Source organism: Callospermophilus lateralis, chromosome 17 (assembly GCF_048772815.1).
Source record: "Callospermophilus lateralis isolate mCalLat2 chromosome 17, mCalLat2.hap1, whole genome shotgun sequence".
Taxonomy (NCBI): Eukaryota; Metazoa; Chordata; class Mammalia; order Rodentia; family Sciuridae; genus Callospermophilus; species Callospermophilus lateralis.
The window spans coordinates 72,262,628-72,548,949 of record NC_135321.1 but is presented as its reverse complement, the minus strand read 5'-3'; the positions used below and the strand labels follow the sequence as shown (position 1 = coordinate 72,548,949).

Below are 286,322 nucleotides of genomic sequence, written 5' to 3'. Positions count from 1 at the left end.
GATAGATTTGAACTTCACTTTAACCTAGTAGACCTAGCAGTCATATACAAAACATTACATCAAAAAGCAGCAGAATACTCATTCTTCTCAAAATGTACACAGAACTCCTTCCAGGATACCTCATCTGTATCCACAAAACATGCCTTAAAATTTTTAAGGAAATTAAAATAACAGCATCTTTTCCAAACATAATGGAAAACTAGCATAAAACTAGAAATAAATAGCAGAAGAAATTTTGGGGAAATTCACAAATATGCATAAATTAAACAGCACATTTCTAGATTAATAGGTCAAAGAAGAAATAAAAAGGGAAGTGAAAATCAATTTTGCAACAAAAAAACCAAGATTTGGAATTTTGAAAAAATAAAATTGACAAACCTTTCATTAAATCCACTAAGAAAAAAGAAACAAATAAATTATGAAATGAAATAAATGACATTACAATTGATACCATAGAAATACACAGAAATAAGAGACTACTATGAACAACTACATAAAAATAAAATCATATGATCATCTCAACAAATTGGAGAACATAGAAAAAAATGATGGACAAATCCCTTGAAACATATAATCAACCAAGACCAAATCACAAAGAAATATGATATATAAAAGAATGATTATGAGTGAAGATCTTAAAATAGTCATTAAAATCTCCCAACAAGGTCTGGGGGTGTGGCTCATTGGTAGAGCACTTGCCTAGCACATGTGAGGCACCGGGTTTGACCTCCAGAACAGCACCACATTAAAAAAATAAATTAAACAAACAAAATAAAAATCTGAGGTCCAGATGGTTTCATGGGTGAATTCTACTAAACATTTAAAGAATACCAATTGGTCTCAATCTTTTCCAAAACATTGTAGAAGAGGAAACAGTTCCAGATTTTTCATGGTACCAGGGATAGAACTCGGGGTTACTTAACCACTGAGTCACATCCCCAGTCCTTTTTATTTATTTTTAAATTTTGAGACAGTTCTTGCTAAATTACTTAGGGCCTTGCTAATTTGCTGAGGCTGACCTCAAACTTGAAATCCTCCTGCCTCATCTTCCTGAGCTGCTGGGATTACAGGTGTGTGTCACCAGGCCCAGTTACCCAAATTCATTTGAGTCCAGCATTACCCTGGCACCAAAGCCAGACAGAGATGTGACTAGTGAAAAAAATTACAGGCCTACATCCCTCATGAACAATGATGCAGAAATCCTCAACAATATACTAGCAAACCAAATTCAACAGCATATTAGAAAGATCATCCACTGTGCTGGTGTGGCATTTTTTCTTGGGATGCAAGGATGTTTTAATGGAGGCAAATCATTAAATTTGATAACCACAATAACAGAATGAAAGATAAAAATCATATGATCATCTCAAATTTGAACATTCAGTGCCAATAATTATTTCAAAAGACACAGTCCTGAGTGCCATAATCCCAAATGCTGAAATCCTGAAAGATCAAGTCCCCTCACATCTAAAATTACTTCTCCAAATTCTAAAATCCTGAAATTCACAATCTTGAAAAACCAAAATCCATAATGTTGAAATTCTGAAGCTGGAATCTTGAAAAATGCAATTCTCATGATGGGGGAGCTATGTAAGAGGAGTAGAGAACCAAACTCTGGGGAAAGAGATGGCCCAGTGATGTGGCCACAGTGAGAACATCCATTTAAAAATGTGTTCTTGGTCTGCACTGGATTCCTTCCCACTGATGAAATTCTGGAAGTTTTCAATGAATTAGAATTGGACAGGCCTACAAAAAGCCAGTGGTGTCATTGATTGTCCCAAGAATGTTATGTGCATGGTAGGATAAGAAAATATGTAACAGTGCTGCTCTTGGATCCCAGTATTATCTCCACTAAATTTGTGGTCTCCCTGTGATTGCATGTGGAATGGATTTCCACATGCCCCAGAGAGCATAAAAGCACAGCACAGAACATGGAGGTGGAAGAGACAATGATCGTATCAGAACAAATGGCAACACAGACATATTTCAAGAAGGGTAGCATTACACGGAAAATGAATGAGAATGTATTCTCCAAGGAGAGCCATGTCCCCCTTCCCTCGTAAAAAAACGAATTCATTACAATGCAGGACTGCAAGCTCAGCTAATTGTTGTGTTTTAGTTTTTTTTTTCTGTTGCGACTAAAAGACCCAACCAGAACAATTGTAGAGGAGGAAAGGTTTGTTTAGAGGCTCACAGTTTCAGAGGTCTTGGTCCATAAGTGGCTGGCTTTATTCCTCCATGTTCAAGGTGAGGCAGGATATCATGGCGGAAGAGTGTGGCCAAGGGAAGCAGCTCACCTGATGATCACAAAGCAGAGAGAGAGAGACTCCTCTCTCCAAATATAAAATATATGCCCCAGAGACATGCTCCCAATGAACCACTTCCTCCAGCCTCATCCCACCTGCCTCCAGTTACCACTCAGTGAATCCCACCGTGGATCAATTCACTGGTTAGATTAAGACTCACAACCCATTCATTTCTCCTCCAAACCTTCTTGCGTTGTCTCACATGTGAGTTTTGAGGGGAAACCACATCTAAACCATAACAGGTTGTGAAAGTCAACCATCTCTGATGGACTCCTTCCATTCAACCACTCCTAAAAACTATCCCTGTAATACACTTTTCATGTCAAATTTTCATTTTAGCCTTTTTTTCATTTTAAGACTTCCCCCACTGACTTGAGTTGTTAGCATTACTTTTTTCAGTTCATTATAGTGTGTAGTTCATCTTCCTATTATTTTCAATACTGAAGGTATAAATTGTGTGAAGACTTTTACAGAGTTCTAGGTTGTTTTCTGCATTTTTTTTTTTTTTGCAAGATGACTCTGAAAATGCATTATTGCAATACTGACTTTGAGAGTAACCATTGCATGTACAGAAAAATGTTGACCCTTCCTCAGTATAGGAAGAAATGTTCTTCTTGTACATCTGTATTTGCAACACATCCAATTGCTTGAGATCTTGACTCTTTGGACAACATGTGTGGTAGTGACCAATGTCGTTTTCGATCAACTTTGTCAAAAGCCTTAAGTTGTACATCACAGTATTTCAGATGACCATAGTTATAAAGCTGAATGCAGTTTGTTACCAACCAAGTTGTATGTATTTATATATTTTTGGTTTTTACCTATTTCTTTATTAGATGGTATATCTGTTTAGATATGTGACCATATCATGTACCCCTGAGTATTTATACTTTCAAAAATATGTATGTTATTACAGTTATTTATGGTAAAAGTGGCCTATAAACTGTCCTATTGCATTTTGTATGTTTATTAAATAAATCCTTTCATAAAAAATAAAAGCAAATGCCCCTTATATAATTTTTCAAATTATTTTTTTCTTGGGATTTTGATCTTAAGGCACTTTAGAATTTAGGGATTTTGATCTTTCAGGACTTCAGCATTAAGGATTAAGGCATTTGCAAAGTGTCTTTCAGGATTATAGCCCAAACTCTCTTTCATTATATAACCTCTCAATAAATTGTGCATAGAAAGAGTGTACCTTGACATAATAAAGGATGTGTGTGACAAGTCCATGATTAGCATCATAGTTAATGGAGAACACTTGGACAATTTTCCTCTAAGATCAGAAACAAAGCAAGGTACTCTTTTCTTTCCTACTTTTTTGGTCTATTTATTTATTTATTTTTAAGATAGAGATTCGCTACATCACCCATGCTGGCCCCCAACTCCTGGGATGAAGTGATCCTCCTGCTTCAGCCTCCTGAGTAGCTGTGCCTACAGGTGCATGCCACTATACCTGGCCAAGTTTGCTCATTTCTCTGCATCATAGAATGAGAAGTACTAGCAAGAACAATTAGACAAGAAAAATATATAAGTAGTATCCAAATCAATTTCCTGCAAGAAGTAAATTGTCAGTCATTGCAAATCTCACATAAAGAAAACCCCAAAGACGCCCCCCAAAACCAGTTAAAGCTGATAAATAAGTGAGTAAAGTTGCAAGATAAAAATTAACATACAAAAATCAGTTGTAGGGCTGGGGTTGTAGCTCAGTGGTAGAGCACTTGCCTAGCACATGTGAGGCACTGGGTTTGATCCTTAGCACCACATAAAAATAAATAAATAAATAAATGTATTGTATCCATCTACAACTAAAAAAATTTTAAGAGAAAAAAATAAAAATAAAAACCCTAATAACTATTAAAAATGGGAAAAAAAAGGATCTAATTTTGGGTCCTTTTTGTCATCTTCTCTTTCATGTCATCTTCTATGTCTTTATTTAACATGCTCAGTCTTTTTTTTTTTTTTAATGCCAGGACCACACCCAAAATCAAATTTAAGAGAAAAGCAATTACATTTTTATGTACTGTCAACAATTCAAAAGATAAGCTAAGAAAAAAATTATTTATAATAATATCAAAGGGAGGCAAAAAATCAATACTGAAAGGATAAAACATGCATAAAATTGAAAAGGAAACAAGTAAGTAGAAAGAGTTATGAATCGGAAGAATGAGCATTGTTAAAATGTCTATATCAGCCAAAGCAAGCTACAGATTCAATGCAATCCCTGTCAAAATTCCAACAGCATTTTTTTCATAGAAATAGAGAAAAAATTTCTAAAATTTGTATGAAACCAAAAAGGATCAAATAGCTAACATGATCTTGAGTAAGAAGAATAAGTTCTGGAGACCTAACATACAACAGGGTGACTATAGTAAATAATATCATATTGTTTATCAGAAATTTGCTAACAAGGTAGATCATAAGTGAGTGTTCTCTCTCTCTCTCTCTCTCTCTCTCTCTCTCTCTCTCTCTCTCTCTCATACACACACACACACACACACACACACACACACACCCCTCACATACACAGGTAACTATGGGACATTGAGGAAAGAACCCTCCAAAAGGAACACAGGAAACAATCCTGAGAGCTCAGGCAGGGCTCAGAATACTTTCTGTTCCAGCCAGTCCGACTGGAAACCTTCATAGCCCATGAAGCATTTGGTAATAAAGAAAAATTAACTCTTTTTTCTCAAGGTTTCCTGACCTTAGAACTATGGTGTTTTATATATATATATATATTTTAATGTAGCACTGGGAATTGAAACCAGGGCTTTGTACATGCCAGGCAAGTGCTCTACACTGAGCCATGTCGCCAGCCCTGGGTAACTCTTTGCAGTGGGGGCTGTCCTATACATTGTAGATATTTATTAGCAACCCTGGCCTCTACCCACTGGATACCAGCAGCAGCACCTGTCTCCCCACCCTCTGCCCAACTTAGAACAACTAAATATCTGTAGACATTTCAAAAATTCTCCCAGAGGAAGAAATCATGTCCTGTTGAGAATCATCACTCTGCAGTTAAGGCTGTTCTGCTGCTGCTTAACAAAACTTAAAGCAGGCTTCCGAAGAGTCAATGTGCTTCAAGTAAATTAACTGCATCCAAGAAAACAGTTCAAGAATGTTTATTGGAATACAAAAACATTGAGCACCCAAAAATGTAAAAATTCATAATGTCTGGCATATAGCCAACAGTTACCAAGCACAGAAAGAATCAGGAAAATAGGACTCATAATAATAAGAAGAAATAAACCAATAAAAAGAGAAATAACACAGATGATAGAATCAGTAGCAGACATTCAAAAGTCATCTATTCAATCATAATGCTAAGTGCAAATTATAGTCAATATGTTCAAGAAGATAGAGGAAAGACTGAGCATGTTAAATAAAGACATAGAAGATGACATGAAAGAGAAGATGACAAAAAGGACCCAAAATCAAAGTCTGAAGTGAAATCACAGTGGAATGGAACAATAGCCAATTACAGGGAACTTGACACTGTCGACAAATAAACCATAGGAGAATATTAGAATAAAATGAACAGAACATCAATGAACAGCAAAACTACTTCAAGGGTCCTAATGCATGTGTAACTGGAGTCCCCCAAGGAGAGGAATGCACAAAACATTGGAAGAAATAGCAAACAAGAACTTTCCAAATTTGATGAAAATATAAACTCTCAGACCTAGAAAACTCAACAAATCCCAAGGACAAGAGACATGAAGAAAACAAAACCAAATCACATCACTGTTAAATTACTTAAAACCAGTGACAATGAGGAATTAATAGGAGCCGCAGAATAAACCAGGACAAGTCACGTAAGAGGAACACAGATGGGGACAATACCCAGGGTTCCCCATGCCAGAGAAACCTGGTCTGAGTATAATGGAGCAATATCTTTAAAGGAAGGAGGGAAAAAAAGAGAGAAGGCAGGGGAGGGGAGAGAGAGAGAGAGAGAGAGAGAGAGAGAGAGAGAGAGAGGAAAGAAAGAAAGGAAGGAAGGAAGGAAGGAAGAAAGAAAGAGGAGAAAGGAAGGAAAGAACCTTTCAACCTAGGAATCTGTAGCTCATGAAAATATCTTTCACAAATGAAGACATAATGAAGAGTTTTCAAGACACACATAAACAAAGACTTAATCAGCAGCAGACATGTACTACTAGAAATGTGTGTTTTCTACATTCCCAAAAGAAGGAAACAAATGCCAGAAGCTAACCCAGATGAATACAAAGTCATAAAGAGCAAAGAAATTGGTAAATATGTGACTTTGCCCCCTTTGTTAAAAAGTTCTCTTTATAACAGAATTGACTGTTTAAAATAAAAATAATGCAGTATGATGTTTATTATATATGTAAGGGGAACAAAGGCATGACAGCATTATCCAAGAGACCAGGAGACAGGAAATGGAAGTCCACTCTTGTAAGATGTAAGCAAAGTGACATGATACATGATCTCCAGGCCGACTGTTGTAGATGGAAAGTGCATATTGCAAAACCTGGAGCAACCAGCGAAGGGTACAACAGAATTGTATATAATAAGGCAGAAAGTATGAGAAAATAGGATCACAACTAATCTAAAAAATTATTCAACTAATCTAAAAGAAGGAATAGTAGAGCACCCCTGGGTTCAATCCCCAATATTGGGAAGAACAAAAAAAAATATGCAGAAACATCTGTGGGTAAATGAATTAGATCAAAAAATCTGACTTCATATTGTCAATGCAATATTTTTCATCCTTTAGAAAGAAGGAAATCCTATTTTTCCAACAACATACATGAACATAAAGGTCATTATGCTAAGTTAAAGAAGCCTGATGCTATATGATTTGATAGACTACAAGATATTATCTCTATTATTTTTATATTTGCTAAGATTTGCTTTGTGAATTAAAATTTGGTCTATTTTAGAAATTGTTGCATGTGCTGCTGAGAAGAAAGTGAATTCTGTCGTTGATGGATGAACTATCCTAAAGATGGCTGTTAGGTTCTGATTTGTACTTTTTAGTTCTGTAGAATCTGTACTTACTTTTTGTCTAGATGATCCACCCAGTGATGAGAGAGGCATGGTAAAGTCACCAGTATTATTGCATTGTGGTCTATTTGATTTTTTTTTTTTTTTTTTTTTTTTTTTGGTACTGGGGATTGAACTCAGAGGCACTTGACCACTAAGCCACATCCCTAGCCCTATTTTTTCTTTTTTTTAAGAGACTGGGTCTCAGTGAGTTGCTTAGTGCCTTGTTTTTGCTGAGGCTGGCTTTGAACTCACAATCCTCCTTCCTCAGCCTCCTGAGGTGAGGTGTGTGCCACCATGCGTGGCCCTATTTGATTCTTAATATTGAGATGCTCTATTTGGGGGGCATGAATATTTACAAATATTTTAACTTGTTGATGCATGATTTCCTTAAGCAGTATGAAACGTCCTTCTTTTTCTCCTCTAGTTAATTTTGGCTTGGAGTCTACTTTATCTCATATGAGAATGGTGACCCCTCTTGTTTACAAGATCCATGGGAGATTTTTCCCATCCTTTTACCACCTTCAGTCTGTGGATGTCTACGCCTGTGATTGTTGCTGTTGTTTATTAATCCAATCTGCCAACCTATTTTTAAAAAGATTTATTTAGTTGTAGATGAACACACAGTGTCTTTATTTATCTCTATGTGGTGCTGAGGGTCAAACCCAGTGCCTCAACATGCCAGGCAAGCACTTTGCCACTGAGCTACAGCCCCAGCCCCTACCTATGTCTCTGATTGAAGACTTTAGATCATATATATTCAGGTTATTATTGAGAGACGATTTTTACTTCCTGTCAGTTTGATTTCTTTCTAATGTTTATGTTGGATATGGTTCTCCTTTGGCTACTCTTCTGTGTAATAGAAGATGCCTCCCTATGCTGGTTTTCATTTTTATTTTTCATTTCTTCTTCATGAAATATTTTACTGTGCATGTTTTCGAGTGCAGCCTTTCTAATTACGCATTCTTTCAGCTTTCGTTTATCATAGAAGGTTTTTTAAAATTTCATCTTCAATTTTGAAGCTTAATTTTGCTGGGTATAGTATTCTTGGTTGGCATCCATTATCTTTCAGAGCTTGGTACATATTATTCCAAACCCTCCTTGCTTTTAGGGTCTGGGTGGGGAAATCAGCTGAAATCCAGATTGGTTTACCTCTAAATGTGACCAGCTGTTTCCCTCTTGTAGCTTTAAAACTTCTATCCTTGTTCCATATGTTAGGCATTATCACACACACACACACACACACACACACACACACACACACAATGTGTCTTGGGGTGGATCTATTGTGATTTTGTATGTTCTGTATGCCTCCTGTATTTGAATTTCCATTTCATTCTCAAGGTTTGGAAACTTTTCTGATAAAATTTCATTGAAAAGATTGTTCATTCCTCTCGTTTCTGTTTCAGAGCCTTCATGTATCCCAATGAATCTTAGATTTGGTCTTTTAATGTTATCCCAGATTTCTTGAATATTCTGTTATGGTATCTTAATATCTTTTCAAGATTGTTTACTTTGTCTTTGAGGCCTGAAAAATCTGTTCTCAAAGTGGTCTAATCTATTGATGATGATTTCCAATGAAGTTTTCATTTGATTTATTGATTCCTTCATTTCTAAAAATATTTGATTATTTTTAGAATCTCCATCTCTTTATTGAAGTGATCTTTCACTTCTTGTATTTTCTCTCTGAATTCAACCCTTACATTATCTTTTAACTCACAGAACAGTTTAAATATGAATTTTCCAAAGTCTATCTTTTACATTTCCTCCACTGTGGTGTCAATGAAGTCTATTGTTGAAGCATTCTAGGTTGTTTGAGATGTTTTGTTCCCTTTCTTTTTCATATTGTTATTAGTATAATTCTGACTACTTTTAAGTGGAGGACTACTATGTGAGCTTCTTTTTCTTAAGAGACCTGGGTTGGGTGAATATCTAGATTATAATATCAGTGTATAACCTCTGCTGATTCCAATATCTGCTCCAATTTAAGAGCTACCACTGAGGCCCATTTACTATAATCACTTCTGAGCCAAGTATCATACCATTCAACCTTCTAAGAACAAAAACTTGTTGCAATTGTTCTCTATGGTGCCTCAAATCAGGTTAAATCTATAGCAAAGTTCCGGAATGGGTCAAAAATTAGTAAATTTAATAAACTTATTATAACCTTAATAAATCTTAAAAGGAGGGAGGAAGAAAGTTTGTGCAAGTGGGGGTGGAAAAAAGAAGGACAAAAAGAAAGAAGAAAGAAAGGGTGAGGGAGAGAGAGAGAGGAAGAGAAAAGCTACAAATGGGTAATTTACAACGTAAAAGGAGGAATAGATGAATTGGTGTTATTGAGGTGGTAGTGGAGAGTGCAAGAGGAGAGGTAGGGGGCTGGAGAAGCAGATATAAGCTAGGGAAAAATACATAAGGAGATTGATTCTAATTAATGCTTTAAGCCATTAGATGAAACACATTCAAGTGGGTTGAAGTCACAGTGTTGGACACTGGGTTAACAGTTATTATTCAAGCTAAGGAGTTATTTATATGATCAAATCTGACATTGGAGTTGTTACAGTCTTGGAGGGCAGAGTGTTGTGAGATGGCTGATTCTAATGTTGCAGAAGTTTAGGATGCAGGCGCTGAAGTGCCCCTGTGTTTGCTGTGGGTCACTGATGTGCCTGTTCCCCTCTGCTAGGTTCTTTTCACGGTTATGAAGATCCTGGTAGCTGTGTGAGCCAGCACACTGGTGAGGGTTTTCCGCAAGCATTCTGTGGTGGTAGTATTACCCCTGCGGCCTCCGCTCTCTAAGATGCTGCACTGAAGGGTCTCTGGTGGGTCATCTGGACTCTTGTTTCCGTTGCCCCAGGTTATGAATAGTGGGCATTGATTCCCTCCACTTAATACATCTGGGGCAAGGTTCCGCAAATATACTAACAATGCCCTGCCGCCTGCCAGCTGTATCCTGGTTCAGGCTGTGGTGCACCTATCCAGGCTGGTGTCCTGCCCTTTATTTGAGTAGCCTCTTGTAACTTTCTGCTGGGTCTGTATGTCACTGGATTTTCAGACAGCTTCTCTCTGGTGCTGTGATCCTGGGGACTGACCCTAGGCTTCTCACAGTGCCCCCTTCCAGTGCCAGTGGTCGGGGCCTAGTGAACCAACTTTCCTTTGTTCAGGGCCAAAGCTGCTTCACTGTGGCCTCTGAGTCAAGCTAGCCTGTCCAGAGGTTTTTGTCCTTGCCTGGGTGGTGGTAGAGGCTGCATGGGGCCAGGCCTGCATGTCCCTTGGCTCAGGTCCCCTCCAGCCCACTCTATTCTCCTTGTTCCTGGTGAGGGTAGAGGGGGAGGAAGAGTTTCCTAGATTTACACTAGTAGGTCCTTCTGGAAGTTCTGGCTGCATGGAATCTCAACAGGCCCACTGCAAGGGGACTCCCCTTGGGTTTACTTTGCAGCTGTCTGGGCCTGGAATGGCAGTGTGCTGATTTAAGAGGGTGACTGGTCGGCTGCCCTCATGCTCAGCTTTCTTTCTAGGATTTGGTTTTAAATGGTTTGTGCTGTTTTAAGGAGCCTTCTGCATTTTAATTTTTGTCTTTCAACAGTTTTCCAACAGTCTTTAATTAGGTGAGCTTAAGAGAATGTCCACACACACCTCCTTTCTTTCTCTCTCTTATCCTCCCCACCCACCTCTCGATTCTGCTTTTATTGGCTGCTTCCTTTACATGGTGTGAGGAGATGGGGACTGGCTGCCTGGTTCCCTTCCACCATCTTCCTCATCTCCCTCATGTTGTATTCTTGACCCACTGGAAGGTCAGTTCATCGTGTATGCATGAGTTCATTTCTGGGCTCTCTATTCTGTTCCATTGGTCTGTACCCTTATCCATTGGCCAGTACCACACTTTTAAAATTATATCTTTATAATGTGTTTTAAAATCAAAAGTTCGATGTCTCCAATTTAATTCTTCTTCATTTTGGTTGGTCATTTGTGTTTCCATATCAATTTAAAAATTATCTTTTCTATTTCTTTTGCAAGTTCAAAGCCAGCCTCAGCCATGGAGAGGTGTTAAGCCATTTAGTGAGACACTGTCTCCAAATAAAATATGAAATAGTACTGGGGATGTGGTTAAATGCCCCTAAATTCAATCCCTGGTATAAAAAAAAAATCCACTGGAATTGTGAGAAGAATCATTTTGAATCTAAAGACTCTTTGGGGTAGTATGAATGAATATACTAACAATATTAAAATCTCCAATCCATGAGTACATGTCTGTGTTTTCATTAATTTCAGCAATATTTTGTTGTTTTAGGGTACAAGTATTTTCCCTCTTTGATTAAGTTTGTCACCATTTTAATCTTTTTGATACTACTGTAAATGTGATTGTTTTCTCAATTTATTTTCATTCTAATTATTAGTATACAGAAACATAGCTGATTTCTTTTTTTTTTTTAATGTTTATGTTTTAGTTTTCGGCAGACACAACATCTTTGTTTGTATGTGGTGCTGAGGATCGAACCTGGGCCGCACACATGCCAGGCAAGCACACTACCACTTGAGCCACATCCCCAGCCCAACACAGCTGATTTCTAAATGGGGATTTTGCCTCTGAAATTTTACTAAATTTGTTTAGTAGTTATAATCCTTTTTTGTGGAACCTTTAGTATCTTTTATATAAATATCATGTCATCTTCAAATAGAGATAATTTTATTTATTTATTTCTGATTTAAATGACTTTTATATTTTTTTCTTGCCTGATTGCTTTGGCTAGGACTTCTAGTACTGCATTTAATAGAAGTGATGAAAGACAGTATCCTTGCTTTGTTCCTGATTTTGAGGAAAAATGTTTTGTTTTTCACCATTTTATATATTAGTGAGGGGCTTTTCATGTATGGCCTTTATTATCTTGGAGTAAATGTATCCTATTCTCAATTGCTGAGTGTTTTTATCATGAAAGGGAATTGAATTTTGTTACCTGCTTTTTTCTCTGCCTATTGAGACAAATCATGTGTTTCCCCCTTCTTTCTGTCAATGTGGTGTATTACACTGATAAATTTTCATCTCTGCATCCCAGGAATAAAACTCTTTTAGTAATGGTGCATGATCCTTTGAATGCTCTGTTCCGTGTAGTTTTCTAGTATTTTATTGGGGATATTTGATCTATTATTCACTAGTGATCCTAGCTTAAAGTTTACTAGTAGTATCTTTTCCTGGATTCAGTATCAGGGCAAAGCTAGTCTCAAAAAACGAGTTTGGAAGTGTTCTCTCCTTTGAATTTTTAGAAGTGTTTTTAAAATATTAGCATTAAATGGGGGGATGTAACTCAGTGGTAGAGTACCTCCTTGCATGTGTGAGGCCCCTGGATTCAATCCCTTGGGACCATAAAAAAAGGGGGGGGGGATTAATGTTGATTTTTTAAAATGCTTGGTACAATTCACCAGTGAAGTCATCTGAGACTGAACTTTTCATTGTTGGGAGGTTTTTGATCAGTTGTTCAATTTCCTTACTAGTTATAGTTCTGTTCAGATTTCCTATCTCTTCATGAGTTACACTTGGTAGGTTTTATGTTCTAAGAATTTGCCCATTTTTCTAGGTTATGCAAATTATTGACATATTATTGTTCATAGTAATGATAGTTTTTTATATTTATCACTTCAGCTGTAATATTTCTTCTTTCATTTCTGATTTTATCTTGGTCTTCTTTTTTCTTAAATATTTGTCCATTTTGTTAATCTTCTAAAAAATTGATCTTAGTTTCATTGATTCTTTTTCTATTGGTTTTCTATTCTTTATTTCATTTATTTCTGCTATAAGCAATGCTATAAGCATTCCTTCTGGTAATTTAGAACTTACTTAAAAAAATAGATCCTTGAAGTATAAAGTTACCATGTTTATTTGAGATCATTCTTCATTATTATTTTTAAATTTAATTTATTGTCAATTGACAAATAATAATTGTATATATTTATGGGGTATAATGTGATGTTGTGATACATATCATGTAATGATTAATATTTCTTTTTTTTTTTTTCCCATTCCTGGGGATTGAACCCAGGGTCTCACACCTGCTAAGCAAATGCTCTATCACTAAGCTACCATCCTCTGCCACCTTTATTTATTTGTGATTGGTATTTTCTACATATACATAAAGGTAATACAAATTACCTTTGGTACATTTACATATGTATATGATATAATTTTGTTAAATTCATTCCATATTTCTTCTCCTTTCCCTTTTTCCTTCCCTCCCTCTTGTTCTCCTTCTACTCCACTGATTTTTCTCTATACCCTTTGATATTCTTTGATATTCTGATATTTATTTTGCTCTAGCTTCCACATAGGAGAAAAAACATTTGACCCTTGGTTTTTCTGAGTCTGACTCATTTCATTTAGCATAATTTTTTCCATTTACATCCATTAACTGGCAAAGTTCCTTAAGATTTATTCAATATTTTTCATTCTTTTTCCTTTTTTGCTTCTCTGACCAGATAATTTCAATGACCTATCTTCAAATTATCTCATTTTTCCCCTGCTATTTGACCATGCTGTGTATAATGATCTCTCTAGTGAATATTTCAGTTTAGTTATTGTACTCTTCCTCTATCTCTTTGTTGAAATACTCACTTGTGCATTCTTTTCCTGAGCTTATTGAGCATCTTTATGACAGTCAATTTGAATTCTTTGTCAGATAATTCATGTGGCTCTACTTCTTTAGTGTTGTTTTCTGGAAATTTACATTTTTCCTTTGCTTGAGTTATGCTTCTCTGGTTCTTCATGTTCTTTGACATGTTTATAAATGAAAAAAAAAAACTGAGTATCAATATGTAAATAAACATGAAGCATTGCATGTTACAATAAAAATATAAAGAAATTACACAACTCTGAAAGTAAGACTATCCACCTAAAGTCATCTCACACTCCCCTGGGGATCCCTGTGACCTGTTCTGGTATGTGCTGAGTTGTTTTCAGAGAAACCAAAGTGAACAACTGAGGTTTCTCATGGTCATTTTTAATTGCTCAGTTGTTTGAGTGGATGCTCTTCGGGCTGTGTGCGTGGGTCCTGCTTTTATTCTTTGACATGTTGTGTTGGTGTCTGCTTACTTAAAGAGGCAGCCACCCCTCATTCCTTATGAACTGGGCTTTGCACAGAGGACAACCTCCACCATCAGCTTGTTAGAATTTGCAGTATCCTTCCTCAGAAAACTTGGAATGAATCCACCATTTGACCCAGTTATCCCATTCTTTGGCATATACCCCAAAGACTTAAAATCAGTGACACAGCCTCACCAATGTTCATAGCAGCTCAATTCCCAATAGCTAAGCTATGGAACTAACCAAGGTTCCCTTCAGCAGATGAATGGATGAAGAAATTGTGGTATATATACACAATGGAATATTTCTCAGCTATAATGAAATTATGGCATTTGTGAGTAAATGGATGGAACTGGAGACTATCATGTTAAGTGAAATAAGCCAAACCCCAAAAGCCAATGATATGCAGTGCTGACTCACAATAAGCTGGGAACGGGAGGAGTGGAGGTTCACTGAATTGGACTGGGGAGAAGGAGGATAGGAGGGGAAATGGGAATGGGAAAGTCAGTAGAATGAATCAGACATCACTTTCCTATGTTCATGTATGAATACATGACCAATGTAACTTCACAATACGTACAACCACAAGAATGGGAATTATACTCCATGTGTATATGATATGTCAAAATACAGTCTACTTTCATGCATAACTAAAAAGAACAAATTTTTAAAAACAAAAGAATTTGCAGGCTCCCTTTTCCAGGTCATAATCTCACCTTCTCTGGTGCCGGCTGCTGCACAGCAGGTGTTCTGGAGCAGCAGCCCAGGGCCCTCTCTTGTTTGTGTTTTTTCCAGCAATCCTCAGCTACAGAAGTGCATGCTGGGTCTGCCACAGGAGGCAAAAACCATTTCTTCAGGCAGAACCTCAGAATTTGAACATCTGCCGTGTTGCAGTCTTCTCTTTCTCTCTCCAGGGAGAAGCTGGGGGCTGTGAATTTTCCCAATCTTGTTGCACTTAGCCAAGGGTGGGGAGGTTTCCGACTGCTCCCTACTTATTTAGAATATGCCTGGTTCTATCAATACTATGAGAGGAACAAAACAAAAGCCAGTTCCTTGGGAAGTACCCCACAAAGGCCAGACTGCTGACTGGGTGTGCCCACATCGACCATCCCCATAGAGAGGTTAGGATCTGGGGTTTCACTAGCTCATTCCACCGCACTGAGTGTGGAAGAAAGGTTGCAGCCAGTAAGCAAACACTACTGCAAAGAGTGCCTTTATTTTCAGCACCTCCCAATCTGCGCTCTTTCCTGTCAGTGCGCATTGCATCAGGCAAGCCATAAACTCGTCCTTTGGGCCGCTCCTGAAAAGTCAGCATGCTGACTGTATGGCCCCAAGGAGAGAGAATCTTACACTCCCACCAACAGTGCATAAGACCTTCAATTTCTCCACATTTTCACCAACATGTTTTTTTTTTTTTAGTAGTAGCCATCCCAGTGGGTGTAATATCTCATTCCAGTTTTGATCTGCATTTCTCTAGTGATTCATAACAATGAGCATCTTTTTATGTGCTTGTTATCAATTTGTATATCTTCTTTAGAGGAAGCACCTATCCAGGTCCTTGGCCCATTTTTGAATTGGGTTGTGTGGGGTTTATTTTGCTGAGTTTCGAGTTCTTTGTATATTCTGGATATTAATCCCTTATTGGATGTATGATTTGGGTCTGGGGTATAACTTAGAAGTAGAGCCCTTGCCTAGCGTGCTCAAGGCTCTGGGTTCAGCACTGCAGAAAAGAAAGATGCATTATTTGCAAATATTTTCTCCCATTCCGTGGGTTCATTGTTACTTGGTTTGTATGATTTTTTTGATTCAAAAATTTTAAATATTTATGAAGTCAAATTTGCCAATTTTTACTTTTGTTGCCTGCGTAACCATTGATATAATCCACGTCATATCCTAGAAATCATTGCCAAATCCAACATTGTGAAATGCTGTCATTATGTTGTCTTCTAAGAGTTGTAAAGTTTTATATATTTGATATATTTTGAGCTCATTTTAATGTGATGTTAGGTAAGTGTCCAACTTCTCCTCCTCCTCCTCCTCCTCCTCCTCCTCCTCCTCCTCCTCCTCCTTCTTCTTCTTTTTTCTTTGCATGTGGATATTCAGTTCTCTAAGCACCATTTATTGAGAAGGCTGCCCTTCTCCATTTTCTGCTCTTGCTACCCTTGTCAAAAATCATTTTACTGTATGTGTGAAGTCATATTTTAGGGTTCTCTATTATGTATTTTTCCTTATTCTAGTACAACAGTTTTGATTACTATAGCTTTATAGCAAGATTTGAACTCAAGACTTATGAATCCTGAAGTTCTGGTCTTCTTTTTAAAGGTTGTTTTGGCTATTGATGGGTCCCTAGATATTCCATATGAATTTTAGTATGGGTTTTTCTATTACCACAAAAAAACATTAGTATTTTGAAAGTTATGGCATTGAATCCACAGAATGCCTAAGTCTTCTAATATGTAAACATGGGGTTTATTTCCATTAATTTATGTAATTTCAGATTTATTTCAGTAATATTTTATAATTTTTTAATACAAGACTTTCATCTCTTTGATTAATTCTCTAGTATTTTGTTTTGTTGATGCTATTGTAAATGGATCTGGTTGTTCATTGGTATTATATGTAAATGCAAACAATTCTTGTATCAGTTACTGTGTGTATGTGTGTGTGTGTGCGTGTAATAGAATTTTATACCCACATCATAATTATTGCATTCATGTTTTCCATGAAGAGAGATAATTTTACTCATTTCTTTACAATTTGGATAAGTTTCTATCTTTTCCTTAAACAATTTCTCTGGCTAGAATTTCTAGTACTATGTTGAATAGGAGTGGAAAAAATGGTCATTTTTGTGGTTTTGTTGGTCTTGAAGAAAGGCTTTCAGTCTTTAACCATTAAGTATGATGTTTTCTGTGGATTCTTCCTATATGGTTTTATTGTGTTGAAGTAGTTTCTGTCTATTCCTACTTTGTTGACTTTTTTAATCATGAAACGGTATAGACAATAAAATCCTTTATGATATAATTATACAAGCGTAGAAGATATCTTATTCTAATTTGGACCCCTTTCTTGTGGGTGTACTTGATGGTGGAATTCACTTAAGTATTTTCAAATATGTACATAGGAAAATTACATTAGATTCATTCTACTGTCTTTCCTCTTTCTACCCCTCTCCTTCCCTTTATTTCCCTTTGTCTAAGCTACTAACATCTCTTCTCCCCCCATCTTTATTGTGGCTTCCACATGTCAGTGAAAACATTTGACTTTTGTTTGGGGGGGATTAACTTATTTTATTTAGCATGATATCCAAAGGATTTAAAATCAACATACTACAGTGACTCAGCCACATCCATGTTTATAGCAGCACAAGTCACAATAGCTAAGCTATGTAGCCATCCTAGGTGCCCTTCAACAGATGAACGGAAAAAGGAATTGTGGTATATGTACACAATGGAATATTACTCAGCTCTAAAAAAGAATGACTTTATGACATTTGCCAGAAAATGGATGGATCAGGAGATCTTAAATTAAGATTCAATCACCTTAATGGTTATGGATCTATTCAGATTTTTTAAAATTTATAATATTTAGTCTTAATAGATATTATGTTTCTAGAAATTTGTGCATTTCATTTAGTATAAGTTGCACATAGTGACTTGCTAAAATCCGTTTGATTTCCCTAGAATCAGTACTAATGTCCCACTTTTCATTTCTGATTTTAGGAATTTGGGTCTTTAATTGTTTAGTCCAAGCAGCTAAAGGATTAACAATTTTGTCAATGTTTTCAAAGAATTTTAACTTCGGTTACATTGATTTTTTTCTATTTCATTGATCTCTAATCATTTTGCTCATGTGTGAATGCATGCATGTGTGTGTGTGTGGGGGGGGGGGGTGTGGGTGTATGTGTGTGTGATGCTGGGATTGAACCCTCTTACATGCCAGAGAAGTGCTCTTCCACTGAGTCATCTTTTATTTTATTTTTGAGGCAAGTTCTCACTAAGTTTCCGAAGCTGGTCTTGAATTGTAATCCTCCCACCTTAGTCCCTCAACTAGCTAGGATAAAGGCATGTGCTACCAGGCCCAGCTTACTCTAATCTTTATCATATCCTTTCTTCTACTATCTTTGGTTTTGGTTTGGTTTTTTTTTGCTAGTTTCCTTAAATTGTAGAGTTTGGTTGTTCATTTTCCAGTCTTTCTTGGGTTTTAATGTATTTATGGCTATGAATTTCCCCTTAAAACAGCTTTTGCTGTGTCCCATACATTTCAGCACATTGTGATTTGTTTTTCACTCATCTCTGAGTATTAACTCAATTTCAAATAACCCACTGGTTATTTGAAATTGCTTGTTTAGGCTGGGGTTGTGGCTCAGCGGTAGAGCACTTGCTTAGCATGTGTGAGGCCCTGGGTCCAATCCTTAGTACCACATAAAAATTAAAAAAAAGATTATTGTGTCCACCTATGTCCCGACCGGCAGGACACATCAACGTGGGCAGTGAACCTAGATGGGGAGGAATGAAGGGACAAGAGACACGAAAGGAGACAGCAAGACAGTAGTTCTGATCAAGCTGCAAACTTTTATTGTTCACACAGGGGTATTTAATGGGCTGGGGATGGGGAAGCTCTCTTACCGGCAGTTGCTAGAAGTCTTCGCAAGGTGAGATAACGCAGGATGCTTCAGGAAGACAGATGGCCGTAGGATGTCTCAGGGAGATAGATGGCTGCAGGGTGTCTCAGGCAAGATGTCTCCCAGGGGGCTGTTTCTTGTAACTGTCAGGCTATTCTTTGAAGGAGAACTCCCTTTTGGTCCCTGGCACACCTACAATTAAAACAAATATTTAAATAAATAAATTGCATGTGTAGTTTCCACAAATATGTACATTTTCCAGTTTTATTTCTGTTATTAATTTTTAACTTCATTCCATTGTTGATAGGGAGGATATTTTGTATAATGTCTATTTTTTTAAAGTCTACTGAGAATTTGCTGCCTAACAATAGCCAAACTATGGAAGCAGTCTGGATGTGCATCAATGGATGAATGGATAAAAAAATGAGGTAAAATATTCACAGTGGACTTTTACTCAGCCATGAAGAAAAATGAAATTATGACCTTTGTAAGAAAATGGGTGGAACCAGAGACTATCATGTTAAGTGAAATAAGTCAAGCCCAGAAGGTCAAGGGTCATATATTTTCTCTCATACGCAGAAGCTCAAGAGGAAAAAGGAAAAGAAAGGTCGGGGGTGGATCTCATGAAAATCAAAGAGAGCTCAGTAGAGAAAAGGGACAAGGGATGTGAGGTGGGATGGAGGGGCCAGTGCTGGGGAGTGACACTGGCCGAATTATACTGTTATGTCATGTGCAGGTACAAATATATAACAACAAATCCCATCATCATGTAGAAGTATGATGCACCAATAACAATGTGGAAAAATAAAAAGAATTAGCTCCGTAGGTACCTGTTATAGCCGTCACCCTATGGGGAAATTACTCAACAGGAATATCTTAGAGTTTGTAAAATAAATAAACAAACAAATATTGTGTTCAGCCACTAAGAAATAAAATAAAAATAAAATAAAAAATTTCAGCCTACTTTATAGTCTATGTTGCAAAACACCCCATGTACACTTGAGAAGAACATATATATTGCTGCTTCTGGGAAGAGCTTGGTACATGTTTGCTAGATCTAGGTGATTCCTTGTGTTAAGTCCCTTTATTTCTTTAGTTATCTTCTGTCACTTTGTATCCATTTTGAGTCGGGTATTGAGCATTCACCTGTTACTGTGAAAGGACTTCTCCATTCCATTCTGCCAGTCTTGGCTTCATCTGTTTTGATGGTCTGTCACCAGATACATAAATGTCTAAAACTGTTACATCTGGCTGGATTGAAATTGTATTCCTCTATATAAAGTCCTTCTTTGTCTCTTGTAATCTTTTCTTATTTAAAGTCTCTTTTGTCTGATGTCTGGGACGCCTTCCCTACTCTATTTGGTAGCTCTTTGCATGGAGTACCTTTTCAGACCCTTTAATTTTTTTCTTTGTGACTGTGGATCTAAAGTGAGTCTCTTGGGGACAGTGTAGATCCTGTGCTTTCACCCATTCTTCCAATTTTGACTTTTCACCAGAAAGCTTCATCTGTTTACTTATAAAGCACTGAGAAGAGATTTATTTCTGTCATTCAAAATTTTTTTTCTGTATGCCTAATACCCCGTCTATCCCTCATATCCTGCATTACTGTCTTCTTTTATGTTTAGTTGATTTTTTATAGTGAATTTTTAAAATTCCTTTTGCATTTCCTTTAACACATATTCTATAACCACTTTCTTTCTGGTTACCATGGGGATTACATTTACCATCCTAAGGCTGTCACACTCTAATTTGACTTTATGCTCATTCACTTCAATAGCGCATAAAAACTCTGCTACCTTACAGCAGCCTTTCCCCTCCTTTTAATTGGTGATGTCACAAAATTACATTTTTTTATATATTATGCCCTAAACAGAAACTAATAATTCTTTTAAATGCACCCCCCCCCCACTGCTTAATTTATGTGGAAGAAAGTGTTGAGTTACAAACTAAAATCACAATAACAGCATCTTTCAGACTGATAAATCTAAAAAGTATATTCATCTTCTATAGGAAGCATGAGTCAAAGTTACCGTCTATTGCTACAATATGAATTTTTGTGATTGCTGTTGTATTTTCCTTCTCAGGGCATTTATTTTTTCATACAGCTTCAAGCTGCTGTCTCATGTCCTTTCGTTTCGTCCTTCAGGATGCCTTTTTCAGGGGCCAGTTTAGATAATGAACTCTTTTGTCATCTGGGACTCTCTGTGTTTCTCCCTCACTGTTTTGTAGGACGGTTTTGCCAGATACAGGATGCTAGGGTGACAGTTTTTCTCTGTTATCACTTTGGATATATCAGCCCACTGTCTTCTGCCTTCCAAAATTTCAGATGAGAAATCTGTCACGCCTCTTATTGAGGAGCCTTGCAGGTGAGGGGTCACCTCTCTCCTGCTGCTCTTGAGAGTCTCCTTTGTGTCTGGCTTTTCATAGTCTAGTTATGATGCGTCTTGCTTTGTCTCTTGGATTTCATCTTACTCGGCATTCATTTGATGTTGACATTAATGTCTCAACAAATTTGGGGACTTTTCTGCCACTATTACTTCAAATATTCTCTCCTTCCTCTATTTTCCCTGTAGGACTTTGACAGTGGATAGGTTGGTCTTTTAATGGGCTCCATTTGGTATTTTTAAATTTTTTCTTTCTGTTCCTCAGACTTAATAATTTCTATTGTCATATCTTCAGATTTACCAGTTCTTTCTTATGCCTTTGGGTCCCTTTAGTGAATATTCATTTATTTTTTGCTGCCTTTTAGAATCAATCTCTCTCTCTCTCTCTCTCTCTCTCTCTCTCTCTCTCTCTCTCTCTCTCTCTCCCCCCTCCATAGTCCTATCTACCTCATGCATCACTTTATCAACACATCAGTTTTTCCATCATTTTTAAGATAATTGTTATAAAGTTTTGTCCCTTTGATCCTGCCATCAGATCTTCTTCAGGGAACGTTTGTGTTGATTTATTTTTTTCCCTTTGAATGGGTCATAATTGAACATTTTAATCTACCAACATGGTAACGCTGCACAACAGATTCACTCTATTCCTCAGGTCTTTCTTTCTTTGGCGGGGGAGTGTACCGGGGATTGAACTCAGGGGCACTCAACCACTGAGACACATCCTCCAGCCCTATTTTGTATTCTATTCTCCACCAGGCGACCAGCACACTGGTTTCATTAAAGAGGTTCGTGGCACAGAATTTAGCTAGTGAGATCAAAATAAAACACACAGACTCAATTACCTTTTTCTATGACCAGGTCCTAGACGGCTCTCCCCTCTCTGGCTCTCACCTTGAACCACCCGGTGGGGCAGCAAGGCTTACTCAGGACTAGCAGGAGAGAGAGAGAGAGCACGCTAGGGAGTGGCCTTTTATTGGGGAACAAGAAATTCAGGGGAAAATTCCATCCAATGAAGGTCAAGGGGGGTAGCATTCCAAGGTCATGGTCAGTGATTGGTCTCAGGGTCAGTGGTCAGTCACACCCCCACACGGACAGGCTCTCGCACCTGGAGAGGGTGGGGCTAGCTCCGACACAGTTTAGCCAGAGCGCCTCACACCCAATCAGGGAGGTGCCCAATCACGTGCGAGAATGGCTTCCCACACTATTCAGAGGTAGGTTCTCACTCTTAGCGCCTCACCTTTGCTGAGGCTGGCTTTGAACTTGCGATCCTCCTCTCAGCCTCCTGAGCCTCTGGGATTCCAGGCATGCACAGCTGCTTGCTTTTGTTTATTGTTTTTTTTTTTTTTTTTTTTTTTTTAATGTGGTAGGTGTGGTAGGTTGTCCGTGTGCCAAGGACCAGTCTGAGCTACAAACTTAAATACTTCTTAGGTCTTTTCTGAGCCTTCATTTTCCCCTGGTTTGTGAAGTCCCTTTCTGATTTTCCCTGCATATGCAATTAGTTTTGAATGTTCTAGTCTTTAATGTCTGGCTCCCAAATGGAGAAGAAGAAGAAGAAAATGAAGTGGGGGGGAGAACATGCTAGCATTTCAAATATCCCGGAAGTCACTTCAGCAGGAGGGAAGAGGCTTGCAACAGTGGGGACAAGCGCAACAGTGACCTCCAGACTCTGCTCAGAAGCAGCAGCCGGTGTCCAGAACACAGATCCCTGGAATCTGGAGGAGGACAGGCTGATTCTCCCACAAGCTGCATGAAATCACCCCAGGGACATGTGCATAGAAACCCAACAAGGCCTGGGGACAGGGGACATGTAGATGCTACTGCACAAGAGCCAAAATTGAAATTAACTACAATGTAACTACCCAAGCCTACTCCTGAAAGTTCTGAGCTAGTAACAGACTCCATAGTTCTAAAACAGTTAACTCCCAACAGATTCTTCTGGTGCTATTATGGGTGGTATCTCAGAGGAGAGAGAGATCCCTAGTACTTCCCACTCTCACGTCTTCTCAGATTCTCTGTTTCTTCCACTTTTGAAGAATCATTCCTCAGGCTACAGAATTCTGGTGGGTGGAATTTTTTTCTCTCAACACTTTAAATATTCCACCCCATTCCCTTCTTGCTCTCATGGTTTCTGAGGAGAAGTCAGATGGAACTATTATTTTTGTTCCCTGTAGTTCAGCTCCTTCCCCTTAGCGACAGGACTTTTCCTTTATCTTGCCTTTCCTACAGCTTGGCTATGACATGCCTGGGTGTAGGTGAAAGACACAGGTCTCTTCTCTGTAAGTCTGCGGCTGATGGACATCCCACTTCAGTGGGTCCCCAGCTTCACTGGACATTGGAAGCATAAGAGGAACTTGGAAATATGCATAGATCCAGGCGCCCCCAAGAGCAATGCACCAGAGACTTCTAGGCAGGACCCAGAAGGGGAGTGTTCACCGTGGCCCTGTCCTCTTTGCTCATTCTCTCGATAGTGCTTTTACATCTGGACTCATAACTTCATATCTTGAGAAGCAATGTTTCATTTCAACATAAAAAAAAATTCCTTGAATCTGAGTCGGTGACAGGAAGCATTTGTCTACAGTTAAAATGGACATTGCATCACAAGAACTTTGTACCATCAGGGGCTTTTAGGAAAAGATTTCGAAAGATTGCAGTCTCTTCCAATTCCAAGAGAAAGTGGAAGAACCTGTTATGGCTTAGTACGGAACGTCCTGAAGAACGAGTTTTTTGAATGCATGAGCCCAATGCAGTGAGCTTCAGAGGCAGGCTTTTAGGAAATGATTAAGACTATAACCACATCAGTGGACTAATCCACTTGATGAATTAATAATTTGAATGGACTGTGGGTGTATACAGGTGGGGCGTGGTGGGGCTGGAGGAGGTACATCACTGGGGACATGGCCTTGGGCTGTATCTGTCCCTGCTCCCCCCCCCCACACTTCTCCCTACTTCCTGACTGCCAGGAGCTCTCCTCTGCCACAACCTCTGCCGTGACCTTGGTCCAGAGCAATGGAATTGGCTGACCAGGGACTAAACTTCCGAGACCAAGAGCCCAGAAGAAACTTCCTCCTTTAAATTGTTCTTGTCAGGTATTTTGGTCACAGCAATGAAAAACTGAGTAACAAAGAAACTTACTTTAACCCAAGCAGGCTCAGGTGATGTTCATTTTGAATATCATCCAGATTTTATTAGGATTTCCTCAAAACTAAAATAGCTTATACTGACCTTTCAATTAAATAGAATGATCTTAACTTTAAAATGTGATATCAGCATGATGCTTAAGTTGGCAAAAAAAAAAAAAAAAAAACTTATTCCTTTGTCCTTGGATGTGTGTGTATATGTGTGTGTGTGTGTGTGTGTGTGTGTGTGTTGACAATACCTTTATTTTATTTATTTATTTTTATGTGGTGCTGAGGATGGAACCCAGTGCCTCACATGTGCTAGGCAAGTGCTCTCCCACTGAGCTACAGCCTCAGCCCCATGGATGCATTTAGACAGATTTAACTCATGCTATCCACCCTGCTCCTGAGCTTTTATGGTTTATTAAAATGTTACAATTCTCCTGGAAAGAATTGAACCCAAGTAGACTATCATTGTGTGCCCTTATCATTTATTGTCCTAAGTAGAATAACTTTGAGAGCGAAAAGGGGAGCTCTTAATAACACATTAGGTACAAACCAAGCCTCAACCCAGCCTATCCATCTCACACCTGGACATTTGTTGTTTATGATCCAGATTCATGAGACAGGTCAGAACAGGGGCTGCACTTCTGACATGACAAGGTCTGGTATGATACCTGATATGCTCAAGTCTTTGGTTAATAGGTCCATTCTGTTGCTTGGGAGGCTGAGGCAAGAGGATCTCAAGTTTGGGGCCCAAGAGGATCTCAAGTTTGGGGCAACTTAGCAAGACCCTGTCTCAAAATTGAAAATTTTAAAAAGGGAGTAGGGATGTAGTTCATAGGCAGAATGCTCCTGGGTTTCATTCTCAGAACCACAAAAGAAAACAATAATAATAATAAAGGGTCCAATCTGGTTGCCACAAGGAGAGAAATGGGAAGGATGGGAATGAAGTAGTTCCCAGGAAGAGAGACTCTTCTAGGAAAAACAGTGGTCCAGGGAAGGGCATATGGTATGCACATGGAGAGAGAGAGAGAGGGAGTCTGAAGGTAGAACACTGGGCACAAGACGTTTTGGGTACAGAGAACAACAAGCCCAGTGTCTGAGCCCAGCCACCAAGCGGCCCCAGGAACTTTGAGAAAATAATTGGCAGCAGTGAACCTGCAGTTAGGCCTCAGCTCTGCCTCCAGGTTCTGCCCTCCCCACTGCCCTCCCCTCCTGGCCCCCAGAACCCTAACCACACAGGGACATTTCCTATGCTCTCCACACACTACGCTCCCTTCCTGTGACCTTTGTCCAGTTTCCTGTGCCCAGAAGCAGAGGTTGGTTGTTTGGTTTGATGGGTTGACTGATATCAGCTCCTATGGCCAGATGGATCCAGCGTTCTCCATCCACGTCAGCACCTTCCTATACTCAGTATGAAATGCCTGCTAGCACAATGTAGGCCAGGGGAAGGAGAAATTAAAAATCAGACTCTTCTAGAGGTCTGAGCAGTGCCTTTCCACCGTGTGGATCTCCTCTGGTCTCATGATGTCAAAGGCGACATCACAGCAATGCACACAGGAACTCCCGGGAGAACCCAAGGGCTCCCAGACTCGCCTCAGGCTTTCACACATCACTAGTAGAGCAAGCTGATCCAGAAGCATCCGAGGAAACATTTGGGGGGCAGGCAGCAAGCCTTTACAGCTTTGCCTTTGGAGGCCGTAACCTCTTAACAGGTCCTTCCACTATGAAATCATCCGTGGGTTCACCCTTTGGGGAGCTCAGAGTTTCCGTGATCCAATCACTTCTTCAAAGCTCCACCTCTGAACATTGCCGCATTGAGAACCAAGCCTTCAACACACCAGCTTTGGGGGCCATTGCAGGTCCAAGCCATGACAAGCAGTTTATGTAATTCCATTCTTCTCTTCTCTTATCATTTATTACATTTTGACAATTTTCTAAGACTTAACCTCCATTTATAGCTTATCCCTGTCTACTTTGAAGTATCACTAAGCCACCACATTGGTAGTACAGATACCTCTGAAGAGAGTAGCCCCTGTCGAGGTGGAGACTTGGACCCAATAAACAGATTTGAGAGCTCAGCAGGTGGACTAAGACACAGTTGGAACAGTGGTCATCCTTTATGCAGAAGCCTTTATTCAGGCCCCTAGTCAGCCTGCAGCTCCAACTTCAGCCCCTAGCAAGTTCAGACACAGAAGGCACACTGCCAACAGGTCACATCGTGGGTGCATATTCACTAGGAGATGTTTACAACCTTGAATATGTAGCTGAGTCAGAGTTACTGACCTTGGCTCCACACTGAAAACACAGCCCACCAGATGCTGTGGTGAGGGAGCCTAACTATAGCCATATGGGGCCCGCTCTATACTCCCGTTCCTTCTTTCCTTTCCTTGGAATAGTGATCATCAAACTTAGCCGTATCATCATCATGTTGGTATTGTTATTACTATTTATTTATTTTTTGGCAGTACTGGGGATTTAACCAAGGGGTGCTCTACCTCTGAGCCACACTCCCAGCGCTTTTTAATACTTCATTTTGAGATAAGTCTCACTAAGGTTCTGAGGCTGGCCTCAAACTTGGGATCCTCCTGTTTCAGCCTCCCAAGTAGCTGGGATCACAGGCACACACCACCGCAGCCAGCAAACTCACATGTCCAGTCTTCTGATAAGCCCATTAAAAGCATTCTTCATTTTTATTATAATTGTTTGGATTTCTAGCATTTCCTTTTTCTTTGAATTCCCATCAGTGAGATTAAGCATTTTCATAGAGACTGTATTACAATAGAATTCTTCAAATACCAGATGGACAGCTGCTTCTCAGAAGGTGATAGGGCAGGCAGGCCAGGAGGTAACCGCTTCTTTGGGCTTTTGGGAAACCAGTAATTACATCCGACCTTCTGTATCAGACCTATCATTGTCATGACTGAGGTAGACTTTCTGGGGTGTATGATTAACCCTCATAGGTTGACCAAGAATGGACCTCTGACTTAACTGACCTCCTCAAAAATGCAGTAAGGGGCCATCTCAGTTCCTATAACCTGCCTATGTGACCCCTGACCCGTGTATTCACTGAATGTATTAATTTATGGTCACCCTATTCTCTGCCTGTAAAACTTGTTATGACTTCTTTTTCTTTGGAGCACTCTTTTAGGACAACTTGAATCTGTGTTTCAAGGCCATGGTCACTCGTGTTTGGCTCAGAATATCTTATCTGCTTTAAAGCAGGGTCATTATTTTCCTTCGACACAGCTCTCTGCTTACATCACCCATCTATTCTGGAATGTTCTACTTGTTCATTTGACGCACATGCTTCAGAGTGGTATTGAACTCCAGTGTCCCTGCCGTGTCTGCTTCCCATAATTGTTCCACCTCTTTAAATTGTGTTGCTTGTCTTTCATTACATCCTGTAATCTTGGGAGATCCATCAGTTGAACAAATAATCCCTGAGGCTCAAATTCTTCCATGGTGATCCAACCCTGCTTGACAAATTCTTCTTCTTCTTCTTTTTTTTTTTTTTTTAGTGGTTATTATTTTTGAGAAAATTTTCCTTTTACCTCTCCCAATGGCTAGATGTTTTTTTAATCTCCAGATATACTGCAGTCTATTATTGTCAATGATTGAAACTTACCAGCTGTTGACTGTTGAAGGAGTCTTGGGTGGCTCCTGAATGTTCCTCACATCACCAGCCAATACAGTGGGTGGTACCCACCATGCAAAGAGCCATTTGTAGAAATGTGCTCACCACAATTGCCAGTGGTCACAAGTCTCTCTTCAAAAGAAATCTCTCTCTCTCTCTCTCTCTCTCTCTCTCTCTCTCTCACACACACACACACACACATACACACAATGTTAAAAACTTTAAATTCTCATGGTTTGATCGATCTGGAATTAATGACTTCAATTTCCTTTTATTACTTAGACCAGAACAAATTCCTATTAACTAATAACAATGTTCCAACTTTTGGTTTTAGTACAAATACCTAGGAACAAATTGTTTCACTGAATACATCTGAGAGACAGATTGTTCATTGGTCCATTTTTTGATGTGAGCATTTTGTTGTTGTTGTTGTTGTTGTTGTGTGTCTGAGCAAAAGGGAATAGTTCTTCAGTTACGTGGTGCAGAGACCCAATGAGAAGGGAGGAATTCTGTTGTCCTAGGATGAGTCTCAGTCTCTTAGTGAGTTCACCTGGGCAGTGAACTTCACAGGTGCTTCTCAGCCCACCTCCCCACTTAGGTGAGACAGAATGGCGGGGCACTGGAGTTGTGTATCTCCCTTCCCTGGGGGTCATTTGACTTTAGCTCCGATAAAACCACAGCAGGTTAGGTTTCTCTCAAGGGTGAGGCCTTGATAAGAGCAGAATGCTCTCATATTTTAAAGTGTTTTTAAAGGCAGGTCCCTTTCTTCTCCTCCTGCTGAGGTAAGAAGGAATTTTTCTGATATTCACCATGAGAACCTGGTAAGGCTCCAGGAGATAAATCTCATAAAAGTACAAGGTCCCCTGTGACTGGTGCCCTTGGAGTTTCTAACTCCCAGCCTGTCAACATTGAGGCTCCAGGGCCAGAGCTCTGGCTCTGCCGCAGCTCTGGGCTCCTTCAGAGTTTCTCACCATGGGGTTTCAAAGCTGCCACCCTTGTGATTCTCAGTGTCCGTCTCCCCCATTTGGGGAGCAGCCGTTTGCCCTGTGAGTCAATTCTCTGATAGATCAAAGAGTTGTTGGTTTTCAGTTTTTCCTCTGTTGTTAAGATAGAGTGATGGTTTCCAAGCTCCTTACATGTCAAACAGGAAACTAGAAGTCTTGCCTTCATTTACTTTCTCCCCTGCACCCAGCACTGGGTACCTTGAACTTGTGTTCCCCCAATCCTTTTGGGATTGCATTTACATAGAAATTAGACTACTTCAAGTTTTCTCACGGATTGCTAATGCTTTGTTTTTTAAAAAACTTTTGCATTATTATTTTAAATAATTTTTGTAGCTCTGTATTTATGCTCCATGATCTTTTCCCCCCTGCAAGTTCTTATGTGATATAAATCTATTCCAACATTTTTTTTTTGATACTGTGGAGTGAATCCAGGGGTGCTTAACCACTGAGCCACATCCCCAGCCCTTTTTATATTTTATTTAGAGACAGGGTCACGCTGAGTTGCTAAGTGCCTCGCTAAATTCCTGAGGTTGGCTTTGAACTTGCGAAACTCCTGCCTCAGCTTCCTGAGCTGCTGGGATTACAGGCATGTGCCACCATGCCCAGCACTAATCCAACCTATTTATTTATTTATTTATTATTTTTTAGTTGTCGATGGACCTTTATTTTATTTGCTTATTTATATGTGGTGCTAGGAATCGAACCCAGTGCCTCACACATATGAGGCAAGTGCTCCACTGCTGAGCTAAAATTCCAGCTTCAATTCATCGTATTTTTATCTCACACATTTTTGTTTTCATCCCTCATTGTTCAATTGGTCTTTACATCTTCCTCGTCTCTACTTAACATTTTAAACTTGCAGGATACAATCACTGTATTAATATTCTATCTGCTTTTCCTAACAGAGGTGATGGTTGGGGCCGCCTGTGACTGGCTAGGCTTTTCATTGCAGAACCCTGCCTTCCTCCATCTTTGTCTGCTTGGTGAGTTTTTGTTGGATTCCAGCAATAGTGGATTTTATCCAGTTGAATGCTGGGTATTTCTGTTTTCCTGTACATATTCTGGAGCCTTTTCTGGGTTGCAGTTACCTGTGAGTCATTTGATCCTTTCAGGTCTTGCTTTTATGATCCAGGAAAGGGCTGAGTTTGGACTCGATGTTCCCCAGGACTGAGGCAACCTCTCCCTGAGGGGCCTATGCAATGTCCTGTGAACGAGGGTGCCTTCCTGTCGGGCTGGTGGGAACAGGCACTATTGCTCACTCGATGTTCAGGGGCCCTGTATAGGTCTGGCCCTTCCTCTGACCTCTCTGCTGAACTCTGTCCTGTTGAACTCCATTGTTTTGTGCTCCCTGGTCTCAATTCCAGCTCCACTCCCAGAGGCTCTGGGCTCTGCCGAGGCCCTCCTGCCCCTGCTACTGCCTGGACACTGTCTTGGGGAAGTAAGCCAATGCCAGGCAGGGCTCACCATCTTGGGTTCCTCTCTGTCAGCGATCTCTTTCCTTCATTGTGCTAACGACCACTAGTACTAGAAATATTGTTCTTTATATAGGTCTGTTAGAAGGAGACCCATTCGGTCTCCCCAGGTCAGCTGGGATCCTGCTAGGCCCAAGAACAGGTCCAAGAGACTAAGCACTAAGAGTAGCCATCTTGGCATCAGAACGCATGGCACCAGATTCAGGCACCATGGTCGACCAGCTGGCCAGTTGCTGTGGTGATGGATGACAGGGTGATGGTCATTGACTGGACTTTCTCACATGGGTGAGAAGCCAGACTCCTCCCATTGGTGTGCTGCAGGGTTCCCAGTGAGTTTAGGCAGAAGGAGCATTTAAGTGGGGAACAATGCCTTTCTCACAGGTAAGGCCGGGAGATCTCAAGCAGGTAACTGGGAACATGAGATGTGGCCACATGTGCACTGCAGGCCTTAGAGCACTGAGCAAGACACATGGAGCCCGCCCAGCCCACCGGCGACAGACTCCCCAGAGTACACTCTTCCTTTCCTTAGAGCTGCACACTGGCCCCTAATCAAGCCCCATGATGTCTCACTGAAGAGGGGAGGAAGGAGGGTATTTCCACTAATGAGTGGCATTTTCTGGGGCTGCACACCATAAAAATTGATCCTCAGCTCCAAAGAGGAAGCACTGAAAGCAATCTGCCTCCTGAAGTGAAGGGAAAGTGACGTTCTTCTTTACTAAGTGCATGTTCCTAAAGGTCAAGGTCTCTGGCATCCCCCCCAGCAACCCTGTTGCAGGAGGAGAGAGAGGAAGTTTGGAAGAAAGATAAACATGGAGACACAGCAGTCTGTGAATGACATGGTATTAATTCTCTCTTGGCATGTGAGAGGGGTTAGCTCCTCAACTACAGGTAAATGAATGTCACATTCCTAATGCCAGGCTGGTGTGTGCACAAAGCACCGTCAGTCCCTCTGAGATGCTGCATGGATGGCATGCATCTTCCATCTGGTGGGCTTGCTTCTGGGCCAGCACCACTCTCTGTGCCTTGCCACCCCTCTCTGCCCCAGCCCCAGTGCTGAGGATGCGCCATTAGAGCATGACTTCACCTCTCACCCCATCGAACGGCCCTCCCTGCCCAACTCCCTTGAGCATCAGGCCATCAGAAGGTGTGGAATCAGCCCTGGCTCCCCTGGGTCTGAGATGTGCGGCTTGCAGCTTGTCTCTGCCTGGATGGCACAGTAGTCTTGGCTTATTTTTACAAGTGCCACCAACTGTGAAGTCACGTGCCAGCCACACAGCTGGCCTTCGGGGCAATAAATAGAGGGAGCAAGTGCTAAGAGCATCCCGTGGGGACTGTGAGCAGCTACCCAGGACTGCCAGCCACACCCAGGCCCTACTTCAACACAGAGAAGGCCCAAAGACATCGCAAGCACAGCAAGTCACCAGAATAGACAGTAGAAGAAATAAAGGAAACAAAAGAAAGTCATACCATCTTATTGTGGGATTTTAAATGGATAAATAAGTATTTAGTTCAACTCTAAAATTCTACCCTTAAAATTTTTCCCCAATTTTTAAATATAGATCTCCCTAATTTAAAAAAAAAAAGTGTTTCATGCTATACAATTGGGCTGCAAATTCAATTTCAGTAAATAAAGTTGCTTTTTAAAAAGTTACTAATGGTTGGGGCTATCGATCAGTGCTTGTGTAGCATGAGGGAGGCCCTGGGTTCAACCCTCAGAACTAAAAAAAAATTAATCATTTAATCAGATAATTTGTTCATTATGAAAAATTATAAAATATGAAAGATAAGCAAAAAAGAAAAAAACAAAAGATCACCTATAATCCTTAGATTAAGAAATGATAACCATTAACATTTCAGTAGATTTCTTTGTAGCTTTTTCCTTTTATGCATACAAGTAAATAGAATTTCTTAAATAGAGACAGGATCATACTACAAATGTGGTTTTGTTGCTTGCTTTTTTTTTTTTTTTTTCCATTTTTGGTTCTGTGACCATTTCTCTGCATTAATATTCTTCCATGTTATCACCTTAATGTCTACAAATTTGAGTGTACAAATGTGCTTTTGCTTACATGGACTGCATTTGAAAATAGTTTTTTGAACTTTTGAAATAATCACAAACTCACAGAAAAGTTAAAAGCAGAATAAAAATGTTTTTCCTGAAGCACTTGAGAATTAGTTGCCAATCTGATACCCCTGAATATTTGAGGTGGTTTCTACACACAAGCAAAACAACAATCAGAATGCAGAGGTGCACAGTGATAAGTCACTGCTACCCAATTCTGAGAATCCATTCGTGTTTTACCAGTTGTCCTAATAATGCCCTCGGCAGCAAAGGGACCTGGGTCTCAGCAAAGACTCAGTAAGTCCTGGCCCCATGAAGAATATAGATGGCCTATGGCAAGTTGACCAGGTGGCATCCTTAGTGGCAAGAGTGTACTGGATCCCAGGGACATGTGGCCACCCCACCTGCAGCTCTGACAAAGTAGCTGCAGAGGAGAGCTGGATGTGGCACACTCTCAGCTGCCCAGAAGCCTGGCCATGTCCTGGCTTCACACTGCACTGTATTAGATTATTCTGATCCCAAATGACAGTTGCAATGTCACACACGCTGACGGATTTCCAAACTGCCCTGACTTCCACCCTATTCACATCCTGCCTCAATAAATCTTACCTGGAGGCTAATGAGAACACAGATTAGACATGTGGTCTTCCAAGGTGTTTTTGACCCCATGGCCCTTATTAAGTAGAAGAAATACACTTTATATCATGAACTACTACACACAATTATATAATCCAAGTCACTGAAACTAAAGGCCAAGAAAAAAGACCAACTCTGGTTGTCATTAATTAACCCTATTTTCTATCCCCTTCTATTTCCTTTTTTTTCAAAAAAAAAAAATGCTGTGGTGATCCATCAAATTGATTTCATAGCTAACTAATGGGTCGTGGTGTCTAGTCTGAAAGTCACTTTTAGGTGGAAGATTATTGGGGAACTTTATAATGACCTGAATCAGAGGGACAACTCATTGATATCGCTAAACGTGGGACATCGTGTACCCCTGGAGGAGCTATTTCATGTACACAGGAATTGTAGTCCCATGAATCTAATCAAGGACACATAGAGACAGATGTTATGGTTTAGATGTGAGGTGTCCCCCAAAAGCTCATGTATGAGGCAGTGCAAGAAGGTTTGGAGGTGAGATGATTGGGTTCTGAGAGCCTTAACCCAATCAGTGCATTAATCCCTGAGAGGGGTTAACTGAGTGGTAACTGTAGGCGGGTAGGGTGTGGCTGGAGGAGGTGGGTCCAGGGACATGTCTCTGGGATACATATTTTGTCCTGGTTGAGCAGAGGTCTTGTTTTCTCTTCTTCTGGTCATCACGTGAGCTGCTTCCCTTGACCACACTCTTCTGCCATGATGTCCTGCCTCACCTAGGGTCCCTACGATGGAGACCTCTGAAACTGTGAGCCCCATATAAACTTTTTCTCCTCTAAAATTGTTCTTGTCAGGTCTTTTGGTCACAGCAGCAAAAAAAGCTGACTAAAAAAAAAAAAAAAAAAACACCAAAAAACAGGCAAAATGACAATATGAGGAAACAGCTTACTCTACATGAGTCTTTCTACAGGACAAAAATGAGCTGTTGTTTTCTTTCTTTCTTTGTCTTTCCACGTCTTTTCATTGGTGCATTATAGTTGTACATAGTGGTGGGATTTTTTTACATATTCACACATGCACACAGTATAATGATATAATTTGGCCAATATCACCCCCCAGGGCTTCCTGCCTTCCTTCCCATCTCCCAGCCCCTGGGCCCTTTCCTCTACTGATCTCCCTTTGATTTTCATGTGAACACCCCCGCCCTTTCTTTTCCTTTTTCTCTCTAGCTTCCACAGGAGAGGAAATATATGACCCTTGACCTTCTAAGTTTTTTTATTTCAATTCACATAAAGGTCTCTAGTTCCATCCATTTTCCTACAAATGATAATTTTCTTTTTCTTTTAAATATTTTTTTTTAGTTGTTGATAGACCTTTCTTTTATTTATTTGTATGCGGTGCTGAGAATCAAACCCAGTGCCTCACACATGCCAGGCAAGTGCGCTACCACTGAGCCACAGCCCCAGCACCTTATTTTTGTTTTTGGCTGAATGAAACTCCATTGTGTGTATGTACCATATTTTCTTCATCCATTTATCCATTGATGGGCACCCAAGGTGTTTCCATAGCTTGGCTATTGTGAGCTGTGTTGCTATAAACACTGATGTGGCGGTGTCACTATCGTATGATGACTTTGTTTTTTTAGAATACATACCGAGGTGTGGTAGAGCTGGGTCATATGGTGGTTCCATGCTTAGTCTTTTGAGGAACCTCTGTATTAAAAAACTCCTATGGCAGTGGGGGGCGGGGCTGGAGTTGTGGCTCAGTGGCAGAGCGCTTGCCTCTAATGCGTGAGGCCCTGGGTTCGATCCTCAGCACCACATAAGAATAAATAAAAGTGAAGATACTGTGTTCATCTACAATTTAAAAAATATATAAAAAACTCCTACGGATGAGAAAAGACCTGAGTCAAATGCAACCTGTGAACGTGGTTCTGATTCCAATTCAAACAAATCATCTGTAAAAAGAAAATGTTGAGACAATTGGGAGATTAGAGTATGAACTGAAGATAAAATGATATCAAGCAACCAATATTATTTTTGTTAGAGATTCACATACATTGCATACATTCTAAGTGGACTGATACGGCATCTGTGGGTTCCTTTCAAAAGCCATGGAAAAAGAAAAGGAAAAGCAGAAAGAATGAGAGGGAGACGGAACGTGGTTAGAAAAAAGTGAATCACTTTGGGGCAGGGTATGGAAATGTGGGGATTCGTTACATTACCTCTCTATGTGTATTTGCCATTTTCTACAATAAAAATTTTTAAAAAGGTGTGAATTAGAAAATAGAAATCCAATTTAAGTTCTGGTTATATCACCTGCGTGACATAAAATGTTGACTCTATAAAATGTGAGCTTGAACTTCTAACACAATCTGTGTCCACACAGCCATGGACATTTCCATACATGCTGCTGATAGTAAAGTAGCTGTAATGGAATTTTAATGGAGCATAAGAAATAAAATTAAGTGAATGGAAACTCTGGCCCAAGAGGCAGCAGACAAAAGCACAGAAAATCTCTTCCTCTTCCAGGCCCTGGAAGGGGCAGGCCCAGAGCAGGGCTGGAGAACGTGCTGCCCTGTCACTCGCTGGCCTGGTGTGGGTCACCGAGCGACTGAATCTCTCAGCTCCAGCTGTGGGAGGAATCATGGCATGGCGCCCAAAGCTGCTCTGCTGGAGAGACCACTGTGGCTCTCCTGTCCAGTGCCATCTGATTGGCCCTTCAGGGGCCTGTGAGTCGAGGCTTCCCCAGGACTCAAGGCACTGGGTGCCAGTAGTGCGGTGTGGCCAGGCTCGCGTCCCCCTGTTCATACTGACGCCAGTGTCTGCCCACACAGACCCTCAGTCTCTGTGCAGGGGCCTTCGCAGCAAGTCTGACAGGCCTCTGGGAGAGAGGGCGGGGAAGCTTCAAGAAGGAAAGGGCACGAGAGGCCTTTGTGAAGAACACTGTCGCCTTGGTCTCGGCCACCCATCGAACCACACAGACACACAGGGGCACACACACACACACACACAGACACACACAGGAATACACACAGGCACATACATAGACACACACAGGCACACACACACAGGCACACACACAAGCATGTTATGCTCGAATTCAGGACCCAAAAGACCACCAGAGACCAAGATAGATGTAAGCAGCGAAGAGGTGGCTTTTTTTTTTTTATTTTTTTAAATATTTATTTCTTAGTTTTTGGCGGACACAACATCTTTTGTTTGTATGTGGTGTTAAGGATTGAACCCGGGCGGCACGCATGCCAGGCGAGCGCGCTACCGCTTGAGCCACATCCCCAGCCCCGCAAAGAGGTGTTCATTGCGAGCTAGCTCAGTCCTCCGCGCACACAGCAACTGGTGAGGCTGAGAGGCCCCAGCCCAGGGTTTGCAGCAGTTTTATACACTCTTTGGGGAAGGCAGGAACTTCACATACATCATAGCATCTCTTAGCAAATCATCACACACCGAGGGAAAATCAAATACCAACTCTAAAACATGATTAGCACATTCACTGGCAGGAACAAGTTGGGTAAGGGTGATTGGCTAATAGAAAAGGGGGATTCGTTTGAACTGATTGGTTTAGGCCACGAGGGGAGTACATGCTGAACTACAAGGATTCCCAACAAGTTACTGGGAGGGTCATCTGGCATCCCAGGTATTTCCCTGTCTCATGCTGATTGGTGCCTGCTAGAGGGTTGCTGTGCGTCCCCATCTAGCCTGAGTCAGAAACATCTGGTGCAGCAGATCTCTCCTGTTATTTGTAGATAGACAACTCAGCAGGGTGGGAATGTGCCTAGGAGTGCTCTGTGGGTCTTTCCAAGGACAAGGGTCACACCCCCTTCCTTGGACAGGCTTTGCTCTGTGGTAGAGGCTGGCTTTTCAAGTGCACAGACACACACACACAGACATATACACACAGGCACACCCACATGCACACACACAGAGGCACACGCGCACATATGGGCACACACACATGCACAAACTCAGGTACACACACACAGAGGCATGTATACAGACTCACAAAGAGGCACACACATAGGCATGCACACAGAGACACCCCCTCACACACATACACATCAACCTTGGCAGTGTGACCTTGACACTGCACACTGTGGGAGGTTAGGCACACATTTTTGTTCTGGGTGTGTCGCACGTGCCTGAAGGACCTGGATGATTTTGTGTCCCAAGGGCCCAGGGCAGTGCCAGCTCCCCTGGTGGTTTAGCCAGAGACCCATGGGACAGAGTGATGAGGAGAAACCCAAAGGGCTCATGGATCCAGGCGGGGCCTGGCACTCCAAGTTGCATGGACCCCTCAGGAGGCCAGTGCGGGTGACGTGGGGCTCTTCCTGCACATCTGGTGGTATCCTCACCTCTGAGCCTGATGGCCCAGGGCACCAGGGACAGGAGGAAGCCCCCCACGCATGCCTGGTGCACTCACATTTGGCTTACCCTCTCGTATCGGAGCTCTCTTGCCTCCTCCTTCCCACTCTGACCTCATGGAGAAGCAGTAGAGGCCATGGGTCAGTGGGCAGCGACCAGAGGGCATCAGGACCACTCAGGAAGCAGTACATGGAGACCACAGGGTACCCATCATGCCGGACTTGAGTCATCTGGATGGAGCTGGAGTGGTGCAGAGGCACAAAAGGCAAAGGGACTCCACAGGGGTTGGTGGCCAGCAGGCAGCACGGAGACCCCACAGATGCCCTGTGGACAGGGCTTCCACAGTGGCTCTGGTGGCCCTCGTCCTAGACCCCTCTGGCCAGGCTTCTCCCTGCCCCATGGGTGCTTCAAGGTCTTCCCAGACCGCACTCCTTCTCATTGTCCCTGCCAGTGCCTGCTGCCTCCAGGCAGAATCTTCTAGTTCTTCCTTGCTCAGCCATGGCTGTCCTCACCTCATTCGGCGCATCCAGGAGCACTGTCTTGTCCCTACAGCTTACCCACACCCTTGCTGTGGGGCCATGGCACACTGAATGAAATGCCAGATTCCTGGGACCCCAATAGTCCTCCAGGAGCCGAATCCGATGCAATCACACAAGAGTCTTTATTGCAACCTCGAGCCTGGACTCACAGCCTTCCCCATGCAGCAGTCCCAGGGAGTGAGTCCTGGCCCTTGGTTCAGCGAAGATTTATAGGTTTTTTAGGGGATACTCTATGCGCCACAACATCACACAGCAAATCATTTCACACCGTGGGAAAATCAAACAACTCTTGAATTGATTAGCACATTCACTGGTGGGAACAAGTTGGGTAAGGGTGACTGGTGAGTTCAAGTGGTGGATACATTTGAACTGATTGGTGGCCTAATCTTGTTATCACGAAACTACTGGGAGGGCCAACTGGTATTTCAGGTATGTTCCCTGTCTCTGATTCGTTGTTGCTGTGGTCCAAATTAGGCCTCAGGCATTCTTTTTCAGGAACTTGGGGGGCGGGTGACGAACAACTTGTGTACATTGATACAGCAGGAGTGGGAGCCATTTATTGTAGGACAGGAGGGGTATGTATACATTCCACACAGCTTATCTTAATTAACATAAACTAGATACAGCAGTCAACCAATAAGGAATCTCCACACTTAATGGCTCGCTGGCGTTACTTCACAAACCACTCCCTCTGGCAAAATGCCAGGCGCCATCTTGACTTGTTTACAGACCCTAACATTTCCCCCTTTTGTTTAATTTAAATAACGACCATAGTGGTTTTTACACAAACACCATAAATAATCTGCTACAAGCAGAAGGGGAGGATACAAAATGCCACAATACCAAGGCAATTGATGGTTCCATGCAAGAAGCCCTTGGAAAAATTATACCAGCAATGACACCGTTAGCAAAGATAACAAGTTACAATTTGTTGTAGATTACAGTTTGTTGTCTCAGTCCAGGTAAAACAGTGTCTCAATAGATTAACTCACAGTCCAGGTAAATCACAGTCCAGGTAAGTTCTGTAGGCAGCTAGCTTAAATCACAGTCCAGGTAAGTTCTGCAGGCAGCTACCTTGATCCGAAGTCTCGTCCAGTTCTCAGCAACATTGGAAATTCTTCCACACTCGTCCTCACCGGCACTGGGATGAAGGCAGGAACTCCGGCAATGATGTTAAAGAAAATGCTGTAGTATTCCAGCAGGCACTAAGAAAACAACCTTCTGAACAATTTAGTACATTATCTCAAGGTTTTTTACATTTGAAATAAGCCTTAATAGTGCTCATTACTCATTAGCTTCCAGGTGTGGGAGAACCATTGTAGTTACTGGCCTTGGAAATGATCAAACTTCAGGGACGCAGCCGTCTTCCGCCTGCAGCGTCTCGGGCAGCCCCAGATGGCCCTGCCACCAGGCGGACTCAAACTGCCACCAGGCACAGGGAGCAAGAGCCTGCAAGACTGTGCCTCTGGGTCAGGTCTGGATTTGGGCTCTCACAGTGGCGTCCCACTCCCCAGGCAGGGGGGGGGGGGGGGGGCGGGGAAGAGCCCACTGCCGCCACTTGGAAAGTCCTTGCTGTGCCATGACTGGCTCGTTCACATGGCAGCCGCCGCGCCGATTCATGCACCCTCTGGTAACGAAAAGTATTCAGTAATAGCCTTTTGCTGCAACTTTTTTCCTGATAATCCTTCTTCTTCTGAACTTTCTTTTTCTTTCTGACTAGAGTTCCTGGGCTTTTATCAACGTATGCCCTAACTGCTCTTGGTTCCACTGGGGTGCCTCCTTCCCTTAGTAATTTACTTAACATCCCTTCCATATTTTCCTCACAAAGACAATACAACATTTCAAGACAAAACAATACACAAACATACTAACATACATACAAACAAACATTTCAAGACAAAACAAGACACAAACATATCAATCTTCTCCATTTTCTCAAAATGGCCATTTTTCCTCTCGCTCTATCTGCCTAGGGATGAGCATATTTGCTCCTGTCCTATCTAGGGACGGGCAGCTTTTTCTCATCACTTACCCCCGAGTGTCCCGGGGCTCCCGTACAGGCCACCATCTGCCGCAGTCCAGCTGCAACAAAATAACCAGGGGTGACGAGCAACTTGTGTACATTGATACAGCAGGAGTGGGAGCCATTTATTGTAGGACAGGAGGGGTATATATACATTACACACAGCTTATCTTAATTAAAATAAACTAGATACCGCAGTCAACCAATAAGGAATCTCCACACTTAATGGCTCGCTGGCATTACTTCACAAACCACTCCCTCTGCAAAATGCCAGGCGCCATCTTGACTTGTTTACAGACCCTAACATCTGGAAAGGACAAATGACTCAGCAGGGTAGCTATGTGCCTAAGAAGGGGTTTTCCAAGGACAAGGGTCACCCCCCCACACTTTGGACAGGTCTTGCTCTGAGGTACAGGCTGATGTTTCAAAAATAGAATCACTTCAGTTTCTCATCAGGAGGAACCAAACTTTACCTTGGACTTCTGTCCCCCAGAACCGTGAGACAGTAAAGTTCCTTGATTAAACCAGCATGTGGGACTTAGTTTCATGCCCCCCTTAATGACAACTTAGGGGAAAACCAAGGCTCAGGGCCGTTCAGTGACTTGCCTGAAGCTCTGTAGCCAGTGGGAGGCTGAGGCTTTTGTGAAGGGGGGGTTGCTCTGACCTCCAGACCATGGGGACCCATGAGCACGGCTTTACTCTGCAGGGTGGGCCCCACTCCCCAAGGTCTTCCTTTCACTGAGAGAAGGAAGCAGGAGGAAGTTGCCCAGAAGAAATGGAAACTTGTGGGCCCCCCGGCAGCCTTCCCCTGCCTCACCCACCCTCTGTGACCCCCAGGTCTGCACCTCAGCTGGCACTGGGCCGTCACACTGATGTCTGCTGCTGGCTGACCCTATGCTCTTGCTTTTTGCTTCTGGCCAGCTCTGGCCTCTGCCCTGTGGTAGGGGACACTCCTTGCTCTTGACTCTGGGTCCTCTACTCCAAGTAATGCCGCCTTTCCCAGGATTAGAGGAGCCAGGCCTGGTGCAGGGGTCGGGGCAAGGACGAGTTCAGAACTAGTGAGCAGCTCTTATTCTATAATGGATTTCCGTCTCGGGCTTTGATGAATGAACCCTCTGCTCCAAGACTACATGTCCTGACAGGAAAAGTTTTCTAGAATCGTGATGAGGTGATTAGTGGTCAGGTCACTAAGCACTGGGCTAATGCTGGGTGTACTTTGTCTTATTCAAAGCTCTCAACAGCATTCAGGAAGTGGTAACATTTCCTGTTTTATGGAAGACCAGCTTGAGGCTCAGAGAGAAGGGGCCAATATCCTGAGATTAGAAATCTGGAACCAGAAAACCAGGCTCAGAGGACAGGGCACACACCTTTCAAGGCCTCTCAATTAGGCCTTTGGAGAGTGGCCATTTGTGCAAAGGTACCTGCTGCTGGTACCTCCAGGGCCCAGAGGACCCAAAGGGGAGGCAGTTCCCTAGGTAAGGGCCCACTGTGAAACTGGACTCTGACGGTTACATGGATGGCTACCAGGGTGTTGGCTGTCCTGGCATGCCACAGAGGAACCTGTACCAAAGACTCGCTCGGTTGGCTACTGTGGAAAAACAGGGATCAGACCAACCTTCTCCTCTAAAATAGCAGATAAATGACAGATGGAGACAGACAGGTGATTGATAGATGATATCAAAGGCTGTTGTGGGTCCATGGTTTCGGAGGTTTATTTAGCCCATGATCAGCCAACTTCAGCAAGAGAATCTGAGATCAGAGAGGCAAAGTCACGGGTCGGGCGCATTAAGCCGGGCAGGAACGGGCCTGGAACGCAGGCCAACCTCTCTCACTGCTCAGTCTCGTTGGCCAGTCCTTCTCACCGGCCAGTCCCTGTCACTGGTCCTCCCTCCCATGTTCTAGCCTGAGTCTGGGAGCTGTAATGTGGAAGATGAGACCTAAGCCCTGAAGATCTGTAGGAGGGACCTCTGAGGCATCCTTTGTGAGCATCCTCCGTTACTGACCCTTGACCTTCTGGACTCCTTTCCATCTGCAGATAACTATTTTTTTTCCTTAGAAACTGACCAAAATGTCCTGGTTTACGTTCTCCTTTCAAGTCTGACATTTTAAATCTGGGGGTGGGGAGTTGAGGGAGGGAGGGAGCAGGAGAGGCTGTAAGAGTGGGGAAAATAACTTTTGGACTGAAACAAACAAATCCAAGAATGAAGTTAAAAAAAAAGTCATGTGACACACTCAGCCCCATCCAGAGTCACAACATTTCCAAATGGAACCCAGGATTAATATCATGGCACATAGGGACACACGGGAGACCACAGCTCCCCTCTATTAACCTTGTCCACAGACAGGCACCGGGAGCATTGGGCATTCAGGGGAGCCGGTCCCTGTCCACAGACCGCAGCACCAGCTGCCACCTCAGGACCCGTGGCGAGCCCGTCCACCTCTTTGAGCTTCAGGGTCTCCATGTCACTCACTGGAGGGAAAATCAGGCCATCTCAAGGATTAAAAGAGATGGTGCACGTGCCATTTTCACAGCCTGGCCATAAGCTGTCACTGGTATGATGATCTGTTGATGTCACTCTGCAAAAGCAGGACCCACATGCGCAGCCTGAAGGGCATCCACTCAAACAACTGAGCAATTAAAAGTGACCATGAGAAAACTCAGGCATTCACTTTGGTTTCTCTGAAAACAACTCAGCACCAGAGCAGGTCACAGGGATCCCCAGGGGAGTGTGAGATGACTCTAGGTGGACAGTCTTACTTTCAGAGTTGTGCAATTTCTTTATAGTTTTATGCAACATGCTCTGCTTCATGTTTATTTACACATTGACACTCAGTTTTTTTCATTTATAAACACGTATTGAATAATTAATTGAACTCCAGTGCTAGTGGCATTGATGTGACATGCAATCTACACTGAACTGGATTGTATGGGATTCTTTCTTTAGATGGTTCTTTTTAATTACACATAATCAGGATTCATCTCTGTTGTTGTAGATGGACACAATACCTTTACATGGTGCTAAGGACCAAACCCAGTGCCTCTCATGTGAGGGGCAAGTGCTGTACACTGAGCGACAGCCCCAGCCCCACAGGATTGATCTTGACATAATTATAAAAGCAATTGATATAACCTGCTCTAATTCAGTCCCCTCCCCTCCTCCTGCTGCTCCCTTCCTGCTACTCTAATGATCTTTCTGCTATTTACTTACGGTTATGTTTTTTTCTCTTTTGTATCTTGTGTATAATGGTGAGAGTCACTGTGGTATATTCATGTAAGTACATAGGAAAGTTAGGTCACTCCACTGTTTTTCCCATTATCTTGTCTCTTCTCCCCCGACCTCCCCCAATCCCCTTCCTCTTCTCCCTGGATTTTTTTAAAAAATTGTGTGTGTGTGTGTGTGTGTGTGTGTGTGTGTGTGTGTGTGTGATTGTAGATGGACAGCGTGTTGTAATTTTATTTGCTTATTTTTGTATATGCTGCTAAGGATTGAACCCAGCACCTCATGTGTGCTAGGCAAGCCGCCTGCCACTGAGCCCTAGCCCCAGCCCCTCCCTTGATCTTTGATGGAATTCTTCTTCACCCTTTTCTTTTCTTTCCTTCTTTCTTTTTTTCTTGTCTTGGACTAGTTTCTGTATATCAGAGAAAATTTTGACCTTTGACTTTCTGGATCTGGCTTATTTCACTTAGCAATGATGATCTCAGTTCCATCCATTTACTGGTAAATGCCATAAAGCCATTTTTATTTAGGGCTGGGTAATACTCCATTGTATATATGTACATTTTCTTTATCCACTTATCTGTTGATGGACATCTAGGTTGGTTCCATAACTTGGCTATTGTGACTTGTGCTGCTATAAACATTGATGTGGCTGCATCCTATAGCGTGCTGATTTTTAGATTTTCGGGAGGAGGGTACCCCGGTTTGAACTCAGGGGCACTTGACCACTGAGCCACATCCCCAGCCCTATGTTTTTTTGTATTTCATCTAGAGATAGGGTCTCACTGAGTTGCCTAACACCTCACTTTTGCTGAGGCTTCCTTTAAATCCGTGATCCGTGATCCTCCTGCCTTAGGCTTCCGAGCCACTGGATTACAGGCGTGTGCCACTGTGCCCGGCTGATTTTAGGTCTTTTGATGTATACCTAGGAGTGGGATAGCTGAGTCATATGGTAGTTCCATTCCTAATTTTTTTCTGAGGAGTCTCCATGTTGTTTTCCAGAAGGGTTACACTAATTTACAGTACTACCAACAACATATGAGTGTAACCTTTTCCCGCACCCTCACCAACACTTATTATTTATATTCTTGAGAATTATCCTTCTGAGTGGAGTGAGATGGAATTTGTATATGATTTCAATTTGCATTTTTTATTGTCAGGGATATTGAACACTTTCTTATATATTTGTTGGCCATTTGTATTTCTTCTTTTGAGAAGTATATTTTTAGTTCTTTCTTCCATTTATTAATTGGGTTGTTTGGGGGTTTTTGGTGTTAGATTTTTTGAGTTCTTTATATATTCTGGATATGAATGCTCTATCAGAGGAGTAGCTGGAGAGAAACTGATGTGACTCCATTTTTGAGAAACCAGCTTCTACCTCAAGGCCTGTCCAGAGGGAAGGGGCGTGACCCTTGTCCTTGAAAAAACCCACAGACTGCTCCTAGGCACATACCCACCCTGCTGAGTTGTTTAACAGGAGAGATCTGCGGTGTCAGGTGTCCCTGACTCCGTTACGCTAGGTGAGGACCCATAGCAACCCCCTAGCAACCACCAATCAGCATGAGACAGGGAAAATATCTGAAATGCCAGGTTTCGGTGATTGATAACATTATTAGGCCACCCTGCAGTTTAGCATATACACTTTTGCAACCCCTTGCAGCCTAAACCAATCAGGTCATGTGTATCCACCACTTGTACTAACCAATCACCCTTACCCGACTTGTTCCCACCAGTGAATGTGCTAATCAAGGTTAAAAGTTGTTGTTTGATATTCCCGCGGTGTGAAATGATTTGCTGTGTGATGTTGTGACGCATAGAGTATCCCCCCAAACCTGTAAATCTTCACGGAACTAAGTAAGGGTCAGGACTCACTCCTCAGGACGGCTGCGACGGAAATGGTTGTGAGTCCAGGCTGGAGCTTGAAATAAAGACTCTTGTGTGATTGCATCGGATTCGGCTCCTGGAGGTCTATTGGGGTCCCACGAATCTGGCATTACATCGGCAAAGATCTCCCATTCTGCAGGCTCTCTCTTCACACTCTTGTTTCCTTGCTGTGCAGAAATTTTAAAATTTGATGCCATCCCACTTACTGATTTTTGGTTTTATTTCTTGCTCTTTAGGAATCTTATTAGGAATCATATATGTTTTAATGTGAATTAGAGAATATCATCAGCACAAATGATTATGTATATACATATGTGCTGGGGATGGAACCCAGGGCCTTGTGCGTGAGAGGCAAGCACTCTACCAACTGAGCTCTATCCCCAGCCCCACAAATGATTACATTCTAAGCTAACATGCTACTGATGCAGTTTGGGACAAGGCTCTGTTGAGAATAATGAGTTGATTTAAAATTGATGTCAGGAATATAAGAACTCAGATCACTTAGTCAGGACCAAAATTTCTGAGCAGAATGCCTAATGACTAAGGTTTAGAAAATGCTCATTTAATCCAAATGTTATTTAAAACATGTCCCTTTATTCTCCTATTCCTTTCCCTCTCTGGGGCCCTAATCTTCAACTTCCTGTGAAAGCAACTCACCCTGCCCTGTGCTCAGCCCACAGAGGACAGCGGAAACCAGGACACCCCTCAGCTTGTCAGGGCAGGGCTGAGCGGAGCTGATGAGGCGAGTCAGAATTCTGCTAGTGAGCAGGAGAAGGGGCGTGAACACATTTAAGATGATACCTCATGTGTTTGTATCCTCACATAATCACTCACTTTAAGAATGGATTATTTTTGCCCTGGACAGTAGTGCACACCTGTAATCCCAGTGGCTTGCAAGGAGGCCGAGGTGGGAGAATTAAGAGTTCAAAGCCAGACTCAGCAACTTAGTGAGACCCTGTGTCTACACAAAATATAAAAAAGGGCTGGGGATGTGTCTTGGATTCAATCCGTGGTACCTGGGGGGGCGGGGGCAGGGAAGAAAAGGATTATTTTAATAACCCTATAGAGAAACACATCATCAACAGAATTTGCAGCTTTGATGGAGGTGTTTCCTGCTGTCCAGGATGGTGACCTTGATTCATCGTGCCCTTTGAGCCCTTGAAATGTGGCTAGAACAATTGCGGAACTGAATTTTTTTTTTATTTGATCAGATTTTAATGAATTTAAATGTGAATAGCCACCCATGGCTCTCAGCTTCCAAAATGACAGGGCAGTTCTGGGCTGGGTGGCAAGGGCTTGTGAGACCTAACAACCTGTGGGGTGCACAGCACTAAAGGACTCATTGCTGATAGAGGAAAACGCTAAGTGTAGAGTCGGGGGCCTGGCATCCCGCTCTCTCCACTGACTTAGCCTCTGTCCAGGCAGAACCCCGGGTGTGAGTGTGTGTGCATGCACGTGTGTGTGCGCGCTCTATGGCTCTTCTCTCTGCCTCTGTCTCCCTGTCTCCCTCTCTCTCTTTTCTCCTCCTCTTCTTTCACAGTAAGAAAACCCTCCTCCTTACACCCCTACTTCGGGGCAGGCCCTGTTTCCTGGCTGGACTCTGGTTGGTCTCAGCCTCTCTGCTCATCTTTAGGATTATTTTTCTGATTATTTAGCTTTTTTTTTTTTTTTTTTTTTTTTTTAAAGAGATGTTCTGCCTAGCCACGTTGGTTTATTTTGTACCGAAATGATGATTAGATGGTTGGGATTTATTTTTCAAGTTCTTTCCCACTCCCTCAAGGCAGTGGATTTAGATAGGCTCTCTTTCTATGAAATTTTCGGAATTAGTTCTTCTGTGTCTAGAAACTATTTGGCAAAACTCTGGTGCTCTTTCTTGGTCGTGTACCAACTGTCACACTACAATCACTTCCTCTGCCAGTCTTATCACTTTTAATGCACCAACAATTTCTTCCTCACAGAACACAATGAAGCCTGAAGCCACAGAAAGATGTATGTAGTACCCTGCTAACTGCAAGAGCTTATAAATAATAAATGCATTTATGTAAACTTTTTATATATAGTATACATAAACAGGTAAAATATGCATGTATAAAATGTACGTATAGATCATAAATATGCACATATGCATTATATGTATTATATATGAAATAATTCATTTTTTTTGGTTAGAAAGTATGTGTGTGTACCTGTATTTGGGAGAAAATTCACTAAAACCATAACAATGTTTATCTCATTTTTTGTAGTCTCGTGTGTGACTTTTTTTACTTCCTTCTTTGGCTTATTTGAATTTCCTTTTTTAAAATATTTTTTATTTATCAGTGGATCTTTTATTTATGTATTTGTTTGTTTATTTGTTTATATGCCATGCTGAGGATCAAACCCAGGGCCTCACATATGCCAGGCAAGCGCTCTACCACTGAGCCATAACTCCAGCCCTGGAATTTCTTTATAAGGTTATTTTTAAATTCCAAGCATTATACATTGTTAATTTTTTCCCTAAAGCCCCTGACTTGACTTTTTGTCATAGCTACTTTTTGTTTTATAGCTGTCTGCTCTTATTTCCTTTCTCATCTTTATTCTTTCCAAGAATTTTAACTCTATTTTTAAATCCTGGTCTTGTTGCTCTATTAATCTGATCTCCTCTGTGGAGGTCATGTTGGGCTCTCTCTCATGTGCTGGTGTCTTCTTGTGGCTCTGAGTCCCTCCCAGACTCCAAGCATGGCAGACAGTGAGAGCTGCTGCCATTGCCTCAGTGATTTTCAATGAGGGCAGGAGAAGCAGGGGTGGCACCTGGGATGCACGTGGGTGACACCTAGAGCCTGCTTGTCAACCAGGGGACCTTTGTCAGCTGGTCCTGCTCCGTGTTCCCGGCTGGAGGTTGGCATCCTGATGGTTGTTGCTTGGCCATACAAGTTGGAAGGTAGGAGGGGACCCTGTGGAGCTGCTCCTGATGAGCCTCTTTCCCAGCTCACCACTCTCTGTTTGCCGCAAGCAGAAACACTGTGTCTAAACACAAGACACTTATTCAATATTCCATCTTTGGTGAATCCCTTCAGGAACTTTGGGTCTATTCCCCATCCTTCAGGGTCCCAGCCTGCTGCCTCCCAGGTTGCTTTTGAGTTTGGCTTTGTGCAGTGTAGCCCTCCACGATTTCACTCTCAGTTTTAGTTACTCATGATCAACTATAGTTAGAAAATATTAAATGGAAAATTCCAGAAATAAGTAATTCAAAAGATTAAATTGGCACTGTTCTGGGTAGAGTGATGAAATTTCAGTGTCCCACCCAGACTGTGAATCATCCTTTTGTCTAGTGTGTCCAAGCTGTATATGCTACCCACCCGTTGATCACTTAGAAACTGCCTGTTATCAAATCAACTATGGTGGCATCAAAATGCTTATGTTCAAGTGAACCTTATTTTATTTAATAATGGCCCTAAAGTTCAAAATATTATTACAGAGTATTTTTTTTTCTTTCTTTTTATTTATTTATTTATTTTTAATATTTATTTATTTATTTTTTAGTTTTTGGTGGACACAACATCTTTGTTGGTATGTGGTGCTGAGGCTCGAACCCGGGTCGCGTGCATGCCCAGGCGAGCGTGCTACCGCTTGAGCCACATCCCCAGCCCCATTACAGAGTATTTTAATTGTTTTATTTTATTAGTAGTTGTTGTTAATCTCTTGCTGTGCTTAATTTGTAAATTAAACTTTTTCATAGGTATTTATGAATGTATAGGAAAAAAATTGTGTACACAGGGTTTGATACTACCCATGGTTTCTGACATCCACTGGGAGTCTTGGATAAGGAGGATTATTGTGCTTAATTATTGCATTTTTCTTTGGATCTGATGGTGGATAAGGTACTGTGCTGGGGACTGCTAGCCCAAAACAATGTTGTAATGAACAAATCTCATATGTCTCATGGAAAAGTTAGTGGAAAATGCCCAGGATTGCTTTGTTATCCTTCTAAGAGATGGAGCTAAAGTTAAGGTGGTGTTATTTGGGTGCTGGCCTTTGGCCAAAGTTGACTTCCCACAGGAAACCCAGCCACTGTATGCTGCCTACACACGCCAGCTCCTAAGCCATCTAGAAAGCCACAGCCAACACCTGGCTTCCCGCACAGCGTTGTCTCTGCTGCCTCACTTTGGGGGTGGCTGCTTCCTGCTCTGCTGCCCCCATGAGTTTCAATTCCCATGAAGGGATCTGGCCTCAGCCAGGCCAGCCCTGAGCCCACTCCCAGGGTCCCTTCAGGCCTTACCTGCTAGAGTCCCCCAAGGGAGGAAGTGTCCCTTTGAAAGCAACATTCTTGTGGGAGTCTCCTGTGGCAGTCCTGAAGCAGGAGCCCTCGATTCACACCTGCAGAGCCACCTCCGTTGGTGTGTGCATGTGGCAGCTGTCACAGCCGCATCCCACCATCCATCTGCTGGGCCCGTTTGAAGTCTCTGAACCGCCACTTTGTAAGTCCCTCTCTTGGGATCATGCTCATCCTCCTAGATCACACGGCAGTTGGCGGAGGCTTAATTAATGTTTATGAATCACTATGAAAGTCTGCAATGAAAGCTTCTCAGAAGTTAAAAAAAAAAAAAAGCGCTCTCAGTTCAAGATTGTGCAACAGATTCAGCAGGAAAAAAATTTCACAAAGGTGTAGCCTCTTCAGCCACTTACATATATTAAAAAGTGATTATTAAGAGAGGCAAAGAACTGGCACAAGAAGTCCAGTTGCCCCAGCAATCTGAGCCACAGCTGCCCTGGCACCTAGGGGACTCAGCACGTGTGCCTGGCTGCAAAAGTACCTCTCCTAGACACCTTGCCAGTCACACCAGTGAGCTGGGGAGTCGGGCACAGGGGGTAGCTGATCTAACCCTGGCTGAGCCATCTGCCAGCTCCATCCCAACCCTTCTGCCCTTTTCCTTTTGCAAGATTGGAACCTGTCAAAGATACCCAATAAGTGACTCATTTGGTGTCATTTAGGCCGATGTGGCAGGGAAGCAGGCCCATTCCCAGTGGATGATTTCCTATGGGACAGTTTGCACTGGGGGCGGGGGGTCAGTCAGCCAGCCCACCTCACAGAAAGAGCTTTTCTTTGCTTTAGGGGCATAAATGGTTCTCAGCCCTGAAAATAATTTCTGATAGAATGAACAATGTGTCAGAAGGTTCTCATGGCAGCTTATCATGGGTAAGCAAGAATCGCAGACCTGTGGACAGCAAGGTTCCTCTGGGTCATCCAGGGACACGGAGTGAGGAAGAGGCATTTCTTAACCATTGCTGTTTGCAGGGAGCACTGGCCTCCGATAAAGTTCAGCATGGCCTAACCTAAAGATCACACACTGGACACCCAAGGAAATCAGGTGCACAGAACTTGGTTCTTCTTAGCCTAGTTCATTTGGATGAGAACCAACATTTAGAAACTGGGAGAGTGTACATCAAGACCTCTAGCCTTTTTGTTATGGCTTGACTAGGTCCCCTCCAAAATTCATGCATTGAAACTTAATTGCTCTTGTGCTGGTAGGAGATCACAGGTGACTGATCTTGGACTTCCAGCCTCCAGAACTGATTTGTTCTTTATAAAGTACCCAGACTCAATGGTTTGTTACAGTGGCACAAATTCACTAAGATAGTGCCTCATTTTGGCCCCACTCTGTGCTTTCTATACCAGCCAGCTCCAAGAAACAGCTTTGGCTGACACCCACATGCCAAGGCACGACAGAGAGATTGGAGGGTCCCTGGCCACTTGTATACCTGAGAACCTTCCAGAGCCTGAGTTCAGGAGCCACAAAGAGATCCTCACTGGGGCCAGGGCTGAAAGAGAGAGATAGAAACACACACACAAACACACACACACACACACACACACACACACACACACATAAATGTGCACACGCACGAGAGGGAAGGAGGGAAAGAGGTGGGGAGAGAGAGAGAGAGAGGGGAAATACAAGTGTCTGGGGTGGGGAAGATGCACCCCACACCTTGAGGTCATAGGCACCGACACACTTCCCTGCTCTGAGCTTTGCCTGACCCCCCCAGTCATCCTGCCCAGCTCAGACAGCTCCCACTTCCTTTAAAATTAAATGTAAGGGGAAAAAAACAATCTCTTCCTCGGGGTGTTCTAATGTCTGTGATGGCAGGAGCTGATAAGACTCTCTGTCCACCCCCGCCACCCCCCCTGTAAATGAACAGGTTGCCTAAGAATCCAGCCCCTAGAGGGTTGGAGAATCTTCCGGATATTCAGCAGCCTGGCTCCCACTTCTGACAGGAAGTGGGCTCTGATTACTGTTCTGCTTGGGTTTAGTGCCTCTTCTCTTGGGGGGTGGGCTGCTTCGGATAATGGCTCAATGGCCCTGAGCACATCACATGGTCTCCCTCTGATGAGCACTGACCGCATAATTGCACAGAGAGAGCGCCGGCCTGTGAGAACAAGATGATTACAGGCCCATCCCGGGGCTTTTGAGAAGTTTTCAAAATACACTCTGCAATTATTTTTAGAGTTTGCCAAACACCTCTGGAAAGAAATGGCATCAGAGCCGGAGGATGTGTTAGTTACAGGCCCCGTCCGTCCCTCAGCCCCTGCGAGAGATTCAGAGGGTGGCCTTCCTGCGATGGTCCCTCCAGTGTCCTCCTAAACTGGCGGGCAGGGCCGTAGGGGGTGTTCACACACTGGTTATGGCATTTGGGGTTCAGGTCACATAAAGAGAGCAAAGACTTTTCTGTACAGGAACGAGGAGTCTCTTAGGCCAATGGAGGCAAGTGAGAGGATGCATACAGTCCTTGTCTGATGGCTTAGCCCATGTGCAGGCCAAGCTGGCTTCTGTGGTGAGCATGGTGTCCTCTCTACTGAAGCCACACATGAGTGGGCTTGTGGCCCAGAACCAGCCTGCAAACAGATAGGGGGACAGGCCTGGAGATGTCATGTGTACTTTGGGGGAAATATTCAAAAATATTCAAACTAGCAGATACAGCATCCTCATGAGCCCCTGTGCGTATGACCCAGTCCCAGCAATGACTGGCTAATAGTTTGGCTCTGGACTATCTTTCAAAGACCATGTGTTGTAGTCTTGGTCCCCAGCCCATGGTGCAATGGGGATGTGGTGCAGCAAATGAGGCCTGGTGGGAGATTTTAGGTCATTGGTTGGGTGTGTGCCCTTGAAGGGGATGGTGGGACCCTGGTGCTTCTGGTCTCTCACATTCCAGCCACCAGGAGGTGAGAACTTTGCTCCCTACCATGATAGGCTACCTTGCCATAGGCCCCAAAACATAGGTCCACGCTGTCATGGACTGGAACCTCTAGAACTGTGAGCCTAGAGAAACCTTCTCTCTCTTAAGTTTATTAGCTCAGGTCTCTTGTTATAGAACATTGTTATATACATGGCCCATGTCCCATCTGTTATGGGCTGAATTGTCCTCCCAAATTCAATAGGTTGGCATCCCAACACCCTAATACCTCAAAATGTGAACTATTTGGAGATAGGTTCTTTAAAGAGGTGATTAAGTTATAATAAGGCCATCAACATGGGTCCTAATCCAATTGACTAGTGTCCTTCTACGAAAAGATAGTGACCCACATATGAACAAAGCGACAACTGTGTGAAGACACAGGGAGAAGACGGGCCCGGGCTCGACTCTGCGGGTAAGTGTGGCTGCTGGAAGGTGACAGTTTGGTTGCAGTGTAAGTGCATATGATAAATGATTCACACTCACACTGGAGGAAACTTGAGCACCAAAGACACTGCCTTTACCCTTTGTCTCCAAATGCTTCCTTCCTACCCATCATCCCCCAGCCCCGCTGGGCCCACCACTGCTCATCCCCCATCACCACAAGTGAGCTTGTATTTTCCATCTTGTGCATGAATGGAATATGTGGCCCGGATTCCTTTTGTGTGGAGTTTCTTTCACTCAGATGTAATTCCCTCGAGATTGACCCAAGTTGTTGCTCAGGTCAGTGGGTCGTCCCTTCCCATTGCTGGGTGGTATGGGGATGTAAGTGTGCCCATGACCTCCCCTGCTGATGGACATTTTACTGTTTCCAATTCTTGACCCTCACAGACACATCCCATGTGAACCTGAGTACGCAAGAATCTGTGTGGTCGTCTGTGTTCAACTCTGAGGTTAATGGCGACAAGCGGAAAGCCTGGGTCGCCTGGTCTATGCTCAACTTTTCTTTGGTTATGCCAAATTGTTTCCCAAGCACGTGCACCATTTCCCATTCCCTCCAGCAGTGGCTGAGAGTTCCAATCCCTCCCCATCCTCAGCAGCACTTGGTATGGCCGGCTTTTAAGTCTTAGCCATTTCTGTGGGTGTGAGGTGGCGCCCCCTGTGGTCCAACTCTGCATCCTCCTCGTGCTCATTCGCTACCTGTCGCATTGACTTTGCTGAAGCATCTCTTTAAATCCTTTGCCCATTTAACACATTGGGACAGCATGGTAGCATTATTAGAGTCCGCCACATCCTGGATGTTATCACTTTTATAAAGTTATCACTTTTATAAAACAAATTGTGCTTTTGGGATCTTGCTAATAAATCTGTGCCTAACTCAAGGTGACAAAGATCGTATTCCTGTGTTTATTTTTGAAAGGTTTTACACTTTAGGGGTTTTTATGGATCTACAATCCATTTTGACTTGATTTTTGTGTATGGTGTGAAGTATGGATTGAGATTTATTATTATTAATGGGTTTTTGTATATGGAAATCCAGTTGTTCCAGCACTGTGTGTGTGTGTGTGTGTGTGTGTGTGTACATGCATGCATAGTACTGGCGATTGAACCCAGTGAGCTACATCCCCAACCCTTTTTAAGAAACTTTTACTTTGAGACAGGATCTTGCCATGTTGCTCAGGCTGTGTCTAACTTGCAGTCCTCCTGCCTCAGCCTACCCCATAGCTGGGATCACAGGTGTGCACCACTGCACCTGGCTTCTAGCACCATTTTTTAAATTATAAAAATAAAATTTATATAAACAGAAAATAGATTGGTGGTTCCCAGGGACTGGAGGGAGGGAGCGAGGTAGTCATTGTTTGATGATACAGCTCACTTTGGGATGATGGAAAGTTCTGGGGCTGGATGGTGGTGATGGCTGCCCACCAATCCTGATGTACTTCATGTCACTAAACCACACACTTAAAAATAGGTAGGTCAATTTTAGATTGTGTGTATGTATTTTTTCTTCCACATTTTATCGCTGCATTATCATAATGCGGAATGGTGGAATTTGTTGTTAAAGATCATATTTTTTTCTTCACAAAATTTCCTTTGTGCTTTTGTTGAAATCAGGTGTCCTTAGGTGTGGATGCCATTTCTGTACTTTTTTAAAAAAATTTTTTTTCAGTTGTCAATGGACTTTATTCTATTTATTTATATGTGGGGTTGAGAATTGAGTCCAATGCCTCACACATTAGGCAAGTGCCCTGCCACTGAGCCCCAGCCCCAGCCCTGCTGTGCAGTCTCCATCACTGTGACCGCAAAGTCGGGTAGTGCCCTCCTCCAGATTCTCTCTGCCTCAGTTTCTGGAGCTCTTCTAGGTCTGCATCCTTCTGAGTTTTAAAACCAGCGTGCTGATTTCTTCAAAAGTGCCTGCTGGGAGTTGGGTTTGTTTTACACTGAATCTGTAGATAGTCTGCGGGGAGAATTGACATCTGAACAAGGCTGAGTTTTCCAACCCATGAAGTCAGCATGTCTCTTCATTTAATTTTTTATTTAAATTTTTAAGAATTTCTCTTAGCTGTTTATCCCTAAATATAATGACACTCCTTGGTGTTATTATAAATGGTGATGCTGACTGGAGGTGGTGGTGCACACCTGTCATCCCAGCAATTTGGGAGACTAAGGCAAGAGGATCTCAAGTTCAAGCCAACCTGGGTAACTTAGTGAGATTATGCCTCAAAAATTTAAAAAAGAAAAAGATATGTGTAAAAGGGGAGTGTAACTCAGTGGTAAAGTGCCCTAGTTTCAATTTCTAGTTCCAAAATTTTTTTTTAAATTAAATATAGTAATTTTGATTATTTTTTCCATACTAGTAATTGAAACCTGAGATGTTCTACCACTGAACTACATCTCCAGCCCTTTTTTCCCCTAATCTTTCCATATTTAGATATTACCCTTTTTTTGTTTTGTTTTAATTGGTTTTAATTTTTAAATACATGACAGCGGAATGCATCACAATTTTTATTACACATATAGAACAATTTTTCATACCTCTGTTTGTATATAAAGTATGTTCATCTCCAGCCTTTTTTATTTTCAGACAGGATCTTGCTAAGTTCCCCAGCTTGGCCTCAAACTTGTCATCCTCCTGCCTCAGCCTCTCTAATGACTGGGATTACAGTCATGTGCCACTGTGCCCAGTATATTGATTTTTGAAAGTTAAAACTCCCACTAATTCCTACGGCAAATCCCATTTAGTCATGAGGTATGGACCGTTTCATGTATTGTTGCTTCAATTTGCTAATATTTTGTTTAGAATTTTAAAATCTAGGTTTGTGAGGGACATTGGGCTCTGGGACTTGTCCCCCCACTTCACCCCCTTGAAATGTCTTTGTCATAGAATGAAGGCAGCAGAATTATCTGAAAGAGTTTATACAGAATTGGCATTGTTTCTTCTTTAAAGATATAGGGAATTCACCAAAGAAGCCATCCACACTTGGAGCTTTCGTTATGGAATTTTTAAAATGGAGTTATACTCAACATTAGGATTCATCTTGACATAATTATAAAATTATGGATATAATTTGCTCTAATTCAGTCCCCAGTACTTTTGGTCCTTTCTTCCGTACCATCTACTCTACGGATCTATTTATTCAGTTTTTTTTTTCTTGTTTTTTTAAATTAGCGTCTTGTAGCTTTACATGATGGTGAGATTCACTGTGGTACAGTCACATATGTATACTGGGAAGTTAGGTCAGATTAGTTCCTGTCCTTCCATTATTGTGGAATACAGCTCACTTTGGGATGATGGAAAGTTCTGGGGCTGGATGGTGGTGATGGCTGCCCACTAATCCTGATGTACTTAATGTCACTAAACCATACACTTAAAAATAGGTAGGTCAATTTTAGATTGTGTGTATATATTTTTTCTTCCACATTTTATCGCTGCATTATCATAATGCAGAATGGTAGAAATTGTTGTTAAAGATTATATTTTTTTCTTCACAAAATTTTCTTCACAAAATTTCCTTTGTGCTTTTGTTGAAATAAACTACAAACTACAAAATAAGTTTATTTCAGGCTGGGGTTGTGGCTCAGCAATAGAGTACTCGCCTATCACGTAAGAGTCCCTGGGTTCGATCCTCAGCACCACATAATAAGTAAATAAAGGTATTGTGTCCAACTATAACTAAAGGATAAATATTTTTAAAAATTTTATTTCATAGACATAGAGCTAATCAAATGATTAATTAGCTCATTAATCAAATGATCGGCTTCTTGACAAGCTTTGGTAATTTGTGTCTTTAAAGTAATTCGCACGTTTCATCTAAGCTGTCAAATTTATTGGCATGTGGTTCTCATAGTATTCCCTTCTAACTCTTTTTAATATTTGTGGATGGTCTTGATCTAGCCTCCCTTGTAATAATGTGTCCTTTTGACTTCTTTCTTCTCCTGAACCATCTGACTAGTGGTTTTCAGTTTTATTATTTCTCCAGTGCTAATTTTTGGTGTCATTGATATTCTTATTGTTTTTCTGTTCTATTGACTTTTACTGCCCAATATGGTCTGCTTTGGATTTCATTTCTCTTTGGCTAGCTTCTTAAAGTGGAAGATGAGGTCATCCACTGAACTTTCCTTCCTTTCCAAAATAGGCTCTTCATGCTATGAATCTCCTTTAACACTATAGTTTTTTTTTTTTTCCATTTTCATTCAAACTTCTTTTTCTAATTTCTTTTTTGATTTCTTCTTCAATCCGTGGGCGTTATTTCATTTCCAAACATTCAGGTACTCTCCAGTGGAGTGTTATTGATTTCAAATTTAATCCCATTGTGGTCAGAGAACATTTTGTTTCTTGAATCCTTTAAAATTTATTGTCACTCATTTTATTACCCAGAATATAGTCTATTTTGGTACATGAACTACGTGCATATAAAAAGAATGCATTCTGCTGTGGGTGGAGCATTCTTGAAATTGTCAACCAGGCCAAGTTGGTTGACATCAAGTCTTCTATATTCCCAGTGATTATTTATTATGGTCACTTACGGGATAGATCTCCACCCAAGAAGGTCCAAAATGGGTTGAGGAAATAAGGGAAGGAGACTGAATTGGGGCTTTCATGGTGGTCAGGGGTGAGGCATGTTGAGGTGCCTGTGTGGGTCGGGGTAGGTGGTTGGGGACTCATGGTAAGAAGTAGTTCATGGACTGGTGCCAAAGGAAAGAGCACCCAGGCTTTCTTCTCAGCTTGTTCGGATGTGGAACAGAAAGCCTGATGAGGAGTGGGGTGGGGAGAGACAGACAGGTGGCTTAAAAGCTGTCAGTGATCAAACAGCAAAATATTGGAGCCAGACTCTTGATTGTGTGTCTACTGGGGCTGTCAATCACTGAAAGGGACAATGAAGTATAATCATGGTTTATTTTTCTTAGCAGTTCTATCAGTTTTCCTCATATATTTTGAAGCTATTATTAATTTTGTACACAAACATTTAGAATTGTATGTTTTCTTGATGAGTTGATCCTATTATCAATATGAAATGATCTTCTTTGCCCTGGTAATAAACTTTGCTCTGAAACCTACACAGTTTGACTTTAACGGAGCTACTTCATCTTTCCTTTGATTAATGTTAGGATAGTATATCTTTGTCCATGGTTTTATCTTATCCTGTATTCCTATATTTAAGATATGCTTATTGGAGGCAGCCTATGTATACTTCAATTTTACTCTTCATTAAGTCACATCTGACAACTTTTTTTTTTTTTTTTTTTTGGTTGGTACTGGGAATCTAATTCAGGGGTGCTTTATCACTGAGCCACATCTCCAGCCCTTTTTTAAAAAATGTTTTGAGACAGGGCCTCGCTAAGTTGCTGAACCTGGCCTTGAAGTTGAGATCCTCATGTCTCAGCCTCCTGAGTCTCTGGGATTACAAGGCATGCACCACTGTGCCGGGCTGACAACTTCTTTGAACTAAAGTCATTATACCATTTATATACCATCACCAAATGTAGTTAGGTTTAAGTCTATCCTCTTACTATTTGATTTTTATTTATTTCATCTGTTCTTTCTTTGTTCTTCTTGTTCTTCTGTGTTCTGTGTTCTTGAGTTCTCACCAAGAGCTCTGTATCCCTTGGCATTTGTCTGTCTGGCCAGTTCTCGTGCAGATGGCCTGGTGTGGTCACTGCTGGCCATTGTCCTTAGAGTCCACGATTCTGATGTTTTCAGGCTGGAAGGGCTGCATGGGATCCATCTCATGAGCTTAAGTGAGACCCAGGAAAGAAGGCAGCAGGTTTATTTCTATCTTTAATTTTTCTGCCACAAAGATGTCTTGATTCCTCTCCCACCACCCCTCCCCCGCCAGGCTACTGACTTGAGTTTTAAAGTTAAGCATGTGCAAGTAGAAACAAGTATCGCTAGTTCCTACCTAATAAATGGACCATGAGCAGAACTCTTTAATAAGCCATGCACTGTGCACTGAATGTTCGTATCCCCATCACTCATACATTGAAGCCTTAACCCTTCCTGTGAATCTCTCTGGAGACAGGGTCTAAATAACGTTAAATGCAACCACAAGAGTGGGACCCAATCTGATAAGATTGGTATCTTATAAGAAGAGAAGCAGAGCAGTCCCTCTATGCACCCAGAGCTCAGCAGGCACGCAGCAAGATGGCAGCTACCCACATCAAGAGAAGAGCCCTTAAAATAAAACCTACCATTCAGTCAGCTTGGCCTTGGACTGCCCAGCCTCTGGAACTGTGAGAAATGAACTTCTATTGTCTAAGCCAACCAGTCTATGGTGGTTTGTACAGCAGCCCAAGTTAACTAAGTTCCCTAAAGAAACAACATAAGTCAAGGCTGGGCTCTCATGTTAGGGCCTCAGACGGTGAGCTCCAGACACAATTGTGGCATTGTATGACCTTGGAGTCCCCAGGAAATACTCACTCCCCCAAGAGTTGCTGGGTTTTCCCAAGTCCTAGAGAACTGGCCAGCTCTTTAAGGAGATGCACTTTGAATCCCAGGGGCTGGGCATTTTGTGACGGATGCGACCTTTTGGGATGCTGGCAGTCACCCATGTGATGGCAGTCTCGGGGTCTCCAGCAGCGATGAAGCCTGGGGCCTGCCAACGACTCCACGTCCGTCATTGGAGGAAAACTAATGTTCGTCAAGATGCAGTTTTGATGCATGGGACCCTAGAATTCTACCCCAGCCCTTGTGCCTGTGCCACTGGTGTGTGTGTGTGTGTGTGTGTCTACCTTCCATGGAGCAATGTGAGCAAAGGGGACCCCAAGCCTGTGACTAGGAGGGAGAGCTTAGAGATGAACCCCCAAAGCCCTGCAGAGGACAGGCTGTCAGGGCATGCCAGGCTCCTGGGAATGAGGACGTCCCTGTGCCTTCACCCCTGCGTTGGCATCACGTGCCTGCCAAGGGGCTACCAGAAAGGAGAAGTTTGAAAAACCAAAGTCCTTTCTCCCCCAAAATATTTTTTATTCTTGCATTACATTTGTGTTTCCAATTGTGAATAAAAAATGCTTAGAAAGTGGTTACAAAACAGCGTGAACTGGACTCGAGGAGTGGGCTGGCCCTGAAGGTCTGTCACTTCTTCACTTAGACGATGCGTGGTGGGCCTGGCATCTGGGCTGGGTCAGTCAGGTTTTTCACTCTCAGGATCTAGAAAACAAAACCACCACAGCTCGTTACAGGCCTCTGAGGTGTTGGCCTTTTACTGAGGGCCAGGCCCTGATGCCCTTGAATGTGGCTCTGCCCTGGGGCACCTGGCCCCACTCTCCTGGGGGCTGCTGAATTGAAGGTGGAAAGGCAAGGCCGGAGCGGGGCCAGCCTGACAACGGTCATGCCCCGTGCAGAGTCCTGGTGGCCTGTTGTCTAGGTATCTTCCTGTGACTATCTAGGCATATGAAATGACCTCCCAAGCCCAGACAGGACTGCCCAGTGCCTGCTCAGCCCGAGCATCCATGTGTGTTACCCTCTGCTCTGCGCTGGGTCTGGGCTTCCCTTCTCCCCTAAGCAGAGGCACGAGGCCTGGTGCTGCATCTCAGTGGGAACGCAGCAGGGCAGCAGTGGCGGCCCCCACTAACTGGAAAGGCCCAGAGATGCTGCAGACCTCAGTTGGTCAGGACCAGGTCCAACTGTGTCGCAAAGGTGGGGGAAAAAGCCATTTAGCACAAGGCTACGGAGAGAGGGCCAGCTGAGACCTTGCAGGGCAGTCTTCTCCCCAGGCCTATCAGGAAGGCTGGCACCCTCACGTAACCCATGTTACCTAGCCCCAAGCCTGTTCTCCATAAGCCCATGAGCCTGAAGCAGAGCCCCTGTCTGCCCTGAGTTCAGCCCACCAGGAAGAGAAATGGGGGCTTGGGACCACAGTCCATGAGCATGCAGCTGGGCTTTCTGGGGCCAGCACCTATAGGACCTCTGTCTGTACTTCTAAAGGTGACTCAGAAGCAGAGTGATGGTGGCCAGCTAACAGCTTGATCCAGGCCTAGGGCCAGCAGAGCCCAGTGACCTCAAGGCCCAGGCTGCATCAGGCAGGAAGAGAGCTAGGGGCAGCTGATCCCGCTGGGGGCCTTGCTCTCAGTCTCCCAACTGCATCAGCACCCACCTCCAGACCTTGGGCAGGGAGGCTTCAGGCTCAAGGCAGAGCCCAGGTCAGGCCCTCCTGGGCCACCTGCCCCTGCCCTCTCTATGACCAGTTTGGCCTGTGTGTGGACAGAGGGTAAGAAAAAGATGTGTTTCACAGTGTTTTCAAGCAAAAATGTTTATTTTTGTCCTTCACATGTACAAGCTCTTGGGGATCCCGTGCCACCACTGTCGTTGTAGGAGGAAAGGACTCAGGCGTGAGGGAGGGGGATGGGTGGGAGGGCGGTGGAGGGCAGCCTCCACTTCACTAAGAGGCCCATGCGATTCTCAGACCAGACACAGAGCACAGAAATCTCCAACTGCGGTGTTATGTCCAGGCAGAAGATTCTGCACAGTCCCCTAGGAAATTCAGATCTAACTGAATTGATGGGATGGTATATTAAACCAAGATAATCCAGCTGGTTCTAGTAAGAACAGCAGAACCGCACGATTCACACGGGGCAGCTCCAGGCAGCCTGTCTTCCAGCAGGAAGTGGAAAATGTCTGCCCCAGGGAGCGGGGGGCTGCTTTCACCTCCCACCTGGGAGTCCCACTGAAACCTCCAGAGGATGCTCCCCTGAGCAGGCTGGACTCAGGCTGTCCTGGAGAGGGATTTGGAGGTCAGAGTGGACAGATCACAGCCTCCATGAAAATCATGGAAAAAGAAAGAAAAGTGGGAGGGAAGCCCTGAGCTGAGGGTGGTGCTTGCCCTCTGTAGGTAGGACAGCCTGCAGGCTACCAGGGCATTTGCTCAGTTAGTGTTTTCTGGCAGGTTCCTTGTGGTCAAGGTTGCTGACATTCCTTACTGAGAGACCAGCTTCCATGAACATGCCCTGCCTGACTGTCCCTCTGTCACTGAATGAGCCCAGGGAGACTTCCCGCTACAGAGGACCTATCATTTGCAGCTCCTCAATATTCAAGGTCATTAATTCAATTGGCTTATAAAAAAGGCATTTACAACAGAAAACTAAAGGCTTCTGCTTCAGCTTTATAAGCCATTCATATGTCTTCATCTGAACACGGTAGCGATCTCCACGCAGAAGCCAAAGGTGAATGAAATACACCTTTTTTGATAAATGGGCTTCCCCCCAACATCTCTTCCATCAGGGCAGGGAAGACGGGAATCCAAGGCACTGCACTTCTGTAGGGCGAAGGCGGATCTCTAACCTTCAGCTCAGGGACAGACAGTGTGGGTGTGAACACGGTGAGTGCAGCCCGTGGGGACCTAAGAGCGAATAGGGTCTGAAGCGGTGAAAGCGAGTCCTGCCACTCACAAGTGTCCCCTGGAGGCTGGGCCTGTGCCCACAGTGGTGGAAGCACCCAGAGGCCCAAACACAACAGGATTCCTCCAAGGGTCCAGAGTGCTCCACCTGGCCAGTGGCAGGGCAGAGGGCTAAGTGATGTGCAGCCAGGGGCCAGGTGTGCCGACAGCAGGTGGCCCCAGGAACACTGGCAGCACAGGCACCTGGGCAGGGCTCCAGCTGCCCCAAGCCCCCGGCAGGCCCCTCTGGGCTGCCCAAGGCCCCCAGGACACTGGAGCTGGGAGCAGGCCTCCGTACTGACCCAGAGGCAGTGCACAGGGTGGGGCTGGAAGGCTGGAGTGGGCAGTACCTGGTGTGGGCACAGGCAAGACCGGGGCGGCTCCAGGGATGGCCGTGGTGCACAGAGGGCCGGGCACTGGGGCCAGACATGGCGTCCCCATTCCCGCTCGAGGTGTGGCCATCTAAAGAAGACAAGAAGAGGGAGGTGCATGGGGCTGGGATCAGCTGCATTCCTCTCGTGGCCTGGTGGTTCCTGAAGTGTCTCAGTCCTAGGACAGAGCGACCCCTGGGCTTGCCATGGATGGGCACCCTCTAAAGATGACACCAGAATGACAGAATGACAAGGGCTGGGAAGCAGCTGCTCTCCCTCCTCACTTCCCAAGGCTGCATCCTGGCCATCTCCGGGACACAAGCTCTGGTTGTCCATGGGCCACAGTGGGCCTTGGAGTAGAACCCACGGGCCCGCAAGCCCTAAGGGCACAGAAGCAATGCACACTCTCCCAACCAGCGGGTACCATGGTGTCCCACCAGACTGGTCAGTGATAGTACCAGAAACTAGAGCAGCCCAGGAGCTGTGCGGGAGCAGGCACTCCAGTGGGCGCGGGGGCAGAACAAGTGTGCGGGAGGGTTGGCGGGGGCAGTCCTCTGCATTCTCCATCCAGGGCAGAAGGCTTAACAGACAGGGTCAGGAGCCGCGGTGCCCTAAGATCAACACCTTGTGAGACAGAAACCTGGCAAGACTATCTCAAAAACGGAGATCCAGGGTGAACAGCCTTTATATCCTAACCAAAAAGCTAGCAAATTGAATAAATCAACTGTTTTATATGACAAAACATCATAACCAGGTGGGGAATGCCAGACCACTGACCCACTGGGACTCACTCCACCTCAGTCCAGGAAGAACCCAAGGGAAGGGCTGAAGATTGCCGCTTAGTGGCAGAGCGCTCACAGAGCATGCCTGAGGCCCTGGTTTCCATCCTCAGCATGAAAAACCAAACCCAAACAACAAACACCAAACCAAACCCGCGGAGAGCACTGGATGCTCTCCACGGACTCGGGGGGGTACCACCACCTTCCACATGCCTTGTGGGAGGTCTGCTCAGCAACCTGGAGCCAAGTCCTGCTGCTAGTGAAATGTTGACTGCTTCCTGCAAGTGCCCCATGCTTGGCTGGGGAGGGGGGGAGCCAGTCAAGGCAAGAAAAGGAAGACTATCTTATCTGCAGACGACAAGATTGTGTACACAGAAAACCCACAAGAATAGCCAAACCAACTTCTCAAACTAATAAGCAAATCCAGCAAGACTGCAGGCTACCAGGTACAAAAAGCAACCATATTTCTACACACAAGCAAGACACAACTCGAACATGAAATTTAAAGAACAATGTGATTTCTAACAGCACTGCACACATCAGCTACCCTGGGATAAATCTAATGAGAGATGTATAACATCTTCACACTGAAAAGAAATTTTAAAAAGATACAAATAAACAGCTGCCAAGTTTACTCAACATGTTTATTATGTCAAATCTCACCAAAGTTGATCAACAGACTTGAACACTTCCAAACAAAACCCCAGTGGGTTATTTAAAACATACATTCAAACATTAAGGATCAAAGAAAATCAAGACATCCTTAAAGAAGATCAACACTGGGGGTCTTGTCCTACCCACCATTAAACTTACTATAAAGTTAAAATACAATAAGAGAGTATAGTACTGCCATAAAGGCAATAGAACAAAAGCACAAGTTCGGCAAAGGACCTACACATATATGGCATTTTGACAAAAATATCTGTAATTCTGTCTGGAAAGAAAAGTGCTAAACCAGAGATAGGCATGTAGGAAAACACACAGATTGACACATTCCAGCTGGTGCAGTGGCACAAATCTGGAATTCCTGTAGCTCAGGAGGCTAAGGCAGGAGGATTGCAGATTCAAAGCCAGCCTCAACACAATAGTGAGGCAACTTAGTGAGGCCCTGTCTCAAAATTAAAAAAAAAGAAAAAAAATTTTTTTTAAATGGGCTAGGGTGCTGGGGTTGTGGCTCAGTGGTAGAGTGCTCACCTAGCATGCATGAGGCACTGGGTCCAATCCTCAGCACCACATAAAAATAAAATAAAGATATTGTGTCCATCTATAACTAAAAAATAAATATTTTTAAAAAATGGGCTGGGGATGTGGCTCAGGGTTAAGTGCCCTGAGTTCAATCCCTGGTACCAAACCAAACCAAACCAAACAAAAATACACTTGTGATTTTTGATGACTCACAGGCCTACATGCAATAGCTAAAACTATGAAGCTTCTAGAAAAAAAAAAAATTAAAACTTCCACTTCGCTTTGGCCAAAACAAATTAAAAAAAAAAAAAAAACAAAACACCTGTTGGCAGAACAAATCCACAACATGTATGACAAAAGATATAATGAACTCCCACAAATCAATAAAAAAGATAAGCAAGTAAATGTTTAATCGGTTAATAACCTTGACCAAGGTACTTTACAGAAAATAGCTGCTAAGAATATGAAAAGGTGCTCAAGGGGAAATTAAAATGATAATGAGAAAGCTACTGTTATGCCTCAAATTCTTTTTGCAAATAAATTTTTAAATACAATGTCCAACATATATAATATTTAAATACACAAAAGAAAAGACCAAGGCACTTTAGAGAAAAATTAGGGAAAAAGAGAAAGCAGAAACCATAAATAACAATGTGAAGAAGATTACAAGATTGAGAATTTTGTCAGAATTGGAAATTAAAAAAAAAATGAAATAGCAGGTGTGTGTGTGTGTGTGTGTGTGTGTATGTGTGTGTGTGTATGTGTGTGTCTGGGTGGAAGCAAATAGAAGCTTTTCAATGGAAAGAGGCAATAACCAAAACTAAAAGCTCAATTGTTAGGTTTACTAGTCTAGGCACAAAGGGAAATTTAGTGAGCTAAAAATCTGAAGAAAAGAAATCAGGAAACAATGTCCCACACAGAAGAAAAAAATTAACTGATAGAAACTGTCCCTGAGGAGGTTGAACTCACTAGACAAAGACTTTAAATGAACTATATTAAATATGTTGAAAGAGCTAAAGGAAACCACTGGCAGAGAACTGAAGGAAACAGGAAAATGATATATAAACAAAATGAGTATATCAACAGGTAGAAGTTATAAAAGGACTTAAATAGAAATGTAATAGCTAAAGAGCATAAATGAAATTCTAAAATTCACTAGAGAGGCAAAACAGAATTTGAGGTAGAGAAAAAAGAACCATCAAACTTGAGATACTGCCATTGAAATGACCAGGTTTAAGGAACTGAAACGGAAAAAGAATGAAGAAAAGTGAACAGAGTCTAAGAGGTCTTAAGGGGCGCTCCACTAAGTGGACCAATTACTGCCTTAGGGGAGTCACAGAAGAAGAGAGAAAGAGGTGCGCAAAAACAATATTTGAAGAAGTAATGGCCCCCCAAAAAACTCCCAAATTGCATGAAGACATGAATCTACACATCTCAAAGGCTCATGAACTCCAAGCAGGACAAATTAGAGAGATCCACACTGAGATATACATCATAGTCAAATTATCAAAAGCCAAAGAGAAATAGAAAATCTTGAAAGCAGCAAGAGAGAAGCGAGGTGTCTCTTATGAGGGATCCTCAATAAGCTTGACAGTTGGTTTCTTAACAGAAACCATGGGGGTCAGACACAGAGGGATGATGTATTTAGTGCAGGAAGAACAAACTGTCATCCAAGAAGTCTACATCCAGAAAAACAATCCTTCAATAGTAAAAGAGAAATTAAGCCTTCTGGAAAAACAAAAGCTAATAAATGTTGTTACTAATAGATATTTCCCACAAGAAATATAAAAGGGAGCCCTCTAAGCTAAAATGAAGTGACAACAGACAGTAATGCAAAGCCACAGGAAGAAATAGTCACATAAGAAAATAAATGAGTATTATTATATTTTTAGTTTCTCTCCTCTTTTCCCCATATGAGTTAAAAAGCAAATACATCATACAATAGTTACAAATTGATTTTAATGGGCATATGATGTATACAGATACAGTCTATACAAAAACAATATAAAGGGCAAGAGATGGAGATGTCAGAAGCAGAGCTAGTAGGCTACTGAAACCAATTTGACATTATCCTTTTTTTTTTTTTTTTTTTTGAACAGGGGATTGAACTCAGGGGCATTCGACCCTGGAGCCACATCCCCAGCCCTATTTTGTATTTTATTTAGTGACAGGGTCTCACTGAGTTGCTTAGCGCCTTGCTTTTGCTGAGGCTGGCTTTGAACTTGCAATACTCCTGCCTCAGCCTCCAGAGCTGCTGGGGTTATAGGCGTGCACCAACACACCCTGCTAATTTGGCATTATTCAAAATAGGTTGTAAGGACTGGGGAAGTAGTTCAGTGGTAGAGCACTTGCCTAGCATGTGTGAAACACTGGGTTGAATTCTCAGCACCACATATAAATAAACCCAAACAAGGTCCACTGACACCTAAAAAAACATTTTTAAAAAATGGGTTGTAATAAGGTCAAGATGCTAATTGAAAACCCCAAGGTAGCCACTAAAGAAAATAAAATATATAGAGACAGTTAAACAGGAAGGGAATAAAGATGGTATACAACAACAACAAACCACTGACTTTTTAAAAGGGCACTAATGGAAGATTAAAGAGTGAAAACCTATAGACATCCAGAAGACAAGTAGTTAAAAGGTGAACTCTTATTTATATTTACTTTAAATGCAAAAGGATTAAATCTACAATGAACAAGAAGACATTGGCAGAATGAATAAAAGGCCATGGCAAATTTATATCTGCCTATGAAAGACTCACTTTAGATATAAAGACACAAAGAAGCTGAGAGTAAAAGAATAGAGAAAGATAAGCTGCACATAGGATCACCAGGTGATGTAGCTCTTCCACCTCGAGGTACACACTCCAAAGAACTGAAAGCAGGGACTCAAATAGGTATGTGTGTACTAGTGTTCTCAGTAGCATTAAACAACTCATGTGTCCATCACTTAATGAATGTATGAACATTATGTGGCATACCCATAAAATGAAATAGTATTAACAAAAAGGGGAATGAAGTTCAAGAGATTAAAGAAGACATAAAAATGGAAAGAAATCCCATGTTCAAGAATTGTAAGACTGGGGCTGGGCTGTGGCTCAGTGGTAGATGCTTGCCTAGCATGTGTGAGGCACTGAGTTCGATTCTCAGCACCATTAAATAAAATAAAGGTCCATTGACAACTAAAAAATATTTAAAAAAAAAAAGAATTGTAAGATAGTGTTCTTAAAATGTTAAAGTGTAATGACAAGCATAATAATAAGCCAATTCATGGAGGAAATGACAGTCTTTTCAAACATGCTACAGGGAAAATGATATCCATGTGCAAAATGATGAAGCTGGATCCTTACCTAATACCATATCCAAAAAATTAACTCACATGGAGCAAAGATCTAAACATAAATTTGAAACTAAAAAACTCTTAGGAGAAATCATAAAGGGAAAACTTCGTGATGTTAAATGTGATGATGATTTCTTGGATATGTCCCCAAAGGTACAGGAAACAAAAGAAAAAAAAAAGACAAATGTAAAAACTTCTATGCATTAAAAGATACTATCAACAGAGTAAAAAGAAAAGGGACAGAATGGGAGAAAATATTTGCAAATCTCCTATCTCATAGGGAATTAATGTCCAGAATACATGGATGATTCTTAAAACTATAACAAGAAACCAAACCACCCCATTTGAAAGTGAGCAAAGGATTCAAATAGACATTTCTCCAAAGAAGATGTTACAAATGGCTAATAAGCACAGAAAAAAATGCAAAACCACAAGATACCACCTCTCAGGAAGACCACTATCAAAATCAAACAAACAGAAAATAATTACTGTTGGTTGAGATGTGGGAAAACTGAATCCTTTTGCACTGTTGCTGGGAATGTAAAATAGTGTAGCTGCTGTTGAAAACAGTATGGAGGCTCCTCAAAAAATTAAAATTAGAGTTACCATATGATCCAGCAATTCTTCTTTTGGGTATATACTTGAAACAATCAAAAGCAGGGATCAGAAGGGGTATTTGTTCACCCCGGCATTATTCACAATAGCTAACATGCAGAAGCAATGGCAGTGCTTGGATGAATGGACAGACAAAAAGGAAGGAAATTGAGACACATGCTACAAGACTGATGACCCTTGAGAACATCATGCTAGGTGAAATAAGCCAGTTAGACAAATACTGTACGATTTCACTCACAGGAGCTACCCAGAAGAGTCAACAGACAAAAAGCAGAAAGGTAGTTTCCAGGGGTAGGGAAGGGAGCAATGAAGAGCTATTGTTTAATAGAGACAGAATTTCCATTTTGGAAGATGAAAAGAATTCTGGAGATGAACGATGATGGTGATGGTTGCACCACTGAAGTGTGTACTTAAAAATGTTTAAGTTGGAAGGCTGGGGTTGTGGCTCAGAGGGAGAGCGCTCACCTAGCATGCGTGGGCCATTGGGTTTGATCCTCAGCACCACCTAAAAATGGAATAAAGGTATTGTGTCCATCTACAACTAAAAAATAAATGTTTAAAAAAATGTTTAAGATGGTCAATTTTATGTTATGTGAGCTTTGCCACAATACAATAATGGGGAAAAAAGGGATGGAGTTCTGATATATGCCACAGTGCAGATGGAGCTTGAAAGTGTGCTAAGTGAAATAAGCCAGTCACCAAAGACCACGTATTATATGACTCCACTCATGTAAGGTCCCAAACATAGTCAAACTCAGAACCTAGAAAGGCAGGTGCCATGGACTGGGGGAGAGGAAATGGGGAGTTAGTGTTCCAATGGGGACAGAATTTCTGTTTGAGAAGATGGAAATGTTCTGCGGATGAAAGGTGACATTGTACAACAATATGAATGGACTTAATGTCACTGAAACCCTTCATCTACTTGAAAATGGTAAAAGTGGTAGATTTTATGTTAAATATATTTTATCATAATTTAAAAAAAAAACTTATTAAGAATGCAGAGTGTTTGACCAGCAGGATTAGCTGATGTGACTGGAGTCCAGAGCTGGGCCTGCTCAGGCTCAGGTGCAGACCCCTCCAGGCCCTGGAACCTATTCAGAATCACCCACTTTGTCCTAGAATGTGTTTCCACAGAAAATGGATTAGAGGGGTGGAACTGATAGAGATCCTGGTCCCAAGGGCTTTGCTGCCATTCAGAAAAGATATAAGGGTAGTGCAGTCTTCGGCGGGGGGGGGGGGGGGGGGGGGCGGTGTGGATGTGGAGAGGGAAAGAAACAGATTCAGCTCAAGTGTCCGAGGGACCGAGACAAAGGTTGACAACGTGGATCAAAAGCAAGTCTCAGAAAACTTCAAAGAACTGGAAGCACATCTCAGAGCATAGCTAAACTAGAAAAGACTGGCAAGAAGGTTGTTAGAAAATAATTACCCACACTTTAGATCACAGTGGAAATGAGAAACTATTTTGGAATGAAGGTTAGTGAAAATGGTACATATCAAAACTTTAGGGATGCAGCCAAACCATTAGAGGGAATTTTTATAGCCTTGGATGCCTACATTATCAAAGGAAGGCTAGAAAATCAACAAACTAAACATCTTCAAGATTTCTAGAATGGAATAAGGCCAGAGACAGAAAGAAAAAATAATGATATAAGGAAGAAATCAATGAAGCTTGTAATAAAGAATAACATCAAAGACAAAATGAGCTCTCTAAGGAGATAAGGAAAGGGGAAAGAGAAGGAGGAGGCAGAGAGAGAGAGAAAGAGCGAGTGTGCACAAGAGCAAGCAGAAATCACCGATATCAGGAATTAAAAACAGGGCATCATTGTAAATCTTGCAAACTGTAAAAACAACAGATATTATCAGCAATTCCATGGTAATTGATTTGAAAATTTAGATAAATTTAGTGGAAAGGTAGAAATTTGCCAGGAAAGCAACACTGCCAAGAAGAAATAGAAAATCTAAATGGCATTAAAACTGTAGAAAACCCTGGATCCATAACAACAAACTTCACCCTCAATGGATGGACAGATATGTGGTAAATGCAGTAAAACGACAATCAGAGTGTGGGTGGTGGCAGATGGGCGTTCACGCAGATTTTACAATGCTTCTGTGTGTTTACATTTTTTCAAAGCACAGGTTCCTAGAGGGGTGTTTCCTACACTAAAACAGCAATAAAACACTGCAGCCCAAACATTTAAGGTAGAAATAACAATAACCTTAACAAACTCCTCCCAAAAACTGGAAGAGAGGAAATCCTCCTCCGACTAGTCAAGACCTCAGAGAGTGACTTCATGCCCTGCCCCCAGTCGGCTTGGGTGCCTGTGAGCTGAGGTCTAATGCTGGCTGTCACTCAAGGATGATGTGCATACTTGCCCCCTCCTCCAGCCTGGGATGGACAGAATGCAGGCGGAGGTCAAGATGCTGAGATGAGGCCACACCCACCAGCTCTAGGCTGGGGGCAGGGGGCTTAGGCTGGCCAGGCTGAGGCTGCTCCTGCAGCCATGCTCAGGAGTCCAGCCCCAGCCTGTCCCTTCCACGTGTGGCCACAGGACCACAGGCCAGTCACTTACCTCCTGACCTGTAAAAGGGGAAGCCTAACTTCTGGGCCACAGTGAAGAACCTGGCTCACGAGAGCCAAGTGCTTAACGCGATGCGCATCTGACACACAGGGTGCTAGCACCTACTAGGCACGGCTGCCATCGCCCTGTCACACATCCCTGCCCCAGGAGGGCCCGCACCTGCCCTGCACTCACAGCCCGCGCCTCGCCGGGGGCCTCCATGTCGTGCAGCTTCTGCGTCTGCTTCAGCTGGTTGAGCGTCGGCTTCAGTTGTGCCGCCCCCACCGTCTTGGTCGTCCACTGGTCCACCAGCTTGTGCAGGTCGTCGGTGAAGGTGCCTTTCTTGTTGTTGCTGTTGTTGACCTGCGCCTGGACGTGCAGGGTGGACTGGGGACCCGGCTCGGGGCCTGGGGCCAGGCTGCTGGTGGAGGACCCTGGGGAGTCACATACAGGCCAGGATTGGTGACGCCACACACATGCCCAGCACCACTGGGGGGCTGGCTGCAATCATTCTTACGTGAAGGCCCAGGACATGGCCTCACTTCAGTCGGGCAACACCTTGCTTCAAGAGGCGGTCTGGATCAAGGGGCCTCGCTGCCCCGTTTTAGACATGGTGGGGCAATTCCATAAATTGAGTGACCTGGCTGAGACAGGCAGCCGTCACCAATCCCATAAGTCAGGCCAGGGGACAGGCCCCCGCACAGCTGGCAGCCTCCACTCAGAGGTTACTCTGTGACCACCGCTGCCCATCCCACTAGGCTCACATGTGAGAGTGTGGGAAATTCCTAGCACAACCAGACACGAGAGCTTTAGTGTCACAGGAGCTAGGGTCACAGAAGCTAGGGTCAGATTCTTGGGCTCCTGGCCTCAGCGTCCTCAGTGTAACGGGAGGACACAGGGTGGAGGCTGGAAGACTTGGCAGAAGGCCGGGCATCTGTATCCATTGCCAGCCCTAAAGCGACCCTTACACAGGCTGCATTTTTTGCATCCCTGTGAATTTTAATGGTTTGGTGGTTTGGAATTTAAAAAAAAGAAATGGTAACTTTCCTTACCAGAGTATTTGAAGAAGGGAGTAATAAAAGGCACTAATACCCAGAGCTCCCTGACACGGGTGCCCCATGCTCCAAGCCACAGTCGGGGTGATGCTATGAGCCAAGGGGAACCAGGAGCCTCTCTGCTAACCAGAGAGCTTGGCTGCTTCCTGGGAAGATTTTTTTTTTTTTTTTTTTTAATCATCAATGTTGGACTTTTTAAGTTTTTAAACTTCCGCCTCCCTTTTCCCCCCTTCACACATAATTTCTAGTTGGCAACTTCCAATGAGCCAATTTAAAAATCTTTCTGTGCTATAAAATAAAACAACCCCTCTCCCCCACCAAAAAAAAAAATAGGTAATGACCATCTCTTCAAACAAGCTGTTCCAAAATACAGTGTACTTTAGTGGCTAGCAATGACAGAGCACAGACACAGACGGTCGAAAATTAGTGATGAGATTTCACACACATGAAGCTATTTCTACATGAAAATTTCAGCCAGAAAAGATGAAAGAAAACTTAAAAAAAATAAAAATAAAAAAGGAGAAGGGGAGAGAGAGATAGATAGATAGAGAGAGAGAGAGAGAGAGAGAGAGAGAGAGAGGCGTGAGTGGCCCAGGTAGACGAATACCCATTCAGTCCTGGTAGCTCTCCTCGGGGGAGCACTCATCTTTAGCACTTCAAGGAAATACTGATTCCTACGGTTTTGGAAAAGGAGCCAATTAACGATGGGTAATTTGTGGACATTCTGGAGAAGGACAAGCCTGTTAGACGTGGACTGGCGAGACCGCACAAGCTCTAGGAGCCATGGAGACACAAAGGGGAGCCGAGGGCAGCTATCCTGCCAGGCAGAAGCGAAGCGGGGCCCGGCGGGGCGGGCACAGAGCAGGCCCCGGCTCCCGGCCGCGGGCCACCTGGATGCGCACTAGCCACAATAAAGCCCATGCGATGAGAGGGTCAAAGGGGGTAAAAAACCCGGATAATTACTACTGCTGTGTTCTTTGCCTAGGCAGAGGCGCTTCAGGGCTGACCCTGTAAGGGAAAAACAAACGACACAAGACCACAGGGTTAGGCAGAACAGCACACACCGGTCACGCCACCACACTTAAGCCACAGTCGTCAGTGTGCAGGGAGGGACAGACACAGGCAGCAGTTCGGAGAGGAGGGCCGACCCGGCCCGGGGTCTGGGGGTGGCATCCCCAGTTAGTGTGCAGGCTCTCACGGGCTTCACCGAGGAGGCCGAGGGGCCAGAGCAAGCCCCCAAGCTTCAGGGAGAAGTGTTTGTCTCTAGAAGCATATTCCAGAAAAAGAAAATGCAAAGGAAAAAAAAAAAAGAGAGAGGGAGAGAGAGAAAAAAGGAAAAAAAAAAGAAACAAAAAACAAAAAACAAAGCACACCGCTTGGCTTTCTTTCAGTCACCAGGCTTTTGGGAGCCCCACTGGTTGAGGCAGGAAAACCCGCTCAAAGTCAGCCATGGGGTCCGCAAATGGAGCTGGGCACAGCCTGGGCTAACTGGCCACTGAAGCCACTGAAGGTTTTCCAAGTGCAAAAAGATACATTGTTTTGCAGGTTTGAGGCCACTTCCTGATCCCAGAGGGCTGCCCTGGATGAGGCCGGATGGGCATCAAGTAGGGAAGGAGGAGGGTCTCTGTGTCAGGGCTGACCCTGACTTGGGAGGACACTGTTGCCTTTTTTCTAAGTCCACTCCCCCAGTGGCAGGGTGAGGCCTTGTTTTTGGACCACCACCAAGTGGGTCTGGCCCCACCGTCTGGTGCTGGTCAGGTAGGCATTACAACTGAATGTCCGGCAGGGCCTGGCGGGGTGGGGGCACCCGGGGCTGGCCCAGGAGCTATGCCAGGAGGTGCTGTCATTGTGGCTTATCCTACAGTGGCCCAGGGAACTGGGACCGGCCAGGATGAGCTCCGACTTCCCCAAGGTCACTTGACACAGCCATGCTAACATAGGTCCCCCCTTGCCAAAGCTCCCACCCCTCCCCTTCAGGGACACCCTCCTCACAAAGGCCTGCTTAGCACTGTTTCCCAAGACTCTAGAATATCCTGGGACTGGCACTTCTGGCAACCTGACTTCCTTCTAAAAACGGCTGCACCTTTTACTTTCAGGGACAGCAGGCGAGTGTCAGCCGGGCTCCCGGGCCTGAGCCCAGCCTGGGCTTTGTGTGTTGGGCCTGGCAACTTGTGGCTCAAACGCACTTGACTTGAGTCTTTCAGTCCATTCTGTGTGGTCTCTGCGGGGGAAAAGGGGTAGGTGCTTTGCTGGAGACCCTACTGTTCAAACGAGAAGGAGAGAGGTGAGCAGGGGGTCCAGACAGATCCCCTCTGGAGGGGGGAGCATTTTCAGAGGCAAAAGGGCTGTTTCCTAAGTGAGGGAGAGAACCTGAGGTCTGTAGCTGCTGGCTGGGCTCAAACCCCCAAAGCAGGATTCGATCAGCAAATCACCAATGTCCCCTAGGGCTCTGTGTGGGGTTGTAGCTCTGTGTAGGCTGCAACCATCCAGACAGCCTAAGACAGAGGGATATGTCACATCTGGACCCCTTCCCCGGCTGCAGCAGTGTGACCTTCAATGTGGCTGGTGGCCCTGCCCCCTGGACTAATTCCTGGCTGTTGTCATAGTGGGACAAACACTAGACAGGGCAGTTGCTGGTCAGCCTTTCCCAACTCAGGCCCCAGGTGGCTACAACACAGAGAGCTCCCACCTTCCATATCCCTCCTTGACATGAACTGCAGTAACCAGAATACAGATGGCCTAGCCCTCCATGGCCTTCCTGAACCCTGTCCCCAGATGACAGGGGCACAGATGGTTCTGACCCTCTGGGAAAACTCATTGCCTGTCCCTTGACACCCCTGCTCTCAGCACAGGGTGTCAATCCTCAGGGGAGCAGCTCCCTCTTTTAGGTGGAGTGGAATCTACCTCCCCAAAGCATCTCTGCCCTGAGCCCTGCCCTTCTTGTGCCCACTAGAGGGCATCTGATGGGCAAGTCCCCACCAGATCCCCCACGTTTTGCTGAGTCAGGATAGACACCCATGGGCTCCTGTCCCCAAAGTAGCAGTGGGAGAGCAGACAGAGCCAGCCAGAGCGTGATGGTTGAAACCAGACCCTGTCTTGGTCTCTGGGGACACCTGTCTGTCCCTGCAGTGAGGTGAGGCCCCAGCCCTGCCCTGCCCTGCAGAGTCCTCTGAAACAAACCACGCTGCTCACAACAGGCAGACAGCCCACTTCCTAGCACCCACCACCATCCAGACCTTGGCTGGCAGCACAGAAGATGCCTTGGGCACGAAGCATTCAAAGCTGAGGATGTCTGACCGGGACAGATGGCATAGAAAGTGGGTCAGGCCTACAGCAGCTCCTCACATGTGCTTTTTCTATGTCAGTGATCAAATATTGACAAAGTCCACAAAAATTGCAGGAGCAGCACTATCCACACAGACTCCAAAGGGTTAGCCCTCCTGGACTCCCCACTGCTGGCTGGCCCTGGCATCGCACCTCAACCCTGTCACCACCTCCAAAGGGTCTGTCTTACTCAACCGAGTAGCATCAGATGCCCGGTGCTGGTGTCCAAGATCAAAACACCCTTTGGGCTGCCTCTACATCAAGGACCATATTCTCAAGCTGAGAAAATCACCAAGATCTACCCAGGAAGTGCCAAGTCAGAACCAAGGATGTGCTACCACAAGGAAGGGCCTGGTGGGTGAGCAGCTGGGTACGGGGCCAGTGCCGATGGGAGTGTCTGACACAGGGTCCACACTCCCCTAGGGCCTGCCCACTCACTGCAGCCACGAACCCATTCCCTGCTCCTCCTCTTGGGGTCAGCACCCACCTCTGGATCCACCTGCTGCTCCACTTGGTTTTGCCCTAAATGGTCCCCCAGCCCACCCTCTGACCTCAACTAACCCTGTCTGGGCAGCATCTTCACTGAGCTTCATGGAAGCCAAGACCTTTCCATATGCTAAAATATAATGCACATTTTAAGGCTTTTCTTTTCTAGGAAGCGAGGGTGTCCCACACTAAGGAAGGCAATGGACAGAAACGTTCCCTAGGTTTTATCAAGAAGTGCTGGGCTGGGCCAGATGCCTCCTCCCCAGCCAACCTGTCCCTAAGCTTCAGCTCCTCCTCTCCTTGTAGCATCACCCCTGACCCCACAGAGCTGGGCACATTCTGGCATCTTCCTCACCATTTGCTCAGGCTGTCCCTACCCGGAGGGCCCATCCCTCCTCCAGGCCTCCAGACCCATGCAATCTGACTACCCTGGGCCTCACGTGCTCCTGAGACTTTGACCTTCCCTCTAGCCCCTGTATTTAGTGCTCAGTCCTCACAGATCTCAAAGTGCATCCTTCTCTTGGTCACTCCTGTAGTTACTCAGGAGCCAGCAGACACACAAATGGAGAGCTCAGAGAGAAGCCCTAAGCTCTATAACCCAGGGGCCAGCAGCACTCCGGCCAGGAGGCCTCTCCGCTACATCCTGCAGAGCACCAGGGGAGGCTGGTGGCCTCCAGCCCACCCTGGCTGCTGAGCCGGCACTCTCCCAGACCAGGTTCTACACTAAGAAGTACCCAGAGCTGGTGCCCATCTGGGCTCTGCCTGCCCAGCTACCTGAGAGCACATGGGGCTGTGTGATCATCTGAAAAGAAGGAAACAGCCAGGTGTACCTGAAAGGGCAGGCTGTGGACAAACACTAGCACATGCTCAAGGCCAGGGCAGGCAGAGCCACCACACCCGAGGCCGACCAGCCACACCTGCCTCAGACATTCCACACTCTATTCCGTGGCCTTTATCCATGTTGTCTCACCTTTTAAACCCTTTAAAAACACAACCTGGCGTAGAGAAGCAGTGCCAATCTCAGGGGTACAGTCACACCACTGTCACTACACTGCTTCACCCAACACACTGGGAAAGCCACCGTGTGCTCTGCTCAATTCCCAAGACCAACGGCAGCCATTCAAGGGACAAGAGACACCCAGATACCCAGGTGCCTTCAACCCTGGGGACCACCCCAGTGTGAGCTGCATTTGTACCAGGGAAAGCAAGAGAGGCACCAGGGGAGCAGGGCCCAGACAAGGCTGGGAACAGGGACAGGGCTGGCCTGCCAGAAGGATGGGAGAGATGCACAAGGGAGGCCTCCCAGCCCAGGTCCACCTTCACTTCAGCCACTGACCAGAAGCCACACAGATGTGCTGCCAGCTGGGCACCACCGCGGCTCAAACAGGGCAGCCCATCAAACAGACAAAAGGCCAACAGGAAGCCACTGACATTCGCACAGTGGCCTAGTGCCCTCGGCCTGTCCCCACCTGGAAGATGATGATCCGTATGGGCCTCTGATGGGGTGGTAATGGCAATGGTTACTTACTGCAAACATGGCCTCTGGGTCCCCACAAGCACAATGTATCTTTATTGTACAAGCAAAAAGTCATGTGCCCCAAACCAGCATCTCCAATCCAATTGTCAAAAAGTTCAACTTTTCTGTTAAAAAAGACAAAAACCTAAAAAGTGCACAATTTTTGATTCATTTGCCAATCATCATGAGGGTTAAAAATAAGCCGCACCATCGTGTGACCCAAGCAGGTGTGCACTCCTGGGCACTTGGGGTGTGTCCTAGAGTGTGTGAGAGAAGCTGGAACTCGGGTTTGGTTTGTTGGAGGTCAAGGAGCTGCGTCAATGACTTCATCCCTGAGGTTCTGGGGTGGGGATGGGGTGTCAGGAAGGCACATCCAGCAAAGTGCTCCAGTTGGGTAGAGAAGAAAAAGGGGCCAAGCAGGATGCAGGCTCCCAAGGAAGAGCTGGGGGAAAGATGTCAGTCTCATGTCTCTGAGTTAAAGAGGGGGTGAGGAGCAGTGCAGGGGATCAGACTTCCCTGCGTGGGTGTGTATGGAGTCTCAGGAAGCCCTCGCTGGAGCAAATGCTTTTTAAATTGTAACTTTCATTTTCTATGGTGCTGGGGACTGCACCCAGGGCTTTGTGCATGCTGGGCAAGCGCTCTACCACTGAGCTACAACCCCAGCCCCTGCAGCAGGTTCTCAGCATCTCCACATGCAGGGCGAGGACAGTGGGCAGACGCAGAGCTGGGTGTTGGGCTGTAGCCCCTGGGCAGAGGTTACAACCTCCAGGGACCTTTAGGACTGCACCGGCCTGCTACATGCACGTCCTCAGAGTATAGACACGTGTGCAACACACCGTGCATCTAGAGAAGGTTGGGGTTATCTTTTTGTTGTTGCTGGAACTGGGGGACAGCAGACACGTATACTGGCCACAATTGCAACAGAAAAGAAAACTACATCCAACGTAAGAAAAATAAATCAAATAAATGAGGTGACGGAAGAAATGCAGAGTGCCCTGGCACTGTGAGGGGCAGAGGGGCCTGTGGCAGGGCGGGGGTGCCGCTGCACGTGCTTCTGGTGCCCAGGCGCAGCCAAGAGCATGCACACGGCCTTCTGGGGCTGGGGGTAGGGCAGACGGTGGTGTTCAACGGGAAGGGCTCATGGGGTCCACCTTTCAAACTGAGGAGGTGACTGCAAGGGGTAGGGGAGGCATCCTATGAAATGTATGAGAGGTAATGAAGACGGGGGCGGGGAAGGGACAAACCAAGGGCCAAGAGGTGGGAAAATACAAAAGAACAAATACAGACAGATGGACACAGATACGGGTCCACTGAGGAATCGAGCACGAGGCTTGCTACTAGACTTATAGGCCCCTCTTTCAGACGTTGGGTGGTAAACCGTCCAGCCTGCAAATGAATATAAAGGGAAGAAAACAGAGAGACACGCATCAAGTACAGGTTGCTGCGATTCCTCCTCCACACCAACAGCCACACCAGCCTTGTAACTTAACATCCACGGCTCCACCTAGCCCAGCCCGAGCACCAAAGCCACTGACCATGGGAGGGGAAGGAGGCAACGGTAGGAGCAGAAGAGAAGACGCCTGGAGGAGAGGGGCAGGTGGGGGGAGGGGCGGGGCACCTGCGTCGGTCACCATGATTTCTCTGGACAGAGATGGTGAGGACAGGAGAGCGCCTTATCGAGCAGCTGCTGCCGTCCACGGCAGCGTTGACGAGAGAACATTTCCTCCTCAGGGCCAAATTCCCAGCTTGAGAGCTGAGCCCTCGTCCCCCAGCCGTCCCGTGGACTTTGGAAGGACCCGGTGTTTAGCACCGTTGGGCTCCGCTGTGGGGAGCGGGCAGGGGCAGGGCAGCCGGTGCCTAGGAACGGGCGCGGCAGAACACAGCAAGAGGCCAAGCCCTGTCCTTTCCCTGTCATCGGGCTGACCCCTTCCAGTTCTGGCCACTTCCCAGAGGCCCATCTAGCAAAGCCATCACCTGCCTCTGAGCAGCTTACGGCAAGACCTGGTGATGGGGGACAGTGACATTTCTGGCATCCACAGACTATATCTTCTTTTTTTCTCCCCCCCCCCACTTTTTCTTTACAAAGCTGCTCAGCAGCCTCGGCTGCGGCTCTGGTCCCCTCTACACATATGGGCGTGCTCCTGGGACACCACTGAGGCCCTAGGTGGCTGGCACATGCTCGGAGACAGGCAAGCTGGAAATCACCTTGGCCACGCGCTCCGCCTCCGTCACTGGCTAAGCCGGAGCAGATGTCTGTGGACAAGGAGGCTCGGACGGAGCAGGGCTGCTGGGTCTGAACTGCCTTCGCGCACGGGGCTGTGCTGGCGTGGGCAGGGTCCTTAGCGGGAGGGCCTCTGCTGGAGTCAGACAAGTGACCTGGGCGGGGGGGAGAAGAGGTGACAGGCACCATGAGGTGCCACTGGAGAGGGGAGGGTGTGGGCTGGGTCTGCTCTCAGCTCTTTGCTGGGTGACCTTGGGGAAGCTCAGAGAGTCCTGCAGAAAACGGGCACATGGCTGATCTCCTGGATGGAATGTTGGGGGACAAAGAAAGTGCCCCATCTCCCCCAGTCCCCAGTGCCATGCCGGACCTGTGCTGTGCAAATAATTGGCAGGAGACACATCTGGGCCCAAAGCAGCCTGTGTACCTCTCGCTCAAACAAGTCTCCCCTTGGCTTTGGGATCTGGCAACGAATGTGTGTAACTCATGCACGGTGTGGATGGCGTGTGGTTGGTTAGTTTGCCATGCCTTCCCACAGGGCATGCTTGGGGGTTTGGGCTCATGGCATTTGGAAATGCCATTCAGGATGCCTCAGAGGAACCCCTGACATGCAAGGACACTGCCTTGGAGCCAGACCAGTGTAGCCCCAGAGACTGGCTGCTACCATGTCCAGGCAGGAGGACATCCCCATCCTTCCACCTTTCCCAAAGGCAGCCGCTTCACACCCAGGAGCAGACTGACATCAGCCTCAGATGGGGTCAGAGGAAGCAGCCTGCTGTCCTAGGCAGCTTCCTGCAGGGAGGATCAGGTGGGAAGAGCAACCTTGGGCTTCTGGCCGTCTATCACCTGGGGCTAAGGTCTAGCTCCAAGCAGCCTCTGCCTCCACACAGATCTCACCACTCTGCACCAAGCACAGAGGCCGGGGAGGTGGGGGTGATCCCCCTGGTCCTGCAACAACTTCCTTTCTCCAGTGAAAGGCGATCAGGAAAGAAGTGAACCCCAAATGTCCTTCCAGGTCTGGCGGTGTTGCAGTTGCACCGAGTCTGCCTCCCAAGGCTCACTTGGGGGTCCCCCAGCTCCCGCCCTCCCAGACCCACAGCAGCCCTCCCCCCAGAGGCCGACCTGTGCTGGAGGCCACGACCTTGAGCTGCTGTACTAAGGGGTTCAGCAGCTTGCCCGCCTTCAGCTTGCTCTTGCTGGTTTTCCTCCGGCGGCCAGTCGGGGGCGCCGTATGGAAGAAGCCCACGTTGGGCGGAAGTGGCTTGCCCAGGCGGCGGTACAGAGCCTCGATCTCCTGTTTCTGCTGGCTCTGCAGCTCTGAGATCTCCTTCAGGTGCCTGGAGGAGGGAGAGAGGCAGGGCAGGTGGGCTTCCCCTGCAGGAGGTGGCCGGTGGGCGGGGGGGAGAAGAGGTGACGTGGGGTGGCAGTGCCTGTGTCTCTACCTTGGACCACTGAAGGGCCACATGGGGCTTTAAATGGCACTGTTTATATAAGCCAGGCCAAGGCAAGGGGGTCCCCAGCATTGATGCAGGGGAACTAAGCAACTTGAAGTTTTCAAATATCCAGAATCCTAAACACTGCCTTTGCCTTGATGGCCAGGGCGGCACAGAGGACTCCATATAGACACTTAGGCTGAGGCTGGTGACAAAAGCCCAGAGCATTAGCATAGGTGAAGAGAAATAGGCTGCCTTAGTTGATCTGTGAGTTATCTGCCCCACATAAGGCTGCTAAGGGAAGGCGTCTCAGAGGAAGGACAGTGCCACACGAAGGAGTTGACCAAACACTTATTACTGGCCTGGAGTTCCAGGCTGGACTCTGCCCTGCTGGGTCCACTGTTCTGGGTCACGATCATGAGCTGGGACAATCTCGAAGACAGCTGAAGGGAAGGAGGCGGAGGCCCCTTGGGGAATCTCCCTGAGGACTTGCTGGCTGCCTTCCCCACCACCCTCCCGTGCCTTGGGCTGAGCTTTGGGAGGCCAGGTGCCAACCCCACCAGCTGCCCCAACAAGGGGGTCACAGCGCATCTCCTCCTTTTATGCTGGGAAAACATGATTTTCGTGGTTGGACACAAGGGAGCAAGTTCTGACATCAGCTCCTGCATCCTCTAAATCTGCCGTGTTTGCTTTAGAAAAAGTCTTTCTTAAGAAATCCCAAGGTGCACATCAAAACCCTGAGGCTCGGGCACCTGCATCCTAACAAGGTCCAGGGGGTTCTGAGGCAAGGAAGACTTGGGACCACTGGCTACTTCCTATCAGATGCAACCAAGTCCCCTTTATACTAGATTGAGGCTCAAATTCTACCCTGCCCACTTCTAAAGATCACTCCTTCCCCCTGGGCTCCATTTCCCCACTCTCTCCATTTCCCTGAATCCCCTCCTTCAAGGTGCTTCTGGAACTCCCCCTCCCCCTCCCCTGGCTTCCACCTTAGGAGGCCCGCCCCACCTCTAGGCCTCACCCCTCATTTGATTCCATACCACTGATTCTTGGACCCTGGGAAGGCTGTGCCCAGGAACCCCGCCCCCTCTGCTCCCACCGGTTCCAGGTGGTGCCTCTTGGGCCCCTCCATTGTCTGGCTCCACTGGGGGATGGAGCTGCTGGGGCTGCCTTCTAGAACATTCCTAGGGTTTGGCAACTCTTTATACCCTGGATCTCCCATGCTACAGCTGGCCCCTCCTCGACCCCCACATGGCTCCTGTCGACACACAGCGAGTCCTCAGTGTCTCTAACACTCCCTGTGCACTGGGACAGGTGCGTAGCTCCTCCTGTGGGCATGTGCAATTTCTGAGCCCAGACAGCACTCAACAGCCTGCCTTCCAGCCACTGTGGAGTCCCATTAGCCACCCCTACCAGCTTCACTGTCCAGGCTCCCCCTCCTGGACACCTCAGGGTGGCAGTAACCCCCAACTGCGAGACGGGGAGAATGAATGATTGCTGGATGAGACAGAGACAGAGGCCAGCAGAGAGAAAGACGGTGAGAGAGCGGGAAGGAAGGCATCTGTCTCATGAGAGATGTCCTTCCTGAGGGTGACCGAGGAAGAAGACTGGAGGGATGAAGGGACCAGAGGGGAGGCGTAGCCCCCTGAGAAGCCAGAACCAGGCAGGCAGCAGGGTCAAGCCAGCACAGTGTGGAGGACACCCTGAAGGAGGGACTTTCCTCACCCAGCCGGCCAAAGGGACGGGCCTAAGTGGGCCTCGTCACTGCCTGACCCCTTGACCAGCAGCTGCAAGTGAATGCCTGCCCATCCAGGACCTTAACTCCATCCAGCACGGCTCACAGGGCCCACGCTGGCCTCGGCACGTACTTCTCCCGGAGACTGCGCAGTTCCTTCTTTATGTCCGCGTCCTCGAACTCGGAGTCATTGTCGCTGCTGATGTAGGACGACTGGGAGTGGAAGGAGGTGACGCTGATGGTAGGGACCTTCACGCCCGCCCTGCTGGGAGTCTCGGGGCCCAGTGAACCAGCCCTCGAGGACCTGTGCAGGAAGGCAGTGGCCTTCTTCACTAAGTCGCTGGCCACACCTCCGCCACTGGGCAGGGAGGACTGCTTCTGCACCGGGGGCCTCCTCCGCGGGCACTCGTCCCCAGAGTCACTGGACGCAGGCTCGCCTACACCGACCTCGATGGAGGAGGCCGTCTGCACCCGCCGCACCGCCAGCTTCACATCAGGGCTGGAGGGGACCTCGTCCAGGTAGACGTCAGGCGGGGCGGAGTACCTCGTGCCACGGGGGGAGGCCAGGGTCCACTCGTCCTGCGTGCTGACCACCGAGAAGCGGCCCACGGTCTTGGCCGGTGAGCTGCTGTCCTGTCCTGGCTGCTTCCGAGGTGACTCGTGGCTCTGCGGGTGGCTGGGGCGGCTGCCTCCTGTGTCCGTCTCCAGAGAGCTCTGCATGGGTTCTGCTGGGGCTTCCCCGGGGACCCTGCCTTTCGGGTCCGTGGGCTCCATGAATGCGGGGCTTGCGGAAGCAGGGACACCCTTGGATACAAGCGGAAATGAAAAGAGATTTCGTGAAAATACCAGCTGAGGGCAGAGCTCACCAGGTGGCCTAACATCATGTCAAAAAAGCCACCCTTACCTGGGGGGCACTGGGTGCTGCAGGTGAGTCTGAGGCCACCTGCCCTCCGTCACTGTCACAGCCCAGCGTGTTGCTGGAAGACGATTCTGCTGTAGGAACATTGACAGCATTACTGGGGGTGGGACAGGGGAAGAGACAGGAAGGGCTCATGGTGGAAAGAGCCATGGTGAGTCCCTTGGGAGGGCCACTGCTGGGCAGGGAAGGCAGCTGGTGTGTGTGTGTGTGTGTGTGCACGCGTGTGTGTATGTGCGTCCATGCATGCATGCGTGCGTGTGTGTGTTCTGCAGTGCTGGGGACTGAACCCAGAGTCTCGCACACAAGTGCTCCAACCCTGAGCCCAACCCCTACCCAGCTGACTTGTTCTAAGACTGAAAATACATGGTGAACAGACTTGAGGAAGGGAGGAGCCCCCCAACACGACACGCCCTCTGCACTCGGGAGGGCCTGCACTGTTTCCCCAGGTGCCCTTCAGCTTTAGGAGGGTCCCACCAAGCAGGTCAACAGGTCCAACTGCCAACCCTGCTCCTTGATGCCTAGGGAGTGCCTGCTGCTCCTGCAGCTGCCCCAGTGTCCTCCCTCTATGGATGGCACAGTATTTCCAGCTATTTTCTTGGGACTGCCATGAGGAGCCAATAAGAGAAGCCCCATGAGCTGATGCATGGGCACCGGCCAGAGCCAAGACCCCATGTGGCAAAGAAAACTCAGGGACAGGTTGGGGCTGGAGCTGAACCAATGTGCTACAGAAGGACACAAGAGCCAATCAGCCCCAGGGAGGCTGGGGACCCCCCCCCCCCCGGTCACCCCCGCCATCTCAATGTCAGGTTCTGTGTCTGATCATCCGGCACCTGTGGGCCACACCTGACTTTCCTCTTTGCATCCCTGTGGGGGGCATCCTGCAACCCACCTCTGTACACTCCAAGTATGAGGAGGAGCTCGCGACTACCACAAGTAAGGGGTGTCTCTCTTATTTCTGGGCAGCTCTGACCGCCACAAAGGCACTTGTTCCCACCTTGAAGCTGCCTCTCAGAGCTTCCCTCCCGAGTTTGCCTTGGAGTGCAAGTTTCAGGGCTTCCAGGCTCCTCATCTGCAGAAGGGGTCTGTGGGACACCTCTCACAGGTGAGGCCAGCGCCCCAAGGGGAAGTAGGGCAGTTGGCGGGAGGTGGGGGCAGGCCTCTCCCGCCTCGGTCTCTGCCTCCCCATCTCTGGGCTAAATATCACCAGCTTCCCACACGTCCATTTTATTTCCAGTCTTAGCTGGATCCTGATTCTCATCCTTCCAATCCCCCCAGGAAGCTCCAGGCTGAGGAGGAACCTCGCACCTTCGAGGTTAGACCAGATCACTTAGGATGGAGACTCAGGAGTTCAGGCAATGAAGGAATTTCCACAGAGGTGCAAGGAAACCCCCGTTGGGTCTCGGGAGAGCCCCTTCTCGCCCCACCCACATGCTAGCCAAAATCACCATGGCCATTTGTGGATACCTGGTAACCCTGCTGGAGAAACCTTTGGCCCAGGGACGTCCACTGTGTTTAGACATTGGTCATCAGGGACACTGGGGGCCTGAGACATGCCCCCTACATATCTTAGCACCCACCCATTAAGCTTTCAGGTTTCCAAGAAGGGTTTTTTCTGCTTGGAGTGTAATTGTATAGTTTCTTCTAGAATTCAGTGGGTATTAACTAAATGCCATGTCTGGGCCCCTTCTTAGATGCTAGATCCTTTTATGCCTTAAAGCCTCGAGAGCAAGGGTGCAAATGCAGGAGGTTCCAGGCCCAGGAAGGAAGTGGCACCTAAGACCCTGCCCAGGGTCAGGCATGACCTTGAGCCAGCTACCTGTCATTGGTGAGGATGCGCCCTGCTCCTGTTCCCGCTCCTGCTCCACAGGGCCCCATCCTGCAGGGGCTGTTTCTGACTTTTCCAACTGAATGAAGAAAGAGACACAAAAGGGAAGAGCTGTGAGCCTGGCTTGCCGACATCTTGGCAACTCAACTGCAAATCTACTTCCCCTCCTGTCTCTGGGGCAGTCCTCGGCCTGGCCCACCGCCTCCTTGCAGACAGTCGGGCTGGGTTGTGACGTTGGTGCAAGACTCCAAACAGAGGCCTCTTATTACATGGGTGGGTCACCAAGAGAGTGGGTCAGGTCAGGCCGTGGCTGGGGGTGGCCCTGCATAACTGGGATGCCTGCCCACCCCCTGTCCCCACCCAGGACAGCCTCCCTGGGGTGGGTGAGCTGCTCACTGAGGGCTGAGGCAGCATGGTGAGCTCTGGGAGCCACTTCACTCAGTGCTGGTGGTGGGGCCGGTCTCCTCCCAGGGGCTCCGGGGCGAGGTCTGTCGCTCACCTCCATGGGAGTCCCAGCGGAGGCGGAGGAGGTGGGCACGTGCTCCTGATACAGCAGGGTCCGCAGTTTCTCATCCAGACTCTTGATGGTGCTGTCCACAAAGCCTACCCTCGGGGGTGGCCCTTCCCCATCGGACTCCAGGGCTGAGGGCGGCTGTGGAGGGGCAGTGGGCCCCAGTGGTGGGCTGGGGAGCTGGGAGGCAGCCAGGCTGATGGCTCCCACTGCCGTGGAGAGCTGAGGCGGCAGCTGACCAGGGGCAGGTTGCAGGCCCCCGCTGGGAGGACTGGGCTCTGGGGCCACAGCAGGCAGGGGCTCTGCGGGAATGCCGACCTCCCTGGCCGAGGCCGGCTCCCCCAGTACTGCAGAACTTCGGGAGGCCTCCAGAACAGGGGCGCAAGGTCCTCGGCCCATGCTGAGGGGCTGGGCGGCACGCTGGGCATCGTGAGTCTTGGCCAGTGGCTGGGGAGCCTCGTGCTCACTGGCTGGCTCCTGAGGGGTCCCTGGACGCCCTGCCTGAATGGCAGTCCCTGGTGCTGGCTCTGACACGGTGCTGGCGGCTGGTGCTGCTGTGTCTTGAGGTGCGGTAGTCACAGGAGGGGAGGGTGGGGCCAGGGGGGCCGGTGCCCCTCCAGGAGGGTCACTGGGATGGCTCAGGAGCTGCTGAGCAGCAAGGGAGCTGGCTGTTTCCTTCAAGGTCCGCTGGTCTGTGAAGGGTGCCGAGTCTAGAGAAATAGGACAGGTGCCTTTGTTTCTGCCTTACCCTGGTCCTAGTCACCTGGTCCTGTCCAGAGATGCCTCCCTCAGGTGACCTGGCCACAGCCCCGCATGCTGCTCCCTAACCCCCCATACACAGGTCCCCGCCTGCCCAGGCTGTCTCAGCAGCACTGCTGGCCACCTGAATGGCCTTCTGCAGACCTCTCAGCAGCTGTCCTCACCTCCTGGTCTCTGATCCTACAGTGTCCCCTTTGGTGGTGGCACAAATGCCACTTCCCGCTGCTGTCTCTCTTCCACCTGTCCAAATCCTCACCTGCCGAGTGAGCTCCATGAATGTGGCTGGCAAACCCCTTGTCCTGGCCCATTCAGCACAAACTTAGAAGTGAGTCTAGTTAGTTAAGGAGTTTGAGTGGCAGGCCATATATCCCTCCACGGCCAAGAGTGAGCAGGAACCTGGGACCTGCCCATCGACCAGGTACCCAGGCTTTGGCAAGGCCACCACGTGGAGCCAGGGGAGAAGGGACCTGGAACCCCAGCCAGGAAGCAGACCAACAGCCTCTGCCCCGGAGCTTCGGGGTGCTCGTGGGAACAACTTCAGAGGAGCACACAACGCAGTCTTGCCCAAACCTGGCCTATTAGCCCGCTTTTCTTACCTAAAAACAATGAAACAAACCTTTGTCTTTTAAAACGACATGAATGACGTAACACTAAACAAAAATGAAAACCACAAAGAACAGGTGTAGGTGTGGAGCTTCCCAGGACCCTGGAGCCCCTGCCCCAACCAAGGTCAAGGAGCCCGACAAGTGGTTTTCTCCTACTTGTCTTCGTGGCTTTGCCCCATATCCTTCTAAACCCCGAGCTCTGTCGTGCCCGCATGGAACATGCTCTCCATGGAACGACTGTGGGTTCACCTCTGACATCTGGCCTCTTCTCTCCCTATGGTGCATGGGAGACACACCCACGTTGTTCTGTACACACACACACACACACACACACATTTGTGACAGTGCACACCGGGGGCTGCTGGTGTGGAACCACAACTGACACAAAAGCCTGGTGTGCAGGTCTCAGATCCTGCTGTGGCCGGAAAGCATCTTTGACCTTCAGTACAGGATGCTAAGTGGCCTCCCCACGTGGGGCCTGTGTCTCTTTGATGGTCCCTGGGTGCTCCTAGAGCTTCCTGCCCTCCCCAAGTCAGCCTGGGAGAGTGTGCTAGGGTTTCCTCGAGGTTTGTTTTTACTTCTAATGATAGTGAGAACACAGCATGCAATCTCCCTCCTAACACACATTTACGCTTGCAGTGCTCCACGGCTAACTGCAGGCACTGTACTATAAGCCAGATCTTTGGAACTTACTCAAGCTTGTATAACTGAACCTTTCTGCCCACTGAAGAACAACTCCACTTCCCTTCCCTGCATCCCTGGAAACCTCCATTCTACTCTGAGACAATTTGAAACACCTCATAGAAGTGGAACCATGCAGTTATCTTTCTAGGACTGGCTTTATTACTTGGCATATTGTCTTCCAGGTTCGTCTGTGCTGTTGTAAATGGCAGAATTTCCTTTTTAATGGCTGAATAGTATTCCATGTACATGTATATCACATTTTCTTTATCTACTTATCTGTTGATAGATATTTAGTTAGTTTCCATATCTTAGCTATTATGAATAGAACTGCAATAAACACAGGAGAGAAGATATTTATTTCTTCCAGGTCTTCTTTAGCCAGATGTGGGACTGCTGGGTCCAATGGTAATTCTATCCTAATTTTCTGAGGAACCTCTACACTGCTCTCCATAATGGCTCTACTAATTTACATTCCAACTGTATACAAGGTTCCCATTTCTCCATATCCTTATCAGTACTTGCTGGGTTTTTTTTTTGTTTTGTTTTGTTTTTTAAGATAATAGCCACTCCTAACACAGTGAGGTGGTATCTCACTGTGGTTTTGATTTGTATTTCTTTAACAAATAATTAATTAAATACATTTTCATATGTTTATTTGCCAGTTGACTAGCTTCTGGTGTGTGTGTGTGTGTGTGTGTGTGTGTGTGTGTGTGTGTATTGAGGGGGGATCTGGGGATTAAACCCGGGGCATCATACATGCTAGACAAGCACTCAGCTATACCCCCAACCTTTTAAAAGTTTTACTTATAGATAGGGTCTCTTTTAGTTTCCCAGCATGGCTTTGAAGTTGTAATCCTCCAGCCTTAGCCTTCTGAGTAAGTTGAGATATATTCTTTTATGACACACCTGTCCATGTCTTGGTGGTTTTTCTATTGAGTTTTCATTCTTTTTTGATTTATAGGAGTGCATCACATTTGCTAGATAAGAAACATTGTTGTTTATGTATTGCAAATACCCTCTCTCTGATTTGCCTACTTGCTCTATTAGTGGTGTTTTATTTATTTATTTATTTATTTATTTTTGGTACTAGGGATTGAACTCAAGGGTGCTTAACCACTGAGCCACATCCCCAGCCCTTTTTATATTGAGTTAGGGTCTCACTAGGTTGCTTAGGGCTTTGTTAAGTTGATGAGGCTGGCTTTGAACCTACTACCCTCCTGCCTCAGCATCCAGAGCCACTGGGATTACAGGCATGCGCCACCATGCCTGGCAATTAGTGATATCTTTTGATGATCATTAGTGCTTCATTTTAATGCCATCAAATTTGACTTGTGTGTGTGTGTGTGTGTGTGTATGTATCCTCAGCACAATGTAGTCAGATTGAACCAATATGTAGCCATTCTTTCCTTTAATGTTTTTGTTGAACTGTGATGTGTCTGTCCTACATTGGGCCCAATAAGACATTGTCCTTCATTACTTCTAGGAAATCGACTGTTTTGCCTTTTACATTGAGATTCCAAATTCACTTGTTACTGAATATGTATATGATGTGAGGTTGGAAGTAGGATTATTCTCCCCCCATGCAAAAGGCCCACGTCCCAACTCCTTTTATTGAGAGGCCATCCTGTCCCCACTGTTGGGCAGTGAGACCTCTCTTGTCAATCACATGGCCAAATATGTGGGCTACATTTGGCATCTCTTCTGCTCCATTGTTCAATTTTCCTATCCTGTTTCAGGATCAGTTTGTTTCCAAGATTGCAGGTTTATATAATAGTCATGAAATTCAGCAAAACGGTCTTCTTCCCCCAGAAACCACCTAGATTTTTTCTGGCCTTTCTACTTCCACAATATCATATAATTGGCTTGCTGATGTCCATTGCAAATGGTTCAAGGCAGGTGCAAATGTGCATGGCTATAATCCCAGTTCCTTGGGAGGCTGAGGCAGGAGGGTCACAAACTTGAGACCAGCCTGGGAAACTCAGCAAGACCCTATCTCAAAATAAATAGAAAAGGACTAAGAATGTGGCCCAGTGGTCAAGTGACCCTGGGTTCTACCCCCACTGCCACAAAAACAAGACAAAACAAAATAGTTCCAATTTTAATTGGGATCTCATGGAATCTATGGATCCGTTTGGGGAGAAGTAAAGTGTTTATAATATTGGATCTTCCCGTAACTTGAATATAGTAGGTATCTTTCCACTCATTTCTTTTTAATTTTCTCTCCATGTTATACAGTTTTGCTATAGAGGTCTTACACATGTGTTGGTTATCTCTGGTGTTTAATATTTTCCTGTTACTATTAGTGGAATTTTTCAAAGTTTCTCATTTCCTGCGTGCTGGTAATATATGGCACAATTACATTCTGCATTTCACTTAATTCTAATAATTTATCTGTGAATTCAAATTTCCATGTACATAATCACTTTATCAACAAATAGTGGTTGTTATAACTCTTCCATTACAGTCTTTGTCACTTTTTAAAACAGCATTTTAAAAAATGCTATTAAATAGAGGTTAAAAATACAAAATTATATGACTCCTCAAAATAATAATTTCTACTTCAAAATGGGAAAAGTTTTAACAAATAGGTTTCCTTGGAAGGAACAGCAGTTTAGCCCAGTAACTTCTAGTGAGGACTCAAAGTCAAAGATGCTTATATTGCTCTGTCCGATTTTTTTTTTTTTTTTTTTTTTTTTGGTATCAGCTATTGAACCTAGAGGCCCTCAACCAGTGAGCCACGTCCCAGCCCTTTTTATTTTTTATTTTGAGACAGGGTCTCACTAAATTGCTTAAGGCCTCACTAAGTTGCTGAGGCTGACTTTGAACTTTCGATCCTCCAGAGCCACAGGGATTAAGGCGTGAGCCACCATGCCTGGCTCTGCCCAAATTTTAAATAAAAAGTAGTCATATTTTACAAATCACCTTTTATGTAGCACTAATGTGGCACTGCATTGAGACACAGAAGGATCGCCGGCTCTGTGGGTCTATTACAACACACTATGTATCTTTTCCATTTATAGATGATTCCTACTGAAGTGGATAAGAGAGGAAATGCTACATCAAGTTGGTACCAACTCAAATAAGCCAACGTTTGCTTTGGAAAACCTTGTTTTGAGGGGTTGGGGTTTAGGGTTAAAGTGCTGGCCCAGTATATGTGAGGCCCTGGGTTTGATCATTAGCACTACTCAAAACAACAACAACAACAACAACAAAAAAAAAAAACTTCTTTTGAGTTGAAAAGCATTTTCTTCAAATGAAAAATAAAGCTATTTTATTATGCTGTGACCCCAACTCTTCTTATGTATTCACAAGTGATCAGGCCACTGGCTCTTGAACTTGGCTTCAGAATGGAATCACCTGGGTTCAAACCAGAATGATGCTGCCGACCAAGTCCAGAAATCCTGATTGAACTGTATGGGCAGCGTCTGGGGCTATGTCAGTCCTGCCTGCCTCCTTCTCCTCCCTCCTTCCCCTCCCCCAATATGGTACTACCTAGGATTTAGGATACCAAGCAGGAGTGGCAGGAGTGGACATTCTTATCTTGCTGCCCATCTCATAGAGAAGATATTCAGTATTTCACCAATTAGAACACTAGCTGGTTTTTTTTTTTTCTTTTTTAAAAATAGAATTATCCATCAATTGAAATGATCACATGCTTTAACAAATTCATCACATTCTTAATTCAAATTAAGTTAAACCAACCTTGAACTCTGAAATCAACACAATTTAGTCACTGCCATATTCTTTTAAGGTTCCACTTAAATCTATTCGCTACTACTTTGTACAATTAAATCAGTCATTAAAAACCTTCTGTGCATATAATAAGACTGACTGCTAGTTCTGTGGTCGATATCTTCTATGTCCTTATTGATTTTCTATTTCTGTTCTAAAAGTACAAATCTCCCACAGTGATGATAAATTTATTTCTTTATTTCTGTTTATTTTGATGTATTTTGAGGTTACTTTATTAAACGTATGCAAATACTGAAACATCCTATCTTCCGGGTAAGACTCTTTCACATTATACTTTTGGCTGAAAATCTATTTTTTCTGGTACCAGGGACTAAACTCAGGGGCAGTTAACCACTGAGCCATATCCCGAGCCCTTTTAAAATATTTATTTAGGGACAGGGCCTCCCTAAGTTGCTGAGGCTGGCTTTGAGCTTCTGATCCTCCTGCCTCAGCCTCCCGAGCCACTGGGATTACTGGCATGAGCACCGTAGAGCCCAGCTGTCTGTCTACTTTTAACAAGCATTGAGATTCAGCCCATTTACCTTTTAAGTACTGACCTACTGGGGCTAAAACTATCATCTTACTAAGGATTTCTATGTGTCCATGTTCAGCGTTACTTTTTCTCTACTTCCTTGCCTTAATTTTTTTTTTTTTATTATGTACTACTAGAGACTGAATCCAGATCCTCAAACATACTAGGCAAGCACTCTACCACTGAGCTACACCCCCCAGCCCTTTTTATTTTATTTTGAGACATGGTCTTGCTAAGTTGCTGAGGCTAGCCTTAAACTTGCGGTCCTGCTGCCTTGGCCATCCAGATGGCTGGGGTTCCAGGTGTGCACAGCAGTACCTGGCTATCACACGTTTTCCTTATGAACCTTGTGTCCTTCCTTTCCTCTCTTCCCTGCCATATTCTTGTTCCCAGACAACTAGTGGCCTGCTTTCAGTCCCTAGAGATCAGTGTGCATTTTCTGGTATTTTACATAAATGCAACCGCATAGTATGTATTCTTTTGTCTGTAATCTTTGGTTCAGCGCAATTATTTTGAGAATCATGCATGCTGAAATAAATACCATTAGTTGATTTCTTTTTGTGGCAGAGTAGAGTTACGCTGTGTGGATAAACCATGATGTGTCCCCTTGCTGATGGGGATCTGGGCTTTCAAGGTTGTGCAGTTATAAAGAAAGCTGTTATGAACATTCCAGTAAAAATCTTTGTACAGACATCTGCTTTTATTTTCTCTTGGGTAAGTAGAGTCTCCCCTCTGAATCTATGTGTTTCCCATCCATGTTTTCAACCAGTTATCTGTTGAAAATTTTTTTTTTTAATTGTTTCCTTACTAAACATGTACAGTCTTTTTTTATTATCATTATTCCCTAAACAATACAGTATACCAACCATGACAGAGTACCTACATTGTACCTATCAATAATGTGGATATTATTTAAAGTATAGATGGGCACAGTGGCTACACTTGGGAGGCCGAGGCAGGAGGAACCAAGTTCAAGGTCAGCCTGTACAATTTAGCAAGACTGTCTCAAAACAAAAAATAAAAAATAAAAAAGCCCAGTGGTAAACCATCCCTGAGTTCAATCCCCAGTACTGCTAAATAAATTAAGCATACAGGGGTTGTTTTTAGGTTATATGCAAATACTACACCATTTTACATGAGGGACTTGAACATCTACAGATTTTGGTAGCAAAGGAGGGGTCTGGGAACCAATCCCCTGCAGATACAGAAAAGTTGACAGTACTTGGACATGGAAGTTTGGATCACACGACAGCCATATATTTACTTTTTAAAAAATTAGCACTGGGCTGGGGTTGTAGCTCAGTGGTAAAGTACTTGCCTAGAACACATGAGGCACTGGGTTTGATTCCCAGCACCACAGAAAAATTAAGTAAACAAAATAAAGGTATTGTGTCTATCTACAACATATATATATGTTGTGTGTGTGTGTGTGTATATATCTTTTTAAATTAGGATTGGTTTTTGAAGTTGTTATAGTACTCCATACAGTGCATAAGAATTCTAGTTCCCTGGGGCTGGGGTTGTAGCTCAGTGGTAGAACACTTGCCTAGCCTGTGTGAGGCTTTGGGTTCAATCCTCAGCAGCACATGAAAATAAATGAAATAAAATAAAATGAAGGTATTGTGTCCATCTACTAAAAAAAAAAAAAAGAATTCTAGCTCCTTTACACCCTCAATAACACTTGATCTTTTAAATTCTAGTTATTTTAATAAGCATAAGTGATCTTTCACGGCGCTTTTACTCTGTAGTTCCCGATTGAACAATGACCTTTTCATAAACCTGATAGACAGATCTTAGGTGAATTGTCTGTACAGATCTTTTCATTAGCTTATTTTTCTACCACTGCATTTTGATAGTTCCTGGTATTACCTGGGTGTTAAGTCCTTCATCACATACAAACCTTACATATATATTTCCTCCTAGTCTGGCTAGTATTTTCAATTTCCTAGTATCTCTCAAGGAGTACACAATGAGAATCCTGAGAAATTATTAGATTTTCTTTAGTTTCCTTCAGTACTGTTTTGTAGTTTTCATTGTAAAGACCTTACACACATTTTGTCAGGTTAACCCTAAATAGTTCATAGGCTGTAAAGATTTGTTTGTTAGAATTTCAGTTTTTGATCGTTGCTAGTTCACAGAAATTATGATTTTTTTAAAAAATTTTGCATATTGCTCTCATATCCTACAACCCAGCTCGGTTACTGGTTCTAGTAGTTTTAGATATTCCATTGCACTTGCTATACAAATGTTTTCTGTGAATATAGGATTTTATATTCTATTCTTCAAGTTGATGAAGTTCCTTTCTATTCCAAGTTTTCTGAGGGTGTTTACAGTTGTTCAGTTTTGTCAAATAGCTTTTCTGCATTTATTGAGATGATTGTATGGATTTTTTTCTTTATTTATCATTGTTTTCTTACTGTTGAGTTTTAAGAATTCTTTATATATTCCTTGTAAAAATACCAAGTTGACTTGCAGTTATTTTCTCCCAAAGTGTAAGTTGTCTTTTTATTCCCTTGATAGTGGGTTTTCACAGGGTAGAAGATTTTAATTTTGACAACATCCAATTTATCCATTTTTTTTCCTTTTATGGAATATACCTTTGATATCATATCTAAGAATTCTGACCACAAGTCACAAAAATTTTCTCTAGTTTTCTTCTAGAAGTCACATAAGTTTTGCATTTTACATTTGGCCTGGTGTGAATTAAATTTTCTATGAGAAGCATACGGTCAAGGTTCATTTTTTGCATATGAATGAACCACTATTCAGCATCACTTATTGAAAAGACTATCCTTTCTCCATTGCATCAAATTTGCATCCTTGTTTTTTTAAAAAAGTCATTTCAGGGCTCTCTATTCTGTCCCACTGATCTGTATGTCAATGCCTTTGCCATACTACATACCTTTATAGCAAGTCTTAATATTGGGTAGTGTTATCCTTCTAACTTGATCTTCTTTTAAAAAAATTGTTTTGGCTATTTCTGTTTCCTTTGTATGTCCATATAAACTTAATAATCAGCTCGTCCATATCTACAAAAAATATTGTTTTAGTTTTATTTATATTGCATTAAATATAGATCAACTGACATTTTTACTATGTCGAATCATCCAGCCCATGTACGAAGTATACTTCTCCACTTATCTACGTCATCGTTGATTCATTTCGACAGTACTTTGTAATTTCTGCATATAATGTCTTAAATTTGTACCTATGCATTTCTTCTTTTTATTACTTATTTATTTTGCTATAGGAAATGGTCTGTTTTCAAAGTTTTGGTTTTCCATTGTTCACTGCAAGGATCACGAAATAGTTATTTTTGGACGTTGACTATGAAGCCTGTGGTTTTGCTAAACTCACTTAGTAGAAGCTGTTTGTTGTTGCTGTAGAATCCATGGGATTATCTAAATATAAGATCATATTATCTGATAATAGGGAGTTTTATTTCTTCCTTTTAATTCACATGTCTTTTATTTGCCTCTTGCTTGTCTCGAAGTCTAACAGTTAGGACTTTGGCTCAATATTGAATAAGAATGGTGAAAATGGCACCCTTGCCTTCTTACATTCTTAGGGCGGGGGAACACATTGGTCTTTCACAACAAAATATGATGTTAGCTGGAGGTTTGCTTTTATGTTTGTGTTGATGACCTTTATCAGGTTGAGCAAGCTCCTTTCTTAAACTGCTGAGAATTTTTATCATAAATGGATGCTGTATTTGGTTAAATGTTTTTGCTATGTCCACAATATGACAATATCAGTTTTGTTTTGTTTTTTAATACTTATTTTTTAGTTTTCGGCAGACACAACATCTTTGTTTGTATGTGGTGCTGAGGATCGAACCCGGGCCGCACGCATGCCAGGCGAGCGCACTACCGCTTGAGCCACATCCCCAGCCCCGACAATATCAGTTTTTCTCCTTCATTAGACTATTAATAGGGCAGTTTAATTGAATCTTAACTGTTGCTTTCCTTGTCTATACCTACTTTCTCATTGTGTATTGTTCTTTTTATATATTGCCGGATTTGACTCTCCAAAGTTTTATTGAGAAAATTTCCCCTTTATGTTCATGATAGATATTGGTCTATTGCTCTCTCTCTCGGTACTGCCTTTGTCTGGTTTTAAATCAGGGTAATGCTAGCCTCTTAAAATGATTTGGAAAGTGTTCTTTCTTCATGTATTCTTTGGAAAAGATTTTGTACAATTAGTAACATATCTTTTTTAAATGTTTGGATGATGGTATATTTTCATATTCACTCAAAAATATTTCTAAATACTTGAGACTATTTCTTTCACCCATAGATAATTCATAAGTGTTATTTAATTCTTCATTATTATCAGAGACTATATCTGGTATAATATCAATTCACTTAAATTTGTCAGGTTTTGTTTCACAATTCAAGATAGGGAGATTGCTCTACATGTACTAGAAAATAAAGTATATTCTGTTATTTTCAGTGTGTTAGTTAGGTCAAGATGGTTGGTAGTGTTGTTCAGATCTTCTATATCCTTGCTGACTTTCTTTCTGTTTCATCTATTACTGAGAGGTGTTGAAGTCTCCAAGAATAGTTACGGATTTGTCTGTTTCTGCTTTTACTTGTCAGTTTTGAAGCTCTGTTATTAGGTGCACATATACTTAAGACATTACTATATGAATTGATCACCTTATGAATACATAATATCATCTCTTTTCTCTGAAGTATATTGTGTCTGAAATAAAAACAGCTACTCCGGCATTCTTTGGAGAAGGATTTGCACAGTCTGTTGTTTAACATCCTCCTTTTAACCTATCTGAATAATTTATTTGAAGTTTTTAATAGATAGCATACACTTAGGTCAAGTTGTTTGGTTTTTTAAAAATATTTATTTTTTAATTTTAGGTGGACACAATATCTTTATTCTACATTTATGTGGTGCTGAGGATCGAATCCAGTGCCTCACGCATGCTAGGCGAGCACTCCACCACTGAGCCACCACCCCAGTGCAAGTTGTTGGGTTTTTTAATCATTCTCATAATCTGTCTTTTAATTCATATGGTAAGACTTTTTGAGCCCCTGCCCCCGCCCCCGCCAATACTGGTAACTAAACCCAGGGCTTCACATATGTAAGACAGGGTCTCACAAATTGCCCAGGCTAGCCTTGAACTTGGAATCCTCAGGCTTTGGCCTCTCAAGTTGCTGAGATTACAGGCATGTGCCACCATGCCCGGCAAGAGAGAACTTTTTATCTTTTGTTATTGGTATATTTAGATGCAGATCTGCCATTTTGTTTGTTTACTGGATTGCCCCCCTGTTCTATTAGATTTCGTTTTTTGATACTCTGTTTCTTTCTCTTTTTCTCTTTCTCCCCTTCTTTGTGGTTATTTGATTGTTTAAAAAAATTCATCTGAATTTATCACAATAATTTCGAACAATTCTTTGAATGGTTGGTTGTTCTAGGAGTTCCAGAACACATACTTAACTTTTCAGTTCTACTTAGAACCAGTACCTTATCACTTCAATGGGAATGGAGAAACATCACAAATGTACAGGTCACTGTATCCACCTTATCATAATTATGTTAATATATTATATCTACAAACATTGAAAATTCCTCAGACATTACAATCTTTTTTTTCTTCCAATTGTTAGATATGGTCTTTTGTTTTTGGCCAGCAATATTCTACAGAACTCAAGAGAAAAATAGACTATTGTATCCATCCAATATGATCTTGGTTCAGTCCTAATGTTCTAAGTTACTTTCTGGAATCAATTCCCTTTTGTCTAAAGATCTTTAATAATTCTTTTGGAGCAGGGGTACTGGCTGCAAGTTCTCTTCATTTTCTTTGAGAATGGCATTATTTCATTTATACATCTAAAAGGCATTTTCCCTGAAAACGGAATTCTGGATTGTCAGCTCTTTTCTTTTGATATGTTCTAAATGTCGTCCTGCTTCCTGCTGGACTCCATGGTTTCTGGTGAGAAATCTGCAGTGATCTGAATTCCTGTCTCTTCTAGGTAGTGTGTCCTTTTTTTTCTGGCTGCTTTTGCTATTTTGTTGTTGTTATTGTTTTGTTTTGTTTTGGCAGTGGGGTGGGGGGCAGCTTTGTTTTTCAGCAATGTGTACAGGCACATATTTCTTTGTCTTAACCTGATTAGAGTTTGCTTAGCTTCTTGAATCTCCATGTTTATGCCTTTCACCAAAGTTGGCAAGTTTTCAGCATTATATCTTCAAATATTTTTTTTGGCATTCTTATCTCCCCTCCTTCTAGAAATCTGACGCAAACACTAAACCCTTTGTTATAGATCCACAGGTCCTTGAAACTGTTCATTTTTTCTATCTTCCAGTTGGATTATTTCAAGTGTTTTTAATTTCAGCATTAAAACTTCCATTTGTTTCTTCTTTGTATTTTCTATTTCTCTGCTGATACTTCCTACTTTAACATTTGTTTCAAGAATGTTTGTGATTGCTTGTTCAGGCATATTTAAGTCGTTGTCAGATCATTCCCTCATCCATGTCTTCTTATTATTGGATGTGTTGGCTTTTTCCATCTGAGTTGACATTTTCATGATTTTTCACTTCCCAAATAATTTTGGATTCAATTCTGAACATCTTGAAGGATATTATGAAACCTGAGTCATGGTTGAATCCTATGCTAAATGTTGATATTTTTGCTTTAGCAGGCAAATGACCTGGTTAAGTGCAGACTGCAAGTTGCAGCCTGCCCTGGTTCAGCTATCAGGGCTTTTGCTGGACTAATCTTATCTGAAACTGGTTTGTGTCACTTAAGGGCCAGTCTGAAACATAGGTAGGTTTATCTATTGATTTAGTTCTCAAAATTTTTATGCGCTAATTAGGACCAGATTCATGCACACACAGGCTGGAGGTGCATCTAGGAATTCAGCTTGATGGGGTTGTCTTCCCAAGCTCCTCTCTTTCTGTGTCCTGGTTCCCTGGAACTTCCTGTTCTGAGCCTCTGGCCAGAAATCACCCAGTGCCATGACTGTGCCAAGTAGGGTGACAGAAAGAAAAAAACCATCCAATTTGGGGTCTAAGCCCCTGGAACCCTGGCTGTCCCCTGACATGGTTCCACCTGCTGCCACGCCATAGACTGATCTAGGGGCTGGTACAAGAGAAGAGGGGAAAAGAAAAAGTGGGGGTAGTAGGGATTCCCTCCTGAGCTTTAGGAATTCCCTTTCCAGTCCTCTGAGCTGCAACTTGAGGGTGTCCCTGGGAGTCTCTCTCTGGTACTACAGAGCTCAACTCTGGCCTGAAGGTTCAGGTTGGGACCTACTGAAGGGAAATGTGCTAAACTCTCAGCAGTCTCAGTGGTACCTGAATCCTGGTCATGCCCCATCTTCCTGCTGCTAACGTTTCCCCAAGTGCTCAGAGCGCTGGATCACGTCTGTCCAGGATTTATAGCTCAGCTCAGTAGCGGACAAAGGCTGGTGTGTGTGCTTGCCCCATCTTACCCAGAGCCCAGCTCCCTGCCTAGTTATTATTTTTTTTTTACTATGTGCCAGATATTATACTTTGAAAAAATTGTCTGTGCAAGTCACTTGAAATCCAAAATGATGTTTTCTCCCTCAGAAAGGACTTCTGTGCTCCTACCCGAGCACACAGCACTGGGATCTCCTGGTGAGGGAGATCCTTCCTGGGCTCCTCCCTCGCAGCCCTGCCTCCTCCATTGGGCCCTGCGCTCTAGTGCACAGCTTCCGCAGGGCCACCATGGGCCCTGGACTCTATGTCCCTTCTGTCTAGCCATGGGGCAGCTGAAGCTGTGCTCAGCCCCTCCTGTGGATGGGACAAGCTCCAGGGGAAAGGGCCTTGCCCTCATTCTCTGCCTCTGCTGACCCCAGCCTGGTAACTGCCCTCTATTCAGATTTCCAGTGCCCTTGAGCAGGTGATTCTCATAACCTGTCAAACTTCTTTGGTCATCTTCAGTGGATGTTTGATCCAAATCCACACACGTCACTCACTTTTCCCGTCTTAATAGATACCCTGACTTTGAAAGGTTTCCAGAGGTCGACCTCTCAGTATGCACATGAAGGACAATGGTTGAACTCTGGGCTCTCAACCCCACACCTCGCTGACCTTTGGCCCCACATCACAATGTCCCCTGACCCTATAGCATGCTGTCCCTTGACCCCATACCACAATGACCCTTGACCCTACACCACACTGTCCTTTGACCCCCACATCACAATGTTCCGTGACCCCATACTCACACTGTCTCTTGACCCTGCACCACACTATCCCTTGATCCCTTGACCCCTATGCCGCACTGAAATTTATTTTTAGGGGCTTTTCTTTCACCTGGGAGTGTGCACAGTACAGTCAAGAGTCAAATTCCCCTTTTAAAAGGGAGTCTTTCAAATGAGGCTGTCGGTCCCTGATTTCTCAGTTCCCATGACCAGACAGCAGCCCATCTCAGGGCCTGGCTTCTTTTGGGGTTTTCTATTAAGCTGACTTTTTCCTGGTGGTAACAAATCTCCAAAGGTACAATGGAAGGCACTGGAAACACAAGAGGAAATCAAAGTTGACTTACAAATATATTTTTTTTATCAATGTACCATAATGGTGGGTTAAGTTTTAGCCACTCTTTTTTTGGCCAAGTGATAGGGAATTAAACCTTAAACTGTCTTAAATGACTAGTTTTGTTTTTCCAAAGGACCATAAAAATCAAGACTTTGCCCATAGCCCGAAGGCAAACTTACTGTCCTCTGTAGGCAGATCCACAACAGTGATCCCCATCCATGGGGACCACTGGGAATCAGGCTCAGAAATAAAAGGGCCTTTCCCACCCAACACTTCTTGCCAAGCAGGACCCCAGGGTGTGTCTTCCCCATGAAACAGGAAGGGTGCAAAGTTTACGAGGCAGCACAGAGAGGCAGGGCAGCGCTCATCAGCACAGGGCCCAGCCTCACCTGCGCCTCACCTGTGCCTCACCTGCGCCTCACCTGTGCAGTGGAGACAACAGGGCAGGTTCAAGCTTATGCTTAGCTGATCCGGTAGAAAACAGGGATGGATAGGGAAAACAGCCCAGGAGACTGCCCTAAGTTTGGGGTGACAGTGTGGAAGGCCCCTCGCATGGTGCTGGGTGCCCAGTGCACACCAGTGAAGGGAGGTACAGAAGGAAGCCCGTGGGTTACCCGGGGAGGGATCCCAGGGTGGGGGTGTGGCTGCTCCTACCTTGGCTGGCTTCTGGCTGCAGGGAGCTTAGAGGAAGTGGGGGTGACGATTCAGGGGCATCAGCTGCTGGGTGCTCAGCCACTGGACAGATGATAAACCACCTCTTCCCCGTGTGCAAGACTGAGAAGCAGAACGTGAACAGCATGCTGAGGCCAGGTGACACCTCTGCCACACCGGACCGCCACAGGGGGCTCCACAGAACTTTGCACCCACAGGATTTACTCAGAAGGGCATGGGCAGGGAATCCAGTTCCCAGTCATAATCCAAAAGAGCTTCCCTCCATGACACAGACGGTCCCCAGTCCCCCCTTAAAAAAAACACCCTGAGGAGGGGCTTCTATATGTTCTCTCACCCAGAAGGGTGAGGGGTGGCCGGCCAGCCCGAGACTCAGGAGTGCCCTGGGTTCATGCTTAGTTCCTGGGATGCCTGCAGCACCGGCCAAGAAGGTGGTGATGCCAGTCAACAGGTGACAGACTTCAGATGGGTGGCCACTCCCATATGGGGGATCCTTGTCACTACACAGTCCCACCCCCACCCCCACTGCAATGCCAAGACCCTGACACTATGCTCATTGGAAGCTTCAAAGCAAACAACTGCTATGGAGCAGGGGACAGGGACACTAGGGAATGGCTCTTCCCAGAGCCCAAGGCTCATCTGCTCTGACAGGTGTGACCCAAGGTGGGGGCGACTCACCGTTCTGCTGATACACAGGGGCATTTGCTTGGGACTGTCCACTCTCCTGCATGGGGGAGAAGGATCGGAGGTCAGCGCGGCCCGCGTTTAGGGACAACTTCCTTCAGAGCTTCCCGCTGAACCACAGGGTCCACCCTCCCACCCCACAGCATCCTCCACTGCTTCCTGGGGACACAGGCTCTCACCTCCCCCACGGCCAGACCACAGGAGCCCAGGTGTGGTGGGCTGGCCCCCGCATCAGAGCCACGGTCAGCATCTGTGTCCTCGCTGAGCATGTCCTCTGCCTTGTCCATGACATCCTTCATCTGCTCGATGAACGTCTCCCGCTCAGCGGGCAGGATGAAGCCGTGCTCCACCTGCAAGGGCACACGCAGCGGCCATAACCACCCGCCGCAGGCCGCGCCCTGGAGCCTGATGGGGGATATATGGATCTCCACTCTGCTCTCGGTGCCAGGGGAAGACACGGCAAAGGGGCATGCCCCTGCACAGCCCAGTGAGGGGAGCAGATGGCCCCAGGGTGACAAGACAGCTCAGCCTAGAGAAGAAGCCTGTCTGGCACTGCCATGCCCAGAGTGAGGACCAGTCATGGAACCCCAGGCCTGTCCAGTCACCTTCAAGGTTGGCAGGTGCACAGCATCAATAGGACCAGGGTGTAGGAGGGGGAACAATTTGGACATGGGCACCAGGCAGGCCATGAGAGACAAGGAGGCAGATGTGAAGGAACAGGTTCCAGCTGGTGGGCAGCTTTGGGGACAGGCTGAGCAGCAGGGTTGGCAAAGCTATACAGGATGTCCACATACCCTTCTCTGTGCCTGCAACCCCTGCTCTCCCGGCCTCAGTGTCTGACCTGTAGCCTCGGACTTGGCATGGAGGTGGGGGTGGAAGAGTGATCCGCGGGTGGCCCCCATCAAGGTTCTTGATGTCCCCTGCTTCCTCGGCAGGGACCCTGGGAGTTTGTCTCCTATCCCTCTCCTTTTGGGCGTCCACTTCTCAAGCTTGGTCTGTCCTTGAGCCTGTGCCTGTATTTCCCCAGAGCTACTTGAGAATGGCCTTCTTCTCACAGTCTGTGCTCAAAACAAGATTCGCCCACAGCCACACGGCACTTCTCAGAGTGAAGTCCAGAGAGGGTGTCCCCAAAGTTGGCCATAGAGAGACTCCTCAGGGCACATAACTGGGTCTCAGCCTTGCTCTTGTTCCACTAAGGTGCACCCCCTGCACTATGGCCTCTCTAACTGCACATTGGACCCTGATGTCCAGGTAGGTGGCCATTCTTCTAGAGCACAAGGCCCATTCAAGCCAGTGGCCTTTCTCCTGTGGGTCTGGGGCTGAGACCAAGATTACCTCATCTTGCACCACCCTCTGGCTTCTCAGGGCCATGCGGTTCACACATGTGATCTCTACCCTTCAGCCAGCACCTGGGACAGAAAGGACAGCCCAGGCCTCTGGTGGGAGAGAGAAGGGTGGCCAGCAGGTCCCACACCACAGCCTCACGACTGCAGCCTTCAGACCTTGGTGTAGAAAGACAGTCACTGTCCCCAACTCTCACGTGGGCATGCTGCACCCCTGCTTACACCCTGTTTTGCTGTGTCCTTGGCCACTCAAGCAGATGGGACATAGTGTATCTCGGAGAGTTGTACACACAGCTCCAGGGAAAGAGGTCAGATTGTTCCCGCTCCCAGCAGGGTCCAATCCCTGTCCACTTCAGGCCACGGTCCTTCTCCTACCCACACACCTCTGCGGTCACCCAGATGCCTTGGCCCTGCCCAGGCCATCTGTTCTTCCTTTCTGAGCTGGATCCATCTGCCTCCCATAATAAGCTGGCTGCAGAGCGGAGCTCCTCTGACCCTCCCCATACCAGGCCCAGGAGGAGCGGCTGGCCAACGCTGTCCTCCCAATTCACCTGTTAACTGAGGACAGCATACGGTGCCACACCATGGCCAGTCAGAGCATCCAGCTGTGACACAGGTGCTGCACATGAGAACATCTGCAGCGTGCCAACTCGGCACAGGCCTGAACTAGCGCCCCTTAGTGTTTTCCTGCTGGGTATGAATTTATTTTCACAGAGATTAAAATAAATTAAAAGCAAAACCAAGAAAACCCTAAAGATATAGGGCCCTTGGACAGCCTGGGAATTGATGCTGACTTAAAGCAAACATCCACAGTTCCCCTTCACCACGGGGGTGGCAAGGGGGTCTCTGTCACAATATGAGCCCAAGGCCCTGCTAAACACACCAGCGAGGGAACCTCATGCCCCACACTCAGGAGCCCCATCCCTGGGTGGGGAGGAGCTTGTCTGGACAGCACTGCGTTCCCCCAGCCAACACCCAGACTTCCACTCCAGCCCCCTGACGCCTCTGTCCCTGGGACAGGAGGGCGTGAGGAAGAGCACGGGTGGGCACCCAGCAGAGGCGACATGTGGACAGCCATGTCGATGGGCCAAATTTGTGCATTTATGTCACTCTTGCCTTGTAAAAGGACTTTAGATGACCGGGCTTAAAAACTCCCAGTTCAAACCTTCACACGGTACAGGAGAGAGAGCCACGGGAGGGAGGAGAATCAGGATGGTGAGCACACGTTAAAACAGGTCTGAGAAGCTGCGGAGTCGTCCATGTTCACAGTTCAGTAAGAACTGTGCCGTCCCTGGACGGGGACCCTGTGGGGGACGTGAACAAACGCTCGTCTAATCACAGTGCTGCAAGGAAGGTGGGGGCAGGGCCACAGGAACAGGCTCAGAGGCTGAGGGGACACGTCACAGGCGTCCACTTGATGATCATGCTTTGAGATACGGGAACACGTGCACACAGAGTAACAGGAGACACGGGTTAGAAAACAAAGTAAGGTCAGAGATGTCTCGGGGTTTCAGTTTAGACTGCAGGGCCAAGACCAGGGTTTCCTTAGGCTACACAAAGGAACCAGTCACTGGCTGCTGACCAAGACCCCTCCTGGCCCCACAGTAGCCAGCCACCACCTTTGACCCTCCCTTCCACGGGCCACCATACATCTGATCAAATTCTTCATCTCTCCGACATCAGAAATGATGGTGGCCCTCAGCAAGGGTCCCCCTCGGTGTGTTCAGCAGTGGGTTTCTACGGAGGCTCTGAGGTCACTTCCAGAAAGAGCGCAGCGACGGCTCTCAAAGCTCCTTGAAAAGGAGCAGGCTGGAGGGTGGAGTTGCCCGGAAATACCACCACAGGTCCACACACCCACTCCGGCAGGAGAGGGCCAGCCAGGCCCACTGACCATCCTGAACGTGAGAGGTCAGGGCTGCCTGGCATCCTCCAGGACCTGAGCTGACCATCCACCTGGGCTCGGCAGCTGAGGTCTCCTCTCAGTTACCTTCCGTCCACTGCCCCCACGCTGTTCTTGGGCTGTGACTCTCGCTGTCCCTGCTGGGTTCAGAGCTGACTACATGTTCTCTCCCCTATTGCAACAGTCTCAAAAAATCCTCCCAAGCATTTCAACAAAGGGCTGAACAATTTCTTCTTTAACATTGTGGGGACTGTGCCCTGGGCGTGGGCTCCAGGAAGGTCTTATCTGAGATCTCTCGGTGGAACTGTCCCAAAAGCAAGCAGCTGGGGCTTTCCCATGAAATCCACATCAGAATTTAATGAAGCCGGGGCTGGAGCGGCTGGGACGCGGTCCAAGGGGAAGCTTTCTGCTGACCTTCAGAGCCAGCTTGTTGAATGCAGCGGCCACTGGCCACGTGGGCCATTTGCATTGCTGGATTAAATTGCATTTCATATTCTGTTCCCTAGTCACGCTAGCCCCACTCACTGTAGGTGGTGGCCGTATGTGTGTTGGGGGAGGGGGGTGGACACAGCACCAGCCACCCATGCTGACTGCTTCCTAAGCTCCCCGCTGGTGGTGATGTTCTAGGAAGAACACTGTCCTGTGGGGTGGTCACTCATGGGCCAGTAAGCCTGGTGCAAACAAGAGGATCCTTTTTGCCTGTGTCCTTGTGCGCTGGACAGTTTCTAAGGGCCAAAGATCCTCATTTCTAATAGGGCCAGGTGCTGAGGACACTGTGGGATCCCTTGGGAGCAAGTTTTGTGAACAAGTGAAGCCCCTGAGGATGAGGTACTCAACGAGTGGTCTACCTGGGCAGGGAGGGTGTCTCTGGGTGGAGGTGCATGCAGTAGCTGGGGAAATGGGAATGGGGTGCAGGGCTGAGATTGGCCCTTCCACTGGGGAGGGTGACAGGTGGCTCTGAGCAGGGACATTAGGTGCTGCTTCCCTCTGCTCATTCATGGCACCTGCCTGCCATTTCCTCCTGTTCTTCTGAGGGACAGCTGAGGGGTTGAGACACCCTCCTGGGTAGTTATAGCCTTTAAGCTGACCGCTGGTCCCCAGAGGCTTCTGCCCAGTGTGGGGAGGAGCCCACAGAACCCAGTGCAGGGGTCAGCGCTCCCCACCACAGCCTCACTGCCCCAGGGTAACCCCTAGGCACTGGGGGTGGGTGACACCCCCACACGGGGCCAAGCTCAGCCACTGGACCCTGCACGTGCCCCAAGACATGGCCTCGCTGCCCAGGCCCACCCTCACCATGTACGTGGCGATCTCATCAGGCGCGTCCCCATCCAAGTCAAACTTGAAGGTCACCATCTTATGGTTGTGTGTTTCCAGCTGACACTCCACCATCTTGTCCCCTGTGTTGCACACCTGTAGGAAGCGGATGGTCAGCTCACGGAGGACGCCGCACCCGCGTGCCCGGGGTCCCAGCCACTCACATTCAGGATGGTAAGCCGGGGCCGGCTGGCCCTCTCCTGCCGGGAGCGAGCCCGCGTGGACCTGCGGTGGTGTTTCCGGGCAGCCCTGCCCTCCAGCCTGCCCCCTCCAAAGGCGCCCTCACAGCTGTCACTCAGCTCTTTTCCAGAAGTGACATCAGAGCCTCCATAGCTGAGTAAGAACCAAGAATGTTAACAGCACCCACGGGTGACAAGCCAGTGCTCCGGTCAGCCCAGCCTGGGGGCCTCAAAACCTCCAGGCCTGAAGCTATGACCTGCAGAAACAGCGGCTGCCTGTGGGGGGACCCTGCAGCGTCCATCCCGGGTAGCCTCCATGCAGAAGGGTGGACTTCACAGTCACTGGCTGCAAGACCTCCAGCCCTCTCAACATCCTGACCCAAGAACTGGTTCCCATGCCTCAGTTTCCCCATCTGTGCAGGAAACAGCAGCCACTTGGAGCTGGTGTGAAGATCGTGAAGCATCAGCACCCTCAGAGGATGGGCCCGCGGTCACTTCATGAGCACCCTCAGGAAGAACAGGCTGCCTCCCCAAGAACACAGGAGGTGGCGGTCTGGGAGACCCAGGGTCTAAGGGGCTGGACTCTGCTGTTCACAGGAAGTCCCCTGGGGCCGGGCCTCTCCACCCACAGCCTCCTCCTGCTGGCCCACAGGCCAGGGCCATGTTCCCAGCAGACTCGAAACACAGCTGGGAGCCTCCGACAACCAGATTTCAGCCAGGGCTGACAAAGACCCTGAGAGAAGGTCCCTGAGGCTCTGCCAGGTCAGGTTTAGAAAAGAGGGTGATGGCACCGAGGCAAACTGGGTCAGGGCCCATGGAGCAGCAGCAGAGGCTGGGCTGAGCCAGCGCTGGGCCCACACCCCCGACCCGTCCCCTCTGGGCCGGTACCTCTCACAGCTCTGCGGGAGGCCAGGCGGCTTGTCCTGGGAGGCCTGCTCCTGAAATAAAAACCAGAGGAAAGAGAACGGGTCACAGCTCCGACCCGCGGGTGGCACGCACTCCCCTCCACCCCACCCCACCCCCCCGCCGTGCTGGCCTTTCCTCCCCACTCCTCAGCCCCTCTCGCCCGCCTGTGGCCAGGGGGCTGCCACACAGGGAGGTTTTCATCTGGTTGAAAGGCCTGGAGCCTAGCAGATGCCAAAAAGCTGAGGCTTGTTTCCTTTCCCAAACCGTTAACCCACTTTGATCATCCCTGAAAGAGGACACACGGGTTCTGTAAAAGCTTTCTTCACATCCTCTCCAAGGGAACGCGTCCTCCAAACCCATTTACAAAACTCCTGCTCTCCATCTTGATGTGGGCTTATGGGAAGTGAGAGAGGCCAGAACGGGAACGTCTGGCTGTCCCAGACCACACTCCGCCTCCAGGGAGCGGTGGGCTGCGGGCAGGACTGACCTCCAGGGCTGAGGTTCCCAGTGCAGCCCTTGGGGTGGCTGCAAGCAGGAGTTAAGGCACACACCTCCTGGGCAGGTTCCACTGTCAGCTGCACGGCTGGGCAAGGGCCGGCAATCACAGGCGCAGTGGGCAGTGGCGGGTTTGCTGTCGGCAGGAGTGCGGCACTTGGGGTGGGCACACTCTGAGCGGCTGCCACCACGGTGGGGGCCAAAGAGCTAGGGAACTTCGGCAGGAGCTCGGGGGCGGCAGGTGGCAGCACGTCTGGCAGGGGCGGGGAGAGGACAACAGGCGGCAGGGGCACAGCAGGGACCGGAGCAGCCACATCCACAGTGTACGGAGGCGGATGGCCCAGCAGGACCTAGGGGACAGGGATGCACGTTGGATGCCAGGGCCCCACCTGACACAGCCAGGGTGGTGGTGGGGGCATGGAACATTCCTCCCCAACCCACATACTCCCCAGGGCAGTGAGTCCTTGTTTCAGGGCACATTTGACATGCGGATTTAGCAGAAGCGAACAGAGAGGGGCATCCTCGCACCCCTTTCTGTGAGAATCTGTGTGGTAATATCCAGACCCAGACGTCACTTGGGAATCTCTGTCTAAGCCCAGGTGAAAAGCACCAGGTGACCCACAGTATCCAACCAGGCTCCTGGGGCCTTCCCTGGGGCCATCAGTGTCCTGCCTGTGTCAGACCTCCTGGTCAGTTCAGAGTGCACAGGGGCCGCCTGGAGCCCAAGTGCACCCTGAGAGCGCTCACCGACATCTGCCCTCTCCCACAGGGTGACCTGGAGCCCAGGCCAGCTCCCCCACTGTCCTCATCTCCCCCTGAAATCTCCTCCCAGGTAAAAGGTAAGACAAGTAGAGAACAAGCCGGCTTGGATTTCAAAGTGCCAGGATGATCTGTCCTCTGCCTCACTTGCGGGTGGAGAAGGTTGAAAGTTCTCCACCTCTCAGGAATGGCACCAGCCCTGTTCACTTGGACAGGCTGGCCTGAGACCTTCTGTTAGCAACCCACGTGGGGTCAGATAGACCACGCCACAGCCCAGCAGGTGGACGGTTCTCTCCTGGTCAGAAGCCCCAGCTGCTGTCACAAGGGTGCTCAGCCCAGCTCATCAATGACCATCTCCACCACGGAGACAACAGGAATGGCTATCAGGCCTGCAGCAACTTATGAAGAGCCCAGAAGGGCCAGGCCCAGGGCCAGGGCCAAGCAGCAATGTCCCGAGCACACGGAGCTCAGGTCTCTGCCATCCTACTCCTTGGCCTCTGCTTTCCTCAAAAACACACCTGACCCAGGAATCAGCTGGCCAGGCTGCCATGGACACCTGCTCAGAATGACGCTCACTCAGTAGGAGCACGGGGCTGATGTGCCTCCTCCCGCTAGGTTGTTTAGACAAACACCACCCTGCCAGCCACTAGCACTGTCCTTCCTTCTCCAGGCACAATCCTTCTGGAAGTAAGAGAGCAAGAAGCAGTGCCCGGGGGTTCCCTGTATACTAGGAATGTGGGGTCCTACTCCAGACTGGATCAGGACAAAGTGAGCGGGGTGGCACCTGGCACCAGGAACCCTCGGCCCTGGCCTCCTCCTCTGCTGTCTGGACAGATCCTCACAATAAGTCAGGAGGGGGCATGGGCCCCTGAGACTCAAAAGGCAGGGACATGCCCTGGCCACAGAGCTGTCAGGGCTCAGGGCCAGGATGGGGCTGCGCTGGAAGACACCTAGGTGGAGATGCCCAGGTAAGAGGTGCCCGTGTGTGTGAGGGTCCCACACAGGAGGATTCCAGGTGAGGGGTTCCCAGGCTGGGGCTACGGGGTGGGCTACCCAGGTGGATGCATCCCTGTCGGCTCTTCCCCTCACTTGGATTTGAGCAGAATCACCCAGAAGCTCCACATGCAAGTGTGCTGTGCAGATCTGTGAAGCCACCCAGGTCACAGCAGGGCTTGTGTCCCTGTGTACCACAGGGTCTCTCTGCGGATAGCCTGGTTGCAAGGGGTCCCCAGCTGACACTGGGTCCTCTCAGGTCCACCCTCAGGTGGTAGCCCGTCAGACCCCAGACCCCTCACCTCTTGGCCCAACTTCCTCTCTGCTAGCAGAAGCACGTCTGCCCTGTGTTGCTCTGACATGGTGCTTTGGGAGGGGCCGACCCCAGATGCATGTGAGCCCTGGTGCCCGTAGAGGAACCAGTGAGGGCCAACAGGACCAGCATGGGAGGGCAAGGGCGTCCTCGGCCACATGAGCAGCAGCTGTCCACCTCCTGGTCAGGTAGGACAAAGGAACCCCCATGCTTCCCTGATGCTGGTGGCTCCCAAGGTGACAACTGAAGCCCCAGGATGTCTTTAGCCTCCATCTCCAACCCATCTCAGAGATGCCTCCTCCCCCAGCCCTAACCTGCCCCTCACTCCAAACGCCAAGAGAAAGCCATGGCCCAGTGAAGTGAGTTTCCCGAGGGTCTGCAGGCACCGGGAGGCAGACCGAGGCCCCATGGGCGTATTACCTGGCTCCCTGAGGCAGGCACTGGAGCAGCCTGCTCGGGCAGGTGGACAACACCAGGCTGGAGGGGCTGAGGGGGTGCTGTTGGTGCCTGCTGCGGAGGGGTTGGGGTCGCCCTTAAGCTCTGCACTGTGTGGTGGGGGGAAGGCGGGATGTCTCCGGGGGCCATCTGCGGGAAGGTGGCCGGGTACACGGGCGGGGTGGGGAGCTGGGCCGGGAGCTGGGCCACAGCAGGGTGGATGGACAGGGCGGCCACCCCCTGTGGGGCCACAGCCAGTAGAGGGATGGCGGCTGGCGTGTTTGGCACGATCGTCTGGCATGGCACGGCCAGGGGCGCCGCAGTGGGATGGGGTAGCTTGACTGCCTGCAGGGGCAGGGCCGGGGACGTGGGGAGGGGCGCGGTGAGGCTTGGCAAGATCACGGCGGGAGAGAAATACTGAGGGGCCGGCACCGGAGCCACGTTAGCAGTGGGCAGCTCAGTGAGGGCCTGAGGGAGGCTGTCGATTCCTGCCAGGGGCGTGATGGGGGGGACCACAGGCATCGGAGGCAGCTGGAAGAGACACGACAGCATGTTAGTCAGGGCTGCCAGGGGCCCCGCACCGTTGGCTGGGACGGTAGCAGGCCCTGCCTCCCAGGCGCAATCCTGCAGCTGCTTGGAAGGGCTCCCCAAAACACACCCAGCGGCAAGGGAAACCCAAGCATGGGAAACGCCAGAGAGAAATGAAATCTGTCAGCCTCAGCACAGGCACGGGGGGCCGCCCTGTGTGCACACCGTCCACGGGCCCCACAGGGGACTCTGAGGGAATCAGGGATGGCTCAGAAACAAGGGGCCCAAGAGTGACCAATGGACATGGACCCTGAATCTTTCACTCAGAAGGACAGAGACTGTCAGAGCCACAGACGGGCTCCACAAGTCGGGAATCACAGGCTGATGCCTCAACTGTGAAAATTCCAATGGAAACTTAACTTCCGTGGAATCATCCTCCAGACCCCTATGGCGGGCTGAGGCCACACCCCCACACCAGCAGTAACTCGGGAACCTCCTCTAAGTCTTCTCGCACCTCCCAGAGACGGCTGGTATCTGATCTCGGGAATTCAGCCCTCAGTCCCTGACAGCTCTCTCCACAGTGGTGCCTTCTTGCATCACGCAGCGAGCACCTTCTTGCCATTCATTTGAAGGCGGCAAATGGGAATAAATCAATTTCTATTTTGAAAAGCAACTTAACACCACAAACCACCAAGGAGCAAGAAGATGATTTAACTAGAACCCTAAGCCAGCTCTAACACGGTATCACAAAGCTACCCGAGACAAAAGAATCTTCAGGGGGAGGGCAAAGTGTAGGAACACCCCTTTCCCAGCAGGAACTGCCATCTTCAGAAGGAAGGCCACTTCCTGTCCTGCCCACCAAGGTCATAGCCCATCGCCACCCTTGGTGGCAGGACAGGAAGTGGCCCTCATTCTGACTGGGATCATGGAGTCCAGTAGCCTGAGCAAAGGTGCCCAACCCCAGCTACACTCTGTACTGGCCATGCTATCATGTGCCCCTAGTTACAGACAATGTCCCTACAGAAAGACACCAGAGGTCACCTCTGCTCCTCAGGTTGAACTTTAGTAACCAGCCCTCCCTGCGGGAAGTAGTGCCATCCAGCTGGTTACTAGACCTCCAAGGAGCCACCTTTAGTCCAGCCCTGGGTAACACCTCAGGATGGACAGTCACCTGCAGCAAGCCATCTGCTTTCCATATCCACTTGGTAGCCATACTGTGACTCCTTTCCTTGACTTTGGACTAAACTTTTCCAGAACCTGGATGCACCTAAGACTGGGTATTTGTTGGGTGGTGCAGTGAGGGCCACCTCCCCCTCCTGGAGAGACCCCTTATCTGGCCAATCACAGCCCAGAGGCATCTCAGTCTGGAAGGAAGGCCTAACAGGATGGGGAGAAAGTGAGGCCAGAGGGCACAGAGGACAACCTGTCCTCGGAGGCTGCCTCCACACTCCCACGCTAGTGGAGTTCGTATCCAACCCTTCTGATCCCGCCTCCCCATCCTGGCATGCAGACAGGGATTGCATGCAGACGGGCCCTGCAGGTGCCCTGGAACCCCACCCAGGATGGACAGGCCCTAAGACACTGCGGATAGCCAGCCCAGAAGTACCTGTGGAGGGACTTGAGCGAGTGGCTGCAGGGGTGGCTGAGGCATCTGGAGGGGCTTCAGCTGAGCAGGGGCCACCACCTGGGAGGTCGGAGCCAGGTACGGAGGCAGGTGGGGGGGCACGGGCTGCATGGTGCCCATAGGCTGTGGGGCCAGGACCTGAGGCAGGGCCGACGGCTGGGCCATTGGAGGAGGCTGGAGGGAGAGAGGCAGGGCCTTCGACCACCAGCCTGCTGAGGCAGGGCCTACCCTGCATACTCAGACACACAGCAGCCCACGCATACCCTCACACTCACTCACACACTACTCCACGCCCCTACTCCCACTCATACAGACACACAGTCACGTCTACACATGCCATATTCGCACACACACTCCTAGACACACACACACACACACACCCCACCTATTACAAGGGACGCTTCCAGGGCTCTGAGGGGGAGTCCCACTCACCTGCTGAGCGGTGGGTGCAGGCTGGCCTGGGCCTGTGGGCACAGGGGCACTGGGTGGCGGCAGCACAGGGGCGAAGCTCATTGCAGGCTCTGGGAAACGCTGCTGGAGGAGTGGAGGGTGGGCAGGGGCTGGGACAGAGCCCACGGAGAGGCCCGGCTGTGGAGAGCACCAGGGTCACACTCGGTGGCTGCCCCTCAGTCCTCTCATCCTGGTGCCCAGCCCCATTAAGGACCCTGCTTCCAGGAAGGTGACTCAGCAGAAACCAGGTGTGGCAGTCCTGCAGTGTCACTCACGATACTGAAAAGCCGTGGAGAGCCACAGCTCTCAGCCAGTGAATGTTCTGGAACATTAACCCCATGGAGTATTACACAACCATGAGAAAAGATCACCACAGAAGCTTTTTAGAAGCAAAGAGAAGGGCCCCTTAGGACATGGGCTGGGGGAAGTGTCTCATCTGTTTGGCTCAGCACACAGAAAATGAATTCATGTAGAAAATTCAGAGAGAACATGGAGCAATGAAAACAAATAGTGCTGGCTCACTGTGGAAGGCAACAGGCCATCCAGGTGCCCGCAGCACACTTGGCATAGTGGGGACTTCAGCAAAGCAGGGTCCTCTAGACAGGGCGACAGGAGCACAGAAACACACAGGCCGCACACAGGATGTCAGCCCAACTGGCTAAATGGGTCAGCAAAAGGATCAGAAACCTGAGCCCCTGGGTGTCATTAAGCAGTTGCTGCTAATGTGTTAATTTTTTTTTCCTTTTTGGTGTCATGATGTTGTTATAGTTTGTTCTCCAAGAGTCCTTATTGTGCAGAGAGAGAGAGATTGGAATATTTATAAGGAAAGAGTCTCACTGCCTGGACTTCCTCCACCACATGGGAAGGGGAAGTGGGTGGGGCTACAGCAAGGCTCCTCTCTGCAGAATGTCACCTGCTGGATGAATGTCGCCTCTCTGGATGGCAGGAAGACGGGGATTTCCAGAGCTGCCCTCCCTGGCTCCATCTTTCACAGCCAGGGCTTTAGGCAAGGCAGTGGGGGGTGCGGTGGAAAGAGCAGCTTGCTTTAGGATCAACCTCGAATCTGAATTCAGCTAAAGCCACAGAGCAGATGAGCATGCCCAACTGGGCCAGACTGTCCTGCAGCCCTGGCCACCGTACACCGCCTGGGAGCTCTGGCAGGCCTGCTGGCCATGGAGGGGTGAGCAGCCTTTCATTCTTGGTGGCCCTCCCTTCCTCCTCCTCCCCCTCCCTCTCTGCTCTTTACTGGGTCCCAGGGCACATCACTACAGCAACCATCCCCAGGAAGGCCCAGCAGGGAGGGGCCAGCCCTTGGCACACAGGAGGAACCCCTCCAGGCCCTACTCTTTCTGCTAGGTAACTCTGTGTCAATAGGAAGGGAGGCAGGAGAATAAGCTCTGACCTCCCAACTCGGGCCTCCCAGCTTACACCCTGAAGCAGTGATCAGCTGCCATACCAAGGACACACAGGACAGACTTAGCCCAGCGGGGACTTAGGCAGCCAGTGTACCCTATGGCTATCGGGAGCCCTAGCAGGGGCAGAAAAGAATGAGAGCCAGATGGAACACTCTGGCTCAGCCCCAGCTCCAGCAACACTCACAAGAATAACCCTCGGGAGCTGCAAAGAGTCTTCTCTTCAATGAGCTCTTTCTGCCATTTAAAATCATACTTCATTTTGTGAATTGAACAAAATTGCAAATGCAAATGGACAATGAGCCCTGGGACTCCCGGCAGCCAAGGCAGGCACGCCCAACAGCTTCAGCTGCTTTTCCAAAGGGCCCTTCTGACAGCCCAGCCCCTCGTGGACAGAGAGGGGAGAGAGGCCGCAGCCAACAGGGAGAACCCATGTGCAGGGCACAGAGCCTGCCATGCTCTGCCAGTGCCAAGAGGACGACGTGGTGGCAGACTAGTATGAGGGAGTGACAGACCAGCCAGGCAGCTCTCAGGGGAGGGGCAAAGACACAGTCCACGCACAGGGCAGGAGCCTGGTCTCCCTCTGAGGACTTGGCTCCGCTGCCCAGGTCACGGGCAAATTCTCCTTGGTTGAGCACTTGGGCCATGAAGCAAGCAATTGTTTAATTTCCTTCAAGTGTTTAAAAAAAAAAAAAATCAGAATCAAAAATAAATGCCCCGTGTGACCCCCTGGTGTTCAGCTTCCCGGATCTTACACATCACAGCCGTCCTGCCTGCCTGAGGCCCTGCCTTCTCAAACACTCTGGCTACAGTGGTCCCCACCTTCGACCCTGTTTTCATAGCTGATTTTCAGTGGCTGCTGTGGGCAAGACATGCCAGGAACTACTGGACATCCCCTTGGGAGGCTGGACAGCGAGGTCAAATCTAGGGCTTCATTATTACAAACGAGGCTCTGCTCTCACCTCTGGGGGGTAGTCTGAGAAGATGGCCCAGGCCCGGGGTGCATCAGCCCCATCACCACCAGCACCTGCCCCAAGGTGCGGCCTGTCAGCTCTATCACAGCTCCCTACGCCCTGGTGCCTGCTGGGGTCAGACAGTATGTCCCTCTGGCCTGGTAATGTGGGTGTGTCAAAGGCTATATGGCCCATGGTTCCATTGCTCCCAGAAAAGATAGGGCTTTTTATGGCTGGCTTCTGGGGTTCTCCCCAGGGAAAACATGGCTGAGAACTGACCACAGGCCACGTTAACCCTGACCAGAGTCAGTGCAGCCCAGATGGCCCTCATGACTGGATCCCCCAGGGCCCTCAGACAAGGAGGCCAGGGGGACAGGGCAGGGGTGGCTCTCAACTCACCGTGGCAGTGGGCTGCTGGAAGGCCCCCAGCGAGGGCAGGCTGTGCGGCAGGCCAGGTCCCTCGCTCACAGGGGGGCTGCACACACATGGGGCCAGGGGTGGAGCAGCGTCCACAAGGGAGCCCAGTACCATGCTCTGCTGACTGCTCTGGGAGTCTGAGTACACCGTGGAGCCCTGGCCGCTGTCAAAGGTGCTGTCCGCTGGGGAAGACAAAGGTAGGATTTAGCAGGACCCTTCTGAATGCCGCCCCCACAGCACTACACCCAGGCAAAAGGTGGCTCAGCTGTATATTCTCCTCTGCAAGACAAAGGCTGGGTGGTTGTTCCAGGTTACATACATAATACTTGCATATTGTTTAAATGATCAACTGCTACAGAGCCGTAGGGGCTGAACCTGTGCCTGACCCTGACATGGCTTGCTATCAACACAGCACGGATGCCAGGCTGGGCGTGTCTCACCGACACTCTTGTGAAGCAGACACCATCACCCCCACCCTGTCTCACGGATGCAGACCCCGTCATGCTTTACTAGCTCATCCCCGTCCTCAACAGCACCAGGTGGCTTAGAAGGTCGAGCCAATGTCCTTGTAAAGAAAAAGCTAATGTTTTAATTGTGGAGGAAAGCGATTCTCACTGTGTTTACAAGGGGCTGGGGTTCTCCAGACTGATCCCCTTCACACACAGGGCCCAGGGCTGCACAGGGAACATGGGGGTCTCAGACCATATCTAATTTAGTTGGAAAACAGGAGTTGAAAACCCTCCACGTCTCAGTGAGAGGCCTGGAGAGGGGGCTTTACCTGCCATGCAGGGGACAGGAGGCAGGGGCAGCACGGGGGGTCCAGTGCTCCAGCTAGGCGACCCAGAGGCTGACCTCACGTGGGTCAGGTTGGCCTGGCCTCGTCAACCCTGGATGCCCGAGGCGGCTCAGGCAGGTCCACCAGCACATCTTGCCAAGACGTGCCTGGGAAGACAGCCTGCTGCAGGGTCACCCAGGTCAGGAGTGGAGACCACAAACTGGTCTGAAGGGGGCTGGGGCTGTAGCCCAGTGGTTAAGCACTCGCCTCTCATGCATGAGGCACTGGGTTCGATCCTCAGCACCACATAAAAAAATAAATAAGAAAAAAATAAACTGTTTAAAAAAAAAACAGTCTGAAAATGGCACTTTTGATTTACTGCTTCCAGATTCCGTAGGTATGCCACCTAGAGATACAGCTACTTTCACCAGAAGCCACATTTTGGGGTGACCACTGACATTATAAAGGGGAAGTCAGGTGGGCTTTGCAATTTTTCCCAGGGACGGCTTAGAATCTATTTAACCTTAAGAAGGCCTGAGGAACAATGAGGTTTAATTGGGCAAAACCAATTAGACAAGCAGCTCTGATTTTTAATGAGCCAACTGGTCATTAAAGTGGTCATTGCCACTTAGGAAGGGAGGGAGGAGGAGGAGGGAGGGAGGGGGAGGAGGCCGTCACAGCCTGATGCGTGGCAACCGAAGCAACTTTAACCACGTGTGTAACATTTTAGATTCTGAAAGTGACTGTGTTTATTACTTGTATAATCAAAAAATTAATTTTAGAAATCACTTTGGGGCCCACTGACAGACGGCGCTGCTGCGGTTCTCGGCTTCCAAGGCGGCTCGTGATGGCAGAAGGACTCCCACTGAGTTTGATCAGGACTATTGGTGGGTAGCTAAGGGAGACACTCGGGAGAATCGTGAAAGGTGACATGGTGTTGTACATTCCAGTCCAGAAATGAGCATCTGTTTGCCAATCCTGCTACCTGCAGGTTCTGCTCAGATGATATTCAGGTTTTCTGGTGTCCCTGTCAGGTCCCCTTGAAACAAACGGCCTGGGCAGGTCACTGGATGCTATGATTCTACTCCAGGCCGATTCACATGGTGGACAAAGCCACATCCCCTCGTCCTCAGCTCGCTGTGGAAGTTTTGGACATTGACAGCAGACACAGGACACCTGTCTGCCCATCAGGCAGAACACATCTGGCCAATGTGGAACATTCTGTGGCCCAAAGGGAGAACGAAAACAGGACAGCCAGCGCAAAATGCAGAAGAGTATGTGAGGGTGCCATCCACTGGAGGACAGAGGGAGACCCAGAGGTGTGCGTGTGTTCACATATGTCCACATAAACACGTGCATATCTACATGTGTAGTGGTCCTGTATGTGCACGTGTATATGTAAGAGGGCACATAAGGGATGTACACGTGTTTGCATCTATGTGCCTGTGTGTCTCTGTATGGGGTGGGTAGGCATCCGTGTCTGCGTGTGTGCGCACGTGTCAATGTGCATATGGGGGCCATGCATGTGTCTGTACACTCAGGCATTTTGTGCACATACGTGCATATGCATGTGAGTATGACACTATGCATATATGTGTGTATCTGCATGGATATTTATGTGTCCTCATGTGTGGTGGGTTACACGTGTAGATTATCTCTGGAAGGACAGTCAGAAGCCTTGGAGCATCCCTTGCCTGGGGAGGACGATTAGGTGACTCAGTATACATCTTCTTAGAATTTCTAAATTCTGAATAGACAATTCTCAGAAGAGGATATACAATCAATCAACTAATATATGAAAAAATGTTCATCATCTCTAGCAATTAGAGAAATGCAAATCAAAACTACTGTAAGATATCATCTCACTTCAGTCAGAATGGCAGCTATTATGAAGACAAACAACAATAAGTGTTGGCAAGGATGTGGGGAAAAAGGCATACTCATACATTACCGGTGGGATTGCAAATTGGTGCAGCCAATACGGAAAGCAGTATGGAGATTCCTTGGAAATCTGGGAATGGAGCCACCAATTGACCCAGCTATTCCTCTCCTAGGACTATACCCAAAGAACTTAAAAACAGCATACTACAGGGACACAGCCACATCAATGTTTATAGCAGCACAATTCATAAGAGCTAAGCTGTGGAGCCAACCTAGATGCCTTTCAGTGGATGAATGGATTAAAAAATTGTGGCATATATACACAATGGAATATTACTCAGCAATAAAAGAGAATAAAATCATGGCATTTGCAGATAAATGGATGGCATTGGAGAAGATGATGCTAAGATAATGCTAAGTTAGCCAATCCCAAAAAAACAAATGCGAATGTTTTCTCTGATATAAGGAGGCTGACTCAGAGTGGGATAGGGAGGGGGAACATGGGAGGAATAGATGAATTCCAGATAGGGCAGAGGTGTGGGAGGGAAAAGGAAGGGGCAGAGAATTAGCAATGATGGTAGAATGTGATAGACATCATCGTCCAAAGTATATGTATGAAGACACAAATTGGTGTCAACATACTTTATATACAATCAGAGAAAAGAGATGAAAAATAGTGCTATATACATGTAATAAGAATTGTATTGCATTCCACTGTCATGTATTTATTTATTTATTTATTTATTTTAAATATTTATTTTTTAGTTGTAGCTGGACACAATGCCTTTATTTTATTTATTTTTATGTGGTGCTGAGGATTGAACCCAGGGCCTCACACATGCCAGGCGAGGGCTCTACTGCTGAGCCATAACCCCAGCCCTGTTATTTAATTTTTTTTATCAATAAAAAAAAAAGAATTTCTGAATTCTATACTCCGAGACCATATCACCTATTTTAAAGAAATCACAGTAACTGAGTACAAGCACCTTGAGAGGTGCTCAGGGCATTAAACCGACCTGCACCTGATGTGCACTGACCAACATCTCTGGTGGATTTTCTCATAGCCGATCAAAGCTGACTTACAACACTGGACCATCGATGGGAACATATTTCTAGGTCCCAATCTGGGGCTTTTCAAAGTGTGACAAATGGAGACCTTTGATTTCCCATCCTAGAAATTTTTTTTAACCAACTACAGTTGCAAAGTGTGTGGCACTTGTGGTGGTGTATCAGATCGGGGGACCTCCCCCACCCCAGAAAACGGTGCTTTTTAAATTAATTTTTTAGATTCATCAGAAAATGGAGCAATGATGTAGCCACTTTATTCTCCAAAGCAAACCTGAGCAGGTTAAAGTCAGCAGTAGGAAAACTCCCTCAAAGTGAGTTCAAACAGCCCACTTAGAAGAATTTTCAGCTATCTTCATGATAAATAAAGAATGTGCATGTTAAACGAATTAAGCAGACTTTCTGTCTTTCCACATGAGCAACCCCAAATCTTGGCCTGGGCAGGTCACTGGACTCTGTAATTCTATTCCAGGCCAATTCACATGGTGGACAAAGCCATGTCCCCGCCGCCTCAGCTCACTGCTGAGTTTTTGGACACTGTCGGTGAACACAGGGCACCTGTCTGCCTGCCATGCAGAACACACTGGATCCTCTCAAAAGGGTCTTTGATGAAGCCTGTTTCAAAGGGACTCCAGATTCACTGCTCGCTTGAAAACACACAAAAGAGCTACCGTTTTCCCCTGGAATAGAGACACCGGATGATCCTGGTATCAAAGGCCCCAAGCCAAGACAGCGGTGCTCTCCAGGTGAGGTACAGAGTCCTCTCCAAGAAGCAGGTGACGGGGCACAGCCCCCCACGAGGCCCAGACTGTTTTCAGGCAGTCCACAAGCAGTGGGGAGCTGGGATTGAACTGGCTCCATCAGGGTCGACTGGCGTGGGGCAGACCTGACGTCATCTGCCCTGGGGAGCAAGTCTCCAGGGAGCCTTAAAGCCTTTCAGGTCACAGGTCACTGGGAAACGCAGGAAAAGCCCCAAACCCTTCCCCTGGAACACTGCAAACCTGCATCTGCCCTCTGCAGCCCATAGGGGAGGCGGTGGGAATAGGCTCACAGAGGCCAAGGAATCAGGCCTGCATGTCCCAGAGTCTATGGATCATCTGCCACCACCCAGGGACGTACCCCTTCCAACTATCATGATGTGCCCAGGTGCCAGGAAGGCTGGCAGGAAGTGAGCCTGGCATGGACACGGTTCCAGCCCAGCTCCTGGGACCACCTACAGCTGGAAGCAATAACCCAGGACAGTACGGAGCTCACCAGACCACACTCTAGCCTGCCACTATGCCGACCTGGATTTCCTTACAGAGCATGCTAATAAAGGGTGAGGACTCCCCGCCCAACAGCTGGTCTCACAGCTGGCTGCAGTGACCCTATTCCATGTACTCACAGGCCAGAGAGGTGGCGCTGGCCGGCAGCGTAGGAGGCAGGAGGTGCTGGTCAGCCTCAGGCTCCTCGGGCTCTTGCTGCCCAGGCTGCCCGGCCTGTGCATGGTAGGTCACTTGGACCTGCAGGGGGGCTGGCGGACCCCTGGTCTTATCAGGGCTGCCTGAGTCCTTAGGCTCCTGGGACTGCAGCGCAGGCCAGATCCTCTCCCGACGCCACTGGATCAGTGCCACGCGATCGCGGATGGACTTGGCCACAATCTTCACGTCACTCTCGTGGAAGAATCCAGAATCGATCTGCAGAGGCAGTCACGTTGTCAGTGCCTTGGGAACCAGCTGACCCCCACGTGTGCCCTGCCACCTGCACTGTGGGCTCCTGCTTATGGGGTGCTCTTCAGAGGGTCCCCTCACCTCCCACCTGAGTGGTTCCTCTTCGGATGCTCTGTCTTCCCGTGAATAATCACCCAGCTTTGAAATGAATCTGCAGGGCCCTGCTTTCCGGACCAGAGCTGGTGCAGAGCAGGTGCACTGACCTGCCTTCTAACTGGAAGGCAGAGGCCTATTCTGTCACTTGAGAGCGGAATAGTGTGCACTGATGCTTGGCAAAATCCTAAGATACATTTATCACACAGAGTGTTTGAGCACATTTGTCAAAGAGCCCCGAGATCTCCAGGAAGCATCGTGAGCTTGCAGAGAATATTCATAGCAAAGCCGCTTTCCAAAAATAGAGACTCCTTTGGAAGGGGCTGCTGGCTGGACTGCGGGTGGTGACTGCAACACACGACACTCATCAGCAGGAACACTCCACGTCCATAGGGGCCCCCTCTCCCCTCCTGAGACCTCAGCACTGAAGAGACCGGTGGGGCTAGGCAAGCTGCGCCTCCCAGGGAGGGAGCAGTGTGCACAGAGTCTCCTGGCACAGGGACCAGGGCAGTGTGGACGGAAGCACATATGTGGTGGGCAGCATGGCTGGAGGTTATGACCACGCAGCGCTGACCCACAAGAACCTACATAAGGAACAAGGGCAGCCAGGTTCCTCGGCATGGAAAGGCAGGAATCCGGAATGGGACCTGGTGGTGCTGGTGGGAACTAGAGCTATTGGTGACAACTACACAACAGACATAAAGACACAAGCATGCGCAAAGGATGAGAGTGTGTGTGTGTGTGGGGGGGGGGTGTCCTTGTGAGCTGTGTCCACCCTAGGGCCTGGGAGCAACACCCATAGCCCAGTAGGAAACCAGAGCCATTGCAAGGATCGGTGACTCAGGGCGGGGCAGGAAAATGATGAGAATGAGCCACTGTGGGGACGTGCTCGGGGGATGACAGGGACGTGCAAAGTGACACAGGCGCCTGCGCCAGGGTCACTCACTGGCAAATCTGGGACAAATGAACAGCGATACAATGATGGTTTGAAAGACATTTCCACAAATTTTGACACACATTTTATCTATGGGGCTGGTACAAATCATCTGTGGGGTGTGAGGGACAGAGTGTCCTTGCCAGCACTGGGGGCACAGGGGGGTGTCCCTGTCCTCCCTCCCTCACTTCCCTCCTTTCCCTTGGACATCGTGGCTCCAGCTGAAGCCATAGCATGAGCTGCTCCGTGCCGAGGCCCCCACGGCAGGCAGCCGGGGTCTCTGAAAGCCCATCAGGTCAGAGCCCACCGCCCTGGCTGACACCTGAGCCACCCCAACCCCTGATCTCAAGACCGTACAGGGCATTTCAAGCACGGCATTGGGGCAGTCTGCTGTGAAGAGAGCTGAGGCATGGGAAACGAGCTAGGGGGTCCAGCAGAACCCTGGGCTGCGTCCCTGAGAGACAAATGAGGGGACAGTCTGCTGGACAATAACATTTACATGGTTTCAAAGAACCTCCCCACAGGTCACACGCCAGGGACACAAGATGAGAGAGACCCCACGTGGAGAAGTCACAGGCAGCATCCTGGGAAATGTGACCCTCAGAACCGTGTGCCCCGGGCAGGCTGTGGCAAGGAGACCTGCTCTGGGAGACTGCTACAGACGCCTGATGGCCTGACTCAGCAGGGCCAATCCCTGAGGGCTGCCTGAGCCTTCCAGAGGATCAGACCACAGAAGTCGAGGGACAGAAAGGGCTGAGGGGACATGTGACACTGGTTTGAAGCTCTTGTGTGTGGCGGTGTTGCTGGGACACCGGGGACCTGAGCAACTCAATGATGGGACAGTGGTGACATGTTGATGGCACTTTTGACGGGGACCACTGTGTGTAGCTGTGCAGGAAAATGTTCTGTTTTGTGGGAAATGGAAATAAAAATACTTGGGGCAACGGGCATGGGGTTGGCAACCTACTCTCAAATGCTACATGGAAAAACGTTCTTTGGAGTGCTCGTGCAACTTTTCCTTGAGTTTGAAGAATTCTGCTAGAGAGAAGGAAGCTGCCTCACGAACACACCCAGGAGAGACCTCGGTGACTCGGGAGAGGCAGGAGCAAGCCAGATACATGGCCAGGGGAGGGTCAGTGGACAGGAAGCCAGAGGTGGGCACAGTGGCCTCAATCTACCTGGGAAGCTCCCTGGGCAGAGGGCATTCCTTACTCCCAGAGGAGGGCGCCGGCTGGGGGTCGGCTTCTGGCCTTAGTGTCAGGAGAGGACTTTCCCAAGGACCCCAGACTCTCACCACAGGGACCTTCATGGGGAGGCTGAGGACGGACAGGCCTGAGGTCAGATGTGGGCTGCAGTAGGCAACCCCATCAGCAGGTGGCGCCTCTGTCACCGATCCTTCAGGGCAGTGTTCGGCGGGACCCAGAGCTCCTAGGCGAGGCTGTTCCTCAGGCCTCAGGAAACCCCAGGTCACAGAGCCAGTGCCTATGGGACCAGAGGCTGTCCAAGAAACCACTGCCCACCCCAGGTTACTTCTGTTATCGGTGACACCACAGCTACAGCCTGCCTTTCCCCACCTGTCTGTGGGGTCTCCCAGCCTTCCCCATGAAAGCATTTCTATTTCCTCCCAAACAGGAAGGAAGGCATCCAGGTTCAGTACCGGGCTGGCGTGTCCCCGTTACTGGGGTTCTGAAGGGCTGGGCCGGGCACCCTTCCTCTCTGCTTCCTCCCTGGGGGCCTCACAGAAGGCACCCCTCCCTCAGCCCCGTCCTGTGCCAGGCTGATCTGCATCCCCGCCCCATGTCCCCATCTTATCCTCGCTCCCCTGGAGGTCATTCCAGGAGACTGCATCTGGATTCTGCACCTCGGGTTTTTAAGAGCAGTCTCAGAGCCCGGTGTGTCCCCAAATCATGATACAATGCCACAGGGCAAGCTCCCCTCCAGCTTCAGCCCAGGAAGGGGTGGGGGCTGGACCCCCAGTGATGATTCTGGATTCTCTGGTGGGTATAAAGGAGGGTGAGGCTGGGACTGGAAGCTGGACAGGCCTCCTGGGGTCCAGCACCCACCCTGAGGCCTAGCGTGGGGCTGTTGTGGGAACGGTGGCTTCCAGCCGGTCACAGGCTGGGCCTGTTCTGTTTCCTTGGCAGGGTGGGGAGTGTGTGGCTTTGTTATTGCTCTGTAACTGGACGCAGTCATGCCCTTCTGCGTGGATGCGCTATTTCACGGATGGCACGTCTCATGATGAAAATATGTAGTAAGAGACAGGACGGGGGGAGGGAGGGGATGGGGAAGAGGAGCGGGTGGGCCTCATTGGAGCCGACACAGGGGCAGAGCCTCTGGGTCCAGCCAAGTGCCAGGGACAGGCTGAGGTGACAGTTATGTGCACAATGTCCCTGTCCTGCAGGACGCCATGTCACTCTCTGATGACAAACAGGGACGAGGGGAGTTTTGAGAAGTACATGATCTAGGAACAGCTAAGCAGAGCCCGGGGAAGAACGCCAGGGCACATCTGGGTTTGGGACGTGGCTGTCTTACAAGGCAATCAAAGTCAAACTGGGAGGCTAAGGTCCTGCTGAAGCCCAGACATTCAGAATCCACTTGTGTGGGATCTTGGGAACCTTCCAGGATGCACCAGCCACACTGGAATCACTGCACTGAACCCCTGACACCCCTGTCACACCTTGGCCATCCTGTGTACCTAACCTCCCAGCTCTGCTCCCAAATCCCTCCCACCATGGCCAGCACCAGCCGGGCACAGGCTCACTTGCAGAAGGAATGAGAGAACTTTGTGAGCCTGCTCTTACAGAGTCTCCCGGGCCCCAGTAAAGCCAGGACACTCACAGTCCTTATTCTTGCCCCTGGCAGTCCTGATAGAGGGTCCCTGCAAGGCCAGAACCAGTGTAGCACCTCGAGAACCTGTCAGACTCCCTCCCACCCTTCCAAAAGGCTGCCTTCCCACTTCTGTCACCACCAGCCCAGCACCAACAGCCAGCACAGTGTCCCTAGAAGGACAATCTCAGCATAGGCCCTCAGCACCAAAACTTAGCTCTCACACCACACACGCCGCGCATGCAGCTCACTTAACCCATATTATTTGCAATAAAAAGCATGGGGGGGGGGGGTGCCACGTTAGTGAACAGAAGTTGTGTCCCTGAAGGCCCAGGATGGGTAAGGCTGTGGTCATCTGAACTCGGTGCACAGTACACCTGGACCATTAAATGGGAAAATGAACCTCTGCACATCACGTCTGAGCAGTGCAATCACAAAGCTCCTGCCAGGAGTCACAGAGCTAACGGGTCCCCTGAGATCCACTCACAGCAGCAATTTCTGTGTCTGGGGCAGGGATGTGACCAGAGGCAAGCCAGGTGAGGGTGGGCTGGCCTTTGCAGCATCTGGAGGTGACCATGCAGCCAGCCCCCCAGAGAAGTCATCCTGGACTCCAGCCCAACAGTGGGACGTCACACCCACCCTCACCCTCACTGTAAGACCTCAGTCGTGCACTTGGGCCATTGGACAAGGAAGGTCAAGCCCCAGCCAGGCCCCAGGCAGCCCCAGGAGGTACCTCTGCTCCAGGCCCTGGGTGCCTAGGCCCTGCACTCTGGGCACATCGTTCAGGCAGGGTTTGCCGGGAGCAATCCCTCTTGCAGTTGTGGCGAGGCCAGGGTAGCACAGATATACCCCTAGCAGCCCTGCAGCCTGGGACCCCAGCAGGATCTTAGTTCACCCTGACCCCAGAACCATGTGGCAAACCCCAGGAGCAGCTCCGTCCCACCCCATTTCCCTCACCAGGGGACATGGCTACAGGACACCTGACCTCACTGCACAACCCAAACCCACTGCCCCACGGATCCCTGGTGTGCTCTGGAAGGCAGATGGACGTGAGGAGCAGAGTCTTCAGGGTAGATGAACAGAAGGTTCCCAAAGCCACCCTCTCAGCTCCAAGAGCTCACCCCCTCCTTCCATGGCATTATCAAGCCTCAGGTTCCCCATCTGAGCAGGGTCTCGAGGATTGTGGCAGGTAACCTGTGCAGAGTGGCATCCCCTCCACCATCCCTAACCCCATCCAGGGATATGTCCAGCTCTCCTCACGGGAGGAGCAAGGAACCCCCGGCCTGAGGACCTGTGACTCACAGACATTTTCAACAGAGGTGTTACATTCAGTGAAAAGCTTATTTTAAAACAAATTAAAAGGGACAAAGGCCTTTGGGGCAAGACATGTCAAGCTGATGGGTCTCCTGCACTGGTTCGTTCCTTCTCAGTTTTCCAGCTAAATATTAGTGGCTCGTTTATTTCTAATGTACCACTTTCTTATTTTGCAAAACCCAGGCCTTTCTGGTCTCCTGTTCTATGTGGTTTGACCCTTGGTGACTTCCTTGATTTTGCTCCTCCTGGTACAGACTTTCATGTCCTTCTTGTCTATCTGTTTGATTTATTGTCTAAGTCAGTTCATCTTATTAATAACACAGACATCTGTCCATCTCCTGGCCCTACACAGGGCTCTCAGAAGCCCATAGCTGCCTTGGCAGGACAAGACTTCCACTTCTCTGCCTCTGGGAAGTCAGCTGCCCACAACACCCAACAAACAAGCCATAACTGAACAAGGCTGTGACCATGCCCCTCCTGTCCATGAATGTCAACAGCCCCTCCCAGCACAGATCATAAAAATATTCTGTCTGTTCAATGTGAGAGCCACAGGCTCCATGTGCATGAAGCACTTGAAATGTGGCCAGTAAGAGTCAATTGTACATTTTAATGAAATTAATTAGACCAGCGCTCTACTGCTGAGCCACAACCCCAGCCTCCCCACCCCGCTTTTTTTAATGTGGTGCTGAGGATTGAACCCAGGGCCTTGCCCATGTAAAAAATATCTAATTTTAAAGTATTACAGTTTCTTTTAGAAACAATTCAAAGTACTTGACATGCAATATATAGAAGGTTAATGTGTACCTCATCAAAGAGCTCATGGATTAAGCCGAATTAGTTCCTTTTACATACACTGCCTCACTACATAAAGGGAATGCTTCCTGGACTAATGTATTTGTAGGTTAAAAGTAACTTGCAATTGCCCAGCAGATACACAATTATGTGCAGAATGGGTTGGGATGCTATATTATGATAATAAGACTTAAAAAAAAGAAATTAATTAGATTTCAAATAAACTACAATTTTAGCAGGCACATGTGAGCTACCATTTTGGATATCGTAGGCCTAGAGAATCAAGTCAAATAATTCAGTCTGGCATTCACGGCTCTAAACCCTATCACCTGTCCCCGCCCCATACATTCTGCATAATTATGAGTATATCATTATTTCCAGCTAGAGTCTGTGTGGCCCCCCTGTGTCTGCCTGGACTGCCACTTTTGCTGTCTGTGCTTGGTGGTTCCATCTCCTGCCCTCTAACCTTGAAGACTCAAGGCCTGTTCCTGAGGCACAGCCCTGAACCCCAGGAAGACAGAGGCCACTCTTCCTCCCCTACAGACAGAGGCATGGTGGCAAGGAGGGAGCAGGAGAGAGGGATGGGACTAAGCTCTTCTATTACCTTTCTAGGTGGGAAAATACCAGATCCCAAAAGAATCACCATGGAAGCAAATCTGGCAAGAATCTTGTCAAAGCAAGCAAGCCCTTCCTTCCTGGAGAGTCCCAGCTCCTGGCTCACTGACTCTCTTCATGTTGGACTCCTCCCTCGTGCCATATCTCAGCCTCCTCTCTCCCGAGGCAACAGAGGAGGATCCCAGCTTCTCTGTCTCTGTCACACACACACAGATAGGTTCCCAGGCCCCTCCTTAGGACTGCCCATGCTCCTTCTGTCCCCTCTGGCTCTTGCCCCTGCGGGGCTCAGCTCCCACAGGGAAACTCCTCATGGGCAGCTTTCATTCCAATCTTTAGAATCCACACGCCTCTCACACACCTGCACCTCAGACTTGCTCATGGCCTGTCTGAGCCCACTTTCTGGGCATATCGGGCTGCACAAGGTGCCCACATATTACCATTTCCTGAGCCACTTCATCAGGGGTCTCCTTCTCGAGGTCAAAGGTGAACTCTATGGCACCATTGTCCTTGGGTTTGCCCTTCAGCTTCTTGGGGTCTTCCACCCAGAGCCGCAGGGCAATGGTGGACTTCCTGCCATGGTCCTCCTCTGCAAGTTCCACTCTGACACCAGTGTCCTCTGCAAAGAAGGCGTGGCTCAGCAGGTCCTTGATCTCGTACCTGGAGGGAGAAGAGCTCACAGGCAGGGGCTCGGGGACAAGGGGCTTCTGTGCCCAGGCTCCCTGTGCAGTGCCTGCATCCACAAAAGGGCTGTGGCCACACACTCACGCATAATATTGCACATGGGCCTAGGCTGCCACCCACTGCAGCTGGGCACTGGGCAGGCTGTGCTAGAAAGTTCTCTGACTTTACTACTTGGTGGGCCCTGAGGATGGCACCCAACAACATTCATTTGCCTTCCTTAACTCCCAGGAGATGAGGAAATATTCAGATCCATATCTGAACCCACCTAGTAAGCACTGCATTTTAAGACTTCCATCTTCTCCCCCATTATAAAAAGAAAACAGGCTCATTTTTATAATCCGTCCACTATACAGACAAAGCCCCTCCTGATATGCACTGAGCTTTCCACCCCCACCTGGCGCTGGGTGGAACCAGAGGAGTCAGAACCCCACCCCCATGGACTCCCCCACCAATGCCACGAGGGGGTTCAGACCTCCCTGAACCCACCCGAGGTGGGCAGGCCACCTTAGAGATGGACTGAACAACCGATTACAGCCCAGAATTCAGAAGGGAGGGAAGGGGCTGAGGCAGATCTGGAAGCCCCAGGCACAAAGGTATTCGCTGAAGTTGGAGAAATGGACACAACTTCTAGGAACAACTAGAGAAAAAGAAAAAAAAAAAAAAAGGAGCAGAGGGAAGTCCCAGGTTCTCAAACACTATAGGCTGGGATGGGAATGTGTTCCCAGACAGCAGAAAAGGACATGAGCCTGAGGGTGGCCCGCCCCTCCCCCATCTCCCCAGCCTGGTGTCGCTGTGGCCTGAGCCAATCCATCTGGCCTCTGAAGTTCTCTCTTGTTAGAACGTGGCTCTAAATACCAGCTAGAGTGGTTTCAGCTGGAGAAAGACCCAGAACCCAACACCTGAACTGGAACTCACCTTTCCTCCTTGTTCTTGCAGATGCACTCCCCAATAATCTCCTTGATTTCAGGATCATGCACTTTCTCAAAGCTGGCTGGCTTGATGCCCTGAGAAGGATAAAGCAGAGTCACCTGACACCATTCAGGAGCTGACAGGCGCCATCTCCACCCCTTGCAGAGAAATTGCCTCCAGGCATGATAGCAAAACCAGTCTTGGGCTCACCCTACAGAGACTACAAGGACACTGGACAAAACAGGCCAAATGGCCACGGTCGGACACTGGATGACAGGTGGTGCAGGATGTTGGGCTCAGAGAAAGAAACCCCTGGAGCCCTGGCTCTCACAGCCCAGCTCACTGCCTGGGACAGTTCCCAGACTAAGTAAGGCACAGAACCCAGTAGAGCAGGGATCCCACTGAGTTGAAGGTGGAGCTCAGAAATCAGGAGGGTGAGAAGGCCAAAAGCAGAGTTCTGGAGAGGGTCTCTGCAGAATAAAGAGGGTGGATGTCTGCATTTGGTCCCCATGAGTCTTTGCTTAGTACCACACCACAAATGCATAGTCAACACCACAGGGTTGGATGGAGAACCACCAGGGAGCTGTAGGCAGAGCCATTCCCAGAGTTCACACAGAGCAGAGACAATGTAATGTGTATGATGTACAGCACGCCATCGAAAATTACTAGATACCCTGGGAGGCAGAAAAATGTGACCCAAGACCACGCAGGAAAAACGGTCAACAGAAACGAGAGAGTGCTACAACCTACAGACAAGGAGGTTAAAACTCACTGCAGCTATATATAAATCTTAAAGGAAAATGTATATTATGAGGAACAGAAACGATGGATATTAAAATAAAATAAAAAAAGAGGGAGGGACCAGAAATGAATAACATGACATCTAAATTGAAGGTCTCACTGGAGCAGATCAACCACCAATCAGACAGTGCAGAGGGGAAACCATGGCAGCAAGATCCATCAGAAACGGGGCACAGAGAGAGATGGCCGCAGAGGCTCTGTTCTGCTCGTTTCAGAATTTGGGACACTATAGCAAGGTTGAAATAGGCACATGACACATATAAAGCTAAGAGAAAGGGATGGGGGTTGGGATAGGAAAAAAAAATTGAAGAAATGCTGGCCAAAGATTTTCCAACTTTGATGAAAATTCTGTGCCCGTGGATGAAGCACACTCCAGCCCCAGGCAGGACCCAAAGCAGAAGAGGGAAGAGATCAGAGAGTTGTGTGAAGCCACAGAGATCCACTCTTTCATCCCTGTCCCCACTGCAGGAAGCCAGGAGCCTGGTTTTCTACCATTTAGGTCTCTGTATGGAGGACACCTTCTCCAGCTACCGTAGGTCTGCTGAAGTCTGTGGCAGCCATCAGACACCAGCCCCCCAGCCCCACACCCAGGTCGAGGGCCCCAGTCCCCATCTCCATGGTGACCATCACCCTGGCAACAGCACACAACGCAGCTTCCACCTGTGCCGCAGAATCTGACACCGGGGTTGACACCTCAAACACAGCAGTCAGTTTCTGGAAAGGTGTCGATCAGCGCCTGGCTGCGGAGCCTCCCCTGAGTGGAGCCTCCGGGGCCTCCCACACCAGCTGCCCCGTCATCTGGGAGGAAGAACCAACCGCAGCGACGTGGCAGGTTTGACGCTTCCCACAGACCAAGCCTTTGTGACCACACCTGGGATTCCTCCCCACAGCCCCTCCTTGAGGGGGCAAGAGTGCTATTTGTGGTCACCGCTGCTGGCTGAGGGCCAGGCCAGGAGACTTTCAGGCAGAGGGGCAGAGGGAGCTGGTGCCAGGCTGAGGCCAGTCGCTCCTCGGCCAGCCAAGGCTCCTGTGCTCCTGTGCCGAGGGACCATAAATGCAGCCCCACAACAGAAACAGAATCTCAGAAGCAGGGCCCCCAAGGGTTCATCTGCAATCTGCTCTTGGGGTACGGGGCAGGGAAAACGAATAAAAAGTATTTTAAAACATTTTCACAACAAGATTTAGCCTTCTTTTGAAAGCCTTGTCCTGGCTCTTTTTTTTTTTTTTTTTTTTTTTTTGTAATTTAAAGACCATAAAATATAAATTTGCCCAAAGAGACTGAAGTAGAGAGAGAGGAGAAGGCAAGGAGGTTGAGCGAGATGTGCACACAGAGCCCGGCTCCTGGAGCCCCCAGCTACGCGGACATGTGTGAAGAACCTCGGACCCCAGTCTGCCACACACCCCACTGGCCCAGAGTCAGGAGGACACTCAGCCCTGAACCTGGGGCCTTTCCATCCCCCCTCCCAGGACAAACCACCGTCCACCACAGTGCAAACCAGAAGCCCAGAGGCCCCTCCCCCCACCCTCCCCAGCACCCACTGCAGACCACCCTCGCTCCCCTCAAGGAACTCTGTGCCAGCGTGTGGGCTTCTGTGCCAGGTCCAAGACATCTGCCAGCCAAAGACTCTCCCCCACCGCTGCCCACAGCACACACCAGAGGAGTTCCATCAAGTGACTGAGGACTTGGAACCAACAGCCCAAGGAGAAAAGCAGGGACCATCTACGAAGAGGGCTCAGCTGCAGGGATGGCTCAGGGCAAAGCTGAACCACCTTCCGGCCGCCCAGCTGCATGGACAAGTCACATGCCCGACCTGGGCTGCTCTGGCTGTGTGCCCCCAGGCTGAAGCGGAGGCACTGAGGACTCTAGGGACAGCAACACCTGTGGCCAAGGTCAGGGACGGCTCTGCGGACCTTGTGGCCTCAGCACAAGAATCAAGATGGGACAGCACGGAAATCAGCACAGAAAAGCCCTGGCCTGGCCGCTCCACCTCCACAGGTTCTGTTTTCGTTCCCTTGTCCAGTGGGGCCACCACAGAGGGAGAACCAGGCCCTTCTGTTTGTACAGCTGAAGCCATGGGATCAACTCAAAAATCACAGTGGCAGCAGAACAGGGATTAAAGTTCCCAGGCTAGCCAACGGTGACAGCCGCCCAGAGATACGCTTCACTAGGGGTGACGGCTTGGTGAAAAGGAAAACAAAATGAAATAAAGAAGATGGGGAAGCCAGCAACCCTGGGGCAGCCACAGCGGGGGCCCCCAGGGACAGCCAGCCTGGGCATACCTCCTGCAGGGGCCCTGGTGGAGCTTCAGCCTCCTGAGCCTCAGTTTCCTTGACATCCTGGGCCTCCCAATGCTGCATGTGTGGTAGCCTCTGAGGCCAAGCACTGCCCATGGTGCCCAGTCATTACCATCATGGTTGCTAGGAGACAAGCCTCAGTGTCCCCATCTGTAAGCTGGCCAGGCTCTCTCCTTTTCTTATGCCACCATGGGGACTTTCCCAAAGCCCGCAGAGCCAGCTGAGGCTATGGTCCACACCCACTGCCACGTCCCCATTAACAAAGAGCTGGATGGACTCACACAGGTGACCTTGCGGTAGATCTGCGCAGCATTCTGGCACTCTGAGTAGGGGTACTCCGAGGTGGCCATCTCCAACATGCACATCCCGAAGGCATAGACGTCAACAGACTCATCGTAGTGTTCCTCGTACATCTCGGGCGCCATGAACTCGGGCGTACCTGTGCCAGGAGCAACAGACGCGGTGGTCAGGTGGCCACAGCCCAAGAGCACCAGAAGCCCCCTCAGTCTCTCAGAGCCACCCAACCTCCACCCCTTTCGCCCCATGGCACTCCCAGGACACCCAGCTCTACCAGGTCCATTCTGGCCCCCATGACTCAAACAGGTATACTCTACAGAAGAAGCTTCCAAAACTTCCACCTGGAGCCTTCTAATACCAGCACTGTGATCAGTTCAAACATACCTGCTGCCCACAGAGCTAAGAGACCCTGACCTCCCAGAGGACACATCCCTACCCTGGACACACCCCTCACTTGTGGGTGGATATTGTGCCCCAAGGACAGGCTCCACACCCACTAACCCAGAGCAGACAGACCCTGGTGGTCACCACAGAATGTCTTGTAACTGCAAAAACCCAGGAGGCCGTAAGTATTCCCAAACAGGGGAATGGCTAGGTTTGCTGGGCACACCTCACAACAGAGTGCCACACAGCTCCTGTGGCTATTGTGGCAAAAGATAGCAAAACAGCAACTACCTGGCATGGTGCACAGAGCCCTTAAGACGGGAACTGCTCAGTGTATTAAACACGTAAGATCCAAACAGCGTTGGCACTGAGTCTTTAAGGATCTAGAAAAGTAGGACAGGCTTGTAAAATAAACTGCTCAGGGCCTCACCTGCGTGAAATAGCACTCCCAGCCAGATGGCTCAGTGGGGATAGAGGGATTGATTTTCCTTTTACTTATTTCTGGATTTTCAATTTTTTTTTTTGATTTCTGGGTTTTCAAATTTTTCTATAATGATATTTTGCTTTAATAATCACAAAAGCTTTTTATTAAAACAAGTCCTACTAAGTGTTGAGCTGATATAGGATAAGAGACATCAGAGTAAGGCTGCTTGGAACATCTGTAGATTTGCTGGAAGATTTTTTCATAACATTCTAGTTTTGTTTTGTTTTTTTTAAGTTGTAGTTGGACACAATGCCTTTATTTTATTTATTTATTTTTATGTGGTGCTGAGGATCGAGCCCAAGGCTTCACACACACCAGGCAAGCACTCTACCACTGAGCCACAATCCCAGCCCCTTGTTTTGTTTTGTTTTTAAGCATATGTAAAATCATACAAACCAATTAATTGCAGTAGAAAGCACATAATGGGTTTTCTCTTATACACTATTTCGATTTTCAAAAACATTAACATTTTGGGTAAAAGTGGGGGAAACAAGAATGTATATGTAAGTGTATATGCAGGAATACAGAACTCTAGAAGAATCCACCAGAAATAGCAGGGGCTGAATGAAGCCGGAGGCACCTGACACTGGAATTTTGATCCTCTTGGGTTTTTGAACCACATGGTTATACCGAAAATGTTTTTGCACTGCTAATTAAGTTAATATCTTTATGTTTCCTGCCATCCCTAAGCCAGTCACAGAATAGTAAATGTGCTCCCTAGGCTGGGGCAGTAAGCAAGGACTCCACAAAAGCCACAGCAGGGAGGTCACAGACAGCACTGGCCTGAGCCTTGGGGCTGGTGACGACATGAACACCTGTTCTCAGGCCCCTCCCACCCCCTGACATGCTCTGGGGTGCCCTGGCAGATCTGAGGGGCTTATCACCAACTGCCTGGGCCTGGACCATCTTGACCCCTGAGGGCCCAACATGCAAGAGATGGAGCAGCTGAGTCAGCAGGAAGCTCCACACTGCAGGAAGGAAGGGCCTGCTCTGCGGGGCCACTTCAACTGCCCACAGTGCCACCCACGCTAATAGTGGGACAACACACAGAGATGGCAGAGAAAAACCACAACAAAGCCCTTTTCTGCTGCAGGAGCCAGCCAGGAGGCCCAGGGGGTGGACCCTGGCCTGGCCACCTTTACCGCAGGACCACGGGGAGGAGCTTGAGGACAACCTGGTCGCCAGGGCTGTGGGAAGGAGCCAGGAGCGGAGCTGGCCACTCCCTGGCACCTGCAGGGACCCCACTCAACCAGTTGCCCACACAGCACCAGGGCCTATGAGGAGGTCCTTGGTCTCGGTCTCCGTTGAGACCTCAAGGAATGGAGAACCTTGTTCTTCAAGAAAGACGTCACAACCCCAGATGGCCTGGCTCCAGGGGACGGCTCTGAGGGTGGGGTGGGGCTGGGCCAACTCTGGGCGCCGATAATGCCTGATTCTACACACCTGGATGCCGGGGCTCTCTTCTCCTTCCCTCACACAGCAGCCATTTAAATCTGAATTTTAGCAACAGTGTGTGTGTGCAGGGGTGTGTGTGCTCATACCCACGTGGGTCCAGTGGATAGTCCACTCCCTCTCCTACTTTGTGCTTTGCCATCAGCTGCAGAGCCACTCCCAAGGAGCCCAGGCCCACAGACCCCTTACACACCCTCCATACCCCCAGGTCTCTACAGATGACACTTTGCATCAAGTGAAGACTCTGGGTCCCATCTCTCCTCCCCGAACCCCGCTGTGAGCGTGAGACCAGGCACCGGAGACTGCGCCTGGAGCAGCCCCCTCCCACTCCCTCCCACAGAGCGATGGCCACAGTCTCTCTTCTGCTTTTTAACAGAGAAGTGGCTGCAGCTCTGCGGCTATGAGGCAGGAGAGGTAAGGGGGGAGGCTGACTACAGCTGTGGAAACTGCTCTGCATTAGGACCTGCCTATTTCTGGGACTGTCCTGAATGACAAATGACTTCCTCTTTGGAAATGGAAGCCCTAATCCTAGCCCTATCTGTCCTCAAGGTTTATGTTAGAACAAAACCAAACTCACGTAAGTTGGCCTCGCCCATCTTCTCGCTGGACAGGAGAACCTCCCTCCCTCTCCCCCAGCAAGATGGACATGGGGAGACACTTGCTGGGGGTCCTCAACAGCCTGGAGCCCCTGAGTGCTTATTTGTAATGGCCACAGGTGCCCAACAGCCCAGTCCCTCTCCCACCCTCTACCCGGCACATCAAGCCCATCCACTTGGCTCTTTCTGGAATAACCACCCTCAGTTCTCCTTGGCCGCCTACTCAGTTCACTCTCTCTAGGCCTGGTTCCATCGTCACTGCCTCCAGGAAGCCCTCCCAGGTGAGCCGGGCACCTCAGCAGTCCTAGGGCTCTGCTCGCTATGTGGCCACCTGCACAGGTGGAGACAGCAGACACAACTGCACCCCTGTCCCCCATCCCTCAGGGCCTCCCCCATCCTGGTCCAGCTCATACAAACCAGAAAACACACACACAGCGAGGCTGTGAGATCCGTGCAATCAAATCCTGTTGGGGACAGCTAAGAGCACACAAAGATAGAGACCAGGGTGACAGACAGCAGGGGCCATGGTGTTGAGGGTGGCATAAGGACAGTGCCTTCCTGAAACTATATGCCCTCCCCCTAGAGCAGCCAGAGGACCACTGACCGCCCCCGCCCCCCGACATGTGCCACATCTAACCTGCAAACCTCAGCCTTCCAGGGGAACCCTGATGGCCACAGCAGAAACAGGTCCACAGCATCAAGCGCTCCCACAGGTGCCCCAGACGTACAAAGTAGTGGGGAGCCTCCTCCTGAAGAGAGGGGGCCTGTGGCCTGAGGCTGTCCTTCCAACAGGATGACAGACTCCAGTAGGGCTTGGCCCATTTGCCACCAGGGCAGGCACACTGGTGGGCTGCCTGAGCTGACACCCCTCTTCACAGGCATGGGGTCCCGACTAACAGACCCAAGGGAAGGATTCCATTCATAGGACCGGGGGGTCCCCGCTTGCCCACAGCCCTTCACCAGCTGTTGGCCCCTTGCTCAGGACGGCCTTCTCCCTCCAGTGACCAGGAAAGTCCCCTGGACCGAGCCTCTTTCTCCCTGAGCAGAGGCAGCCAAGGACACTACTGGTCCCAGCCCCTCTCATCAAAGCTTCCTGGGCTCCAACTGAGCAAGAGCCGGGGTGACAGGGGTGTACCCTGCAGAGCTGTGCCACTGTGCACAGGGCCTCGCTGCCCCTGCCAGAAACACCCAGTCTCCTTCTCAACTGCCTCATGCCACCCCAGCTGGCGATGTGAGACCATTCCCAGGACAGCGACGAGCTCGCGGGTCAGTGGAGGCCCAGCAGCCCGCTGGTGCCCTGGCTTCCTCCAGTGGGATGTCCTTTGTCACAAATGCTTACTTCTGAGGCAAGTCACCAGGGGCAGTCTCCTTCCACCTGACAGCCCAGGGTCTGAGGCCACAGTCACTTCCAAGGGTCAGTTAGCCAAACCAGCCTGGGAACTGCCCAGAGGTCCCAGCTGGGGTGCGGGCCACCCACAGTCCTGCAGCCCAGCACTTGCCCCTTCCAGGATGGAAACTAGACCCGCCCCTGTATCACCCATTTCACAATCAGAGAAGCTGATATTTGGGTCCGTCTCTGCTTCCTACAGCTCGACTCCCCTGGGGCGGTCAGAGACCCTGTGCCCAAAGGGCCTCCGCCTAGACAGATGCATCTGCCCCGGTGTCCAGACACACTACTCCAACCAAAGCAGTTCCTAGAGATCATCCGGGGTTTCATTTTCCCCAAATAGGCCAAGTTCTTTCCCTAAATGAGCAGCAATATCATGAATTCACTAAGCCCAGAGACCAGCCACTCACTGTCCTTGCGTAGCCAGCCCTCATGCAGGAGGGACAGGCTGGGTCTGGATTAACGCGGATCTCAGTGAACTCTCCCGATCCCTCAGGCATCCTGACTCCCAGAAGGAGATGCTCCTGCGGCCCCTCCATTCTTCCCAAAGTCCACAAGGACCCTCCTGGGGTCTGGTGAACTGTGAGCACCACAGTGCCAGGACCAACAGGAGTGGACACAGAGCAAGAGGTGAACCCCCGACCCCCACAGCCTGGAGTCCTCTTTCCCCAGCTGTCAAAACCAGCCCCAGCGTCACTGTCACAAGCTCCCTAGTTCCTCTGTGGTGGTGCCCCTGCCCCTCTCTCAAGTGACCACGATACCCACACATACCACAGGAAGTTGGCACTTGGCCCACCCCCCCCACAGATGATCAGAGCTGTTACCTAACACAGCCAGGGAGTTACTGCAGAGACCACCAGGCCCCGAGTCTGGGCAGGGTGGAGATGGGGGATCAGAGTCAGCATGTCCAGCTGGAGCGGGCAGTGTGTTGCCTACCAGGCAGGTCTCCTGTCCAAGCACCAGAGGCTGGGAGGGACAGCTCTGACACCCAGCCTGAGGCCTCATACCCAGATGCCTCCTACTGGACCTCCTGCCCAAGTCCAAGGTGGCCAAGCAAAAGCAGATACTTGTGGCCCCTCGAATGTTGCCCGGTCCCTCGTGGGCTCCCAGGGCCTGGGGAGAAGAAATGGGCTTACCTATCACACTTTTGGCGAATGACGCTCTTTTGAGGGTGGCCAGGCCCAAGTCACCAATCTTCACAGACCCAGTTGGCCCAGTGATGAAGATGTTGTCACACTTGAGGTCACGGTGAATGATGGGTGGTGTCCTCGTGTGTAGGAAGAGCAGGCCCTTCAGGATCTGCCGGCACCAGCTGCGCAGCACCTTGGGCTTCATCACCTTGAACCGCTTCAGGTACCTGGAATGGGGGCAGGGCTCACCAGCCAACTCACGGGCAGAGGCCCCTCTGCAAAGCCTCACCTGACACCGGCTAGTCTGTCTCACAGCCCGTCCACTTGCACTCGGTACTCACTTGTGACGGGTTTGGGGTGACAGGGGAAGGCTAGGCAGTCCATGATTATGCAGCCACAGCCAGGCCCAGGACAGAGGCAGCCAGGCCAGGACTGCGACCTTTCACTTGCTCCTTGCACTGGAGACCTTGCTAGTAAAGCCCCTGCCAAGCACAATCCTGATCTCACCCCGAAAGGGGCCAAGGTCGACATAGAAGCCACCATGATAGGTCAGGGTCTCAGCCACTGGATGCTCAGAGTGAGGGCTGGGGTGAGAGGAACCACGGGGGCCAGAGGTCAAGAAGGCCAGGCCTCCCTGCATCTCCCCACCTGTGTGATCTGCTCTAGGGCGTCCCTAGGAGACAGCAGCAGGTACGGCTGGCAAACGGGCTCTTCCCGTGCCATGCCTTCATCTGTGAAAGAAACTGTCCTGTGGCACAGGGACACTGAGGTCCTGTCTGAGACCACACGATCAGAACAATTCAGATGAACCCAGGCTGTGGAGGGAAGGTCCTCTGTGCCCACAGTGCAGGGCAGGGCCGCAGGGAGGAGCCACAAACTGGCATGGCCACCCCTGGCCACGGAGCTCCTGACCCCACCTTGCTCGGTCCAATGCTTGACACCTGCTCCAGCCCTCACTCTAAGAGCAGTGGACCCTCTACCAAGCCCTGCCTAGAGCTGACCAACCGGTTTTAAAGCCCACCTGTGCACACTGAGCCACCAGAATGTGCCGATGGCTCCCAGGCAGAAGCAGGACCTTGGCCACAATAAGACCCCTGACAGGGCAGACAATGAAGCGCTTCCCTGGGAAGTCAACAACCTCCCCATGTCCATGCAGGGGACAGTCTTCCAGTTGTGTCCTGGGGACTGGTCCCATTTGTCATAGGAAGCCAGAGGGAGCCAAATGCAGGAAGAACCATTGGGGGCCTTTGATTTGCTTCCCACTGCCCAGAGGACAGAGACCTACCACCCCAAAGAACACCCAAGGGGCAGGATGCTGGACCACAGGCACTAGGCAGGACAGCCCCAGGCAGTCCAAGGCCTCTGTCACCCTCCAGTCAAGACTCTGGCTCCCAACAGAGACCACTCCAGCCCACGAGCAGGCTGCACTTACGTCTTCAGCGTCCCCGAGGTCATCAGCTCCGTCACCAGCACAATGCACCGCTTGCCCTTGGCACTGGACTCCCAGAAGTCATAGAAGCGCACGATGTTGGGGTGTTGCAGGCCCTTTAGCATCTCCGCCTCCTCCTTGAACCGCTGCCGCTCCAGCTTGGTGAGCTTCCGGTCCTGGAGTGAGACACAGACAGAACCAAGTGGGCGGCGCAGTGGACCTCAGCCTGCAGCCTCTTCATGGAGTGCAGCAGGTGTGGGGGACAGGGGCACAGGAGGAGGTAGAGGCCATGCTGAGGCCTTGGAGGCCCAGCCCATCACAGCCACACCCCCCCTGCAGAACCAGATCTTCCTCTCTACCCAGAGCCACCAGCAGTCCATGACAACTGACCCTCCAGGCCCCGCCACCCTGGACACAGTCCCTGCACAGGGACCTCCACCGAAAGAAGTCCCGGGAAGCCAGAGACGCTTCGCAACCCCCACTGCCAAGCCCATGGGCTTTTTCCATAAAAACACTTGAGAGACCTTTGTCCCCTCAGTCATCATTTACTTCCTGAGTGTTTGTTAAGAGAAGGAGACATCAGTTTGCTCCTCGTGTATACAGAACTCACAGGAAGGGCTCGAGACCCAGGGTAGGGACCAGAAGAGACACTGACGAGAGCCAGAGACCAGAGCTCATGTGAGGAAGGAGCCGTGACGAGCGCAACGCAGCGGAGCCGCCGCGGGGGCCCCTGGGGCAGGCGGAGGCAGCTCAGCCCCTCCAGCCACAGGCCACTTTGCCTGGCCAGCCCAGCAGAACTAATCCACTGGCCTCAAGTCTAAAATGGGGAACAGCAAACAAACACCACCGTTGCATAAAAGGGCCCTTTATCAGGTGTGTGAGCTGGGTGTCCCCTGTCCAGAAGCTCTGCCCACGGCCGGGGCAGGGCACCAGTACATCGCCACATGTCCAACTGCCTCAGGTCCAACCACCCCAGCACCGCCTACCCCGCCCCCCCTGGTCCCAGCAGCTACCATCCCTTCCTGGACTCCTCCGCCTGGTGTCCTGCCTCACTGTCTGTCCCCTAGGATCCCCTAGACCTGGCCCTTCCCTTCCCGAAACCCTTCACAGGACTCTTACCACCAAGCCCTCAGAATAAACCCAAAGACACAGGAACTCAAAGCCTCTGGGTGCTTCCAACTTCATCTCCCCACTCTGCAAGCACCCTGAGACTTCTCACCTCTAGGCCCCCCAGCTCCACCTCCTGGGTTTGGTCTAAAAGGCCCCCAAAGCAATGCCTGCCTCCTCCCACCCAGGAGCCACGGAAATGTGAGAAAAAAAGACGTGTATTTTCAAAAGGCAACCATAAACAAATGAACACAGAACAGAGAAATTCCCAGGAACTCCAGGGAGATGGAAAGCAGGTGAATTTGGATAGACGGTGGGAGAGATCAGAGCTGAACGGAAACACAAACCAAGACCCAGGAATCCTTCCAGAAGGCCTCGAAGAACATCAAGCTGGACCTCAGCATGGGAGGCGAGGTGGCTTATGAGGTCATGATCAGAGTTGTCTTGTCAAGGAATCATATCCCAGATGATGGCTGCACCCATTAACAACCCTGCCAGACCCCATCCCCTGCAACACAAGCCCTAAAGGGCTCCTTCACTCAGCAGTGAGTCGAGACAGCAACCATCACCAACAGCGCCAAACAGCCAAGAGAAACCACCAACATGGCCAAACCCAGAAAAACAAATAATTCAGGGACCAAAGGCAACATTAATTAATGGTCCCATAACGACCCAAGAAGTAGACATGCATACAGAACAGCAAGATTCTATTTAAAATGGAATAATCAAGAGAGATCCTTGCAAATTTTTTAAAAAACTCAATGTTTTAAAAAATAAGATATTCCATAATCCAACAAATCATTAAGTACAAAAAAAGTTAATCTTCAGATAATAAAATGGAAATCGTGTTCTGCTCATTAAAATGATTATTTATCTAAGAAAATAAAAGCCAAGCCACAAAATGGAGAAATTACTTTTTTTTTTTTGCAAAACTATTCTTAATACACGTATCTAGCAAAAAGGACCAGGACCCCGCATATAGAGAACTCCTATAACAATAACAAAACAGAACACAGATCCTTCACCAAAGGAGATGCAGAGATGGCAATGGTACCTGAAAGGTGCTGAGCCTCCTTAGTTACCAGGAAAACGCCAATTAAAACCACACTGAGATGCCACTTCACACCCACCCAGAGGGGCCAGATTTATAGATTGATAATTCCAGCTTCCGAGCAGCCAGGAAGAGGCAGGCAAGTGCTTTGGGGGCCTCTTGGACCAGGCCCAGGAGGTGAAGCTGGGGTGGCTGGAGGTGAGAAGGTCTTGCAGAGTCGGGGATGAAGTTGGAAGCACCCAGAGGCATTGAGTCCTGCTCACACAAGTTGCTGGGCGAAGCCCTTGGGAGGTTTACACCTGCTGTGTCCAGCCGTTCCCCTCCTGGAGAGCCAACTGAGAGAATGGGAACAAGCCCACAAGGGACACAAGGATGTTCCCAGCACCTGCGTTCGTTCACCGTGTCCCCATCTGGAAGCAGCCAAAACATCGGTGGGTAAGTGCGTGAAAGCCGACCCATGGTATCCCCATCGCCACAGGAATGTGACTCAGCAACCAAAGGGGAACAATTCCTGATTCTCACCATACCTTGGATGAAAGCATTAAGCTCAATAAGAGAAGCCAGACACAAGGATATGTCCAGTCTGGTCCCGTTTTGATGTAGGATTCTGGAAGAGACGGAGCTAAGGCAAGGAGACTCACCATCTGTTGCCTCTGGTTAGGCAGAAGTCAGTCTCTGAGAGAACACAGGGGCGAGAAAATGTTCTACATCATAGCAGAGAATGTGGGCTGGGGCCGACTTTGTCAAAGATCCTCAACTTGCATATTTAAGATTTCTGTGTTTCTCTACGTGTAAATTACACTAAGGTGTAAATTACACCTCAACTTTTCAAATGTTAAAAAAAAAAAAAGTGAAAGTATCCAAAGACCAAAGGAGAAAGGTAAAAGAAAGAAAGAAAATGAGAGAAAAAATATTAAGAGATACGAAGGAATCACCTGGAAGTTGAGCAACTGTTTAAGAGGAGTTTTAAGAACAGACATGAAGTTTAAATAGACAGCAGAATAGTATTTCTCCAAACTGGAAGGAAGAAAAAATAGGATAAAAGGGCTTGCTGAGGCCAGATCAGAATAAATGAAAAATTACCAACTTCTGGACCTGGTCCAGTGAAATTTCAGAATCCTCAGGTCTGAGAGCAAGTTCTACCTGCAAAGGAACAGCCCAGACTGTGCAGGTGACAGGAACAGCATTGTCCAAGCACTGACCTGGAATTCTACACCCAACCAGACATACATCTAGCCAAGCCATCAAGACTCATTTTCAACCAGGCACACACCTGTAATTCCAGCGGCTTGGGAGGCTAAGACAAGAGGATCAGAAGTTCAAAGCCAGACTCAGCAGCTTAGCAAGGCCCTAAGAAACTCAGCAAGACCCTGTCTCTAGATAAAATATAAAAATGGGCTGGGGATGAGGCTCGGTGTTTAAATGCCTCTGGATTCAATCTCCAATATCAAGAAAGAAAAAAAAAAAGACTCATTTTCAGACATTCAGGAGCTCAAAACTTTACTTTGCACATGCCCCCAAGCAAACCAAGTTCCTGGAATAACTTGTCACAAAACACAGAGCGATGCAGCAGGAAGGAGGCAGCCAAGGTGACCTCTAGGTCCTAAAGATGAAGGCCACGGGAAGATGGCCCCTCAGCTGGGCCAGCTTGCTCAGGAAGCCTTCTGTTATTGGGATGTGACGTTTAGATGTGAGGTGTCCCCCAAAAGCTCATGTGTGAGACAATGCAAGAAGATTTGGAGGTGAAATGATTGGGTTAGGAGAGCCTTAACCTAATCAGTGCATTTATCCCCTGATAGAACTAACTGAGTGGTAACTGAAGGCACTGGCTGGAGGTGGGTCACTGGGGATGTGGCTATGGGATCTATATTTTGTCTGGTGAGGGTACAGTGTACAGTGTGCTGGCCGGCTCTCTCTCTCTCTCTCTCTCTCTCCCCCTCCTTCCTGGCACCATGTCCCCAGCTGCTTTCCTCTACCACATTCTTCTGCCACGATGTTCTGGCTCACTCTAGACCCTGAGGGATGGAACCAACTATCTGTGGACTGAGGTCTCTGAAACCAATGAGCCCCCAAATAAACTCTCCCTCCTCTAAAATTGTTCTTGCCGGGTCTTTTGGTCCCAGCAGCAAAAAAGCTGACTAAAACATCTTCCCAAGGCAACGACCTTCCCTCTCCAAGTCCCTTCCTGTGGGCCTAGTCACAGACTTGAGACGTCATTTATAACATGGGTTATTTTTGCGTTTTACAGCATCAATCAACAGCAACGTGTGAAACTTTTCCTTGCGGCTTCTAAGCAAATGTTCTTGTTGTAAACATAACTAACAAAAATGAGATTTAGAGGAAAGTACTCTGTATAGGCCATGGTCTTTTTTTTTTTTTCCTTCTCTCAGTCCTGAGGATTGAATGCGGGACCTGCGTATGCTAGGCAGGTGCTCTACCACCGAGCTATACCCCTGACCACTGCAGTCCTCATCTTTTTTATGTCAGGTCCAGGTTAAAGTTGATAAATTGAAGACACAAAAGTCAGAAGTTATTAGCCATGGTGCCTTGGGATGCCTTGGAAGTGGGGAGGAGACCTCACTGTACCCTCTATGCCACTGGGCTGTGTTTTCCAAAGTGACGTGCGGTTCGGTCATTTAAAGGTCAGCTAGGGTGTCCTCTGGGCATGGCCTTGTCCCTCACAGAGCTTGTCCAAGTCACCCTCAAATGTTCCTCCACTGAAGGTCAGCCCCATTAGCCTGGTAACTCCCTGATATAGAACCAACCCAGTTAGTGAAACATTGTACCCTCTGGTGGGATGAATCCACTCAGTTATCTACTGGGGGGCTCAAGGCAGCAAGCAAGGTCAGGGAGAAAGCACCTCGTCTCTATGAGGGGATTTCCAAATCCTATGAGAGCTGCACTGTTCTAAAGGTCTGGGTGCTGAGGGATGAGCTCCCAGCCCTCACCCAAGGGGGCTGCAGACATCTCGTCCCACCTGGACGGGGGGTAAGATCACTGAGCCCCCTGCCCCTCCCACTGGGTCTGCATAGTTCTGGTTCCCTCCTTCTTGGTGAAAGTCCTCCAGACGGTAAACAATAGCAACATCCTGAGGCCACCCTGGCCTCAGGACTCCGGGAACACGGCCGTGGTCTTGCACAGACGAAGCAAGACAGCAGCCTCCAAGCTGGGCCGGGGCCACTCGGGAACTTGAGTCAGGTTGTCCAGCACCCTAGGGCCACCTGGGGACACACCTCAGGGGATGTTTTTGGTGTTCATTAGGAGGATCAGAGGTTCTCTCTGGCCCTTTCCAGTGATACCCAAGGCCACAGCTTGGCTGGAATATCCCTAGTGGACAGTGGCTGATGTTGTGAGACCCACGAGGGCCACAGGAAGTTGTCCGACAGCAGCGGAGGTAGCACGCCATAGCACCCTCCTTTCAGCAAAGCTTGGGGCCAAGTTTGAGCATCAGAACTGTTGAGGACCCCGAGTCCCTCAAGCAAAGGACAACCCCTCAGCAAGGCCAGCAAATAAATAAATAAAGGTCCATCGACACCTAAAACAATTAAAAAAAAAATGCTCAGGCCTCTCTCTCTAAAGTCTTAGCTCCCTCACTTCACTCAGCTCACATACAAAAATGCCACCATCCCAGAGATAGCAGATACCTGGGACAGGTGGCTCACGTCTGCAACTGATGGATGTGCCTCTTCTATCCCCCTCACCCCCTGGGGCTGTCCCCACTACTCCAGTGACCCTGCCTATTCCACGCCTTCCTTGGTGGACAGGCCTCCCTGCCACTCCCAGATCCCCAGAATTTGCACAGGGCCACCCCAGTAGGAGGCGTGCATGCTGCTCACTGCCTGTGGGGTCTGAGCGTCAGGCTGGACCAGCAGCAGGGAATGGAGCGGCCAGGCAGAGGGAGTACCCCACCCCCACACTCTACTTCTGGCTGGCGTCTGGCCGGGAGAAAACCTCAGGAGATGGCAGGCAACAGACAGAAAACAAATGAACATGTCCTTACGTACTGTGCCCGAACTCAGGGGAAAGGGACGGGTGGGAGCCACAGTCAGAGCACCCTGGCTTCCAGGAGAAGCACCCCGGCAGGCAGCTCCCACCCACCCCAAGTGCAGGAAAAGGCCTCCAGGCAGATTGGGGTTCAGGCAGTCCTTAGTGTCTCATAACAGGGACGGGGACAGACCCTGGGCATCAAGCAGGCCTTGGACTTGGGTGGCTCAGTGGAAATGTCATGGTATTCCTCAAGGCTGACTGTCCACACCAGTCCCTGGCACGGCCCGAGAGCTCCTGGGCCTGCTCCCACTAATGCCGCAGTGCAAACCCCAGTCCCGCTTCCACTCCGTCCTAAGCAACACAGCTGGTCCACGCAATTTCTTTCTTTTTTTTTTTTAATATTTTTTAGTTATTGATGGACCTTTGTTTATTTATTTGTGTGTGGTGCTGAGAATCGAACCCAGTGCCTCACACATGCTAGGCAAGCGCTCTGCCACAGAGCTAAACCCCAGCCCAGTCCATGCAGTTTCTAAAAAGGGCACCGCGACCTAGCTGGACGTGCTCCCCACCACTCCCAGGAAAAAGTGGCCAACACTGGACATGGCCCTGAGGAGCCACAGAGTGCCGTGCACGTCCCCGGCCAGTCCGCCAAGTCCACCAGCTGCTGAGTCCTCCACGTGCTGAGGGCGAGGGGCTCGCGGCAAGTGGCCAGCTGGGCATTTCCAAAGCTCGGTCTTCTTTGTCAAGAGTGCCCACGAGTCTATTATTCTCTGAGGCAGAAACTTGAACTTGAATGACTAGCCCCTCTCTTCTCTGGTAAATAATACTGTTTTCTTTCAAAGGGGAGGAACTGGAGGTGTCAGGTGACTGGAAACCTCACTCTCTCACAGGCCACCCCCCCAGCCCCTGCCACACACATACAACACAGACACAGGGCCCCAGGCAGCCACACACAGGAGAAGCACATGATGCCATGGAGTAAATAATCTAGATTAATTGTGAATGTAAACATCAAAAGCACTAACTCATTCTGGCTTACTTATTTTAAACTGCTCGGGTAAGCAGTAAGGCCAGAGGTTTGGATATCAGGAGTGGCTTGACCAGCTTGACCAAGGGCCTTCATTTCCAGTATTTTGGCAATGTTGACTTTTTAAAATGTTCTTTGAAATGTCTTTCACGGAATACAAATGCCACCTCCATCAGCCATTTCATAAACACGTGAGCAAAATCGCCTCTCACTCCAGTCCAGATCCATATTTCCACTCCTGCAGACAAAATGACATGGTGTGGCTCTTTCTCAAAGTCTTTTCTGACGGCCTACAACACCTCTCTGCCATAAATCCGTACATTCTAGAACACAGCTGTTTTTTTTGTTTGTTTTTTTTTTTAATTTCCTGTGATCCTAAGACCCTGAGGAGCCAACGATGTTTTTTTCTGGTTTGAGTGACCATTACCAATTAGCAATGCACAGATGACCAAAACAAAGAGAGAACAAATTTTACCCGAAACGCTTCCTGTACCCAGATGCATGAGCTCTTTCCCAATTACCTCAGGCACCCAGGGGTGAATTTAATCACCTCTGGAGAGATCCCGGGCCCAGCGGCAGGTGCTCGCCTCTGGTTTACATCTACTGACTCTGAGACCCCTGGCACTTGAGAGATGGTGGAAGGAGTCCACCAGACCACAGCATGGACGCCCCATGCGCCCTCCACCAGGACAGCCAGCCGCCCACAGGGCCTCCTTGGCACTGCTGAGCAGGCACGGTAGGGTCTGCAGTCTGGCCTGGCAGTTCAGTCTGGGGGCCAACCATCTGCGGGAGACCCCACAACCCCTGAAGGAGCCCACCTCCCACAAGGAAAAATACATCTCAGGCACAGACAGGGCCATTGTGTGTCACCATGTAGCAGGGATGGGGCAGGGTGTCCATACTGGGCCCCAGTGGGAAGGAGGACTCACGAAAGCAAGAGAAGGAAGAGGACTGGGGACAGTGGAGGAAGGACAGAGAGTGGGGGCACAATAGGTCAGCTCCCCTGAGGCCCATGAGGGGCATGGCTGATGAGACTAGGAGCCACCGGGACCAAATGCTGGGAAGCACAGTGACACAATAGAAGGCAGGAGCCCCTGAGGACACCCCAAGGCCTCCCGACAGCAACTCCAGCTCCGATGAGCAGCCCCAGCTTCCTGCAGGCCAGCGTGTGCCTCGGGACCACCCAGCCATCCCCCGGGCTCTGCCACGCTGCCATCCAGCAGCTCTGGCTTGGGCCATGTGACACCAGCTCCGCTTTTGATGGCGTCACAGTCCCCCCGACACACCCCACTCTTCCCAACAAATCAGGAAAGGCCCAGGTCTCCCTGGGTATATGTGAGAAGTGCCAGGCCACACTGACACCCGGGGTCACCAAGCAATGCAGCTGGCACAGCAGACCTGGCCTGGGCCCCTCTCCACCAGAGCTGTCCTGCACCTGGCCTCGAGCCCTGTGGACACATGAAGGGCACTAAGGATTTGGGAGGCCGAGGTGAAATGCAGGCTTGGGGCCCAGCTCCCTGTCTGTGGAACAGACAGACAGCAGCCTCCACCCTAAGCCTCATGGTGCTCAAAGAGGGTACCGGGGGAGATGCCCGACACAGAGAGCCCTGGTGGCTGGACGCTCCTCCCAGAGACAATCCCAGGAGCAGACCTAAGAGTCCAGGGCGGTGCTTTCCTGGGAGGTTGGGTGGGGGCACGTCCATGGGGCTACAAGGAGCAACAGCAAGACACTGAATGGCAAGGGAGGGAAGAGCAGCCGTCCAGCAGCTCCTTCGGTGACAAGGATGCGGCCTGAGCTGCCCAGCAAGGCTGAGAGGTGGCCCCCGTGGCCAGGGCCTGACAGCTTCACTGTGGTCTACTCACATACACGGCTGGTGGTGGTCCCAGCACACAGGGCAAGTGAGAGGCTCGCCACCTACTGTCCTCAGAGTGCACACGGCCAGGGGCTGGCCCTGCAAGACCACACCCCGGTGCTCACAGACCCCGTGAGAGGAAGGCTGGGTGGCCAGCCCAGGCGGCACCCGAAAGAGCCTCGCTGCCTTCTTTGTGACTAAATACACGTGAGTCACCAGAGTCTATGCTCTGCCAAGGGTTCAGAGCCCCCAGCCGATGGGATGCACCCTCAATACAACCCCATGGGCTCTGGACCATGCAACTACCCCACGAAGAAAATGGAGGGGGCTTTATCCCTCATGGCCCGCCGGCAGGTCAGCTAGCAGGACCTGCCAGCTCATCCCCAGCCCCACAGCCAGAGCCTCAGGGCAGGGACTCCTGTCCAGGAGAGAGATGAGGAGTAACACCCCTTGGGCCTTGCCCCTCCAGAGTCAGGTCAGTCAGAGTCAGGAGAGTGAAGTCAGGAAGAGCTGTGTGCTAGGCAGACGGGGGTCTGGACTCCGTGCTTGATGCTCATCTAATTCAGAAAAAACTGGGGAGCCCAAGCGAGGCCCAGGGGAGCAAGCCGTAACAGCAGGCGGAGCTGGGCGCGAAGCAGGCAGGTGTTTTATCCCCAAACAAGTTGTGAAGTCTTCAGGGTTGACCTAGGACTCCAGGGGAAAGGCACTGGTCTACACAAGGCCTCTGGCACTCTGCAGGATGGTGCCGGGGGATGGGGGGGTGGGGGGGGTGGGGGGGTGGGGGGGTGTTCCATCTTGACCTTGCAGTCCCACAAATGGGCTGAGCCTCAGCCCATACTGTGGCCCTGAGCAGGTGCCACCTGGCCATCTTCCCGGGGACCAGCATCCTTAATGACGGCCACAAGCTCAAAGACAAGAACCCGCTTGGGAGTGTCATGCGTGTAATCCCCGGGGTCCTCGGCAGGGAAAGGGGTTGCTGCCTAGGATCCACAGCCACACCTTCTAGAAACACATCCCTCCTGCACTTGGAAAAACCGACAAGCGACTGTGAGTCCGAGTACAACTGTTAAAATAGCGGGCAGGGGGAACATGAGCCCAGACCTGCTAAGGCCCACTGCCAGCCCTCCAGGACAGTGGCCAGCCCCGCCTGCAGTACACTGGCCAGTGGGGACTGGGGTGTCGTGGACACAGGCCATTACATTTTGGGGCAATGGCTGAGAGAAATAAATATGCCTCATTGGGGGGTCACCCACCCAGAGCACCTGCCCTCAGACAGAGGGGGCGGGGCTTGTCCTACGCCTCTCGGTAGGCCCAGCTACCCTTCCTCTCCAGACTGAGCCAAGTAAGGGGCTGAGGGCTACAGGCCTTGGGCACAATCCTGGTCCCAGTGTAAGGCTCAGCATGGTCACTGGGTGGCTACCCTCCTTTCCAAGGCCAGGCCAAAATCAGCAGGGCTGTTCCATCCTGCTTCTGAATCCTGAGTGTCGGCACACACTGCAGGGGCCTGACACCTGGCCATGCACCTCCAGTGGTGGACCAATAGGGACACCCAGACACGGGGCAACTGGAGCAGAGAGGGATCAGCTTGAGATCACAGACTTCCCAAGGCCAGGGCAGCCCTGGCCCTGACCAGCTCCACCACCACAGACGGACATCCCACAGCATGGCAAGCACCACACAGGGTGGGCTGCACCAGAAGAGGCTTGGCTTTCCTCACGGGAACGCTGGTTTTATTTCCTCATAGAGAAGCATCTGCATCAGCTCCCAGACCACCCACAGACCAGCAGGTCGTGAGAGCAGGGGGTCCCAGTGGGCACACAAGCCAGAAAGAGACACTGGCACAGGAGCATCCTGTCCTGGAAATCCCTCCCAACAGCCCACCCTGCTCCTCCCTGAGTGCACACCTGAGATGACCAGGCCCAGTGGGCAGACACCGGGCAGAGTCTCCCACACACACACACCTGACCACACCAGGTATCTGGTTTCTGGACGGGAGCCCCACCCATGGCCACTTCCCTACAGGGACATCTAAAGATAGATTTGGACAGCACCACGGGTCAGTGGGATTAACAGCTCAACCACCGAGAACAGCTCCTATGGGGAGGGGCAGGCAGGACAACTGAGGGTAAGGCCTGTGGATTTCTGCTCACATGGCTCCAGAGGCTGGGCTGTTGGGGTCACCACCCCTTTGGGGTTTGAACTCAGGGGGCACCACCTTGCCTTGCAGCTGCTCCACCCCACACAGGGTATAAAGGTTCAGGGCACTACAGACGGCCATGTGTACAGGGCCTGGACAGTCTGCTGAATGCTACGGATCCTCCCTGAGAAAGCAGACGCCTGGCCCCAACACCTCCAGCCCTGGGAGAGTCCCCAACCCAAGCTGTGGGCACGTAGGAGGGGAGGGGCTGTGAACCTGCTGCTCTTTGAGGCCCCAGGTCTGATTCATTCCTCTTATGATGCCCCTAGAACGAAGTCATCAAAACTCACTTTCTTCCCTTTCCCCTGGGTAGCCCAAATGATCCCACCAAGATCTAAGATGACCTCAGAGGCCCGTCTACAGGAGCCCAAGACCAGGATGTGGCCTCAGGCTGGGGTGTTTGCCAAATACAGATCCTCCCAGGTACAACATCCTCTGGGCCAGGCACTGTGCCAGGTTGTGGGACAGCGGGTGGAGGAGCATGGACAGAGGGCCCCCTTATGCAATTGAGGCCTCCAGGAGGGCGCAGCAGTTGGGGAAGGCCCCAACGCCCATGTCTGCCCCTTCATTCTGCTGACTCCTCAACACCTCCCAGAGCTAACAGCAAGAACCCTGGGGTCAACAATCCAAACAGCAGGGGCACAGCACAGGTGACTACGAGGTGAGGCTCCAGCTCTACTCATTCTGATGTCACAGTTCTCATTCTCCATATCTGTCACTGCTTCTCCACCTAAAGTAATGTGGCCCAAAACAACAGCCACACATATGGCTAGTGAGTGCCTGAAAAGAGGTGAGTCCACACTGAGATGGACTATAAGTGTACCCCAGATTTCAAAGACATAGTATTGTTTTAAAAGAATTTCTTAAATCTCATTGATGATTTTATACTGATTACATGTGTAGAAGACAATACTTTGGCTGGGCACAGTGGCACACACCTGTGATTCCAGTGGCTCAAGAGGCTAAGGCAGGAGGACCACAAGTTCGAGACCAGTCTCAGCAATTTAGCAAGGTCCTAAACAACTTAGTGAGACCTCTTCTCAAGACAAAAAAAAAATAAAAAGGGCTGTAGATGTGGCTCAGTGGGACAGTGCTTTATCTGGGCTTTATCCCCAGTACAAAAAAAAAAAAAAAAAAATTGTGGATATGTATAATTTAAAATAATTTCACCTGAGCTTTTTATACATTTATGTGATTGTTAAACTGAAAATTACAGCTATGGCTCACATCTGTGGCTCACATTACATCTCTACAAGACTCTGCTGCCTAAGGGAATCAGCACTAAGCAGTAGGTTAAAAGCCGAGAGGTTGGGCAGAACTTGGACATTCTCACCAGGCTGGAAGACAAAAATCAGAGCCCAGAAACTGACAAAAAAAAAAAAAAAAGAGGCCTAAGGAAATATGCAGGATTTCAGATCAGCCCTTCCAGAAGGGCTAAATGCTAGAAGAGTGGATTAAAACAGAACGGAATAACCCTCACAAAGGCTGAAGCACAGCTTTGAATCATCTCAATTCTAGAATGGGTTAGGATGATTTGATCTTAATCTAACTGCCTCCTAATCTCTAAAGATAGATAAAATCATCCAGAGCCTCAATCATCTCCACAATTTTTAAGAACATCAATAAAAAATGACCAGGCAGATCAGAAGACAAGACCAAATGACAAAAAAAGAAAGAAAAAAGAAAAAGAAAGAAAGAAAAAGAAAAAGGAAAAAATAAAGAAAGAAAATAATGACAATCTCTAGAATATCCAAATATTGCAATAATCAGACAGACTTTTACATTACCGGGATAATTGTGGTCAAGAAAAGAGAAAGCAAAATTAATTATTTCACCAAAACTGAAATCTACAAAATAAGAATCCAGTGGAAATCTAGAATTAAAAACTAAAATTCGGAGCTCAGGTTTAATAGCAGATTAGACATAGTTGAAGAAAGGATTAGCAAACTGGAAGACAGGACATAGAAAACACCCACATTAAAACATGGACAAATTGGGCTGGGGATATAGCTCAGTTGGTAGAGTGCTTGCCTTGTATGCACAAGGCCCTGGGTTCAATTCCCAGCACCACACACACACACACAGATATGGATAAATGGAAACAGGAAAGACAATAGTAGACTCTAGAAGACAAAGGAAAGGTCCTATCTATCTTTAATGACCAAGTATTTCCCAAAACTAAAGAAAGATATCCATAGATTCCAAAAGTACTAGAAACCCAAAGCAGATTAAATACAAAGAAAATCACACCTAGCATATTACATTTAAAAATTTCTACAAGTTGAACACAAAAAGAGAGAATATTAAAAGCTGCAAAGGAGTTGAGGAGATGTACTGCCTTCAAAAGATCAATAAGTAGACTGACAACTGACCTCAATAGAAACCATAAAAAAAAAGGCCATGGAGTAACATCTTTAAACATCTTTAAAGTGTTAGAGAAGAAAAAAAGAATCGTCAATCTACAACTCTATAGCCAGCAAAAATATTCTTCAAATAAAGTTTTCTTGTTTTTTGTTTTTGTTTTAAGACAGAGATGCTATCACTGGCAAACAGGTGCTAAATGAAACATAAAGGGGAAATCTTCAGATAAAAGGACAATGATCTCAGATGGAACTCTAGGAAAGAAAGCAAGCACTGGAATGAATAAATGGATTAGCATGATTCTCAATACTGACTATAATAACAATGTCGTGTGGGTTACAAAACAGATGGGGGATTAAATTACAACATCACATAAAGCAGAGAGGAGTAGGTAAACAGTTCAAAAGTTCTCAGATGCTTGTATTGCCTAGGATGCAGAAAAGGTGCTAGTTTAGATCAGACTCCAGTAACTCACAGATACATGTTGTATCTACCCAATAAAAAATGTATAAATGAATGCATAACAAAGTTTCTAAGTGTAAACTCAAAACTGCCCAAAGCCCAGAGATCCAGGAATGGCTTAATTATAAGGCAGCTACTTCTGCAAACACACTTAATTGCTAAAATTACCACTGCATGGATATGCAAGTATATGACAAAATAATGGACAAAGTGACAAAGATGCGACAAAATGAAATATGACAAATGAAATAGGCACATCCTCACAGACCCCCCACTGCAAGGACCCTGCTCTCCTGGTTGGTCCTGCTTTAGAGCCCAGGCCTTCCCAGCACTACAGGAGCACAGCCGTCCCTGTTCCTCCAGTCACCTCTGGGAAGACAGTGTGGGTCTCGCTTCCCAAGATCAGAAGGGAATCCCAATGTGACAGGAGCTCAGCCTGCAGCCCCCTCTTAGAAAGAAGCTGGTAGCCCAGCCACAAGAGAGTCAGCCCCACACCTCAAGACGGAGACCTGGAAATGTGCAGGGCTGGTGCCCTACGAGGTGCTTCTCCATGTCTACCTAGGGCGTTTCAAACCGTAGAGAAAACCCCCAAGTCCAGGAGCTACTCAGGGTACGCATCCTGTGGATGCAGGTGGGAGAACATGAGCTTGGGGAGCGTTTCTCCTCCTCACTCACATCTCGGACAATGAGAAGCACCGCCCCTCCTCCACACCTCATCTTTCTCTTCCTTCAGGCACTGACAACCATGACCCACTTTGTAGCCAAGCACTAGGCCCACAAAGATGACCCTGCCCTGGGAGCTCAGCACTATGGGCTATGCCTGACATGCCGCTCCCTATTTATAGAGAGGGAAGTTAAGATTCGAACAGGCTCAACAGCTTAGCAGGTGGCCTGCAGAACATGAGCCCTGACAGCCTGACTCCAGTATCGCCACAGCATGTGGCCTGGACCACAGGCCAGTCTAGAGGCCTATGTGCACCAACCAAGCTCTGGGGGACCTGGGGGTGGGGAGCATTCTTGACTGAAATGGCACAGCCAAGGGCCATCTGGGAAAGTTCCAGAGAGGAGTGTCTGCAAGTGCCAGGGACAGGCAGAATCTATGGGGCAGAGGCCAGTCTCTCTAGGATACTGTCCTGCTGGGGGCCATTCTCACTCATGTGACCCACCAGGCAAGCAAGTCACACCAAGCCTAACAACAGGATCCATTCTAATGCCTAAAGCCAACCTCTCCTTGTTGCATCTCCCAGTTGCCAACTTTGCTGGAAACTAGAGTAGCCCACGAGGAAAGGGAATGAACCCATTCCATTCTGTAATTCCCTGCAGGACCTAAGGGCATCCCCACAAGGAAAGAGAGACAGCGAGTGAATGAACAAAAGAGCCCAAGAATCAGTAAACAATGAATGAAGGAACTAGTGAACAAACATCAATGAGTGAAGCATAATGAGATAGCAACTGGCCAATGTACTCAGTGAATGACTAGTGGATGACAATGAGTGAAAGTCTGAATGATAATTGATCAATGAATGAGGGAGCTAGATATGAAAATGAATGAGTGAATGAACAAATACAATGAAAGAGTAAGCAAGGGCGTGGATGAATAAGTGAGAGCGAGTGAAGGAGTAACTAGGGAGTGAATGAAGAATGGTTAAGTGATGAATATGAATGAATAAATGAATGAAAGAGCAAATGAACAGTGAGTCAATGAGGGGATGAGTGACTATCAGATGAAGACTAAGTGAAAAGTGAGTGAATGATGAGTGAATGAGTGAGGAAAGAGAATAAGTGAGACTGGATGAGTGAATGACCGTCTAATGAACAAGAGCAAGTGAATGAATGAAGTGCGAATGAGAAATGAGTGAATGAGTGAGTAGGTGAATGAATACGTAAATGAGTAGGTGAATTAATGAAGTGCAAATGAGGAATGAGTGAATGAGTGAGTAGATGAATGAATACATAAATGAGTAGGTGAATAAATAAATGAGTGAATAAGTAGGTGAATAAATGAATGGATGAATGAATGAATGAGTGAATGAATAAGTGAGTGAGTAGGCGAATGAAAGGGTGAATGAATGAGTGGGTGAATGTATGAATGAGTGGGTGAATGAATGAATGAATGGATAAATGAGTAGTGACAAAGCAAAAGAACAAGTCAGTGAGTGAATGAATGAGCAGGTGAACGTGTAATGGAGTGAAGAGAGGAGGCCAACCCTCCCCAAAAGCAGAGGGAGGTGAGATGTTGGTCAGCAAGTGAATCCCAGCCACCTCCTCCCTCTGGGAAGTCTCCAGGTCCCACAGGTGGAAGATCCTTGAACCCCTGGCACCTAGACATTCAGGGGTCCCTCATCTCCTGTCCTATCATGCATCACAAGCTACACACGTGTCACACATCACAACACACAGCTCGTGTCACATGTCAGGTACCTGACATGTACAGTGTGTCATATGCTTCATGCTATGTCCTATCACAACACATGGCATGCCACACAGCACCTAGCACACACATCACACATCATGACACCTTGTGTCAAGTGTCCTGTCTCATGTAGCACACGACATTGTCACATCACAGCACACGATACCACCCATCACACCAGTGTTATGTCCCACACATCCTGTCAGATCACAACAGCCATCTTAGGGCACACGGCATTCTGCTGTCTTGTGTCACACGTCACATCATGTCACATCGTGGCCTCCTGATCCATGGATAGTGACCCCCCCCCCTTTTTGGTAAGGTCAGGGAAGGCACCAGCACTCTCTCCACCCTCATCTGAGGGGCCCAGGAAGGCTAGCAGGTGGTCGGTCTGAGGTCCACAGCCAAGGCCAACTGTAGGTATGCTGGACACCAGACCCCCGCCTTCTGCCGCAATGCAAATGTGTCCCTTCTACGTGAGCACAACTCTAGGAGCCGCCCCACCCTCCACTCAGCTGTCCTCAGAGATGCCACCATGAGCCCTACAAATCCCTGGAAGTGATGGCAATAAACCAAGACCAGAGAGACCCACGCTGTCCCAAACTAAGGTACTTGAGGCCTCCTCAGGGAAGAGACTGGGCTGGCAGGAGCATGCCAGCCACACCCCTGGGCCATGTGGCCTGCCCCATCCCCCAAGGCCATCCAGAGCAGAGACCAGCAGGCTCTGGTCTGACAGCCATTCTGTCCACGCCTGGCAGTTGAACAGCTGGGCAGTGGGTGTAGGGACCAGCACTTTCTGACCCTGAGCCAGAGTCATTCCCCACCAAGAGGCAGACACAAATCCCCAGCTCCCAGAGGACCCTGCACCCACCTCAGATGGAAGTGGCCCACGGCCAGTCTCCACAGATCACAGGCCGATGTCCTCCTGCTCAGCTCTTCAGAAGCTTTTCTCTGGGAATGTTTTGGAACAAGAAAAGCTACTCCTAAGTGTTTAAAGGCCACTGTCCCATAACCCAGCCACGGTGTCCTTGGAAGCATCATGGTGAAAGCACTGGGGCTGCCGTGGCAGCCACGGACACTGTCAGAGGGAAAGCAGCCTGTGCGAGTGTGTGGACACGAACAAGGGGAACACAAGCCTTCAGAGGACACACACAGAGAAGAGCCGCTTGAGTGGCAGGACACACAGAAGCGAGGGCTCACTTTTGAGCATGGTGAAACAGTGTGGGTGGTTCTCTTTTCTCTAGAAAAAAATGTATTTCTCGACTGTTTTCCAACTTTTCTTAGAAGACAGAGTAAGAGGGTGTCAGATAACGTTAACCCCAAAATGCTACTTTCAGCAGTGAAAGCCTGTTCCGGCAGGGCGCCATCATAGGGACACACAATATCTCCAGAGTCTTAGCTCACCTGGGAACGTGACCTCGGTCGCCTCCATGGGGAAACCCTCCCAAACCGGGCAGCCTGTGTGTCTTATCTGGGAATCGTCATTGTGGTGCTATTTATAACAGCAAGAAAAACCGGACACCCAAGAGGGCCTGGCAACAGAAACAAGGGTCCCTGGGGGCAGTCATGAAGCCCCTGGACAGGGAAGAAGGCAGTGGGTGCTGTATGGAAAGGGCACAGAGCTTCTCACGCCAACTCCACACACCAGAGCAAAACCAAAGCCAAGTATGGTCGCTTCGCTCCTCCAGAACACACAGGGCTTTCTCCTGGCCTCTATGCCACCAATTCTCTGCAGTCGGCTGAACTTCACAAAACCAAAAAAAGACAGCACCTAGCGAGCCAGCCAGCAAGTGTCCAGGGCCACATGGGCGCCGGGACCAGCTCGTGACCTAGGCGGCAGCCGAGTGTTTACAGCGAGGCTATTTTCATTTCCAGGGCGAGGTTACCATGGAGTTTAATTCCTCAAGTGCTCCCTTTGGCATCTGCTCTATAAATGGCTTCAGGGTTTGCACAATGCACTTGCTGGAGACAGAATTACCAACGCTGGAAAACCCTGGCCGCTTCTGCCTGGGCTTCTGCCACCTGTCAGTCTCCTCCTGGGAGGCCCACCCAGCACCCTAAGCATGCACGGAGCAACCGTGGCCTGCCGAGTGCCAGGGTCCTGAGTGCAGCTGGACAGCTGGGGGTCCGTCTCCTGCCTGTGGGGAAATGGCAGATGAGAGATCTGACACAGGTCTCCGCCACCTGATGTCATCTAGGCCTAAGGGCTTGGGGGAGAAATAAAAGTCACCGGGAGACCCGGTAGACGCGAAGGCAGGCCCTGAGGTTAGTCAGGCACTTCTTGCCAAGCTGCTTGAGATTTCCCTTGAGAACAAGGTGGTCACTGTGTGTTCTGGTCATCAGTCAGCTTTCTGCATGGCTGGTCTTGCCTGATTCGGGCACCCCAGGCACTACCCTCTGGGTACAGGCTCCCGGGTCTAGAGAGGGCCTGGCACAGGGTGGGTTTTGTGAGCAGCTCATGGCTCCCTCAAGCTGCACGTCGTTCTTACTCACCAGATGAGATGTGGGGGCATGGGGTGTCCCTGGGCCTTTGCAGGTGGAGGGGGAAAGGCAGAGTGAACTCGCTGCCTCTTCCTGTCAGCACGTGCTACTCAGGGTTAGCAGGCACACATGCCCCCAGCGCTGGCTCCCAGAACCCACCCCACCCACTCCTACCAGCCACAAGCCTACTGGGGCAACAGGGGCCACAGGGCAAGGCCGTTGCTCATTCCTGGAGTCTCAAGGTAGAAAAGGAGAGGGTCACCAGCCCTCACCTGCGCAGGCCAGGAGAATGGGGAGGGAGGCAGCTCCCCATGCCCTTGATCCACAGACACCCAGTCACTGAAGGTGACTCAGAATGTGGCACCCACATCTGCTGTTGGTCCACCCACCAAATCTCCCAGCAGCACCAAGAGCTAAAGGGACAGCCCTGACCTGGGAGAAATGGGCCCCTGCTGGGGCAAGAATACTGACCCCAACACAGATGGTGCCCAGGGGATCCCGGGAGAAGATGGGAAGGCATCAGAGGAGCCCTGGTGGCCTCACTCTTAGCAACAGCCACTTCCTTATCTGTAAAATGAGCAAAGGGCAGAATCTTGCAAAACTGCAGCCTGAGGCTCAGCATGGGGTCTCAGATCCCCACCCCCACCCTGGGGTGCCCCTGGTCACACCCCATTTCTAGAGCTGCCCAGGGCCTCTAGTGTGACTGGAGCCAAGACCTGCTGTCCAAAAAGTATGCACGTCACACACAGAGGCCCTGCACTCACAGGTACCGCGGGAAAGGCCCGCAGGAGCAGGTGACCCCACAGGAGTCTTCTCCAGCGCGGTCCCATCTCCGTGCCACTCAAAGAGTAAAAGTCAACACCAAAGATAAAATAAAATCCCTCAGCAGTGCCAAAAATACCTCCCCATGGGATGAGGCTCAGCGGGCGCCAGCTTCCACAGCAGCAGCTGTTGCTATGGAGACCAGGCTCCAGACAGGGCACAGAGACGGACAGAGAGGGGGCCGGTCAGCTGGTGGGGGACTGCGAGGGGGACAGCTAGAGGGACTGGGGGAATGGAAAGGTGGAAAGGGGGCCAAGGTGGATGGAGGGGGGCAGCTGGAATGGGAGAGAAGAGTGGGCTGGCCTTTGGGGTCTTCTCCAGGCAATGGGGGTCTGAGGCCAAGCCTTGGTCCACTGCCCTTGGACCTGCAGGCCCAGCCAGCTCCACTCTTCCCCATGGCCGCCCCTCCCCCACCAGGGGCTAACTCGGGCTCCCTGCTGACACTATGGGGACACAGTGGCCCTCGGCTTGATCCTGGGATAGGGAGGACCCACAGCCCTCCGGGCCTCCAGTGCCTCTCCCAGGGATTGGTGAAAGTGATCAGCAGACAAAGCCGTGGAGACAGTTTGCTCAGCAGTAAAATCTGTGGTCACTGGCAGGAAAGAAGCTGGGTCTTTCTCAGATGTCAGCACATTTCTGATGTGAACTCCCTGCAGAGAGCCCTGAGTCCTGTACTCACTGACCCCCAGTCTGGCCCAGTCCACACCTGGTCTGCGTTTGCTTATTGCCCTGCAGGGCCTCACCATCTGCGCACTACTGTCTGCCTCCCCTGCAGGACCGTGAGTATGAGCTGTGGGGAAGGAGGAATGGGCTCCCCGCCCTCTGCCTCTCAGGACCTTGTACACAGCTACACATCCCTAAAACTACTTTCATATACCCTCCCCCAAGAACCTTCAAGGGCTCCCTACTACCCACCTGACTGGGAGGCCTGTCGGAACACTCCCTGAGTGAGGTTTTGCCTTCTCTGCTGACCTCTCCAGCACTCAGTGGAACATCCCCCACACCAGCCAGCCATCCTCCGACACTCCCTCCCAAGAATGTCCCATATGGCTCCAGGTCCTGCTCAGAACGCCCTGCAAACACTCCCACTCTGGCTAGGCATCCAGCCCTGGGCTGTGCTCTGTCCACTGGCCTGCGGTGCTGGCCAGCAGGGACAGCATCCAGGCTGCACTAATGTCCCCCAGCTTCAGGAACAAACCACCACAAACTGAGCTTCCAACAACGCACACTTACTCTCCCACCTGTGGAGGCCAGCGGGTGAGGCTGGTCTCACCTGGCGAAGCCGAGGGCTGGCAGAGGCCATGACCCCGGGGGTTGGAGAGAAGCTGTTCCCAACCCTTTCCACCTTCCAGAGGAGCAGAGTCTGATGACCCTTTGCTCCCTCTTCCACAGTCACACCTCCTTCAGACCCTGGCCACCCCCCATCTCCCACTTGTGTGGACTCCGCTGAGGAGACCAGGCCCCACGGTATCCAGGACAACCTCCCCATATCAAGACCCTTAGTCCATCTGCAGAGGTCCTTTCACTGCAGATGATGTCATGTCCACAGGTTCTGGGGACCGGGACGTGGCTGCTTCCTTGATCAGGCTCCCTCTCCCCCGCCCCCACCAGACCCTCTCCTGGCCAACCCTTCCACCCTCCTCTATGGCCAGCCAACAGCCAGGAGGTGCCTCCGCTTTAATTTGTTTTTCATTGAAAGAAAGAATCCTCCCCCAGCACCTCCCTCCAGCCAGCCCCACCTCCCCAGGGTCACCACACTCACTGCCTCCCAGGCCACCTGGCCATGCAGTCCCTGTTCACCCACAATCCTGAGCAGCGCACGGTCCCCTAGGCCAAACCCTTGGCCCACCCGGGCCCCTCAGCAAAGGACACCCAGGCTCCAGATTCAGTCAGACCACAGCTCCCCGGAAGGGCCTCTCTGATCCCCCAGGAGCAGGGGCATGGCTGCCCAGGCATACCACAGCCCCCACCCTCGCACTGCCCATGTGGACACAGCCCCCGGGCAGCCCTTCTTCCCAGCCCCAACAGCTGCCACGTGGACACCAGCCTCACAGACATCACCAGATGTGGTCCTTGAAGGGGAAAGGGCAATGTTCACCCAGGGGGACCCTGCAGGACCCCCACGAAGACAGCCAGCCACAGCAAGCATGACCCACACAGGCCTCGGTGTCCCCAAGCCCTAGGAAAAGCTGCCTGCCAACCTCACGGGCAACGGGAGGACTGGCCAGCTGCAGCCACCATCCACCCTCCTGATCCAGCTTCTGCCAGGAAGCCCACCCAGCGCCCCCCACACCAACGGGATGAAAGGCCATGCAAATGCCCAGCCCTCCCCGTGTGGTGCCCTCAGGGCCCCAGGAGTTCCAATCCCTTCCCAGCAGAAGGTGTCCCCAGGCCCACAGGACAGGTGCTTCCCCCAAGTCCCCATCAAAGGGCTCCTCTTTCCCACGGAAACACCGTCAGGGCAGACCGGTTCCCTGGCAGAAGAGCCAAGGGGACACACCCACACACGTGTGCACAGCACCCAGCAGAGGCCAGCAGGGAGCCCTCACACACAGCACGGCTGGAGGCTGGGGTCAGGCCACAGGACAAGGCCAGGGGCGTGCGCTGCACCCGTGACATCCAAGCCCACCAGAGGCCCACAGTGCAGCCGAGCACTGGGCCCTCTGGACTATGTGGGGAAGGTGCCACACCCAGATCACCCCTTATCCCCCACCCCCCCAGAGCCCAGACTATGTGGTAGGTGGAGTCAGAGGGCAAGACGCCACAGTGACCTGGGGCACCTCCGACCCGGACTCCAGGTAAGGAGTTGGCAACCGCACCCCCCACCGGCCCTGCCAGGCCTAGGGGGCTGTGCTGTGGTCCGCAGCGGAGAGACACAAAGGGCCTTCCTGAAAACCTTCCGTCAACTGCTCAGGGAAGCAGCCAGCCTGGCTGGAACGTTCCAATGTCACCATCTCCGTCTCGCTCCCCTCGGAGAACAGAGCATGCCTTTGTCTTTCTATCCTTGCCGTCATCAAATATTGACAAAGGCTGACAGGTCATTTCAGCCAGTCGAGAGCCAAGCGGGCTCTTCCCAGGACGAGGGGGTGGGGAGGGAGGCACAGGTGAGACAGCCGGTCCCAAACACCTGGAAGGCTCTGGGAGGCCCAGGAGGCCCAGGAGGCCCAGGCCAGAGGCCAGACTGCTTCCTGCAAGGGAAGTCACCGTCCCCAGAGCCTCCGACCACATCCCACCAGGGGTTCAAGTCCCGGGTGTCTGGACCCAGTGCCCGGACCCAGTGCCCAGGGCTAGCAGCCAGCGCGGCTGGGTAGAGACCCTTGTCCTGCTCCCACGAGCTCTGGGCCAGCACATGCTGGCCCATCCTCCATGCTGCCTCTCGAGAGACCTTGCAGTGTGTGCCCAGCCACTGGGCTGGCAGGCAGGGCCTTGGGCAGTGGAGGACCAGGACAGTGGCCACCCACCTCCCCCAGGGAATGCTAGGGCAGGCTCATCTATGAACAGGCTGCTGCTCAGGGTCTCTGTGGGCAGCAAACAGCATCCCAAGGAGCACGGGGGTCCACGGGTGGGGGAGGGGCTGCACGCACGGGGACTGTCCCTGAGGATCCAAACAGGGGAAGCAACACCCTTCTGTCATTGTGGCATCTTATCTTCCTAAACTTCTAGAGATTATCGCCTGGTCCTTTCTGCTTGAAAGCCTGATTCTCTGCTTTCCTTCTTCCTCGGCTCTGCTGCATTCTCTTCAAGCTATTGGTCTCCACGTTCCGCCATTTTCCCCTCGACCCCATCCCACCCTCCTCCTAAGTGCGGCTAGCTCGGTGGATTCACTTTGTGCCTCTTTTTACAAATGGCAAAGGCACAGCCACTGCACCCTAATGGCACATGCTACCACCCCAGGTCCGCCATTTGTGTTCCTATTGAACTTGAATGGCCATTAAGTCAGGTGGGAGAGGGTACAGGCAGCCATCAGACAGACCCACCCTGGACCTCAACTCTGGACCCAGCAGCCAGCAAGCATGGCTGGGCAGCATGGAGACCCCAGAACAAGCCGTTAGGGTGTGTGTCATGGCCCCTCCCACCATCTTTACTGACCCAAGTGAGACCACCCCCGGGTGCAGCATCATCTCCACCCCTGGGGGTCAGAGACAAGCAGAGGCCCCCATGCAGCCCCTGCCACGCCCACAGGGACAGCACACCAGCTGGGGCTGCCCTGCACATGGGACACTGCCCAGCCAGCAGAAAGAGAGGTGGTGCTAGGTCCCTGCCTCCCGTCTCCGAACACGCTACCCGTGCACTCGGGTGCTCACAGTGGGCACAGGAGGCACCCCAGGCTCCTCCAGGCCTGGGAGGAGGGAACTCTGAAACCCTGTGTGTACGGGCTGCCTCCTCACTCTCCCCCAACATCAACTTTCTCCATTTCTTTCAAAAGAGCCAAGTTCACTCCCCAGTTCAAACGTCTCCTTTTAAGAGAAGAAATTCCCTGGACTTCTCCGGGCAGAAGTCAGCAGCCTTGCTCTGGGCTGACCTGGCCAGAGGGTTTCCTGATGTGAGGACTCAAAAAGGCAGCCCAGGGCACCGCTTGGCCACCAGGGGTATGAGTCCTGCTGACCATGCGGGGGTATGTGGGGGTTGGGGAGCCGTCTGTAGTCACTGACCCTGGCTGATACTTGCAGGGAGGTCTCCGGTCCAGACCAGAGGATGCGGGAAGCATCATAGCTCAGCCCTGGGACCATCAGAGTAGCCAGGGCACCTCCCCCAAGACGCCAGGCTTTGGCCACCACCTTCTGGGAGGTCTGGGTGGCCCCGGCACAGTCAAGCTCAGAAGCTGCACCCAATGGAGAATGAGTCTCAGGACCACATAAGGGCAGCAAGCCACAGGCCCAGCCAAGAGGGTGCAAAGGTCTATGTCCAGCTGAAAGGGAGCCAGGCGGAGCTGAGCTAGGTCTTGGTCTTCCTCAAACCCACCAATAAGGGGATGGCAGGTGGGGCTGACCCCAGGCCCGACTCACAACATGGTGGGCCTCTGCCCAAGCTGCCCAGCTCAGTACCCAGGCCTCAAGAATCTGGGCAGGATTAGGTAAGGGGAGGGAGGACCCCAGGGTGGTCGGCACCATTTACCTTCACCACACACATTAGCAAAGATGCCACAACTGTGAAAAAGTACCCAAGAGTCTCCAAATCCGACAGGAAGGGCTTCGACCACACGGGAACTGCTGTGTCGGAGAGCTTCTGGACCGTTCCACCTGCAGCTCTTTGGTGTCTGTCCCATCACCTCCCTAGGAACTGCCCCTCCAAAGGTAGCCACACCCTCTGCCCCTGTGAAACCCCACACCAGGGCACCCCTCCTCCGTGGAGCAGCCCCAGAACTGGCAGGTGGGGTGGACAACCAGACCCCACACACAGCCCTGCCCTAGGTGACAGGTACCCGGTGAGGCCTGAGGAAGCCAAAAGGGCCCCACCCAGAGCCGGTGGACAGGTGGCAGATGGTCTCCTGGGCAGTGTCCTCCAGCCAGCTGCTCAGAGCACCCCAGGACATTGTGTCCTGGCAGCACTAACGATTCCGCTTCAGACAAAGCTGAGGCCCGAGCCCATACAGCCAGGGCCCAAGGTCAGCCTCCGCGGGCTGCGCCGGGGCCCTGTGCTGCAGCAGGTCCCTGCTCTGACGTCCTGGTTTCCCTGCTCCTGCTTCTGCCTCAGAAAGGGGAAAATGGCAGGACTGCCCCCACCCCGGGAAGACACCTACCCCCAGGGCACCGAGGGGGCTCGGCATGGTTATTTCTGCAATCGCAGCGCTCTGGTCCCCTGCAGGAGAGGCCTGTCTGCCTCTGCGACCTGCGTGCACAGCACCAGCCCCAGAAATGCGGTGAAGTGGCTCCATGCAGACCAGATGGGAGTCTCTCTGAGACCCCTGGCCCTGAGCCCTCCAGACACAATGTCAACAGGTGGAAACACAACCACTGGGTGAACAGAGGCGCGACAAGCAGACCCAACACAGAATCCCTGGTTATTTCTTAGATCCCAACAGGGAAAAGCAGGAAGAGCCCCCCTGGGAAGCATGCTCCACACACCAGACAACACGCAATCGGATCTGTCCAGCCAGACCCAAGCGCGAGGCTGTGTCCCGGCTCTGCTGGGACGTGTCCTGGTTCCTGTCGGGAGACGCCTGCTGAAGTATTCAGGGGGAATGAAAACTAGGTCAGAAAAAACCCGGACACAGAGATGCAGCCGTAGAGGAGATGTTGTGAAATACGACAGCGGCGACTCCAACGGCTCCCTTGGTTTAAGTTTGTCAGAGTAAATGGTTGCAGGTAAAGAAGCCTGCACAGTGGCAAGGCAGAGAAAGCTGTGACAGAGGGCTGGGGTGGCAGGTGGTGAGCTGGGAGCAGCCCACACAAGAAGGAAAGGACTGTAGGTGCCTGGGGGTCAGGGTGTGGGCAGGGAGGAGCACCCAGGCGTGCTGGGGTGCAGGATGTTCTGTGTGGGGGATGAGCCCGGGCAGAGGAGGCGCCCTCGCTCACAGGCACCAGCTGAGTCTGGAGGGAGGAATTAACCAAGACAGACGGCAGGCACCTCCCTACCACACAACCTGCCACTCCCTCCTGGCCAACCGGAATCCACGCTGCCCAGCCCCAGGGAAGAGATCAAAGCCAGCGACACCAACCAAGCCTTTTCCAGATACCCCTGCAGCTAGAGAGGCCATAGGATCCAGTTCTAACCAGAGAAATCAAGTAGGATCATGGATAAATATTTTATAGATTAAAATAGGGACAGAGTCATTTGAGAAAGAGACTCTACTAGGCCCCTACCTAACCAGCTCCTCACTTGCTTCCTGCCTTCAAAGTGTTTACAAGCCTGGAGCTGTGGCAGCCCTCTTGTAACTAGGTGGCAACCAACTGCCAAGACATCTGAGGAGAGTTTAAGAGACAGAGAAAATGCCATGTCCCTACCTACACTGCTAAGCTGCCTAGAGGGCCCTCAACTGGCCGCCATCTCCAAATTTCAGTTTCTAGGGAAAGGTTGGCACTGCTCAGCACCACTGGCTCACAGCTGAGAATCTTCTCAGCCCATCCACCATGAGCAAGCACAAAAGAACCAGGGGAGCAAGGACACTGGAGAGAGGATGGTCCCTCCAGAGCAGCTTCTGGCCTGAGACAGGTGGGGGCTCCAGAGCAAACCGTCCCTGTGTCGCTCTGAGCGCTGCCAACGGCACCGTTACCCATGATTCGGGAGGCCCCATTTCTTGCAGTGGTGCCGAGAAACAGCAGGAATATCTTCGCCGCTGGCAAATCCCCACAGTCACACCCCTCCTCAGAGCCCACTCTGATCTCACAAGTCACCTGTGCAAAGAAAAGAAGATGTGGGGACCCTTATCTCCCAGCCGCCCGCAGAGCTTCCCAACACAGGGGCGTTTTAAAGACTCTGCTAAGTCTGCAGTGGGGGTGCCTCGCCCAACGCTCTTCAAGCCTATCTAGTTACAGCCGCCCTTTCTGCACCCTTGAACACCCGTGGGACACAGCAGGAGAAAGGGCCCGCATGGGGCGGCATGAGCCGCGATTCTGCCTTGGACATGAGCTGCCCTCTGGGTCTCCTTTCTCCTCACTGAAAACCGAGTTCTAAGGACCCATGGGCTCACACGTGAGCTCAGAGCCCAAGAAAGTCCTCCGCAAACCAGAACTTCCTCCCTTCCCTTCCTGCCCTTGGCCTATGGATGTCCTGGCTACACCTGGGTGTCCTATAGGTCTGGGCTCCAGGCCTGGACCTCCCTCCAAGAGGCCCCTGGGGCCCCACACAGAAGCAGCCCTGGGCAAACTCACCAGGACTCAGGTCACCGAGCCTCTTGCCCAGTGTCCTGAGCCCCGTCCCCACCCTGCAGGCCAGCAGTCTGAACAGAATTCCTGTCCACATCTTTAATCTCTAGAATCATCCTGGATACAACGCACCCTGAATACTCTCATGGCCAGCTGCCCAGGTACTCAGGGAGGTGGGTGGGAGGGGGCCATCTACATGGGCCCCCCAGCATTTCCATAAGGACACAAAGACCCTCGACTCAGAGGCCCTGGAAGCACATGCTCAGGGAGCCCTTGACCCAGGACCACCTCCCCAGGACCAGAAGGCTCTGTCCAGCTCTGCCCCCACCTCCCCGAGAGCAGGGCAGGGCTGGCCTCCCTGAAAAAGAAAGAACCCATGGGGCCAGAATAGTAGGTCAAAAACCAGGAGCAAACCCAGAATCCTTGCCCACCCCCTCACTAGCCAACAGCTTTAAAAGATGATCTAGAAACAAGTAAAAAAAAAAAAACGATTTTTAAAAGCTGACATTGCAGCTGCATTGTTTTTAAAAATATATAGAGATATATGTGAACAAGAACAAGAATATAATATGAAAAACAAAAGCATCTGTATTCAGCCAGGTACAGTGGCCCATGTCTGTAATCCCAGCAGCTCTGGAGGCTGAGGCAGGAGGGTCGCAAGTTCAAAGCCAGCCTCAGCAACAGTGGGGCACTAAGCAACTCAGTGAGACTCTGTCTCTAAATAAAATACAAAATAGGGCTGGAGATGTGGCTCAGTGGTCAAGTGCCCCTAAATTCAACCTCTGTACCAAAAAAAATAAAAAAAGTAACTGTGTTCATGAATTATAGGTGACTTTTTTTCCCCAGTGTTTGCAAACTTAACTTCTTTCACATAGTTGTACTCCTTAAAAATCAATTCACTCCTTCACAGAGAAGTTCTAGGTTTCCAGGAGGGTCCTGCAGACAGTACAGAGTTCCCTGCACTCCCACACACCCACACAGGCTCCCCTACTGCTAATAGCTTGCCTTGATGTGGTAAGGTCATCACAATCAACGAGCCAAAATAGATACTTCCTTAGAGAGTCTGTGGGTTTGAACAAATGGCAATGACACGTAGCTGCCACTATTCTATCACACAGAATAGTTTCACTGCCTTAAAAATCCCAGGTGCTCCACCTCTTTATCCCTGTCCTCCCTGACCTCTGGCAACTGTTCGTCCTTACTGCCTCGGCGGCTTCACCCCTGGCAGCACGTCAGATCGCTGCCATCACACCGCACAGAGGCTTTCCAGACTGACTTCTCTGACTTAGGCATCCGCGTAGAAGATTCCTCCAGGTCTCTCCATGGCTTGATAACGCCCTTCTTTTTAGTGCTATGTAGCATTCCACTGTCTGGACGTACCACAGTTTATTTACCCACGCGTCTTCTAAAGGGCATCTTGGTGGCTTCCAAGTTTTGACAATTATGAATAAAGCTGCTATAAACATCCGTGTGTAGGTTTTTGTGTGGACATGTTTTCAATGTTTCATGTTGGGGTAAATACCAAGGAAAGAGATTGCTGGGTTGTTTGGTAAGAATATGTTTCATATTGTAAGAAACTGCCAGTCTTCCAAAGTGGCTGCGCCATTTTGAATTCCCACCAGGCATGAAGGAGGGTTCATTGGCTCCACGTCGTCACCGGCTTTTGGTGTTGTCAGAGTTCTGGAGCTGGACTGTTCTACTAGAGGTCTAGCTGTATCTCACTGTGGCTCTAATTTGAATTTCCCTGTTGACATATGATATTAAGCATCTTTTCATATGCTTATTGGCCATCTGGATATCATCTTTGGTGAGGTGTCTGTTCACATTTTTGGCCTACTTTTTAAAATCTGGTTGTTTGTTTTCTTATTGTTGAGTTTCAAAAGTTCTTTGTGTGTTTTGGAAGGATCCTTTATCAGACGTTCCCTTTGCAAATATTTTCTCCCGGTCTGGGACCGGTCTTCTCATTCTCTTAACAGTGTCTTTCACAGACCAGTTTTTTTAATTTTAATGAAGTCCAGCTTATCAATCATTTCTTTCATGGACTGTGCCTCTGGTGTTGTATCTAAAATAATCATTGCCAAACCCAAGGTCACCTAGATTTTCTCCTACATTATCTTCTAGGAGCTTTACAGCTTTGAATTTCACACTTAGGTCTGTGCTCAATTTCAAGTTAATTTTGTGAGGAAGGTAAGGTCTCTGTCTAGATTGTTTTTTCCTGGTACTGGGGACTGAATCCAGAACCTTGCACATGCTAGGTGAGTGCTTTACTGGTTAGTACATGGCCAGCACTAGATTTGGTGTTTTGCATATAGATGTCCAATTGACCCCTTGTTGAAAAACACCATGTTGCTGGGCACGGTGGTGCACACCTGTAATCCCAGCAGCTGGGGAGGCTAAGGCAGGAGGATCACAAGTTCAAAGCCAGCCTCAGCACCTTAGTGAGGACTTTAGCAACTCAGCGAGACCCTGTCTCAAAATAAAAAAGAGCTGTTATGTGGCTCAGTAGTGCAGTGCCCCTGGGTTCGATCCCTGGTACCAGGAAAAAGAAAAGACTATCTTTGCTCCCTTGAAATATCTTTGCTCCTTTATCAAAGACCACTTGACTTTCCCTGTGTGGATCTATTTCTGGGTTCTCTGTTCTGTTCCATTGATCTATCCGTCCACCCTTCCTCCAATACCACACTGAACACTTTTAGTCTTTTCCAAAAAATTCTAGGATATATTTAATGGAAGGTAACTTAAATTAGAGGTAGTAATCAGATACTTAAAGAAATTCTTAGAATTCGGTCCTCCAGGAATAGAACTGGATTGGAAAACTCTTGGAAGCACAGGAAAACTTACAACAATCTTTTTTTTTTTTTTTAAATTTTGTACCACTAAGCTACATCCCAACCTTTTATATCTTGAGACAAGGTCTCACTAAGTTCCTGAGGCTAGTCTCTAACTTTCGATCCTCCTGCCTCAGTCTCCTGAGTAGGTGGGATTACAGGTATTCACCACTGGATCTAGTTCAACAACCTTCCGGTTGCCACACTTCAAAACTTCGCCATCCTCTCCTCTCAGGGCTTCTCTACCCAGACAGGGTTCCCCCAACACATAGTCCTAGATTCTCCATGGTCAGAGGCAGATTCTGACTTGCTTTTCAAAACTGCCGTTCACACACTTTTCCTTATCTGCAGCTCCAATGGTAAGACCAGGGCAGCCCAGGTGCCGCAGGCTCTGCTGCCCCATGCATCACACCAGGGCAGGGGCACAACCAGCCCCACCAGGTTCAACCTGCTTGTTCTCCACTACACATCTCATCAGGACCTTTTTCAGGAGGTGAGAAGAGGGTATGCTCTGGCTGATGCTTCTCCCATAAGGGTCAGCTAGCACCATCCCCTGCACACAGGAGTAAACCAAGGCTCAGAAAGGCAGGCACTTCCCATGCTGTACCAGGGCAGACCTTCTTCCCCAGGAACGATACTTGTACAGGGACCCCGTGGCCAGGATCTTTGGTGGAGTTTCCTGGTCCAGCTGTGGGGCTCCAGTGCCCCGCATCCCACCACAATTGCTCAACCAACGTAGACTGCAAAGGAGACCAGACACACAGCCCAGAACTCTGATGGACTGGGTCAAGTTTTCCTCCGCCACAGCAGTAACGCAGAGCCCCGGGCCATCACCTTGGGCTTCTTCCAGCGGTGGCCTGAAGCCAGGCTCAAGCCACAAGCCCCAAGAGACACCCACAGGGGCAGAAGAGCCACGCTCTCAGCAAATCCAGGCTTTCTGGAAGGTTGAGTGGCAGGCTCAGGACAAGCCCAGGCAGCCCTTCACGGCGCTCCCTCCAACCTCATGACAGCCACTCCGGGCAAGGCTGCAGCAACTGGCCCCTGTCTCCTGGCCTGACCTGAGGCCCGCCCTCCTCTGGGGTTCAGTCTTGCTCCTGAGCTGACTACCCAGACCCCCAAAGATAGGTTCTGCCTAAGAGAGTCTGCTCCCCTCGAGGACCACCTTCACTGCCTACAGGAGGGTCAAGCTGAAGTCAAGCACGTTCTGAGCCAAGACCTGATCCTCCTCCAAATCCACTTCCCACCTCCTTCTCCGAGGACAGCTGCCGCACCCTGCCAGCCCAAAGCTCTGCTGTTACACCAACTCCCACCTTCAGTTCCAACCTGCAGCAAATCCTGTGCTCTCCTCCTTCAAACACACCCAGAATCTGACCCTGCTCCCCACCCCTGCCCCACTCTGCAGGTAGAACCCTTTGCCTTGCCTGCTGGCTGGCCCCCTGCCCCACCTTTGTCCCCCACCTGTCCCTACATCAGCCAAGGAACCCTGTCAAAACCTCAGTCTGCTCTCACCCCTCCTCTTCTCTCAGAAGCCCCCAGTATGGCTCCCACCCTCAAAGAAACCAAGTCCTGGCCATACCTACAGGTCTCCCTGTATGGCTGATACCGGCTGAGCTCTCCTCTGGGCTGAAATGGCTCTAACCTCAGGTCCTTTGCACGTCTGTTCTCTGCCTCCCTGTTCAGTGGCTCGCTCCTCCCTCCTCAGGGCCTTCTCCTAAGTACCTTGCACTCCCCCCACCATGGTATCCACCAGATCTGCTAATATGTTCTCACATCTACTCATCTTGGGCTCTGGGTCATGATCTGTCCTGTTCGCTATAGTGCTCCCAGGTCTGGAGCTCAGGGTCACCAGCCTGCACCGAACCCTGCCCCTTCCTCTGATGTCACCTCTAGCTGGCAGAGAGATGACCCCACATCCACAGAGCCTGGCCCCACCTTAGAGCTACCGCTCGAAACAAGGAAGCAAGTGAGGGGACGAGAGCCTCAGGAACGGTCCAACCTTCCAGGTGACCAAGCGACTGGGAGCATCCCCGGCCCACGCTTACTCCAGGAGCCTGAGGCTGACACAGCCATCACCTAGCCCAGGTCCTTAGCCCCCGAGCGCTGTTCAGCCATTCAGCTAGTGCCAAGTCCCAGCTCCCTCATCAGAATGCAGCAACAGTCACACACCGCCTGGGCCTCGTGCAGCCCTAACAGGTCCCCAGGCCTCTTGGGCCGCTTTCCGTGAGCTGGTTTGTGGTTGGTCCCTGCCTTGCCTGGCTGGCATCCTTATGACCACATCAAGGTCACCCAGGCCTCAGTTTTATCTCATGGCCACTCTGCCCACTTCTTGTAAGAAAGATCCAGGGTGCGATGCCCACCTGCCCTGGCCCCCGCGGGATGCTCAGCAGGGCATGTAGAGCGACGACGGAGGCGGCCATCTCTACTGTCACAGACAGTTCTGGTGCTGGTGCTGCAGGAGGCATATTTGATTGTCCTCGCAGGCTTCCTCACAGGTCACAGAGCCGAGAAGACATTGCTAAGGGACAGCAGGAAAAACAAGCAGCGTATGCAGGTTTGCCCCTCACGTGGGAGACCATCCTGGCCTCTCTCTCAGGGCTCAGAGGGCAAGGCAGCTTACTCTGAGTCACACAGCAACCTGGCCCTAAACCAGGCTCAGCTGGGCACCTCTGAAGTCCAGGGCCTCTGAGGACACCTCAAAAGCACATGTCCAACTGCCCGGAAATGGCTTGCGACAGGGGACAAGCCACAGTGCCGCACCCTCTTCTGCTCCCCGCCATGATGGCCGCCACAGCTTAGGCCGCTGGTGGTCATTGCTGACCACACACACCTCACGACACCACTCGGGGGGAGGAGGGGACCTTGAGTGCTGGGGTGCCCACATTTCTATGGCAGGACAGCCGTCTCCACAGGCCTAAGGACACCCAGCACCAGCCTTTCTCGCCAATCAAAGCAAAACCCCGGTCAGGGTGAAGCGTGAACCATCTCACCCAAGAACACAAACTCAGCGCGGCCATCCAGCTAATGCCAAGTCCCAGCTCCCTCAACAGAATGAAGCCACAGGAAGTTTCACACACACTCAGGCAGGTGACCACCGGTCAGATCAGCCTGAGCCCTTGCAGAGAGTCTGGTCTCTGTGAGGAACCCCACTGCTTCCTCGTGTCCCCCCTATCCCTGTCCCCACCCCTCCGAGCAGCAGTAGGGTGGGGGTGACGGCAGGCCAGGCAGCAGTCGGGCCCCCCATGCAAGGTCACCAATGCAAAGCCTTCAGGCTCTTCAGAGGTGGGAACACAGCTCCGAGATGGCCGTCACCACCTCACAGTGCAGCAGGAAGACCCCTCTCACGGTTGGGTGGCCCAGGAACCTCTCTGTCGGATTCTCCAGCTGGTGAGGCTCAAGCAGGGCAGAACTGGACGCCCCAGCCCCCATTCTCTTTAGGCCCTGCTCTGCAAGGGCCCAGCCAGTGCTGAGCTGAGAGTCAGAAATGAAGGTCTCCACAAGGCAGATGGATCCCCGAACCTTGCACGGGGCCCCGGTCACCATCTAGGGAACACAGGTCCCAGACCAACAGGGCACAGGGGCTTTCTGTGGAAGGCAGGGTTACCAAGGGTCTTAGACACTGCATCTCCTGAAAGCAGAGGACACGGACAGGGTCCCCGAGAGACAGAGCGGAAGCAGGCAGGGCCAGGAAAAGCCAGCAGGCCACCTCAACAGGCTCTGGACAGTGGCAGGGGTGTTTTCCCAGGACCCATGGCCAACAGGGAAGAGGGATTTCTAAGTCACATGGGACAGTGTCAGCTCGGTCACCCATGTAGTCAAGAGTTAAGGAAGACAGGAAAGTCAACATCCAGAGGCAGGAACAGGCTCACCAACACAAGGCACCCCAAGAGGCAGCCATGGGTTCCCTATCACCGCTCTGTGGCCACAACACGCCAGGAGCCCCTCAGTGCCACCCGCTTCTAGGCACTGTCATTCCTGTGCTGTGACTTTGCCCTGCCAGGCACGTGTCTCCCACACCACAGAGGTGAGCCTTGATGGAGGCTGAGCAATGCCCAGGTGGGACCCCAGCAGCCAGGTAGCCATGCCCAGAGCCGACAGGGGAGTCCTAAGCTGCCTCGCAGGCTGTCTGATGGGAAAGGGGTCTATACAGGACCAGAGCTGGCCAAAGAGGGCCAAGGCCACATGGGATAGTCCCAGGAAAGAGAAGGGGTGTGGGAAGGAGATGGGAGTCTGACAGTATTTTCACTTCCTTCATGGTCACTGTAACGCGCTTTGGTGCCAAACATAAAAGTTCACTCTAAAGCTATTTTTTAAATGGCTTACTCCCCACACCAATAACAACAACGACAATAATAATAGTTCCAGTTTCAGCTTTGGCCCTCTAGAGAATTCAGGTGCGGCATCTTGCCCTTGGAGGTGAGATAAGCACACACAGTTCTCCCTGCAAACTTCTGTCAACACCAAGTCATGGAAGGAAATCAGATGTCCTCTAAGCTACTCGCTAGGTCCAAGATTGGGACATTTCTGCTAAGTCAGCAAGCAGTGCACCTCTCTGGTCTCTAGTGGGGGGAAAGGGGCCCAGAAGACCCCAGCCCAACCAGGTCACGAAAAGGAAACAGCCACCAGCCAGACTCCGGCGTACCCAAAGGGAGGCCACTGCCCACAGAGGCACTCTGGGCCAGAAGAGAGGGATAGAGACCCAGAGACCACAAGGCCACCCTGACTGAAGGCAACACTCCGACAGACTGTCCCTCCACCATGCAAACCTGGACTCCCAGGAGGCCCCTCTCCCAGTGCCCAGAAACACTGGGGACCAGGAGGCAAAATGAACCTCACCACACTGTGCAATGATAAGGCACCCACCCCTGGCACAAAGCCAACCTGGCTAGCAAGAGTGGCCACCTGTCGCCCTCCACCAGCCAGGCAGGCCCTCTGCACTGTTGGTTGGTGAGGCCTGACCGACCCTCTCTCCAGGACTCCAACTGCCCTAGTCCCCGTCCTGACACAGGGGCTTCTTACGTGCAGAACCCCTGCTGCCTACATCACCCCACTCACCCTGCCCCCACAGCCCAGTCACCACACAGGGGACCCTGGGTGGGTTCCATCCTCCACTCCAGGCTGATGTCCTTCTTCCCTGGTCCCAAAATGCCCCTTGCCAACTCCTCTTGGGTGGCCTCAGGAGGTTACTCCATGACCCCATGACCTCATGGTTTGTGACGAGGAGGTCCCACGCTAAACCTGTCACCCACGAGGTTCTCGATAAAGGGGCTCTTCTAAGTTGGTTCAGAACTCTGCCAGAGAAAACCCTCCCGGATCTGTCCCGGCAGAGGGAGGTGGCCTCCCGGCATGTACCTCAGCCTGGGTGAACAGGAGAGGCACCTCTTGTTGGGGGAGTGTGGGGACAGCTTCCCCACCAACTGGGAGGGGGTGCCTAGTAACCCCAGGGCAAGGAACAGCACTCTCTAGTCCAGAAAACACCCCCAACCTTTCCACTCCTATCTAGAGCCAAGGAGAAAAGACCCCTGGATGAAGGCCAAGCCCCACCCCGCTGCCCTGCTCACCACAGGCAGACCCAGCAACTGAACGGACGGACGGCCTTTCCTTAAAGGGAAGGAGAATTAACAAGCTCCCAGAGTCATATGCTCCTGCACTGCCTCAGCCAGATCAGCAGGCTCAGGCTGCCGAGGTCTAACTCACATCCAGCCTGCTGCAGCACTCCTCTGCCCTCCGCCCGCAGTGGCATTCTGAGGCCACAGCACCAGTGCGTGTTCAGAGAGCCATGCTGGTCATCTAGCCAGAGCAGGGAGGTGGGGAGCCAAAGCTCCTACCAGGCTCCAGAACCAAGAATCCTCACTTCCCCTTCCTGGATCCTCCCTCCCCTCTGCCTCTCCCGTAGGTAGCACACCCCAGGACCCTAGCCCCCCGGAACCTGCCCCACCCACATGTCCATTCTATTCCATCAGGGCCATCTCTTGCCACCAAGGCCACCTTTTGGCAAGGCTTAGAATCTGTGGTGCAGGTGGGAGGAGAGAGGGTCTCCTCAGCCCCTCCTGAAGGACCCTGAAGGATACCACAGACCCCTATCACACAAAGCCGCACAGAACCAAGGAGGAGAGGCAAGACCTTGGAGCTCTTGTCTTGGGGGAAGGGCTCACGACAGGTCAACACCCACCCAATGAGCCCGGCTTGCCCACCCCAGCAGGTCACCCTGCAGGGGCTGGAAGACACAGTAACTGAATCCCATTTCTGGGCCCAAAATGCAGGCATCCTGCAGCGTGGCCTGCGGCCCTGGCACCCAGCTTGCCCTGGCTCGCCCAGCCTGCGTCAGCCTGGAAGGCCAGCTAACTTCACAGGCCAGTGGGGTAGGCTTACACCTCCAGCCAGCGCTCTCCCAGGCCGGCCTCTGCCTGACAGCTGCCCCCTCCCAAAGAGGGAGGGCCTGTAAACACCCCCTGTGACAGGAGCTGCCTCCTCTTCCAAGGCTGGCCTAGGGTTGCCTTTTATATAATCTTCCAGGGCCTGGGCTGACACAGCGAACGTGAGGGCAAGGTTAAGAAATTTGCACGCCCAGAGCCTTTGCATCCAAGAAAAAAGAAGGGAAGGAAAGAACCCACTAGCGTTTGGCATGACTTGGATTTAAGGGCTCTCACACATCCAACTGGTGAATAGATGGAGCCCTGGGAGCACCTAGAGGCTATGCACAGGGCTTCCGAAGCTTGCTCAGCAGGTCCCAGGTCAGCACCAGGCACCATCCCTGGGTCACAGATCCCTGGGTCAGAGGAAGTCCTGCAGGTAGCCTGTAGGCTGAGGCACCTACACCTTCCAGGACACAGGAAGCTACTAATTTAAGGGCAGTTGAGAGGCTCCAAACTACCCTTTGAGAGGTCTTGACGCCCTCACACAGCCTCTAGGCTCTTTTGGATCAGTGAAGTGGGTTAGGAGGGCTCTTCAAGGTACACAGCCCCCAAGTGCCCCCTCTCTAACGCCCCCCACAGCGTGGACACACACAGTACAAAGCCCAACATTGACCTCTGCCATCAATGGGCTGACAAGCCCCAGTCAGCACAGACACAGATGGGCCTCTTGTGCGCTGTCCACACAGGCCACCCACACAGAAGGTGACACACTAGGCAGCCCCCGCCATCCTCGGGGCTGCCTAAGGCCAGCTCAGGAGCAAGGACGCGCCCAAGGACGCCTTCTCACACAGCCCACCTGCGGGCAGCGAGCCCTCACCTGCAGTTCGCACCAGGCCACCTCCACCCAGGTCTCGGTGTCCAGACCCTTGTAGACTGTCTTGAAGGAGCCCCGGCCCAGCTCGATGTCAAACTTAAGAAAGCGGCCGTCCAAAGAGGTGGCCACGGCCTTGAGATCGTCCTCGTCGTCCTCCTCCTCCTCCGGTTCATCCTTCCGTGCGCGCCCGGGCTCGGGTTTCGCCTCGGTGGCTCCAGCGTCCTCCTGCCTCGCCGCCGCCGCCTCCTCCTCCCGCGGGCCGCCGTCGGGGACCTGCGCGGTGGCCGCAGCAGCAGGGTCCGGGCTGGGCTCACGGGCGCCCGCAGGCTCCGGGCCGGGGTCCGAGGGGGTTCCCGGGGCGCCCGGAGGCGCTGCAGGCGCGGCGGGCGCGGGGGCGGCTGGGCGGCCACGGGCGCGCTCTGCGATGAGGCGGCGCGTCTTGCAGAGCAGAAGCACCCGGCGCTGCAGGGGCTGCGGGGGCTGCGCGCTGGGTGCCTCGGTGGCCTCCAGGCCCGGCGGCTCCTCCTGGTCCGACTCTACCACGCTGCGCCGCAGGAAGCGCTGGGGCCCGGGCCGCGCCGCCCTAGCCCGCGGCTCCGCCATGCCCGCGGGCCCCGCGCCGCGCCCGGCCTCCATCAGCGCGCCGGGGGCGTCTCGGCGGCCGCCATCGCGGTCCATCTCTGCGGGCCAAGGACACACAGGCCCGCGTGAGCGCCGGTCCCGCCGCACCTGCCCGAGCCACGGGATGAGACAGCGCCGCCCCGGGGCCCGCGCCCTGCCCAGCCCCGACCTCGGAGGGGGCCTGCCGGGCTGTCCCTGGGGGCTCCGGAGAGAGGGGCTGCAGACTGCACTGGGAGGTCCGGATTGGAAGAGGGGACGTGCCCTGCTCAGCCCCGGGCCGCGGAGAAGGCCTGTCCTGGGCTGTCACTGGGACCCTGAGAGGGAGGACCTGCTGGATGTCCCTGAGGGCCTGGAGGGACTGCAAAGGGACCAGGAGGCCGGAGAAAAGGGGCCCAGCCCCCAGGCCCGGGAGGAGGGCCTGCTGGGTTGTCCAGGGGGACGCTGCAAAGGGGACAGGGAGGCCCGGGGCGGGGGGAGGCACCGGCCAGGCGGCTGCTCCACAAAGGACGCGGGCCCGGGGCGCGGGAGGGGCACGCGGGGAAGGGGCTGCGGCGGCGCGGCGCGCACACAAAGGCGGCGGGCGGGAGGGCTCGGCACTCACAGGGCGAGCGGGCGCCGTCCATGCCCGCGGCCGGGTGGCCAGAGAGGGCGAGGCGGGCGAGGCCGCGCTCCAGGGCCAGGGTCCGCGCTTGGAGCCGGGTCTGCGCTGGGGCGGGGTCCGCGCTAAGGCGGGGGTCGTAGCGCTGCTCCGCTCCTGCGCGCTGCTCCCTTCGGGCCGGGCCACTGCGGGACCGCGCTCCCGCGTGCTCCTGCCGGCTCAGCGCGCCTCCGCTCCCGCACCGGCTCCGACCCGGCGCGCGGGGAGGGCGGGGCGTCCGCTCGTCCCGCCCCCGGCTGGCGCGCGGGGCGGGGCCTGGCACGCCCACCTGGCTTCGGGCGCGCGCGGACACCTGCGGAACCTCTCCTGTTGCCTCCACGGCTGCCGCATCCAGGCCAACTCCTGACCTGTGAAGCTCTTTAGAACACTCCGCAGGGCTGTTGGCCACGCAGGGCCCCCATTTTTCCCTGGGAGGCGATAGCAGGCTCCTTGCCTCACAGTACCATAGCCAGAGCTCCAGACCTGGGAACCTGTGTCCCGACAAAATGGGTATTTAGGAAGAGGACTAGGGTACCCTGCCCTCAGGAGCCCAAAGTTCTCTTCATCTCTCACCTCTGCAGAATGCCACCTCTTCTGGGCATGATCTCTCCCTCCAGCTTACTCCTCTCAACTCCCACAGGCAAGCCCCACTTGTGGGCATCTCTGAATCTCACTGCAGGGGGTAGACTATGGCCAGACTGTACTTATTTCTAAGTACTGCTCCAGGCACCATGTTGAACTAGCACCTCGCCCTCACCCAATCCTCCAAGACCTGTATCTCACAGTCACTGCACCCGCTTCCAGGTGAGGAAACCAGGGCGCAAGGGAGATGTCAGAGTATTCTCATCTCAGTATCCACCCCCCTAGTGTGGCACCAGGTCAGATCTGCACAACCATTTAGAGATGGATGACCATGGCCTATTGGCCCTGGAGCCTTTGGCACAAAGCAACTCATGTGACATAAAAGCCAGCAGAATAGATACCAAGCATTCACAATTAGAGGGAAGCATGTTCCAATTCAACTGTCACCCAGCACAGCAGGACTTCCTGGGCCCTGCTGGGCGCTAGCAGCAGGTGCTGGCGCCAACTGGAAACAAGTTTATGAAGGCCAATGTTCAATGTCTTCCCAGCTCTGAGTTCCGAGATGCCACACCGTAGCCTAAAGTCACAATACTGGAAGTATTTACACTATAGAAATTGGCAAACATCTCCCATCGGGACTTTCCCTCCAGAGATCTGGTGGTTCGGTGTGCTTGGCACTGGGCTAGGCTTTGGCATATGCCTGTTAATTTATGTTATCTAATCCCACACCTACCTTGCAGGACAGGTAAGAGCACAGAGCCCACACAAGCAGGAAGCAGATCAGCAGATGCCAGCTCTACAGGTCTGAGCAGCCCTGAGACAGTGATCTGAGCCGCACCTCCCAGGCCAGGGAGGGGTGGGAGCTTCCAGCAGAGGTAGAGAGCAGATGAGAAGCATTCTGTCTTTCTGTGCAGGCTACAGACACCCGTCTTGCCCCTCGCGTTCTGAGGGACGTGGGCAAGTCCAGCCCTTTCTGAGAGTCAGTATCCACTCTGCAGAACAGACCTTATCATCCTGGCTTGGCCACCTTAAAGGTCTACCAGTTCCTCCTGGACTTGGTCAGTCCAGAAAGGGCATCCTGAGTCCCAGCCTGACCATGACTGGTTTGTTCAGGCTTATCCAAGGGAAAACCAACATAGGATGGAGCTAAGCAAGTTCTAGAGCTGATGCCCACCAGCCTGGCTTCCTGCTGCTCTGACAGGTCACACTGGCAGCCTGTGGCATCATGCCTGCCTGGTGATGGAGGAAATGGCCAGAAGTTCTCATCAGCTCCAGCATGTGCTGCCCTCACACATGTGTTGATGTTTGTGGAGAAGTGTGGTCACACCAGCAAAGCAGCGAGAACAACCCAGGATGCGGAGGGTGGGGAGATCCTGCTCCTGATCTAGGGCTGTGTGCGCTCTGACCCCCTGGGTGTGATTTCACAGTTGGCTCACAGGCCTCTCATGAGGGAGAACTCATTCCCTGTGCCAGCTCATGACCACTGCAGTCCCCAGCTCAGGAGCTATGGGACAAGGAATCTCAAGCTAGCCTCAGGAGCAGTTCCTGGGATGCTAGCAGGTAGAGTCTCAGAGTTCCTTGATCAGAACTTGGAAGCCATACATTTATTTATTTATTTATTTATTGGTAATGGGGAGTCAACCCAGGGCTGCTTTACCACCAAGCTACATTCCCAATCCTTTTTAATTTTGTTTGGGAGGCTGAGACAGGAGGATGGAGAGTTCAAAGCCAACCTCAGCAACTTATCAAGGCACTTAGCAACTCAGCCAAACCCTGTCTCTAAATAAAATATTTAAAAGGAGGCTAGTGGGAGCTGGGGTTGTGGCTCAGTGGCACAGCACTTGCCTTGCATGTGTGAGGCACTGGATTTGATTCCCAGCACCACATATAAATAAATGAATAAAATAAAGGTCCATAAACAACTAAAAAAATATTTTAAAAAATAAATTTAAAAAAATAAATAAAAGGAGGCTAGGGATGTGGCTCAGTGGTTAAGCACCCCGGGATTCAATCCTTAGTACCAGGAAAAAGAATTGAGACAGGGTTTTGCTGAGTCACTTAGGGCCTCACTAAGTTGCTGAGGCTGTCCTTGAACTTGCAATCTCCTTGCCTTGGCCTTCCAAACTGCGGGAATTGCAGACATGCATCACTGTGCCCAGTTGTAAGCCAGGACTTTGATGAGACACACTGTGTGCCCTAGCCAGTTCAACTGGACATCTCTGAGCCTCCACGTTCTTTGTAGTGAGATAGGGAGAATAAGCATTGCCTGCTGTTTTGCTGGTTGTCCTGAGGCTCGATGCCTAAGACTGTAGAAGGGCAAAGCCCATGACCCAGGGTCATGTTATAGCATCTGTCTTTGATGCTGAGGACAGCCATCCTGAAGGCTGACAGGCCAGGTAGGCGTGATTACCTCCTTTTCACAGATGTGTACATTGAGACCTAGCCCAGAGACTTCTCAACTTTTAGTAACTCTTTAAGGTCACAGAATGAAGACAGCAATTCTGCCCCGTGACCCCCAGTGCCCCCATCCCGAGTCCTTGTGTGAGACAAGTTTCCCCAAGACCCACCTGAACTAGCAGCGCACCTGCAAACACACCTGCCCCTGCAGATAAAGTTCCAGGACCATGTGGTCTGTTTACTCACCTGTGAGGTGAGCACAGTGGCCGTGCCCAACAGTCTTGGTATACAATAGGTGCTCAACAAATGTCTGTGGTAGGGAAGGACAGGGCCAGCTCCATTGCCTCTGCTCACATTAGGGTACATGGAAGCTACTGGTTAGAAGGAGGGTCTGACCTGGCCTCTCAGGACCTGCCCAGGTAGATCTTCCTCTTGAGGGACTCATCAGCCCTCTGGCGCTCAGGGCCAGCACAGTCAGGCCCCCTCTGAGTTTCCCCTTAGGGAGGACACCCCAGTGGGACAGCAGATGGGTGGGGATAGTACTGGGAGAACAGAGCCCCGGGAGGTGGGGGTGTCCTGGGGGACCCAGGGAGGCTTTTTTTGATACCTAGAGAAGGTTGGAGCCAGACCACATGGGGTGGCCAAGAGCAGAGGACAGGTGCATGGCTGGTGGGTGTCGGAGTCACACCAAGTCAGAGCATCTTCTAGCCCTGGGTCTTGCTCCCCAGGAAGATGGGCGCTCCTGGTCAGGAAGGGCCTCGGGTGGACAGGAAGGGCGGGGAAGAATGAGGCAACACTTCCAGGTGACCTAGCTCTGGGGGATGAATGGGTGAAGAGTCCCCTTTCCTTCCACAACAGGGTTCCCTTAGAAGCGTTCTGAAGTATGAAACATGAATCAGAAAGTGGCCCCAGTCTCCTAAGTAAAACTGGTTGCCGTGTAGAACCTTCTTTGTGATTCTGGAGGGAGGTCAATTTCAGAGTGATCCTCAATTCTGGTGACACAGAGTGTAGAGTGGAACTGTCCAGCTAGGGTGCGGGTCAGAGGTGGAACACTTGCCCAGCCTATGTGAGGTCCTGGGATGAACCCTCAGCACCCCAGAAAGAAGGAAGGGGGAAAGAGGAAGGAAGGAAGGAAAATTGACGGTACTGAGGAGGGAAAAAAAGAAGAAGAACACAGTTTTGGAAGGAGACATAGCCCAACAGGCCTGCCTCGGTTTCCCCACCTGGAGGAGAGGCCTCACCAAGTCCAAGGTCAGACCTGTGACCTTGTCTCACTCTCTGCATCCCAGTATGTCTCACGTGTGCCTGCAGTTCAGCAACCTGAGGCTTGAGAAGCCCCCTCCACCTGAAGATCCTGAATCTGTGAGCCTGGGTGGGCCAGGCCTCAGGAGTTTGGAAGGTCCCAAGCAATCCTAGTGTGATGCCTGACACCCTTGTGGCTCCAGGAGGTGCTCAACAGAAGCTGCCTACCTGCCAGGTGAGTGCTTGCACAGAACAAGCGACAGAACAGAAGACCCTGGGTAGAGCTCTGTGGGGCTGTTTGGTCAGGTTGTTGCTTGGTGTTTGTTTAGGAGCAGGTCCATGCCATGAGCTCTCGGGTTGCTCATTTCTCTTGTGGGGAGGGAGTTCCTGGAACCCCATACATCGTGGGGGCTGAATGCTGATCCCAGCTCCCAGGTGGCCCCACAGAAGACCTCAGATTTAGTTACTGTGGGTCTGGCCAATCGAGCCAGTCCACGTAGCTGGGAAGACAGATGATAGGGGCCCGGGAGGGGCCACCAAGCACCCATTATTCAGAGGAACCCTGCCCTGCTGGCCCTGGAGATGCAGGCCCAGAGCTGGCAAAGTGCAGGTAGGAAGGGGCTCAGTACCCCCTGGGAGAAAGTAAGACGCGTGGACAGCTCAAATGCCCGGGGCCACACTTGGCCTGTCTATCGGCGCAGGACTGAGTGGCGATAGTCCCTCAAAGACAGAGCATTGAGGGAAAAAAATGTGTTCCGAGGGCCACGATTCCCAAAGTCTGGCTTAGCACAATTGCTGAGCTGACTCCACTGTTCATGATGGACACCCTGCAGCATCTCAGGCTTATCCTATTCCCGGGGATCATACAATCTCCAGGCGTAGGAGGCAAGAATCAGGGCTGAGGCTGTGTTTGGAAGGGATGGAGGCTGACTGGAAACATCGGATGAGAACCAGCCAGAGTGACGTTTGCTTTCTGCATATCTCCAAAAGCCACGTGTGGTGTGTGACAGGAGGACTGTAGCCAGCCCCAGTGACCGGATTTTGTTTCTGCCAGGTATAGCCTTCCTGCTAGATGACCCAGCTATTTCTCCTCACATGTGCTTAGAGAAAAGGGGGAGACCGTGGCACCCCCCACCCCAGGGAAAGAGGGAGCTGGGGAGCAGGTTGGTTGTGAGAGAGGATGTGAACATGTGTCCTTGTCACAACCAGGGCCAGCCTGGGGGCGGAGCTAGACATGGAGTCTGGGGGACAGGAGGGAGGGAGGCACATTGCAGAACTCTGTCTTTATTTCCCTTCTTCTCTTTTTATAATTAAAAAGATGACACATCATTTCCTTTGCCCCCAAGTTTTAAAACGTGTTGATTTTTTAATAACAGCTTTATTGAGATATAATTCACATATCATAAAATTCACCCTTTTTAAAGTATGCAATTCAGTGGTTTTAAGTACATTCACGATGCTGTAGAACCATCACTTCTAATTCTAGAAAATGTCATCATCCCCCCCAAAACCCCATTCCAGGCAGTCCCTGCCCCTACCCCAGGCCTTGGCAACCACTAACCTCCTTTTAGTTACTAGGGGCTTCAGTATTCTGGACACTTCAAACAAATGGAATCACACAGTATCTGACCTTTTGTGTCTTTTTTCACTGAGCACAATATTTTCAAGGTTTCTGCATGTTGTGTGAGATTCCTTTTTATAGGAAATAATATTTCATTGGCTATACATTTTGACATATGTATATTTGGCCGTACATCTGAGCCTTTTTCATGTTTTGAGACATGGTCTTGCTAGACAAGGCTGGCCTCAAAATTTCAATGTTCCTGCCTTAGCCTCCCAGGTAACTGGGATTAAAGACATGTGACATATTGACTTTTTTTCTTTCTTTCTTTCTTTTTTTTTTTTTTTTTTGGTGGTACCGGGGATTGAACCCAGGGGTGTTTAACCACTGAAACAAATCCCCAGCCCTTTTTTAAATATTTTATTTAGAGACAGGATCTCACTAAGCTGCTTAGGGCCTCACTAAGTTGCTGAGGCTGGCTTTGAGCTTGTGATCCTCCTGCCTCAGCCTCCCAAGCTCCTAAGATTATAAGGATGTGCCACCATGTCCAGCAGACATATTAATTTTTTAAAAATTTTTTAATTGGGGCTGGGGATGTGACTCAAGCGGTAGCACGCTCGCCTGGCATGCGTGTGGCCCAGGTCCGATCCTCAGCACCACATACAAACAAAGATGTTGTGTCCACCGAAAACTAAAAAATAAATATTAAAATTCTCTCTCTCTCTCTAAAAAAATAAAAATAAAATAAAATATAAACCCATCATTCAAATTTAAAAAAAAAATTAGTTATAGTTGGACACAATACCTTTATTTTACTTATTTATTTTTATGTGGTGCTGAGGATGGAACCCAAGGCCTCATCTGTGCTAAGCGAGCACTGTACCGCTGAGCCCCAGCCCCAGCCCCTCGTATTGACTTTTTAAGAACACAGTGGGATTCAAATCTTTTTCTGCTAAGCACAGGGTTATTATTTAATTTTACCTGATGAGGCATATGCTTAATAGAAGACCATGTATCCTATTTTGTTTTGGTCTAGAGTGCTAGGCATTAGCTCCTCCAATGTCCTATGACGAGCAGGTATTTGATATTCGCACCCAGGAGCCCTGCTGGGGGCCAGGGGGACACCAGTGCCCCAGCTTCTACTGACCAGTCTCCCCAACCGCACTCACTGGGCAGCTTCTTGCCCCAGGAATCAAAACCACAGATCTTGAAAGTCTGGGAATGGGTCCTAAGTCTGGGGAGTGGTGTGACCCCATTAAAGCTTGCTGCTAATAATAATATTCATAATAATAATGATGATAATAATAATAATTATTATTGATACCAGGATTACACCCAGGGGTGCTTAACCACTGAGCCACATCCCCAGTCCTTTTTATTTTTTATTTTCAGACAGGGTCTTGCTAAGTTGCTTAGGGCCTCACTAAGTTGCTGAGGCTGGCTTTGAACTCACGGTCCTCCTGCCTCGGCCCTGGAATTACAGGTGTGTGCCACTGCACTCGGCAATAATAATGATTACAGCCAACACTTGGCACTTGGTCTGTGACTGGACAAAGCTAATGCTTTGCGGAAATACCTTCGTGTCACCCTGAGGTGGTGCTGGTATCGGTCAGGTGGGAATCCATGACATGCAGAGGGCATCTATAGTGCCCGATTGCCACACCCAGCGGGTTGTGCCCCTGGAAGGGAGCCCAGGAGGACTGGCCATGTCTCCACCCTGAAGCTGCCACCTGGTGTCCTCAGGCCATTGGGGTGAGCCTTCAGGTCCCGTGGGGTTTCTCCATTGGGGCTCTGTCCTCTTGGGCCCCAGGTGAGTCATGGCCCTCCCTCAATTCCCAAGCCCAAGCCCATGAGTTCACTGCCCTCCAGGTCAGCTGCCACCGCTGAGCCCTGATTTGGGTGTAAGTTTCCTCCCAGCCCCAACAGCTCCTGCGGCCCGGGCTCGTCCTGTCCTGCCCTTAAATGGAGGCAGCCATGCAGCCTGGCACAGGCTTTCTAGAAAACAGTCTGTGACTGGAGCAAGAGTCTGCACACTGCTCCGACTGTTTAAGTCAGTGAGTCCTTTTGGAGAATTTGCATGAATGAGGTGACCAGCGATGTGGATCGTGATGTTCGCTGAAGGATTATTTAGAATAAGCATCTTTTTTTTTTTTTTTTTTTTTTTTTTTTTAAGAGAGAGTGAGAGAGAGAGAGAGAGAGAGAGAGAGAGAGAGAGAATTTTTTTAATATTTATTTTTTAGTTTTCGGCAGACACAACATCTTTGTTTGTATGTGGTGCTGAGGATCGAACCCGGGCCGCACGCATGCCAGGCGAGTGCGCTACCCCTTGAGCCACATCCCCAGCCCCTAGAATAAGCATCTTCAATCACCTAAAATCTCTGCAACGGGAAAATGATTAAGCAAACCATGTTATTCCCACGTAATCAAATAGGATCAAGCCACGCAAGTGCTGTTTGTAGGTTTATCACAGCACAAGGAAGGAATTAGAGATAATGGGGAGTGACAGCGCACCTGCGAGAAACCGGAAGGAAACGCACCAATTCAACACCTGGGAATGTTTCCGATCCGGTGCGTTTTTCTGTGCTTTGTAGAAGAGGCAGCTCTACTTAATATCCAGGCTGAATCTTCTAAATAATTTATACGTGCCAACTTATCAACCCCTTTAAAAAGGGGTTGCTGATAGGCCCCCAACAAGGCTGAGAGGAGCCAAGGGCTCAGCGGTGAGCAGCATGTGGAGACTCATGGATCCCAGTTGAATCCTGGCACCATCTGCCTTTGTTAGTTTCTTTCTTTTTATAGATGTTGATGGGCCTTTATTTTATTCATTTATTTATATGTGGTGCTGAGACTCGAACCTAGCCCCTTTGTTAACTTCCCCGAATCCCCTGGAAGTTCCCAGCAGCCCAAGAAGCATGCAAAGCAAATTGGCTTTTACAGCTGCGGAGATAACATCGTGTGGGGCTGGGTGGGGTGGGGGGGCAGGTTTATTGAGTTGCTTTCAGTGAACTCTGGAAAAATTCCTACCTTGGTTGGGACACCCCAATTTCCTTGCCTTTGCCTTGCCTGCAGGGCCTACCCAAAAAGAGAGGAACAGCCACCAATTTGGAAGAACCACTCAATTTGCCAAGGGCAAGTTCTCATCTCCCTGTTTCGTAAGGAGACACCAAGGTGCATGGGGGAATCAGTGACATACTAGCAGGGGCTGTGGACAGGGTAGAAAAGAACCAGGCAGTGGCTGGGTTCAGTACCTGCAGCAGGGTCCTCTGAGCAGAACCTACACTCGCTGCCCAGGGCATCTCTGACTGCAGCCTTGGCTTGTTCCCCTGACTGGGGTAGGCTGACTCACACCTGGGCAAGCAGGGGTCTCTGTGCCCAGAGTTTCCAATTTGCACCCAGCAGGACCCCAGGCCACCTGGCAATTGCAGCAACAGAGTCCCCGTGAGAACCCCCAGGGGCTGCGTCATCGGCCATGTGAATGCAGATGAGGGTTTTTTCCACTTTGCCATACACATGGCCTCCCTGACTTCTGTTTTTTTCCAGGAGTGTCAGTCTGAATTGCCTGTGCCTGTCGGGCAATCGCCTGCTCTGAGTTACTCCATGATGTATAGAACAGCAGCAGTTAGCATGTGCCTAACCCTGGCTTACTCCACTTGGCGAAGCCGTAGTTTGCCATGAGTCACTCTGTTTTGAGTCCAGGTACCAAGGCAGATATCATTTGTATACCTTGTTTGTACAAATGAAAAATCACCATCTGCCTGGCACAAAATTGACAAATAACTTGTACATGCCAACTTACCAAACAAAATCAAGGAGCTCCTAAACCACGTGGGCACCCCAAGTCATATCAGAAGCACCAGACTCGGGAGCCTATCAATTTCATCTGAGCCATAACCCTCTCATTGAAAGAAGAATTCCCAAGACTGGACACAGTGGGTCCCTGATCCCTGTCACCTGGTCACCTGTTAGGAGCCTTGCCCAGGAAAATTGCCACAGTGATGAACCTCTGATCCTGTCCCTCTGGGCTTTAGCACAGTGCAGTTTCTCTCCTGCCCATGACAAAACCCCCAGCCCATTCCAAGCTGATGCTCTGAAAAAAGCTGCCATTTGTACCTTCTGCCTTGGAGACTCTGCAAAACTACTTAAAATCCTTACCTGAGCCTGGCATGGGGCACAAGCCTGTGATCCGAGCAGCTTGGGAGGCTGAGGAGGGAGGATCGCTAGTTCAAAGCCAGCCTCTGCAACTTAGCAAGGCCCTAAGCAACTTAGCTAAGACACTGTCTTAAGATGAAAAAAAAAAAAAAAAAAGTTGAGGATGTGGCTCAGTGATTGAGTTCCCTGTGTTAAATTCGCATACCAATAAATAAATAAATAAATAAAATCCTTATCTGACCACTTGCAGTGACTCTTTGACTCTGACTTCACATCTCTCTGCTGTTCTTGGCACAGTGTCCTGTAACCTCAAAGCTACCTTAATCCTGTCTTTGTCTTCCATGCCCTATATCTCTCTATATCATTGTCAGGAAGTACATGTGACTTGAGAGTTATAGATATCAGAAGTTAAGATTAGAAAACAATAAGAGAACTTGTGATTATCCGGCTTATGACTCTCAGGTGGATCCATGAGTACTGTTCTTCAATAAATTCTGACATTGTGGAAAGACACCAAACATGCTTGGTCTACGTTAATGACAGAGCTTGCTTGTGACACTGTCTCTGGAAGTTACCGGGCTCATTTAAACAGAAGATGTGCCCGTGTGGACCTGAGGGCAGCATCAGATACCCGTGGGGCCCACTGTGCACCTGGTCAGGTGCTCATACCAGAAAATAACCATATTACATGCCAGATGGCATGGTAGGCCTCTTTACCTGGAGCAGCCAGGAGGCTGACCAGAGGAGGCCCAGATTAAGAGATGGACGAGGAAGGGGGTCGGGGGGGGGGAGTGTGAATTTCTAGATCCAAAGTAGGGAGGCCTTTTAAAAATGGTACATAATACAGAAGCTAGCTCTACACAGTCTAGACAGTTGATTCTGGTTATTCACAGTGATGAGTTCAGAGCTATTGTTCCCGGGGGAGGAAACAGGGCACTGCAATCAGCTCATGTACAGATCAGCCAATTTCCTCTTGCCCTCGCTGCATTGACTGCTGACTCAGCAACATGGAACTGACAGCCCACAGCACCTCGACTCGCGCCAGACCCCAGTTTACTTAACCATTTTCTCCCCAAGTCAGGTTGCTGCCTTTTTGGGGGACTCAGGAACGCTGGACAGCACCCCAGGACTGAGCCTGGGACCGTTTTAAACAGTGAAGTCACCACTGAAAAGCACAAAAAGTGTGGCACTAAATAGAACCCAGGAAACCAACAAGCCAACAGAGAAATAAACAATATAAGGAGAGAATCCACATGGGAAAAAACAAAACAAAACAGATGCCGACGGCTCTTAAATATGAAAAAAGAAAAAGTGCGACTTTGCTCTTGAAAAAATAAATTGCAGATTAAAATCATAATGGGAGTCTCCCAGGACACCACAGTCCACCCCTATCAGGTTGGCAAAAGTGAGAAAGTGCATCCAGAGGAGACCCTCCCATTCTTTGCTGGGGGGTTTGGGGACAGCAATCAGCTGTCTGTGCTGAACATCACCTGGAGTTCAAGTCCATCACCCCACCCCTAGGGGTGTGCGCTGCATCGTCCACCTAAGCTACTGCACGCCAGCTTTAAGGACAGAGTGTCTCATTACCAATGATGTCTTTGATCTCTCTTTCCATGATTTGCACAGGGCTCAATTTGTTCCCTGAATTCCGGGTACAGGAGTTGCATTATCTCCATATCCATGCCTGGTGTCTTGGTCCATTTTCTGTAACAAAATACATGAGGTGGGGTAATTTATAAAGAAGAGAAGTTCACTTGGCTCACGGTTCTGGAGGCTGGGAGGTTCAAGAACAGGGTGCCATCACAGGCTGGGCATCTGGTGAGGGCCTCCTTATTGCCCGTAACGCAACAGAGGAAAGAGCAAGCGTGACAGAGAGCACCTTTATAACACGGCTACTCTCTCCACAGCCCAGTAGCCCGCTCATCCATCAGTCCACGAACAGACTGGTCATGTGGCAGGCAGAGTGCCAGTGGCCGAGTCATACTTCAGAGGTCCCATGTCTCAACCCTGCTGCACTGGGGACTAACTTTCCAACACATGAACTTGGGGGGACACAGTCAAGCCATAGCATCTGCGAGTGGAGCCCCCCCCCCCCCGTATCTGTTTGTGGTGTGCACTTGGCCCCCAGGGGTCTCCTCTGGGCGGAAGGGACCACAGAGAAGGGGCTGGGGAGGGGCCAGTCCCAGACAGGAGCTGCTTGCTGTGAGCTCATTGCCCTGAACCTAGACCAGTGTGCCTCCTCCCAGCCTGCAGGGGGCGACACAGTGTCAGCAGGCCCAGCACCTGCAGGTACCACGCACAGTTAACTCCCCCAATGGTCTTCCCTGGACACTCAGTTGACCTCCCAGCATCCCACGGGTACTGGCTGGGCTGGGATAGTCCAGGCCCAATGCACATGTACCCATTGAAGGTGCCACAAAGACCCTAAGAAGTAAGAACCATGACTCTGCATTTTGGAGTTGAAAAGCCAGGCTCTGTGACCATCTGTCACCTGTCAAGGTCATTGCTAGCACCCAGGAAGCAGGTGCAAACTGTGGCTGTGGCTTCGAGGCGGACCAACAGGCCACCCAGCTTCTCAGGTCCTGCTGTTGGGAGACTGAGTTCTGACAAGCCAGGGCTGCTCAAGGGTGCCCGCCTGGGCAGGGCAGGGCAGAGCTCCCAAAGTAGCAGCTTCCCAACATTCTCCACAGGATGGGCCACAAGGTGGGTTTGGGGTTTTGTTTGGCTCAACTTATTTTCAGGAGTTTCAAGCCTGCAAGAAAAGTGTCAGGACTTTTTGCCTTTTTGCTTTCTCCATCTTCACATTACACCCTAATCCCTGCCAAGCAAGGACTGCCTTTGGATGTCGCTGCCTGTCTCTTTGTGTCCCTGACTGACCTGGGTTATTCCCCTAATGAGTGGCATGCACACAGCTGTAGGCTGGCCTCTCTTCACTCACAGACTCGGAGCTCAGAAGTGGAGACGCTGCTGATCCTGTGTCCCCCTGTCTGGCAGCGTGCATATCTTGGGAGTAACAAAATGCTAGCTCAAACTGGTTTAAGCCAAAAAGGGAATTTACTGGTTTATCTAATAGAAAATCTGGTGAGCTGCAACAGTTTCAGGTGTGGCTGGATCCAGGCACCCAAGGGTGATGTCCAGCTCTCCCTTTCCTTCTTTTAGCTCCATTTCCTCTGTGAAGGTATCATGCCCCATTGACTTCCTAGAGATGGTTCCCACAGTTGCCAGAAGCTTTGGGGTGACCTGAACTTCTATAGTCCCAGAGAAAGTAGCAGGAAGGAATCTTATTGGCTGACTTAGGTCAGGTGGTCATCCCTGAGCCAGTCACAATGGACAGGACTGGAGGGCAGACTTGGATAAAATGGCTGGGTATAGAAGGAGGGGATGGCCCCAAAGAAAGGGGTGCCTTGATCCTTTTGGGCTGTGCTCACCCCAAAGATTTGAACTAATTCTTGGGGTCCCTAGCATGGTTCTCACCCTCTTGGCCTCAATCTGCTCATTCTATTAAATAGCTCACAGAGGCGGGTGCCAGAAAGGTCCCCAGACAAGACAAGGACCTACCAACCCCAGGGTGCCCGTCAAGTGGTGGCTCTATCCTCCCAAACTCCACAGTCAACAGGAGTCTACTGAGGAAATCGCCACCTCCCGGGGCCATGGGAAAGGGAGCCTCTATTTTTCTAGAAGATTTTATGTGAACTGAAAATGCAAGAAAGAAGTCACTGATCAATAAGCCACAACGATGACCCTTCCATTGAGGAAATGCATAGTGATCTTACAGAAAGCATGTTGTTTGGCAAGAAAATTGGTCACTGACAGACAGAAGCGTCCTCTCTGTTAAATAAAGACCTGAACTAGAGTGGTGTCGCAGGTCACCAGCAGGCTACGCCCCCGTGCCCTCCGCCCCACCTCTGGTCCTTTGCCACCTCAGGAAGTGGCCTTGGTACTGTGTCTCTGAGGATCGGGGTTTTGGGGTGTTGAGGGGGCCCTGGGCCAGCAGGTGCAGAGGGGGACACACTGTAGAGATGAGAGGCGGCAAAGAGCCCCGGTCCCTCCAAGGGTGCTCTCCTCAAAAGTCTGGGCTGGACGTCCGGCCTGCTTAGGAGGTGGAGAACTGGAGCCCAGAGAAGATAAGGGGGCTGCGTCCCATAAGCAGGTCACTGCAGAACCAGCTCTAGGCTCCAGGTTCAAAGCAGGCCCCTTTTCAGCCCAGAGGAGTCTGTGACTCATGAGCGGAGGTGACCAGGTCTGTGGATGAATCCCAAAACAAGAGCCATGGGGGTGGGGGACTTAGAAAGGACAGGGAAAACTGACCTAATAAAAACCATGATTTATCCAGGTGTGGTGACAGGGACCTGTGGTCCCAGCTGCTCCCTGGACAACAGAGAGACCCTGTCTCAACAATAAAATAAAGAAATAAAAATACGAAATGATATTAAAAGGCGGGCATCTACTTGCATACAGCGTATGAAAACTGAGAGATGCCATCATTAGTATGCACCAAAAATTCATATTAACCAATATGGGAAAGACCAAATTACCAAAAGAAAGACAGGCATAGACTTGTCATAAAAGGTCACCAAACCCCAGAGACTCTGCTTCTGTCTGGCCAGACACTACTGGGCAACAGGCCGTGAAGTTCGTCAACATCCTCACGTAGGAGTCTAACGTTCCTGTTCTAACACGGTCTGGAGTGGGCACAGGCCAGGTGACGTGCCCTCACGGGTCCCTGGGAGCAAGTTGGTCAGAAGAGCCATTGGCCAATGTCACACACTTGCCGGTTCTTTGTTCTACTTCTAGGAGTTCACCTCCAGGACAGCAAAGTTGGAGGCATGAGGTTGTTGGTCTTCGAAGTATTTAAAGGCTGAAAAGGTCGGACGTGGCCCTGGGTTCCAGCAGGAGGGCCTGGGTAGAAGACGATGGTGCGCCCTAACCCTTAACAGGTGGAACCGTCGTGGAGAAATCCATGGGTCCCAGTGCCAGTTCTCTAGCTTCTGCATGCTAAGGTAGGTGTTCTAATGTTCAATTGTCCCCTCTGCTCTAGGGGGCTATCTATTCCATCTTGTCATCTGTCCCCCACCTGTACCTCTCAAGGGCAGATGCTCCCAAGTCCAACCATCAAAAGGAGCACTCAGGAGACTGGCTCTGCCCAGTGGCCTGTCAGGTGGGCTGTGCAGCTCACCTGTCAACAGCTTCAGATAGGATCTTGGTTGACCTCAGTGCCTGCTCACCTCTGAATAATGGCCACTCTTCATTCAGCCTGGGCTCTGGGACGAGAAGGGGCAGAGAGTGGAGGGCAGCTGTTACGTGGCCCTCATATAAAATGCACCAGAGGTAAACCTTTCTTATCCTAAGCCACTGGAGTTTTGAGATCATTTGTTATGCAGCAGGTGCTGACTGATACACTCTGCATTAGATTCCTGGCACTGCAAGAGAATTTGGCAAGTCATAGAGGCTCATGAAAAAAATGTTGAAAGAACAGACAAAGAAATGCTCTCAGAGGACTGGAGCTGTCGTTCAGCCATAGTGCACTTGCCTGGCATGTATGAGGCACAGGGTTCAATTCTCGGCACCACGTTTAAATAAATAAAATAAAGGTCAACCAACAACTAAAAAAGAAAAAGAAAGAAAGAAAAGAAAAGAAAAAGAAATGCACTCAGAGAAAAGGACTGCAAGAAAATATACAGCAAATTAGCAGTGGTTATTTCTACTTGGGCAAATTCTTTAATTTTTTTTTTTCTTCTGTGCTATTCTGATATTTGCAGATAACCAGCCACAGCTGTACTGTGTCCTGCTCAGGTAACATTCTGAACATCTGCTGTGAAACTGTCCCAAAGCCTGAGAGGGGTTGGGAGAAATATTTTAATCATTACTATCATTATCATTAAATGCTTAATAGACATTATAGTCTCATGATTCAAAGACAGAAAATATGAAAAGGTGTAAGAAAGAATGTCTGTTTTGCCTCCTAAACCCAGTTCCTCACCAACAGACAATACCATCTCCAGATTCTGCAGCTTCTATGAGAGGTACCAGAGCTTAGTTTAGGCCTTTTGCTCAGCCCCACGTGAGGTTCTGAGGATCCTTTCATTCTGGTCAACATAGAGGGTCCTGGTTCTTTTGACAGCTGCATAATATACCATTTGTCCATCAAGACCATGATTTATATCACCAGCCCATTCTGCATAGTAAACAAGGCTGCAGTGAGCCTGTGACCTGCTCGGGCCAAAACCACCTGTAGAAAGAACTCCCAGAAGTGGAGTGATTGAGTCAAAAACTTTATTGCATTCATAATTTTGATAGATTTTTTGCCAGATTGCCCTGGGGAGAGATTGTACCAATTCACTCTCCCACCGGTAAGGCCGGGAGCATCCGTTCCCACAGTCTTGCCACAGAGTGCGTTAATTGCACTTGGGATTGGAAGAGTGGCAATTTCCTTGTCTCTTGTTACGAGCCAGGCACAGCCTCCTCCTACATCTCTCCCCTCTGCCAACTGCCCACACACGCTGACGTCTCCCTGCCCCACTGTGACCCGGGCTCGGGCATACACCCTGGCCAGAGAGCCTCAGCCAGCACACGCAAGCCTCTGAGCATCCACAGTGTGGATGTGGCACCATCCCACAGGGGGACAGCCAGGTGTCCCGCCCAGGTTCAGCCAGTGCCACCTCTGTGAAGTGGGAGCCATCCCCCGAGTCCTCCTGTCCCACAACCCAGACAGCAGGGGACCCTGGCACTAGGTTGGCATCTCCCTGCTCTGCCCTGGGCCACAGTGAGGGGAGGGGGATGGCATAGTCCATGCCTGGGGCCCTGTGGGCTGCAGCCACAACCCATAGCCACCAGGCCCCTCCTAGAGGCCTGTCTCCAGGCAGGGGTTACCAGGGCCCCCCCGGAGCGCCCCCGCCTTCCCCAGGCCCAGCACTAGTAATGGAGGCCAGAGTCCCCTGCCCCATGGGGCAATGACTGTAAATGGCACTAACTGGGAGTCTCGGATGTCTTGGGGCTCACAGAAGCATCTGGCTTAGAGGTGCACGAAAGTCACCATTCACAAAGAACCTGCACCTGTGGTCCCTCGCGGGGTCCCAAGGGAGCGGCAGCGGGCGGGAAGGGGCCAGGTGGGGAGGAGACAACCACATCCCAGGGGCAGGCCCCAGGGACTCCCGGCTCGCCAGCTCATCTCTGCCACTTCAGATGATGTCTGAGACATCCTTGTCCCTGTTAAAATGTGTGTTCGGAGAAGGGGGAATCCCCTCCAACCCCAGGACCCCAGTGTGCCAGCCACCATGCTTTGTGAAAATCGGTTCTTTGGGGTTATACCTGACAGTAGAGATATTCTGACATATGTATACAAACATGGGGTGCATCATTCTAATTAGGATCCTGGTCCTGTGGCTGTCCATGATGGTGAGATTCATTGTGGGGTATTCACATATAATTTCATTCTTCTTCATGGCTGAGTAATGTTCCATTGTGTATCTGTACCACCTTTTCTTTATCCGTTTGTCTGTTGAAGGCACCTGGGTTGGCTCCGTGGCTTGACTCTTGTGGGTTGAGTTTCTGGGCACACCAGCCACCATGCTTGGACAGGTACTCTTCTTGCCCTTAGCCTGGGCATGCATCTTTTCCAGGTGTATTCCCTAATTCTTCACAACCCGGGTCCTGCTGAGTGGCAGGCCTGAGCTGGGGTAGGGGTGGACACAGCATTGAACAAGGCCCAGGCACCTTGTCTCCAGGGCCCATCTTGGGTCAGTCACTAGGAGAAGCATGAACTGCAATCTGATCCCCAGTGAGTTCTGTGTCCCTGCTGCACCCCTGAGCTGCCAATCAGCACCTTCGAGCTAATGGAGAGCTTCAGGAGGCCCAGGCCCCAGCCCCCACCCACCTCTCCCTCAAACAGGGAGGCCCTGCCAGTGAGGCTTGGAGGCTTTGGGCAGGCCTTGTGACTCCTCCCCAGCCTCCCTGCCCATCAGCAAGGGGGGAAGGACAGGGGGTTGCAGGAATGTACAGTCAGCTTGAAAAGACCAGAAGGAAGAAGAAAAGAAGGCGAGAAAGTAATATATTCAGGATATAAAATAGACAACTGGCCCCGGATGGGAGGGCTGTGAGACCCCGGGCAGCTTCTCTGAGTTCTTGTTCCTGCATTGCAAGATGGACACCGTCATCGCAGAGGAGAAGAGAGCTCAGCCCACGCTCCTGCAGCGTCCAGACAAAGGAGACGATTTAGCAGCTCACTGCCCAGCTTGGGAGTCTCTCCTCAGTGAGCGGGTCCATGAGGCTGGTCCTAAGGGGGGCTCGCCCTGTCCTGGAGCATGTCTTGCTACTGACAAAGCCTCAGACAGGGTCACACCTGGGGGACCCTGCAGCAGGGCAGGCTGTGACAGCACACTTGTTTGTCATTCAGCCAAGTTGCCCAGGCTGGCCTCAAATCTACAATCCTCCTACCTCAGCCTCCCAAGTCTCTGGGATGAAAGGCGTGTAACACTGTGCCAGCCTCTTGTACTGTGTTTCTGTAGATGCCTAAGTGGCACTACAGGGTGTAAAGGTGATCCTACATCCGCGTTTGGGGAACCACCAAACTGTTTTGTCATCTTTTTGGAGTTGAGAGTCCCTTACAAATTCTGCATATTAATCCCTTCTATGATTTGCAAATACTTTTCTCCTATCCTGTGGGTTGTCTTTTCAACAGTTCTTGATTTTGAGGAAGTCCAACTTAACTACGTTTTCTTTTGACCCAATCCACCCACCCTCCAGCCAGGCTTCCTCTCCCGGCCCCTGGTCACCTCCTTGGGCTCCCACCTGTCAGACCTGCTCTGAGCTCTGTGCACTGCGGCCCCTGCTGGTGGCCATGGGTATTGCAGATCCTAGGAGCGGCACCTGCCACCCGCTGTGTCCTTCCTTATCAAGGCCATCTGACCCCAACTCAGGAACGATACACTGGCTCTGGGAAGGGAAGAAAAGGAAAGTGTTTGAGTCCCCAGTCCCAGACACTGCTGACCACAGGCCATTTCTCATCTCACTCTGACCCAGTTCTGGAAAGATTCTCATCCCCATTCCACAGTGGAGGAAACTGAGGCTCTGGGAAGGAAAGCGAAAGCCCAGCTTTCCACAGTGATGCACTGGAACAGAGGGAGCAGAGGGAGACTGCGGAGGGCCTCCTCTCCTCCGGGCACACGGGGAGCGAGCCCGTGTTCATATCTGCAAAGAGAGATTCTGAAAGGAAGCAAAGACATCCGTAAGTCACAGAGGGTACCTTGGGTGGAGTGGGGGCCTGAGGAGGTGGGGTCTCATATGGCAGGAAGGTCACTTAACATAGTTCTTCAACAGCCACTAGTAGGGCAGTACGTAAAAACGTGGACGTGTAACCGCTGTGATTCTGCAATCTGTACACGGGGTAAAAATGGGGGTTCATAACCCACTTGAATCAAATGTATGGAATATGATATGTCAAGAGCTTTGTAATGTTTTGAACCACCAATAAAAAAATAAAAATTAAAAAAAAAACTGGGCGTGGTGGCACATGCCTGTAATCCCAGAGGCTCGGGAGGCTGAGATAGGAGGACCACAAATTCAAAGCCAGCCTCAGCTACTTAGTGAGGCCCTAAGCAACTTAGTGAGACTCTGTCTCAAAATAAAAAATAAAAAGGGTTGGGGATGTGGCTCAGTGTTTAAGCATCCCTCTGGTACCAAAAAAAAAAAAAAAAAAAGTGAAATTACAACGAATGCTGAAAATGTTCTAAAATCGTGGTGATAGACATACAGCTCTGTGTAGATACTAACAACCATTGAACTGTACGCTTAATGTGGATGAATTGTGTAGTATGTAAATTCTACCTCAATACAGCTGTTCTAAAAGGAAGGAGGGGGCTGGAGATCCAGCTCAGCGGTAAAGTGCTTGGCTAGCGGGAGCTAAGTCCTGGTGAGGATGGAGGGGGCGGGGAGAGGACAAAGCTCTCTCTGGTGCTGATTATATTTGGTGCAACAGTTGGGGGCAGACAGCATGAACAGTGGGTTTCCACTCTGTGATGGGGACAGAGAGGCCTATATCCAGGTGGATTGGCCTGACCCTGCACAGACCAGGCTCTCAGTCCTCAGCAGGTGTCAGGGCCCCTCGGGAGCTTTTTGAGCATAGACCACTGGCTGTGTTCTTCGACTTTCTGGATCTGAGGGTCTGGACAGGGACCCAAGAGTCGGTACTTCTGACATGTTGTCAATAGAGCTCATGCTGCCAGATGTGTGTCCACTTGAAGAACCACTGATCTAGCTGGACTTGGTGGTACACACCTGTAATCCCTGTGACTTGGGAGGCTGAGGCAGGAGGACCACGAGTTCAGAAGCCCCCAAACCAGCCTCAGCAATGAGGCAAGGCCCTAAGCAACTTAGACTCATCTCAAAATGAAAAGGTCGGGGGATGTGGCTCAGAGGTAGAACATCCCTGAGTTCCATCCCAGTACCAAAAAAAAAAAGAGCCACGGTTCTACCCGGGTCTGGTGATATAAACCTGTAATCCCAGAAACTCTGGAGGCTGAGGCAGGAGGATTGCAAGTTTGAGGCCAGCCTCAGCTACTTAGTGAGATCCCTGTCTCAAAGTAAAAAATTAAAAACAAAAGGTCTGGGGACGTAATTCAGTGATAAGAATGCCCTCAAGTTGAATCCAAGCATTGAAAGAAACCAAACAAACTGGTCTAGATAGCCTCTGGTCACACCAGGTACCAGAGGCCAGTAACAGGAGGGAGGGTTTTACCGGACACCATCTGGATTTCATGCAGTGTAATTAAACTAAAAGAAAAATACACAAGCAAGATTTAAGCTCTAAAAATTATTAGAAGTTATTGAAAATAGGCCTGTGTGGTGAAGAGGGCTAAGTGTCCTTCACTAATATTTCCCTTCTACCTCAGGCATGACAACCCTGAACTTTCATTGAGAATGTTTCTTTTGTAGCTAGGCAGGGCCACAAAGTAAGTTTTATTTATTTTATTATGTGAGTGGAAATGTCCAAACAGCAGGTCTGTTGAGAAATATCTGATGGAGTGGGAGTGTACCCTTCCAGTTCCCTTCTTTCTTTCTGCTTGCTGGGATGCAAGTTTGATGACTGGAGCAAAAGCAACTATTCTGGGCATAAGGCATGAGGTGCAGGTTACATGCTGAGAATGGCAGAGCCGGAAGAAAGGACAAAACTGTACTCCTCAAAATGTGACGCTACCACCCAGACCTGTTCTACTTGATTCAGGACATGATTTGGGGGATAAAAAAAAGAAACCTCTGTTTTGTTTAAGAACTGGTACTTTGGTTTGGTGTTACCAATAGTCTCAGTGCCCCCGATTGACAGGCATATATAAAGTCCCTGGCATAGAACCTGACTCATCCCTGGGGTCCAGCTGAGCACTGGACCTGGTCACTAAGCTGTGACCAAGGCTGGGGAGAAATGACTCCAGGGTCTGAAACCCTGAGACTCCTGGGAACCTGGAAGAGAGACTGACCGGTAACCACAAAAATCCCAGCAAGCCCCCTCCCAGCTGAGTGGCTGGCCCCTGGCTTTCAAAGGCCACCCTGCCCGTGGTTCCCCACACTAAATATCTCAGCTGGCGGAGGTGGCGCCCAAACAAGATGGCATGTGTGGGGACACATGCTTTTCTGACCGTATATTCTGCCAATTGCCTTAGATTTTCTCTGGTTGACGTTAGCGTGAGTCCTCATTTCCTGGCCATCTGCTGTTTGGGTGGCAGGAAAGCCCTCTGGGTGCCAACGGAATGGCAGCCCAGAATGGAAGAGGCTCCACAGACGTCTGCGAGCGGAGAGACAAGCGACTGCAGGGAGACCCCACGCTGGGCTGCAGCCTCCTGCCAACGTGGGGTGGGGGGCCCTGCACAGGGACAAGTGTCCCTCCCGCTTCCCAGCCCAGGGTCAGAGCCCTAGTCTGGGGTCCTCGTCACAGCTGAGCTCCCCAACGCTGGCTGGCCCAGGGCCAGCAGGCCTGTCCTCTCGTTTCCAAGCTTTGCCTCCCCTTGGCCCTGAGCAGCCAGCCAGTCCTGATTTCCCTCTGGTCCCCTGCTGCTCACAGGGATGTCGCGTCCTGTCGGCCCACGTTTCCAGCCTCGTCATTTCTAATGGCCCGGATGTGGCTGTACCCCGAGTGTCCCTCGGCAGAGGAGCTGACAAACAGGTGGTCTCTCCACACGCCCCTGACTCAGCCTTTAAAAAAAAGAAGGAAATTCGGCCACGTGCCACATGCAGATGACTCACCGACATGACCCTGTGCCCAAGAAGCCAGTCACAGAAGGCCACAGGGTGTGTGGCCCCACTGACACACGGGCCCCAGAGTGGCCAGGTCCATAGAGGCACAGGGGACGGCGGGGGTGGGGGGGAGCTGGTGGCTGCTGGGGACAGAGTCCAATTTGGGAAAGAAAAGGCCTGGAAGTGCATCTTACAGTCTGGATGTATGATCAAAATTGCTCACTTCAAAAAATGTGTCCCCTTGATCACAGCCCTAGAAGTTGTCAAGAACAGCAGAAGAGGACTTTGTGACTGTCTGGGTCTGTGCACCGCCCGGAGCCCGCCCGTGAGCACAGGAGCCACCCCCTGGATTAAAGGTAAGAAAACCGCACAGGCACCCCGGGCTGAGGAAGGGGGTGGGCGTGCTCAGAGCTCCACCTCCCACCCCGGGTCAGGTCCCCTGGGTTGCCTGGGCCAGCCCGGCCTGCAAGCCCATCGCTCAGGTCGTGCAAAGGATCTCCAGCCGAGGTCGCAAGGGGGCGCGCATCCCGGTGCCTGGTGGACACCCGGCAGCCGCCCCGCCCCGTCTCAACCCTGCCCCTGTCACGGCCCCCGGCGCCCTCTACTGGGGAAGGCCGGCATGACGCGCGCTGGGAAGGACAAACCTGCTCCCGGGGCTGCAGTGACTGAAGTGGCCTGGAGCCCCGAGGGCACGGTGACCTTAGGGGAAGAGACAGCTCTTGGAAGAAGCCAGAAGAGATAACCATAAAATCTGGTGAGTTGGACTTCATAAAATTTAAAACCTCTGTTTATCAAAAACACCATGAAAAGAAAAATAGCCAAGTGAGGGATGGCAGCCACCCGTGGTCCTAGGCACTCAAGGATGGCTTGACCCAGGAGTTCAAGGCCAGCCTGGGTAACCTAGCCAGACGGGGTTTCCAGAAAGCCAGGGAGGGAAAGAAGGAAAGAAGGCAGGGGGAAGGAAATAAGAGACAGAACATAGAGCTGGAAAAATATTTATGACACCTAGATCATAATATATATAATGTATAAAGAACTTCCAAAAAATAATATAAATATGTAAATATATGTATCCATAATATATAAAGAACTTCAATGAGAAAAATGATGAAAAGCCTGAATTTCAAAATGAGCCAATGACTCTAACAGCTATTTCACAAAAGAAGACAGAAGACCCCCCGGTGAATCTGCCATTGTGCTGCCGGTTGTCAAAGAAGTGCTAATGAACACTTTGATGTCTTGCCACTCCAGATCCATTGGAACTGCTCAAACTGTAAAAGAGCGCCAGCACCAAGACATAGAGCAACTGGAACATTCATTCCCTGCTGGTATAAAACGGTTCGGCTTCCTTGGAGAATCGCCTGGCAGTTTCTGATGAAACTAAGTATACATTTACCCAGTAACTCAGAAACTCCACTCTGTTTACCCCGAGGAAACCCACACATGTTTACACGAGTACTTACAAGGGTTTTAAAAATAGCTGTGTTCATAACAGCCCGAGCCAGGGGCAACCCTAAGCTCATTGCCAAGCGAGTGGATAAATACACTGATGCACCCCAACAAAGGAACCTTGTTCAGGGGTGAAGAGGAAAACAACAGGGTCCCTGATGGCAACAGGGAAGCATCAAGAACGACTAGTGAGTGAAAGAAGCAGACACAGAAGACAGCATCCCATCTATTCTTGAGTCTCAAAGAGGCAAATTCAGTCTTTAATGGGGGAAAAAAGAAACATCAGCAATGGGGGTGGGGATTGAGGAGGGGGTGCCCCTAGTGGGCACAAGCCAGAGGGGCTCATTCTTTCAGGGACAACAGGAAGGTTTTGTGTGGAGAGGAGAAGCAGCCACAATATCCTCCGACAAGAAAAGAAAGGAAGGTAAGGATAGTATTTCAGTCCCTTGACTGAGTAGAACACCAGGGGAGTGGCCTTCCACTTCAATGCCCCCCAACAGCCACTCCTTTCCTCTTTCTCGCTAACAAAAGTCCAGTTGTGTTGAGGTTGTGAATGAGAATATCATTTGAAGGCTCTGGCAAAGATCCCAGAGTCAACCAGGTGCAGTGGCACACGGCGATAATCCCAGCAACCCTGGAGGCTGAGGCAGGAGGATCTCAAGTTCAAGGCCAGCCTCAGCAATTTAGTAAGCCCCTTGTCTCAAAACAGAGTCCAACCAAAAAATAAAAATTAAAAACAGCGGGGGTTGTATATCAGTAATAGAATGCCCCTGGGTTCAATTCTCACTACTCTTGCAAATATCCCCAAATAAGAGAAATAACAGAGAATTCACTTCTTGTTCACATAAAGAGCTGATGGTCTCAGAGTCCAGCCTCCCCTCCGGCCTTGTAGTTCTTGCTTTGCCTCCAGGTTATCCAAGATGGCTGCCTCTATTCCTGCCACAGTGCCTTCCTCCCAGACACAGGAACAGGGAAGGGGAACTGAAGGGTGCATTCCTTCCTTTAAAGTTACACGCATCATTTCTGCTCACATTTTATTGAACAAAATGTAGTCACGGGGGTATGCCTGGCTAAAACTGAGACAGGGAAATGTAATCTGTATTTGGGATTACCATAGGTCCAAGAAAAAATTGGGGATTCTGCTACTAATCAAGGGGGAAAGAATGGATATTGTGACAGTCTCTTTCCCAGAAAACAATATATTCAGCCTCGGTGACAGATCAGGACTGGACCAATGCTGTTCCATATTTCCCAGCCTCCCTTGCAGCCATGGTTGGCCTTGAGACCTAAAGGGTCATTTTCTGGGAAACATGGGTCTTTTGCTCTGAGGAGAAAAGGGGGTGATACAACTTGTAGGCTTCTCCCTGGCTGTACTCAGACATGTCTGGAACTGGGGCAGCCATATTGTGCTCATGAGGCAGTAACCCTGAGGACAGAGTCAAGAGCATCCCAGAGATATGGCCCAGACCACATCAAGACTCTGAGCAATGCAGCAGCTGCCCAGGTTTATCCTGTTTCTACGACATGAAGTTCCACCTATTCCTAGAGGGGGTGGACATGTCTAGCTTATAAGCCTTCTCTGGCAGACAGCCCAGGCATGAGTCCTGGGGACCCAGTGAGTGTAGCATTGTCTCTGGTCATCAAGGTCAGGCAGGACACCTGGGGTTGGGTGGGGTGACACATTTGATGGCACCAGTTGTAATGCTGCCTTAAAAATATTCCCCCTCTTGCTGGAAATAATGGTGCACACCTGTAATTCCAGCAGCTTGGGAGGCTGAGGCAGGAGGATCACAAGTTCAAGGAAGGCCAGCCTCAGCAACTTAGAGGGGCCCTAGGTAACTCAGCAAGACCCTGTCTCAAAATAAAAAAATTAAAAGAATGGGGATGTGGCTCAGTGGTTAAGCATCCATGGGTTCAACCTGGGTACCAAAATAATAATAATAATAATAATAATTCCCTCTTGTTGCCTTCCTGACCTGGGGTATTTCCATGACCAGAGGCTTCCCATTGCTCTTGGAATTCACCCCAGGGATAGTGAGGTGCCTCCCTCCATCCTCAGCTGGGCTGGCTCATAAGCCGGGTCTAGAGAAAAGGAAGAGAGAACCATCTTAGCCACTAGAACTGGCAGGCATTTCTCTTTTTTTTAATTAAATACAAAAGTATTTATTTCAGAAATTATATGTAAAAAAGAGAAATACAAAATGAAACAAAAGTCGTTCTCAAGTTAGACAATCCCCAGAAATAAGACAAATTCATGGAACCCCAGCCCGGGATTTGATCTATCAGCATCTATAGAATATGGAAGTGAGGTCCAGAGACAACTCAAATGGATAATGGGTTACATAGCCTTCTGCGATTAATGGAAGCCCAGATACTGTGGTTACACTCCATAATAACTTAGTCGGAGAGTCTTTTTTTTTTTAATCCTGAAATTTGAACCATTCTCAAGCCAAATGTATTACCAGCATGCACCACAGCCCCAGTGTTGGTATGTTAGGCTTAGTTTGGAAGCTCAGTCCAAATAAATATCCTCCCATGAATTTTACCTAACTGGCATATCCAGATATATAAGAAAAGAGAGAGACAGAGAGAGAGAGAGAGAGAGAGAGAGAGAGAGAGAGAGAGAGAAATGAAGAAATTGGATCCCAGTTACACGAAAAACCAGAAGTTTAGATGGAAGCCAAAATAACATTTTCTGATTTGAAAGTAGTACAGTTTCCATCATATAATGACATTGACACATAATTCCGAATCATTGGTCACTAACAATGAATCAAAGTGAACATGACAGCAAAGCAATCTGAAGATGTCCCCTCCAAGTTCACAGTATCCTCAGTAATAGTTGGGGCAATAAACTGATTACTGGAGAGAGAAGGGAAAGCACATGGAAATGGTAGGAGACCCTCAATGTTACACAAAATTACATATAAGAGGTTGTGAGGGGAAAGGGGTGGGGGAAACAAGGGAGAGAATTGAACAGCAGATGAGGTAGAGAGGGAAGATGGGAGGGGAGGGGTGGGGGGATAGTAGGGGGTAGGAAAGGTAGCAGAATACAACAGTCACTAATATGCCATTATGTAAAAACGTGAGTGTGTAACCGATGTGATTCTGCAATTTATATTTGGGGTAAAAATGGGAGTTCATAACCCAATTGAGTCAAATGTATGAAAGATGATATATCATGAGCTTTGTGATGTTTTGAACAACCAATAAAAATAAATAAATAAATAAATACTAAAAATTCAAAAATAAATAAATAAATAAATACAGGAGATAATCAAACAGAAGATTTTCAACAACTGGACTTTTATCTGTGTATGCAAAAAAAGTGAGATTTGTTGCCATGTGCCATCCAGTAGGAAAGATGAAAAACACAAGGGCATTGCCTTGAAATGGCTTGGTGTTTTCCAGATCATGGTGTTTTCCAACCTGTTGGTTCAAACTTATCCTTATGGCACATGAAGCTGCAAGGTGTTTCTGGGTATTCAGGATATACAATGACAGGAATTTTATTTATTTAGAAAACAAAATAAATGACAGGCACAAAAAAATAAATACACAAGAGTTTATGTTCAGTGGAATAAGGTGATCTTTTTTTGTTGTTGTTGTTTTTGTTTTTATTCCAGGGATTGAACCCAGGAACTCTTAAACACTGGCCCACAGCCCCTGTCCTTTTTTATTTTGGGACAGGATCTCACTAAGTTGCTGAGGTCTTACTACTTTGCTGATGCAGGCTTTGAACTTTTGATCCTCTTGCCTTTGCTTCTGGAATAGCTGGGATTACAGGTGTGGCCCGCTGTACCCAGCTGAAAGTAAAGTAATCTTTAATCAGGGATGTGAAGGTCCTTTGAGTTGAATCCAGGAGTAAGTATAGTTCAAGAGTAAGTGAACTCTGCTTTTCATCCTTGGTGATGTGGTGAGTATTTCCTTGCCAGTTACATTAATGATTAAAGACTCTCCTTGTTGTTTATTCATTTGCTTTTTTGGCAAAATTATACTTTTTCATAGAAATAAGAATAAAAATTGATGTGGAGAACATGACACGTTTTGAGTTCTTTTTTTAAAAATTTGTTCTAATTAATTATCCATGACAGCAGAATGCATTTCAATTCATGTACACAAATGCAGTACAATTTTCATTTCTCTGGTTGTACACAATGTATGCATTGGGTTCTAACAAAGCAGATGAAATGGTGAAAGAGTGAGTTATGAATGGAAGAACATCATTGATGATACAATGTGGAGAAAGTCATAATATGAAGGATACACTGAAAAACAGTCAAGATACTGAGTTGGCAAACATAGTATGTAAAAGAAAAGGGTATGTAGCAAAATTAAACAAAGGAATGATAAAAGCATGAATAGTGGCAGGCATTTCTAGGCAGATTTATGGAAACTGTAAGAGGCAAAAAAGAGAAACCAACACTGCTACTTTATAACACAGCTCCGCTTTTCATCATCCCAGCAGCTTAGGAGGCTGAGGCAGGAGGATCATGAGTTCAAAACCAGCCTCAGCAAAAGTGATGCACTAAGCAACTCAGTGAGACCCTGTCTGTGAATAAAATATAAAATAGGCTGGGGATGTGGCTCAGTGGTCTGGTGCCCCTGAGTTCAATCCCCAGTAACCCCACCCCAAAAAAGAGCTTCTGCAATCCCCAGTCCCAACATCCTTTGGACACCCAGGTCAAAAGCAGAACCTGGAGCAGACCCTAGTGACAGTCACAGTTCCTGGCCCGTCACCACACCCAGGGTCAGTAGCAGGACACAGGGAGTAAGGGCCAGTTGTGAGCATCCACCAGAGCTGGCTTTTCTGCTTGACCCCAAGACCTCTAGGAGGCCGGAGCTGCCTCCCAGAAGCGTCCCCCCCCTCAGCCCCTGGGCACTAGGTGGCAGATGGTTATGGTGGCCGACCTGTGACAATGTGCTCTGTATGAAATGCAAACTGCCACACCGGTGGGAGAGCTGGACTCCCATGTCCAGTGGCCACTGGGGGAGAAGAAGAGGATGAATCCCAACCCAGAAAACCTGTCACCACAGGAGCCCCTGGTGGGGGTTCTGAGGGGCTCCACCTGCTGCAGGAAGTTCCTGGCTGCCCTGCAGCTGCCCTGCCTGAGGATGGCCTGGGAGTCTCGCCCCGCTGCCTGCCTCCCCGTCCCTCCACATTCTCTCCTTCTTTGTTCCTTTGAAGCCTTACCGGAGCTGTTTTCTCTCTCATTCTTTCTGACAGCCATCGCCCGCTGCCCAGACACCCCACAGCAGAGGCCGAAGCCTCACACTGTGGTCTGTCTCTCCTTGAGGATCTGGGATAATGCAGTGACCCACTGAAAGCCCTGGGTCACGCCCTGCGTGTTAGGGGGACCACGGGGTGGCCCTGGGCTCCTGGTGTCCAAGTAAGAACCCAGCCTGAGGCCAGGGGGGTCACCCACACCACAAGCCAGAAGCACCCTGAGACTGTGTGGAAATGCTCTGGGTTGCTGGGACTTGATTGACAGGCAGGGAGCTCCTCCCACCCACCACAGAGGCGCAGGAGTGAGAGGTAAACCTGACTGTGCTGGCCACCAAGATGCTGGGCTGACCTGATGCAGCAGCAGTGCTTGGCTTCTTTTCACCAAAGTCTTTGTCATTTTAGTTAATTGTTCGCTGTGCAACAGATTGCCCTAACCTAGTGGCTTGAACAAAGAAGCACTTACTGTCTCCGTGGATGGAGAATTCAGGAGAGACTTGGCAAGATGGAGGGGGTGGGGGGTTCTCATGGGGCTGCAGGCTGGCGGTGGCCGGGGCTGAGGTCTCATCTGAAGGCCTGACTGGCGCTGAGGATCCACGTCCAAGGTGATTGACTCATTCATGGCCAGTTGGTGCTGGTTGAGGCCTAAGCTGTTCCCACATGGGCCTCTCCACAGGGACATCTGAGCATGCTCAGGACCTGGCAGCTGGTTCTCCCCAGAGTGTGGTCCAGGAGGGGAAGCAGAAGCCATGATGCACTTTATGGTTTAGCCCTTGAAGTCACATGTCACTACCTCTGCTGTCCTTTGTTGTCCCACAGACCAGCCCTGGTTTACCTTGAGGGGAGACCATGCGTGGGGTATGACCACAAAGGATCATTGAATGGCTGAGGACCCTTGGCCACTCATTCGGTAAGTCTACTTTTTAAAAGTTAGCTCTTAAAACAATCAAGGTTGTGTGCTAAGATTTAGCTACTAAGATGGCCATTGTATCATTGTTTTTGGAAGAAGAAAAACAGCTGGGCGTGGTGGTGCATGCCTGCAATCCCAATGATAGCAACTTTGATGACCGGTGGACTTTCAGGGACTGGCAGACCATCCCGAAAGGTAAATACAGCCTCAGCAACTTAGTGAAGTCCTAAGCAACTTAGTGAGACCCTGTCTCAAAATAGAAATAATAATAATAAAAAGGGCTGGGGCTGTGGCTCAGTGGTAAATCACCCCTGGGTTCAAACCCAAGAGGAGGAGGAGGAGGAGGGGGAGAGGAGGGAGGGAGGAGAAGGGGGAAGAGGGGGGAGGAGGGGGAGGAGGGGGAGGAGCTGGGGTGTAGCTCAGTGGTAGGGTGCTTGCCTAGCATGCATGAGGCCCTGGGTTCCATGCCCAGTACCAAAAAGCAAAAATCAAAATAAAAGTTCGTCACATTAGATAAATGGTGACATGACCATAAAGTAGAAATGCATGCAGTTAACTTGTCATAGGAACATTTTTATAACATGGAACGATGTCAGTAAGTGACAATAACATGTGGAAAGATTCTGAGCAGTACAGAATGTGTCTGGAACAGAGGGAAAAACCTAAATAAACCCTCTAGTTTCGTGTGCTTTTAGTTGACTTCAAAAATCCTTCATTTGGGAGGTCACACAGCTGAGCAAGCCACCATAAGCCTCCCGATGGCTTGGCTGTAGATAACCCCTCTGATGTGAGCCCATGGTGGTAAGGGTTTCCTTCGTTGATTTTTGGGACTTAAAGGTTGCTTTTGTCAAAGAAACTGACTCTTCGCTTGGACCTGCAGGTGTCCCATGGGTAACTAACAGGTAAGACTATTGAAAACGGCCACCCATTCAGGCCACTCCGTCCCCTCCCTCCAGCCCTCCACAGACCTGAGTCCCCTGAGATGGTCTTCGTTGACCACAGCCTCAGTTTTCTCTGGTTTGCTGGCTTTCCAAATAACTCTTTTCCCTTAATGTATCTTTTTCCTTGGCAAATCATTTGCCCGGCCCCAACAACTTGCCCTTGAGCTGATGACCTTCTGGAAGGAGGGTAGTGAACTTGAGTCGGGTAACGTGTTTTCATATGAGAGCCTAGGAGAGGTGCTAGTGGGTGTTAGGAGGCTAGTCTGGCGGTAGGTATCCCACTATCAGGGAAGGACATTTCCCTCCACACCGATCTTGCTTATCCATGGAAAGTGGTAACAGTCAGCCCTTGGGTCCAAGATTATACCCTCAGAAAACATGCAGGCTTGCCTTTCTGGGAGCTAATGCTTCTTTATTCCCTCCTCCTTTTCACTTATTTATTTTAGGTAGCTGGGGTTGAACCCGGGGGGGCTCTACTACTGAGCGACATCCCCAACCGTTTTTATTTTTAATTTTTTTTTAATTTTTTTTTTTAAAGAAAGAGTGAGAGAGAGAGAGAGAATTTTTTAACATTTATTTTTTTTAGTACTTGGCGGACACAACATCTTTGTTTGTATGTGGTGCTGAGGATGGAACCCGGGCCGCATGCATGCCAGGCGAGCCCACTACCACTTGAGCCACATCCCCAGCCCCTTTATTTTTTATTTCAAGACAATATCTCGCTAAGTTGCTGAGGCTGGACTCAAGCTTAGATCCTCTTGCCTCAGCCTCCCCAGTTGCTGGGATTACAGGCGTGTGTCACTGTGCCCAGCACCAGGAGCTTCTGACACTCATGATGGGAGGAACACAGAAGGACAGGGCAGTCCCAAGAGAACAGGAGACACCTTTAGAGCAGATGTGAAACTGACAAGCAGCGTGGGTCCTGGTCCGCCAAGGTCAACCCAATGCCAGCCAAATTGCAGGTGCATGAGCCAGACATAAACAGTCCCCTTGGGTGCCCCTGAGGGCACCATGCTCGTTGCCACTGATGATATGGTATCCAAACAGGGACAGTTTTGATTTGGGGGCAAAATAATTTTTTTCTTTCTTTTTCTTACCTTCATTTTCTAAATTGAACATATTTTTATAATAGGAACCTTTCATTGAAGCACACATGTATTTAAAACAAGCTTTGGGGGAGTTTAAAAGGAAACTCTGGGCTGTGTCTGTTCGCCAGGCACCCAGACGTGTGGTCATCTCGGGGTGATCACAGGAGGCCTGTTTGGATGCCCTGTCTTTAGAGTTACGTCGTAAACACTTCCAGGTGGATAGCAACCTTGATGACCGGCGCTTTCAGGGATGGCAGACCATCCCGCAGGTAAATACCACACAGTGTGCTTACGTTTTCCCCACGGTTGGAAATTCCGTTATTCATGAATTGTCATCCTCAACGATCATGGGACAAGGGGTATCCTCAGGCGTGTGCCTCCCCCCCCCCTTCTTTGTTTCCAAATATAAAGACACAGATGGAACTGGAAGAGAGGAAATGAATATTTGAATCCCTCTTGGTATATATTAGAAAATTTGCCTTCTAGAAGGAACCAGCCACACATGTCTCTGAGCTGTAATTATAAGTGACATTCCAGGGCAGGTAATGCAGGTCTCAGAAAATGAGCCCTGATTTTATTCTGAGGGACAATGCACCCTGCTGAACCTCCGGCAATGGGTAGCAATGAGAAGTAAGCAGAATTAATTGGGTCATCTGGAAATCTCCTTAACAGGGGACAAACAATTAGAAATGAGCTCCTTTTTATCCTCTATGCTTAGTTCTTGCTGTGATAGTTGGCTCTCCAGCAGCCATTTTGGATTATAAGGTTGTTTTGAAGTAAGGAGCTACAGACTATGCAAAGCAGAGAAGAAAGAGCCCCAGTAACATTATGGACTGGGCAAACCAGATTTAGATTGCCTATCTCCATCCTTCTTTCATGTTGAGAAAAATAAAGTCTACATTAGCTAAGCCTTTGACTTTTCAATCTCTGTTACTAACACAACTAAGCCACTTCTCATCTCCAAAACATCATCAGCATTGGTTTTAGTGCACTAAATTATAAAAGCTGTGTGTAGGTATGTGTGGGATGGGATGGTGTATCCCCAGGGTTTCATGTTTGAAAATTAATCCCCCAGGTGGAGCCCCGTGACAGAATACTGGTGGCTTCATAAGAAGAGGAGAGAACGGAAGATGCACCCACCCTGTCTCTTGCCACCTGACGCCCTGTGCTGCCTTGGGACTCTGCAGCAAGAGTCCACCATAAGATGCAGGTCTTCCACCTTGGGCCAGAACCGTGAGCTCAAATAAACCTCTCTTCTCCACGACATACCCCGTGTGTAGTTCTGTTATTGGCAACAGAAAACAGACTGGCACGGGGTACTGCAGGGGACTTGATTCTGTTTTGATCTGCGTATTTTGAAGGACATTATTGTAAGCAGGAGAAATAACACAAGCCTTGCAGGCTTGGAGGGGCTGGGATTGTCAGGGACTCCTGGGTCACCCCTGGAACATGGGGCTGTCTGCTCTCATCTTACTGAGAGAAGGAAGGCGAAGCCGTATTTGGGGGCCCTCGGATAGCAGGTGAGACCTCAAGTCATGGCATTCACGTCACCGGAACCTCTAAGGCGGGTGTCCCAGTGGCGACTCACCTGTATCTAGTTTCTCCCCCTCGTCTGGGCTCTGTCTTTCTGTATGTAATTTCCTCCATTCCTCCTTCTCTGTCTCTGTCTCTCTCTGTCTCTCTCTCTCTCTCTGTCTCTCTCTCTCTCTCTCTCTCTCTCTCTCTCTCTCTCTCTCTCTCTGTTTCAGCTATAAGAGTCTCAGGGAGTCCCCTGCCCAGGACAGGGTGAGTAGCCTTTTGTGAACATGGACAGGTTGCCCAGTTTGGAGACAGAGCTGGAAAACTGACACCCTCCGGGGCAGGCCAGCCCAGCCCTCCTGGCGCTCCGTGAAAGGCTATTTCTGTCCTGCCTGTGTTCAGATGGAGACCTGCCACCGCCATCCCATAAATGCCCCTTTGTGTTGGAAGGGTTCTCATCCACTCGTGAGATACCCTCCGCCCAGCCCAACTGCAGGCTGCCAGGGCTCTGCCCAGCCACGGGCCTGCGGGGCTGGGCTGCTGGCCAGCCGAGTCGCCATCTGACCTGGGGACAGGGAATGTGGCATTTTGGGGAACTGCCCCAGAGGCTGTGTCCTCTGAAGAGCACAGGCAACGCCCACAGGCTGGTTGGGCAGCTGCCCCAAGAGGAGCCAGCAGGTCCTGCTCAGGGCCTGGTTCTTGGTGGGATCTGCCTGAACAGAGCAGCTCTGGCCCCGGGGAATCCTCTGGCACCCCCTGAGAGCAGCCGCGAGGGCACGCCTGGCTGCCTACTTGGGAACCCTGACCTCATAGGCTGAGAGGCTCCTAGGCCTCCCATCCACCTCCTTCCAGTGGAATCCATGTCCTTCCTATAAGCCTTGGTGAAAAGAAAAGGAAAATAAAACAGAATCCCCAGCCATGTCCAGAGTTGGGGCAAACAGGGAGGAAAGATGTGAAGATGGAGCCATCAGAACAGGTGACAGTGGCCAGAGGGCACAGGGTAGGGCGTGGAGAAAATGGAGCCCCGGCTCCCTCACCGGCTACTCTGCCCTGACACTCCTAGCACCTAGCTCGCCCAGGTCACCATTCCCTGACCACGCACACAGCCCACGGGTCACTCATTCACCCTGCCAGACAACACAACGCGTTAGCCCTCAGATGCTCTGGCCAGCCACAGTGGTCGCCATCAGCCCGTTCCAGTACCTCCCAGTGCACCGTGAGCCTGCCCACCCTTGGGCCTCCAAACAGAATCCTCCTTTCATCCTCCTCCTCCCCAGTTATGCAAATATGAAAATGAAAAATGGTGCTTTTGAGCCATGGCCACCTCTAAGTTGCCACACCCCTGAATCCTGACTGTCCACAGCAGAAGGCCCCCTGCCTCCTGCTAAGGGATGATGGACAGGGTCTGGGCGAGGCGCTGGGCACGGCTTGCCCATGGCGGTGGCTCAAGGACAGGGACTTCTCTGCCCAGCTCCCTGGGTCCAATGTGGCCCAATCTTGACCTCAGGGCTGCTGAGGACGGCCTTGCCCAGACTCACAGAGGGGCCTCCAACCTGCCTCTAACCTCAGGAGAGAGGCCAGGCCGGGCCTGCCAACTGGTTCCCTGCCCCATGGGGGTTCTGATGTGTGTCCACATTTGAGACCTGGAGCAAGGCCCCTCCAAGCAAAGGCTGATGACATTCGGATAGAACTGTGATGAGGGTCAAAGGGCACAGGCTGAGGGCTGTCCAATCCCTGCCTCGGAGGAGCAAAGCCGGGGTCAGCCTGGGATCTGAGATGGGCTGCACTTCCCCAGGGAGACAGGGAAGGGTTCGGCCTCTCCAAAGACAAGAGGTGGCTCCTGGCCCCTGTGGAGGACTCAGGTGACATGGACTCATATCTCATTCTCAGAGCTTCGGTTTCCCCTCCTTGCAAAGACACAACAACCCCATACCCAGAAATTGCACCCCAAGCCATGATCTTGGCGTTGGTTGGCATCAGCAGCTCTTTTTGCACTTGGCCTTTGGGCCATAAGTCTCCATTTTTCCTGTTCTTTGGGAAAGCAGCTATAACTCACAGCTCCGGGCCCCCAATGGCCCAAGACCGATGGGGAAGTGTCCCAGATGCAGGTGACCCTCTTTACCTCCTGAACTTCTGTGGGGAGGTTCTCAGGAGAGAAGGCTGAGGGGGGCCCTCGGACTCTGGTGCACAGGGTAGGAGGGGGACTGCCGGCCGGGGGGACACTGAGGAGGAGATGGCATCTCATCTAGGCCCTGGGTGTCCAGCCTGGCCAGCTCCTCAGACAGCTCCCCAAATGAACCAAGGTCAATAGCTAAGGCCCAGCTTGACCAGGGCTATGGGGGCAGGGGAGGTCCGGGCCAGAGCTGGCTGCCACAGGATGTGTCTCCACCAAACCACAGACCACCTGCCCCGCCAGCCGGCCGCCCTCACGCCTACACTCTCTGGCCGAGTGGCTTTGTGGCCCGAGTGAACAGTCACTCTTGGGACCAAGAATAAGGAGCCCAGCAGCCCCTGTCATTAGTGGTTTGCTGAGCATGGGTTGGGCCAAGGGACACCTGGGCACTATGCCTGCAGGCAGAGCAAAGCGGACGTGGCTAGGCTGTGCCCTGGCAGACACCAGAGTGGCCAGAGGGTCAGTGGCACCTGGCTCTGGCTTTCCTCCCTCCCCACGTGGGGGCTGTGGTTCTGGCTGGGCCGGGGGAGGCAGCAGGCGACTCACACCAACATACCCACGAGGGCCTGATTCAGGTGCAGGGACAGGTGTCCTGCCGTCAGGTGACAGGAAGGAGCCAGCCACGTGGAGGCTGGGGGTGGGATTTTCAGGTGGAGGGAACTGGGAGCACAAAGACCTGGAGGTAGAAAGGACCAGTGGGACAGAGAAGGGAGGGACTGGAGAGGAAAGGACCAGAGGAGGGAGAGGGAAGGACAGGGCCTGAGGTATACAGGGTCCAGAAGGGACCCAGGAGGGTTTTATGCCAGTGGCATAATCTATTTTTTCAAACTAGTTACGAGTATCAGAAGAAAACAAAATTATAGCAGCCTGAAAATGAGAGAGTTTGTTGTTGTTGTTGGGTTCTTTTGCCTTATAGCCTGGGGGGGGGGTGGCTAAGCTCCAAGCACTGGGGATGCAGGCTCTTTCCATCAGTGGCTCCGTTATGCAAGGCTTCCATACTCCAGGTCTCCTCACGGTCCCCTGTGGCTATTGGAGCTCTAGCCCTTTCACCCATGTTCCACCAGCAGGGAGGAAGAACTCATGAATATTCCCTGTTTAAGGCCCCTTCATTGCCAGATCAGAGCTGTAGGACACCAAGCTGCAGGGAAGTGCAGCTCTGAACAAAAGCTTAAAAACCAGGAGTCTGTGGCTGAGCTCTGGGGACAGAGAGCGGAGCTGTCTGCTCCCCCTGACACTGGGCTCTGGCAGCTGGACAGGGCTTTGCTGGACATAGGTGCAGCGTGGCATCAGTGTCCTCCTGGCCTTGGGGAGCCCTGGGGGGAGAGGCCACTGTCCAAGCAGGCAGGGCTAGATCAAAGGACCAGACTCAACAGAGGAGGCGGGGGCTGGCTTCCCGCTGCTCCCATCCATTCCATTGCGTGAAGGACCTGCTCGTCCCACCAGGCAGTGGACGGCTCTGTTAGCTCTGTGAATGGCCCCACAATGTGCCAGATGGCACATGGCCATGACCAGTCACTCCCACTAGGTTCCTGGTGTCCAGGGGACTTCTGGGGCAGCTATGCCTTGCCCCGTGGCCTTGGGCGTGTGACTTCTCCCTGGAGAACAGAGCGACATCATCAGGCACCTGCATATCACCAGCCTGTTATCATCCTTGACCCACCTGTGTCCCCTGCTCCCACAGGCCCCCGACCGGTGACCTCGGCAAACCTCTTGGTACTCTGATCCTCCGCCCTCCTGTCTTCGGCATGCTCAGATGGCACAGCTCCTCGTCACCATTCCAGCCCTCCTTCCTCTGTCCTGGAATGCAGAGCTCATGCCACTGCACGCCGCCTCCCTCTGATATTGCAGGAGTTGTGATTCCTGGAAACACCTGCCAGACACGCAGCCCCCCACCCGCCATGAGGCCAGGTCACAGGCTCCTACAGTGGGCAGGCATGCCCAGGACTGGCAGCAGGCATGTGCGGGCAGCCTGGGAGGAGGCAGGAGCTACTGTGCAAGCCACTCTGCCTCTTGCAGCTGTGTAACCTGGGGCGTGTCATGCCGCCTCTCCAACCTGGTTCTCTCCCTGTGACACGGAGAAGGTGTTCTGCCTCCAGGCCCTGAGAGGCGCAGAGCAGGCACGGACTGCTTCCCAGGCTCCCTGCAGGAACGTGCAGTCGATGTGAGCTGTCTAACAAATGGAGCTTTCTACCAGGTTCTCTGGGAACCCAGCGGCACCTCCATGCTCCCTGTGGTGACAGGGGTGCTCAGCCCTGGCAGTGGGGTGGCATGTAGAGAGAAGGGCCCTGGCTCTGGCTGCCTTCCCTCAGGGCTGACAAAAACGCCCTGTGCCCTGCAAAGACCTCCTCCGCAGGACAAGCCGAGGCACGAAGGTCTGTGTGCTCAGAAAGGCCTGGAGCCCTCGTGTGAACTGGCCATACACACGCACAGCCTCTCTTTGTTAGAGCCAGGGGGCTCAGCCATGGCCCTTGCTGGGCCCCTCCTCCTCTATGTCCCTCCTGGGGACAATTCCCATGGACCCTGGGATCAGGGCCAGCATCTGGAGCTGAGTATACAGTTCAATGGCTCAGCATCTCCAAGAGACCCTGGAAGCAGGGAGGTGGCTGGGACATACGGGGCACGGTCCCTTTAAGATGTGTCCTGGGCTGGGTCCAGCAGAGGACAGCCTGGTAAGCAGCTCTAAGCACAGCAGGGAAACCAAGTGGAATGACACAGCAGACACCCGGGAAAACCCTCAGTGCAGACATGCAGGACAGCCCCTAGTGAGGCCATGCTCTGGGAGCCTGCGAATGCACCCCTCACATGCAGTGACCGCTGGGGAAACTGAGGCTGGGGGCCACCATCACAGAGCAGGTTTACAAACCCAGAGTCTGATTTCTCAATGGCATTCAATACAATCTTCTTGTCTTCTGTTGGAAATCAGGACTAATGGATCTCACAGGTTGGAGCCACCAAAGGGCCCAAAGCACAGAATAGGCTCTGGTTCCACCCAATACCTTGGGGGCCTTCCTGCCCGCCACCTTTGGTCCACCAGAAACATGTCTTCTCTGTGGTCTTCTCCCTCTCTCCAGGACCCCCTACACACATCCTGTGTTGGCCAGGGCCACCCACAGGGTGGAGCTTGTCCCATACAGTGGCCACAGGGGGCAGCTTTTGTGTGGACGGAGCCCACGTTTGAAGATGTGGATTTCCCCCTACTCGTGCACAGTCAAGTGAGGCGACAGTGACCCGGTCAGGTGAGAACAGTAGTTACCAGGTGGGGTCGAGGCTGTGACACCTTCTCTGAGCCTGTCTCCTCAGCTGTAAAGGAGGCCAAACAGCTCCTCGCTGCTGGACCTCAGCTGTGCTCCGGTGGAGGGGCACTGCCTGGCTGTCCTGTCACACCCTTCCCCGCCACCTCAGTCTAATGGGGGTTCCACAGTCCACCTGTGGGCCATGGGTCTCAGGGGCCGCGGTCAGAGTGAGCTTGCCTGACTCTCCCAGGATGGCTCTGAAGTGCCCTTGACCCCCAGAAGCCTCGTGTGGGCTGAAGAATGAATACACCAGGAAACGGAGACCAAGCAACCAGCCCCCATCACACAACCAGTGGGGGCCCCTTTGGAATCTGGCCACTTCGCTGGTCCTCACCTGCCCCTCCTCTCAGCTGACTTGCCATGGGGCAGGAACAGGGCATGGAACTAGGGTGAGGGGAAAAGTCCCCTCTTCTGGTAAATCCCTCAGGGTGACTTGCATTTTTTGTGCCTTCGGTTTCACTTGCAAAACTCGCCCCCCTCCCCGGGCAGAGGCAAGGGCAGGAACAGGGAAGACAAGCTTGGGATGACGTGGGTTAGGCAGGAGTTGGGTCTCAGGACCACCAGAAGGCTGCCTGTTCAGCCTGAGAATGTCCAGTGAGGTGGGGACGGGACAGACAGGCTGCCACACTCCTGGGGGACAGCATGGCTCCTGGGCTGAGTGCCTTGGGCTGAGCTTCTCCCTAGCCATGCCTCACTTTCTTCCCCTGTCCAGTGAGGGAGGAGAATGGCCTCTCCCCAGGACCCTTAGTAACACAGGAAGTGATGGCACCCAGGCCCCACACGGTGCTGACCTCTGTGACTTGCCCACTATCTCTCAGCTCCGTAGGGTAGGGGCCCACTGCTTTCTTGGTCCAGCCTCCAGTGTCTCCAACAGGATCCGGCACACTTGTGAGCTTGGGTGCCATTGTTGAACCTCTGGCCCCTTCATTTCTTTGGGGGAGAGAGAGAAAAGAAATCAGGCTCACATGGCCTTGACCAAGCCCTAACCTGAGGCCAAGAGCCAGTGCTGGAGGTGAAGGCACAGAGATTAGCCACCCACTGGAGACTACAGGGCTGTAAGGTGGCAGATCTGGGCAGCACCTGGCCTGGGGGGAGTGACAGGGTCTGCTCACTCCTTCCTAAGGCTTTAGGGGAGGCGTGTGTGAACCCCAGGAGATGCACAGTCTGAGGGGCAACCAGTGAAAGGATGCAAAAAGCAGCTGAATCTGGGAGAGGTCAGGTCAGGTCAGGATGGAGGAGACAGGCAGCTGGCCTTCACCCCTGCCCTCCAGGCTCCTGCAGCGCTGCGTTGCCCTGGAAGATGACGTTTCCCTCTCCCCTCCACCCCACCTGGCTTCCCACGCCCGCCCGGAAGAGGTGGTTCCAGGGTGTCTCGGGGAAACAAAGCCGATGGAGCCACGGGCCGGGCACAGGGTGCCGCCTCCGCGCAGAGCGGCGCGCGCTCCGGGATCGCACTCTGCCCGGTCCCCGCCATCAGGCTGTGCCGGAGGCCCCTCGACCCCCAGTTTCCCACGTAGGAAAGCTGATGACCACAAGTAGGAAGCCACGTGCACCCACTTGCCGTGCGGGCAGCGGGCGCCGAGCCGGAGCTGCCTGCAGCCTGAGGGCGAGCCCCGCCCGGGAAAGCCTGGCCCGGCCGCGGCGGCCACGCCCGCTCGCCTGGCAGCGGCGCTCTGCAGTTTGCAAAGTGGCCAGGGAACGGCTGGTTTTCTTGACCTCACGTCATAAAGTGGCCATCACCGAGGGCCAGAGGGCTGCTGCGGCCCGGCACTTGGGGGCCCTCCGGTGCCACTACGGGACCCGGCGCCGCGCTGCCCGGGACCCCGCGTCGCTCCAGACGGCGCTGTCCAGACCCGCTGGCCCGGGGACTCCGGGCCCGGCCCCGCCCCGGCGGAGGCGGAGTCTGGGGCGGTACCGGGGCTGGGCGGGCCGGGAGGCGAGGCGGGGCGGGGGCGGGCACACAGCCGCGGACCCGGCGGCCGAGGCGCGGGCGGGCTCAGGCCCGGAGCTAGGCGGCCCCGGGCGGTCGCACCATGGATTCGAGCACCGAGGAATACGAGCTCAACGGCGACCTGCGCCCGGGCTCGCCCGGCCCCCCAGATGCCTCGGTAAGACCCCCACCCCCGCTGCTGCGTGACCTTGCCGGCACCTCCCTCTCTGGGCCCGGCACCCGCGGTTCTCCGGGCACCTGTGTGCGTCGCCTGGTGAGCTCCCCGTGCTGTGAGGTGGTGGTGGGGGACGATGCGCCAGAACGACGTCCCGCTCGTCCTATCCGGGACCCGAGCAGTGGCCCCGGAGGCTCTGGCCGCCTCTGCAGGGTCCCAGGGGCGCGGGGAGGACTGGCGAGCTGCCGTCCGCAGCCCCGCGGACCGTACCCACGCTCAGCTGCGCGGCGGAGCTGGGGCGCCGCTCTGGAGCAGGGACGGCCTCCCACAGCGCCCTTCCAACTTCAGCCTCACCGCCCCATCTCCTCCTGCGTGCCCCCGGGGTGGGCGGAGAAGAGTCTCGGCCTCTGGGCTCCAGGCCAGCAGTAAGCAGACGGCTACGTCACAGGGTGACCACACTGTCGGAGGCTGCCCCAATGGGGGAACCCCAGGCTCCACTCACCTGCCCTGAAAAATGAACGTCACCCACTCAAAGCCTTCAGAGTGTCCACTGGCAGGCCCTAGTGGGGCCTGCCCAGAGCTTGCCCTGCAGGGCCCGGGAAGGCTGTGAGCATGGGGCAGGCCTTAGCAGCCGTCCTGCCCCTGTGTTGGAGGTACACCCTCTTCCTGAACCTCCTCCCCACCTTCCAGCCCCTTCTCCTGCCAGGGCTGAGCCGGCCAGGGAGCCGTCCTGGCCTGGCCCTCTGGTGACTTGTTGACTTTGGACATCCTTTCATTTTCCGACCCCCCAGGAATGGGGGTGGGGAACTATGGTCTGGTTGGGATTTTCCAGGCTTGCTTTAGGCATGATGGGGGCAGAGTGACCAGTCCTAGGAGTATTCCTTGGGGATAGGCCATGTTTGGGAGAAAGGGCACCAGCAGGAAGTAGGGTCAGTCCTGGGGTTACACACACGTTTGTCCCTGGATTAGAGATGAGGAAACAGGACTTAGAGGAGTCCTGGGACTCACCTAGGTGTGCAGGACTGAGACCTGGCTCTGCCCCAGTCTGTGAGCACTTTGAAGCAGCTGGCAGAGGAGACCCTGGCTGTGTGTCCTTGGGGATGGGGGGGGGCACTCATCTTTTGGGCCTTCTATACATGGTCTTAAAAAGGGAGAACCCGAGGCACGGTGGCGCCTGTCTGTAATCCCAGCAGCTCCTGAGGATGGCGAGTTCAAAGCCAGCTTCAGCAATGGCGAGGCGCTAAGCAACTCACTGAGACCCTGTCTCTAAATAAAATACAAAATAGGGCTGGGTCTGTGGCTCAGTGGCCCAGTGCTCCTGAGTTCAATCCCTGGTACTCCCCCACCCAGCTAAAAAAGGGAATACAAATGATCCCTGGCGGCCTTCGACGATATATCTTAAGCAAATAAAGTCAATAAAGAGGCAGGTGGCTTGGAAACTGGTTTAAAGGAAGGGATTCTGCTCGCCCCCCACCCTTGGCCTTGCCTAGACTCTACCCTCTACTCAGTCCCATCTCTGCTCAGCTCTGTAGGCATTAGGGTGGGCCCTGCCTCCCAGGGGCTCTGGGTGTATCTTGGGCTCAGGAGAGACCTGGTTGGGTGCTCAGGGGTCATTATTTTGGGTAGGGACCAAAGGGAGAGAGAAGCAACCTCCTACCCCTATCTCAGTCTACCTTCAGAAATCAGAGGGCAGCCCAGACCAGGTGGAAAAATGCAGGCCAAGGTGTAGGGTTCCAGGAGCTAGAGGGCCACCACACTGTGGGGTGGGGGGTGTCAGGCCTCCTGTGGAGATGATGATGGATGTCCTCCCCAGCCCCAGGGTGAGGAGGATGGCAGACAGGTCCGACCCTCTACGTGTGGAGGGTACCTAGGCACAGGGAACAGTAGAAGCAAAGTCCCAGAGGCCAGACCTCCACACACATGCATCTTGGGATGAGAAGCCTGGCTCTGAAGAAGCTTTGTAGGCCCATCCGAGGTCACAGGAACCTCAGGTCCCCAGCAAGAGGCTTCCATGAGGAGTGGTCGGCCTACAAGTCTTTTCTGCTCACCCATCTGGCTCAATGCCTTGTCCCCCCTACCGTGGGGACCCTGCCGTGCCATTTCTTGAGCCACCATGTTTGCACTCTGCCTCAGTTTCCTATCTGAAGATAACAGTTCTTCCCCCTGAGTGACACCATGGTGAGTCCTATGTGCTTATCTTCAGGAAATGCGTGGAGCAGGGCCCAGCACACAGTGGCATTGGCAACTTATAACTTTCTACCCCAGAGACCCTTTCCTTGTGGTGACACCAGGCAGTGTGGCTGCCAAAGAGCAGCACCTTCCCCAGGGTGGGTCCTTCAGGAGGGCCTCCTTCCTCTGTAACACTGGGCACTGTTGCTTGCTCCCTAGGTGGCTGAAGCCGCCAGAGCCACAGCTGTACCTCCTCTGCAGGGCTGCCCAGGCGGGTCCTCTCAGGCTCCACCATGCCCCTCCCCCATTCCTGGCCTCCCTAGGGCCCTTCACATGAGGATCCCTGTCAGTGTCCAGGGATTGAACCCGCTCCTTCTGTACCTCGACTCACTTTGGGCTGGCAGCACAGGAAGAGTAAACATCAATTTGAATGTGGAAATGACCCACAGTTATGTCATGCCCAGTACTGCACTGCCCACTGCAGGAGGGAGATGGCCAAGAAGTGACTGGAACATGGCTGGGTCACAGCCCTCTGGTGCCAATCCATATTCCTGCCACTCACAGTCCCTAGGGCGAGGTTCCTAGTGCTACCTCTCTAGCCTCCAGGACACGGATTTTTACTCACACTGCACAGCCTCAGCTGCCAGAGGAAGTTCCCTCTTTCTCTCATTTCTGCTTGCCTGGCAGGTCCTGAGACTGATAGGATCTTAGCTAAATTCTAAAGGCGACCCCCTCGAGGTTACTCCTGGTCAGTACTGAGCCTAGGGGAAGTAGTACTGCCCAGCCCAAGCCATAGCCCAGCTGCTAAGAGGACCCCGCCTCCTGTACTTCCTGCTGTCTGGCTAGGGTTTCCTGCCAGGAATGCAGATGTGGAACCCAGAGACCCTCAGGCCCGGCTTCCTGAGCTGGTTAGGCATGAACAGCAGAGGCACAGGTGTAGGCCTCAGAGGGCTAGACCTGGAAGCCAGCCCTGGTGGCTTCATGCCAGTCCTGGTCTCGGGGGATGGACCTAGCAGTCCCACCCCTGCATGGATGAGAGATGCCCAAAGCCCACAGGTCCATGGAGGTTGTGGGAACCCAATTCTCGGGTCTCCCCACTAGCTTTGGTGCCTAGCTAAGCCCAAGAGGCAGGCCTGGGAGCAAGCCAGGCTGGAGTCAGCCAGGATTTAACTAGACTTGGACATCGGTCACCCAGGGCAGCAACTTGACCTGATGCCCCCCTTGGGTTTGGTCAGCCCAGAGGGACCCAAGCCCAACTGTCCTTTCTTTTCTTGGTTGCCTTTTATTTGTGTGCCGTGATTTATGAGCTGGTAGAGCTTTGGGGTAGGAGGCAGAGCCTGTCACGATGGGAACAGCCACATATCGGGTGGAGGAACATCCCAGCCCTGCCACCCACTACAGGGCACTGTAACAGGCCATAAGACTTCTGAGACTGTCATATACAGTCCTCTCCACATCTCTGTCTGCCTGTTTTATTTTCTTTTATTTGTTTATTTTTTTTAAAGAGAGAGAGAGAGAGAGAATTTTAATATTTATTTTTTAGTTTTTCGGCGGACACAACATCTTTGTATGTGGTGCTGAGGATCGAACCCGGGCCGCACGCATGCCAGGCGAGCGCACTACCGCTTGAGCCACATCCCCAGCCCCCTGTCTGCCTGTTTTATAGATGAGAAAACTGAGGCACTTCTGGTCCCTGGAATGGGGATGACAGAGGAGGTGTGGTGGCAGCCCCAGCCCAGCTTTGGGCAAGGCCTCTGTGACAGCAGCTGGTATAGTGAGCCCAGCTTGGGCCACAGTCCCCCCCAGGCAAGTTCTGGGGGACCCATAGCACCCATTGCACTGTGACTAAGCCAGGCTATGGGTGCAGCAGGGCTAATTCAAATGCTGTCTGGACCAGCTTCCCCCCAGCCTGAGCTACGGAAGGCAGGTGGCCCAGGACCACGTGACCATAGAAGGCAGCCCCCTGCATGGGGCTGACTCTCCCTGGGGTTTTTCCCAGTATTTACAGGAAAACGGGCATCACCCCAGCTCCCAGATCTGCTGAGGTTTCAGGGAACTCCTGTTGGCTCCAGGGACACATTAACCAGGGTGTTTGTTCCCTGAACTGCCCAGGTCACGGGCACAGGCTCCAGCAGGAGTTTTCTGGCATGCTCTTGGCAGTTGGTCAGGCTTGTGGGGCTCCCTGACCTATGGTTGATAGGTCTATCTGCCTGCCCATCTTGAGACCGTTGTTGTGCAGGCCCAAGGCCAGGGAGCCCCAGGAGGCCTGGTGTGCTGTCCCCTTCCCCAACCACATGAAGCTCCCATCAGCCCACATAGCCTTAGTGGTTCCCCTGCCCAGGATGGACACCAGTGTGTATCCCAAGGCAGCCCTGGGCTTAGTGTACTCGTCTTGGGCTGGAATTCTGATCTCCTTCCTTGAGGTGCCCTGGGCAGGCCCCTTCTGAGCCTCAATCTCCTGGTCATGGGAAGGGAGAGTAATACTCCCTCCCATCCAGTGGGTAGGCAGCTTCCAGGGTGTGGCCCAGTTGTGCATGTGGGGAGACTGAGGCAGCAGAGGGAGGCTGTGGTTAGGGCCTTAGAGCCAGGCTGGGGGGAATGAGGGCTTGAGCCAGTGCAGAGGCCTCCCCCGCCTTGACCATGGCTCACCTGTGCTTCTTGTCATTGCATAGAGTGAACAGGAAGCCGATGGCCGGGTGGGCCAGAAGCACTCTTCACCAGGAGGGACACTGGGTTGGGGACCCTGCTGGCCCCAGGGCTCTGAGCCATTCGGGGTGTTTGCTTCACAGTCCCATGAAAGCTCAGAGTGGGACTAACTGTCCTGAGCCTGGGGCAGGGAGCCCCCCAGGAGCTCCATGTCCACAGAGCAGCCCGGACACTCTGGCCCACCTTGACAGGAACTATGGAGATAGTGTTGTCATCCTCTAGGGCTGAACCCCAGAGCCTGCGTTCAAATTTCAGCCAGTCCTTTCTTGCTGTGTAGCTTTGAATAAGGAACCTCCTGCCCTGAGCCTCAGTTTACCCACTCAAGTGGGTATGAGGACAGGACAGCAGGGACACAGACTCCCGTGATGGGGGCTGCTGAGGGCTGAGGCCAGGGGCCAGGACATGGGACTCTGCTACTGACAGTGCTCCTTCATGACGAATTTCTGTTGTATGTGTTGTTTGTACATGCACGTGTGCACATGTGTGTTGTGTGCGTATGTATGTATGATGTGTATGTGTGCTATGTATGTGTGTATGTGCTTATGTGAGCCTGTTGTGTATATACTGTGTACATGTGTGGGTGTGTTTATGCATGTGTTGTGTTACATATGTGTATGTGCACCTTATGTGGGTGCCTCTAAGTGGTGTATAAGTAATTGCACATGGATGTGCCTGTGTATAAGTGTTACGTGCTGTATTGTATGAATGTGTATTGTGTACAATCTGGAATGATTGTACATTTTGGGTATTTGTGTTACGCATGGTATGTTTATGTGTATGTGTTTACATGTGTGCATTTCATGTGTATATGTGTGGTTGTGCACATGTATATTGTGTATGTTCACATGCGCATATTGTCTGTGTGTGTTGTGGGGTGTATGTTTGTGTGCATGTGTGTCTATGTCTATGGAAGATCCTCACAGGATCTATATTTGCCTTTTCTTTTAAGGACAGCTCCTGGACTGGGACTTGGCTAGGCCCGGGGGCAGCCTGGAGGGAAAGCACTTTGGTACCCTGGGTTTAAGAAATTAGGAGCACCTGCCTATGTGAGCCAGCAGCCCCTGGATGCTGTGTACCCAGAAGAGCACATGAGTGGCAGGGTGTGGCCAGCTGGACGGCCTTGTGGAAGCAAAGCTGGAGGTGACTTCAGTGCCAGACATGGGCCAATAAACACAGACTGCCCACACCCAGACCCATGCAGCCTGGGAGGGGGTCCAAGGGGTGCAGCCACCCCAGAGGGGCCTCGTGGCACACCTGCAGTGATTCCCGAGCAGCACTGGGGCAGGGGGCTGGTGCTGGTGGCCAGCCCAGGCGGAGACAGCTTTGCTCTGTGCTCTCCAGTGTAGGACTGACCCGAGTGACTGTACCACACAGCAGCTGCTGCCAAAGGCGAGCGGTTGGAGTGTTCCGGCCCAGGTACAGGCAGAAGGTCCAGCCGTATCTCCACACACCCTGCCTTCCTCTTGGGCACACTTCAACTTAAAAACACATACCACCAGAACAAAACCCTGGCCATGTGACACCTGTGTCCACCTTCCTCACACCTGCAGCACTGGCCTCTCACCCCTGCATCTTTCATGAGTTTGGAAACAGGATCTCCCTCCCAGAGTAGCCCCAGGAGGCCACCACCAGCATTGGCCCTGGCCAATCCAGTGCCCAGTCCCTGGAAGTTACAGAGCTGGGCCAGGCAGCCCTGGACAGAGGACCAGGACTGAGGGTGGGGGGGATTTTTGTGGTGGCTGAGAAGGGATCTGGCCAAGACAGTTTGAGGGGGGCTACCTGGCTTCATGGAAAGAAGAAGCCAGGTACCTATAGGGGCCCTGGAATAAAACAGGCTGGCCCAAGAGGTGACCTCCCATGGTAGGAGAGGTCTCTGTCCTACTAGGAGAGGTCACAGGAGGCTCTCTGGAGGCAAGGGCCTCTGGACAGGACCTCAGAAGGGGAGGGTCCATGGTAACAGGAAAGGGTGCTGGATGGGGAGGGAAGTACAGGCCCCCTGTGACTGGCTGGGGTGAGGGGTGGGAGGCAGCAGGAAAACGGCATGGGGCTCAGTGGGGACTGGGACCAGCCCTAAGACAGGAGAGTGACGTCACCAGGAGATACGCACCATAGAGAAGAGATCAGGACGTGTATTCCTGTGTTCTTTCTATGAAAGTTGAGACAACGAAGTTTGACTGTATGCAGCATGCCAAGGCATCTATTGAGCTCCTGCTGTGTACTGGCAGACTCTTGGTGCCCTGTGTCTTTGAGCAGCTTGCAGCTAAGCTGGGTGGCCAAGCCATTCTGCAGGGCAGTGTGGAGGGTTGGGGCAGGGGACTGAGGAGCCTGAGGGGAGGTGACCGAGGCGGGACTGGCCTCAGGGCCCAGCTCAGGAAGGGCTTGTTTCAGGCCTGGGCAGTATTCAGGGACCTGTCCACTCACACACCATTTACCTTCCTGGCACCCAACAGGAGCCCAGGCCCTGAGTGGGGAGAGCCCTGGGCACAGGCAGGTGGGGAGTAGCACCCCTGCAGCAGGAGGGTGTGGGCCTGGAACACCAGAGTGCCTGTGCTGAGGTCGCCATTTTTCCCTCTCTCTGGGACTTTATTCCTGGGCTCCCCTTTGTAATGGCTGAATGCATTCAGAGTGACACACTTACTATGGCCAGGGCAGCAGAAACCCACAGTTGTGGGGGGACTTGGCCCCGGCCCCTCCCTGCTGACCGTCACCCCCCCCCCCCCGCTGTTCCCTCCTGCTGATCACCCCTTTCCTCCCTTGCTCACTGACGGTCCCCTCCCTACAGCCGTCGCGATGGGTCCGGAGGAACCAGCCCATCAACATGAATCATTATGCCAACAAGAAGAGTGCAGCTGAAAGCATGCTGGACATCGCGCTACTGATGGCCAACGCGTCCCAGCTGAAGGCTGTGGTGGAGCAGGGCCCCAGCTTTGCCTTCTTCGTGCCCCTGGTGGTCCTCATCTCCATCTCCCTGGCTCTGCAGATCAGCGTGGGCGTGCTGCTCATCTTCCTCGGTAGGAGCCTGGCTCTCAGCTCCCCGCATGGGCGCCTGCCACCCTGCACACCTGGCTCTCACGGAGCTGCCCCTTCCCCAGCCCTCCTCTGCAGGGCACATCGTCCAGGATTTGATCCCCCACCCCCAGCCAGACCCTGCACTGTGAAATATGGCAGGGTCGGATCCTCAGGCTGGGGCCTGTGGGAGTCAGAGTGCCTGCCCCCCACCAGGCCCTTCCAGCTCCCTCCACAGGGTAGCCTTTGCCAGCCAGCTCTTACAGACTGGCATCAGCCAGGCCCATCACTGGTGACATGGTCCAGTGAGAAAAGAATTGCCAAGTCACACAGGAAGTGAAGAGGGCCCAGGAGGCAGGGGGGAACCCTGAAATGAGGAAGGACCCTGGCCCTGGAGGTGAGGAGGGAATCTAGGCACAGGTGGTGAGGAAGGGCCTTGGACCAGGAGGTGTGGAAGGACACTGGGCCCACAACGTGAGAAGGAAATCCTGGCCCAGGAGGTAAGGAAGGTTCCTGGGCCCAGTTGTGGAGGGACCCTGGCCCAGGAGGTGAGGGGGAATCCTGGACCCTGACCACTATCTCCATGGCCAGAATGTTTAGCCATCCTGCTGGTTTTGAGCAAAAACCCAAATTGTAGGTTGTAACCTCTGGTGTTCCATTCTTCCCCAAATTGAGACACTAAATAACATTCCTTCAAAATCAGACCAACGTCCTCGGATGGACTGACAGGTGGACCAGAGGCAGGCAGGCAGGAAGGTGGGCTGGGCTCCCTGGGGCTCCGTGGAGTGTTGCCTGTTTGCAGCCAGGGCCCCGGGCATGCTGGATCCCTGTCCAGAGGTGAAATCCTTGTCAAGAGCAGCAAGGGTGACTCTTGCTTTGCTTCTAGGCAAGTGAGTGGCCTTCCGGGGCCTGTTTATCCACCTTTGAAATGGGTGTGATTGAGCCTTGGGCAGGAGGGAGAGTCCATAGAGAAAGGCACATGAGGGCACAGTACATTTGCCTTAGAAACCAAACCTGGTCTGGCTTGATGACCAGGAGAAGCATGATCTTGGGTGCTTGACTGGCCTGGGCTTCAGTTCCTCATGGAGAAAGTGGGGGGCTACGGAAGACAGGACCCCCAAACCCAGGGGATGCACTATCAGAGTTTTAGCAAAACATTACTTTTTCTGGGGAAAAAACTTACCCCATGTGTGTTTGAAGACCCTGTGATGTCCACACAGCATGGTTCCCCAGGTCGGTTCTCCCCTGGCCTGGGTCTGGGCCGACCTGGACACCATCTGCTCCCTCTTGCCCACAGTCAAGTACGACCTCAACAACCCGGCCAAGCACGCCAAGCTGGACTTCCTCAACAACCTAGCCACGGGCCTGGTGTTCATCATCGTGGTGGTCAACATCTTCATCACAGCCTTTGGGGTCCAGAAACCCGTGATGGACGTGGCACCCCGGCAGTAGGGCAGCCAGGTGAGCCGGGAGGGGAGCATGAGACCCATAGCTGTCAACTGCCACGAAGTCTCTTAGGGCAGGTGAGCCTCCAGCTGGCTTTCCTTGGTCACCCTTTTCCACATGGTCTCTACCTGGTCACCACCTTGATCCAGGCCTGGCCCCCCGCCCCACTGGGGTCCAGTGACCACAGTGCTTAGATATGACATATTTTGAAGCTGCTGTTCAAGTTGGTTTGGTGTGTTTTTGTGGTGCTGGGGATGAACCCAGGGCCTCATGGGTGGTGGGCAGGTAGATGCTCTACCACAGCCAGACACCTGGCCCCTGGAGCTGCCGTTTATATACCCGGAGAGCTCATGTGACAAACTATCTTTCTGGCTTCTTTTGAGAACCCCGGGGGGTTCTGTCCCTAGTCAGCCACACCCAGCAGGTGGTGTCCAGTATGAGCCTTCACCTGAGGAAGTGGCCTCTGCCTACCCGGCTGCCTCACGTGGTGGTATTCAGGGTCTTCTGACGTGGAGCCCTGTGACACCTCATCTATCCTTGCTGGGCCTTGGAGGGTCTGTGTCACCCCTGCTCAGGGCAGACCCTGGCTCCATTCAGGGAAGACTGCAGCCACCCTGGAATATAGGACGCAGTGTAAGAAGCGTTTCCTGCACCATGCTCCCCCTCCCCTGTCCCTGCCCTGGGACACCTAACCAGGGAGCAGGATGAGCAGGGAAGGCCAGGTGACTCGGTCTGAGGCTGGGACCACGCACACCACAGTCTTGTTGCTTTGGTCTGGAACTGTCAACACCACAGTCCACATGGCTGAGGGCCAGAGATAGCCATATTCCCTGTGGGGGGCACACTGGCCCCAGTTCTCTTGGCCATGAGCCTAGGGTTGCTCTTCCGGGCTAGGAACTGGGTAGGGTCTGATTCGCTGCCTGGTTGGTTATAAGTTGTCCTTCCACAGAGCCCCTTGTGTGCCATCCTGACCCTTTTCACATGGCATGACCAGGCCCCTTATTAGTCATCTGCTGTGTAGCCTGAACCCAATCTTGAGTACTGGTCATCTGCTGGGTTCTGGGCTTGTGGGCACTTAAGGGCCTACTCTTCCTGGTCCCCGCCCTCCATGGGTTTCCTTGGGGTATCCTCATGGGCCCAGAGTCCAGGACTGCTGCATGTACTGGGCTGGAAGTAGCCATAGCAGAGTCTTGGACTTGGTGGGTAGTTGTGGTCACTGGTCAAGGTCAGTCCTGCTGCTGACCTTGGTGGGCCAGGCCTGTACATCCTGACAGGGACCCAGGAACACTGTACTTCAGAGGGAGAACCGAGGGCTCAGAGAGATGTGCTAACTCAGCCAGGCCAGACGTGACCTTCTCACTCTTGAGTCTGGGTCACCAAGTATGTGGCCCTGAGGTGCTTGTGGGCTGGTCATCAGGATGGGCTTGGAGGCCCCCCCCCCACAACCTGGGGCACTGTTGAGTGGCCAGGCAAAACTCACACCTCTTCTCTCTTCTGTCTAGAACCCTGAATGGCACCTGCCCCAGAGCCTGGCTGCCCAGAGCCCAGGAGCCACCGTGCCCTGAGATGTCCACCACTGTGTGGAGCACTCCCCAGACCTGCCAGAGCCCAGGCTGCTCTCGACTGGTCCGTGTCCTGGGACGAGCCTCCATTCTGACTGTGACTGCCCCAGAGAAGGCTGCTCTTGTCATGTGGGGCCTGGACGTAAGGCCCAGAAGGTCAGAGCTGGACAGTCCCACAGACATGCAGCAGGTCCGTGGATGGGCCGGATGAGGGGCCAGCACTGGCCTCTATCTCAGGACATTTGCGAAAGACAAGGCGATTCCCCTCCCTTTGCTGATGCACCAGCAGACCTATTTCCCGTGGGGCCTTCCCAGGTGCCTCTGGTGACCGCTGCCTCCTCCATTTCCTAACTGGGGACACTGGACAGTCAGCACCACCTGTTGGCCTTAGTGGTGGCCACTGGCTCTGGCCTCCGTGCCTGGGCTTAGTGGCCATCAAAAGGCAGCTGTGCCCACGTGGGCCATCACCCTGCCCGTGCCCTCCCACCAGCAGTGGCCCTGCAAAGCCCAGCCCCTCCTCAGGGGTCCAAACCCCACTTTTCTAATCAGGAATGATTAATAAAGCTTGTGCTTCTCCCTGCTGGGCTCCGTGCACCATCCTCCCCCTCCTGGGGTGGGACCCTGCCACGGCCCCTCTCCTTGCAGAGGCCTGGGAGCACCGAGTTTCAGCCAGGGCTGCCTTCCCCAGAACGCTGGGTTTGGGGAGCTCTTTGGCTCCCATCTCGACTCAGGGTGAGATTTAGAGGCAGAGAGGCCAGGGTTTGAAGTTCCAAGGCCTTGCTTGCCTTCATTTCTTTGTGCACACAGGCAAAATCACCAGGAAGTTTGCAAGAATAAAGAATCCCCTTACACACTTGTGAACATTTTGCCAAGTGTGCCCTTAGCTGTCCCGGAACCTGCACCTCCACAGTCTTTGTGACCCACCCACACTGGCTACCTGCTATGTGGCAGAGGGTGGGCTGCCCTCCAGGGTGTGGGGCCTGAGTGCCATAGGTCCTGGGGTCCCAGCAGCTTGATGTACCTGGACTGCCGAGTGCTTCTGTGCAAAGTGGTAGTGACGGGACCTTTGCTGACCTACCAGAGCTGTCCCATCAGCTCTGATGTCTGGGACAAGTGCACACGACCCTGTCCCCATGCCCAGGGACCCTGCTCTGTCATTTGTAGCAACATAAGATAAAAAAAAAAAAAAGCCTTCCCTGGATCCCACATGGCCTGTGCCACCCCATCTGAGCTCAGAGCGGGTACTTGAACTCTACCAGGCCCTGCGATGGCCCTCAGTCTTGCTCGGGTGAAGCGTTTCTAAGACCACGGGCCCGGGGTCAGGGACTGGAGGGTGGTTTCACCAGGATTGCCCCAAAGTGTTTTTTAACTTGGGGACCCTGGTGCTGGATGAGGCTGCCCTCCCCAGGGAGTGGGGGAGGGGCAGCCTGTGTAATGAGCATGGGGAACTGTCATCTATGGCCTGGGCAGGGGCCCCTCATGGAATTCCAGCACTCTCTCCATTTAATGCGTGTCCGTGCTGTGCCAGCCCACTTTCTGCTGTTCCAGGTCTGTTTGTACTTCCCCACAGTGGTGTCCAGCACTGCCCTGGTCAGCAGGGATATCCTCCTTGGGAGGAGACAAGCTAGGCAGAATCCCTTACCCAGCAGAAACTGGCTCCTAGCCCTTGTTTTCTTTTTCCTGGTTCCCAGCCCTTCACTCACCACCCCCAGCACCCCACTGTATCTCCCAGCCCCTCTGCCCCCCACCTCCTCTGGCATTGCCCCTGCACCCTGCTACGAGATACCCCGCCATGATTCCCTCCAGATGAGACACCTGGGCCTCTCCCACCAGCCTCTGTCCTCTCCTCCAAGCAGCCTCCCCAAGACACAGGGTGGGGGCAAGAGCCTCTCCCAACGCCCCCACTCCCCATTCTTTCCTTGTCCATCTGCGTGTCTAACCTGGAGTGACTCTAGCACCTGGTGCCTTAACCCGGTCACATAAGCCCCCAGCAGTCTCAGGTGTGATTGACCAATCAGGTCCCGAAATGACTGACAAGTGACAGTGCTTATGGCAAAAATGGTCTGAATCTGGGCTTGGCTTTAAAATACTCCGGGGACCCAAAGTAGGGGAAGTGGACGGAACCCGATGGATTTGTGCTGACATCTGTACACCCCGGGGGCTCAGACACTGCCCTTTCTGCTTTTGTTAATGTCTGTCCTATAAAGAGAGTTTTTAAAGGTAGTTGTGGCATGGAATTTGTTCCCAGATGAAAAAGCAAGATGGGAAGATGTGCCCTGGGCCTGAAGTGTGCTTCTGTCGGAGACAAGGTGGCACTGTCTGTGACAAGGGCCTGGCTCAGGTGCTGAGTCTCTGGTGGGACCCTGGTATGGGCTGGCAAACAGCCACCCGTGTGCCTGGTCCCAAGTCAGCAGCCGGATGTTGGCCAACACGTCGCATAGTTCCTCCTTTGCCAGGAGAGGAAACCCACCAGGACAGGGCTGCATGGGGTGCCGACATGGCTGCAGTAAGGGCTGGACTCTCAACAACATCACCCCTCCCTGGTGCAGGGTCCTGGCAGGCAGGGCACAGCTTCCAGGTCTGGAGCCCAGTGGTCCAGGCTGGTCATTAACAAGGCAGCTCAATGCCTGGAAGGAGGTGGGGATATCCACAGCCCCATCCCCTGGTGTGTCCCAATCCCCCATGCCATCCCAGGTGTGAGCTCCTGGCCCCCCCACATCTCTATCCCCAGGTGGCATCCCCTGTGCTCGGTCAGCCATGCCAGCTGTGCCCTCACTCCTGAGCAGTCTGGCCTCACCGCAGTGTGTGTTGGTGCCTTCAGGCCATCGCTGGGCTGGTCAGAGCTCAGCTCTGGGTGGCTCTTAGGGGCTTCCCTGACCACTGTCCTAGGTTGCCCTCCCTGTTCACTATCCTGGCCCCTATTTGGGTTTATGCTTTGGATTAGAGTCACCATCCACATCAGCAGAGGCAATAAGGTGGTTAGAGAATCCCTTGAGCTGGTGTCTCAGCCTGGCCCCAAGCTCAGAGCTGATACTGGGAAAACAGAGGTCTTGCCCCCTGGGTCTCCTGAGGGCCAAGGGGGCTGGGAGAGGTGGGCACCCTCAATTCATGCCTGTGCTTGTCCTTACAGACCTTTGGTCTGTCTGGTTCTCCCACCACCTGGGCCTCTCCCACCAGCCTCTGTCCTTTCCCCAAGCAGCCTGTGTCCCCGCAGTGTCTGGAACACAAGTTGGTGATCCATAAATGTCTGGGGTAGAACCTATTCACTCCTCCAAGGGTGCCAGACCCTATGTCACAGAGGCAGAGGGCCAGATGAAAAACTGAGGCCCAAGACTGTTAGAGCCAGCTCCCAGGTGCGTGTGAGCACCATCGCTGGTCCCTAATGCGTCCTAACTCCCTGTACTCATCTGTGCAGCCAGCCATGCCCCGGAGCCCAGGGACGGTGCTGTGGTAGGGGTGGGGTGTCAGGAGGGTGAACAGGGTGGGTGAGAAGCAAGGAGAAGGAGCCACTGAGTCAGGGAGACCCCACAGAGGGACATGCAAGGAGGTCATGCTGGATGGGGAAGAAGGTTCTAGGCAGAGGGCCAGCCTGGGAGTGAGCCCTGAGGCCAGCAGGAGCGGCACCTGGCTTTGCAGGAACAACAAGGTGGGGGCATGGCAGTGTGAGAGTCACCTGGAACTGGGAGTGGCTATGAAGCGCTGAGGGCAGAAGCTGGTTTCTTTTGTCTTTTTCCTATAATAGATAGAGAGGTTAGATAGCTGGACAGGTGGGCAGGTGGATGGGTGAATGGGACAATATTATTGTCCACGTTATCTATGGACAATAGATAATATGGTTGATAGTTACGATAGCACCATAATTTGGATAAGTATCCCATGAAGGTCATGTATTAAAGGGTTGGTCCCCAAGGTGGCACTATGGGGAGGTGGTGTACCCTTAAAAGGTGGGACCTAGTGGGGATCTTTTAGGCTATTGGGTTCAGGGCTTTGAAGAGGACTGTGGAACCCCAGAACCTTCCTTGTTCTCTTTTTGGCTCCCTGGCTCCTGAAATGAGTCTTTTGTTTGTTTGTTTGTTTGTTTCACCCAGGAGTACTTATTAACCACTGAGCCACATCCCCAGCTCAGGGACTCACTAGGTTGCTTAGGGCCTTGCTAAGTTACTGAGGCTGGTATTTGTGACCCTCCTGCCCTTGCTTCCTGCCGCAGTCTCTCGGCTGGGCACAAATCACGAGTCTCCACACAGCTTGTAGATTCAAACAGCAATTCTTTATTCCCGAACTCACACCGGCCGTCTACAAACACGTTCTGGGGGAATCCACGTTCTCTTCCCAAATCCACTCTCTCCCAAATCCCCTCCGCATGGGCTTCTGTCTCCCAAAATATACTGTCTGACCCTAAGCACTCAAGAGGAACTCAGCAGCAGGATACGCCCTATTCCAAAAGAGGAACACCCTAATCTCCTATTACTAAACCGCCCTATTCTAAAGGGGAAACACCCTACTCTCCTATTATGCTAAACTGCCCTATTCTAAAGGGGGAACACCCTAAACACGGATCCTGCCCTGGTCCTTGAGCAAGGTCACCTTTCAGAAGTCCTTCCACTAGACAGCATGGGAGTAAGCTGGCAAGGAATTTGTCATACCTACTTGGCTGATGGCTCCCAGCAGCTTCCCGAGTTGCTGGGACCACATCCAGCTTGAGGCGAGTGATTTTGCTCCGTTGTGCATCCCTGCCATGTTTACAGCCTTACCAGAGGCTGATCATGGAGCCAAACCTCCAAAACTGAGACCTAAAGTACACCTTTTCTCTTCATAAGCTAATTGTCTCAGGTATCTCAATATAGTGATGGAAAGCTAACAGATACCTGTGGTGGAAGGATGAAGGATAGGATGATAATTGATAGATGGACTGATTGATAGGTAGATGGGTGATAGATGATTGATAGATTTAATGGATAGATGGATAAACAGATGTCAGGCTCAGTAGGTTATCCCAAGCCCATCCCCAGACAGTGTTCCCAGTGAGGAACTAGCTCTGGGCCAGCCTGAAACCCCAGCTCAGCCTCCTCCTCCCTTACGGAGTGGTGTGCAGTCTCTCATTGCTCAGTGCCCTTGCTTGCCCTCCTACCTGGCTGTGAACATTGGATGTGTCTTCTGAGCCTTGTTGGATACACATGCTGTCTGTTCCTTGTGGCTCTGCTGTCCCCACTGTTTACCCTTTGAGGACCTGGGCCATTTGACATGGGTAGCAGGGCCAGGACCAGGGAATGGGGTAGGCTAGGAGGGCCCGACCTAGGGTGTGAAGGTGGCCCTTTCCTGCTGAACCCAGGGGGCGTCGTCCTCCTTCCCACACCCACTCTGCCCAGACTCCTCCCCATTTCCCAGGAGCCTTCTCTCCCCACTGAGTTTAATGGGGATTTAGTAGGGGTGAGATTCAAAGCAAATTTCAACTGCTTTGCTTTTGAAAATCAGGGAGTCCAAAGCTTTCATGGTGTTCTTCTTTAGCTCTCGAACACTCATTTTGGGCCAGGTGCCGTGGTACGTACCTGTAATTCCAGAGGCTTGGGAGGCTCAGGCAGGAGGATCATGAGTTCAAAGCCAGCCTTAGTGAGGCCCTAAGCAACTCAGTGAGATCCTGAGATCCTGTCTCAAAATATAAAAAAGGGCTAGGGATGTGGCTCAGTGGTTGAGCACCCCTGGGTTCAATCCCCGGTGCAAAAAAAAAAAAAAAAAAAAAAACGCTCACTTTTTGGGGAGATACTAATTCCGGTTGTTGATCTGGATGTGGCCTGAGTAGGTGTCCCCAGCCCAGCACCTCTTCCTTCCCCCAGCCTATGGAGGCTGCCAGGCCAGTTTCCGGCCAGGATAGACACTACCCCCAACGCTTATGGCTGCAAATGGGTCTTCTGGGAAGTGAGGTGTGAGGACCCCCGAGACATGGCCATTCCCCTCAGGCTCCACTATGATATGGGTTGTGCTTCAGGGTCAGATTAAAATTTGGGGGTTCCATGGTCACTTGACCAGAGCCTCCCCAATCCAGGCCCCATCTGTCAGAAAGGGGGACATGTACCAGTCCTCTTGTGCCTCAAAAGAGGTCCTTGTCCTCTGACCCACGTTACAGGTGAGGAGGTGGAGCTTCTGATCAACCATGGGGCCCAGCAGTGAGGTGACCCCAGTGACAGAACAGCATCCCTCCCTCTTTCCAACTCCTGAGCACCCCTCAGGTGCTAGAAGCCATGTGGACCACGACAGGCTAACCCCCTCCAAGACCCAAATGAGCTGTGACCTGTGTCTGGCTGGGCCTGGGGCTGGGGGACACTGGCAGGGCCCCTGTGAACCATCTGCAGTGGGGGAGAAGACCCCACCTAGCAGGTGCCAACCCAGTGGGAATGGAAATGGTGACACTACAGAAAAGCAGTGTCAGTGTACCCCCAAATCCAACCCTGCACCTGCACACGTGTGCAATCATCAATCCTGTGCTGTGCCAGGTGCAGATGCATTTCCTGCCCTGGGCTCGTGTGCGCCGTGTCCTCGCTGGCCGGGCTCAGCCAGCCCAGAGCTCCACCAAGCCTCCTGCTCTCCTCTGCAGCTGCGCCTCCTCTCCCTTGTGACAGACTTCTAGTAATGGGAGCTCTCCCCGCATCCTGGCTGTCCCTACCAGCCCCTGCACAGTTCTGGGAATAGTGTCCCCGGAGCGGCCACTGTTCTTACTTGTGTGTCAAAAGTGTTTCCTGGAGTAGGTGACATTCTGTTCAGGACCTGAAGGATGAGTCTGCTGGTGGATGGTGCGGAATCCCCAAGCAGGGGGCGTGCATACGCCTTATACAAGGACAACTTCCACTGTCCTCTCCTCCGTGGGCTCCAGGCTCGGATGGGAGGCCTGTGGAGGACCAGCCAGGTGGGAGGTGGCAGAAGGGAGGTGGGGCTTGCAGTGAGGGTCTTTGAAGGCCACAGTCACAGGCTCTGAGGCTACCTGGGTCAGGAGTGGGACCCAGGTGACTAGAGGCTGGGAGGGGCAGCCAAGGACCATCTGTGCCCAGGGGCTGGCAGATTGGGCCTCAGGGCAGGGCCTCTGTGGGTCTGAAATGGAAGGATAAAGTCAGCAATCATGGGCCAGGTGGACTCAAGTCCAGGGGACAGGCTTGTGCTGTTGGTCCCCTCTTGGGGACCTTCTGGGCCTAGGGAATCATGGCCTTAGGCCTTTCACAGTCCTGAGGAGGTGTGTTCTCTATGGTCTCAGGTGGGGCCAGCCCGGGACCTTCCCAGGCCATTGGCCTGTGGCCTTGCCTATTTCTGGACCTTCAGGGACAAGTCCAGCCTGTGCCCATGCTGGACACAAGTGTCTGTGCTCTTTACAAGGTATGTGTCACCTTCACCCATGTGTCTCTGCCTTTCACTAAATGCTTGTTACCTTTACCCAAGTGTGAGTGTAGTGGCACCCCCTTCTCCACAGAAAATCTGAACTAAGCGTCTCCAGAAATCTTTGCTATGGTGAAGATTTTCGGACTGTCAGCAGAAGAGTCTACAAAAGAGTTCAATGTGGGTAAACTTCCTGTTTTCCTGTTGCTCTATTTTACTTGGCCACTGGCCTGGAAGAAATCAGCACTCCAGGTGCCAAAGGCCCCTTTACTAGTATTTCACAAACATTTATCCAGTAGCGTAGTTTGTAGAAGTGTGTTTGCAAATGCAAAGTGTGACAATAAAAAGATCCTTTAACAAAGCCTCTGGCCTTGAGCTGGGCTTCACGGAGATGTCTACATTTCTAAGATGAGAGAAGTTACCCACTGGGCTCCATGGTAACAGCTGGCAGGGGAGGAAAGAAAGGGGAGGAGAAGCTCTCCCCTTCTCAGGTGCTGTCCTTGAAGGGTTAACTTGCCCAGAACAGCGAAAGGAAGAGCTGCTTTTGTGTGAACTTCTGCAGACTGTGAGCTTCTGAGCCCCTCCCCTTACATGCTGGGTATAAAGTTCTGAAACTACCTAGACTTGGGGTTCAGGGGATTAATTGATTACAGCAAAAGCTGAACCCTCTGATCCTATCTGCAGCCAAATAAAACTGTTTCCTGCTCTCTTCGGTCCCCTGCCACATCTGTCCCCTGCAACATGAGGGGTGTTTTCAGCACAGTGGTAAATTCATAGAGCTCTCTCGTGGGAACAGCACTGTAACAGCATTGCTCTACCAGCTGTGTTCAGCAAAGAGGGTTCAGAGCAGGGTTCCCGTGTGACAGACAGACAAACAGAGGCTCAGAGACTTGGAAATCCACGCCTTGGCCCTGCAGCTTGGAGGTAGGGGAGCAAGACGGTAATACGGGCTGTCCCCAAAACCACTTCATCACTGGCTACATGGCGTCCTGGCAGGTGGGAAGCCCTGTGGGTGTGGCTTTCCTTTACCCTCCCTCAGTTCTCTTGAATGAGCACAGGAGTTGGCAGAGAGGCATCTGGGAGCACCGCCCACAAATCCCGTTTGCCACTCTCTCGGGCTTTGTGACCCTGAGTCGTGAGCACCCCCTCTCCCAAAGGAGCCTGGCCCTGTGCCCATGTGTCCACTTGTGGCGTCATCCCAGAGTTAAGGCCGGCCATGGCCCCTTCCACGTGCCTCTGGAAACCCCCTGTGGAAAATGCACACTCACGATGATTCTGTGTGCTGACAGATGTTATTGTTTCCCCAAAACAGGCTGGTGGGGAGGGCCGGCAGGGAGAGGCAATCAGGTGAAACCATCAGGGGCCCTGGCTCAGGCCCCGCAGCCAGGGCCTTGCATGCATCTGTGTTCACATGCACGTGTGTATAGACATTAAGGAGTGTGTACACTTGTGCAATATGTGAGGACACATGTGTGCATACACATGTATGTGCATAACTACTGTGCACGTGTGTGTACTTGGGTGTATGAGCGTGCAGTGGTGAGCGTGCAGTGGTGAGAGGCAGTGGTGTGGGCAGAGGGCGCAAGAGGTGCCCCCATGCTGGCCTCTTGGCTGCTGTGTGACTTGGCTCTGGGCTTCAGCTTTCTCTTCTGCATAGTGAGGGCAGCAATGTCCCAACCGAGGGACATTGATACCCCAGCTGATACCCCCACTTGTAACAGGATGGAGTTGCAGTTGAGGGTCAGGGGATGTCCACTGGCCTCAGCCTTGGGGATCCCTCAGAGGAGATGCCTGTCAATGTGGCTCACACTGCCTAAGGCAAGAGGCCCTGCGGGGGGGGGGCGGGTGTCTGCTGATGGAAACAAGGCAGAGCACCAGGCCCCTGGTTTGTGTTCACCCTCGTGGTGTCCACAAGGATACTTCCAGGGTAGGTCCTGAGGCTGAGGCCGGCGGTGGAAACAAGATGGGCAGTCCCATCAGGCGCAGGAGCAGACCCTGTTCCAGAGGCACAGGGGCCCCAGTCTCAGGACACCTGAAAGGCTGGCTGTGGCCAAATACCAGGCCCAGGGCAGGGCATGAGAAGCCAGTCCCCAGGACCTCAGATGCATAGTGGCCTTTTTCATTTCTTAAAGATCTAAAAGGTCCTGTGGACTGCTTTGTTCCCAAAGTCTAGCTTTCTTCCCGTGGGCAGGGTGGTTCCCTGCCATAGGTGTGACCACAGATGATTCGGACACGGCTGAAGCCTGGTCCCTGCACCTGCCCAACCCATGCTTGGCAGCACCGACTCCTCATTCACCCTAATGATGGATGGGTGGGCTTGAGGGTTCTAACTCTGTTGGAACCTCTGTTCCCAGGTGATAGTGGCTGGCCTGGGGTGTGAAGGAGCTACGGCTCTGGTGGCTAGATAGTGTCCAAGAGGCCAAGGGAGAGGACCTGGCAAGGAGAGTGGATGCAGGGTGTTTCCTTGGACAATTATAGGAGAGGACAGGGACAAGGTGGACTTGAGCTCAGACCTGGCCGAATATCCTCTTTCCCCCTTTACAACCTGAGTAACACTTTTTCTGGGCCTCAGTGTCCTCATTAGGAAAGTGGGGAGAATGGCCCCTACCTTCCAGGTTTGTTGGAAGAATCAGACTTAACACATGTGAATGCTCAGAACAGCTGAGACCCCCACTGCAGGCCTACAGAGCCCACTGCTACCCCCAACCCATGGTGGCCAGGCCTGGGATTCAGCATCAGCAGCAGAGCTGCCAGGCCAGCGGCCCAAGTCCACCTTCCCCACCTAGGCCCATGGGGCTGGACAGAGACCAGATATGGGTACTACCAAGGGTACTAGGCAGGAAGAGTCAGAAAGGCTCAGAGGTGGAGCCAGAGTGGGGACAGTGTGGGGCACAGCATCAGAGGACATCTGACATGGTGAGCCTCGGTGGGGGGCACCTTGCCCTGGGCCTGGGCTGGACTCAGGTACGAGGAGCACCCTCCTACTGGAGCAGGTACGGTCAGAATCATGTAGGAAATCCTGAGATGAGGGAGAGAGACAGCTTGAGCAGACTTGAACGTTTAATATCATCAAGCACCTTGTGGGATAAAGGTTCTTCATATAGAAATTATAAATAATGAAAAATAGCATTTAGAAAAAGAAGTGCTGGCCCCGGGGTGGGCAGCCATGGGATTCTTTGGTTGAGCCGAGGACAAGATCCTCTAGGTCTGGGTCTGTCACAACGCCCTGAAGTCATCTGCCAGGAAGGCCAGCAGGTAGCGGCTGACATGCCTGTCGATGATGACAGGTGAGAAGCCAAGGATCCGCCGGGCCCCTGGCGACACTTTGGGGTCTGGAAGACACGGAAAGGAAAAATGTAAGAGCCAGTCGTGAAGGGGACTCTGTTCTACCAGGCCAGGTCACAGAGAACTGGAGTCACCGTCACTCCCTCCCACTCTGTCACTTCCTCTCATTCACAGTCTGGGTGTTTGAGTTCACAGACAAGAATCTAGGCAGACCCTGGAGCCCAGGGCTCCCTAGGAGACCCACAGGCCTTCCGTGTGAGGGCTCTGGGGATGTGCACCTGGGCCCCACACCTTTCCTGGGACGACAAATTCAGGCATCACAGAAAAGAGGAGGCAGAGCCGTCTGCACTGCATGGCAGTTGTTGGCCCTCAGGGGTCTCCTGCCTGCTCTCCAGGCCTGTGACACCATGGGCAGAAAGACGAGGCTCTGGGGAAGGTGGCCTGCTCAAGGGCTCCACATGGCTTGAGCTCACAGGTGTGGCAGGGCTTTGCAGCTGCCCCCTCCTTCCAAGGCTCCTCATTCTCTGATGCTGGGGGGAAGCAGGAGCCACCAAGGGCTGGTGGGGGGGGTGGCTCCACACACTCAATCCCTTATGAGCCCTGCCAGGTGGTCCTGAAACCATGTCACTGCACAGGTGGGGAAACTGAGGCAGGAAGAGGCCAGAGGCTCCCGCTGGACGGGCCTCAGGGCCGGCTCTTGGTCAGTGGCTGAGCACAGGCAGGCCTGGGATGCAGCTCTGCTCTCCTGGGGTCTCTTGAGGGCCAACCTGTACCCACCTGGAGGGCAGCAGTAGAGGAAGAGGGCCAGTCCAGCGGCCAAGCCAAGGCCAGCCAGGAAGCTCATGGGTCCTGGGGAGAAACAAGTGTGAACAGGCCCCTGCCCCGAGCCAGAGCAGCTCAGGGGGCCTGTCTACCGAAAGAAAGCCAGGAATGGAGCCCGACGTGGGATGGAGCAGCCCCTGGGCAGAGCCGGAGCCCTGAGGGTGGGAGGAGAGAGAAAGAAAGAGGGGGAGGGGGCGTTACCCCTGTCACTCAGCCCATGGCTCTCGCTGCTCCAGTCGAGCCCTGTGCAATCTGAGTTTTCTGGAAACAAAAACCACAGAGCAGTTAGTCACGGGCCGAGCCCGAGCACAGGGTGGTCACCTCATGGGAAATGCAAGGCAATGCCACCTCCTGAGGCCACTAGGCCCTCCCATGGCCACACAGTGCTGTGTGGCTCTGGCCAGGCCAGGACTTGGCAAGTCAGCCCCCTCAGGGAGCCCTGTGGTTTGGGGTCTTCTTTGGTCAGTTACTGTGACATCATTGTTGTTGGCCACAAGACACCAAATGCAGCATCCATCGTTCAGCCAGCTACTGGCAGGTGGAGACTGTCTTACTAGGGGCAGCTGGGCTGGGGCTTCTCCCCAGGCCCCTCCTTGGTTCTTTCCAGGAAGCCTGTCTGCTGGGCAGGCCCTGGGGGCTTCTAGGAGCCACAGAAGGTGCTTTACTTTCTGCAATGGCACGGGCCCTAGCCTCATTCTGAGGACCCCAGGAACACGTGTGGCTGGGGTGAGAGGGCTGCGTACTCTGCCCTCAAGTGTCCATAGCGTGGAACCTGTGAGGTCTAGGTAGGCCTCTAGGGATCAAAGACACAGGCCTGAGCAGCTTGGGCTGAGTCACGTCATCACTCTGGTTGGGGGCGGCAGCCCCTCCTCCTCCAGCCCCAAGCACAGTGGCCTCAGAATGGAGCCACCATTCCAGCGTTGTTGTACCCTCCCTGGCCCCAGAAGCTCAGAGGACCCCAGACCCTTGGGACTTGCATGCCTCCCAGGGCCTGAGGAGGCAAAACTCTCTAAATCAAAATGCGCAAGCCCTAACTGGCCATCCATGCCTGCGGATGCCCTATAGAAACCCCCGCACGCTCAGGCAAGCTGTGGCAGAAGGTGACGATGTCAGTGTCTGCCATGAATCAGGTCACTCCAAGAAGGGATGGCCTGGGAACACCATGCAGCCATAGGACAGGGCTGCCATCAGTGCGGACAGGAGAGACCCGTGGTGAGTGAAGTTAGGAAAGGAAGGAGGAGCAGATGTAGGGGAGGCTGGCCTCTGAAAACTGACCTGAGAAGGAGGGATAGACTGAAGGAGGAGAGTGGGGAGAGAAAGAGAGAAACAGAGCCCTGGAGATAGGAGGAGAGAGAAGAGGCAGAGAAGGAGAAGTGGGGAGACAGAGGGAGAGAGGGGAGCAGGAAGACAGGAATAGACAGGCAGAGAGATCCCTGCTGGGGTGACACTCTCCCAAGGTGGAGGTGCAGGAAGGAGGGATGCCCAGGCCTGGGCCGCCGCAGACTCAGATGGCCCTGATGCTGTGCACGCCATCAGCAGCCAGCCAGGATGTCCTGCCCGGCCCTCGTGGAGCGTTAGTGGGGGGGACTTACGCAGCACGTGGCGGCTGGGCAGGCAGCTGTGCAGGGGCTGGGCGTGGATGTACAGGGCTCGGTAGAACTCCTGGCAGTCCCGCTCCCCGCTCCGCTGCAGATGGCTCAGGAGGTCACAAAGTCGTAGGCGCAGGGACACTTTGGGGTTCCGAAACTGGGAAAGGAAGAAAGAGCAGGCTGGAAGGGGTGAAGGTGGGTCAGAGCCCCCAGCAGCAGGGTCCACCCACAGATGGCAGTGCCTGCAATACCCATGGCCTCTTAGCCACATCACGTGGCCCTGACAATGCCACAGCATGGGCACTGCTGCCAATCCTTACTCTTTGGGTGGGTAGTGGGGGGAAAACATTCTGGGGAAAAGCACAGGCAGAGGACAGTATCCTGCAGCCACTGGTGGGACGCAGTGTGGCTTCCTGTGGGACTACAGCAGGTTTCTTCAACCCTCTCAGTCTTGGTTTCTTTATTTATAAAAAGGGAATAGTGAACCCACATGGAAAGATCGTTACAGGGTATCAATGAAGTCATGGCATAAGTGCAACTTCTGCGAATTTGCAGTCCCTGAGAACAAGCTTCCAGTATTTAAAAATGAGTTGAGAAATGAATGGGCTCTTCTGACGAGCGTAATGGGTGAACATGTGGTTATAAAGGTCAGTGGACAGAGGGCTTGGACAGGGACCAGGAGGCTGTGGCCTGATGCTTCCCCCTGGTGGTGACGTACATGGCTATAGGGAACCACCACAGCGTGACAAGAGCCAACAGGAGTGTGGTGTAGAGTGGTTCCCCTTTCCACTGTGAAAACACCTAAAAGCTTTCAAAATTTTAAAGATGGGTATGAATTAGACTTTTAGTTACGGCCTGAGATGCATTTGAGTTGATCATTTTAAATCCTTCTGTGACTTTTAAAATAGAGCAGCACCTGAGTCTGCAGCAGCCCACGTTGGGTCTAGCTCTGTCCTGACCAATCCTGCCTGTTCCAGGAGAGCCCCCCGCTCAGGGCAGCCTTGTAAGTGGCACTGTGACTCTCACACCAAGTGAGAACTACAGCTCCAAGTTGGGAAGGGACTCATTCAGGGTCACCCAGTGGTGAGGCCACGGGCAGGACCTGAACTCCAAAGATCTTGTGGGTCTCTGGCACCAGCTGCCCAGCCCTCCAGTCCTGGTGACTGCTGCCAGGGAACGGGCATTTAGGGAGGAGCTGGGGCTTGGGTCAGGGCATGCTCAACTCTCTCATCCAGTGTCCCTGAGCCCTGGGGCACCCTTTAGTGGCCCTTAGCCCCATAGGAGTTGGACAGGATTAGACCTCCTGGGACAGAGCTCAGGAACTGCATCTCAAATGTCACATTCAGTGCAGCCAGTGTGGCATCTACAGCTCTGAGAAAGCCAGGGTGTGACCTCACCTCCTGTGATGGATGACCCAGGGCATGTGACAGCTTCTTGGGCCGCAGCAGCCTTTTCTGTAAAAGGGTGATGGTGGTGGCTACTTGCAGGAACCCTTCTGGATGGAGGGCACCCAGGAACTACTTTCCTGACACATATGAGCCAGTCCCCCCATAGCCTGTCAGTACCCAAGGCTTCATGCCCACTTCCCAGATGGGAAGCTAAGGTCCCAGTGGGACCAACCTCCCTCAGCATTGCAGAACAGGGAGAGTGAGCCTGGCTGTGAGGCAGGCCAGCACCTGTTGGCCTGGAGCCTCGCTGCCCACCTCTGAGAGGCCGGGCTTCCAGCCCCACACAGGCAAGGAAGCAAGTCTTCGCCTCCTTTCATCCTTTGGAAATGCAGTGAGGAGCGGCTGTGGGGCTCCAGGGCGACACAAGCGGGAACTTTCCATCCCTCCCTCCTCAGCCCCTCTCTGCTCTACTTTCCGATCTCCTGCTCTCGTCTGCTATTGTATATTGTCATTGTCACCTCCTGTAGCCCCTCCACAACTCTGGGAGGGGCAGCAGATGTAAGGACATAGGAAGAGACAGGTTGATGTTCTGGGTCTGTTGGGGTCACTCCACAGAGTTTCGACTTGGGCAGCTCTAGTGCCTGGACCCAGGGGTGTCACCGTGAGCTACCCTGAAACATTTGGTGTGTCATCCCCTGAGAAGATGACCACAGTGCCTGCTCCCCCCAGTCTGGAAAGGAAGGGGATCAAGAGGTATCTTGGGTACCCCCACCCTCACCTCCTCAGCACCTTTTCGGCCTCCTTGTTGGTGAGGATCTGTGGGTAGTAGCGATTCAGCTGAAGGATAATCCTGTCCACCTGCTGCTCACTCAGGCGCCCTTGGACTGTCAGGAAAGGCGTGTCCTGCACCAGGCGGTCACAGTAGGTCTGATCTGAAACAGATGCAGGTAGCACAGGACATGAGCCAGTGCAGCTCCATGGGGTCCAAAGACAGCGCCCTTAGTTCTGGTCGTAGGATGCCCCACACCCACTGGGAAGGCAACACGCTCTAGGGGACACACCTGCAGGTTCACAGGTCCCCCCCGCTGCACAGCGGGCATCAAGTGCAGGAGAGCTGTGCTCTGCCCACCAACATGGCTTGCCAGAGATGGACGGGGGCGAGCACAGCGGGAACCCTGGAGGGGCTGCATTTTCTGCCCCCTTTCTATGCCCAAGGGCTTATCATAGGAAATAAACTCAGAGAAATGAAAAAGCCACTTTCCATGGGGCCATCTGGAACTAGTCTGGGTCCAGGGAGGCTGCAGGCAGCTCAGAGAAGGCCCAGGGGCTATGCAGCTCCCCTGCCACGCAGACACAGAAATGCAGGGCTCAGGGGCCTGTGCTGGCCTCACCCTGGCACAGAGCATGTCTAGAAGGCCTTGAGAAGCTTCCACCAACAACAAGCCCGCCCAGGGAGCTGGGATGCTTTGTCTCTTCTCTTACAGAATCTTTTTTAAATCATCATTTTTCTACTGTCTTCTCCATTAAGAACTTGATCAAACTATATTATGTTCCATATATGAATACACTTCAGTGAATCTCACCTTTATGTATATCCATAAAGGCACTAATTAAAACACTAATTAAAATAAATAAAAGAAAGATCAGTAGAGTAAAGGAAAAGGAACAGGGGAGGGAAGAGAGGAAAAGGGGATGAATTGGAGCAAATTACATCCCATAATATTATATATAACTGAAATGAACTCATAACAACAACAGAAAAAAAACGCTTCAGCCCTTCACCATCGCTTCGTCTCTGAGGTCTCAGAGCCACCCTTCCTGCTTTCATGAGTTCTAACGTACAGATCATAGAATCCCAGAGCGATGATTCTCATGAATGTCGCAACCGTGGGAGTCAGGATGAATTGCCTAAAAGTGCTTCTGGCATACGACAGAGAAAACGCAAGGAGATGCCCAAGAAGCCAGCAACAGAAGAAAATGATCCGAAGGGAGTGCCAAAAGCAGTTGGCTCAGAACAGGCTCAGAGACAACTATACCCAGTAGGAAAAGCAAGTACTTCTGGGAAGCAAAGTAAGAAGGTGTCAGGACCCAGGAAGAAGAATGTGAATATCTGGAGCAACAGGTTGCGGGAAAGGAAGTATCTCGTGGCATATGAAGAGATCAGCGACCCTGAGGAAGAAGACTGACTCTGTAAATGACCCTTTGACACATCTTCCATGCCCCTGCAAATATGCTGTTTTGTTCTTATCTGGTCACTTGTTCTCCAAACTCATTCACTTCCCATAATCCCTTGGAGTGCAGCATTGAGGCTAAGATTTCCCACACTTTTCTACTCCCTACTCTTGTGTATCTGAGGACCTTTCCTATCCAGGATGCCATAGGCTCCCAAATCCCAGGTCAGCTCCCAACATGCAGGCTATATCTTCTTATAGCCTAAGAATTCATAGAACAGGACAGGTGAGGGAGTCCCTGTAGCCTAAACAGAGGGCTCACTTGGAGGAGTAGAGGTCCCGACCTTGGGCAACACAGAAGTGTGTGCGTTCTGCAGGTCAGGAGGAAGAGTTAGCAGTGGTAACTCACTGTCACTTCTTTTTCTTCTGTCTTTTCCCCTCAGTTTCAGGGATGTGACCTTCCCATGATGAGAAGCAAAACGTGGTGACCTTTTTTATAGTCATGGGCATGACTCTGAACTTCTGACCTTCAGGTGTATAAGCAAGTTAAAGGAAGAATTCATAACATTAAAAATTTAAGCATCATTTATTTTTACTATATGTTATGTATTCTGTTAGAATTTTTCTTGCTATATGCCCAGAAATCTGTTAGATATTAAAATTTGTTGGGCAAGACATATACCTAATGTATATATCTGTCTGTGTGTATCCATGTGCCTATTTTCAAAAACAAATATTGTTAGATATTCTCTTCATTGAACAGCACTACCTTTCCTCTGCTCCAGGAGGGCCTACCAAAGACATAGATGTTTAATTACAGACTTTTTTCTCTGCATTTACACACACACATACAGGGGTATCACTATGGCCATCTCTTCTCTGCTTTGCCCCACTACTAAGTTGTCTGTCTGGACAAGTGGCCCTCAGTCTGTTTCCTGTTCAACACATGCTTCATGCTGCAAACTCCCATCCTTCATTTATCCTGCATCTGTCACAAACAATTAATAAACATTTGCAAGTGTTTCCTTAAAAAAAAAAAAAAAAACGCTTCATAGAAGGACAGGTCTTTAAAGCTGAGGAGTGGTGGGAGGTGGGCAGGCACAGGATCCCTGTGGGGACTATGGCCACTTAACTTGAGGATATTATATGTAATCTTCATGTTTCTGTGTGTATCTGGAACGTACACAAAAGGAAATAAGCGAGGCTGGTGCTGTAGCTCAGGGGCAGAGCACTTGGCTAACATGTGTGAGGCACTGGGTTCGATCCTTATCACCACATAAAGACAAATAAAATAAAGGCATTCTGTCCATCTACTACTACACCAAAAATTAAAAAAGTAATAAGGGAATAAAAAATGTGTTACAACAAAAAAAAATGAACTAAACACAAAAGCAATAATGGAGGAATCGAGGGTCCAAAAAAGTTATAAAACATACAGAAAACAAGGAGCAAAATGGCAGAAATAGGTCATTCCTTATCAGCAGTTACTTTAAATGTAAATGTAAATAGGTTAATCTCTCTAATCAAAAGGCACAGATTAAGCTGGGCCCAGCTGCTCAGGGGGAAGACTGCAAGTTTGAAGCCAGTCTCTGCAACTTAGATCCTGTCTCAAAATAAAAAAGGATTGTGGATGTAGCTCAGTACCCCTGGCTTCAATCCCCAATAACTAACATATGCGCGCGTGCGCGCGCGCACACACACACACAAAAGAATTGAGCAGACACTGTGAGATGTACAATAAGCAAATAAAAATGCTTAACATTACTAATTGTTAGGAAAATGCAAATCAAAACTATGCTAAAATAGCACTCCATACATACTCATAGCTAAATATTAAAAGAACTAGTGTTGGGGAAGCTGTGAAGAAGTTCAAGTTCTACTTCACTGCAGGTAAAAATGCAAAATAGTGCAGCCACTGTGTGAAACAGCATAACAGTTCCTCAAAACCATAAAGAGAAATTTTAAAGAAAAAATGGGAGTCACAGAAAGCAGATCAACCCCTAATTTAGGGGGAGATTATCTAAGAAGGAGCACAAAAGATCAGAATGACAAATGAGCTGTCTTGATTCTGTACAGGCTGATAGTTATGGACATTTGTCAAAACTTATCCAACTACCCACTAAAAACTACTGCATTTACTAATAAGATTATACTTCTGTAAGGTTGACCTTTTATAAAATAGGGTCATCGTGTTGGAAAAAGTGGGCCCCTTCTCTAGTTTCAATTCTGGGGAAGGAAGCTGCTCTGGTTCACAGCCATTGCCTCTGCCAGTCCCATGCTTTGGCACATCAGCCATGCCATCATTTGCCTAAGCCATCACCATGGCCACACCGGAGGCAATTGGGGACTAGGAACACTGGCTGGCCCAACATCTTGCGTGGAAGATGGATCACCAACAGCCCAGCCACAGTGAGGGGTCGCCCTAAGCACGGGGTCACCCAGTGACCTACCAAAGTCATGTGGCCAGGTGTACTGGGTAGTCTGGCCTCCTCTCTCATTGCAGAGCGAAGATGAACTAGTTGCATGGAGCAACCCCCTGCGGGGTGAACCATACCCTCCGTCCTTCCACCAGCTCTACACAACCCTGCTCATGTTCTCAGAGAAACTGAGGCACAGAAAGCAGATAAGGTATCTGCTCAAGACTCCAGTCAGCTGGGAAGTAACAATTGCAAGGTCAGGACCTGGGTACAGTTGCATTGCACTGGGGCCTCCTCTTGGTGTCCAGATGTTCTGCCTGTCTCATTAACATACAAATCAATGATGTAACTGGCTATATGGGTCTGCTCCCTGCCAGACAGGAGCAAGCCCCAGGCTGCCTATCCAGTGCTGTCTCCCCAAGGTGCACTATGCCATGTACACAAAGCCAAGCATAGTGTGCGCTCACTAAGGAGTTCTGGAATAAATGGGTACTGGTCCAAGGCCCACGGGTGAGGTCTGTTGGTGAACAATGGTCAGCATCCTCTAGCAGCCTCCTCCCACCCTGCAAGCCGCTACCCTAGCAGGGCTTCTGCTGCCCACAAGCCATGAGTCACAGAAGCCCTGAGTCACCTGGCACGGGCAGCACAGCCCAGGGGCTGGGGCTGGCTACATGGCTCCAGGCTGGGCTTCCTGTGGTTCTTGTGAGCTATGCATGCAAACCACACATACACAGCCACTGGGAAGCACCAAAAGACACAAGCAGGGCCCCCACCTCGGAGCCAGGCCCTGGTAAACAAGGTCAAGACTGTTTTCATAGGATAAAGGAAAATGGATTGCCCTGTGAAAAACCCACACATACTTCTGCCAAGACCCACCCATGCCCTGGCCTTCCTGCCCAGCTGATGTCAAGCAAATGGATGCCACTCTGGTCACCCCAGTCTGAATTCTTTCTCCTCATCCCAGACCAAAGCCCTCAGCCTGGCATCTAGGGCCCTAGGGCAGTTCTCATCAGACCCCAACAGGCCCCAGAGCCCGCCTGCTTGGGCCAAGAGCCCACAACCATGCCAGGGTTGAGAACAATTAGTTAACTGGTACCCAGCCTATTGTCCTCCTGAGTTCCTCTAGCCCCACCCTACTCAGGTCCAGACCCTTAGGCATCAACCGTCTTCCCAAATCTCTTCCAGAAGCCCCTCTTGTCCCAGCATCCAGTTTAACTAAGCTAACTCCACAGCACACCACGAGTTGGGGAACTTCAGCTGAACACCTGCCCTGGCAGACACCGTCTTCAGTGTTCTCCGGACACCTGCTCATGTGTGCTTGCTGGAGTGAGAACTGTCTAGAGGTCTAGCAAGGAGATGGTAGGAAGAAAGGGTGCACTGTTTCCACAGTCTGGAGGACCTGGCTGTGGCCTCTCAGTTGGAGGACCCCTTCATCAAGAAGCCTTCTCTGGCCCCCTGTTCCCCTTGGAGTGAGCTACCTCTATATTCAGCGAGCCCAGCCCCTATCATAGCCCTTAAAGGCCAACACAGCTGCAAGCTGTGTGTCTCAGGCATCCTGATGAACTTGCTAAAGGAGCTGGGCACTGAAGGCGCTGGGCCCAGGGCTCTCACTCAGCCTCTGCCACTTTGTTTCCTCGATCATATACAGACATAACATTCCCCAGGAAGTGACCATGCAGGACCCAGTACATACTAGGTACTCAGAAATGGCAACCACAAATAAGAAGGGTGTGTGGCAATGACAAAAGGGAGCAGGTGGCAGCTGGGATCTCCTCTGGCCTGGTATCCTGGAAGTTACTAGGTTCCAGCTCATGAGTCCCTATTTTTGTGCAGGACTCAGGCCCAGACTCCAATGAGTGCAGAGGAGGGGAGTGAAGACTTCTGGAGCCACTCTGACCCCCTGGGTCACCTCATGTGGCAGAAAAGTGAGACTCTTAGGAACAAGGTGTAGCATCTGGGAGCTCCCATATTCCTCCAACTGCTCTGCCATGGGGTCCCTCACTGGCCCATCACTCCCGGGAACCTCTTTCACAGGGAAAAGTCCATAGAGCAGGAGATGAGAAAGAAGGTGTGTGGCTCCCCCAACCAGAGAGACCCTGGGGAATGGGGGAGGCAGGTTGGAGCCACTAAGTCTGGAGCACAAATGTCTTGAGGAGAGTCCAGCTGGTGTCTCCGATTTCCCCCAGCCTGTCCGGGGTAAAGGGGTGCGGCTGGAACCCGAGGGAGCAGGAAGTGCTCGAGTCCCAAGAGTACCACACAGTGCCCAGGTTATCTCCTTGCCCAAATCACTGCGGCCCCGCAGTGAGTACCACTTCCTACTTCCAGACCCAATCCCATCCCGGGACGCCTCTCCAACCCACAGATGCAGCGGCAGAGCCCGACCGTGGCACGCACTGCGCCCGCGCTCACCTGTGATCTCTGCCTCCTGGGTCCGAACCTGGCGCCCCGCCCTCTGTGCCTGAAGACCCCCGGCGCCCACCGCCCCACCGCGCAGAGCCCAGGGAAACCCCCGACACGCGCGATGCTGCACCCGAGTGGCTGCCAACAGCTGACCACCAAGGTCACTCGGCTCCTGCCGCTGGCCTGGCCCTGCGCCCACCTGTCATGGCGGCCGGCACGGCTGTTCGCCCCTCTGTCCGCCGCCCGGCCCCCTGGCTCCGGTGACCGCCGCCCGCAGGTCGGGCCCTAAGCCCCGCCTCTTCCCGCTAGTCCCCGCCCGAATGCGACGGCGACGTCGCCGCCAGCTCTAAACCCCGCCCTTCGACTTGCCCCGCCTCCTCGAGGGCTGGGCTACGACGCCGCGAGGAGCTCCTAGCCCCGCCCCTTCCAGATGGGCCAGGCTCAGGAAGCGCCGGCGGCGCACCGCCTGGCTTCTAAGCCACGCCCCTCATCCGAGACCCGCCCTCGCGGTCCTGGACTTCGGCGCCGCCGGGACCAGAGCCCCACCCCTCGACGAAGCCCGCCCCTGAGGGCGCCGCCCGGAGTCCCTCTCCCCTAGCGTCATTTCTGACGCCGCGAGGAGCCCCGAATCTCGACCCCCGTTGGCCACGCCCCTCGGCCAAGCCCCGCCCCCAACAAGCCTCTCCCAAAGCCCAAGAGCCCCTCCCAGGCCACGAGCCTCCGAGTCTTTGGCCACGCCCCGACGGCCCCGCCTGCTTGCCGGGTTGAGATCCTGGAGGCCTGGGTGCTGCCAGTCTCCTGCCTTTCAGCTCCGCCCCTGACTACCGCACCTACCTTTGACTTGAGGAAGCTGAGACTCAGAGAAGACAAGATTTACCCAAGGTCAAGCAGGAGGTCAGTCCAGGGGCAAAAGTCCAGTGGGCATCCAGTAGCCCCCAGAGGTCAACCAAAGTAAGTAGGGCTTGAACAGTGACGTTCCTCCAGTCCAGGGGAGACTTGGGACTCAACAGTGTGGCCTGGGTGTGGTGGTTTCCCATTGAGGCACCCATCTTTAAAAGAAAACACTGGCCTAGCATTTTGGCCCTAACTAGGTGTCGCGATGGCAATAGGTGCGACTTAACGAAGTCGAGGGGGAGAAATAAAGAATGTCCACGCACTTCTGCCTTTGTCCAGTCCCTCAATACAATTTCATTCTATAGGTTCTTAAGCAAGAACATGACCATCCTTAATGCTAGGCACTGCAATAGACATCATCAATTCACAGCAAACAATTGTAGATTGATTTTAAGCACTGCAAACACACCTAATCACGACAGCTCATGACAGACATTCCCTCTGCAAATCAAAAATTTCATGCCTTAGGCTTTAAGTGCAGAAGATGCACACTCACTCAGACCGTGGTGATCAGGTCAGGAACCAAGGCAGGCTTCTCCTGGGCTGGTTGAAGAAAGGGTCATCGTAGGGAAAAGTCACCGTTTTCACCAGGGTCAAGATGTGGCTGTAGAGTTGGAGAGCAGAGGATCAGGCAAAGGATGAGAAGAGTTGAGGTGTCGGTCCAGGTCCTCATTAGGCTCTCTGGCCTGAGGGCATCAGTGTCAGCTGGCTGAACAGACGTTCATTTGCTCCTTCATTCATACTAAATTTTGGGACTTTTGACCACCCTTTCAATCCCTATCAGCTGCCACCAGATCTCTCAGCAATGCCATTTACCATTTACCCTGGGGTTAAAGTATCTGATCTGGTGGTCCCCACCCTGATTTTCTTGAGTTTCCCCCTTATGGGGCGAGGACAACATGCCAGAGTCTTCACTCTGAGGTTGGGATGGAGTGACTTGTTTGTGCCTGAGGGCCACACTGGAGGGCTCCATTAGGGGTGCCTGGTGAGACTGCAGGTTTCAGACTGGAGTTTTGAATAGGAGTTGTCTTCTCAGGCCTAAGGACATCCTTACACTAAGGAAGTCAGTTAACCTGCCTGAGCCTTAATTTCCCCACCTATAAAATGGGTGGCTTTGGACAACTCTCTTACCTTCCTGCCCACTACCCCCTCAGTCACAGGCCTGGCCTTTCCAGTTCTGATGCCCACCACAGGAAGCCCTAACCCCATATGATGCAAATGGGCCCTGTCCCAGCTATGAAATGGACACCTGTTATGTAGGGGGGTGGTGACCAGGGCCTCAGAGCCATCAACAGCGGACAAGTATTTGGCTTTACTTGTCTTCTCTTCCTGTGCCAGCTGTGCCGAATGAGCACACTGATGTGATGTGTTGGAAGCTGACCAGGAAGGGGGGCCCAAGCTCAGGGTTCACTTCTGGGACAGCACAATGGTCTCTGCGGTCCATGTGACCTGCATCACTGCCTCAGTTCTCCCCTGTGCTTCAGTCTCTCTTTCTAAAGGGGGCTTACAGGGTAACCCTGAGATTGTGTTGCAGTTATCACCAGGAACCCCCAATTTTGGGGCAGAGTTGTGGTGGTTACTGTACACACTCCTCCCCAAAAACTGGTGAAGAGCCCTGCTCAGCTTCCCCACAAGGCAGAGCAGTTTCAGGGCAGGTAGGAGGCAGTCCTCAGTGCCAGTCTGGGGCAAGCAGAGGAACAGTATGTGCAGACCCTGCCGCAGGGCAGGTGTGTGCCCTGGCCTGTGCCTACTCCTGGGAAAACCTGGGATACCTTCTCCCGCACAGACCCCAGATCCCCGTTGCCACGGTTGAATGCGGCCATATGTATCACACTGTGTTGTGGCACCTAGCACTGAGCCCTCTGCATTCATTTTACCCCTGAGAAGTAATGACAAAGTCATAAGTGCCAGGACTGGGTAGGGACAGCGGGAGCTCCAGGTACTGCCCACTTTCAGGGAATCCTGGCGCCTTCTGGGAAGGCCAACATCCCACCTTCACATGGACAGTGAAACTAAGGCTTAGAGCAGTCCCTTGTCCTAGGTCTAGCAGCCAGGAGGGGGTCTCCCAAGTGCAGGCTGCTGCGCTTCAGCAATCCAGGCTTTGTATAGGATTTGGCCTAAGGACTGCACCCCAACTCATAGGGACTCTACACCTTGTACCACTCAGGATGTGACCTCCAAGCCTCCAGGGACATCAGGCCTCAGCTGGAGGAGGGAAACTTCAGACTACTAGCCCTGATGCCTACCCCAGAGGCTGCAAGTGGGTACAGGTGTCCCAAAGTCCAAGGGTGGGCCCTGGGCACTCTCCCCAACTCTCCAGGCTGGGGGTGGAAGTGGGAATAATGCTGGCATCCTCCCTTCTGTCTGGCTTCTGCTGGCTGCAGCTAAGTGGGCCCCAGTGGAAAGTGAGCCCCTGCAGATTGATAGAGTTGGGGTCCTAAACCCTCAGCGGCTTCTCAGGCACTATGAGTCTCACAGGGTGGGAGGACCCAGATCACCCTGTGCAGAATTCTGTGCCATGTAATGTTGCCCTTCACCTCCTGGAGAGCAACTGAAAACCCTGTCCTTGGATATTATCAGAAAAATCATTCAGGACTATTGCAGTAGGGGAAAAGAGACTCGGTATAGACGGGGCTCAATCTGGTCACCATAGCACGGCCTCCCAGCTATTCAGGAGGCTGAGGCATGAATATTGAAAGTTAGAGGCCACCCTCAGAAACTTAAGGAGACTCTGTTTCAAAATAAAAATATAAAATCAAAAATATCAAGAGCTCAGTGGTAGAGTGCTCCTGGGGTCAATCCCCAGTAATGTGTGCACAAGTGCATGTACACACACATACGTGCGTGCACACACACAGTTCACAACTGGACTCAACACTGAATATAGCAAGGACAATTGGGAATTTATAGTCAAGGGGCAGTGGCAGGGCTGGGGCTGGACAGTGGGTGAAAAATTACTAAAGACACCAAGAGTAGGAGGGCATTCTGGCTAAACCAACTGCATGTCCCCATCCAAACCCATGTTGAAAGTTAATCTTCATTGTGAGATATTTGGAGGTGGGACCAAGTGTGATCATTAAGATTAGGGCTCTGCCCTCTGAATGGGTGAATCCATCATGGCTCAGTGGAATAATGGATTATTGAGGGAGTGGCTTTGTTATAAAAACAAGCCCGCTCTGTTTGACCATGTGATGCCCTCCACCATGCCATGACCTAGCAAGAGCACCCTCATCAGATGCCGCACCATGCTCCACAACTAAATAGAACTGTATTCTTGGAATACCAGACTATGGTATTCAGTTAGAGCAACAGAAAATGGGCCAATTGACCTAACAGGATTCTTGCTAAAGGCAGGCCAGGGCAATCAGATATCACCCGGGCATGGCGGTGGGGGATGAGCCCGATCAGTTATCAAGGGGGTTCGGATATGGAGTTTGCTGGGCTCTTGCTAAACTGACTCCACAGCTTTCTTTGCTCAACCTGGATTTAACAAGGAAGTGCACACGTGGTCCTAGGGGAAGGTGAAGGAGTCCAACTAAAGTTTGGTCAGGTAAAGAACTGGCAGGGTCACAAATTCCCTGTCCCTAACACCCTGGCCCAGTTTGTCACCTTGACATGTTTTTTATCTGATCAGAAAGTAAACACAGTTTTGAAGTTGCACAGGGAAACTTGGCCCTCTGCGGGTGCTTTGTGCTGGGCAGGTGGAGCACTTCCCTGGTTTTCACTGGCCAGCCCCCTCCTTACTGCAGGCTCTGCTCACCTGCCCCTTTCAACAGAACACCTCCCTCCCCAGTACATCCCACATCCAGCCCACTCCCACCTCTGTGACCACCACCCCATTTCTTCAGTGGAAGGTGGCAGCCACTTCCCCACTGGTTCCCTCTGCCTTGTCCTGTCCCCATAGCCAGTCTGTACATAGGAGCCACAGGGGCCGTGACCCCGAGTTGGACCGTGTCCCCTGGGCTCGCAGTCGTCCTATTCTTCCAGCAGCCACCTGTGCTATTTACAGACCTTTGCATGTGTTGTGCCCTCCACCAAAATGTCCTTCCTATGGCCCCGTCTGAAATCCTCCCTCCCTTGGGCTCTGCTCCAGTGTCCCCAAGTCTCCATTCTTCAGAGTGTTATCACTGCCTGATAAATGGCTTCCCTACTGGCCGTCATGCTACAGAATCCACTCCACATGGCTAGTATGCAGGAGGTGCTTAATGAATGCACATGAATAACATGTTGACAACTCAGAAGGACAGCCAGGTGTGTTGGAATAGGCCTGTAGTCCCAACTACTCAGGAGGCGAGGACAGACACTATAAGACAGGGTGATGGGGCCAGAGTGGCCTTCTTGAGAGGCTGAGGCTGAAGACAGGGTGTTCCCAGGCCAGGGCAGGGGTCATGGCCCCCATGGGCTGCTGGAGGCCTGCTTGGCTGGAGCCAACCACAACCATGCACAAAGGCAGCGTGCGTGGTGAGGAAAAGCAAGAACATGCTCCTCCCACACCACACATCACCAGGGGGCACCATTCATCCATTCATTTATTTATTAAATCATTCAACAAGTGTCTCCTAAACATGTGCCCAACCCAGAGTTAGATCCCAGGGAGGCAGAGGAAGTCCTGCTCCACAGAGCCCCTGTGACCAGAGGACACAAGTAATCATGCTAGTAAGTGCTATGAAGGACAGTTAGAGAGGCAAATGGTGGCTGGTGGGGCCACCTGACTCCAAGACAGCCCTAGTGGTGACATCCCTGTAGTGTCCTCCTACAGTGACCCAGGCTGATCTGTGTGACCAGTGAAGGGGGCAGAGGTCTTGGTGTGTAATTTCTTTTTTTTATTATTTTTTATTATTAGTTGTTCAAAACATTACATAGTTCTTGACATATCATATTTCATACATTTGATTCAAGTGGGTTATGAACTCCCATTTTTACCCCGTATACAGATTGCAGAATCACATCGGTTACACATCCACTTTTTTACATACTGCCATACTAGTGTCGTTGTGTTCTGCTGCCTTTCCTATCCTCTACTATCCCCCCTCCCCTCCCCTCCCCTCCCATCTTCTCTCTCTACCCCATCTACTGTAATTCATTTCTCCCCCTTGTTTTTTCCCCCTTTCCCCTCACTTCCTCTTATATGTAATTTTGTATAACAATGAGGGTCTCCTTCCATTTCCATGCAATTTCCCTTCTCTCTCCCTTTCCCTCCCACCTCTCCTCCCTGTTTAATGTTAATATTCTTCTCATGCTCTTCCTCCCTGCTCTGTTCTTAGTTGTTCTCCTTATATCAAAGAAGACATTTGGCATTTGTTTTTAGGGATTGGCTAGCTTCACTTAATCTGCTCTAATGCCATCCATTTCCCTGCAAATTCCATGATTTTGTCATTTTTTAGTGCAGAGTAATACTCCATTGTGTATAAATGCCACATTTTATTTTTATCCATTCATCTTTTGAAGGGCATCTGGGTTGGTTCCACAGTCTAGCTATTGTGAATTGTGCTGCTATGAACATCAATGTAGCAGTATCCCTATAGTACGCTCTTTTAAGGTCTTCAGGGAATAGTCCAAGAAGGGGAATAGCTGGGTCAAATGGTGGTTCCATTCCCAGCTTTCCAAGGAATCTCCATACTGCTTTCCAAATTGGCCGCACCAATTTGCAGTCCCACCAGCAATGTACAAGTGTACCCTTTTCCCCACATCCTCGCCAGCACTTGTTGCTGTTTGACTTCATAATGGCTACCAATCTTACTGGAGTGAGATGGTATCTTAGGGTGGTTTTGATTTGCATTTCTCTGACTTCTAGAGATGGTGAGCATTTTTTCATGTACTTGTTGATTGATTGTATGTCCTCCTCTGAGAAGTGTCTGTTCAGGTGCTTGGCCCATTTGTTGATTGGGTTATTTGTTTTCTTATTGTTTAATTTTTTGAGTTCTTTGTATACTCTGGATATTAGGGCTCTATCTGAAGTGTGAGGAGTAAAAATTTGTTCCCAGGATGTAGGCTCCCTATTTACCTCTCTTATTGTTTCTCTTGCTGAGAAAAAACTTTTTAGTTTAAGTAAGTCCCATTTGTTGATTCTTGTTATTAACTCTTGTGCTATGAGTGTCCTATTAAGGAATTTGGAGCCCGACCCTACAATATGTAGATCGGAGCCACCTTTTTCTTCTATCAGATGCAGAGTCTCTGATTTGATATCAAGCTCCTTGATCCATTTTGAGTTAACTTTTGTGCATGGCAAGAGAAAGGGATTCAGTTTCATTTTGTTGCATATGGATTTCCAGTTTTCCTAGCACTATTTATTGAAGATGCTATCCTTCCTCCATTGCATGCTTTTAGCCCCTTTATCAAATATAAGATAGTTGTAGTTTTGTGGATTGGTCTCTGTGTCCTCTATTCTGTACCATTGGTCCACCCGCCTGTTTTGGTACCAGTACCATGCTGTTTTTGTTACTATTGCTCTGTAGTATAGTTTGAAATCTGGTATCACTATTTGGTGTGTAATTTCTAAGGCTGGGTCTCAGAGGTGCTGAGGTGTCAGCCTTGTGCCTTTGGATAGCTTGTTCTGAGGGAAGCAGCAGCCATGTTATTAGGATGCTCAGCCAGCCCTGTGGAGGCCCCCAGCCAATTTCCATGAGTGAGTCAATCCCCTTGGAAATGGATCCTCCCTCCCAGTGAAGCCCTCAGATAGGACCATCCCTGGCTGACATCTGTCCATATATCACAAGAGACCCTGAGCCCGAATTTCTGATACACATAATAATATATATTATAATATATAACATGTACTTATATATAATATATTATATATTATATATATATATAAAAACCAAAAGGCGGAAACTGTTCAGATGTCCATCAGTGGATGAATGGATAAATAATATGTGGTCCATTCATACAGCTGGAATATTATTCAGCCTTAAAAAAGAAAGACAGGGCTGGGGTTGTTGCTCTGTGGTAGAGCCTTGCCTGGCATCTGTGAGGCCCTGGGTTTGATCCCCAGCACCACATATAAACAAACAAATAAAAAGTCCATTGACAACTAAAAAAAAATATTAAAAAAAAAAAAAAGGAAGGACAGCCAGGTGTGTTGGAACAGGCCTGTAGTCCCAACTACTCAGGAGGCTGAGGCAGGAGGATCACTTGAGCTCATGAGTTCGAGGCCAGCCTGGGCAATATAGTAAGACCTCCATCTCAAAAAGAAAAAAAAACACTTAAGAGGGACAGTGTTTCAGTCTGAGAAGATGAAAAGGTCTGCAGATAGATGGGGGTGATGTAACAGTATGAATGTATTTGATGTCACTGAACTGTATGTTTAAAAATGGTTAAAATGGCACATTTATGTGTATTTTTCTACAATAAAAAACAATAGTGATAAAACAGAGGTGTGGAAATGAGCTCTGGGGGGCTCGACTGGAGGCAAAGAGACCAGGAGGCCACTTTAATGGTCTGGGCTTGGGATGGGGGCAAGTGTGGAGCGAGTTAGGGGGAATCTCGATAAGCCAGAGGACTTGCTGAAGGATTGACCGTGAGGCCTGAAGGAAAGGGAAAAGCCCTGGGTGCTGGCCTGGAGGAAGGGAGGGAGACCAGACTAGTGATTGCTGTGCCCACAGAGCGCTGTCAGGGACCCCACCTGAGGAACTGGCACACCCACTTCCTGTCTCTTGGGATGCTTCCTCTTGAAACTCAGCTGCTGTGGTGCAGGAAAGATCAGGTCACATGATGTTTCCACCGACAGCCTCAGTTAAGGTCCCACTAGACATACTAGAAGACACTTCTGGAAGATTCCACCCCCGGCCACTGCCCAAATGCAGTGGCATGTGAGAAACAAGCAGAAGCAAGAACCACCTCACTGAGCCCAGAAAATATGCAGAAAGAACCAGGACGGGGGGGGGGGTGGAGACAGCATGTGGGGGGCCACTGCTATTGTTTTAAGCCACCTCATTTGAGGTTGATTAGCTCCATAGCAATAGAAAAAGGAAGCAGACAGGTAACCAACTTTCCCCCCAAAGTCTCTCTATTGGGGAAATACTCTGCAGAGTAGTGATGTCTCCTTTGTGCCCAGTTCCATTAACGCGTCATTCTGGGGGGACTCATACGTTTCTTTGATAATTCGGCTTTGCATTCTCTGAAGTCATTGTTCTCACCAACTCTAAATTGAAGACAGCTGAATCAGGCCTCAGTGGACTTGAATCAGCATGATGTTGCTCATGGCCATCTGGTACCCCTGGAGAGTGACCTCCTGGTACCTTAGTGAGGTCAGTCTGGTTGAGGTGACATGAGCAAAACCCATGAATGTGACTTCTTTTCAGGCCAGAGCATTTTGTGGCTGGTGCAAGCCCCTTCAACATCCCCCTCCTCTGTCACAGATTGTGGACACTTGCATTGGAATGGGGCATGCTTCGCGAGCCAAGGGCTCTGGTGACACCATTGAGCAGAGTCCCTACCCATCAGCTGGACATGTTCTGTGAGCTGGAAATAAACTTAGTGGTTTGAGACCCTGAGATTCGGGGAGTTATTTGTTTCAGCCACATAAACCTCTCAGATGTCAACAGATATCATAAAAATTACTGATTTCTTGAACCAAAGTTATGGTTTAGATATGAGGTGTCCCCCCAAAGCTCTTGTGTGATAAAATGTGAGAAAGTTTACAGGTGAAATGACTGTTATGAGAGTTTTAACCTAATCAGTACATTAATCCCCCAATATTGACCGGGTGGTCACTGTAGGCAGGTAGCGTGTGGCTGGAGGAGGTGGGGTGTTGGGGGGTGTGCCTTTGGGGTCTATATTTTGTTCTTGGTGAGCAGAGCTCTCTGCTTTCCTGTCTAACATTCCCACCATGATGTTCTGCTTTACCTCAGGCCCAAAGGAATGGAGCAGGCCCTGTCTGCACTGAGATCACTGAAACCCCAGATGAGCTTTCCCTCCTTAAAATTGTTCTTGTAGGTCTTTTGATCACAGCAGCAAAATAGCTGACTAAAACAATAAGTGAAGAGCCATGTGGCCTCAGGCAGAAGTGGTGCTCAGGCCCTGCAGGAAGCAAGATAGGCTCCTCCGGGAAACCACAGGGCAACATGGTGGTAAGCGGTCCCTCTGGTCCCGGGAAACGGACATCTAGGGGTTTTATTTGGGGGATGGCAATTGGGGGCTAGCTCCCCCTTTGCTTATTCCCAGAGGAGGAGCCTCATAGCTCCAACTACCCTGAGGGAGAACGTGGCTCCTGCTCCAGGCTGAGGTCTAGTCCAGCTGTACCCCCAGGTTGTGCTGCAGACTTTGGGGGTGGTGGAGGTGCAGTGTGCTGTACTTCCTGCGGCTGGAGCGCCACAGCTCCCCTGGACAGCAGCTCTGCCCTGCTAGGCCCCTTGTTGCTCCCCACCCCTCTTGCCTTCCACCTTCTGCAGCCCCTCCGTGGCCATCTGGATACTCATTTGTGACTCTCAGCTACTAAGAGCGGCAGTGGCTAGGGTCAGCCACCTGGGCACACCTTCAGGGCAGGCCTCTCACCCCTGACTGCCCCATGTGGCCTCTGCCAGCTTGGTTCTCACCTTACCCTGATGGGGTATGAAGAGGGCTTGGTGGGGCTGGGACTTGGCATGAGGAGAGCCTAGAGCCATTGTCACCCATGCCAAACCCTGGCCAGGGCTCTGAAGACCCAGAAGGAACTTGGTGGTTTCTGACCCCTGCATCCAGATCCACAGCAGCCTGGCCACCTGGGCACTGCCCAAAGTCCTATGCCTGAGCCTTCCATGTCCTGCTCTATAGCCCAAGCAGGATATGCAAGCTCAATCCCTGGCTGCAGTCCTTTGTTGGAAAGCTATCAGTCGGAAATAGGACATCCAGGTATCTCTCAGCTGGGAACTTATCACATCTAGGGTGTTCATCAGATGCATCAAGTATTTGGTTATCAGTGACATGAAAACTTGACAAATACTTTGTAGGCAAGGAGCAACAAGAGTTACAGACCGCTGCTCAGGCTCCTTCTAGACCTTAGGCTCCTCTTCTGGTTCTTCCTCATGACCCCAGTGTGGCTGTTGGGCCTCTAGGTAGGAAGCAGCGGAAAGTCAACTTTTTTCAATGGCCAGAAACAGGTCACACTCCAAATTGTGGAAGGCTGCATATATTTTTAATTGACCCAGACAAATATGGAGCTCAGAGGTGAAGGGAGGATGGGACCTAGAGCTATGGGATGATCTCCATCTTTTTTTTTTTGGATACTGGGGATTGAACCCAGTGGTGCTTAACCACTGAGCCATATCCCCAGTCCTTTTATATTTTGAGACAGGGTCTCTGTAAGTTACTCGGGGCCTAAGTTGCTAAGGCTGGCTTTGAACTTTCGATCCTCCTGCCTCATCCTCCCAAATCACTGGGATTACAGGTGTGCACCTTCATGCCCAGCTCCCAAGTTCATCTTAAACTAAAACAAGAGGGCAGCATCTTCTAATGCCAGGAGTGCCCTGGTTGGATGCACGCAAAATACAGCTGGGCTGCCCAAGCTGTTCTGAGACCGGGCTAGAGGGGTAAGAGCTGGGGCCCTCTTCTATAAACTTGTCTTGGTAAGTAACTGACCCAAAGGTTTGTGGTGGCTCTGATCCCCCCCTCCCCCCGCCCCCAGTGCTAGGAATCAAACCCAAGGTTTATCAGCTGCCACTGCCAGTGTGGCCCCATGCTGAACTTTTCTTTTTTTGTTCAGGTGATTGAACCCAGTGGGGCTATACCACTGAGCTACACTCTCAGCCATTTAAATTTTATTTTGAGACAGGGTCTTGCTAAGTTGCCCAGGCCAGCCTTGAACTTGTGATCCTCCTGGCTCAGCCTCCCGAGTCATTGGGATTACAGGCATGTGCCACTGTGCAGGGCTCCTTGGTGTTAAAGCGCATCCCTCATTTCTTCACCACTTCCCAGCTGTGGAGCCTAACACCCCACCCTGGACCCTGGGGCCACCTTGGTGAACAGGACAGAGCAGAAGACTTCCAAGGCTGACAGCGAAACAGCCTCTCTGATGCTCACACTGTCACTTAGAAAGCAGCCATTGTGCTGCAAGGGAGCCACAGGGGGTGGCCGGGAGGGTGGACCTGCTGACCAGTACTCCATGAGGCCTCTGCTGACTGCCAGCAGCAACCCCAGGTCTGCAAGGGACGCCACCACCACAGGAGAGACTGAGACCACCCAGCAGACCCCTGGCAAGCCCAGAGCACTGCAAGGGAACAAGGATTGAGGTTACATAGGGATGGACAATGGGGACAGTGGTATGCACCTTCTTTTTTACTTCTTAGTAATAGAATTATTTCCCTCACTTGCACTTTACATAGATAATTCAGGACCCTCCATGGGTTCCTGCTTTGAAACAGCACCTCCTGCCCAGGAAGGTGCCAAGGTGGCCATCCCATAGTTGCTGAAAAGTTTATTGCCGTCTTCTTATTCTACTACGCAAAACTAGAATATCTCTGTCTCTTGAAAGGAGCCCTGGTTAGAGGGGAGGCGATCTACTACATTAAACGCAGCAGCAGCAGCTGGTTCAAGGGAGCCATTACTATAAAGTCACCACAGCTGGGCTCCTTTGGGACCGCAGGCTCCTCACTAGGGCCCCCAGCCTGCTAGTGCCCTCCGCTTCTGGAGTCAGCTCGGCCCCAAGGGGTCCCTGCACCTGGAGGCAGATTCCACTGTAGATCCCCAGCTGGACACACTGGACACGCCGGACACGTGGAGTTGCAGGGGCCTGGATGGTGACGTCAGCCTGGGAGGTCCATCGTGGAACGCATGGGCATCCCTGTGGCTGTCCCTGAAGCAGGCAGGCCCTGCCCTGGGTTCACAGTGTGGACGACCACACGGGTGCTGGATGAGCGGGAGGGGCTGCTGGGCCCCGGAGTCCCCGGAGTCTGGGAATCCTTGTCCACACTGTGGGCCATGCCAGCCAGTTCCCTGATGCCTTCGCTGAGGTCTCTGTGGGGAGAGGAGGCATGAGCTGGAGAGTGGATGGGGTTGAGCTGCACCTGCCCAGGTGTCCCGGTCTGGCCCTGTGATCTGTAGACTGTGGACCTGGGACGGACTACTGTCCCCCAGGGCTGGGGAACACTTTCCTCCGCCTGAGCGGCCTGTTCTCTGGAGCACATGGAGGCTGTTCGTCTTCCTTACTGGACCAACTCGACAGGCCTCAGGTCCCTCCCCAGTGTGGCCAGGGTGGGTCCTGGTCATCTTCCTAGGGGGTGAGAAGGTGCTTTCTGGGGCTTATTCCAAGGGCGTAAACCACCAGGAGTCTGGCTGCCTGGTCAGGACCTGGGGACAGGGGACCAGGAGCATCCAGGGGAGGACACCTCCCTTCCTTCCAGGCCTGTGCCCTTTAGTGGCCTGGAGCTGGATCACTCACCTTCTACACACTCAACGCCCTGTAGCTTCCAACCCCAAAACACAAGCTGAGGTATCCTTAGGCTGTTCTGAGCTGGCCCAGCCCCTTCTCCAGCCTCCCCACATGCCGGCCTTGCTCCCTGGAGGCTGGGGGCTGCCCTCGCCCCTTGCACGTTGCCCTCTCCTGCCCAAGGCAGGCTCTCCCATAGGCTGACGCTAGGCCTCACCTCCTCCAGGAAGCCTTCTTGGATCCCGTTCCCACCCACACTTTGTGCTTAGAAAAATTCCAGAAAGTGTTCAGAGTAAAGAAATAATGTAGTGGTCAGCGAATATGTAAATGGTTCAATCAGTTAATAAGTAGAGAGGAGACAGCTTCAGGAGTGAGGGTGCAGACTTTGGACGGGCAGCCGGAGGTCCGACAGCTTCCCGCGCACTGGCTGTGAGACTCTGCACAAGCTGCTTAACCTCTCAGGTTCTTCACCCGTAACGTGGAGTAGAGTGGAGCCCACACCCAGGTGAGAAGCTGGCATCTGGAAGAGCTAGACTGTGTCAGGCACATTGCTGATGCTGGGCGGTGTTCACGACAAAGCCAGGTCAAGGGGCAAGCCTGGCCTTGCTGGGACGGTCATGACCACCAGGTGGCCTGCCCTGGCCTCATGGCCTCAGATCCAGAGAACCCTGCCTGGGAGCCAGGGACAGGGACAGGGGTTTGGGGACTCTGCTTCCATCATGCCATCCCTGGGAAGAAGCTGCCTGCTCCCAGTCCCCGTCGAGCCTGGCCAGGTGCTCAGGGTGCCATGTGTGGGAGAGCTCAGGGGAGGGTCTCTGCCCAAGTGACCCCCAGACAACCTGCTCTCAGCTTCATTTCCTCCTTCCTGCCTCTCAAGCTCCAGGGACTGGAGCCAGCTGTCAGAGTGGCCCCCAATCAGAGAGGCCCTGTTCAGGGCTCCCCCACTCCTGGGGGACGGAACATAGTTCCCTACACAGCTCTGTGACCATCCTTGGATGAAGGGTACCTGTCTGACCCTAAGGCCTAAAAACTAGTGTCTGTGGGACAGGAACAGGCAGATATGGCCCCAGCAGCACCCCTGGGAGCGCCTGGCCTCATGTTTTAGCCAGGGAAGCCAACGGCCCTCGTCCAGGACACCATGTAGCCTTGAGAGCAGCAGCTCTTTCCCCCTTTCCTAATCAGGACCCAAGACGATCTGGTCACAGCTCTGAAATGGGGAGCTTTTTTTTTGGAACCAGCCTTGGCCACCTGATAATATAAAAAAGAAAATAGAGCCAGGCGCAGTGGCACACACCTGGAACCCCAGAGACTCGGAGGGGGAGGCAGGAGGACCAAGAGGTCAAGGCCAGTCGACCCAATTATGTTACGTGCACGTACAGATATGTCCCAGTGAGTCCCACTGTTACGTATAATGATAGCACACCAATAAAAATTAATTTAAAAATTAGAATTTAAAAAATAAAAGGGGGCTGGGGTCATGGCTCAGTGGTAGCGCGCTTGCCTGGCATGCGTGAGGCACTGGATTCAAGTCTCAGCACCACATATAAATAAATAAATAAAGGTCTATCTTCAATTAAAATAATACTTAAAAAAATGGAAGGAAGGAAATTCATGGACAGCCAGGGCAACTTGACGAGGTTCTGTCTCAAAATAAAAAAGAGCTGGGGATGGAGCTCAGCGATGGAGGGCTTGTGCCAGGCCTGGATTCAGTCCCCAGCACCACACACAGACACACACACACTTAGTCAACGCAGCCCAACCAAACCATGAAGGAGCAGAGCCTGTAAAATCCCTGTGGCCAGTTGGCAGGTCAAGCTCTGTCCATGACACAGACCTCCTCCTGCTCAGGAGAAAGCTTGAGTAGGCCACGCAGAGGAACCGAGAGGGAGCAACATCAGTAGCGCCCCTGGAACGGGGGTTTGGAGAAAATATTCACCCTCCAGATGAAGCAAAGAAATGCCAATAAAAATGATCTGTAAAATTTTTACCAGCTAAGGAGGCAGTAAACAAATCATTAGCTCTCAGTGAGAAATATGACTGAACTAGCTTCTTCAGAGCTCTCAGAGAAAAATTTGGTGATAAAAATACACAGATTCTTTGGCCTAAATAATTGACTCCTGGGATCACCCTCAAAGATGTTGTTCAAAAGAGAAACTCTGCCAGGTGTGATGGCACATGCCTATAGTCCCACCTGCTTGGGAGGCTGAGGTGGGAGGATCCTTTGAGCTCAGGAGTTTCAGGCCGGCTTGGGCAACATAGAGAGACCCCAGCTCATAAAACCAAAAACAAACAAACAAAAAAAACCAAAACAGGCTTGGGGTGGGGGTGGCTCAATGATAGAGCGCTCACCTAGCATGCATAAGCCTCTCAGTTTGACCCCCAGCACCATAAAATATAAAATTAAAAACAAAAAGAAAAACAGCTCTAAGCACAAAGACATTTACCACCCCACTCTGACTATCAGTAGGGGAGGAACTAACAGACGTTGGCATTCGGCATAATATAGGTAGCTATTAAGAAAGAGATATCTAGTCAGGCACATGGTGCATGCCTATAATCTCAGCAACTTGGGAGACAGGGGCAGGAGGTTCGCAAGGTCAAGGACAGCCTCAACAACTAGGCAAACAAGACTCTGTCTCAAAATAACTAAAGGGCCTGGGGATGTGGCTCAGTGATTAAGTGCCCCCGAGTTCCATCCCTGGTACCAAAGGGAAAAAAAAAAAAAAGAAGAATGAGGTTTCTAGCCAGGTGTGGTGGTGCCCACCTCTAGTCCTAGCTGCTCAGGAGGCCGAGGCTAGAGAATCACTTGAACCTCAGGAGTTCAAGGTCAGCCTAGGCAATACAGGGAGACCCTGTCTAAAAATACTAACACTATTAATAACAATGGGATTCCAAAGGCCTCAGACCACTGGGGTAAAGAGGAATGTGTCTTTAAGTTTAAAAAATTCACAGGACAGTTTCTGACTCACAGGTGACCCCGAGGCTTCAGGGAAAGAGATGGGAAAATGGATCACTCTCCTGCAGGCACCGGCCAGGCTCAGCAATTGCACGTAACACAGGAGCACGCGGGTCCCCACACAGGGCCTTGGTTTCCTCCTCTGCACAAGAAGGGCAAGAGTAGTAATGTCCACAATGACGTGTACTTTCTGAGCTCTCAGCCTGGGGCAAGGAAGGGGCACAACACGGTCCACGGTCATCTTGACAGCGCCAGGACACGGGCACTACCTGATCCATGCCAGGCAAGGGAGCTGAGGCATGGAGCGCTCATCATGCGACCTAAGGCCACAGGGCTGAGAGCAAGCACTTTGCTGCCTCAGGAGACACAGGTGGGACAGAGAGCAGCTCCAAGCCAAGCACAAAAGGCACTAGAGAAGCCAGAACGCCCTGTGCAGGGCAGGAGGTGCTCGGAGAATGATGGGACATATCAGAAGAACACGGTGCAGTCCGCAGACTCCTCCCAAAGCACAACGGAGCCCACGGGAAGCGTGAGGAAAAGGAGGGAAAATGGCAGCCCCCGAAAGTAGGAGGTGGGACAGGAGATTGGGGACAGCCTTCTCTCTACTTTTGTGTACTTGTGATATTTTCTCATGCACGTTCTGGAACAGAATATCCTATGAGTTCAAAGTGATACTAAAGTAACACAATGAAAAGGAAGGAAGGATTTAAAAAAATAATAAAATAAAATCTCATAGTTGCTCCTCCTCGAGATACAACACAATCACACTCAACAAAAGCAGCCTTCTGCAAGAGCAGAATCCAGCAGGGTCACCCCTGGACGCGGAGCCCACACGCCTCAGCTCCTACATCATGCCTGGATGATAGAGGGATGTGGGGGACTCGCCTCAGCCAAGAGACCCTAGTCTTGTTCCCCACGAGGGCAGCCTGGCCCTGTCAGCACACATAGCATCCAGGCCACAAGTGCAAACCCTGCAGCAGGGTGTGAAACACCAGAGGGATGCAGATGGATGGTCTCGAGACCTCAGAAGTCCACGCTACGTGGGAGAAAAAGCCTGTCCCTGTTTAAGTAGCCCAGAGAGCTGGCGGCCAAGTGCTGTATGTGATCCTGGAGCTCAGGACGGTGCCTGAATGCCAACAGCCAGGTGTGGACGCCCTCTAACTACCAGAGGTCAGGGCCAGCGTTCTGGAGTCAGGAGAGGAAATGTACTTGTACTGGTTCAGAGAAAAAGAGTGTGATGTGTACTGAGAGAGAAAGAGAAAGGGGAGGGAGAGGAAGGGAGGTGAAGGGAGGTGGAGGGAGGTGGAGGGAGGTGGAGGGAGGTGGAGGGAGGTGGAGGGAGGTGGAGGGAGGTGGAGGGAGGTGGAGGGAGGTGGAGGGAGGTGGAGGGAGGTGGAGACAGGAGTAGCACAGCGCTGAGCCCTACGAGCTTCTGCAATCCTGGAGGTCTGAATTCTCAAGAGACACAGTGTGGGGGGCAGTTATGAGCACTTGCAGGTCCCAGCTGCTACGGAGGACTAGAAGGACCCCCAGCCTCTTGTTTTAGGGTTGGGAGCTGAGGCCCGGGACCTGCACCCCCAACCTGCCCCATGTCTATGGATAAGGCCACCCACGTGGTGAAGCTGTGGTTGTCGTGCGCCTGGCTGGGATGGCTCCTGGGTTTGTGGCTGCTGCTGTTGTTCTGGTTGTGGACTTTGAGGCCAAGGTACGCAGCCTGCACCGTCTCCAGATCCTCGCCCCTCAGCTGGTGCCATAGCTGGGCCATCCTAGAGGAGAGAGTTCAGGGTAAAGGACACTGAGCAGCCACTCTTGTCCCCGACAGCAGTACACATGCAGAGGTGCGCTCCACACAAGCCCAGGGTGCACCTCCGTGCAGCTAGACAAAATTCTGGAAGAGCCGGGCAGGACATATCTGAGGGGCTGCGGGCCACACAGCTTCTCCTGCAGCTGAACTCACCACGGCCGCTCAGAAGCAACCAAGAGCAGCAGAGGAGGAGAGTGGCCTGGTCCAAAACCTGGTGGTAGAAATTTCTAGCACTGGACAGCACCAATGGCTGCAGAACACCATTAGCGTCCTTAATGACAGCTAAGAGGTGACTTTCGTGTTATGTGTATTTTACCCACAATAAAAAAATGACAAACAAGAAAAGAATTACTGTGGGGGGAAAGAAGAAAGCCTTGGGAGGGCCACCCTTCCCCTGTGGGCTGTGGCTGACCGGCAGTCTGTGGGACAGTGAGCCCTGCGGGAGGTGGGAGGTCCCCGGGCCACCAGGCTGCTGTACCTGTTGGAGCGCCGCTGCTGCTCACTCTTCTTCACGCACTTGAGGAGGCAGCAGGTGAGAAAGGCCACGGACATGAGCAGGATGATGGCACAGCTCACGATGGAGGCGATGACTGCCACCTTGAAGCCGAAGGCCTCCTGGGGCGGCACAGCTGGAGGGGAGACAACCACCAGCTCCTGGTGCGGCTCTCCCAGACCACCAGGCCCAGGATGGGTGCCAGAGCCTGGCTGGCCCCCAGGGAGCCCCACTCCCGGGGCAGGCAGGGAAGTACTGATGGCCGAAACAAAGGTCCGTGCAAACTGTATCGGGGGTGGCACCAGAGAAGACTTTCCCCAAGGAGGAGCATTCGGGCAGGGTTTTGCAGGACGTGCAGGAGTTTGCAAGACAGCCAACTGGTAAAGCTCTGACAGGGACTAGTGACCCCCTGGACTCCTACCCTTCTGCAGAGCAGAAGGGTGGTTTGGCACAGAGATGATGGCGGACACAGCCTCGGTGAGGACCTGCCCAGCCCACTGCCTGAGCGTCCACAAAGCTCCAAGCAGGAAAAACCCTTCAGGGGCCTTCTCAAGTCGCTTTCCAGGAAAGGGCAAAAGCAAGAAAAATGCCCATCAGTGGGGTCAAAGGTCATTCCCAGACATTAGCCGTGTGACCTCAACTATGCGCTGAGTACCCGTTCCATCAGATTCTAAGGGAGGTATGGGGAAAAGAGGTCCCAGGAGCCTAATTTGCACCCTCCCCTGACAGCAGACATGGCTTGGCTCCTGGTCCAGTTCCATTTCCCCTACTCTCTAGCTGGACACTGCCCATCCAGAGTGAAGACTCCACCCACAGTGATGACATGACCATGTTCTGGCCAGTGGGGGACACAGGCAGTGACCAGGACAACTCCCAAGAACCTTCTCTGAAATATGGGGGAGGATGCTTTGCTGCTAGGAACCCCCTCACCCCCAAAATCCTGCCTGAAATGACTGTTGTGACACTGGGTCACAATGCTGGGGCCATGCCCAACATAGCCATCAAAGGGCAGGGCCCCCGGTCCCACAGAGGTGGAGCATGCTCCAAGCCTGGCCACCCATCCCCACGGTGGAAGCACCTCCTTGGTGACAACTGTTATTTTGGGTTTTCTGCCTCTTGGAGTCTAATCCTAAGAGACACCCTCCTTCTCAGAGATCCAATCAGCCCACGAGGGTAAAGGCCCTGACAAGTCCTGCAGAACATCCGCCCAGCTTCTGCCCAGCTGTTCTGCCTCTGAGACTCTGAAGTCATTTTCACATACAAAGGACATTAACAGAACCTTCAGGGCTTCCATTTGGAGAAGCTGTGCAGGGCCAGTAGTGCTGCCTCGTTAACCTTTTAACACCCTGTTCAACAACCATAACCAAAAACTAAATAAACGACCCTTCCCGGGACTGGGTGCTCTGGGGTCAGGTACTTCCTGTGCTCTGAGTTCTCGGTACCTAGAATTCTTGGCATGTGGCACATCCTCTCGGGGTGTGCCACATGTGTGCAGGCAGGAGGGATGAACACAGCTTCCTGTCTCACAGACGACAAAGTGCCAGCTCCGACAGCACACGCGGCCCATTGGTGGCAGGGGCACAGCAGTGGCAGAGCCAGGATCTGAAGCCAGAAGCTAGGACTGGAGTCCACGCTGCAGGTGGTGAGCTATGAGGGGTCTCCAGGCCACTGCCAAGCCACATGCCACGCAGGGAGCAGTTCCCAAGCACGGACCCAGCCTGGGTCCCTGTGACGGGCTTTAGGCCCCCACTCTGGGCAGCTGCAGGGTTGGGGTGGCTCAGGAGGGAGGAGGGTCTTACACTTGCACACGGGGGTCCGCGAAGACCAGTCGGCGATACTCCCTTTCCAGGCACAGGTGAGGAGGCCGGAGCCCACCATCTGGTGGCCCGAGGGGCAGTGGAAAACGAGCACAGTCCCCACAGAAGCGCCATCGCCACGGAGGACTTGCAAGGTGCCCTTTGGGGGTGGCTGCAGCTGAGCACACGTGCCTAGGGAGAGAGACAGCCGTGAGGAGCAAGGGCAGCACTTGGGGGGCGGCATGGGGGTGCTGGCAGAGCTGGGGTGCTGGAGCCCACTGTGGGGTGGCGGGAGATCCTCCAAGGGTTGCAGGAAGCTGGAGAATCACATGGGGCTCCCAGCTCAGGGACAAAGTAGAAGTGGACCCTGCATTAAAGACAGTCTGTGTATTCTAAAGAAACAAGCAATAGACAATACAGGAAAATACACAATTATCACCTAAGTATAGTTCAAAGGCAGACAGCAAGGAAAGAGAGGAAGCTGGGCACAGAGGTACACATGTGTCATCTCAGCAACTCAGGAGGCTAAGGCAGGAGGATCGCAAGTTTGAGACCAGCCTCAGTCACTTAACAAGACCCTGTCTCAAAATAAAAAATTTAGAAAGGGCTGGGAATGCAGTTCAGTGGTAAAGCACCCTTGGGTTCAATCCCTAGTACCAAAAAAGAAAGTCAATAGATCAATAGATTTGACTGCATAAAAAGTAAAAGGCAAAGCTGAACTCCCTAATCATTGAAAAACAAACATCAACTCATGAAAAATTAGGAAAAGATATTTGGAAAACAGGACGAAGTTTCAATATCCTTAATTTGTAAGAATCTTACACATCAATAAGAGTCAAACACACACTTTTTTTTTTTTTTAATGAACTAATGTGTGAACAGCAATTGACAAGAGAAACAAATGGCCAACAGGCACGAAAACATGCTCACCCACACAGCCTTCCAAGAAATGCTCATCCAAATGAGATCGAATCTTGGCCTTATCAAGCGGCAAAAGTTCAAAGAAACAGGGCTGGAGATGTGGCTCAGTGGCGGAGCACTTGCCTAGCCTGTGCCAGGCTCTGGGTCCCATACCCAGATCCGCACAAACAAATATAAAAATAAGTAAGTAAAGAAAAACCAATCATGTACATCAGCCAGGGCTGCGAAGAGAATCCTCTTAGATCGGGGTCAGATCCCAACCTGTCTGGACAGAGCCTAGTAAGTGTGTCCTAGGTCTGTGCTGTAGACGCACGTGAGAACTTAGCCAAAGGCATGAAGAACTTTCTGCCAAGACTCTGTATGAGGACACTCCCCTCAGAGCTACCAGAAACAGTGAAAAATTAGAAATTATGTCTCTAGCCGTAGTCACTGATTTATGAATCAAGGTACAAACAGGCAATCCTACAAATATATAGGCAACAAACTGCTACAAAGTGTTTACAATGATACATAAGCATACAGGAAGCCTGGCACGCTGTTGAGTGCTCAGTCCCCATTACTTGGGAAGACTGCTTGAACCCAGGAGTTCAAGGCCAGCCTGGGAAACACAGCGAGCTCCAAGTCTTTAAAAAAAAAAAAAAAAAAAAGGACACAGAAAGATGCTCTGGATGCCGCAACCCCCGGATTTTTTATGAAACAGTACCAATAACAAAAGTTGGCACTTCCAAGGGACTTCGTGTGCTGCACACTATTGAACACATTTTACATGTACTAACCCGTCCACAGGACGACCATCTTCCCAGGTAGAACCATCCTTATTCCCATGTGAAAAACAAGCAAAACCATGAGGTGTGTGTGTGTGTGGGGGGGGGGTTGTGTTACTTCCTGAGGTCACACAGCTCACAGTCACAGGGTAGACTCAGAACCACAGAAGGGGGACCCATGTAACTTCTCCGTATGCATGCACACAGCATGTGCCCTTCTGTCGGTTTCTCTCGCCCTGCACGATGCACCTGAGACTTATCACTTCCGCGTGGACCGCAGGTGGGCCCTCCTACTGCGGCGCAGGGCTCTGCTCTGGGGATGAAACGTTCCCCTGTTCCCTGCTCATGGGCATAGGTGTCTCCTCTACGCTCAGGGAATGCTCAGTGAAACCGCTAAGGATGTCCCAAGCAGTGCCCAAGTGCAAGAGACTCTTCTTTCTGCTATCTCCTGAGTTTCTGAGCATTGACGGAAGAGGCAGCCTGTGACAAAGGCCACCTGAGCACCTTTGTGCCTGTCTGCCTCCCTTCAAGCAGACAAGGACAGAGACCCAGACATGGGGTGATGGAGATGGAGGCCAGGGCATGGAGGCTGATGGGGCCCGTCTTCCATGCTGACCTGCTGTGACCTTCTTCTATCCTGTGCCTGATAGAAGGACCATCCCCTGGGGGCCGGGCACACATGTCCCATTGAGCCTGATGTCTGGGAAGCAGTGGAAGCCTGGTTCAGGATTAGCACAAACACCGCATGCCCCATGAATGCTAGTTTGCATGACAGCCCTATAATTCCTCCTTATAAGCACAGCAAGGCTGAATGACATCCCAAGGGCACTGGGCAGGGAGACAGTGGGGACAGAATTGGTACCTAACATATCCATTGAGTGAGCCCACTCCAGCTTGATCTGGGCACCCTCAACCATTGCTTCCATCCCTGGCTATGGCTGCCCACCAGCGTCCCTTCTCTTTACCCCATAGTTGCAGCTGGGGACAAGACTGCCATAGAAAACTACACTTCCCAGCCTGCCCTACAGCTGCAAGTTGCCATGTGACAGTGCCTGGCCAATGGGATATAAGTATGGGTGTCTATGGCCACTTCCAGGCTGGGAAGCAGAGATGTGTGGAAGGGTTGACCAACCTCTCGGATCCTAATAAGAGACAGAAATAAACTCTGGCTGGAGTTAAGCCACCATCTTTGTGGTAAAAATCTGAACAAAGCTTCAGGAATAGTTTATCCCAGTGCCCTGTTGGGTATCTGGGACTTTGCCTGGCCACCCAGGTCTCTGAGGAGACAGTGATAATAAATCAAAACAATACCCAGATTATACTCTGACAGGGGCCCATGCTGAGTGCTTTGGTGGCTAGAGAAACAAAAATGTGAACTCAAGACTGTGGGGCTCTGAGTTCTGCAGGGCCACAAAAGTGGGGGCCCAGATAAAGAAGTCCCCCGGGCCTCATGGGCACAACAGCTGCTTGCCCACGTCAGGCTGTATAAGGAAGGAATGAGGTGAAATGCTGAGGCCTTTTCAAGGTCCCTAGAACACCAGGTCAGGAGCCCTGGGAATCTTTGGAAATAAGGTATGCCATCTAATTTTACAGCCCTAGACACCGAGGTTCATTGACACTGAGGCCACATAGTCACTGGTTGAGCAAGGGGTCAACTGCAGTAGTTGAGAGTCAGTCACTGGAAGCCACCATCTTGTCTGTCCCTTCAGTATCTAGGGAAGGCTGAGCTTTCAGTCTGGCAGGACCAATCTGAGGGTTCCTTGCTCGTTATCAGCATTACTATCAACAACCCGTCTGCACAGAATACTGTGTCCAAAAAGCATCCCACGATCCTTGCCTCAGGCAGCACTCATAACAATCCCAATAGGGAACATTGTAGGATTCAAGGTCGACACAGAAAAACTAGTTGTGTTCCTGTAAAGTAGCAATGAGCAAACTGAAAATGAAAGAAAACAATTTCATTTTTTTAAAAAAAAGCAGTAGAAACAATTATGTGGGAGTTAATTTAACAAAAGAAGCACAAGTTAGACTCTGAAAACTACAAGACATTGTTGAAAGACATTCAAGAAAACCTAAATAAATGGAAAAACATCCCACACTCATGGATCAGAAGACTGAATATTATTAAGATGGTAATACCCTCAAAACTACAGTTTCAACACGACCCCTGTCAGAATCCAGCTGCCATCTTCGTGGAAATTGACAAGCTGGTCTGAATATTCATATGGAAATGTAAAAAAGACCCTAGAATAACCAAAACAACCTTGAAAAGGAACAAAGTTGGAAGACTCACTTCTCAATTTCAAAACTATAAGGACAGACCAACAGAGCAGTTCAGCAGAATTGAAATAAACCCTCACGTTTACAGTCATTTGATTTCACCAACAGTGCCAAGACAAAATAAATGGGAAAATAATAGTTTTTCAATAATCGGTGCTTGGCAAACTGGATATTCTCATTCAAAAAAATGAAGTGGGACCCCTACCTCACACCATATGCCAAAAAATAACTTTAAAATGAATCAAAACCTAAATGCAAGATCTAAAACTATAAAACTCTTTTTTTTAGAGAGAGAGAATTTTTTAATATTTATTTTTTAGTTTTCGGCGGACACAACATCTTTGTTTGTATGTGGTGCTGAGGATCGAACCCGGGCCATGCATGCCAGGCGAGCGCGCTACTGCTTGAGCCACATCCCCAGCCCCTAAAACTATAAAACTCTTAAAAGAAAACCTAGGGTACATTTTTTTTGTGACTTTAGGCAATGGTTCTTAGATATGACACCAAAAAAAAAACAACAACTGGAATTCATAAAAATTAAAGACAGTGTTCTGCAAAAAACACAATGAAGTGAAGAGACAACCTCCTGATTGTGAGGAAATATCTGCAAATCACATATCTGATAAGAGATACATCTCAAGTGTATAAAGAATTATTACATCTCAATGATAAAATACAAACAAAATTTTAAAATGAGCAAAGGATCTGAACAGATATTTCCTTAAAGAAGATATACCAAAGCCACCAATAAGCACATGAAACAATTCTCAACATTAGCCTTCAGGGAAATGTAAATCAAAACCACAACAGGGTACCACTTCATATCCACCAAGCCAGCTACTATATATGGTCTCGTGGTTTCTCGATGTTACACACAGGATTACCATATAATCCAGTAATTCTACTCCGAGGTAAACACCCAAGAGAAATGAAAACACATGTCCATGCAAAAACTTGTATGCAAAGGCTCATTTGCATATAGCACTATGAATATGGCCACAAGGTCAAAATGCCCAAATGTCTGTCACCTAAAAAATGGATAAACCAAATATGGTCCAGCTATACTAGGGAATATGCCTCAATCAAAAAAAGAAACGAAGCACCAATACATGGTACAACATGGTGGAACACTGAAAGAGTTACAAGTGAAAGAAGTGTGACACACAAGGCCACATATTGTACGATTCCCACTTACATGAAAGGCCCAGAACGAGGGCTTTTTTGAGTGTAGTGAAAATAGTCTAAAATTGACTGAGGTGATGTTTGTACATCTAAAAGTAACTGAGTTGTATGTAAATGGGTGGATTATATGGTATATGAAGAGCTCAATAAAACTATTAAAGTAATGAGGAAACCATGCTAATAAAGAGTCTATGCAAAGGCTGGGAATGTAGCTCAATAGTAGAGCACTTGCTAGCTAGCATGCCAAGGCCCCAGGTTCCGTCCCCAGTACTGAAAAAAAAAAAATATTTATGCACATCCAAGACCTGTTTTTTGCTTTTTATCTTGTTCAGAATTAAAAGTCCACAAGGGGCTGGGGATGTAACTTGGTGGTAGAGTGTCTAGCATGACTGAGGCCCAGGGTTCAATTCCCAGCACCACAAAAAAAAAAAAAAAAAAAAAAAGCAAGCAAGAAAGAAAACAAGAAAGCCACAAGGCTGATGAGATGTCGTTGTTGTTGTTGGGTGTTTTCCGTTTTTGTTTTAGTATTGGGGATTGAATCCAGGGGTGCTCAACCACTGAGCATATCCCTATATATTTTTTAAATTTTTAGACGGGGTCTTGCCAAGTTGCTTAGGGCCTTGCTAAGTTGCTGAGGCTGGCTTTCAACTGATGATCCTCCTGCCTCAGCCTCCTGAATTGCTGGGATTACAGGTGTGCACCACACCTGGAGGCTAAAGAGGCTTGAAGGGGAGGAGTGCACAAATCCTTGGCAGGTGTGCAGGGCAGGGAAAGCCTGAGGAACTGCTCTGCAGGAGGCGACATCAGAGTGACACTGATTGAGCGTCCCTCTGGGCCAGGTTCAGCTCTAAACCCCTGGCCCGGGCTATTTCCTGAAGCCCTGGGCTGACCCTTACAGGCCCCCAGATCCAAACTCTTGACTCCAAGTCTGGGCTCTTCCTGATCTCCCGGCCTGGTGTCATCATCAGTGCAGAAGGAAGGCTGTCCTCACAGACAACAGTGGTGACGGGTGCTCTCCAGAGAGGAGAATCCTGTGATCTAGAAGCATCCTATCCTGACAGCCAGGGAGGTGGACACAGGATTGTGGAGCCATGGCAGATATAGCCACAGTCATGTGGCTCTTGCCCAGGACTCAACACTTCCCAGTCCTCAATTTAGAGCTGCAACTTCTGCATTCTTCTGTGGCTGGGCCCCAGGGAGAGGAGGCCCAGCCTCCCCAGATGTTTGGGAGTAGGCACAAGAAGGGGATCTGAGGGAGGGGAATCCGAGAGGGGGAGAGCGCTCATGGCTGTCTGCCCAATGAATGGGCAGGATGAATGGCTGGATTTGAACTCATCCAGAACTTCACTGAAAAATAACATGTGGTGCACACCTATAATCCCGCGGCTCAGGAGGCTGAAGCAGGAGGATCACAACCAGCCTCAACCACTTAGCAAGGCCCTAAGCAACTCAGTGAGACCCTATCTCTAAAAAAGTACAAAAAAGGTCTGGGGGGTGTAGCCCAGTGGTTTAGTGCCCCTGGGTTTAACTCCTAGTACCAAAAATAAATAAAACAATAAAATCACATGCCTGTGGCTGGGGAAAGAGTCCAGTGAGCTAGTGTGCCTGAGGCCCTACAGGAAAAACAATGCTTGGAGTAGAGAACAAGGAAAGGAAGGGATGGAGAGGTCTGGACAGAGCTCGCGGGAGGGGCATAGTGGCGCTTTCTCCTCTGCTGCAAGTTTGAAAGTACTAAAGATGTGGGGGTATTGTCAAGCAGCTTGCTGAAATGAAACTCACTCCCGGTATAGCCCCCTCTTGACCATGAGGGCTCTGGTGGGCAGGAGTGGCTGTCCTACTCCGCACCCTGGGCCCTGACACACTACCCACTGCCAAAAGTCCAGGAACCGAAATTTCTGCCATACAAGAAGAATGTGGTAAACAGGGCCCCCCGTGCAACCAAGGTAGCCAGGCCCAGCTCTGGAGCAAGAAGACTTGGGTTGAAGGTGGGTCAGGCCTTATCAGCTAGGGGACCCTGGTCACTTCCTGCCCTGGGTCTGTGTCTCCACATGAAAATGCCATACCAGACAAGGTGGGGCAAGGCCTAGACGAGATGACTGTGGCCCCAGCAAGGAAACCAACAACTTCCCCTAAGTGTCTTAGAAAGAGTGGTGTGGACAGCGCAGTGGGGAGAAGGCGGGGGGCGCCCAGATGTCCCAACTGGGTTCGCTTCTTCTGTCAACAGCCACATCCTGTGCTCTGTGCTGGGTTCCGCTGTGGGGAGGTGCTTGTCCTAGGGCACATCTCACAAAGTGAGCCACCCACAACTCAGAGGCCACACATCTTGAAAGACAGAACATCCGCCCGTCACGGAGCCTCACAAACTTGAGGGTTGGAAGTTAAAGTCACCGACCCACAACCAAAGAAAGGGGACCAGCCAGCGCTAGCAGACTTGCAAGAACCCCAGGATGTCTCTTCCCATTAAAGACTTCAATAAAAGCACAGAACAGTTTGGAACCCAAGCCCGAGCTGGACACACTGGCCCGGTGACTGTCTATGCAGGGTGGGCAGAGAGGGCTGTACCCAGCAGGGGTGACGGAGGCCGTCTCCAGGAGACTCAGAAGGGGAAGGGGGCTTTAAATGCAGTCAGGGTCCTGAATGTGACATCAGACTCTTGTCTTTCTAGCCAGCCAAACCAGGGGGCGGGGGCGGGTCTCACAAGGCAGACCACCCCAGCTCCTCGCCATATTGTTGGAATGGTTCTTCCCTTAAAAATAAAACAGAGACATTTGGGGGAAATTACAGTGAAAGGAAGCAGGATGAGCCTCATTCATGGCCCTGCTAGGCCTCCTTGTGTGTCTCTGGGAGGCTTCTACCTGTGAAGGGAGGCCCAGAGGCCCACTTCCTTGAACCCATCTGCCAAGCCAGGTGCAGGAAGGCAAAGTCCCTTGCTGGATGCCAGTGAGAGGTCCCAGTTGGGAATGCCCCTCTGAGCCTCCCACCATCTCTCCCGACTTGGGCTCCTGGGGTCTGATGCTGACCTGTCACTTTCCAGCACTAGGACCCGGGCATGGATTCCTCACCTCCCTCAGGTTTCCCCATCTGCACAACGGGTGATCTGCCTTCCAGTGTCACAGGAGGGACTACACTGCGAGAGCCTGAAACAGGGGCTGGCCCACAAGATCATTGCCCATCCCCAGCACCTCAGGACATGCTGGGACCCAGGGCACCAAACTTATGGCACTCAGGGGACATTCACCTCCTAGGTCTCCCTCCAAGTCCATGCTACCCTGGGACCTCCATCCCTTAGTCCATGGTCCCCAGGGATCCCCATCGCTCAGATCCCATCAGGGTCTCCTGTACCCATCCCGAGGCCTGGGAGGGCAACACATTCTTCTTCTGGGCTGAGCGTATTTTCTAGATGAGGAAACAGAGGGCCACAGACCTGTCCCAGGCTCCCAGACCAACATCAGCAGCACCAAGGTGGGAGCCTGGACATTGGGCCCCTTGGGGTGGCCCTTTTCTCAGGACATGGGCAAAAAGGACGGGGTGGGCAGGAAGCACAGTGGTTGATGAAGCTTGTTACCCCTCCAAGAGATGTTCTGAGAAGCCACCAAGGCTTCATTCCTCACCACCAAACAACAGAGACCCGCTCACAGAGAGATCCCCTGACTCAGCCTGCAGACTCAGGGCCACCCCTGACTTCCACCCCAGCCCAGAGACCTGCAGCCACCCCTCACCGATCCCCACATCCTGCAGACCCAGGGCCACCCTGCCCTGAGCCCCTACAGCCCTCTCACTATACTTGGAGCCTAAGGGTCAAATCCTACCTGCTCACAACTTAAAATGCCCAAATGCCAGAACGAGGCCCTTTTGGGGATGCTCCCTCCCCAGCTGTCCTTGAAGACAACCCATGCTCAAGAGGAAGCACTCACCTACCGGAGGAACAGAGCCACACGGAGGCAGATATCTTTCTGCTGCACTACAGCCTTAGGGACACGGTATACTGTGTATCCCCCAGTCCTTTGCTTGTCCATGCCTCTGAGCCCTCACCCTCTGGGTTCTGCTCTAGTACAGTTTCACTCAGGCACTCCTGAGACCCCCCTATTTCACTATGTGGAAGTAAATCTTCAAGGAGAAGGAAAAACAACAGAAAAAAAATGAAGTGTATGGGTTTAATGCAAACAAAAAGACAAGAACCCACAAGACCCAGCCTGGCCTTCTCATGTCTCAGAGGATGGAGGTGAAGATGGAAGGACACAGCAGGGCCACCCTCCTGGCCCACAAGGGCCCTCAGCCCCACCTGACACCTCTGCCCAGCCCATAGGCTGCAGCTAAGGGGCATGTGGCCGGCCATGGGTGGGGCCCTGATCCTCCCAGCCTTCTCCTCCCCCTGCCTCCAGAGACTGGCCTAGTATCTGGGAAAGATCCTTACTTGTTAATTTTTTATCTGGGACCTTGGACCATGGACCAGTTCCTCTGTCCTCCTTTCTAGAGCCTACAGGCCCCCACACCCTGACCTTTTCAATAAGTTCCTTTTTTTTTTTTTTTTTAAGAGAGAGAGAGAGAGAATTTTTTAATATTTATTTTTTAGTTTTCGGCGGTCACAACATCTTTGTTTGTATGTGGTGCTGAGGATCCAACCCGGGCCGCACGCGTGCCAGGCGAGCGCGCTACCGCTTGAGCCACATCCCCAGCCCCTTAATAAGTTCCTTTTATGCTGTCAGAGGCTGTGGGGATATAGGGAGGGGAGAGGTGGGCCACTGGACCTTGCCTCCTTGGGGCTGTGGGACTTCACAGCCCTTGGATCCTCACCTGCCAGTGAGACCTGGTTCTGGGATACACTTTCTTCAAATGCAAAATGGGATTTCTCAGGAGAAATTACTCGGAGGGCTCAGAGGGCAACTTAGGCACAACTTGGTCTTCCTCTGAGAGCAAGACCTCCAAATCCCAACAGCAGGGACAGCATGTGTCTCCAATACTGAGTGTGGGAGGTCCACAACCCCAGCTGTGTGTCCTTAGGCAAGTCACTTGCCCTCTCCGAGCCCCTCTCTCTATAGAGGGTGGACTCGAGCTTCAGAACCCCTGAAGCTTTGGGTCTCCCAGGCTGAGCCTCACACTCCAGAGTGTGCACTCTCTTTCAGAACAAAACTAGGATGAATCCAACTGAGGAAAGGTGTGCCCCCCAAATCCCTGGGGATGGAGGCTGAGGCTCCAGGGAGCTAGGCCGCTTACCCCGCAGCTCTGCCGGCACCCTAGCAGGAGGCCACAGCCAGGTCTCAGGGTTAGGAAAGCCTCACTTTAATTCACACTGGCTCCCACTGGGCCTCTGTTTCTCCTCTGTAAAATGGGCACAGCCTGGCTCTGTGGCTATACAGGAAAGCCAAGAGGACTATCCGGAGCATACCTTCATCTGTCCATTGGGCCTCCTGCTCTCTCTCTTTCCAGACCTTTCACAGTCCCTTCCAGGAGTGCCAGGGGGCTCGTCTTCAGCCACTGGAACCCTGTGTTCCTCGACAACCTCCCAGATCAGGGAGTGCAGGGCCAGGTGCCAGCCATTTACACACGTAAACCCTACTCGGAGCCAGCCTCCCCCACCCATAGGAAGACCACAGACCCTCAGGATGCCAAGCCATCCGGACTGCTCTGCTCTTTCCTATCCACTCTAGGAAGCCTATGGTAATGGCCCCATTCTACAGATTGTGGGGGAAAACACACCCCAAATGCAGTTTTAGACAGTGCTAAACTGTCTCCACGACACCCCAAACCCCATCCCTTCACTTCACAGCCCATTTCACAGCACCAGAGGCTGATGGCAGAGAGCCACAGAGTTCAGATCAGGTAAAGCCATCACTTTACCCCCAAGAGGACAAGAAGCTTTAGGCCCTGATTCCACTTGGCCTGTCCACAACCCGAGGACAGGTATACTGTCTGTGCCACTCAGCACGTGCGGAAACTGGAGTGCAGAGAGAACCAGGTCAGAGAAACCCCAAACTCAACAAGGGGATTCATGTCCAGGAAGTGCTCACAGAGTCCAGGACCCACAGGTGACTTAGAGGTGACCAAGCTGCAAGGGCAGCTTACTGGGGCCAGACCAGACAAAGGAGAGGAACTCTGAGACCCCCTACTGATTTTCTTAGCAAGTAGCCTTTTGGGTGCAAATCTATCAGACCTCCAGCCACTCCCTTGCCTTGGGCTGACCTTGGGTAAGTCCCACCACCTCTCCTTGCCCTAGATTCCCACTCCTTCAAGCGGTTAGGACTCCAAATTAGGGACTATGGGTATTTAAACCAAACCCAGGAGGCCCAGGTGCAAGTCTTCTCTTGAAGGCACAGCAGGAACCAGACCCCCACCCCCAACTCCAAACCTCGGCTTCCTCCTCTAGGAAGCGGCAAAACCCAGCTCCAGCCTGAATTGCCCAAGACCCTCAGGTCCAGCCCTGGTGGGCAGTGGCCACTGAAGTGAGGTTTTGGAACATCAGAGATAACAGGGTTCCGGTTTGGTTATACTTCTGAAAGGGGTTAGACTTTAGAAGCATCCCGGGAGCAAAGATCCCATTCGAACCCAGTGCCTTGTGCACGGAAGGTGAAACTCCTTTAGCACATTCTTCAAGTAACACTTTGGCTTCCTTCCTTCCAGAGACCAATGGGCCTCTGAGCCTAGGCCAATCCCTGGCCCCGCTGCTGGACGACCTCGGGTGGCCATTCCTGACTCAGGCTCGGTTTCCCCACTGGTAAAGAGGAGCTGGAGTGGCCACCCCAGGAACCCCGAAGATAACACCCTCCTGGCGCGGAGACGGCGCCGCGGCTAGTCCTTCCCGCCCCTGGGGCTGCGCGCCCCGTCAGGTGAGGCCAGTTCGAATTTCCGCAGGCGTCTGCAACCACGGAGCGACTACCGTAGGGGAACACGTGTGCCGACCCGGGGCAGGTAGCTGGATGCCGCCGCCTGTTTTCCAACCACTCGCGGCCAGGCTTCGGACCCGCTGGGGCTCCCGCTGGCCGGTGGAAGATCGGGAAGGTGCGTCCTCGGAGAGGCCGTCGGCTAAGTGACTCACGCGCCCCTCGCCCCAGCTGTGCAGCCCCGCAGCCCTTCCCTCGCCCCTCGGCTTCCCCGTCTGTGAAAAGGGAACAGAGCCCCACCTCGGGACCCTGCGGCCCCAAACCTCACCTGTGCGGTTCCCCGGGGCGGACGTAGCGCTCACGGTCCGCCCCCGGGGCTTCGCCCTGCCGCGGAGGGTCGCGGGCGCCCCGCGCATCCTGCGCGCTCCCCGGCTGCCGGCTGGGCCCGCCGGTGTTGGGGGCGGAGACTGAAGAAGGGTGGTGTCTCGAGGGGCGGGGCGACAGCGCGAAACCGCCCCGGACACGCCCTCCGAGGGCGCGGCGCCTTCCACCAATCAGGCCACACCTATCTTTGAGGTGGGGCCGGGACTGGAACCAGATGTGGGGGCGGGGCTCAGGATTGGGACAACCTGGGAGAACTCTAGCCCCGACCCGCCAAAGCCCGCCGATGGGAAGGGTCGCTCAAGGGCTTCTGCCCCACATTTTCTCCTTCTGACCCTCACCTGGCCCCTCCTGCCCGGTTCTTCCCATCTTCTCTCTTAGTATAGTTTTCCATGTTTCTTTTTTGTGTAGGGTTTTGCATTCTTAGGGTGCGCGATTCAGCAGGTACCATAAGGCAAAAAGAGCAAAACCCTGTTTCCCCTGCCCGCTCCGACTCCCTGGGTCTCACGGTGTCTTAGGCGGACACTACGCCATCCCTTGGCTCACTGTGAGCCAGACCCTCCGAGGCTCCTAGAGCAGGTTGCTCTTATAGTAATCCTCGCTAATAAGAACAGGATTCAACCCCCTGGAGTCTGGCTCGGGCCACACACACACCCCTAGAGACCTGCCCCCTCCTGCCTGATGCCCTTCAGCCCAGCTCCACCTGCAGCAGCCTCTGAGTGGGCAGGAACATGTAGGGGGGTCTCAGGCCCCCAGGAATTGAGACTGCTCATGGAAGACCTGAGCCCGCAAAATTTAAACTGGGACCCACCTCTGTGGAGCTTGGAAATGAAGTGGAAATGTGCTTACTAGCCCCGGGACAGCCAGAATCCCAGTGTGGCCAGCAGCGGCAAGACTTGAGGAGCCTAGGAAGATGGCCCAGCTCTCAGGCCTGGCTCCCTAGGGCCAGGCAGGGGTGGATGTTCTGGTGGAATCAGAGCAAAGTCCAGCAAGGCAGCCCTCCCCTCTCTTTCTGAGTACACTGAAGGAGATGCTCCCCACCCTGTCCGTCAGGCATGGTGTCATCCCCTAATGTCTTGTTTCCACTTGGGCTTGTAGGCCACACATGATGGCTTTCTTCAATTTCCTTCACGCATAATCAAGCATGTGTGTCCTCTTTGCCACCTGGGGAAGGAGAGGAACGTCTATAGGGCTGCTGCTCCCCCAGCCCCCATCAGAGCACACTTCAGGTCCCCAGTATTCCCTGCCAGTTGGCTCTGAGCCCACCACCTGGTTCTGTGTGGACCCCTCCCCTATGCACTGCCAGGTGATGGCAGCAGCCTATAGGCACATGGTGGGGCTGGGAGGGGAGGTTGGGGCCGGCCCTTGAATTGAGGATGGAGCTA

At 50.5% G+C, this 286,322-nt stretch overlaps 4 protein-coding genes across 17 annotated transcripts; 1 reads left to right on the top strand and 3 right to left on the bottom strand.

Moving 5' to 3' along the window:
• Positions 1-59,908: 59,908 nt before the first annotated feature.
• On the bottom strand, positions 59,909-179,335 carry Wnk2 (WNK lysine deficient protein kinase 2). 11 transcript variants are annotated; one of them, XM_076836499.2, is made up of 30 exons: positions 179,099-179,335; positions 177,880-178,556; positions 140,259-140,431; positions 138,833-139,053; positions 133,378-133,535; positions 130,007-130,095; positions 128,848-129,067; positions 121,512-121,803; positions 116,389-116,588; positions 113,607-113,762; positions 113,157-113,348; positions 111,008-111,553; positions 108,579-108,872; positions 108,010-108,059; positions 107,107-107,275; positions 106,922-107,038; positions 102,565-102,735; positions 102,380-102,425; positions 101,687-101,806; positions 86,198-86,919; positions 85,690-85,777; positions 83,859-83,947; positions 83,088-83,758; positions 80,909-81,123; positions 79,774-79,944; positions 78,856-78,954; positions 73,206-73,250; positions 71,368-71,621; positions 62,687-62,798; positions 59,909-60,112 (listed from the first exon to the last, which is right to left on the bottom strand). In XM_076836499.2, the coding sequence occupies exons 2-30, from the start codon at positions 178,552-178,554 to the stop codon at positions 60,087-60,089; spliced, it is 6,381 nt and encodes a 2,126-aa protein (XP_076692614.2). In that variant the 5' UTR covers positions 178,555-178,556; positions 179,099-179,335; the 3' UTR covers positions 59,909-60,086. The 11 variants fall into 11 exon arrangements, with proteins under 11 accessions (XP_076692614.2, XP_076692615.2, XP_076692619.2 ...); XM_076836500.2 differs by having other exon boundaries at positions 71,383-71,621; XM_076836494.2 differs by lacking the exon at positions 59,909-60,112 and having other exon boundaries at positions 61,249-62,798.
• Positions 179,336-219,843: 40,508 nt separating this feature from the next.
• Ninj1 (ninjurin 1) lies at positions 219,844-233,096 on the top strand. The gene is made up of 4 exons (XM_076836776.2): positions 219,844-219,991; positions 227,646-227,874; positions 229,167-229,330; positions 230,818-233,096. Exons 1-3 carry the CDS (start codon positions 219,917-219,919, stop codon positions 229,319-229,321), a joined length of 459 nt encoding a protein of 152 aa, XP_076692891.2. The 5' UTR covers positions 219,844-219,916; the 3' UTR covers positions 229,322-229,330; positions 230,818-233,096.
• Positions 233,097-241,283: 8,187 nt separating this feature from the next.
• On the bottom strand, positions 241,284-252,611 carry Card19 (caspase recruitment domain family member 19). 4 transcript variants are annotated; one of them, XM_076837373.2, is made up of 7 exons: positions 252,508-252,611; positions 246,110-246,252; positions 245,330-245,386; positions 243,936-244,089; positions 242,545-242,604; positions 242,299-242,370; positions 241,284-241,568 (listed from the first exon to the last, which is right to left on the bottom strand). In XM_076837373.2, exons 1-7 carry the CDS (start codon positions 252,512-252,514, stop codon positions 241,453-241,455), a joined length of 609 nt encoding a protein of 202 aa, XP_076693488.1. In that variant the 5' UTR covers positions 252,515-252,611; the 3' UTR covers positions 241,284-241,452. The 4 variants fall into 4 exon arrangements, with proteins under 4 accessions (XP_076693488.1, XP_076693491.1, XP_076693490.1 ...); XM_076837376.2 differs by lacking the exon at positions 242,545-242,604; XM_076837375.2 differs by lacking the exon at positions 245,330-245,386.
• Positions 252,612-264,475: 11,864 nt separating this feature from the next.
• Susd3 (sushi domain containing 3) lies at positions 264,476-284,972 on the bottom strand. Its single transcript, XM_076837372.1, has 5 exons — positions 284,885-284,972; positions 272,595-272,783; positions 270,781-270,931; positions 270,112-270,264; positions 264,476-265,130 (listed from the first exon to the last, which is right to left on the bottom strand). Exons 1-5 carry the CDS (start codon positions 284,970-284,972, stop codon positions 264,920-264,922), a joined length of 792 nt encoding a protein of 263 aa, XP_076693487.1. The 3' UTR covers positions 264,476-264,919.
• Positions 284,973-286,322: the final 1,350 nt, after the last annotated feature.

Coding starts and splice junctions, on each gene's coding strand:
- Wnk2 (XM_076836494.2), bottom strand. CDS start 178,554: ATGGACCGCGATGGCGGCCGCCGAGACGCCCCCGGCGCGCTGATGGAG. Junction 78,955..79,773: donor AGGCGGAGCGCGTGGCCAAG/GTGATTTCCAGC, acceptor ATTCATTTGCAG/GCTGGACGGTTTACCACCCA. Junction 73,251..78,855: donor ACCCGTATCTGTGTCCATCT/GTCTGTATTTGT, acceptor TTTCCCTTACAG/GGTCAGCCCTGAAGCGCCTC.
- Ninj1 (XM_076836776.2), top strand. CDS start 219,917: ATGGATTCGAGCACCGAGGAATACGAGCTCAACGGCGACCTGCGCCCG. Junction 219,992..227,645: donor CCGGCCCCCCAGATGCCTCG/GTAAGACCCCCA, acceptor CCCTCCCTACAG/CCGTCGCGATGGGTCCGGAG. Junction 227,875..229,166: donor CGTGCTGCTCATCTTCCTCG/GTAGGAGCCTGG, acceptor TCTTGCCCACAG/TCAAGTACGACCTCAACAAC.
- Card19 (XM_076837373.2), bottom strand. Junction 245,387..246,109: donor CCAACAAGGAGGCCGAAAAG/GTGCTGAGGAGG, acceptor ACCCTTTTACAG/AAAAGGCTGCTGCGGCCCAA. Junction 242,605..243,935: donor GCCCAGCCGCCACGTGCTGC/GTAAGTCCCCCC, acceptor TTTTGTTTCCAG/AAAACTCAGATTGCACAGGG.
- Susd3 (XM_076837372.1), bottom strand. CDS start 284,972: ATGCGCGGGGCGCCCGCGACCCTCCGCGGCAGGGCGAAGCCCCGGGGG. Junction 270,932..272,594: donor GCGGACCCCCGTGTGCAAGT/GTAAGACCCTCC, acceptor TCTCCCCTCCAG/CTGTGCCGCCCCAGGAGGCC. Junction 270,265..270,780: donor CAGCAGCGGCGCTCCAACAG/GTACAGCAGCCT, acceptor TCTCTCCTCTAG/GATGGCCCAGCTATGGCACC.